A 243793-nucleotide genomic window follows, 5' to 3' on the forward strand; every position below is an offset into this window, starting at 1 on the left:
CTGCATCAGGGCCTCAAAGCATTCTCATTTGGCTCCTGTGTTCAGATTAACCTCTGTGGTTGAGAGAGGACAGGCCTAAGAATGATTAAATGCAACTATATCCGTTTTGGCCAAACAAAATGCAACTGCAGTGTGGTGCCTGCTGCTGGTTTGTGATGTCTAATTATGGTGGATAGTTTTGTTTTTAACTTCTGTGCAACTGTATTGTTATGGAAGGGGAGCGAATGAAAGCAATGTTGAGCCACATTGCACGCAGACATCATTGCAAGCAGCTGCCCACAGCTCTGCCAAAGGACCTCAGTCCAGACCTGCAACTACACTGCTGTTTCAGAGCCTGGCTTCTCTTGAGCAGAAGCTGACAAGAATGTGCACAGTCTTGCCAAACTGTAGCATGCTCCTGAAATGTGCACAAAATGAGGTTTCCCAAAGTGAAAGGTTCATGTTCTAACCCACTGCACCACCTAGTGTCTGGACACTTTAAAACATCCACACTTTTCCCCCCAGAGTGTACCTTCTACCCGCAAAATGTACACCCTGAATTCATACTCCTTCCATGTGCTGTATATGTGTAAGCTGGCGAGTCGGGGCTCAACCCTCCTGCAGACCCGGAGGGGAGCCACACCGACTCGCTCCTTGTCCCCTCTAAATGGTGGGTGACAAGGATCAGGGGTTAGCTCAACCCTACGCCTCGGGCCCTCTGGATCCAGGGGCCGGGTGGCAATCAGTCTCCCGAAGGTTTCAGGGGTTCAGACCCTCAGGCAGGGGCTGACCTCAAGGCACACAGTCAATAAGTATACGCCCCGGCCCTCAGTCAGGGCGGGCAGCAGGACAGCAGTCCTTGGGCCCAGACCCTTCTAGCAGGAGCTGGGCACCAGCAAAGTCAATTCGGCCCAGGCCCTCCGGAGCAGGGGCTGGGCAACAACAAAGTCAATATAAGCCCAGGCCTCTGGAGCAGGGGCTGGGCAACCGCAAAGGCAATATAAGCCCAGGCCTCTGGAGTAGGGGCTGGGCAACCGCAAAGGCAATATACGCCCAGGCCTTCTGGAGCAGGGGCTGGGCAACAGCAAAGGCAATATAAGCCCAGGCCTCTGAAGCAGGGGCTGGGCAACAGCAAAGGCAATATAAGCCCAGGCCCTCTGGAGCAGGGGCTGGGCAACAGCAAAGGCAATTGCAGGCTTCTGTGCCTGAGCGCTGATGTGAGAGGGAAACTGCCACCCGCGAGTGGGGTGGCAGGGGGAACACAGGCCCGCCCACTCCACTGTGTTCCAGCCCGGGGCCCTATTAGCGGCTCTCACGGCCGCTGGTCAGTGGGGTCCTGACCGCAACACACTGACATGGGCACCTCAGTGTCCGTAGCCTGACAGGGGTCGGCTATCCCCGGGCTACACTCCATATCCCCCTCGGGGCCTACCTGCACACTTGTACCAGGTTCGGGCCAGTCAAAGGGCCTCGGCTCCTCCGGGTCCAGGCTTGGTGGGAGGTCTGGTAGCACCTCCGGGAAGTCCGGCCAGGTCTGCTCCGGCGGCTCCTCCGGGTAGCAGGGCCGGGGAAGCCCCAGCGGCTCCTCTTCGGGGGGGGCGCAGGGGCGGTCCGGCGGCTCGTCCCAGTACCGGTCACGGGGCAGCTCTGGCGGCTCCTCCTCGTAGTGGGCGCGGGGAAGCGGAGGCCAGTCTGGGCAGCTTCCTTGGTTCCTAGAGGGCTCCCAGTCAGGAGCTCCCGCCGGCACGTCTGCTCCCGGCGGCTGCTGGCTCCTGACTGAGCTCTGGCATCTTCCTTTTATACTTCCTGTCCCGCCCCTTGACTTCCGGGGGGCGGGAACAGGAAGGGTGTCTCAGCCCACTTGGGCGTCTGGCAGGGAGCTCCCTCTGCTGGACCGGAGGGGAGCCACACCGACTCGCTACAATATGCCTGAGTGGTTTTAAAATATGCTTTATAACAGTTATCTGTCTGGGGGATGGACTTATGGATTTATCAAAGTCAACAAACCTCTGACCTCTAGAAGGGCTGTAGAAGTGATTCTGATGCAATGAATGATTATCCCTAGAACAGGGCAGACCTCTCCTTCAAGTCTGCACCACTGTCATCAATATCTTCTTCTTTGTAGTGATCATTTCCCGTGCCATCATTATGCATGACAAATTTATAGACATATGAGAAGACCTGTTCCCTGCCTTGAGGAACTTAAAGTCTGTAACAGCTTTGCTGAACATAATACAAAAATTAACAAGGCTCTCTGCCTTATTAAAAAAACATGAGCATTTTAGTAATAGGGCAAAATGTATCTTGCATCTCAGAATCAAAGTAACATAGTGCTCAGGTGTCGTAATGTCAGTTGAGTAGTGCTAGTGCATGACATCTTTAAGTCTATACTCTTAAAATTATGCATCTATGACTGGAAATCCATATTACTGCTGATGCTGTATTCACGTATTTAAGGACCCCTCATACTCCGGGTTTGATAATAGTTCACAGACCATTTTTCACATTTGTCTCTCTAATAACATGCAACTATTTTAGTGACAATTCTTAGTCATCTTGAGAGATGAGTCTTTTGGCGTGTTTCTGAGTGCTAGTGTGCCGATCACATGTACATTATTACTCCTGGGGGCATTCTGTGCCAAAAATTTAAAAATTCTCCACACAATATTTTAAAATTCTGCATATTTTATTTGTCAAAATAACACAATATAATCACACCAGTTTCAATTATTTTGGTAATTTATTTCAAAATATCTGTCAGCAAGTATGTTAGGAAATATTTCTTCAGACAACACACAGTCAACCTGTGGAACTCTTTGCCAGAGGTTGTTGTGAAGGCCAAGACTATAACAGGGTTCAAAAAAGAACCAGATAAATTCATGGAGGATATTTCCATCAATGGTTATTAGCCAGGGTGAGCAGGGATGGTGTCCCTACTCTCTGTTTGCCAGAAGCTGGGCAATGAGTGACAGGGAATGGATCACCTGATGATTACCTGTTCATTCCATCTGGAGCACCTGGCATGGGCCACTGTCGGACAACAGGATACTGGGCTAGATGGACCTTTGGTCTGACCCAGTATGGCCATTATTATGTTCTTATGTCTGTAACAAACAAAAAGATTCAGGAAATGTTTTTTGACAAATAGAGTCCATACTACGCATATTAATACAGAACTCTGAGTAATAATTCATTGAAATACAATACAGAAATGTATTTCCCGCACCCCTCAGAAGCAGTGCAAACACTTGGGGGAGCCAGGGGTAACAGAGGAGCTGAGGGAGAGGGAAGTAATTGCTGGGAAGGAGCCTGGGTATGAACGTGAAGAGTTGTTGGGTATGGGTGTGTAGCAGGGTGGACCCTGCTCCTGCCCGGAGGCGCTTGAAATGCTGCCTGCCAGGGCTTGAGAGCGGTGGCTCTGGAAGCTGGGCTGATTAAGGAAGTGGCTGCAGCTGCGGCCACACCCCAAACTGAAGCCCTGGGGCTTATAAGAAGGCAGGGAAGCCAGAGCACAGACAGTCTCTCTCTGCTTCCAGAGGGAGATGGGCCTGGCTGCTTAGAAGCTGAGAAGGCACCTAGGGTGAAGCAGGGCTGGGGGACAGGCTGAGGAGCTAGGGAAGCTCCAGCCTGGAAAGCCCCAGGCTGCGGCCTAGTAAAGGGCAAGAGGTACTGGGGGTTGCAAGGGACAACCCAGGAGTAGGTAAAGCAGCAGGTCCAAACCCCTATTGCCTGTGATGAGTGGGCCGATGCTGCAGTCTGCCCCAGGGTGTGGGGCTAGACCATGACTGTCAGTGGCCACTACTGAGGCAAAGTGGGGATAGCAGGGTGGGGGTTCCCCTGGGAGGGGGAGACCCAATTACAGTTAAAGGGGCACCGGGTCCTGGGAGGGACACGGGGCCGATAGGAAAAAGGGGGATCACCGGCCTGCAGAGGGCGCTCCGGGCTGAAAAAGAGCTAATTCCCCGGAAAAACCAGCAGGAGGCGCCACGGCGGTGAGTAGCCCGTTTACATATGGTGGAGAATGCGGGCATAGCGGTCCGCCCCTGATACAAGAGGCCTGGTCAAGGACTGTGGGACAGTTGCCCAGAAGAGGACGGCCCTAGATAGAGATGGAGGTAGAGGCCCTTATTAAGCTCCTGGCCGAGAGCCAGCGGCAGCAGCAACAGCAGCTCGTGCAGCAGTTGGGGGCCCACCAGCAGCAGCTACTTCAGACCCTGGGGGTCCAGCATCGGGAGCAACAGACCCAATGTCTCCAGCAGCTCGCCACCCTGTGGTCGAGCCCCGGTGGCAGCGCACCAGGGGAGGCCGCTTCACCTGCACCCCCTGCGCCACCGGTACGCCTGGCCAAGATGGGGCCCGAGGATGACCCTGAGGCGTATCTCGTCACCTTTGAGCGGGTGGCGGCAGTGGCCGGGTGGGCACCGGACCAGTGGGCGACTCTCCTCGCCCCCTATTTGACGGGGCCTGCGCAGACGGCTTACCGGGGGCTCCCCGACGATGAGGCTCGAGTTTATGTGCGAGTGAAAGCCGCCATCTTGGACGCTTTCGACATTACCCCCGAGACCTTTCGACGGCGGTTTCGGGGAAAGCCTTATCCTCCAGGCGCCCGGCCCTGGGCCATCGCCCAGGAACTAAAGGACGCAGCTAGCAGGTGGCTACAGCCTGAGCGGGGAACCACCGCGGAACTGACAGAACAGATCGTCTTTGAGCAGTTCACTCACATTCTCCCGACACCCGGACGGGCGTGGGTGCTCCGGCACCGACCGCAAACACTGCGCGCAGCAATCACCCTCATGGAAGACTTTCTGGAAGCCGAGGCCCCTCTAGGGCCGGCCGCCCAGGCCCCGAGTCCGAGACCGGCCACGCAGAGACGAGCTGAGCCCAAAATGGTGGAGAAACGATACGGAGACTCCTGTTGGAGAGCCTGTGGGACTCGGCTCGCCGAACAGCAAGCGGGGCTGCTTCAGCTGCGGCAGGGGAGGGCACACGGACCTCATTGGAGCCCAGGCACCTGGGGCAGGAGGTCGGTGCCAAGGCCAAGGAACTGTTGGGCCTGTGGGAAACCAGGACACTTGAAGAGGGAGTGCCCCCACGGAGCTCGCAGGGCCCAGCCAAGCCCAGAAAGAAGGGCTAAGGCCCACAAAACTGGGGCCGAGGCAGGGGGGAGGCTCGAGGGTGCTTCCACTGCCACACTAAGGACCAGATCAAGAGGCAATGCCCCCTGGGGCAGAAAGGGGACAGGCCGGTAACTGAGGCTCGGTCTAGGACCCCCCGCCAGGAAGGGGTAGTCCAGACCGAGGCCCCTAAGCAGAAAGGGGCTGGGGCAAAGCGGCCTCACCTTAATCAGGGAACCCACACAAGGGCCAGGAGGGCCGAAGTGGGAACCCAAACTGGAGGGGGAACCCACAGAGGACCAGGGAGGTCTATGGTGGGGACCCAAAACCAGGGGGAAGTCAGCAGGCTGCTCCAAGCAATGGAGGGCCTGCGGCAAGAAAGAGATTTCCTGCGGGCCCAGCTGAGAAGAAAGCTGGGCCGGTAGAACACCCCGCCTGCCCCACCCCGCTGGAGGGGTTCTTGAGGGGGAGGGTGTGTAGCAGGGTGGACCCTGCTCCTGCCCGGAGGCGCTTGAAATGCTGCCTGCCAGGGCTTGAGAGCGGTGGCTCTGGAAGCTGGGCTGATTAAGGAAGTGGCTGCAGCTGCGGCCACACCCCAAACTGAAGCCCTGGGGCTTATAAGAAGGCAGGGAAGCCAGAGCACAGACAGTCTCTCGCTGCTTCCAGAGGGAGATGGGCCTGGCTGCTTAGAAGCTGAGAAGGCACCTAGGGTGAAGCAGGGCTGGGGACAGGCTGAGGAGCTAGGGAAGCTCCAGCCTGGAAAGCCCCAGGCTGCAGCCTAGTAAAGGGCAAGAGGTACTGGGGGTTGCAAGGGACAACCCAGGAGTAGGTAAAGCAGCAGGTCCAAACCCCTATTGCCTGTGATGAGTGGGCCGATGCTGCAGTCTGCCCCAGGGTGTGGGGCTAGACCATGACTGTCAGTGGCCACTACTGAGGCAAAGTGGGGATAGCAGGGTGGGGGTTCCCCTGGGAGGGGGAGACCCAATTACAGTTAAAGGGGCACCGGGTCCTGGGAGGGACACGGGGCCGATAGGAAAAAGGGGGATCACCGGCCTGCAGAGGGCGCTCCGGGCTGAAAAAGAGCTAATTCCCCGGAAAAACCAGCAGGAGACGCCGCGGCGGTGAGTAGCCCGTTTACAGGTGAGAAAAGTATGGAGCAGGGGGAGGAGTTTAGAGGGGGGAGGCGGGGAGGGATTGTTAGGGAGCTTTCCCTGTGCAGAACCTGGCTGACCCCCCTAGCCTCTCTCATTCAGTCAGATACATCTGCCCCTGTACCCATGTGTCTCTGTGCCCACATTCAGCCATCTCCCTTCCACCCTGTAGCTCTGCACTCCTCCCCCTTTGCCCCTGTGGCCCTACACCTCCCTCCCCGCTGTGGCCCTGCGCCTCCACTCCCATTCAGCCACTGGCCCAGTCTGTCCTCCCCCACTAGCACTTATGAGCCCTTGTCTGACCCCTCAGCAGCCCCATGCTGTCTGTCTCCACAAGTCTCCTGACCTGACCCAACAGGCGCTATGAAGAAAGCAGACTCTTTCCCTTCCCTATCTAGTTGGGGCTGGCCAGGAGTGGCTGCTCTATTCTAGCACCAAAGCACCCTCTGGTGAGCGGAACTGCAGCAACTTTTCAGCAGATGCTATTTTCTGAAAAAAACAATTAAAAGTATGTGCAGCACATGAAATATGCACATGCAGTGGTGCAGAATTCCCCCAGGAGTAACATTATCCTCTCCTTTTGAACATGTGAGTGGGATCACTACCTTCCAGAAGATACCGGCCCACATTTGCAAAGTACAAGAGGACTCATCCTGCAACGAGTGTCTATAGCTTGAGGTTCCTAATTAATAGTTGCCAAAGCAAACAATAGTATATGAGTAGCTAGGACTTGGACCACCGAAAGACCTAGTGTTTCTGTATCTATGGTTGTTGAGCATAACTCTAAGGTGGAGCTTTTCTACAAGGTATGACCTCAATTTTTAAAAATATTGTGACAATAGAATTGGTGGTACAGTGTATTAATTGCATCTTTTTTTCAGCACAACAAGGAGTCTGGCTAAACTTTTTCTCATTGCCAGAGTTATGTTCTTGTCCACTTATCTTTTGAATATTCCAAAATCTTTCTAATTACTGTGGTGAGGGGTATTGTAGTTGGATGGGTAGAATCCATTTTCTTGGAAGTTGGCATTTGTTCTGTTCTTACAGGTAAAAACTACTGATTTACGAAACTGATAAACTGCTTATTTTATACTTTACAAAAACTGCAGGAGCATGCAAGTCCCCAAATATATTTTATTATTTTATAGATACTATTATGTAAAATAATTTGCTTTTACAGAATCTTAAATCTTGGGCCTAAATTACCAGACAGACCCTGTCACTTAAACTACAGGTTTATGAACAGTGATGCTATAATAAAACTACTCAGTACAAAACCTCATAGCATTAGTATTTTGTAGCAGATAATAGCAGATCTCAGTAGCCTAATTCTAACCTTGCAATATAATATATTTCTAAATTTCACATTTTTTTCACATTTTTTCTGCCTTATAAACAAAGTTCAGATATTGTCAAAAACAATCAGTTCTTCTCATATCATAGAAGAGATCCTTCCTTTGTGTATTCCTCTGTCTTACGTTCCTCAGCATGTGTAAATCTTGCCCTGTCTTACTCTGTCCTTATTAGACATAACTAAGGGCCCTTTAGCTAGCGGTGATTCTATTTCTTGCAGGAGATGTTTAGCTATCTGTTTTATTGGAGGTAGAATTGTGGAGAGGAAAGTCTGAGGGCTCCAATGGAATTTTTGCACAGACATAAAATCTTCAGACAGGAGATTCACTCTTTCCAGTGAATCCTAGTGCCATCTCTTGGGGGAAAGTTGTATATGCCGTGACAGATGAAGAGAACACAAGTAGCAGAGTTATCCCAGTTATTTTATCTCCCAGTCTATTTCACATGGGACCAGGTTGTCCCTGGCCCTTGAGCTGGTGCCCACTGAGGAAAGGGTGCAAGGAACCTCACCGCTTACATGCCCAGTGCAAGGGTGCAGAACAATTGCAATCGCTTCACTAAGGGAGTCCATGGACTACTTCCTCCATGCAAACTCATGGGCACAAATCACACCAAAGGTGGTGATGGTTGGGGGCAGGGAGTCGGGCTATTTAATTTGTCTCTCCATCCTAAGAATGGTGCAGGTTGAGCACTCTCTTTGTGCCACTGAGGCATTGTGAATCAGCACTCCCGCCTACTCTGGGCTGGGCCAATAGGCACAATCTAGATTTCAGGCCAGGCATTTCAGGATTATTAGCACAGGTGACATCTTAAAACAAACAATGTGACCTCCTTTTCCCACTCTCCAAGCTTTGCTCAGCCCAAGGAGGTGAGGAGACAGGGGTGGGGAGGAAGGTACCAGAGAAATGGTTATGCCTCCTTTACAAAACCCCATCCTCTTAAAATCTATACTCCTTTAGCATATTAAATAATAGATACAACACCAGTAAAGTGCTATCAGGGAAAACACAAACCAGGTGGAGTCTCTCAAGCGACTTGATTAGCAGGTGTATTAGAGGAATGTAAACAGAGTAACTTCTAATTTGCTGTTCAGAACACCACACTCCTAGGTCTAGGGAGTGTAGTGATTGTGATATTACTGCAACAAGAGCTACAGGAGTTCCGGCAGGCTTTGCATGTGGAGAAGCTACATCAAGGGACTACAGAGGGAGCATGTGGGAGTGCAGCTCACCCCCTTTTGCTAAAAGCAGAAGTAAAGTTTCCCCTCCTTTCCCTCGCCTGCACTTGGGGGAGCCTAGCTCCCTCAGATTTCCTCCTCCTCCTAGCCTTTTGCTGGCTGATGAAATGAGACTACATCTGGCAGAAATATTGGCAGAGGGAGCAGCAGGAGGAGCTGTACCTGGCTGGTCACAGACTCTGAGTAGCCTTTGTGCACTTGCACAGAGCCCCATCTCAGGGAGGCCCCCTGCCCCCAGGATTTAGGTGGGTGGTGTTATGACCTGATGTGTGGGATCACAGCGCCATTCACGTTTGGCCTGGGCACCTCTCCATCATGACGGGGGGGGGGGGCAAATTAGAGTGAAGGTGGGAGCCCCCTAATTTCCACAGCAAACAAGGCCCAAAAATTCTTTAATCCAACACTGGAGGGAGTTTATGGGTTTCCAGGCCACCACTAGGTGGAACAGCACCAGCAGCTGATGGGAGAAGACTTGTACAAGCCTGGGGGCCCCCATCTACTCCCACCTCCTTTTTTCTTCTGGAACACCTGGCCCCCTACTGGTTCCTGCTTCCCCTCTAGAGGAGAAAGAACGCGGGAGGCAGAATCTGCCCCCTCCAACAGTCTGTTCCCCCCAGGAGAAGAAGGTAATCCTGCCATTGCTTTCCCTCCCCTAGACTGAATGCAAGGGGAGGAGAATGGGCCTGTCAGTTCCCTCAGCCCTCTTCACTCTCTATTAAGGTGGTGGTTTTTTTGAGGGGGGGGGGTTAGGGAGTAGATGTCCCCCTACAGAGTTCCAAACTGTGTTTGCTTGTGCATATACCCTGTTCTCCCTTTGCTACACAGACACACACACACACATGCACATGTTGGCTGGCTGGCTGGCTGGACCTGCTTGAAGACAAAGACTTCTTTCATAAACATGTATGGCCTTGTCCCCATATCTTCCACTTGCCATGTCCCTTTGCACACGACACTATAGAGCATTTCACTACATCATGCCCTATGATGGCAGAATTGGTAAGCACCTCCTTCCTATTCTGATTAACTATATCCACTGCTACGGACCCTGGCACCACACAAAGTTTTCAGCCTTGGTATCATTCCAGCCAGCTAGAAGTGCTGAGCTGGAGACCTACAACGAGTCTGGCTCTTCACATAAATTTAGCAGCTAAAGGTGCTAATACAGTGACATCCCAATGGCCTGTGCCTTGACAGCGGCCCAACGAGCTTCAGGTGCTGAGCCAATGAACTGACAGAGGCCTGTACTTTGCCATCAGCCTAACAAGCTTGAGGTGCGCCCCTCAGAAACCAGTGCCTTGAAATTAGACCAGCATGACAGAGAGGCTGAGCTCACAAGTTTGTTTCATCACATTGGCCCAGCATGTGAAAGAAGCTGAGCCAGATACCTCACCAAAACATGTGAAATTAAAATCAGTCCAGCAAAGCAGAGGTGATCCAATGAGCTCATAAAGTCTTGGGCCTTACCAACAGCCAATGAAGATACTGTTAGTGTCTCCCAAAGCCCTGTGACTTGTCACTAGCCCAGCCAACTAGAGATGCTAAGCAGGGGCTAAGTAAGGGGAAGTGCAGCTCCTCTTCCTCTGCTCAAAGAGGGAGTGGAAGGTGTGATGGGTTGGATCACAGAAACCCCCTTGGGAACGGCCAACTGATGTGCCAAGACCATTTCTGCCCCTGCTTTCCCTGCCAGCCTGGGACTCCAGCATCCTGTCTTGTTGAGCCAGACACGCCAATCTGCTCCAACACAGACCCAGGGTCTGAACCACGTGCCCCAAAGCTGCAGACTTAAACTGAAAGCAGCTAACGGAAATGTTCCTGTCTTTAACACTCTGATGCCCAACTTCCAATGGGGTCTAAACCTCAAATAAATCTGTTTTACCCTGTATAAAGCTTATACAGGGTAAACTCATAAATTGTTCGCTCTCTGTAACACTGATATAGAGAGATGCACAGCTATTTGCCCACCCAGGTATTAACGCATACTCTGGGTTAATTAATAAGTAAAAAGTGATTTTATTAAATACAGAAAGTAGGATCTAAGTGGTTCCAAGTAGTAACAGACAGAACAAAGTGAATTACCAAGTGAAATAAAACAAAACACACAAATCTAAGCCTAATACAGTAAGAAACTGAATACAGATAAAATCTCACTTTCAGAGATGTTTCAATAAGTTTCTTTCACAGACTGGACACTTTCCTAGTCTGAGCACAAACCTTTCCCCTGGTACAGCCCTTGTTCCAGCTCAGGTGGCAGCTAGGGGATTCCTCATGATGGCCCCACTTTTCTCTGTTCCACCCACTTATATATCTTTTGCATAAGGCGGGAATCCTTTGTCCCTCTCTGGATTCCCACCTCTCCTTGTAAATGGAAAAGCCCCAGGTTAAAGATGGATTCCATTCAGGTGACATGATCACATATCACTGTAAGACTTCATTACCCACTTGCCAGCACACGCGTATACAGGAAGTTTTACAAGTAAAACAGAGCCATCTACAGTCAATTGTCCTGGTTAATGGGAACCATCAAGGGCTGGAGAGGCAGAGAGCTGAGCGCTCAGTCTCCCCCCCTCTCAGGTTGGAGGGTCCAAGCACCCCGGGCTTGCTCCATTTCCAGCAGCCAGGCTGGAAATTGACAAGAGCCTTCCAGGAGAGCAAGTGGGAAGCCAAAAAATTCAATTCCAGGTCTCCCATAGTGGAATTTTTCTTAAAATCCCTTCCTGAAAAAAAAGCCACGGTTTTCTTTTTTTCACCCCAAACCGACACAAAATGTTTTTCAAATATGTAACATTTTTCACAGAAAGGAATTGCCATTTTCCAGGCAGCTCTAGAAGCCAGTGCAGCTTATGGAGCCAAGGTATCCTATGTTCTGCCCATGAAATATTGAAGAATAAACTACAAAGAAGGGAATTTGGGAGTCACTACAAGGGAAGAGTTATGACTGTTTAGGTGACCTCTACTGTGACTTGCCTTGGTCTCATGAATATAGGTTTCAAATTTTAACCTTAACTTATAATTTCCTATATTTTTAATTTAAAAAAGCAAAGTTTCTTGTAACATTGACACTGAATGTCCTGTTTTTCTAGGTTTTTTTTCTTTTAAATAACTCCAATACTCTTGCAATACTCAGTTTTACCTGGGGAGTTTCCCTTTTCACAAAGGTACTGCAGTATAAGCTGGAATCTGCTCTAGAGCAAGGCTCCCCTAATAGTGATAAAAAAGATTGTGCAGTGGGAGATCTGAGGCCCAGTGTCCTTTGTTCCATGTAAATACTATTAGCTCAGAGGCAGTGATTATTTTACATTCTGACATCTGTCTCTCCAAGAGAATGTCTAGAGACTAACTTTTTAAATGAAAACTTAGGACTCAAGTACTCAAGATATTCTGATATCCACTCGGAACCATCATTCCATTTTGACATTACTATTTAAAAATCAGAGCTTAGGGTAGATTTTTCAGTAGTGCTTGAGTGACAGGTTCACAAGTCTCATGGAAGGTCAGTGGGACTTGCACACCTAAGATACTTTGGTGCTTTTGAAAATCTCACCCTCAATCAACTAACCTTTGGTTCTGGGCACCAGCCTTGGCTAGCTGAATTTAAAACTGCTTTAATTTGCTTCCCTTCCTTTCCATTTTTGTGTTACACATTGGCAAAATGAAAGCTAAAAGACATTTTGTACTCTGATGACTATATTTTTAGCATCTTAGAATTAATGAAATCATTGCCTGATTTGTTTCAGACGTGGCAGAAAAATTCTACAATAGCCACAGACAAAATGTGCCAATTCTGCGGCCAATATTCAATTTGTTGTACATTTTAGGGAATTTAGTTTGTAATGGAAACTAAAATGCCACATTAACTATAAAAAGTTTGCAGTGGCTCCATAATGAATTCCAGCTCTACTAAGCAGCACAAGAAGAATCCATGATATTTAGTGTGCATTCTCCACAAACTACACAAAAAACAAAAGCAGTGTATAGTTTTCCTCTTGTCTATTGCAATGTTAAAATTCTTCATCATGATTGTGAACAAGGAGACCATGTTCCTTTGAGGAGAACACATAGGGTCTGGCAGACAATGAGAGACATGATATTGTATACAGTAAACTCCACAGTTGTTTGATATACAATTACAATCACAAGATCGACCCAAGCAATTTACGTAGGGCTGAGTCAGCATTTTATACAGTTTATGACAGAACAACAAAGAGGTATCAGCTGATGCTTTTTACAAAGTCAGGAGTGATTTATTATATACTCTAAATGTAGCATTGCAATACAATGTCTAATTGTTATGATAAGTTGTTAGAAAAATGAAAATAAAGTTGTTAAACTTCTTTTGCATAGAACTCTTCAGTGGTTGGTAACTGGTTAGTAAATTAGCAGTGGAAATTATCCTTCACTGGGAAGGCTATTTTACAGCGGTTCTGCTTGCAATCTGCATTGTAATGAAATTGCGACATGAAATGTTTGTGGAAATTATAATGAACTGTTAGATGAAAATATAATAAAGTGGTAAGTGAAGAAAGAGAAATCATGTATCACTTTTATAGAATCTTCAATCTCATCAGCTCACACAGGTTCAGATATCATTTCCATGCTGAGGACTTGCAGATATCCACCACTAACTTTTCTCCTTCTATCCAATCTTGTATCCCAACTTGTCTCTCCTTTTGGATGTCTTGTCATCATCTTAAGCTGATCTTGGCCAAAATGGAATTCCTTATCTTCCCAACAACCCTTTTCTACTCTTTCCGCACCCCCATCACTTTCAAAAGCGCCAGCATCCTTCTCATCATTGACTTTCACTGCTGCAGGGAAAGGCTCTAGCAGTGGGAAGACAGTCTTGGGATTATTTTTGACGTCTCCCTCTCTCTTAGTCTATACATCCCGCTGCACCTTCCTCCTCCTCAACATCTCCAAGATCCATCCTAGACTTTCCATTCCTACAGCCTCTGTCTCAAAGTTCCCAGCCTTTTCCATCCATTTATTAGTTTCTTGCACAATCATCTCTGTAACTTCTTCCATCCAGCCCCCTATGGTATGGTAAAGCAAGGCCCCTACTCCATCCAAATTTGAGTCCCTCTTAAATATTTGCTGCTGTGCTGCTACAGTGAATTGAGTTGCTTTCTGTATAAATTGCTATTGTTGTTTCTCTTCGTGTAACCTCTGTCTGTCTTTCCTCAGATTGTGAGCTCCTTGAAGCAGCGACTGCCCCCATCATAGATCATCACATGGTGTGCTATGCCTTGTATCCCTCTGCAGCCTTTCATGAGTGCACATTTCCTGGTGTTAGGCCCTGGGCCTCCACTTCATTCAAGGGGGAGTCCTGTGACTCTGCCACTCTTATACTGCCCGTAGGTTTCCACACACCTATTTCTCACTGTGGCTCCTTTACCAGAGCCAGTCTGGCTTGAGTCCCTTCAGGAATCTTCTCTCTTGGGAGCTTTGCCACCAGACAATGTATCATCTGCAGTGAGACAGTTCAAACTTTTCAGAACAAGGTACTATTTATTAGTCAGCAGGAACACAGTAGTCAGTGAAATGGGTTAAGATAACAAAGAAGGCTTATGCATATGCATCTTACCTAAACTTCATTCTTTCCTTGCCAGTTTTGGGTACATTCCCCTCAGTCTAGCCACCCCTAGGGGATGGGAGGGACAAACAGCCCCTGCAGTATTATCTCAGTGGCGCTCTGGCAGAGACCCCATTTTAGCCACTGCTACTCCAACACTTTCTTGGCAGTGCTGATTAATGGTTTAGTGTCCCTTTGATCCCAGGCTTAAGTCTGGGGAAAATAACTCTGCTGGCCTAGTTAGAACCAGCCAGGTGGGTATTTCCAAAGTAATAGCCTCCCATTTGTTTGGTTGATGACCCTTGGTATTCACTCTGGATCTTCTCTCTTTGGTTTGTCCTTCCCCCCTCGCCACCTTTTGATTTAATTCCATGCAGGCCTGCAGGGTAATATCAGTCAGGTAACCTGAGACACATATAATATTCGTAAAACTAATAAAGAACTCTCCCACTTTCTCCCCCACATTCTCCCCACCGTCCTTCTTGAGTTTTTGGAGAGTGCCTAACATATAGTGGGTGCTGCTGTAAACAGATATTAATGAGGGTAGTATTGTCTCACGTTACATGACGCTTTCCCTCATCTTTAAAGCACTCCATAATGCTGCTTCTCCCAGCATCTCAGCTCCTCCTACACATCTCCCCGTTCCCTATGCTCCACCCAAGCGGCTACCCTGACAGCTCCATTTGGCTATGGCTACACTGCACACCACTGGCAGCAGCGCATAAGGTACGTGTAGCTACATGTGACAGTAAAAGGCTCTGACCGGGGAGAGGGGCAGAAAGGAAAGGCTCCAGCAACAAGGAGGTGCTGGAGCCTTTCCTTGCTACTGGCCCGCTGCCAGAGCCTTTCCCTGCATTAGGGAAAGGCTCTGGCAGCACCCTATGGCAGGGAAACACTCTGGCAGTAGGAAAGCAGGGGAACACTACACAGTTAAAATAGCAGTGTAGATGGAGGCGGCATGGCTTGGGTGTGTAGAGAGCTGTCTATGGTATATAACTAAGCTTCTGGCATGTCTTTATTCACCTAAGCAGAGCCTCACTATCTACGCTGCTCTTTATACCTGTGCTAAGGCAGCCTGCAGTGTAAATGCTCCACACACCACTATAAGGAGTGTGCAGTGTAGACATACCCTTTTTCTCCTCCTCTTGTTCTTGATGTTATCCTGACATCCCTTACATGTTGAATAGGTTCTCAGTTATTATGGCTGTGCCTGGTGTGGATCACAGCTGAACGCCAAATTTAGGACAGACTGATAAAAATAGGGCAGACACCCCAAAACTGGTTGCTTATTCTATAATTAGATTTCACCAAGCCAGTAAGTAACAAAAGAGGGCTCCTGTGTCACCACTCTGGTTTAACAAGAAGCTAAAAACACAGTCCTCTAGGCCTTCCAGCTCCTATCACCACCCAGACATCTGGTCTTTATGCTGAGAGGTTACTGAAAACCAGATTCATCATCCATAAGGTTCTTCTAATCCCAAAGGATCAGCCACTCTCCAGGTCAATATATATACACACCTTAGATCTTACCAAATACCACGGTTGTAGCCAATTCTTTAGTAACTAAAAACTAAAGGTTTATTAACATAAAAAGAAAAGAAGAGAGTTATTGATCAGTTAAAGGAATCATATACATTACAATTGATTTCAGAGTTTTCAGGTCAGGATAAGAGCAGTTATGTTAAATCAGCTAGTTTGTAATAAGTCTCTCTGGTTCACCCATCAGATTGGGGGTCATTATTCCATTGGTCAATGTTCTCCTTTGTTAGAAATTATGTCTAGAGATGTGGAGCAGCAATGAAGACAAAGAAGTGATTTCACAGCCCCCACGTCTATATCCTCAGCCCATGTGCATGGAAAGTTACTGAAAAAAGATGGGTTTCAGAGTAGCAGCCATGTTAGTCTGTATCTGCAAAAAGAACAGGAGTCCTTGTGGCACCTTAGAGACTAACACATTTATTTGAGCATAAGCTTTTGTGGGCTAAAACCCACTTCATCAGATGAAGCTTATGCTCAAATAAATGTGTTAGTCTCTAAGGTGCCACAAATACTCCTGTTCTTTTTGAAAAAAGATGGAGGCTTAGATCACATGTCCTTACATGCCTTGCCGAATCATGGAACAGCCATTGCCTTAGTGCCCCCTGTAACATCTCCAGTAAGGGCTCTCTGGGCAAGCTTATTGTCTTTAATGGGCCAGCAAGCAGGTGGGCAACCCTTGATACAAATCTGTCTTGGGGCGTCACCCAAGAAAACAACGTGTTTGAGATAAACACATAGCCAATATTCATAACTATAGATACAAAGAGGATACATGGATTTAAACAGGATAATCATACTTAACAGATTATAATTTTTCCATTGATACCTTACTTGACATGTTTTGTGCAAGATTTATTGCAACTGTGGTGACTGAACTAGTGATCTTTCATTTTATACAGCATCACAGTTACTGTCTGAGGAGCCATCTCTCTCACCATCATAACAGTTCTGAGGATCAATCTTTTCCATGGAACATTGCATCTTGGAACATTATGGTAGGTCACTGATTTGTTCTGAATCTCCTGCCTTTTGACTGTAAATTCTGTTTGGCAGGGACTCTGATTTGCTTGGCACAGATCAGCTGTTGCAGAGAGCCACTTACAACCATGCCACTATGGAAGGCATGAAAAATAATAAATTATAGAAAACTGAAATTTCAGTCCAAGGAAGGGCTGTGAACTATCTAGCTAGGTACTTGTATGGTTTCAGGACCACAATATCTGAGTACCTCCCAAATATTTTCTGGATTTATCCTCACTACCCCCCTGTGAGATAGAGAAGTACTATTATCCCCATTATATAGAAAGGAAAAATGAAGGCAGAGGGCATTTAATGCTCAGGATTCTACAGGAAATCTGTGGTAGAGCCAGGAATGAAATCAAGATCTCCCGCATCCCAGTCCAATGCCTTAACCACAAGACCATCCTTCCTAACTTGTGCAGCCAGTCAACATCAGAAGGGACCCAAGAAACCTCCCTCACCCTGCACAAGGGCCACTCACAGTAAGTCCCTTTGCGCTTCAGAGGCCTGGTTGCTATATTGAAAAGGGGGTGGAAAAAGGACAGGGTGTAACAGAGGGAATGGACTCACACTACACCCTCCACAGCAGCCCATTCAGTGGAACCAGTGCCCCAGGGAGCGCAATCTGTTCCAACCTGGAGATGCTAAAGAGCAGAAAATAGCCGCTGAGCAAAACATATCTGCCAGACTGCCACTGACTTTGGAGGTTTTTAAGGTCAGGCTTGACAAAGCCCTGGTTGGGATTATTTAGTTTGGGATTGGTCCTGCTTTGAGCAGGGGGTTGGACTAGATGACCTCCTGAGGTCCCTTCCAACCCTGAGATTCTATGTTTCTATGATCAGGCCCAGTATGTTTGCCATAGGTACAATTTTTTCAGGTGCTCCTCCTGGAACATGCACCTTCTCCCTACCCCTTACCTAGAGCAGTGTCATGAATGTCAAAGTTTTACTCCAATAATAGTGATCTAAAAATCAGTACCAATGGAATAAATTGGCTAGTGTAAGTGAATGCACAGGCACTCACAGTGAAGGGTGTCAGTTCCAAAGGTTCTACAGTGAATAAATAGGTAAGAGGCAAACTACTAACGTGTAACAACAAAAACCACAAACAGGTGTGAAACTTTTCAGAAATCAACAAGGGCCTGTGTTTAATTATCTTTATTATCGCCAGCACCATGCAGCTTCCCTGAAGATGACGTGATGCAGGGTTAAATGATGTGGGTTAGCATCTGTGTGTAGGATTTAACATGATTATGGGACAGACAGCAGTCTCCCTTTCAAATATGTGGCTTTCCTGTGCCAAATAGTGTAAATTTCCAATTCAGCATATGTCTGGTGAATGGGAAGTGACATCTACCCTGAAAAAGGGTCACGATTTATGTAAAAATATTTGGGAATTTTAGATTAAATGTAGGATATCTACAATTGCAATCTATAAATACTTTCACAAATGGAAGCTATCGTTGACAATGGGAGGCAAAGTTTAGACTGCATTATATCTTGTGATATGGAGCCGATAAATATCTGGTTAGATACACCAAGGGAGTGTGAATAGCAGTGCACATCAAAAGGCTGTGCTGTATCTCCCTCATGTGGATGCCGCAGGCGCAAACTTAAAGATCCCACATTTGCACTAAGACTCATACTCACTAATTAAGTCCCACAAAGACTTTTCAAATAGGACTATACTAGTGTGAACTACATTTGTGTGAACCTTTAAGTTCATGGCTATATGGGGAGTTAGAGTGCAGCACTTTGGTGTCCGATATTATTCACACTCCCTTTGTCTGAACCAGGGGTCGGCAACCTTTCAGAAGTGCTGTGCTGAGTCTTCATTTATTCACTTTAATTTAAGGTTTCGCGTGCCGGTAATACATTTCAATGTTTTTTTAGACAGTCTCTCTCTATAAGTCTATATATAATATAACTAAACTACTGTTGTATGTAAAGTAAACAAAGTTTTCAAAATGTTTAAGAAGCTTCATTTAAAATTAAATTAAAATGCAGATCTTACGCCGCTCAGCCCGCTGCCGGCCCAGGGTTCCGTTCACTTAGGCTGGCAGCGGGCTGAGCGGGGCCGGCGGCCGGGATCCCAGCTGGCAAGGGCCCAGCAGCCAGAACCCCAGACCCCAGGCAGTGGGCTGAGTGGGGCCGGTGGCCGGGACCCCAGACCAGCAGCAGGCTGAGTGGCTCAGCCCACCGCCAGTCTGGGGTTCCATCCACTGGCTCCTGCCAGCCAGGGTACCAGCTGCCAGCCCTGCTCAGCCTGCTGTTGGTCTAGGGTCCCAGCCCTGCCCACATACAGTGGGTACCTACCTTCTCCCTGGTTCTGGCCCATTCTCTTCCTCTCTCTGCACTGAGCTGAGGGTGGGGGTGCACTGAGCACAGGGCTGGGGGTTGGGGTGCAGGGTCTGGCCAGGAGCTAGAATGAGGGAGGGGGCTCAGGGTTGGGGCAGGAGGTTTGGATGTGGAGCGCTTACCTGGGCAGCTCCCATTTGGTGCAAGCGGTGCAGGTGGGAATGTGGGGGGGAAGTGCAGTAGCTCCCGTTTGGTGCTCAGGGTGGGCCTTGCTCCTGCCTCTTCTTTGCCTCCTTTACGGTCTGAGCAGCGAGGGCCATCGGCAGCAGGGAGGGAGAGGGGCGGGGTACGACGCAGCACGCTGGGGGAAGAGGCAGGAGAGGGGGAAGCTTGGCTGCTGGCGGAGCCTGCCCTACAGCAGCAGCTGGCAGGACCAAGCTTCTGCGGCCGGGACCCCAGACCGGCAGTGGGCTGAGCGGCTCAGCCCACTGCCGCTCAGGGGTTCCATCTGCTGGGTCTTGCCAGGAGCTAGAATGAGGGAGGGGGCTCAGGGTTGGGGTAGGAGGTTTGGGTGTGGAGCGCTTACCTGGGTAGCTCCCATTTGGTGCAAGGGGTGCAGGTGGGAATGTGTGTGTGTGGGGGGGGGGGGGTGTGCAGGAGCTCCCGGTTGGTGCTCAGGGTGGAGGTGGGGATGTAGAGGGTGCAAGAGTCAAGATGTGGGGGGTGAATGGGGTGTGGAGAGCTGGGTATGTGGGGGGTGCAAGAGTCAGGGCAGAGGGCTGGGGGCATGTGAGGGAGGTGCAGGTGTCATGGCACAGGCTGTGAGGGGCCTGGGTATGTGTGGGGGTGCCAGAGACAGGGCTGGGGTCGTGGGGGGGGGTGAAGGAGTCAAGCAGAGGGCTGGGTGTGTGTGAGGGGGGCACAGGGCTCAGGGCACAGGCCTGGGGTGTGTGTGGGGCTGCAGGGCTCAGGGCAGAGGGCTGGGTGTATGTGAGGGGGGGTCAGGGCAGAGGGCTGGGTGTATGTGAGGGGGGGTCAGGGCAGAGGGCTGGGTGTGTGTGAGTGTGTCAGGGCTCAGGGCAGGGGCCTGGGGGTGTGCGGGGCGCAGGGCTCAGGACAGAGGGATGGGGGTGTGGGCTGGGGTCAGGGCAGGGGGCTGGAGGGGATATGCCCCTATTCCACCACCCCTCTTCCCCAAGGCCCTGCCCCTGCTTCTTCTCTGCCTCCGCACACTGACTCCACTCCTCTCCCACCCCCTCCCTCGCAAGGGCCATCAGCTGATCGGCTGGCAGGGAGGGAGGGATGGAGAGGAGGAGGAGGGGCAGGAATCCACCACACTGCGGGAAAAGGCAGGGGAGCCGGCAGGACCAAGCTTCTTCCCCCTGCCCTCGCGGGAGGAGGCGGGGGGGGCGGAGTAGAGCGGGCCGGGCCGGGCCAGGCCGGATTTTTAATGGCATGCTGTTGCCTGCCGGGACTCCAGCAGGCAGTAACGTGCCATTAAAAATCGGCTCGTGTGCCGTCTTTGGCACGCATGCCATAGGTTGCCGACCCCTGATCTAGTCTCACCTTCTGCTGGTTAAAGGTAAACTGTGCCCTTTTCCTCAGAGCAGCACTGAAATTTCCAAATAAAGGAACAATTCATCATGAGTAACCTCATATATATATAGAGAGATATGAAAATGTATTTGAAATCATTATTTTATCAATTTGTGCTTTAGAACAAAATAAGAATACACAGTCTCTGCCCCAAGGAGCCTTCAATCTGGTTGGGATGCAGACAAAATAGGTCAGAAATGAACAATAGATGACATACTAACATGAGCTGGAGGGAGCTTAAGGATCTTGCAGTAATCACTTGGAAAAGCTTAACAGAGATTATGCTGTGAGGAGGGATTTGAAGAAGGAGAAAAAGGTTGTTTGGTGTACAAAAGAGTCTGTTCCAGATGAAAGGGGTGGCATGGAAGAAAGCACAGATATGATGGGGCTGAATCCTCTAGCTACTCAGAATGGAACATTCATAGAGGTCAAGGGGAGTTCTATATGGTGCAGCCGCAGGATCACGATCAGCAGCATAAGCATGAAAGCCACAAAGGAAGAGGCTGCAGTGAAAGATGAGCAGATGGCCAAGTCTTGTACAAGAGACATCAAGATTGATCAAGTGCAAAGCCAGCAAAAATCATAATTAACAATTATCAGGGACATAAATGGGTTGCTTTGCAAAGCTAAGTATGTCTAGTTTGCCTAAGTGCCAGTCAAGGGGGACATGCTAACATAAGAATGTCCATACTGGATCAGACCAATGGTCTATCGAGCCCTTCTGACAGTGGCCAGTGCCAGATGCTTCAGAGCAAATGAACAGAACAGGGCAATTATCAACTACCGTCAGTCCAAGTTTCTGGCTGTTGGAGGTTTAGGGACACCCAGAGCATGGAGTGAAACAAGATACAAATATTTGAAAAATGTAAACATTAAGGAGGGATAAAAAATTATTTAGTGTGATGTATGGAGGAATGACTGGGTAATAGTACTGCTGAAAAGGATATGGAGGTTATGTTGCTCGGGGTTATCTGAACCTAAAGCTATGGTAATTAATCTCTATTTTCCAGTTGGTGTCAAGACATAAATCAATGAGGATGCAGCACCACCATCAGATAAATGATTGGTACACACAATGATTGCTTTCACTCAAAAATCATTTTTAATGAGTCTAAAGCACACATAAAAACCTAGCAGTAGTCTTAGAGCGCCCCAAAATATAGTTACCCAAACTCTGAGGTGGTATGAGTGACAACAGCAGCTCTCAGGTGGCCAGCCTTCTGCCATGCTGGGGAGAAGGGTGTCAGTGTATCCTGACTTGCAGAAATCCAAAACTTCTTGAAAGTACACTGACTAAACTCTTTTACAGATAACTTAAAACAAAACTACGGCTCATAATTACCCCTAATGGGCTGACTATTTCCCTAGCAACAGCAAAGAATTCATAATCTTTATTTATCAGCAAAAGCAACTTCTCAGCAAGAAACTTACAATCAGAGGCACAAAGACTTAAAGTTAGCTATCTTTGCTAGTAATACTGCCGCTACAGTGGTATTTGTCTGCCTAAGCAAGGCCAAATTCTTTCTTGCTACGTGGTATCCTCACTTCCAGCCAGTGGTGGCTAGCTGAGTACACAAGATGGCTGCAAGTTATGTCAAGTCCAGGCCACGTGAAATCCAGGTTCTCTTGTGACAGTTATAGTGAATCACAAATTGAATATGAGCCAATGTGACAGAGTTGCAAAAAAAGCTAATATCTTTCTGGGGAGTATTAACAAGAGTGTCATAGGTAAGACACAGGAGGTAATTGTCCCGCTGTATTCGACACTGGTGAAGCTTCAGCTGGAGTACTCTGCCCAATTCTGGGTGCCATGCTTTAGGAAAGATGCAGCCAAATTGGAGAAAGTCCAGAGGAGAGCAATAAAAACTATAAAATGTTTAGAAAACCTGGCCTATGAGGAAAGGTAAAATCATTGGATATGGTTAGTCCTGAGAAAAGAAGACTGAGAGGGGACCTGATAGTCTTCAGATATGTTACGAGCTGTTATAAAGAGGAGAGTGTTCAATTATTCTTCATATTTACTGAAGGTAGGACAAGAAGCAATGGGCTTAATCTGCAACAAGGGAGATTTAGGTTAGATATTAGTAAAATATTCTCACCATAAGGGCAGTTAACAGGAATAGGCTTCAAGGAGAAGTTATGGAATCCCTATCATTGGATGTTTTTAAGAACAGATTGGACAAACATCTGTCAGGGATGGTGTATGTTTATTTGGTCCTGCCTCAGCACAGGGGCCTGGACATGATGATTTCTCTAGGTCCCTCCAGCCCTACATTTCTATGATTCTATAATTAGGAGTAAAGTATTTAAATTACAGAAGGGAAAATTTAGGGTAAATAGCAGGAAAACCTCACTGACAGTAAGATGTATTAGCCTGTGGGATAGTCTCCCAAGAGAATGGATGGAAGCCCCAGAGCTGAGGACTTTTGAAATGAGATGGGAGTAAATACCAGTGAATACGCAATAGACAATAATTCTTCAGTGGCAGAGGGATGGACTGGATGATCTAGCCGGTCTTTTCCGTTATTTCTTCTATGACATGGGATTAGGACACTAACACATCCCTTTACTCTTGTATATAATGCATAATGCAAAATCTAAGACCTTTGTATATAATACAGAGGGACTATGATTGGGAAGCATTAACTACACTAAAAATCTTATCTCAGCGTAATTAAAAAATCAAGCTGGTCGGGTTGTTTTAATTATTTGGATTTTTAAAATGCACCTTTCCAATGATGGGGGGAAATGTACAAGTCATTTTAAAAGAGGCAATTTTCCAGTTGGCCTACTGGCCTCATTAACAAACCTTCCCCAACCTTTGCCTCAACGCCTTCTCTTCAAAAATCCTCACTCAATGCACCCCTCACAGAAAGCATGGATAAGTAGGCAATCTTTGCAACATTTCCTGATAGTCAACACACCAACTCTATAGGTCTGAGCCTGGGTCAGCTGACGTGGGCTCTAAGGCTCAGTGCCGAGGGCTTTTTATCGCAGTGGAGACATACCCTGTGAGAATAGGAGGGGTGAATTCCAGAGCCCAAGGTCCTATGCTGCGACTACCTTGCGTAAGTGAGAGTAACTCCTCTTCTGTTTAACTCTGGCGGTTGTAAGTTCCAGCACCTCAGATGCTCTCAGCCACCTTGCGTATACTTAAGGCAGTGCCAGTTCCCAAGACATGCAAGAGACTAACTACTGAGTACTTTACATACATGAAAACGTGCACTTAAAAATGAAATGGAGGCCAGTGTAGTCTTCAGCAAAGTGTAATGTGCTTCCTGTGAGAAGCCCTGCAGAGCGTGTAGGCAGTTGTGTTCTGCTGTAGCTGAAGTTTTGGAGTGGCCTTCTTCTATAGCTCAAAGAGAAAGCAATGCAGTAATCCAATCTGTAGGTTGCAAATGCACGGAGAACTGTGGTGAAATCCTCCTCCTGAAAGAAAGGATGCAAGCTCTTAGCTAAGCAGAGATTACCAAGTGCTCTTGGCCACTTCTGAATTTGAGCAACTAGGAGCAGCCAAGAATTCAACTAGCCCCTGAAATTGCAAACCTAAGTGACAAAAGGCAGACAAAACTCCCTTTATCAGGATCACGTATTTCCTGCACCATTTCCACCAAGTGCTTCTGCCAGCCTAACTGCATTATTTATCTTTCCCTGACGGTAACTCATTCTGTCAGCTCTCATTAAAATTCCCATTTTGGCTAAACTCTGAGAGCCTCTGAACTGCATAATTCCAGTTTGATGACATGGGGACATCACACGTGGAGATAAGAGCATCATCTGCTTACTGAAAACACTAAAAATTATATCACCTCTGTGTCCTCAAGCAGCTTCTCATACAGGTGAGCAAGATGAGCAGTAGATAACAATAGTATTGAGAGGTATGAACCGTCCTATTACTCAGAAAGACTGGTTAACGCAGAGGACCAGTGATGATAAATGTCAACATTTTAAATTATTTCATTCCTCATGAAAGCAGGTAAAAAAAAACAGATCTCCACAATCTACTGTGAGTGACGGATCAGTTTGGTGCCACAAGTAGTTGGCATTTGGGAGAATGCCATTACTTTTCCCCTCCTCCTGATCAAGGAGCCCAGGTCAAGGAATCTGGCAGAATGGAGCCCAGAGAGCATACATGATCATATTTTGAATATCTACCCAATCTGCTATGAGGAGCACCTCATTTGGCAACTAATGTGACCTGAGTTTATTTTGTAAGAGGCGCTTGGAAGATTCTTGTTTCAAATTCTGTGTTAGAATGAAAAGAAAGGTGTAAAAATATACAAAGTCTCATTTAAAGTTTAGGTTTTGTTTCTCTGTTTAGAAGTTTGCACAATTTAAGCCTTATTGTAAGAGTTTTAGCACAATATGAACTGAGCAAGGAATGTTCAGCACTCACTCAAAATCACTGAGTCCTTTTGTCTCCATGCAGAATATACAAAGAATCTAGGGCTTGAGGCTAAGAAGATCTGCAGGATCCAAATGGTGGAATATGCTAGACACAGAAAAGGAATGTAAAGGTTGCTGAGGACGCTCTTAGAAGTTGGTAATTGGAACCATCTGTGCCGTGGGCTGAAATGGCATTTAGGAATCATCCACTGAATGTCCTGGCCACACTCCTTACCCTCTGGCCACGTCACTTACACCAGTAGCAGAGACAGAGGGTGGCATCGCTCCTACACTGAAGCAATCTTCCTATGGCCAGTTCAACTGGCTTTACAAGCAGAATCCCCAGGGAAGGCACACCCAAGGATCTTGCTCTTAATTGTTAAGAGGCGCGGCCTACACTGGCCACAGGTTCCAACATGTGACTTGATACTTCATCTTGATCCAAGCAATCTCTGCAAGGGTCAAAACGGAGGCATTAGACCTGTCGTTCCTGTTGCAGATAAGAGCAGCGGGGAGACATATTCTAAAACTCTATGGGCACTATTGTGAATACTCCTATGCCCCTTCCAGATGATTTCTTTAAATACTGCTGCTGTTTTATTTGGATTTTAAAAATGTTTAATTAAAAGGTGGTTCAATAATAAACATATATTTTTTACTGTAGAGTGCACAATGTAATATCAGACATTTGTAGAAATGAGTTTCCACAGAAAAGAAAACTATTATTCTTATATTCAGAAGGTAGGTGTGCCTGGCTTGACTTTCTAAAACAGCAAGTGACTAACCTTTTCCAGTAGCATAGTTCTTGTAACCTTTCAGTTAGTTTTTCTTTTTTTAAGAGCTGCATGCTCTGAATGGATCTTTTCCAGGCTACTACTTTATGACTGATTGTGCTGTTGCTTTCAATCTGAGTAATGCTCAAATTCTTAAATGTAATCTGACATTTACAGACTATTGCCAAGATATCCAGAACATGGAGGTCTGGCAACTAAGTTCTTGTTGCACTGCAAGGATGATCAAAATGAAAAATAGCTATACAAAATATTCACAATAAAATATGAAACCATACCCATTTAACTAAACGGTGCAGAAGAAAAGCAAAGAAGGGAACATCATTTGAAGTCTTAATTGTATGTATTCTTCACAATAAACACTGCCTGCTGTGGAGAGCCATTCCTAAATGACAAGGCCAGCTCCTCAGTTGGTGTAAAAAATGGAGTTATGCAATTATATACTAAATGTGGATCTGGGCCCCATGTACAGTGTGGAAATACTCTGAATCTAGAATACAAAGAAAATATTCTACCCAGTGTAAACACTAAAGATGGATTGTAACGACAAACTGAGAAGCTATCATTCGCTCAGTTTTAAAGTGAGGAATAATGGAAGTTATTCATTCTTCATTTTATTTACAATATCAACATAAGAACAGCCATACTGGGCCAGACCAAAGGCTCATCTAGCCCAGTATCCTGTCTGCTGACAGGGGCCAATTCCAGGTGCCCCAGAGGGAATGAACAGAACAGGCAATCATCAAGTGATCCATCCACTGTCGCCCATTCCGAGCTTCTGGCAAACAGAGGCTAGGGACACCATCCCTGCCTAACCTGGCTAATAGCCATTGATGGACCTATCCTTCATGAATTTATCTAGATTTTTTTTAACCCTGTTATAGTCTTGGACTTCACAACATCCTCTGGCAAAGAGTTCCACCGGTTGACTGTGAGTTGTGTGAAGAAATACTTCCTTTTGTTTGTTTTAAAGCTGCTTCCTATTAATTTCATTTGGTGACCCCTAGTTCCTGTGTTATGAGGAGTAAATAACACTTCCTTATTTACTTTCTCTACACCAGTCATGATTTTATAGACCTCTATCATATCCCCCCTTAGTCATCTCTTTTCCAAGTTGAAAAGTCCCAGTCTTATTAATCCTCTCCTCATATGGAAGCCGTTCCATAACCCTAATCATTTTTGTTGCCCTTTTCTGAACCTTTTCCAATTCCAATATATCTTTTTTGAGATGGGGTGACCACATCTGCACACAGTATTCAAGGTGTGGGCAATACATGGATTTACATACAGGCAATATGATATTTTCTGGCTTTATTATCTATCCCTTTCTTAATGATTCCCAACATTCTGTTCGCTTTTTTGACTGTCGCTGCACATTGAGTGGATGTTTTCAAAGAACTATCCACAATGACTCCAAGATCTTTCTTGAGTGGTACAGCTAATTTAGCCCCCATCATTTTATATGTATAATTTGGATTATGTTTTCGAGTGTGCATTACTTTGCATTTATTAACAATGAATTTAATCTGTCATTTTTTTGCCCAGTCACATAGTTTTGAGAGATCCTTTTGTAGCTCTTTGCAGTCTGCTGGGTCTTAACTATCTTGAGTAGTTTTGTATCATCTACAAATGTTGACACCTCACTATTTACCCTTTTTTCCAGATCATCTATGAATATGTTGAATAGGACTGATCCCAGTACAGACCCCTGGGGGACACCGCTATTTACCTCTTTCCATTCTGAAAACTGACCATCAAATATATAACTGACATATATTTTAACCAGTTACCAACCCACGAGAGGACCTTCCCTCTTATCCCATGACAGCTTACTTTGCTTAAGAACTTTTGGTGAGGGACCTTGTCAAAGGCTTTCTGAAAATCTAAGTACACTATATTCACTGGATTCCCCTTGTTGACATGCTTGTTAGCCCCCTCAAAGAATTCTGGTAGATTGGTGAGGCATGATTTCCCTTCACAAAAAACATATTGACTCTTCCCCAACATATTACGTTCATCTATATGTCTGACAATATTGTTCCTTACTATAGTTTCAACCAGTTTACTCAGTACTGACGTCAGGCTTACCGGCCTGTAATTGCCGGGATCACCTCTGGAGTGGTTATATGTTAATAGCAAGATTGTATGATAGTTAAACAAACTCTAATATCGTAGTAAGATGTAGGCTGGGATTTCTCATATGATATTGAAAAAGAATTTCTGGATCACAATCTTCCCCCAGTTCTAGACTTAATTTTCATGTTTGGCCACAAAGCCATCAAAAAAATTGGCACAGTTGACAATCTCCACTCAAGAGGATCTCAGGACAGAAACAACAGAGGTGCTGTAGGGCAGAATTCAGGTGTATTAACAGAACTGTGTGGATTTGTCCCTCATTTTCATGATTGCTAAAATTCATAAATAATTTTTTAAAAAAAACAGAATATTTTAAAATATTTAAAGCATTTAGGAAGAGGATCTAATAGGCATCTTGGTTACTATAAATGCAAATACAGACTACAGTGTAAATCTGAATTGCCATGCTAGGCCAAGCTTATTTTATTACATACATTCTGCATTCTAAGTACTAATAAGTTCATAATGTAAACATTAAGCATACAGAGTTAAAATTCAAGGCCACAATATTTTTGATTGTCCCTTTTTTGTGTCTTTGGTTGGCCGAGATCAACTCGTAGTGTATAAATGCATAAGTTATATAATTATTATATAAAAAGGAAAAAAAATAACATTGACTTGTATACTTCATTCTGACAAACGCACAGCGTTCGCGACTCGAAAAAGAAAAACTGGCGCCCGCCTCACAAAAATACTTACATGATATCTGATTTTGGCAGTCGGGGGTTGTCTCTTACCTTAAACCAGTAGAAAACAAACTCCCTTAATAATGATGAGGTCCTAAATGTTACTTTTAAATATCAGACAATTCCAGTTTTACATTTTTTAAAGAGATGCATATTCTGATTTCTGAATTCTACTGCTTTTCCCTTTCTCCACTTAAAAAAAAATCAAGTCTCTTCCTTCTATAATACTGGAAATGGTATAATACTGATCAAAATATTTCTGAAATCCAAACAAGTAATTCTTTATAGTCCCAACACTACCAAGTTTTCAGTCTCTTCAGTATCTACTGGTAAGAAGTTTCTTTTCTCCCATTCTCATCTTCGTCCTCCTCTTCCTCCTTTCTACTTCCTGTATCAGATGCAGGCCCTTGATCTACAATCATACTCTTGCCTTCCAGCACATTCTCAATTCCAATGTTTGGCTCAGGGTTCCTGTAGTATTGTCAAGGAATCTTAAAGCTTGGGTTGTCTTCACAGTTTGAAATAGCTGATACCTTTACAATGAATGGAATGCCTTTTGAGTTTAACCAAAAACAATGGTGTTGTATTCCAAATCAGCTTCCACACTCAACCAGTCTTTTTGATATGTTTCCATTTTTTTAAATACAGGTGGTTTTTTTTGGTTTTGAGGGTTTTTTTTGTTGTTGTTTTTTTGTTTTTAATAAATTCATATACTGTATGTTAGGTCACTATAGAATGATCCTTATATTGCTGTAGTATAGTCCCAGTTTGCATTAGCAAGATATCAAACTTTACACAGAAGCTTATCAACTTTTTAAGACCACTTTCTTTTGTAGGTTGTCCTTATCATTTCATGCTTTTACCTACAACAGTCTTTTGTTGTTTGGTCCACAGATTTGATGCCCATATACATTACATTTTAGCATCTTTATACGTCTTGAATACTTTCCCTACTACAAAGAGTCTTTTTGACATTTTCCCACAAGTCAAACTTTTTCATGTCTCTTTAGGCATTTTTAATTCATGTTCTCCAATATAGTTCATCATAATTAATTGGGTACTATATTCCATGGAGAAGTGTCTCTTATTTTTTTCCTACTTAGTAGTAGGTGCCAAGGTGAGAAGGCATATGGGTGGCTGGAAGTCTAGTATTAGGGTAGATACTTCCAGTTGGTGAATTCCAGTATGTAGTAGGGGCAGCAAAAAAGCTGGAGGAAGTTACAGGTAGAGCAGGAGGATGGGGAGCTACAAAGTTCATCTTCTGAGGGTGTGCATGGTAGGGGCTCATGTAGGGTAGGTCTGTTGGATACTTATACATGGATGACTCTGGAGGATGAGGCTGGAGGGCCTGAGCTATTCCATGGAAGTCAAACTTGTAGGCATAACGCTTACCATGGACTTTAGTCATAATATTTTTGTCATAGTAGTAACGGAGTGCACGACTGAGTTTGTCATAGTTCATGTTGGGTTTGCTTTTCCTTTCTCCCCAGCGCCGGGCTACTTCATCAGGGTCAGTCATCTTGAACTCTCCATTGGTGCCCTCCCAGGTAATGCAGTTGGAATTGGAGCTATCAGACAGGAGTTCCAGCAGAAACTGCCACAGTTGTATCTGTCCACTCCCTATGGTTGCGGGGGGAAAAAGTGAAGAACCAATGACTAATAACATTAGAACATCAACACTTCCCGACTTTCACATATGAAATGCAAGTGCATTTTCACCACAGATCCCTAATTAAGAAATGTTGCAACTTCTGCTCCTGTCTCCCAGTCTAACTAGTGTCTCTCTCTCTCTCTTAAAAAAAAAATCTGCACAGCAGGGGCCATAATTTAAAGTATTGTTTTCCCTATTTTGACAGGCAAAATGCCATTATGTGCATATTTAATAATTATCTCTTGTCATTTGCTTTGGAAAATTGATGGTGAAATAATACAACACAGATATAAGAAACTAATCTCTAAAGTTCAGAGAAACAGCTTTCACTTGCATAATAATTTTCTTGTTCCCACAATATCATTTTGCAACTAAATTTTCTCCATTATGGAATAAACCTACACAAAATGGAGAAGTTTAGAGAAAGCTGGATCTTTTCCAAACCATATCACCCATTTCCAATAGTTACGGAAACGTAGAATGGAAACTCATTAGATTGCTGTTGCATTGCATCTGACTGCATTGCACAGCATTTGAGAAAACAATTAAAAGGTCTATAAAGTTCTTGTAATTGTTCTCTGTCAAACAGGAGTGAAAACGAGTGCTGAAGTTACGATTCCAAACACTGGTATTTCTCCTTTCTTTGGAAATTAAATCTTAAAGAGAAAGAATTTGTGTTGTTTTTGACAACTTTGCAGTAGGTCTCTACACAACATTATAAAAATAAAATACGAACCTTTTAAACAGTTGGCAGTAGTATTAGATAGGTCCTGCCACCAATATTCATGTAAAAAAGTTGTATTTTATGACAAAGCAGCGCTGATACTCTGTAACAGATTTCAATGCTCTGTATATTGCAGTCGCAATGTCAGCAGAATTTGCCAAGCAGATTTTCGGTGCTAACTTCTAAGTACTCTATATCTCTGTCCAAAAATTAGATTTTTTTAAAAAGCAGATATGTGGGGCTAATAAATGAGCATTTTTTAAGAAAGTTTATGAGGGTGGACTATCATATCAATCTAAAGTCACATCTGAAATATATTAGCAGTTTATACTTCAGTGCAACTGAAACTTTTATTCTTTTAAATGATATTTATGCAAACTGTACTTAATGATTTTTTTCTGTTCCATTAACATGATTAAACAAACAAACAAACAAAAGAATCCATGGTATGAGCAAAGCACACACTTTTAATACATGAAATATAACTAGAGGATTAGAGTTTGAAAATCAATAAACAGTCCAGCACTGGACAAAACACAAATTTCTGAATAAACAATCCAACATATGTTTTAATATAAACACTTGCCTTCCAAATGTAATATATAGTCATATGAAAATAAATGGTTTCTGTCAATTTCCTTTTAATGAGAAGGTAATTTCACCATTTTATAAATACACAAAGCTTGTTAAAGTGCAGGAATAATAGTTTATAGAAATTCCATACCCGTGGCTCTCCCCAAATGTTAACATGTATCTCTATCCAGGGCATTTCACACTAGCTCTTTTCACAATGCCATAGGCACAAGGCTAGCAAAAAGACAGTTGATGCTATATGTGCTATGCTGGGATTTGCAAAGGAGTTTAAGGGAGTTAGATGCCAAACTTCCAATTAATTGTAATGGGATTTAGACATCTAACTCCTTTAGCCCTCTTGAAAACAGCAGTAATTCTCATTTGTATTTTTATGGAATATAAAAATCTTTATCTTAAAATGCAAACTAAACTATAACCTTGTTTGATGTAACTATACCATACAGCTAAATGAAAGGGAAAAAGAACGTTTAGTGTTGAAATACTCCTACCTAAACAGGTCACAACAATATCATCAAAAGAATCGTCACGATGATTCAATCATTCTTACAGAAAGAAATCTTACTAACAATAGGAAAAGGGAGTAGAGAGAAAGGAGCATTCTACCCTTTGGCTGCTAAAGAAGGGGTAACAGTATTTGGCATATGCATTGCTAGTCTATCTCAGTTATATGGTTGTAAAACCAGACTGACCTCAGTGGAGTCAGATTAACAATTACATCAGCCTGGTCCATAGTATATCAATAACAGTTAACAAGGAAGCTCCCTCACCTTCTTCCCCTCTCCTCCCCCCGCCCTCGCCTTTTAACATTATAGGCCATAGTTTGGATTGTGTTCAATAAGATATTCCTGGATGGAATGCCATATTTAAACAAAATCTTCTGATTTTTCTTGGAACGATACTGGGAGAATGTCTTTGAGACTTCTAACCCAGTTGTTTCTTTGCAGAGGGGATTCTGCTTTCTCATTTGCTCCCATTTACTGCTTGTCAGTTCATAAAGTTATTTATTTAAAAGTCTCTTTTATTTGCCTAGTTTAGTATGTGGCATAATTTCTGCAAATAATAAAATCAATGTCAAAAAGAAATGCTCACTTAGTGGTTTTACTTGTGATATGAACCACTCAAAACCCATATTTTCATCCTGGGCCAGATCCTCAGTGAGGGTAAACTGGCTGTTAAGCTTCACCAGCTGCGGCTCTGGCCCCATGTATAGAACATATGAATGAAATGAACTGCCATTATTTAATATTTTGGATAGCGTTTTTTAATGGATTAAATATATTTCTAATAATAAAAAACACAGTTTGACTATGTGGACAGGGTCTAAGTTACTGGAGAAATCTGCCATGTTAGACACTGGCCAAATATTCACTGCTCTCTCCCTTCCTTTCTAATCGAATAATGGGACTAATTTTACTTGCCTTGTTCTCTTTGGATGAAATCCAGCCCTGTGCAATGGGCCACTGCAAGTCCAATGCACTATTTAAATCCCACTTAAGCCCTCAAAATAAGGCTTAAGTACTGCATATGCCTTGCACTGACCCTCTCTGAATCAGTAAGACTATTCATATGATTACCAATCTTGCAATCCACTAGCTGCTATCAGCATCCAGATTAATTTTTATTGACTTCAATGGGAGCTGAGAATGCTCACTGCATTGCTGAACCCTGCCTTCAAACTGTAACAAGTGATAGAGATAAAATGTAAAATTTGAAGAAAAGTCATCCCTCAGGCAGCAAAACGCCTTCTCACCTGGATTTGCAAGACGGCTGCTGGTTGGTCCAAGAATCTGATATGGATCTACAAAAATATGGACAAAAGAAACAAATTAAAAGGTTGTAATTACATAAAATCATTTTTGAAATTCCAGTGTTATTACAAAAGAGGCAAAAAACCCTACTTCAGAGTCTTGTTAACAAGTTGCAATATTCTGCATTTGTTTGCCAACAAAAGGGTTATTAAAAACAAAGTGAAATGATCACCCAGTGGTTTTAAAATAATTGATTTACTTAAGAACATTATTTTCTTGTGTTCTGAGTTCATTTAAGTGTTTTTAGAATAAGTTCTAAATGGCAAAACAAAGGACCAGATTTTCAAAACATGGCCGGAATTGAGTGCACGCAAATATGCATACACACCTCTTTGCGCATGTAACTGTCACGGATACATACACAAATGCTCAGTCCACCTTAAGGACCTGCAAACTGTGTGGTATCACATGAGATCTCCTGCCCAAGTCCAGTGGTTAAAGGACATTGAAATAGGAAGGCACTAGCCAAGGAGAAAGAAGAGCTGTTGAGGGAGTGCAGCTTATCCAAAGCAAGCAGAAAAGGAGGAGTTGCCCCGTTCCCATCCTTCCTTACTTTAAATCAGTGATACTCAGGCTGAGGTTTGCGAGCCACAAGTGACTCTTTAACATGTCTCCTGCATAGGGTGACCAGATAGCAACTGTGAAAAAACGGGACAGGGGGTGGCGGGTAATAGGCGCCTATATAAGAAAAAGTCCCAAAAAACAGGACTGTCCCTTTAAAAACAGGACATCTGGTCACCCTACTCCTGCATCTCTTTGCAGCACATGATATTAAAACACTGTGTGGTTTAATCGTTAACCAATCTAAATTATTAACCAACCAGGATGTTTTTACTATGTTATTAGCCATTTGTAGTTCATAAGATAATAATACTTGGTCAGTCATTTTGCTGTGAGAATAATATATGTGATGCTGTCTAGCAGTTGCCAGCTCAAATCAGAGCCATAGGCCAATTCACTTTTGTGTGAATCTCAATGAAACGTTATATGGGCTAGTAAGCATAGGCCAATTCACTTGTTAGACCAGAACAAAGGGAGTTGTCATCACTTATATTTACATAGCATATGCCCCAGTAATTACATTTGCTCTAAATTAATGAAAACTGGTGAAATGCTAATGTGGCCTCTATTTCTGTGTGACCTAGTTTGTTTCACTTCATTCATTTTTGTGCACTATTTTTGCATAAACAAATACCAGAATTTATGAATGCAAAGCAAAACCTTTAATGTACAAAAATAGCATCCATTAAGTGCTTTGCAAGTGCATAGCTGAATGCATACAATGGAGGTTGGGTTGAACCGCCTATGAAAATTTGATCCATCAAGGAATATGCTATATAAAGACCCACACTTGGGATTTTCAAAGAAGCCAAAAGGAGTTAGGCACCCAGCTCCCATAGCATTTCAATGGTTCTTGCATGGAATTCCTTTAGGCTCCTTTGAAAATCCCAGTTCAAATCAAGAAACAAACGGAAAAGGGATTCTGTTCCACAAATACCAAAGCCAAAACTAGAGGGCAGTAGAAGACCTTCAAGTCCTTCTCAAGGCCCTGAGTTCTCTGGCCACTTGACAGCTGCTCTCAGTTGGCTGCCAGTTTTACAGCCAAGAGGATACTCAGGTTGCGTTCTTTATAAATGTAAAATACTAATCATAGCACGCACACAGCAACTAAATGTTCTCAAAAAGTTTACATAAATTACCAATACAGTAACTCCTCACTTAACGTCTGCCTGCTTAACGTTGTTTCAAAGTTACATTGCTGCTCAGTTAGGGAACATGCTCGTTTAAAGTTATGCAATGCTCCCTTATAACATCGTTTGGCTGCCTGATCTATCCACTGCTTGTAAGATTCTGTGGAAGAGCAGCAACTTTACAAGGGAGCATTGCACATGTTCCTCTTTTCCGCCTCCTCCCCCTCCCTCCCAGTGCTTCCCAGGTGCTTAGTACTTTCTTGAAGGGAAGGGGAGGAACGGGGAAACACTGCATCTGCACGCCCCCCCCAAATTCCTAAGCGCCACCAAACAGCTGTTTGGCAGCAGAGAAGCGCTGGGAGGGAGGGGGTAGAGTGGAGAAGCGCCGCGTCTTCACTCCTCCCCCTCCCTCCCAGAAAGTCCTAAGTGCAAAGTGCTGGGAGGGAGGGAGAGGAGCGGGGAAACGCCATGTCTCCACTCCTCCCCCTCCCTCCCAGAAAGTCCTAAGCGCCGCCAAACAGCTGTTTGGCGGCGCTTAGGACTTTCTGGTGGGAGGAAGGGGAAGGAGCGGGGATGCAGCGTGCTCCGGAGAGGAGGTGGAGTGGGGGTGGGAAGAGGTGGGCCTGGAGCATCCCTCGGCAAAGTCGGCGCCTGTTCTTCTCCAGGGAAACTGCCACTCCTGCTGTGAAGGTGCTTCCTAGAGTCCTTGCCTGCAGCAGGCTGTATCTGTGTGGAGTAAGCCAGGGGCACTTCCTAACCACAGTACAGTACAGTATATAATGCCTTTTGTCTCCCCCAAAAAATTTCCTTGGAACCTAACCCCCCTGCATTTACATTAAATCTTATGGGAAAATTTGATTTGTTTAACATCGTTTCACTTAATGTTGCATTTTTCAGGAACATAACAACAACATTAAGTGAGGAGTTACTGTATATTTCTTGAAAGCCTTTGGAGGCCTGATTATATTAAACTAAGAAATGTTATTTTGACAAACAGCAATAATAATACTTCTCAAACCACATACATATAAACAATTCAAGCTAATGAAATGCGGTCATGCACTTATTCTTATTTAGCTATAACAAAATCCAGAATAATGAAAAGTCCATTTAAAAAACATGGAATCGGTGTCCATCTGAGTCCAGATGGTGTACTTCATCTCCCATTTCTATCATTTTGCCATAAGTAAAAGCCATTACTGACTCAGAATTTTTGATGTACTTTCTCATTCAAGGGACAATCTAACTTAATACTCTGGGTTTCTGTCCCATACAATAATTGCTCTGCAGCCACAAAACTCTTTCGCCTTTCAAGATTACTTGAACATAATCTGATAACACTGATACTTTCTCCTGATAGTTACCCAACAAAGTGAAAATCCTTCCAGCTTTCAGCCCTGTATTTCAGGAGTCCAGGATTTCAAACTCTAGTAGGATTGTGTGAAGAATTCCAGTTTTATCTATATTTCTCCTAAATACTGAAATCTTCACTTCTGTACATTTTTCTGATGCTAATACTCCAGCCAATCATTATGAACAGAATCCTTTGAAATCCTTAGATTCCACATTTTTGTACTTGAACTGAATATGCGTGCTTTGCTTAATCGCTCATTGATCCCCTTGAAGGCAACAAGACCCTTGTAAGAATTACTAAAAGAAAGTCACAGTGAGCTGTGACAGCATGTTGGCAACTTGGAGGTCCAACACATCCAACTTTCCAGCAAATTGTTAATTTGTATTCTTGAATCTTTGATTTGTAGATCATGGGGGTCTCAGTTTGAGTCACCAGTACACGCAAGTCATGAATACACAATTCAGCCACCACGCAGGATGCTACAATGAGCTCAGCCACTATGAGGGGGTCTCTGCTAATTGCTTGCGTCTGCTCTCACAGTTGGCTATTTGTTGGCAGACTACAGTGCACTTCAGATCACTTTAATATACTCCATTTAACCCAGATCCAATTTAAATAAAGTTACACACACCTAACTGAGGTCGCTGGTCTTCTGTTTTGGGCACTGTTGATGATGATGGTTGGGTAGCTGAAAATAGAAAAATTCATACATTTATCTATTTTTTTCTAGTTTCAAAATCGGTCACCAAAACTGTCTTACATTGGGTGGACCAAAGTCATCACTGGCACAAGAAGAGTCCACTCACTGGACTTCAACAGCTCAGCACTTGGTGATGTCAACTATGAGATTTGCCCTGATATGTTAAACTGATCTGACCTGATCATGCTCCCATTAAAATAAATGCAAACATGCCTGTGACATCAATAAGAGCAGGTTTTGGCCTTCCTGGAAGGACATAGTTGTTACTGATCATTACATCTGGCATAATAGTCACATGTTTATTGGACTTGTCTGCTAAGACAGTATCAAATATGAGAAATTCTAAAGCAGAAAGTCTTCAGCTTAAGGCAAGTTCTGTCACTATTTGACCTTTTCCAACACAACAGATATCTGTTGTTTCCTGTCAAAGATACCGATGTAGGGTGGATAAGAAACAATGAATTTCTCCTAAATAACGTACATGTAAAGTTACTTTTTGGAGGGAGCATATACTGTATAAATCGCAAGGAAGTGCCTCTGTTCTTCCTTATACGTGACTAACCCATGCAGGGGAGAGGAAAATCTATGCGTTCTAATGATTTACAGACAGTGTTTCCTCTGAATTCTTCCATTGTGGTAGAGGAGGGGTGTCTGTGTGGTTTCCTTCTCCCCCAGTAGAAGCAGCTAGTGTTTTAACCCCTTTTCCCTTGTGGATCTTATGGCATCCACTGTTGATAAGGGGCTTGCCCTGAGTTCTCCTGCAGGTTGTGGTGGGGAGAATCCAGAGGAGTCCAGCTATGGCCTGCTCCCTCCAACTTTGTGGAGCTAGAATCCCAGACAGTCCCCATCAAGGAGTTTTCCTGGAGTGGGAAGGGAAGGGGACCATACCACAGAGGCAGAGCTCCCCCTTAGACTCCTCTCTGCTTGCAGTCATAGAAGAGAAAATGGGACCCAAAACCTTAAAGAACAAACTTTAGAAGGAATACTCAAATCACTTTTAAAACATTTCAACTACTCACTAAGTATTAACCTATTTTTTCTGCAGAGTCTGCAGTGCTTACACTCTATATCTCTGTTTGATTTATTGGTAGAGCTGAGGATTTTACATTGATCCAAACTCTTACTACTTTTCTTTTCCTGAGTAAGCAATATCAAAAATAGGCCTACTGGAGGTGGATTTTCAAATTTGGGTGCCTAAGTTTAAAACACCCAAATTCTTATTTAAATTCTCAGACCAGCCCTTTGATACCCAAGTACCAGTTTCAGACACCCAAATAATAATTTGAATACCCAAATGTAGAATTCTGCGGCATAATATAGGTGCTCAAGTTTGAATTCTATTTCCAGAGGAGATACTCCTGACATGAATTGGGCCCCTATGCTAGAAAGTAAGCAGATGCTTAACCTTTTGATTGAGGAGCAGGGTGACTATGACTTGTCCATGCTGACCTTCTGGCTTGTTCATATGATAAATCTGTAGAGAAAAATAAATTGTCTTAAGTATATATGGCATGAAGTGTGACACATTCTTAATGGCTAAATCACTGGACATGGGAAGGTTACTGAAATGAGAAGGATCCCCACTGCGACGAGAGTCATCTCTCACCCTGACAGCTGCACCCTGGCTTCCCTAACTACCTGCCTCTTTCCTTTCTCCCCTGCAGTCTACTCACCACGCCACTGCAAAAATATCTTCGCTCTCCCCCACTGCTGTGACCATGCCTCTTTTCTGGCTTCTTGTCTCCTTCCACCTCACATTCAAATGTATCGTCCTCACCTTCAAGGGTCTCCACAACTCTTCTCTTGCCTTTAACCTCCACCCCACCCACCCACACTTCCACTGGGATGTAGGGGAAGTGACTGAGCAGGCACTTTGACAGCTCATGCTAGAGCCTGGCTGACTGGAGTGGGTTCAAGGATCCATGGAGGTTGGAGACAGGAGTAAGTGTTAGTCACTCGAGTGAGATTTCCCATCACTGTGCATCAGATGAAAGTCTCTTGTACCATTCATTGTTTTAAGAAAATGGACTTTGGTCTTTTTACTGCCTTGTTAGTCTGCTGCTGTCACTCCTCGAGATGAGGCTCTGTAGCTGCTGTTTGCAATGTGGAAGGCTTGAGAGCTACATATGGTCACATCCAGTGAGGATATTAGTGGGGACAGTACAGTACTGGTCTTGTTATTATGATGTTCCACTAAGTAACTACTAAGACTTTTGATAAATTTAATTTTTTTATTTAATGTTATGTAACTTTTTAATAAAGAAATTATTTATTCTTATTCATCACAGAGCATTTGGAAGGATTTGCTCTGTAACTGAGGCAATGGCTAGTCCTGATATCCTTTGGACCCAGTGGGGCTGTGTTAAATATCCTGTACCTCTGCTATACCTACATCTCTGCCCTTGTCTCCTACTTTTCCCTGTGCATATGCCCTTTACTCTGTTAACTCTGCTGCCTTCATTTGTCTATTGTTCTCCCACCTATGGCTCCTTCTTTTATTCTTACACTGGATACAGCATTTCTCCTCTTGTGCACCAAGCAATTTCACTCTCCTTTTTCAGAATCATTCACAAAACCCACCTCTTTTTGGCTAACAGTTAGCTGATGGCTTACACTTGAGCATTCCCCACTGTCATTCCCATAAAACCAATTTCAAATAGTTGCTAAACGAAACTGAAACACTCTACAAGTTAACATGACAGTGACAGCTCACGTCTGTAACCCTCACAGCGCAATGCCACCCAACCACTTCAGTAGGTGGGAAACGATGGGCCAGCAGTGATTGGGACAGCCCCAGTTGAACGGGGGATGGAGAACACACAGTGAGGGGACACAGGAGTGTTCAGCCACTCATTGGCTAGCTTGGGGGTGAAGGGAGCTGTGTGGTTCCATGTCCTCCCCTTTCATTAATTTCAACCTTAGTCTGGGCCATATGGAGCCTCTTTTTGCTCTGCTCCAGTAGCTATAATATATACAATATACTAACTTTGGGCCTGGTTTGAGAGCTCAAGAAAGGAAATAAAATACGCCTATTGCCAAATCAGTGCTGTATTAAGATAGGAACATAGACTCCTTTGGATGGATGGCAGATTCTTAATAGTGTCTTAGATTTCTTTTAGAAAGATTATTTGACAACCTTTAAAAATGAAATCAGGTAGGAAGTAGTGAACCAGCTGAGAAGGCAGTTTAACTCTGAGTGTGGCTTTTGTATATCTGCCCATTCTCAGACACTACTAGAGAGAGAATTGAATGGAAACAAAGTGTAATGTGTAATTCACAACCAAATTGCCTTTAATTTATTTAGTCTGTTTGGCCTGAGTGTATAACTGGCACTGCCATCACTGTGGTCTGATGGAATCTTACACTCTCAAAATTTCGGTTTTGCTGAGATACACACTTTTTGTTCTGTATTATATTTTAAGTAACTGTGCCTTTTTATCCCTGATTTTTCTACTTTTATACCACATTCTTCTCTTGTGGAAACATGGAGAATTGGAGAAAATAGTGCTAACTGTTTAGGTATTTATCCCTGATCTGAGTAACTGTACACAGTACTATTATAATTATTTATTATAGTACAGTATAGTCGCACCCAGAAGCCCCAATCAAATGGGGATCCAATTGTGCTCAGTACCATTAAAGCTTATAGTTAGAGACAGTCTTCTCCCTGGAGAACTTACCATCCAAAAGGAAAACCAAGACAGACAAAGTTTCAAATTGTGTGCTGTGTCCAGCTTCTACTGCACACAGTGGAAATGGAGGGAGTGCTGTCAGGGAGCTGATCCTGATCCGCTGCCCAGCTCTGGATGAAGATTAGAGCAGCCTGGGGGCTACTCTAAACAAGCACTAGGTGGCTATGATCCACAATGGATCAAAAGCCAGATGAGGACTGTCAGAGTGCCACCCACTTCATCCACTCCCCTTTGCTTGCTGCTGCCAGCCTTGTCAGACCTATATCCTCCACCTACAAGCCCTGTGCACCAGGAAGCATCGTGGGAGGTGCACAAGCTGGCTATGCTGCACCTGCTGAGAACCCTTCCATGCTGGTGGTATTCGCAGCCGGGGTATGTGACCAGTGTGTGCAACATCTTGAGCTGGGCCAAGAATCTAGCCCAAAGGGAGGGGGGAGTAGGACACAATATACAAGCAAAGTGGGGAAAGGGTGATGTCAGGTACGCATGTTGGTAGTTCCAATTTTTCCTAACCCTTCACTCTCCCACAAAGAAGGTAGGAAAGGGGAAAAACATGAAACTAATGAGATATGTGCCTGTCACCAGCCAGTCTGCACTCCTTCCCGTTCTTTGTTTGCTTTCTTGAGGGGGATGGGGAGGAGGGAACCTCAGATTGTAAACTCTTGTGTAACTGTATATAAAGGGAAGTTGCATGGCACTTGTGCATCTGCATAGAAGTGCTAGTTGTTAGGATTTTATTTTTAAAATACCACATACCTGAAATTCATTAAATAGTATAAATTTAGTACTGTAAGAAAACTCTTGAGTCAAGAGGAAAACACATCCTCGTACGGTTGTGTGACTGCGCCTTCTTTTAAAGGAAAGATCCAGCTCACAGCCCTACTTGAAACAGCATCAAAATTAAGACTTCATTCTTAGTTCAGGATCTGGGAGATTATTTGAACAATGATTTGTATTTTGTTAAACATATTGCTATCATAGATAAGCAGGTCTGTTTTTACTCATGAGAAATGGGAACATTATGTCCTTATCTAGAACAGATCTTGTAATTCCCTCTCGTTTGATGAGACATTTAGGTAATCCCATATTAGTCCTTCCTGAGCTACTACAGTGTATCACTTTTAACTTGCAAAAAATTCCTGGTATTCTATTGCCAGGACAGCTGAAGAAATATGACTTTGTCATTCTAATTCTTCAGGAACCTCACTCACTTCCTATTCTCCATTATATTCATTTAACAATGGTAATTGTTTAATTTTGATTCACTCTCTGGAATTGCTTCCCAATGTTTGGCTGATGCATTTTTACTTTAGCATCCTCTATGCCTCTTTTTCCTTTTACTTGTAATCAATGACTGCCTCAAGGACAATCACATCTACTCCTGTTATTAGCAAAAGGGCATTTAGTTATGGAATAGTTTCTCTGTAAAAGTTAGGCTGTCCCCATTCCATTTAAGATTTGGACTTTGTCTGAAAACTAGAGTTATCAGGAATTTTCTGCTGAAGTGATTTTTCAACAGAAAATACTATTTCTGAAACATAAAAGTTTCTGTTGGAAATTTCTATTTTACTCAATTGTTTTGATTTTCTATTGGGAAAAATCAAATGAAATCTTACATTTTAGGTCAGCTGGACCCAAACTGAAATATTTTGGTTGACTGAACTGACCCAAAACGTTTCATTTTGAATCAGTTCAACATTATACTGCATTTGGTGTTGCATAGCCTCCTGGGAGCTGCAGTTCTCTCCTCTGGGCTGGGCTCCCTGGCTAGACTACATCTCCCATGAAGCAATGTGGTTTCTCTTCTGACCAAGCCCTGTGGTGTACCATGGGGGAGCATAATGAGAGTGGGCATGATAAGATTTTATTGTATAACTCTTGTATGTGTTATTTATGGGATCATATTAATGTATTTGATCATATTTTAAATATACCTTTATCAAAATTCTTGATTCACAGAATAAACAACAAATAATTAATAAAAATACAGACAGAAAGGAAATACATATATGAGAAATTACTTTCATTTTATGTAAGGAAATCATATTTGATTCTCCTGTATTTAAAAAAAAATAAATGAATGAACCATCCAGAGGAGTATGCACTAAGGATAGATATATAGGAATTGCCATACTGGCAAAGTCCTGTGTTCCATCTAGTCTGCTATCCTGTCAGGGCCAGTGCAACCATGTAGGCGACCTAGGCAATTGCCTAGGGCGCTAGGATTTGGGGGGCGGCATTTTCTTCGGCAGCCACTGTGGCGGCCGGATCTTCGGCCGCCCCGGTTGCGGCCGGCATTTAGGTGGAGGGAGCTGGGGCAGGGGAGCACGGGGAGGGCTGCCTTCAGCAAGTAAGAGGGGGTGGCATGCAGGGGAACTCCCCGCTCCAGCTCACCCCTGCCCCGCCTCCTCCCTGAGCACGCCGTCGCCGCTTCACTTCTCCCGCCTCCCAGGCTTGTGGCGCCTAAGTTGATTGGCGCCGCAAGCCTGGGAGGCGGGAGAAATGAAGCAGCGACGGCGTGCTCGGGGAGGAGGCGGAGCAGGGGTGAGCTGCTTCACTTCTCCTGCCTCCCAGGCTTGCAGTGCCAATCAGCTTAGGCGCCGCAAGCCTGGGAGGCGGGAGAAGTGAAGCAGCAACGGCGTGCTTGGGGTGCTCGTGCGTGGAGCAGGGGTGAGCTGGGGTGGGGGGGGTGCCTCAGGGCGGAGGGTGGGGGATGGGGAGCTGCCACGGGGGGGGCGCCTCAGGGCGCAAAACATCCTTGCACCGGCCCTGTATCCTGTTTCCAGCTATTCAGAGGAAGACTGAAGACTCCACACAGTAGACAGATGTGGGCTAATCTTCCACCCAATGTAGTCATCTCCTACCCCTAATAGTTAGAGATTAGTGAGAGCTCTCAAGCATCAGGTTTCATATCTGATATAGATTTGTTTATAATTACTACTCTAATTCAATATTCTTGTTATCCATATACATGTCCAATCTCTCTTTGAATCTTGCTAAGCTCTGTGCTTCAACAACATCCCATGACAACGAGGTCCAAAGTCTACTCATGTGTTGTATGACAAAGTATTTCCTTTTATCAGTTTTGAATTTGCTTCCTCTCAATTTCATTGAATGTCCTCTCATTCTTGTATTGAGACACACGGAAAATAGAAGTTCCCAATCCACCTTTTCTAAATGTCTCATTATTTTGTAATAATTTTATCATGTACCTCTCATTGGTCATCTCCTATCTAAGGTAAAAAATCCGTGACTTACCAACTGCTCACCATAGGAGAGCTTTTCCAGGGTTTTAACCATTCTTATCACTTCTCTCTGAACGCCCTCTAATTCTGCAAATATAATTCTGGAGATGGGGTGACCAGTACTGAACAAAATATTCCAAATGAAGCTGAACTCTTGATTTATATAATGGCACAATAATCTTTTCCATATCATTTTCCACCCTGTTCTTTATGCAGCTTAACATTTTGTTAGGTTTTTTTTGACAGCAGTTGTACACTGAGCAGAGGTCTCCATTGAGCAGCCCATAGTGATGCCCAGGTCCTTTTCCCTGAATTAATGAGGTTAATTTAAAACTCAGTATAGGAATAGTTCAAATTTTTCCCTGCAATGTGCATTATACACCTCTACCCCGATATAACACGGTTGTGGGGAGCCAAAAATCCGTACTGCGTTATAAGTGAAACACCGTTATATTGGAGTAGCGGTGGCAGGGCTGCAGCGGTGATTTAAAGAGCCTAGGGCTCCAGCCACAGGGGTAGCGGCGGCAGGGCTCCAGCCATGATTTAAAGGGCTCCCCGCAGCAGCCCTGGGCCCTTTAAATTGCTGGCGAGCCCTCGGGTAGCAGCGGCAGGGCTCCGGCGGTGATTTAAAGAGCTCTGGGCTCCAGCCACTGCGGGGAGTCCTGGCCTTTTAAAGCGCTGCCTGAGCCCCACTGCCACAGCCCCAGGGTAGCAGCGGCAGGGCTCCAGCGGTGACTTAAAGGGCTCGGGGCTCCCTGCAGCAGCCGGAGCCCCAGACCCTTTTAAGCACTGCCAGAGCCCCACTGTATGAAAACCCGTGTTATATTGGGCCGCGTTATAACAGGGTAGAGGTGTATTGCATTTATCAACATTCACTTTCATCAGCCATTGTATTGCCCATTCACTTAGCTTGGTTAATTCCCACTGAAGTTCCTCACAGTTCTCTCTGGATTTAACTAATCTAAATAATTTTGTGCCATTTGCAAATTTTGCTTCCTCACTTTTGTCACAGATTTTGTCACCATCCTTTTCCAGATCATTAAACATCAGTCATCCTAATTGAACTGTGAGGCACCTACTGTTAACCTCTTGTCACAATGAGAGTTGATCATTTGTTCCTATTTTTAGCATTCTGTCTTAGCCAGTTTTTGATCCATGACAATATTTTGCCACTCATCCCATTACTACTCAATTTCTTTAGTAACCTCTAGTGAGGGGCTTTGTTTAAGGTCTTTTGAAAGTCTAAATGAATTACGTCAACTGGTTCTTCTATATCTAATACTTTATTGATATCAATAAAGCGAAGCATGATTTCCTTGCAGAAATTGTGCCAGTTAGACCCTATTATATTATGAACTTCTAAGGTTTTTTTTGTTATTTAATTTTTAACTATCATTTCAACCAGTGCAAGATTTAGTGGTGATTAATTTCCTGGATTATTATCTAGAGCATTTTTTAAATATACATACACCATTTGCTATCCTACAATCGTCTGGTGTACTAGCTGTTTTAGTTAGAGGTTTCATATCTTTACTAGCAGCTCAGTCACTTCAATTTTAAGTCCCTTCAGTATTCCTGGATATATACCACCTGGATCTGGTGACTTATTGCTTTTTAATCACTTTCTTCTGTTGCCTCAATCGCTGCTAGTACCTGCTCTTTATTATTGGAAAAGCAAAGGTCCAGGCTAGGTATCTTCCCAATATCCTCAGTAGTGAAGAAATCCTGTAGCTTCTCAGTATTGTTCTTTTCTTCCTTCATTGTTCCCTTTACCCCTGGTGATCTGGCAGACCCACATATTCTGTCATTGGCTTCCCACTTCTGATATACTTAAAAAATCTCTTGTTGTTTGTTTTTATGCTTTTATACCCTTGTATCTAGTTGTTTTGTCTCAAAAATAAACAGTAAACAGAGAGAGAACAAATAATAATATTTATACCACACTCTTACATAGCACTTACTCCAGGAGATCTCAAAGCCCTTCACAAAGGAGGTCAGTATCATTATCCTCATTTTACAGATGGGAAAACTGAGGCACAGACAGATGAAGTGATTTGCCCAAGATTACTCAGCAGGCCAATGGAAAGTGCTGGGGACAGAACCTAGGTCTCCTGAGTTCACTAGGCCACACTGCCTCAAAAACAGATGACTATAGAAAAAACAGACTAATTAAGCTGCTCTTCCCTCCCACTTCATCCCACACAGGGGACCATATACACCTATAGATATACATTACTCAACATTTATATACTGTGCTATTTTATAGGAGACATCTGAAGGAGAAAGAAAGAGGGGTAGTGAGAGTGAGCAAGATCACATCACATAAAAAGATCATCATTCATACCTGGCCTGGTTGTAATTCTTTGTGTCGCTTCTGGATAAACTGAAGTATTTGGGAAAATAAAAGCTGCACCCCCTGCAGGAAAAAGTGGAGACAAAACACATAAGGACTGTTTTTTCCACAGTCAGTGCTGTCAGTGGTAACTGTATTTCAGCCGGTCAATGTATCTGAATGAAGCATATGAATAAATGTTTTGTCACCCAGCAGTGAGGTTTATAGGGCCTGATTCTAGTCTCATTTACATCAGTGTAAATCCATTCAAATTAGTGGAGATACCTCAGTGTAAACCAAGGTAAGTAAGAAGAGAATTAAGTTCATATTTTTTAAATTTAGAAAAACTGGCCTCAGATTTCAGCAGGTTTCATAGCTGTTGTGAAGTGCAATTTATGTTGCCTTATCTTTATTTAGTGTGTACATCTCCCTAACCTGTGGATATTTTCAGCAGATAACCTAGGGCCTGATCCAAAGCCCATGGAAGTCAGTAGGAGTCTTTTCATTTACTTCCATGGGCTTTGGATCAGTCTCCCAGAGAATTAATTCTTGGCGTATAGTGAAACATTGTAAAAATAACCAGTTTGATGCAGAAAATGATGTCTGACTATTTCAGGAATTTAAATAGCTCTAACCATGTTAACAGATTTATAGTTATCATGGTTGGAAATCTGAAAGAAATCTAAGGGGATTATGTGACTTTTAAAAGTTGGACACTAATTCCCTCAGGCTCCTTTGAAGTTCCCACCCCAGATTTTTATACAAACAAAACCAAACAGAACAAATATTATTATTATTTCTTTTTCTTACATACTGTATGATATTGCTGACATAAATGTCATCTATGTAGTTGTAGTGTATCAATAATCCCAGTGAAGTAAATGCAGATTATTTTGTTTTGGGCAGAGAAACTAATAAATCTCAACATCATTGCAATTACACAGAAAAAGGTAACAGGGACTCACTGAGAAACTACTGGATAACCGTGCAGGGAAGTTCATTGCTAAATTAGGATTGTGACTGACAGAGATGGAAAAGACCCTCAAGTCCATCTACTTTTAAAATGAAATTTAAGGGCTGTTCCAAAGTCCATTAAAGTGAATGTAGAGGTTCCGTCTGACTTGAATGGACTTTGGATCAATCCTCTATCTATCCTAGACAGAGGAGATATAGGATATGAAACATTTGATTTTAGCAAAGAGCATTTAATGTTTGAGTAACTGTGCTGTAATTTTGCAAGGAAACAGTGCTAATTATTACAGTGAAGGAGAAAAATTGCAGAATATTTCACATTCTTTTTTATATTAGCTTTTCCATTTCTTAAATAGTTGTTATTTCTGGTCACTGTAGGTAACTAATACCCTCAGGCATGATAACGTGATATTCAAAACTTGTATTTAATCAAATTATAATACATAGCATTCCATGTCACCCTCTATTACGCAACTGCTAGAACAAAACAAAACTTCCACTGATTTCTTTTTATAAATATTTTGAGTGAAATCTTGTAACATCATATCATTTTGTGGAAGAAATATACTTTTAAGGAGTGTTTCATATTCATTTCCTACTTGTCCAGGGTGGTTCATAGAAGGGTGAATAGTAACTTTTAAAAAAATTTTTAAATAAGATCAAACTTTGCTGAGACTTAGTGAGAAGCCGCATATTATAGACAATGCATGTGATGGAGGGTTATGTGCGTATTTATAAAGCATTGTACAGAGAGAAGAATCAGCACTTAGTAGGACGTCAGCACAGAACAAGACTCAGAGAGACAGTATGAAAACCTGGGGACAGGAAGCAGTCCATAAAATACATTCTCTCCCCACCCCCTGACTTTAAAAAGGCCCAAGCATAGTAGTAGTAGGGGATAATGGCCTAGCATGATAAAAAGGGATTTGGGGTTTTAAAAAATTCCACACATCTTTTACATTTTGTGAGGTTATAAAAACCTTTTTAAATTAGCAGGTTTCACTTGATTGTTGGTACAGTCTAAATTTAAAAAATTAAAACTGGAAATACTCCATCAGCAAAATAGTCTGTATTGTCTTCTAAAATGGGGAAAAGTAAAATCCTTGCTTATCCAGTTCTTTTTGTGATAAAATAGTATTTAAATAGGTGATCCAGTATACTGCATGGGTCCAGAATGTAGTGGGAGAAATAAACCAGACTTAGGCACCAATACTGCAAGCTGATCTGTGCAGGTCGACTCCTGGTCTGTGCAGTGCTCCACTGACTTTAGTGGGGCTCCATGCAGGCAAAAGGATCCACCTGTGTGGATCTGATAGGATAGGATCAGAGCCTTAGACACTAAGTGCAATTTGTTGCATGTGGGTGGACCCTTGCAGCGGCATGGGTACAAGAGTTTGCACACAGGGATCCAATTGCAGAATCTGGCCCTAAATGATCTTGCCTCTGTTCAGTGTGTGTGTGTGTGTGTGTGTGTGTAAAACTCCCATAACTGCTAATATGAATCTTACACAAATATCAAGGGAGAATACACTGTCTCCCTGGTGATTTACCATTTCCATTTTTTAGCATGCAACTCAAACAGGAATCCTGTGCTTTTAGAAGATGACCTATAGGAATGGGAGCGGTGCCAGCATTACCTGTGTTTCTAGCATGCATTAACCGTGGAGAGTTTTGTAAGGCCTTATCAACATCATCTGAAGTCAAATGTGGAAGAGGAGCTACAAAACAAAACAAAAAGCAACACCAAAATGAAAAAAATTGAGAATTATCTTCTAAAAACATTTTCCCCCTGATTGTTTTAAAGCAAGTCTAGTAACAATCAGTTTAGTTCTGCTGTTTGTGGGGGAGGTGTGTGTGTTAAAGCTTAAACTAGGGTATTCATTTAAATAATATTATTAATACATAATATTTCGGTCTGATTGTCGATATTTGTATGTGTGTGTGTAAAAGACTGCACCACATTGGTGTTGCAACGTTTGTTTGTTTTTAAAACCATATTCACTAATTTTAATGTTTTAAATTATGCAAATTATGCAAAGACTACAGCCTTCAAATCATTAATTCACTGTTCCCTTCTTCCCCCTTAGAGTGTTAGCCATCAGCTACAAATCCTTTGGTTTCAGATTTAGGAGCTTCTGTTCTCTTCTCCATGAATGTACATAACTCCTATTAATTTCAATGAGAGTTACATGCACCTATGCAGAGTAGAACAGACCATATATGTTCATAGAATCATGCCTGGAATTTTTTTTTATAAATCAATGTTTTTACTCTCATTTAGGGTTCTCATACCTAAAATGGAAAGATGAGTACGTGACCAGAAAAAACATAACCAGAAGTCCCTTTGATTTTCTTCCTACAGTATTGTGGATGAATAGGCTGGGTTTCAAATTAATTTTTGCCTAATATGGACATTTGGAGATATTCTGAAGATAATTTCTGAAAGTAGTCACAATGAGCCTGATCTAAGGCCCACACCAGTCAATAGCAGTCTTTCCATCAACTTGAATAAGCTTTGGATCAGGCCCTACATCATATTCTCGGCAGCAGTAACATTTGAGGTCGGGAGATTTGAAATCCCAAATTGAAAAAGGCACTACAACTGGAAATGCTGTTGATAGATTTATTCTACCCATCAGAAAGAAGGGAAATTGTCTTACTCTCTCTGAGGTAGTGTAGGTGTGAGAGGAGGATATCTGCATTATAGCTTGGGGTGAGTCTCTGGAAGTCATCTTTGGTCATTTTACACAGTTCCTTCCCATCAATGTTCTGGAACAACAAGATGTCAACGTCTGGAAGTCCATATTCCTTCACGGCCCATTCCAACCACTGACGTACATGGTCGGTACTCCATAATGTAGGATCTGAATGGTTTCACAAAGCATAAAATTAGAATCATAGAAGATTAGGGTTGGAAGAGACCTCAGGCGGTCATCTAGTTCAACGCTCTGCTCAAAGCAGCACTAACTCCAACTAAATCATCCCAGCCAGGGCTTTGTCAAGCCGGGCCTTAAAAACCTCTAAGGATGGAGATTCCGCCACCTCCCTAGGTATCCCAGTCCAGTGCTTCACCACCCTCCTAGTGAAATACTGTTTCCTAATATCCAACCTAGACCTCCCCCACTGCAACTTGAGACCATTGCTCCTTGTTCTGTCATCTGCCACCACTGAGAACAGCCAGGCTCCATCCTCTTTGGAACCCCCCTTCAGGTAGTTGAAGGCTGCTATCAAATCCCCCCTCATTCTTCTCTTCTGCAGACTAAATAAGCCTAGTTCCCTCAGCTTCTCCTCGTAAATCATGTGCCCCAGTCTCCTAATCATTTTCCTTGCCCTCTGCTGGACTCTCTCCAATTTGTCCACATCCTTTCTGTAGTGGGGGCCCCAAAACTGGACGAAATACTCCAGATATGGCTTCACCAGTGCCAAATAGAGGGGAATAATCACTTCCCTCAATCTGCTGGCAATGCTCCTACTAACGCAACCCAATATGCCATTAGCCTTCTTGGCAACAAGTGCACACTGTTGACTCATATCCAGTTTCTCGTCCACTGTAATCCCCAGGTCCTTTTCTGCAGAACTGATGCTAAGACAGTTGGTCCCTAGCCTGTAGCAGTGCATGGGATTCTTCCATTCTAAGTGCAGGACTCTGCACTTTTCCTTGTTGAACCTCATCAGATTTCTTTTTGCCCAATCCTCCAATTTGTCTAGGTCACTGTGGACCTTATCCCTACCCTCCAGCATATCTACCTCTCCCCCCAGTTTAGTGTCACCCATGAACTTGCTGAGGATGCAATCCATCCCATCATCCAGATAATTAATGAAGATGTTGAAAAAAACCAGCCCCAGGATGGACCCCTGGGGCACGCTGCCATTTTTTATACTGGGACCAATACTAAATTAACAAAGTACATTATTGTCATACTGGACGATGATAATCCATGATGCACTAACTCCAGTGTAGTTATACAAAAAATGAATGTGGCCTATTAGGGGGAAAGAAGACCTGAGAAATGGCTGTCCAAAGTACAGCGGTGAGCTGGGACTGCTGTTTATTATTTATTACATATTCATTTTACTGTTAACATGTCCTCCCACATCTCTGACCTCCACCCATTATGTCTCATCATTATCCTACACTATTGTTCACATACTAATGTCAATCCCTGTCCATATGAAGAGTACCACTGGGTACAGGTGTTTGCATTCACAGCACCTGTTGCAGGACAGAAGCCAGTAACTATCATATTCAAAGGTTTCTGGTGAAGTTCATGTTCTTTACTCAAGCAAAACGCTCAGTGAATTCAAGACCAGTTTTTTCTAAGTGAAGACTAAGTAAGGACTTCAGGGTTTTGCCTGTTATTTAATAAGTTAGCATATATTCAGGTAGATAGAGCATTCTTCATTTCCTAACCTTAAAAATACAAAGTGAAGAGGAGAAAACATGCACTCACTGGTTGCTCAACCTTTACTTTAATGATCTAGAGCCTGAACTTTTTGGCAAAATGTATCAGTTTTCAGCATTTATAATATATTGTGACATGCAGGATAAGAGTGCTCCTGAAATCATCAAATTTTTTCATGACAAAGATCTGAGTAATGTCTTCCCGAATATTTTAATTGCATTGAGACTGTATTTGAATGTACCCATTGCCAACTGTGAAGCAGAGTAATTGTTTTCTAAGCTTTGTCTGAATAAAAAGTTGTCTTTGATTAGCTGTGGTAGAAACAAAGCTTAATGCTCTTGCAATCATGTCAGCTGAATGGGATTTACTACATTTACTGTCAACTGAGGATTCAAAACTGAATTTGAATCACATAAAGATTCCAGTTTAAACCTACAACATTTCATTTGACTCTTAAAGTTTTATATTTTTATGTTTATCCAGGCAGTATGTAACCTGTTCGTTGTCTTCAATTTTCTTTTCAAGTTTATTCAGTAATATACATGACTTGTTGATTGCCATAAGCTGGGTATGCTTTTGTTTTCATTAATACAAGGTTCAGGAAAAGGGGGCTTCTGAAAAACATTACCCCTGTGCCTGCAATCTCTTTAATCTGGCCCTGTCCCACAATGTTGTAATGTACTCCTGTATGCTAATAACCAGATCCTGCCTTGCACTAGTTTTTGTTAATTATATCAGATCCTGACAAAACTGGCTGTGGGGGAAAAATGAACTGGTCCAAATCTTTGCCCATTCCTCTCCTGCCCTCCCCCCACCCGCGCACACACACACTTTTTTTTTTTTTTTTAAGAACTGAGCAAAATTTGTGGACTAAAGTTTTTTCACTAAAAACTGCAAATTCATGTTTACTGAAACATTTTGCAAATTTGTGTTGAATTCACCAAATTGTTTCAGTTGAAAAAAACTCTCAAAAAATAAAATTCCCAAAAAAGTCAAAATGTTGAAACACTTTGACTTTTTGATTTGAGAAACTTTTCATTTTGAATGTTACTTCAATTAGAGCTACATAATTTAAAAAAAAATTAAAAAATCAATATAAAGAAAAAAAATGTTGCTTTGGGGTGAACAAAATATTTAGTATGAACCAGAATTAAATTCTTTTGACTTTTTTCATTCCCCCAAAATTTTCTAAAACTTTTGGTTTGGGTTGACATGAAAGGATTTTTTCCTCCAATTTTTCAGTTCATCCACTGAAGAAAAAATCAGTTATTCACACAGTTCTAATCCCTAACTCCAACTCTACCATCACTTTTCCCTCTGAATTCCCTTTTTCCACTACCATCCCACACAGTCCTATGAATTTAGCCCTTGACCTCTCTCCCCTTTATTTCTTTGTATAATAATAGTGTCTAGAGGCCTCCAATATCTGGCTCCATCAAACCATGCATTCTATGTACAAATAGTAAGAGACCACTCTTGCATCTGAAGAAGTGGGTATTCACCCACGAAAGCTCATGCTGCAAAACGTCTGTTAGTCTATAAGGTGCCACAGGATTCTTTGCTGTTCACTCTTGCCTTGAAAATCTTATATTTTTTAAACAGACAAAAGATCATATAAGATACATCATTCCCAAAGATCGGGAACTGAGAAGAAAGAGATTATGTGACTTGCCCAAGGTCACACAGGAATCCCATGGCAGAGCTGGGAATTGCACTTTGACCTTCTGCATGGTTGTGCAGTGAGTGTCTTAACCTCAAAACCTCCCTTCCTATCCTAATCAGTTTTAACCCATTCTGCTCCCCAAAGCCATTCTTAAAGCTCTACAGTGCTCATCAAAGTCTTTCAGACTATATGCAGCTGCTCACTTCAACTTCCATGGATCCTGGGCTTCCCGTTTAGTTATGCTACATCCATTTTAAGCCTTTGAAGGTCTGAGTCCTTAGCTCTCAGGAACTTTAGAGATCCCTCCTATATTTTGAAGCACACCAGAGAGAGAATGATCAGATTACTGGGAAGTGTGTGGCAGCTCACAGCCTAGTGGGCATGATGCTAGTCTGAGGGACCTTGGTGATCTTCATGGATAGGGGGTCTGGTTCCTGAGGGAGGAAAGGATGCCTGGGTGATGGGGGGAGCTAGAACTAGTGTTCATTATGAGAGCATCAGTGGTTGCCCAGTCCTGACTGGGATAACACAAGAAGTCCATCAGCTAAATTCAGTTTAAATTGAAGTGAACATCCAAACCTTCAGAGGTTCGCCAACCATTTTATTATATGTACAGATTTTTGAAATGCTTCTTATTTTTGGTGATGAATCTGAATAGGAGTTCTGAACTCTGTCATTAGCTTAACTGCAAGTTATAAATCCTGTGTTCTGATTTTCCTAAGCTTTGCCACATCATCGTGTACATTGCACTTGTGGGAGAGAAATGAAAACACCTAGATGTCTGACAGACGAGCTTCACCCAGGTTTTTTTTTTGTATAATTTACAAAATAACTGGTTGTAACTATGATCATCTTGCTCCCTAGCTCACAGTTAGATTCATCTCAAAATATATCTCAAGGGAGATGCTAAAAGGAAAGACATCTGTATCACCTTTACAAGCCTATGGTAATTAAAAGATCGGAACAGTCAAGAGCTAACATTGAGAGAAGTGTTAATTTTGCAAAGTTACATATGAATGCTATCATATTCAGTGCTGCTTGTTTCCAATTTTGCAGAAGACTTTATCACTGAAAGAATCTCTTTGCTACAGTTCAGAAAAAGCCTTGTCTAAATACATGTGAGGATTGTGCAATGTGTGTGTGTGTGTGTGTGTGTATATGTATGTGTATGTTGCTTGACAAATAACCGATGTAATTACAGCTTGCAAAATTAGCCACAGCTAGTACTCTTGCAGAGCCTAGCAACTGAATAACTGTAAAAACATTATGCAATGTGGCAGCAGCAGGAATGTTTCATACAAAGTCATTTCTGCAGATCAATAACTAATAGCAAATTATACTCTTCTGTCTACATGATTTAGATATCCTGTGTATATATTTATATTGTAACATGATTGTCTTGTTGTTTTGAGTTTGGGCGTGTGCATGCTGATCATTCTACAATATGAAGCATATTCCCAGCACCTGAGGTACCCAAAGACGACAGGGCACAAAGTAGTGAATGCCCCCTTGTCCAACTACCTTCTGAATTCCATAATAAAGGTTGCTACCAGCTACTGAATGTATCAGCCGCAGCATAGTCTTACAGGGAGTTGTCAGTTTGCTTATTAAAATTTATTACACTGTTCAAACACAGAGAATAATCTAGACAAATGGATTATTATACATTGCTTAATTTCACAAACTGAGCCTCTTCTTATTATGCTTAGGAGCAGACTGCGTCTGTCACTTGCAGGGGGGTGAAATTGTGCAAGGAACATTTCTTCCTCTTGTGTACTCTGCACAAGAGTCAGTGACAGTTGTAGCTTCTATGGTTGGGGGAGAGCATGGGGCTGCTAGGGAAAACACCCCGGGCAGGAGGCATCTGAAACCTCCAAAATGTGGGCAGCATTGGCTGATGAGGTGGCTTTATTTTTATATTTCTCAACTCATTCTTCGTAACAATTCTGGGAGTTTAGTAGTCTTTCTTTCTAATCTCTCTTATCAGACTGTCTTTGTCTTTTACATGTTGCATATCTAGTTTAATAAAAAAATGGGTAATCTTTCAATCTTATCAGGTGAACAGATTTCCTAGTAATACCAGTAACAGATTTTGCTACTTAAAAAGGGGAGGGGGGGGTATTTTGAAGCTTCTAACCTGCTGGAACAATCACTCTTCGTTCATTAGTTGTCATGTTTGGTGGTGGAACATGTTTCTCTTCCATATAGCTTCCATAGTTCATCCCGACATTGTCTGAGCCACTGACCATCTTCCCTCCTTTTGCGACGCTGCAGTCATCAGGGGAATTCCTAGAAAAACAATCAGAATTTGCCTACATTATTATATCACCGCCACTAATATTTTTGTTAGCATTCAAATTGTATATGAGAGAGAGAGAGAGAGAGACTTTATTGTAAGGGCTGAGCAGTCATCTGGGAAGCTTGGCAGCTAGTACCAAAAGACCCTGCTTCTGGTTCCTTAATTGATTTATCTCTGAAAATATGATTGACTTAAATGGAACTACACCAGTTGACACCAGCTGAGAATCTGGCCCTATATTTGCAAACATACTATAGCCAGTAATTAATTTATTTTAAGAGGTGGGGCCTGAGGATATAGACTTGACTGTCACAGGCAGCGAACCTGCTTCTCTCTCTAAATATGAGATATAGAGAACATGGCAAAATACACAGATATACTTAAAGCCAGAGTTATTACTTAGCTTTGGAGAACTTTCTACATCCATTGTTGCCATTGTTTCACTAGGTATTGTGCTCAGTTCCATTAGATGCATATCATGTAGTGCAGTGCAGACACTTCCATGTATGCCCGTATAAAAGGGGCTTTTGCCAAAGCCATGATTCAAAATACCACATGCATGACTAGGAAAGACTTTCAGCTCCTGCCTAACAGTCTCCATGGTACTAGTCAAGCAGTGGACGTCTGCAGAGGATCTGCAACCAGACACCTTTTTACTTTTGGCTTTGCTTTCTGAATAGAGCCTTTAGAGTTTAACATTCCATAGGGGGTTCCTTAATGGCCTTTTAATGGCATCACAATTTTCTTCCTGCCAGACACAGGCATATTTGACCCTTAATTTAATGTCTTCAATGTGTTTCATCATATAGACAAATATTGCTTCAAAAAATCAAAAGAAAGAACATAACCACAGGGGAATATCTTTAAATGTAAAGAGGGTGGGGTTTTTTAAAGTTATACAGCACTAATATCTTACGCATTCATTTAATTCTGTTATTGCAATAATGCATCTGTATTGTGTATGTGTGTAATAGGCAGCAGGTCATGTTGATTAGAGAGACATTCTGTCTACAAGAAAATTACTCTCTTAAAAGATTTTCTTTTCCTGGACATTTTAACCCCATAAATATAGTTGCACCTCAGTCCTGGCTCCTCTCAAACCCGATCAGTTTACACTCCACAGAACCTGCAGTGTCTTCCATGTATTAAATCATGGAGGTCCATTTCAGGGTACGGAAAAATGGTCCTGCAATATGGTACATGTGTTTTGGCATGGTCACTTCAATCTGCCCAATTCAGATTATTTATGCTCCTGGTACAAGCAACGTGCGTGGGTGTTATTGCAGAAGACCACACATGACCAGATTCTGCACATTTTTTTTTCACACTTGTACTTTGCACTTGTTTGAGGACAAAAGTGGGAAGAGGACCCACAATTTGGCCCAGAGTCTATACACCATATGTAGAAGGATGAGTTAAATGGGATAGTTCCTAAAGATTACCTTAACGTGTATAGCTATATGAAAGTATTCTTTTCAACTAAGGAATCATTTTAAAAATGCTAATATTTTTACTGTTCAAATATCAAATAATATCTAAATAAAAGCCCAACGATGAGGTCCCAGTTCAGCAAGTTAGTTAAGCACATGCTTAACTTTTAGCTCAGGGGTTCTCGAACTGGGGGTCATGACCTCTCAGGGGGTTGCAAGGTGGTTACATGGGGATCGCGAGCTATCAGTTCTGTGGTGTTGACAGCCCAGAGCCCTCATTAAATTAAATTAAATTACCCTTCCTCATGTTTAATGTAGAAGGAGGGGTGTCATACTGAGAGGTTTGCTATGTGAAAGTGTCACCAATACAAAAGTTTTGAAAACCACTGGGCTCATAAATAGTCCCATTGAAGGCAATGTTAAGCATGTGCTTACATTCCTTGCTGAACTGGGGCCAATAACGCCAAATTGTTTCAGTGGGTATGAAAAAATGTTTTGTGCTGAACTCATTTAATGCTTGGTGGACTTCTTGTTTTGCCATTACTGTGCTGTGGCTATGACGTTACAATATACAGTCTAGAGCATACACTTCAGCAAGAGAGAAACTTCTTGAAATAAGGCTTTTGCTTTTGCCACTTCTGTTCCATTCAGTTTGGAGTTCTTCTAGGCTGATCCTGGACAGGAAATTAGGCCATAAAAACACAGATTAGGCATTCAACACACTTCTTAAAGGGACAGATCTGTGGCAGATATTTTACCCTAAGTCTACATTTCACAACCAAACTACCAATATAGGTTATCTATATGCACTTTATAATAATCTCATAAGTGCATTTGAATAATACTTAGCAATTATATAGCATTTTTCACCATAAATTAGACAGCATTTAACAAAGAATGATTTACACATGAGGAGAGGAGGTGGAAAGAAGTTATGGCCCAAATTTTCAAAGTGTCCACAAGTTATTGGTGTCTCCATTTTTATTTTATATTAAATTGCATTTGTGCAGTACTTGAATATAGCACTTAATTTTCCAAGGTGCTGAGTACCCACATATCCAGTTGAGATCAACTGCTATTGTGGGTTCTTGCATCTCTGAAAATCAGGCCCCCACATACATGTCTCAGATTGCGGCTTCCCATAACGAGGTACACTTCGGAAAAGTTTGGCTAAAGTGACTTGCCCAAGGTTACATACTACCAGGAAAACCCCTGCAGTCCTCCTGACTTCCAGTCTCATTTTGTATCCATTGGAACATATTGTCTTCCAGATCCCAGAATGTGATTTCAGTAGATCTTGGGTGAATTCTGTAGCTGTTTCTTATTTAATAGATACTCCTTCAGTAACAGTGCAATAATCTGAGCCTTAGATAGAGGACTTTGTTTTAGTTGAACTTCCTATTTTTTGATAGATGCACATGCCATGCAGTAGAGTGCTAGATTCCCTCAGTACCAAGAATTAACCCAGCAATACCAATCTAATTTAACCAATGTCATGCAGACGAATTAAATAGGACAAAGGACCAATCTTGAGACAACTCTCCTCTGTTTTTGGATTCCATGACCCCCAACCACCAGGAGCGAGAACTGACTGACCATATGAATTTCCCCAAATCAGGGGAAAGAATCAAATTTATATTTACCACATATTGTGTGTCTATGGCACACACAAAACATAAGCCAGCAGCATTCTGGGTACCAGAGTAGGAGATCAGAGACCTCAGCTCTAGTCCCACCACTGCTCTGATGGCATTAGGAGGTGCATTTGCTCCACATTCTAGACAAAAAAAGTCAAGTAACATTCAGGTGTCTAATTATGCTTTAAACAGCTCCCACTGCCCCCTCTCCCTCTCCCCGGGGCTTTAACATCATGGGCAAGATGCATAATATGTGATAAATATAACTTTGATTCTTTCCCCTGATTTGGGGAAATTCAAATATATATTTTACATTTCCCTCTTGATTTCCTTATTACAGGTATGTAGGTATCCCCCTTGATTTCTAAAACCATCTTGTTTTGATATACGTATTAGGTAGAGAGGCTCAAAACAAGATGGTTTTAGAAATCAAGAGGGATACCTACATACCTGTAATAAGGAAATCAAGAGGGAAATGTAAAACATCCTGCACAACATATTCTGTGTGCAAACTGCCTGGTGTGAGGCTGCTGCAACCATTATGCCAGACCACGGGCCTGAATAAACAGCCATGTGAGTGGATGTAGGAGTTTCACAGCAGCTCCTCACCCTGGCCTCAGGTTGGGTGCTGGTAGATTTTACCACCGCCCATACATAGAATACTTGGGCATTTTTTAAGAGAGTAAATTTCTCCCCCATGCACACCTCAAAATATAAATTGAATTAACTACTTCAGCCTGTTGTACCTTATTTCTACTACACAGAGGCAGACAGACAAAAAAAAAATTATCCCAGACATAGTTACATGTTGTGAGGAAGTTTCTTAGAAAATCTTTTTGTGGCTGAAATGTTGGCTTTTTCTGTTTACCTTTAACAAATAGAAATGGCACTATGTATAAATGAGATTGCACACTTAACTCCATTTATAGTTAGAGACACAGGCCAAATTCTGCCCTTAGTCATCGGTGCAACCCTATGGAAGTCAATGGCATTACATGGATGTCAGTGAGGGCAGTTTGGCCTGTTCATTGATTTCTTTTGTATGATGAGATTATTTTCAATGGTTTTGTGAAACAGACTACTAGCCACATCCTCTGGTCTAATTTGCAAAATTACTTAATTTTCTTTTTCTATAAAAAGAATGTAAGGGATTTAAAAGGATTGTTGTATCTGTAAAATACACCAGTTTTAGCCTGCACCATTTCCACAGGCAATCATGCATTAAAAAACTACTGTAAACACTAAACAATAAATGATGTGAAAGATCCAGTAGTAGCAAAAGGCTTTTGGCAGATTGACAGGACTGCTAGGGTGGTTCTCTGATCTGACTATAAACAGAGCAGATGGGGAAAAAAGATCACAACTTAAGTTAGCATATTTCATTAAAATCCAGAAGCAGACGGTCAAGAGTTTGGTCCCTTACTCTATTGGATTAATGACCGAAGCCCCCATTCAGAAAAGCATTTAAACCCAGGCTTAACTTCCAGCAAGTACCAACAAAGCTAAAGGGACTACCCAAGTCCTTAAAGTTAAGCATATGCTTTATTGCTTTACTGAACCGGACCTAATTCAGCAAATGAAACTGACTTTCACAATATGAAGAGTAGAACTGAAAACATAAGCAGGGCAGCCACCAGAAAAAAAATATTTTTACTAAACAGAACAACAAGAGAGGGATTGTCTTTAAAAGGTTTTTTTAGGACATTTCGTGAGTCTGCTTTATTTCTGAATCATCAGGGGACTGAGGGCAGTGGAAAAGTTGCCTTCGGAAAGTGTGCCCAAGTACAAAGGGTGCAGCTTTGCAGTGATTCATTCTGAACTGCAGGCTTGAACTGAAACCTGAGATGTTTTTCTTCACAGCTGCATGTTATTTTTACCCTTTTGTAAATATACTTTGTTACACCTGGAATTTACAAAAGCCCCAAAAAGGCTACAACAGTTACTAACCGAGAACAGTTTAGCAGAACTCTTAGTGTTTTGTCAGGTACTGAGCTAATTCGATTCTAAGAGCTGCTAAATGTTTGTTGAGCAAAATATTTCTCCATCGGCTTTTGGAACTGAGAATGTTCCCTTTATTTAGGAACATTTAAAATCAAGATGATTTTAAAGGGGAGATTTAGAGCTGATTCCTGCTCTCATTGAAGCCAGTGGGAGTTTTGCCATTCATAGATTCTGATGGAAGCAGGATTGAGTTCATAAATAAATATATGAAATACAATTTTTTTTCTTCATTATTCAAGGAAATATTTATTTGTGACGTAAAATACCTACGGTATATTGTGTGTAAATGCAAGAGATGACAAATGAAATATAATGTAGTAATTTTGATTATAAACCCATCTCTTTGTAGCATTCGGATGATTTGAAAAAAAAACCCTCTCTTTCATTTACCAGAGGGGAAAAAATAAAAGCAGCTGGGTTATGGAAATATCTGTACAGTGCTTGGTTTGGTTAATTTAATAACAGCCTGGATTATTCCCTCCCATGGCTATTTGCATGGGAGGGGGTCTCATGAGAGGAGAATTCTGAGAATCTCCTTGTAGAGCTTCTCTTCAGAACATCCCACCATGGTGCTGGGAAGCAGGATGGGTTTCTCTCCCCTACATTCTATGGCATGAACCATGGTTCCATCCCAATGTTTACAGATCTCCAGGCTGCATTACTCGCTCTGCTCCGAGCTCACCCTTCCCCCTCCAAAACCAGGCCCACCCAATTCCTGCTGCAGGCTCACATAGTCCACACTCCTTCTTTATGCTGTCCCATCACCTCAGAGAGCCTTCCATGTGCCTCCTTTCCCACAGAAGGCAGAGGCCTGCCATGCAAAGAACTATCCTTCAGAAAGGCAGGGCCAATAAATGTCAATTATATTTGACCAAAATTACACCATTTGAAGATCAAACTATATTTAGTTTGTTCCAAGCTATACTCAGTTTATTCCCCTCTCTCTGCACAAACGTAAATTCTACTGAGTAGAGGTGCTCAACATTTTTTCAGACAAAAGCATTTTCTTTGAAAATGGCCTTTTTACAAAACAGTTTTTCCCTACCATCATTGACTTTTTTGACACTTTCCAAAATTTTCCACTACATTTTTAATCAATATTTTTCATTGCAACAGTTACGTAAACTACATGGCCAGTTATGTGCCTAAATCACACACATGTGCATTACTGTGGAAACGTCCACAGCAGCTGCAAATTGCCTTAGCAGATGAATATGAAAAAGACTGCTGGGTACCAACACTGCCTGGGACACCAGGAGCATTCAGGGAACCAAAGCCATCCCCAAACTGCCAAAATCGTGCAGAAAGAGTGGAGAAACAGCTAGAAACTTTGCAGACCCCAGAGGCTGGCTTCACTGGCATGAACTGCAATTCCTTTGCATGTGAACTGAGACTATGAAACCAGATTTCAGTAATGATATCGGAAGATCAAACTAGTTGACAGAGTTCAATTAATGCTATCTATGTTCTTCTCCATGTAAAGCATCACTGAAGTTATGGCTAAATGTGTGTGTTATATGTGCATAGGTAGGAAAATACTGTGGTTCTTATTCAATTCTTACTCGAGCAAATTCCCACTGATGTTTGCTGGGTATGTAGCTGCATTTGGCCCATTGAGAGAACACACTCCTATTTTTGCATAGCCTCTTTCTTATGAAAGCTTCACGATATTCTTTACACATGATTACAATATAACGCAGACATGAAAATACCAAAAAATGCATATAGGTTATAATATGTCATACCAAGCACTCTGTTCTCACTGAAGTTGATGGGGTTTATGCCACTGAATTTAATGAGAACAGGTTTGCGCCTTGTATAAAAATGTCTTAAAATATTTTCCCTCCTCCATAGCTTACTAAACTATTTCCCAGGACACATCCTTCATGGTAGTTCCACTGCTGGCACTTTTCAGTGCCCATGGAAAAGAACACCATTAGTGGACTCATTCACTATTTACCATTAGCTTAGTATTATTCCTCTAAGAAGACAACTCCTGGCTCTGCACACTCTCTGGCCAATTCCCTTTGCAGGTGAGCATTTCATACAACTATGCTTGTACACTTTGACTCACTGTGTATTTGTTTTTTTCTAACCAGGATAAGTCTACCCATTTTTGGAGCGTATCTCAAATAAGAACATGGAAGCAGGGTGTTGTTATAACTGGGTCAAATCAAAACCTTCTGTTATTTCACATAGCAAAAGAATAAAGCAAACTCCATGTACCAACACATACAACCTCATTGAAATTCTGCAGGCAAAACGAAAGATGCTAATTTACCAAGATGTATATGCAGCAGCCATACATTTTCAATCAAACAATAACTTTTTGCTAATTAAAACAATCTCCCCTCCCCCACCCCTGCCTTTTTCTGGCTATCTCACAATCCACAGCTGCTTCGAGCCTTAAGGCCATCACAGCAAATTAAGGCAGTCAGCATCTAGCTCACTAGAGGCCAGGCAAGCTATAAATATTACCAGCCCTGCTCTTTGTGTTCACAGTGCAGGGAAACAGCTGGTTTAAGTTTGACTGCACGTTGTCATTTCTCCATTAGTGCAAACACTTCAATATTTCTTATGTGTGAGGTTGGAGTGAAGAAAGGGAAAGGAGAGGGGGGCACTAACAGCCAAAGCTAAGAAATGATGTTCTGTATGTACATAATTTACAATTAGATTACTGCCAGGGAGAATTCTGAAGTCTGATACAGTGGTAGTCAAGCCAAAGCCACAATAACTTCCCAGTTGGCCTATACCTTTCAGAACCCATTTTCTCTTGTTTTTCTTTTATTATTTTTATAGAAACTCTATTATAATGGTAATGGATTACATTTCTCAAATTGTATTTCATTTCAAGAGCTTATAAGCCTGTTGTGTTTGCGGTTTCATAAAATACTAGTGTGTTGGAAGTCGGGGCCCTTCCCAAACCACATATTCCTTCTTTTGTGGGCAGAGATCATATAGAAAGCTAGCAAAGTACAGAATGCCATGCATACATAGAAATGACATCTTGTATGGAAACCACAATCCCCAGTGTCTGTGGAATGTCTGCTGATTTTAGTGATTAGCATATATGTGCTGTGAAATTGATGTGCACAAACATATTAAGTTAAAAAAGATTAACCCATTTTCTTTATCTTAGTAAACTTAAATTCATAACTGAGTTAGACACCAAAAGCCATGGACTTAACACAGACACTGGTTTTATGGCTCAATACAACAACTTGTAATACACCACGCTGTCTCCTACTCTTAACTGACCACTTCAAATCCTTTATACATAACAGTCTAACCCCAAATTGCCCACCTCATTTCAAGTGATTGCTTCCAGCATGTGTTGCCCCTTCTGCTTAACAATCTCTCTCAATTTGTATTTACCTCAGACACTCTGCTTCCTTCCCCTCACCTGAAGACGAGGCCTGTGTAGCTTGAAAGCTTGTAACGTCCACCAGAAGTTGGTACAATAAAAGTTATCACCTCAGCTGGGGGAGGGATAGTTCAGTGGTTTGAGCATTGGCCTGCTAAACCCAGAGCTGTGAATCCAATCCTTGAGGGGGCCATTTAGGGATCTGGGGCAAAAATCTGTCTGGAGATTGGTCCTGCTTTGAGCAGGGGGTTGGACTAGATGACCTCCAGAGGTTCCTTCCAACCCTGATATTCTACCCTGTCTGTCTCATATCCTTTGACCAACACTGCACACATAAAATTCTTTCTTTTGTCTTTAAAAGTACTATTATCTATTTCTCATTAAACATAGCAGGTACAACTTATATTTTCAGCAAAGAGTCCTGTGGCACCTTATAGACTAACCCAACGAAGTGGGTATTCACCCACAAAAGCTCATGCTCCAATACGTCTGTTAGTCTATAAGGTGCCACAGGACTCTTCGCTGCTTTTACAGATCCAGACTAACATGTCTACCCCTCCAATACTTATATTTTATAGATTAAACTGTAAATGTTCAACACCACACTGTATTGGTATGAGCCAGCAGAGTTTTACACACTTTAATATCCTACAGTTCTCTATTGGCAAAACTGACCCCTGTGCTGAGGGCTACCACAAGGCCTACACATCACTTAAGATTTCAAAATAGGGCATAAGTGGGATTTAAATGCTGGATAGGCCTTGTGCTGCACCTCTGCCCATGGGTGCATATGACCTTATAGGAATGATTATGAAGGGGTTTACAGAGTTTTAGTTCAACATTTTCAGGAGACTGAGGTTAAGGTCATAAATCTAAATGTAGGCCCCCATTTTTGAAAATCTTGGTCTAAATTTTCAAAAGTGAAAAATGCAGTCATATTTAGCTATTCTTCTAAATTTTTATGATTTCAGTGACAATTGTCAATCTGAGATGCATCTGTTTCAATTTAAAGTAAACCAGTCCTATTGGATTGGAGAGTCAAGTGATTTCTTCACAGTTCGCACCTGCCAGACCAGAACCACATCAACCCTGCTAAGAAGACAGTGTGGTAACATAATTAGCTTCTGAGCTACATCAACCAGCCAAAACCACACCAAAAACCCTACTCTAAAGTTGAGCTGGATAGACCATTTTTTCCCCTCCTTGGTGGTATGTTTGTGCCAAAACCACAGCCAAATCAGAAACAATGATAAACTGGTGCTTTTCAGGGCAATGAACTGCTTCACAAAGCAGACAAACACAAAGCTCAGTGTGAAGAAGATACTGAAGTTTCAGTTGTCTCCGTCTGGCCCACAGCCACCAACACCAACCACCCAGTCAGTGGGAATAAAGGTATCTGAGTAGGGATATTCAAGACCAAATTCCTTTCCCAGGATTGCAGCTCCCTTATGGAGCCTGCTCAAATAAAGACTATTAGATAAGTCATCCCATTAGATAATTCTCTCTGTTTTGTTGTGAAGTGAAATAGGACCTGATCAGCCTGTTGAAGTCAGTGGAAAGACTCCCATTGACTTCAGTTGGCTTTGGATTAGGTTCATAGTTTAGTCTGTGCCAAGGTTTTAACCAGAATACTAGTACTGAGTGCCAGCAATAAACTACCAATGATGGAAAGGACGGCGTCAAACACCAGCTGAATGGCTGCACTTCAGTTATGGAAAAAACATGCCCCTGAAAAATGAATGGTATTAAAATGATTTCTGCCAGGTGGACTTTTTGTTGTTAATATTTAAGATGGATAAAAAGTACCTACATAATAAAATTAGATCTACCTCCCAGTCAACGTAATCCCAGTTATTCTCTTTCTATCCTTTTTGTATGTAAAGTATCAAACAGACAGCTGTTATTTAGAAGATCTTAAAACAAGGTTCTACGGATGATAAGAATGTGAGGCAAAATTGGGGACTCAGATTAGAACTAGTCTTCCATTGTACAGTATGTGTTCAGACTTGCCAGGATGTTTGAGGCAAATATATATATGTGTAAGGATTCCCAAAAGAGACAACCAAAAGGATGTATAAAAATGATATTTTCAGTTTCAAGTGTTTTTCAAGCAACACTAGAGCACAATTGGTGACATCAGAAAAATAATACTTTGCAAATGATCTAGACCTTAATGCCAAATAATTATTTCTGGCATTTGTTTAAAGCAACTAAATCAGCAAAGCTAACTCTGGAAAACTTCTGCTGTGATTTCACTACAGCTAATTTTCATAATGCTTTTTAGGAAATTGTTACATTTCATAATAGGTGGAATTCATCCCAGCCCTAAGGGTCACAGAAACCCCTATACACCACCTAGGCCCCATTTTAAAAAGACAGGCTATTTATCAGGTACTTTAAATCCCTTAAGTAAGAATATAAAGAGGCCACTGAAGAATCAGAGGATTTAAGTGGTATACAGGGCCTTGTACACAGAGCCATCAACCTGTGCAGGCATTTGAACCACAGTAAATTTCATCCTCTATATAGTTTTGTGGCCTGTATACATTAATTTTAATGGAAATCTGCAAACATAATTTTATTATTTATAATTATAATAGATAATTTATAATAAACATAAAAATAATTAGCACTATAACAAATGCAATCTCCTGATTTATACAGTAGTACTCCATTAACATACTGAATCATTTGCAACTGATGATGGAAATAGAATGCCAATGCACAGTATTGTTACTCTGGAAAATTCGGGCAAAAGGTTGACTGTATAATGGCATCAAAGGTACTCTTTTATTGGTGTCACTGGCAGAAATCTAATGGCTTGATTGATAATGGACTTAAAGGAAGTGTGAATTTGATACAGTGTATTATGATATAAATTGTATGTGCAACAGTATCAAGCTAAATTACAGCTTTAATTCCAAATTTCCTTGCTTTACTTGGTTTAAGGTAAGCCCTTAGGGCTACATTTTCTAGTGTTGTGCACTGGGATTTAGTCTTACAAATACTGTTATTGTTAAAGGAAACTGCATATCTAATTCCCTGTGGAACGCACTGCAAATAACTCCTTAATGTTACTTTAATGTAGTTTCTTTGGTTTTAACAGTAATAGTTTTGGAAGCCAAATTTTTCCAATATAATCCACAAGTGTCCTTATAACAGGGACTATTTTGTATTGAGGTTGAATGCAGTATAAGTACAGCAAAGTTGCTGAAGCATTATCAGGGAAAGAAGAGTTAAAGTGGAGTATATTTCTTTTTAGAAAGCGTACTTTGTTCATGTGTTGTTAGAGTGTCTGTACACTTTTACCATTTTATATCCTCATCCAAACTATAGATTATATGGTCAGGACGCAGTATAATGCCATGACAAGGAACTTTTCAATTATTGTCCTGCTACATACAGAACAATATGCAACTAACCACATTGTCTGTGCTCCTTTGTAGCATCTTGCACTCTTTTTTCTCACGCTATACAGATCCAGAGATATAATTATTAGAGGATATTCTGAAGATCCCAGATGACCCACTTAAGAAACATAATTCATAAATAAATGAGCACATTATATACATATACAATCTTATTCTCACATACACTACAGCCCCTTTACACTGATCTGTTAAAGAGGCCTTAAAGTGGGTGTAACTGTAACTAGAGCAGTGTAAAGGGCTTCCATGTAAATGAGAAACAGGACCATACACTCCATCTACTATGTGCATTTATTTTTTGTGTTTATTTGGATTACTTTTAAGAACTGGATTATTAAAATAAGGAAACAAACCTCTGGGTTGCAAATCAATGTGGAGAGAAAAGACATCCGCAAAAGAGTAAGCCCTGGTCTACACTACAGACTTATGTCGATATAACTACATTGCTCAGTGGTGTGGAAAATCCACACCTCTGAGGGACATATTTATACCGACCTACCCAATGGTCTAGACAGCACTATATTGACAACAAGGCTTCTCCCGCTGACACAGCTACCGCCTCGCGGGTAGGTAGTGTCTTTGCTAGGCACAGCTGCTCTGCTCCAGTGTTGTAAATGTAGATAAGCGCTAAGGCATGAAGAGCTATACTAGACTGCAAAGCAGATGTCCAGACAGTATCATGCAGCTCAGTATCAGACAGCTCAGACACTGTGATCAGTACTACCACTGAACTAAACACGAGGCAAACTGCGTACAGGCTGTCAGGAAAGCTGTGGAACGTTGTGCCCTAACACATGGATCAGCAGCAAGTGTCAGGGGCCCAGGTACATGTAAGTATGTAGCACATCATTTCCAGATTTGTAATAGACCACACACATATACTCACTGCATATGGCCACTATATTCCTTTCAAGCTGCTGTAACCTACTTGTCTCTCTAGGGCGCGGGCCGAGGGATGTGCTGGCCGCTGCTTCCAGCAGCTCCTATTGGCCTGGAGCAGCGAATCACGGCCACTGGGAGCCGCGATTGGCCGGACCTGCGACGCGGCAGGTAAACAAACTGGCCTGGCCCGCCAGGGGCTTTCCCTGCACAAGCAGCGTCCCAAGTTTGGGAAACACTGCTCTAGGGACATAGTCTGCATTCATGAGCATGATATCTGAACACCTTGCTAGTCTGCACAGGTGAGGTGGGTATTCGTCTGTACAGGATTCTCCTGTGATGTAATGCCTGTTGGCTGTTACACTACTTTGCCAGGGGCACATTTCACTGTTTATCACAGTAGTGCTAGGGGGCCTCAATCAGGGATCAAGCTCCCATTGTGCTAGGTGCTGTACAAATGCATAACAAAAACATGCAACCACTCTTACAATCTAAGGAAAGGGGTCATGATTTTGAGAGGTGCTGCTTTGTACTATCTGTTAGAGAATCCCTTTTGCAGTTATGCAGTGATGTGACAAACCAACATGAAGCTAGTTTTCTCTTGCACTAGACCTTGTTGGGTTCTAGGTGTAGTAACTTTTGGGGCCATTTACTGCATTGCATGGAACCAAAAGAAGCACGTGTCCCTTTATCCTTTTGAAAATTCTTATCTGTGCTATAAGAAGAAATTCAAGTACAGTAGTGCCTTATATTACAACTTAGATTGAGCTGCATTTTCCACTCATTTTAAAGAATATTTGGTACTGCTTCAAATTCAAGTTTTAAAAAAAACCTATAGTATATTCACTGCTGTAGAAGAGTTAAGTACAGATCTGTTTTTGCATGTACATGTTAGGCTCAATAAAATAATAGCTTTCCCTAGAAAAAGTTTGTATTATTTTAATTACTTTAGTAAAGTTATAAAAATTGTGTTAAATACGCAGTCGCATATGCATGAAAAATGTTGTGCTTGTGTTAAGCTATTTTTCAATATACCCTCTTGTCTCAGAAACTGTAGAGCACAGGTAGTTAATAGCTGGACCGTGGGTCAAATCTGAAGGGCCAGATGCTTTTGAATGGACCCCAAAATCTTTTTATTTACTTAATATTATCATTAATGTTGCTATTTTTTTATTATTTTCTCTGGAGTCTGGACGTTGACTATACCATGACCAAGAAATTTTGACCTTGACAAAAAATAATTGGCAACCCCTGTTGTAGGGGTTTATAAATTCTCCTGGCTGTCTATAGTAAGTGCAGTATCATTTGTCAGTTTTGTTTTGCTCTGTCAATGTGGCACATTGATGAGTACAAAATTAATAAGTTGAACCTTACTTCAAACATAGTGTCTTCACTTATTTTAAAATCAGCATATTAAGAATTATGTTCCTTCCATTTAGATATAGAATCAGAATTCGCTATGGTAACTACTTTAGAAGATCATTGTTCTCGTCACACGTTTTTTAAAACTGTAACAGTGACTTGCATTATCTTCTAAGGCAGCATGACCTGGAATACAATTTTATGTGTGAGATCACACTGGTTCATAACTGGAGAAGAATGGTAACCATTTGGTATCTTCAATTACTTTATTAGGTGATACTGTCAAGATAAAAAATCATGGGCTCAAACCTTGCCAGCTCTGCAGTTAGTTTGTACCACACTGTCAGGACAAACCAGCCCTGTGGGCATTTCCCTAGCGTAGGGTGGTCCTCCAGTGGTGCAGAGCTCATATAATGGCTCCTATGTCACTTCCACGGCCTCTGGCCAGCGAAGTGGGTGGGGATAGGGAAAAGGTGTGCGGCTAGGTGCTTTGGTGACTCCCGGCTTGCATAATACCCCCTCTTGTGGCAAATGACAACTGATGTGATTTCAAGCAGCCTGAAGGTCAGCCTAAATTATACCATGGGACCAGCCCAGTTCACATCTGGCTCAGTATCACAGCGTGGAAAGAAGGCTTTAAGCCACATTTGGCACCCCTTCCTGAACAATGCTGTGCATTTTTTGGTTGCAGCCAGGGATTTGCCCTCATATATTTAAACAAAATTTGTACCTGTGTTACTAACAGAGATGGCTGCAAGCTATATTATTCAGACTGCTGTGGATCTCAAACATCCCAAAATCTGGGGGAATTCTAATGTAGAATTTTGGTTCGGCCCATCATAGAAATGGGACTAACTGCAAAATTCAGATGGACTCACATTATCCAGATTCTTTATAAATGTGGGGGCATTTGAAGCTAAGATTTTGCACCTCTAGTTATTAATAATACCACAGACAATTACAACAAATCTAAATAATGCTATTTATTTACCTATCTCATAGAACTAGAAGGGACCCTGAAAGGTCATTGAGTCCAGCCCCCTGCCTTCAGTAGCAGGACCAAGTACTGATTTTGCCCCAGATTCCTTAAGTGGCCCCCTCAAGGGCTGAACTCACAACCCTGAGTTTAGGAGACCAATGCTCAAACCACTGAGCTATCCCCCCTCCCATTTCACTAAGCTTGGCCAGAGAAACTATAACCACCAATTTTCATATAGAATCTACGAAACAAAAGGGGAATATTTAAATGTAATATTTGGGATGAGGAAAAATTGCTTTTTTTTAATTGATGAAAACATTTACATTCTTATGTATGAATAAACCTTTTTAATATACAAAACTAGAAATTTGACTCTAAATGATTGGACTTACAAGAAGACTACATAGAGTTACCACAGTTAATTGTTAATTTCTGTTACACAATTTTTTGACAATTTGGTGGAAATTCATAGAATGTTATCTCCAGTTTTGAAAATGTATTTTATTACATTAATGATACACAATTTACTGTACAGAATTCCTCTCTGAGTATCCATGGCTGCTGGACTGCTTTATCATACCTATGGCACTGATATTTGGCAGTGCAGCAAATATGACCAGAACCACAGTACATGTGACCTTTTTTTTGGGGGGGGGGTGTTTTTTATTTTAGATTTTGTTTTTTGTTTTTGAATAATTTGAGTGTAGCAGATCAGATTAATGTGTGAATAAATGCAGGTAGTTTTTTACAAGGTGATGGGAATTTGTACCTTCTATTTATACACAGCTAGCAATTTTGCATGAAAACGTGAACTGTTTCTAGAGTGAGGCACTTTAAACATGAGGCCTCAGGTCACTCCGTGCAGTCTCATGGGAGTAAAGTTCAACAGCTCACTCTGCTTGTCGTTATAAGGACTTGCTTTTTGCATTGTCCTGTTACATTTCTGGCAGAGACAGCAGCTCAGACACCTAGCTATTTGTTACCACCATTTTCTCATAACAAGAGCAGGTCCAGATCACAAACCCAAGAAAACTCTTCCAGGGCCCCTTTTGGCCCAATGTAACCTTTTAAAAATAACACAAAGGCATGTTTAGCTAACACGATTAAAATAAGATACTCCTGTAATAATTTTACCACAAAAATATACTGGATGAGTCATTTATCAATACAGAAGGATAAAACTATTCACTGGAAATAATTAGCCTGTTTTCAAATGTGGCTGCCAAAATAGTCTTTCAAAGTCCAATCAGCCAATCATAATTTTTAATTTAACTACAGTAACTTTAATTGGATGAAGATAACAACAGGTGGATTTTGGGTGGGACACTTACTCCTTTTTTTAAGTTCACAAACTTTTTGCACAGAAGTGGCTTTGTGAACAATATCCATTTTCCCAAAATCTCATGATGAAACATTATGTGAAACACATGGGCAAAGCACTCTCCAATTTAGTACAGCTCTATTTATCAGACAATTACAGTTCTTAAAGTTATATTCTCCCACTAAATCCCCTTTAGCTTCTGAAAAAACACTTAGTAAATATATTGTATCAGATAAGTTTGCTACATCTGCCGTCACAATACTATGAATTAAACTCAAGTCAGAGTAAAACAGCAAAAACTACACAAGCCTCAAATTGTTGTGATGTCTTTCCCCCTAAATCCTATTTTGACATGGACAGATATTTCCACATTGTGTTGGTAAGCAGAGGAGCTCGGATACTACAGTGGTAAGGACCATATTAGTACCTTGATAGGTAAGATACAGATAGTAGTAAGCATCATTGCTAGTAATTTTAAACTCTAGCCTCATTACCTTGACCCATTAATCTGATTTGGGTTACATTCCATCTTGATGGTGACTCTAGCTGGTGGTTGTGATAACCAGTCTTGCTGGGGGACACGCGGACTCATCTTTGATGTCTGCCCATATTCGCTGGAAGAGGAGGCAGTCATCTCTGTCTTAGTAAGGTGTGGCGTTCCGTAGGCACACTCAAACAAGGACTGGTCTTCGCTTACTACTGATAAAGCTTCCTGAAAACCAAAGCAGAGAAATCAACATGACACTGTGTCAGAGAAGTCATACAGATACTACAAAATCCCTTAAGACAATGAGATAGGTCTCAAAAGTCTTGTGGGGTATATACATTAATTGTTTGCATGCTTATTATTATTTATTTGTATTACGGTAGCAGCTATAGGCTAGGGCCCTATTGTGCTAAGCACTGTACAAACCTATAACCAAAAGATAGTACCTGCCCAGAGAACTTACCTGTTGGATGTTTCCAATCAGGAAATAAAATGCACCATGTTCAAGCTTTATTAACAGTTCAGAAAAAATAACAGAAATCTAATGACTAAATAGAACACTGCAGGAGTAGCAGTGAACTTAAATCTTTCACTTTCAAGGCTTGAACTTAGAGGCCAGATTCTCAGCTGGTGTAAACTGACATACCCTGCACTGACTTCAACAACTTTACTCCAAATTATGATCTGGTCCTTGAAACTTCTACTCTTGGAATCCTGGTGTCTTCGTATCCTGGAGTTCTCATATACCATGAATGGACTGGATGGCTTAGGGTATGTGTAATGGAATACTGAGCCTTTATCTGTCCAATAGGTCATTAGATCACCTCTGCCCCAGATTAAAGGACCAAAAGTCATTATTGTCTGCTCTGTTTGGAGGTCTTTCTGAAATGAGTACATGGTCTCTATTCAGTTGCTATCATGAATTTTTTACATCAGAAAAGCTATCATCACAATTGACAATTTTTTTGGTCTCAGTAGAGTGGCCAAGGATTGGAGACGCCTGGAGAATATACTACATTTTTGCCCTCAAGGTGCTTTCTAGGTCATGATTCAGGCAGTGTGATGGGATGAGTAGGGTGGTGAAGCATGCTCTGCCACTGTGCTTTTCAGTAGACAAAAAGAGAAGTTCAGTCTCCTGAGCTGTTTAACTAGCATCTTTAAGCAACACTGAATTAACTAAACCTTTAACACATTTAAAATAAAGAAATTAAAAAGCCATATTTGGAGAAAGGAACAATGAGTACCATGCATTAATTCCCCTGTAAGATGAATAAGGTTTGGTTTTTCTGACTCCTTGGGAGTTTCTCTTCCTTCTTGCCTATAGAATTAGGACCAATTTCTTTCCAAGATAATACAGTGACGGGGAGAAGATATATAGCTGGTTCCAACCTCTGTTTCAGGGATCCTGCTCTTCCTATGAGCAGAAACAAAATGCAAGCCAGCCTAGCACTTGTTGCTGGCTGCAGAATAGGTGCTAACCAGCTGGTGGGCTGGACACCACCCCTAAACCACAAACCACACCCGTTTGAGGATGTGGCATGTTGACCACCCCATTAGCCATCTCTCTCTCTCAGAATGCTTCCTCAAGCAGTGTGTATAGATCCTACTTTGCTGCATGTGTGGGAAGAGGTTCTCTACAGTCTCTTCCCCACTGCGGTGACAGCATGGTTACTGCACCTTTATGGACTGCAACATTCTGGGTGGCAGAGTTCAAAAGATTTGTCATTTTGAAGGCAGCTGCAGCTCTAGTTAGTTGGAGACTGAACCCGGCAATGAAGCAGTGCTGTATGTAGCTTATAAGCTTATCTCTTACTATGCCATTGCAACTAATGCTGTTACTTCATTTCTTCTTGTTGTTATTATGAACTAATTTAAAGTCACTGTAGCTTGGTTAGAGGGCATAATTGGCTGACAAAATTTTGGGAGACATAATACCAACTTTGTGCACCCGTGCAGCCCAGGGCAGGTTTGAACCCTTTAGTGCCAAATTCTGCTCTGGCTGATACAGAACTGAAGAGCGCAGATACTGCCCAGTGGGTCCTTTGCCCCAGGGATCAATGGTAGGCTAGCCCAGGATTCCAGGGAGAGATCCAAGGTACCAAATGGAGGTGATTGCTTGGCTGATCCTTTGGACATTGAGCAACACACAACCCCAGCTGACAGCAGCATATGAGCTACCCAGCTAGCGGTTCCCGGCCAATGGGAGTGCGGAGCCGGTGTTCAGGGTGGAAGCAGCGTGCAGAACCCCATGCCTCCCCCAACTAGGAGCTGGATCTGCTGGCCACTTCCGGGGCACAGTGCAGAGCCTGGACATGTAGGGACTAGCCTGCCTTAGGTCTGCAGCACCGCTAACTGGACCGGAGCCTCCAGGGTCACTTTTCGAATACGTGCTTCCAGTCCAAAACCAGACTCCTGGTCACCTTAATTTCTGCTGGGAAAGTCTGTGGAGGGCTCCAGACTACATACTGTTCCTGGAGTGTGTGTTATCTGCTGGGGCCTTCTGCCCTCCAAGCCTGGCTCCACAGGGGTTGGGCCTGAGGGAGGGCTGAGGGAAAAGGGTTGTGATGTCCCCCTAATGCTGATGCTGAGTCAGTTACTAAATTAGCTAGGGATCCTTACATCCAAGGTTTTTTATTTTCATATAACAAGATTTAACGTAATAAAGTTACTTGGGGGGAAAATATTTTGTTTTACAAAGTTCTGAGTAATTTTCCATGAAAATATACACACCCCTGACCACGTACCCGCAGCACTGAACGGACTGACATCCAGTGTCTGAGACTGTTTTCTACCCGCTTCTTTCGCCTCTGCTCCACTGAGGAGTCAGTACAGGGACTAAATAAGAATAACACATTATGTAATGTTAACTTTGGCAATACTGATTACCATAAATATGTATAAGAAAGTGTGAATTATACAAGAGAAAGCAGAAGCAAAATTGCAAATATGGCAAGCCAGGATGTTGTTATATATTGCTTACAGATTAAGCTGTCTTCAGAAGTGGCATCAAAATGCCACTCATTGATTTTATTTACTTAATCTCCCACCCACAATTGAATAAAAACATGATTTATTCAGCATTAAAACAAAACCTGGCTCTAAATAACATAAATGAAGACAATTTTGGACTAACTATAGAAAACAAATGGAGACTGTAAGAGATGAGATTTACTAAATTTGCATATATTGGGATAAATAAGTGCAAAACAATAGTATCTGCCTCACATCTTAATTACTTTTCAATATGCTATCAATGCACAACTAACACATTATATCATACAAAGGGGAAAAAGAGTACATATATTTCAACTTTGTGTGCAGGTTATACTGACCACCAGAAAGACTATGCCAATTAGTTAGGATTATAGTGGATAATTGAGAGACTGTGACAGAAAAACCAAACCCAAAACCAAACCCAGGAGACTGAGTCTAGCTTCATATGTCAAGAAAATATTCAATTATAGATGATTTCCAAGGAAAACATGCACAACTCACTATAGGAATTCCTCATCTAATTTAGTAGTCTATACCCTATCTTGTGATTTAGCAGCCATTACGTTTGTATAGGGCTATGGAGGCAATGTCGGAATATCTGTGCTTCTGTCATCTTCTGAGACTGGCTGCTCGGTTACCTGATGTGGAGGGCTTAGAGGCAGAGTGAACTCTCCGTTACAACTATTCAACCTTTACTGGCTCCCTTGATGTTTTCCTATTGAGACCTGGGTGACACCGCATGCCTCCTCTCTCCATTGGGAAGGATGTAGGGACACAGGGTGGACAACAGAGTCAGTCTTATTTCATCTCTGAGCCAGAATAAGTTGCAGTGGTTGACAAAGCATTTCCATGAGTCTGTGGAGTCAACATATGTAAAAGCATGACCTAAAACAGACTGTCCTTACTTCCTCCATGACTCATCATCCTTCTCCAGCTGGGGCCAGGATTTCACCCCAGAGGTCGATGGGAATTTTGCCATTGACTTCAGTGGGGCTTGGATTTCATCTCTGGAAATATGCAATATGCTTAACTGCCATTCCACAACTCCTCCCGTCATGCAATCATACTTTCTGCCATCTGCTTCTTTTCAAAGTACAGTGGCTGCAATTGAAATTTCATGATGTGTCAACAGCTACCACACAATTATATCTGAGACTACCACAGCTTTTCCCTGTACTTTAAGTAGAAGATACCTGTGGTACATGTGTGGGCACTGTGTGCTGAGAATTGGCAAATACTGACTTTTTAATGGCTTTTGTTGTAAGCTTAAAGCCTATGGTGGTTTGAGCAATTAATGGCCAAAGGCACTTCAGCATTTAGGCCAATCCTAGACACTGCAAAGAAGAAGCAATATCTAACAATTTAAGGATGGATCACAGTAATAAGAGAGACAGTCTCATATTAAAGACAAATATTTGTACTGTAGGAAAATACAAAAATTATATTAAGGAATATGGAAATTGTCTCTTGATTACATAAAAACTTCTGATTCAATAAGCAATATGGTATATAAAAACAGACAGTAAATAGCCTTCAACTCTTCCTCCTACACTTCTGCCCATACTATCTAGCCTTGATTTCTCTCTATTAACTAAGACTGTGATCCTGAATTTTTATGTTTTCTCCATTTGTAACAAGTTCTATATAAATGACCAAATAATAGTCATTAAAACATTATTCACTAATTCCTTCATCAATTGTCAAAGAAGTTATTTGGAAACAGACTTTTTATTACTTAATCAGGTCTAAACTGCAATGAGTAAAAACGACTTTCATATGCCATTCACCTCAATCATGAAGGCTAGGAAAGGAATAGTCTAACTGCAATTTCTCATATTTAACATATTTGATATAACACACTTTGTCATTATTTTGCAAATACAAATGTAAAGTAAAAAACTTTAATAATTTTTGACATTTAAAATTTTAAAGAGTAATGTAAATAATTCACTGCAGACTAGACTGTGCAACCTTGCTTATATTGGTAAGCACTTACTCACACAAGTAGCCCTATTGTAGTTAGCTGTATGTGCTCATCAGTGTGAATAATAGTTGCATGATCTAGTCTTACATGTATTAATACTGTAACTGATCAACAAAATGCAATTTTGCATATGAGTGTCAGTTATATTTCTATTAAATATTTGCATTGCCCATTTTCATGCAAATTTTTTTCATACCCATATGTTGTTACCCAACCAGTTTAGTAGCTTCAAGTAGGTCAGTGGGATAAAGCAAAGTAAATATTAATATATTAGTAAACAGACCCATTAATAGACTTCCTTTAAACTTGCCAAGTTTTGTACCCTTATGGGAACAGCTACAGTAATGGATGGATCATCTTCCTGGATTTCATGACACCTCAGAAGTTAAAGCTTTCAATTCCAGTAACTAGTGGTTGACATGACACGGCATGAAGAGACACATGCTACCATGGCAGACAGGAAAGATTATTCAGATATGTGCATGAAATATAATGCTTTGATAAATTATGAAAAATAAAATTCATATTAGACAAATATTTTCAATTTTTTGTGCATAAATTTCTATGAGAGTATCACCAGCACAAAAGAAAATACATTTTTCACAGAGAGTTTTTTTTCCCTCCTACTCCACAATACTTGGCTTCTCCCTTGGACTTTTTGTTCTAGTGATAAAAGCACTAAATGTTTTTTCATATTTGTATTTGGGTTTGGTTTATACTTTGCTGATAAGTGAAAAAGAAAGAATAACAGACTGACAAATAACTATAACAATAGATACAGTAATGGCTTTAAAATAGGATAAAATAATTAGGACGAAGATGTTTATTTAATCAAATGCATGATTACTTGGCCTGGAAAATAGAATATTCAGGACACATGACTGAGATACTCTACATTATGACGGGTATATACAACCTGATCAATTCCTTCTTTTACTCCAATCTCAAAAATTGAGGACACAATGAAAGATTTTTTTTTAATCCAGTGAAATTTAAAACCAATAGAAGAATATACTTCTTAATGTAGCATACCATTAACCAGTGTAATCTACTAATGCAGGAGATTACTGAAAAATATACTGTAGCAGGATGTTAAATGAATTTGGATAATGTTATGAAATAATGGTATTATCTTTATACCAGGTACAGAACATACCCCTCTTTGTCTGAGACTCATTTATGCAGTCTGCTCCCATATCATCATATGGTAGACTGTTCAACATTCCAATAACATACTAAAGGCCCAGTCCAACTCCTATTGAAGTCAGCTGTAGACTTTCCATTCACTTTGATAGGAGTTGGATCAGACATAAGAAAAGGAATTCTTAATATTTAGTTTCACTCTTTCCTCCCATTTTTTCCAAATATGGCCATGATTTGGACCCTCTTTATTACAGGTAGAATAGATATCCTAGATCTTTTTTGGCCCCTTTAGCTACCTGAAATCTGTAACAAGATGATTTCCCAGTCTCCTTATGTCCCAGAAGAAATGTATTAAATTGTTTGAGCCTTTTCTTGCAACACAGACCTCCAGTACCACAAATGAATTTGTTGCCCTCCACTGTACTTTCTCTATAACCTGGTTATTATTTCTTAAAGTATATCTGCAAAATGTAAATAATATTCCAAGTGCAGCCTTTTTTAGCCCCTTAAATAAAGGAACTTAGTTCTTTTGTATTTAAATGTATTAACTTAAATACATAAACTTTTTATGGCCCTATTTTCATTATATTCCTCACCATCGCTATCAGTTCCTTTTCCCCTCATCTAACTTGAATCTATATTATAATGCTTATTTATCTGGATATTCCTAGATGCATAAGCTTATATTTCCCAATGTTGGAAATAATTTCCCTTGCTTATCTAAACACTACAGTTGGAAAATGGACTCCGTTTTGCAGGAAATTCTGAGATTTAAAAAAAATTTGTTCTGAATCGGAACAAACATAGTTGAAATATTAATTTTTTTCACAAAATGGAAATTCTGAAAAAGTGACAGAGATCTAAATTTTTCATTCCAATAATGTCAAAATGTTTTATTTTGACAATGTCAAAGTATTGTAAGACAATAGAAAATATTATATATACAGAATATCAAACAGAATATATGAATATAGTATAGTATTAAAATTATTATTTTAATATAATGTAGAATTCTAAACTAAATGAATCAAAATAATAAAATCAATATGAAACATTTCATCTATCAAAACCAAATATTTTGTCACTATTAACATGAAAAAGTTGAAATTATTTGATTTGACATTATCCCAATAAAAATGTCACCATTGACATGATCTGGAGAAATGTTTCAATTTTGACAAAACTGCATTTTTTGATGAAAACTGGTCTGTCAAAAATTTCTTGACCAGCTCTGCTAAATACTTCCTGTTGTACCACTCTTCACTGTACTAATCTTCTTGCTTATATTTTACAACATCTGAAGATTTGGACAAATGTTTCCATAGCTCCATTTTTCATGTACCCATGAACACGTTAAGTAGGCTTTGTCCCTGCACTTCACCTTATGAAACCTCATGTTTGCATCTTCTCTCCATTCCCCCATCCATCTGTTTATCTGGTAGAATTTATAGCTGGTTTAGGTACAATGGTGATAAATGATGTATATGAATTCAAAAACATACAGATGTATGTGAAGAGTCATGGGATGTACGTGAAGAGTCAGTTCTCCTTCTTGCTTGAATGTTTAGAAGGATCTAAAAAGGAACCTTCCAAACCTTTTCAAAAGAATCTTCATGTTCAAGAGCAGGGCTGCCCGGGTGGGGGGGGGTGTAAGTGGGGCAATTTGCCCCAGGTCCCGCAGGGGCCCCCACGAGAGTTTTTCAGGGCCCCTGGAACAGGGTCCTTCACTCATACTGGGGGCCCCGGAAAACTCACGGGGCCCCGGAGCTTCTTCTGCTCCAGGTCTTCGGCGGCAATTCGGTGGTGAGGGGGTCCTTCCACTCCGGGACCCGCTGCCAAAGTGCCCCAAAGACCTGCGGCAGGGGGTCCTTCCACCCCGGGACCCACCGCCGAAGTGCCGGGTCTTCAGTGGCAATTCGGCGGCGGGGGCCCCTCGCCGCCAAAGAGCCCAGGCACCCTGAATCCTCTGGGCGGCCCTGTTCAAGAGCCAGACAGCAAGAAGAGATTTCCAGCCAGTCAATCTCTATCTTCCCCATGTTTAGTGAAAACATTTTTTAATGTTGGGGCAGACACTCAGCTACTGTAAATTGGTATTACTCCACTGATTTCAATGGAGTTACATCCATTTAACCTGAGTGTCTGGCCCACAATCAGTAAAACATCAGTTTTCTGAATCAAGAGTCATTGCATGAAACTGTGGTCATAAAAATGAGTCAAATAAAGATCAGACCATGCTAAGATAAGAGCACACAGTACAGACTAATGTAACCATTTCAGGTGATTTTTAGCAAAGCTTTCAGAAATTCATCACTCCATCTTGCTACTTTTATTGTGTTCTTTTACATACATTCTTTTTTAAAAAGTTTATTCCACAGCTTTAGGAAGTAGCTCTCTGGGTAGTAAAGCTTCATCTCAAACAGGCTAAAGAATGTCATTTCTACATTGCAACAGATTCCATAGGAGGGGCCAGTGGCCAGACAGTCAATGATAGCTCACAGAACACTGGGCAATCTTTCAGGCTGACAACTCCACACTATTCAGGTCTGAAACATGCAACACAGGGTGCTGGAGTAGGGCCCTGTGCGGGACTATATTTTTAATCCCACTTCTGTCCCGCCCTGCAATACCCACTCCCACTCACTACCGCATTGTTTCTTGCATTTTTATCCCACTCCCACCCGCAAAAATCTTAGATCCTGCAAGATTCCCCCATGCTGCTTTAAAACAAAACAAAAGAGGTTGGTTAATATATATATAAATTTTACCACTGAAAAAATAAAACAAATCTTGCTTAAACCACGTAAAAATACGTTAACTCCTGTTATAATAGACATCAAATCTCTTTCTAGCCGTCATTTAAATTTAAGCATTAAAACCTTTATTTAAAAAAAAAAAGAAAAATTGCTTTACATTGCTGAAATTATATTTATGACAAACTGATGAGAGATTTAATGTTTTCCTGCAATTTCCCACAGTCTGTTTTTTTACCCACCCAATCCTGCCCACAACAGAATACATTTTACCTGATCCCTCTATTATGGCAGCGGGGCCTGTGGGACCTGCAGGATCCCAGTCCCACTGCAGGGCTCTACACATGCTGAGGTTAAACTGTTGAAGGAGTTTCAGCCCAAACTTGCAGCCTATTTTATAGCCAAATCTTTGAGCCTTGAATTCATTGTATCAGGCAATACTAAGTGAAACAAAAGTGTAATGATTAATACTGAAACCTTGCTACAGCTTATTAGACCATGCCATTCTTACAACTCTATTCTGACCATCCTCAAAAGAAGCATCATCAACAGATACACAATAGGCTGTAAAGAATATGTTGGAAAAAGTTACAACCTAAAATGCAGCCACCTGCTTCAGGAGTTGCAGCACACATCTGGAATGTGTTTTACCCATACATCTCTGAGACTTGGATTCATTAGATCAGACTGAAATCCACAGATTATATTCATGAGAGAGTTAAGGAACAACAAAAAGTCTTGGCTAGTACAAGATAGGAAAGACAAATTCATCCTCACCTCCACCCATGAGAATCTTATTACCAGTTCAGTTAACATCCTCTATCTATCTGAAAAGGGCAATTGGGAAGTCAATGGTAATCCAAGTAAAGACCTGGTGCTGCCACTTATCTAATATCTTGACCTCTTGCTGGGAAAAATACAAAGGATTTTTTGAAAGCAAGGGAGAGACACTGCTACAGTCCCACTTGTAAATGATAATAATAAAATCCAATCCTAAATCAAAACAAGTTTATAAAATTTAAGGCCAGATTTATCGAAGAGAAAAAGCCCTGGGCAGGTGAAGTCTGATCCTGCAGCCCTAATTATGTGAGTCATTCTCTTGACGTTACTGGAACTAAGATTGTGGATAAGGGCTGAAAGACTAAACCAAGAGGTTTTATATTTTGTATTGTAATGGAAATATTTTGTTTCTAATTACTAGAAATGCACAAAGCTTCAGTATAAATTATCAGAGAATTTTACTGTATAGCATATCATTTCCAGAACATCAGCAAGCCCCAATTTTGCCAAAGACACTGCTACACATGCTTTTCTCTTAACATTTTCTCCATGAGATACTATATATAGCATCAGGCATTCATCTACAGATCTCAAAGTTCTTTACAAAGGAAGACAAATATCATTTATACCCATTTCAGAGGTGGGGAAACTGAGGTATAGTGACCAAGAATCTGGGACTAGTTGCTAGGTCTTTCTGATTCCTAGCCTAGTACCCTCTATTGGGCCATTCTGTCTCCAGTGCATAGAGACAACAATATAACATCCAGAAGATTTGTGGACAAATCATCTCCATAGATCAGAAAGTCTAAATGATTGCCTGACTTAAAGACCTTCCATTTCATAGTGCAGTGTTCCACAAACCACCTAAGAATAATTTTAAGTAACATTTAAATTTTTAAAAACTAAGGTCCCAGACAAGAATTAAATGATGGAAACAGAAGAACCATTTCACTCATGCCATGCTCATCATACAACATAAACACTGTCTCGTAAAAACAGTGTACAGCGTTGTTATGTTTTCTTATAAGGTTATACAGCAGTTTTGTTCAGCTACAAAGATTAAAGCCCCAGTCCTGCAACTGGCTTGGGATGGGGAAACACTTGTAGAGCACAATTGATCTCTTAGCGTGATTTCAATAGGGTACCCAAGGGAACAGGGCTCTGCTTAGTGGAAGGATCATAGCACAAGGCATTTCATTAGGTCTCTGATAGGGAGCTGACCTCAGAATTCACAAGACCGGGGAATAGGCATCCCATGATAAAACAAGACATTCTTCCAGCTATGCACAGGTGGATCTAGCACCTTTACTTCTTCCACACAAACAGCAAGATCTATTGGTCAATCCTTAATGGCTCAGATAGCTCTAACCTTCATGTATTAGTTGCCCACTTGGCTATTCAAACAAGTGGCACACTGCGGCTTGTGACTGGCTCAAGCTTGCAGTAGTTTCATCATTATCTTAGCTACATAAAATCTCTAAAGTGGGCAAAGGTTTATGGCCTTGTGCACTGATGTCTCTGAGCACAAACATATTTCCTATACAAAAAAATATTGATGATTATTGAGCTATTCTGGCCAAATATCAATGACATGACAATGGCTGAGTATTCAGATGTCGCCTGCTCATCTAATTACATGATATTTCAAGAATAAGAACTAAAAAGTATAGAATACAGCAGAGAAATAAGAGGCAGGTCTTATCTTATGACCATGGATTATAATAGTTATAAAGACACTAAACAGAAAAATTAAAGATAAACACCTCAGATACTGAACAGAAAAATTAGAGTGAGATTTTAAAGGCAAAATGAGAATTAGATGTGCAACTTCTATGACTTCCAATGCGGGTTAGGCACCTAACAAGTTTTTGTGCCTTTTAAAATCTCTCCTTATGGAACAGAAAGCCTAAAATCAATGTAGTTACACTGGTTTAAATCTGGAATAACACAATGATCAATCAGGCCCAGGATATTTATCACTAAACAACCAGGTCCAGACAAACTCAAGTGCCAAAAAATACAATTGTATTCTTCAGTAGTCCCATTGTATATTGTATATGTAACATTAAAGAATATCACGCTTTGAATGTTTATTTTTGTACTTCCATACTGTAAAACACTGTAACACTGAGGCATGTAGGGCTATTTCTTTAAGTGATTTAAACGGATTCCTATATTCCTTTTCATTCTGATATTATTCTCAGCTATGCACTTTGAAAGCCATCAAACTATTTTACTCTTCAGTTTTGTTGATAACTTTAGGGACTCAAAAAAAGCTAAAGAACTGAGAGTACTTGGATCAAAAACTCCTTTTAATCTGTCGGAGCAGTGCCAGCACGCTGCTTGTCCCGCACTACTCCAGCATTGGACCTTATCAATCTGAAAGAGCAGCCAGCCTTCTACTTTGTTAAAAAGTGCAAACATCTGTTTTTGTCTCAGTCTTCTTTCAAGCAAAGATTTGTTTGGCAAAATGGGTGGCAGGTTTGTAAAGTGGGCCACAGCCCAAAAGGAAATGAGCTGAGGCTGCATGCCACACTTGCTAAGAACTTTCCTTGCTATTAGATCAAAATGACATTGTGAAATTTAGTTTCGCAGCCAAAATAGCTGCACCACCCTATACACAGACATCATTCTAGTCTTACAATCCTATTCTTTCTGTGTGTCTATACTGCATCGTTGGAATAACAGGTAGCCTCAACAACCTAAATACCATGTCTTAAAGAATTGTGTTTTATCAAAGCTACACATCTCAATATGGAATTACAGTTTGTATGTGAATGCAGTTTGAGTCCTTGTGGTTTTGGATTTGCAATTTATTTACCCCGGAAATCTCAAAACAAAGACATCATGTGATTTCTTTTATCTTATTTAAGATTCCAATGAAGCTGATTAAGTGAGGAGAGGTTCCAGAGACATGCTCAAAGTTACATAACATTGCAAACATTAACAACTCTTCTTCCCACTACTTAACCATAACCTACGACCACTTATTATATCCACAATGGGTGGGATCCACAAAGGGACTTAGGGGCTGCAATGCTGAGCATCATGGTGCCTACTTGTAGGTGACTAGAAAATCACAGGAACAACACTGTGATCCACAAAGCCTGAGTTAGGTGCGTATAGGGTCCCTGTACACTGAATGGGGAGAGGTAGGCACTTTAGAACGTGATCTGCAAAAGCCAGTATGCTAGGTGGGGGCTGCCTAAGGTAGCCAATGGTAGATGTTGATGAGAGGGGTGTGAGCTAAGCCCTGCCCCTCTCTCAGAGATAGGCTTCTAAGTGTGGGCTGCAGGGAGGCGCCTAGCTCTGCTTAGTGATCCACAAATGGAAACCAGCTTGGAGTCAGACAGATTAGGTGCCTCAGCAATTTCTTGTAGGAATGGGTTAGATGCCTGCCTCCTCTGCACAAAATGGCCAGAGGAGGAGTAGGTGGTGGTGCCTACCTTATAACTTTTAGCCCAATGACTATTTAGGTATTTATCCAAAATGAAACAGTCATTAGGCAAGAGAGAGAGAGAGAGAGAGAGACTGACTCTGTCGTCCAGTAGATAGGCGAGAGATGGGAGACCTGGGGGGGCAATCCTTGCTGCACTCTTTCATTATTTATGGAACAGCTTCAACAGGAGAGATGGAGAAAGCCCTAGAACAGATCATCTCATAGCTTAATGGTTAAAGCACCTGCCTGAGAGAAGGAAGACCCAGGTTCAAATCATTTATCTGTTTCTGGCAGAGAGGGGAGAAATTGAACCTGGGTCTCTCCCATCCCTAGGGAGAGAGGTGAGCACCTCCCTCTGTAGTCAAATTTTGAATTGGACTGGATCTGGTAGGGGGCCTCTGAGCATGAGTACTGGATTGGGGATCCTTAGGCAGCTGTCTATTTTCCCCAGTTCATGACCATTCTGGGGATTAGGTAGGAGATATGTGTCCAGATACCTAGAAGGAGAGAGCAGTGCACTTGCCCGGGGCAGAAACACAGATGCCAAGGAAAATTTTACCCTGAAAAATTAGGCGCCGAGTGAATTTATGTACCTACAAGTTTTGGTGGGAGTTTTGTGGATTGCAGTGGAGCTACCACTGGGATACACAATCCTAGACCAGCAATGGGGGAATCCCACACAACACCTGCAAAGCGAGGTATAGAAACGGCCCTGAAGTATTCTCTAAAACCAGGGGCGGCTCCAGGCCCCAGCACGCCAAGCGCGTGCTTGGGGCAGCAAGCCATGGGGGGCGCTTTGCCGGTCGCCACAAGGGCAGCAGGCAGGCTGCCTTCGGCGGCTTGCCTGCAGAGGGTCTGCTGGTCCCACAGCTTCGGCGGACCCTCCGCAGGCAAGCCACCGAAGGCGGCCTGCCTGCCGTGCTTGGGGCGGCAAAATGCCTAGAGCCGCCCCTGTCTAAAACCAGAATGAACTTTTTAAGTGGGCCCACCGTATATGTGCACTATGACTTCCTGTCATGATAGCTTTTACGGTGTATAGCCTAACATACCTTTCTACAATCGTTTGTAATCAATATCTTAATTTGTACTTAAGTACATTTTATTTTTTGCTCTGATCAAATGAATATTAAGTTCAATGCTATAACAGTAAGGCCCTGATTCAGCCACAAACACAATTAAGTCCCAATAGGACTTCAGCACATGCATCAAGTTAAGCAAATGCTTATTAATTTTGTTGAATAGGTATAGATTTATGCATGTGTTTAACTTTAAGCAGTGCTTTGTTGAATCAGGGCTTTGGTTCAGTACAAACAATTTTTTTTAAATGTAATTAAAAATTACAGAGTTATCTAAAGGATACAACTGGGTCAGATCAAGTATTACATACACCTCTACCCCGATATAACGCTGTCCTCGGGAGCCAAAAAATCTTACCGTCTATGATTCTATGATAGGTGAAACCACATTATATCAAACTTGCTTTGATCCGCCGGAGCGCGCAGCCCCATCCTCCCGGAGCGCTGTTTTACCATGTTATATCCGAATTTGTGTTATATCGGGTCCCGTTATATCGGGGTAGAGGTGTATATGACTAATAAAAGAGATCTGACTTATAATATATTGTAGCATACATGTAAAAGAAAGAAAACGTATGTGTAGATGATCACTGCACCAAAAATGGATATGAATAAACCTAAGCAATCTGTGCAGATTTGTATCCATAGCAGATTTAGACAAGCATAGATTAGCTGAGCTTCTGATGCTTGATATAGTCAGTTCAATTAGAAGAATTGTCTGCAATTCTGCTTCAGGACGTCTTACCATTGCAATATCACTAACCTCTATAGTCAACAGAAAGGACTATGTACTGCTTTAGACTGACATCAGCGATTTAGTTGTGGAATGAGGGCAATACATAGCCCAGAGCATTTAGATATTTATATTAGAGTAGGAAACAGTAAAGGTGCCCCCTCCCACCCCAACTCAGGGCACAATGGAGACATTAGGAATGTAGTAAAACTAGATGACTAATAGTCATTTGTATGTGAAATGAAGCAGTATTCATACAAAGCTTAAGATCCTTCAAAAGAAAATACTCTGATTTGTTTATCTTCCACTTGTTTTTATAAATGCCATAGAAAATATTGTATGTTATACATTAAAACATACATCTGGGAGGAATGCAATCAGTTGCTCTTTTATTGTTTCCCCAAACAAACCCATTTCCTACAAGCTGTTCCCATATCTTTTGTGCCATATCCAACTTCCCAGAAAAACAGCAGGAAAACAAAGTGTGAACTCAAAACAACCCATTTCCACAGAACAATGCATTACACCAAGACGAGAGGGGGAAAATAAAACAAAAACAAAGCAAAACAAAAACCCCGCTGTTTTGGTACCACCAAGGGACTTAAAGAAAAAAGGAAGGAGGAACTTTAAAAGTCACAAAGAGGAAGAGTTGTGCAACTGCAAATATGCAGTAAGCATATTGCCAACTATTTCAAAGGATTTGAGGTTTCAAAATCATCCAGAAGCTTAACTGATTTTCACCTTGAGTTTTAAGGTTCCAGGAACACCTTTATATGTTCAAGAGCCAGAAACGGTTGTATCATTTTATACAATGTACAAGTCATGATTTCAATTGCTTCAGTAATGAATGTAAACAAATGCAGTTTATGCTTCCAGCAAAAATAAAAGTTCATAACACAAAGTACGGCAAACAACACACTTCATTCTATAAGAAGAAGAATACAGAAAAAAATAATTAATTTAATTTATTTCCTGGATGAACTGTGCAATCTTTGAAGTTAATGAGACTCGTTTAAACCAGGAAAACCCAAGCACTGAGCTCCTGCAGGTATTGTGCACACAGTTCATGGAGACATGTCTGGTAAAAGCCAGTGACAAATATCAGTGTTGTTTCTAACTCCTGTTTCCATATCTGGGTTGTCTAGGACATAAAAACAGAAAATAAGGAACAGAACTAAGTGACAAAGTATTTTAGGTGCCCTACCCAAAACAGTGTTGCAAGTCAGAAAACACCATTTTTAGAATAAACTTGGCAACCAATGCCAGCACTAGGCATAAGCAGACTAAGCAATTGCTTAGGGCCCCGAGCAGCTCAAGGGGGGCCCCCGATTCACTTTTTAGTATGTGTTGTGGCGGGGAGGCCACAAAAATATTCCTGCTTAGGGACCCCAATGAGCTAATACTGCCTCTGTTGGCAACTATAATACATTTTCCCCATTAATGAATCGGTACAATCTTAGAAATGACTTGAAGTTGAGCCCATTCCGTTCTTCCGGTTCAGAAATGTGGTTGATAATTGTCTTCTATAGATAAAAGGTGAAACACAGATTTTTTAATCATTTTCAATGAAAACCTACTGTCTAAAATAATACCATGAATTAATGCTAGCTTGATATGAACGTGAAATATGTACTCTATTGGGAAGGTGATACAGGCATATAGGGCCACATTCACCCAGGGTATATGTTGACTTCCCACTGTGGACTTTCCAACAGCATGGGTGTTGTATCAAGAAAGAGGCTTTCTCCTTCTCTTATTATTAATCATGATTATTACAATAGTGTCTAGGGACCAACCAACAATGTGGACACGTTGTGGTAGGCACTGTACAAACACAGTAGCAAACAGTCCCTGCCCCCAAAAGCTTACAATTGAAATAGACAAGGCAGGCACAGGGTAGGGGAAGGAGTCTAACAACAAGCAGAGAGAACAATGTGATGGCAACAAATGGCACATCGGTTTTAATTTTTGTCTTTTTAAGTGGATTTAGTTTGAAGGGGATCAGTTAACTGGAAAGAAAAAGGAAGGAAAAGGGGACATTGAGGGGAAAGGGGTGAGGGAGACAAGGCATAGGAGAAGAGGGTAAGATGGGCAGGCATGGAGAGAAGCTGAGGTAAAGAGACGTGGGTACATCTACACTGGAATAAAAGACCTGCTGCATGGCCATGGCTGGCCAGGGTCAGTTGACTCAGGCTTGCAGGGCTCAGGCTGTGGGACTAAAAATTGCTGTGTAGATGTTTGGGCTCAGGCTGGAGCCTGAGCTCTGAGACCCTCCCCCATTCCAGGATCCCAGAGTCCAGGTTCCAGCCTCAGCCCAAATTTCTACCCCACAATTAAACAACCCTGTAGCCTGAGCACCACGAGCCCGAGTCAGCTGACACAGGCCAGCCTTGAGTGTTTAATTGGGAAAGAATTGGAGCAAACAGTCAATCAGCACAGGGCAGAAAAGGTCATCTCGAAACTGCAGAAAGTTCTCTGAATCTGAATACCTGGAGCTCCCTGCTTTGGCTGCTTCTGCAGCTGCTCCTATTGGCTGGAGCCACTGGCTTGTTCTTCTCTGCATTTGCCCCCCAAGGTCACATGGCAGAGCAAAGGGGAGGTACCTCTTCCTTTCTGGGCAGCCTGCAGCTGGCCAACACCACCTTAAAAATGGCTGATGCTATTTGGCAGGAAGGTGTCTGGTTAAAGCCAGGGCCGGTGCAAGGATGTTTCGCGCCCTAGGCGAAACTTCCACCTTGCGCCATCCCCCGTCCCCGAGCCCCCGCCCTGAGCCACCCCCATGGCAGCTCCCCCCTCCACCCTGAGGCACCCCCCCTGCGGCAGCTCCCCCCCCCGCCCTGATGCATCCCCCCGCCCCAGCTCACCCCTGCTCCGCCTCCACCCCGAGCACACCGTCGCTGCTTCACTTCTCCTGCCTCCTCCCTGAGCACCCCGTCGCTGCTTCACTTCTCCCGCCTCCTCCCTGAGTACCCCGTCGCTGCTTCACTTCTCCCGCCTCCCAGGCTTGCGGCGCCAATCAGCTTAGGCGCCACAAGCCTGGGAGGTGGGAGAAGTGAAGCAGCCACGGTGTGCTCGGGGAGGAGGTGGGGCAGGGGTGAGTTGGGGCGGGGAGTTCCCCTGCGTACTGCCCCCCCCTTACTTGCTGCAGGCGGCTCTCCCCGCACTCTCCTGCCCCAGCTCCCTCTGCCTAAATGCCGGCAGTGACTGGGGCAGCCGAAGATCCAGCTGCTGTGATCGCTGCCGAAGAAAATGCCGCTCCCCAAATCCTAGCGCCCTAGGCAGCCGCCTAGGTCGCCTAAATGGTTGCACCGGCCCTTGTTAGAGCAGCTGGGGGATGCATTAATTCAATATATGCCATTGGCAGTCACTCCTTATAGCACTCTTCCTATGGAATCTCCCCACTGAGATTAAAGCTCCCCTCCCCTAGCAGAAATTGCAAAGAAGTGCAGGTGGCAATATCCTGGCCTGCACATCCTGGAGTGAATTTCCCATGCAGCACATCTATAAAGGTTAAGATGTTTCTACAGTTCACCTGAAAGAATCCCCATCTTTTAGTGTAACTGCTGACATGACTTCTTAGAAGTAATGAACCAACCAACACTGAAAGCAAACCAAAGGCTAGTTATTAGTCAGTGGAAGCTAGAGTGTTTTTGTTTGTTTGAACCACATTTCTTTCCCGTGAAAGCCTGAAGGTTGAAATTTGACAGTGTGAAGTTTTAACAGGCGTTTTCACCATATAGTAAACACTTCATTTAGAACAGGTCAGGGGTATCTGTGGGTGCTTAACAAGTTTGCAATCAAGCCACCACTTATATATGCCTAAATATGAATTTAGGTGCCTAGTATTAGGTACCCAAGTTTGAACTAAGTATCAGGCATAGGCCTCAATTCATTAGGGCCATATACTATAGCACATTTGGTGATAAGTAACTACTGGTGATTTCAATCAATATTTATAACCAAGGCAAAAGGGCTTCAGATATACATGTTTAAATATAAAGGATTACAGGCCAATCCCGCTCCTATTAAAGTCAATGGCAAAACTCACACTGACATTGGACCATCTGGGTGTCTTTTAAACATCTGAAGCCTTTGACCCAAACACATCACCTGTGGGATTGTAAAAAAGAGTACTGCCTTCAAAACAAGCTATTTTGTAAGACAGAGGCAATCAGATCTGATCCTTCAATGAGACAACTGATCACTCTGGGGTCACAAGGATCATTTTGCTTCCTCACATAGAAAACTGCACCACTGCCCATGTACATTATAGACCTGTCACATTCCTCTGAAAAAAAGGTCACTATTAAAGGCAAGACACTGAACTTGGAGTGCAACTTTTGTTGTTGGTTAGTTGTCACTGGAATAAAGAATTTGCCTTAGCTACATGATGCTGTAGCTCCCTCTAATTACGTTAAACATTTTGGTGTTCAAGGATGTCTTCGTATGCCACTTACTTAATTTCTGCCATGCCTTGCTGTGTTTGTGCTTTCTTTTACAAACCATTTCATGTACTACATGCTAGCATAAAACTTACATTCACAAATACATACACTATAAAATTAATAATTTGAAAATCAAGTCCTGGGTTCTGCGTTTCGCCAGCTACAATTCAAAGCATCACTAACACCAAATGCTCTGATTAGGTGTTAGCACTGAAATCAACTCTTGCAAAAAAAAACCATATTGCTGATCTCGAAACTTGGCAGTTAAAACATCTTCCATTTTGCCTTTAACACTTACTCTTGTGAGTATTTGTACTGACATTAATGGGACTATTCTCATAAATAATGATTAATAATCTTCTGTATTTGTGTGCTTCTCAAAACACTTAAACAATAAATTAAACTAAATTAGAGAAGTTAATGCTTATATTGACTTCAGTGGAAGCTGTGTATGTTCAGCACCGCTGAAAATCAGGCAGTAGATGTCTCAGGTTGAGCACTGAAAATTAGCGAACACTTGAAAATTCAAACCTTGGTGACTTGCCCATGGTCAAACAGTGAAACTGTGGTAAATCTTTGAATATATTCTAGGAATCCTGACATCTAGTCCTCTGCTCTAACTACTAAACCTGTATTTAGAGAACTTATTTTGACTCATGAATTTAAAAAAAAAATCTATCTGCCTCTATTGTATTACTCAACCTATTAATTAAAATACAAAATGTTCCATGTTCCTGCCCAAATTAATTACCAACAGTTATAAGAGTTAATCTCTAAACAAAAATATACAAAGGCTAATAGACAACTAATAAGTAGCAGGTTACTGAGTTAAAATATTGAAAGATGTTTGATCTACTTTTCTTTTGGCATTACCATTGCTCGGGTGGGTGGGGGGAGGGGACAGAGGGAAGGGAAAGAGACTTAGCTTAGTAAGCAAACTCCTCTAAAAAAATATGTCATCTAGATCCTAATCCGAGATGTAGGGTAAAGCTAGGTAAACTGTGTTATTGTGTGTGTTTCTGGGGCAGTGGGGGGTGATTAGAGGGATTGATTGTATAAATAAGACCAGTATAGTCCTCCAGAGGCACGTATTAAGAAGCCCAGAGAAGCGAAAGGGAGATGGAGATTGCAGAGCCAGAGAGCAGTTAAGGAAAGAGGTGAATTGAGAGAGAATTTGAGTAATTTGGGTGAGACGGGAGGCAGAGATGGCAAAATCAAGTCCTAGAGGAGATCAGAGTGATCTGGAGAAGCCGCAGAAGGTGATTAGAATGCAGGCTGAAATCCGTGAGACTGGGAAGTCCCTGCAGGAAACAGGATATTAGAAAGACCTTGAGAGTGAAGAAAGGAGATCAGAGGGGACTATAGAAATCAGAGAGAGTTAAGGTAACATATAAGTGGATTTTGGTGCACTGGAGATATTCAGAGCAAGCCAGGGAGAGGAAAAAGAAGTTATATGAGAGTCTATTTGTTAGTATTGCAAAAACTCACCATGCAAACAGAAACCTTGCAAACCATAACCACCTTCCTCTGCTACTCCCTAAAGTTTCTTGGTGAGGTATATAAGTTCACAGGCTTCTACATTAAAGTTCCCTTGGGCTCCAAAACAAATGATGGAATTGGCATTTGGTATTTTTAGAGTAGTGTTGAATAACAGACTAGAATAGACTTGATATGGTTTTAATCTCCATACTGCACCACTAGAGTAGATAAAGCATGAGAAAAATACAAGTAATTTGTGAAATAATTTTTTCAGCTCAGATTTCTTCTGCTCTTCAGACAGACCAGGAAATCATAGTACCATCTCTACTAAACCAGTACTATTGAGAAATGTCCGTGTTTGATATGTGAATCTCTGTTCTACTGGCACTTTTATTAAATGATCAATCTAGTACAAAAATTGGAACTGAAATGGTGTGTGCAGAGAACAGAGCATGCATTAAAATCCATGAAATCAGGACTCATTCTGTGTATTTTGCTGAAGTTTAAAAAATCTGTCAGAAACCACATCCAGAGAATAACAATATGTAACTGATCCTCATACAGATACGTTCAGCATACACCAGGTTTAAGTACTATATTGTTAAGACGACTCTGAAAATGTGAATTGTACAGATTGTACATGGCTGTTCCACAGCTGGGTAAGGGTGGGTGCAAAAAATCCTCATTGCCCTCCTGGGCAGCATCTGGGCACAACTGCAGGCCCCATACTCCCAGGGATACAAACACTACTCCCTCTGTTCATCTGCTGGGGCTCAAGACACCCCAAAAGGGCAGGGTGGCACTGGAAGGCAGCAGGGCCATAGCTCTAACCCTCATATACAGGCCAGTGGATCAAGGGGGAGTGGCAGCATACATACTCCTGCATGCTAGTGAGCTCCCCTAGGGCTATGGTGGCTCTATCCCATCCTCAGTGCAGCACTATGATTAAGCAAATAAGACTCACTTTGTGAGCCAAATCTTTTTAAAATGGAAACTCAAGGTTTACCCAGCTGCACACACAAATACAATCACAAGTTGCTAGTTAGTGCCTGACCATTGGTTTGTTAATGGATTTGCCTGATTTACACCGATAATCATGAATCACAGGCATAAGTTTGTGTGGCTCTTATTTGCTTTGTATGTGTATATATATCTCCTCAATATATGTTCCATTCTATGCATCCAAAGAAGTGGGCTGTAGCCCACGAAAGCTTATGCTCAAATAAATTTGTTAGTCTCTAAGGTGCCACAAGTACTCCTGTTCTTTCTGCGGATACAGACTAACACGGCTGCTACTCTGAAAACTCTTACTTGCTTGTGGATATACACCTTTTGAAAAATTGGCCCTCTATTTTCTCTGTGTCTGTTAATATATAGGGCTAGATTCTCATACACACTATGGCCCCATTACACCAGTCTGGCAGCATAAACACGCCTTAGAGTGGGTGAGACTGTAATTTACTATCACTTTAGTGTAAACGAGAATTCAGGCTTCAGGCTCTAGTGTCTTCTTTGCCTTTTTAGATGTCTGTTCTGTGCTAGGGTGATAATTTCAGGTAATTTTTCTGCAAAAACTTCTAAATCCTTTCCCCCTTCAACATGGGGATGATTCATTCCTTCTTCCAAAAATTCCCTTGCTAGGTTCTTTGCTCCCTGAATAACTGCTCTGTATTTAACACCACTGTATTGCATTTATCAGTAATCACTCCAGTCACCTGAGCAATCTTTTGCAAATCTTTTTTAAACAACTTATGTTGTTCCTCTTTCTGCTCAGTTCTAGTGTCATCTGCAAACTTGGACATTTCATTTGCAATATGATCCAAAACCCATTTTCTATACCCAACTCTATTCTATAATATACGTCTTAAGAGGCTAATTCCTAGGATCCCTGACGTCCAACTTGGTACGTTTCTACATATGGCTATTTTTGGACTCCTGCTATAGACACTGCAGTGTTGCCAACTCTCATGATTTTATGTCTCACAATATTTGGTGTTTTTCTTAAAGCCTAAGTTTCTAGAGTCAGCTGAATATACAAGAATCACAGCTTTGACTTCAAAACAGCCCCAGAAAGCAAAGGTACTTTGAATGGAACTGAGTATGGTATATACTCCAAAAAGTTTCCTCATAGTACGTGATGAGTGCTCTCAAAAAAGTAAAGTGAATCTGGAGATTACCACGATGTATAATTCAGATAGCTTGGAAAGGATCTAGGCACCATTATGAAGCCTGGGGACTGAACAATTAAATGTCTGTGACTTGAATATAATTTTATAGGTGGTACTATATTTAAAAAGGTATTTAACATCTAGAAGCACATATTCAGAAGGGAAGGGTCTATACCTGCCCAATCTCCAGCATACTTGCCAGTTCCGTAGGTTCAGAATTTATAGCCTACTGCTTATCCCTGCTTCAATCCTGATCAAAATCATGCCACTTATAAAGGTGCTTAAGTATGGCCTTAAGAAACTAACTTCAGGCTCCTATTTTTGAAAATATTGGCCACTGTTTTTAAATATATCCTAGTAACCTTGAATTCTCAGGCAAACAACTCTTACAATACAGTTAGAGATGGAGAGATTTACCAGCCACTTTTCTTACCTTAATAGAACCAGAGATGGCCCCAACCTGTAAAATTTGGACTTGGATCTAAGCTTCTGCAGAGTTAAACTCAGGCCCATATTTAATTTCAGCCTTGTAGTTATAAAAAGTAAATGCTTGAAAGCCTAGAGATTCTAAATTAAGATTAAATTTGTGAAAAAAATCCCAAATGTTTGAAACTCTGGAAATACAGGGTTAAGACTCCACAAATAAACTTAAATCCATATCAATACCACAGAAACCTATACAACCACACTTTGTACCCTTTTATCAATTTCTGTATGAGCCACATGCTCCCACTTTAATAGCCCATGCTTTGCCTAATCATTGCAGCTGGTTAAAACCAATAATCAAACCTTCTTTGGATGAAAAATGGCTTTTCAACAAAATGGAAATTTTTGTGGAGAAAATTCTGATTTTGTTTAACTTTTTTAAGAGAAAAGAACATTTCTGACAAGCTCTAATAATACTGTGTGAACTACAACCTCACTGCACAGAGGCCCTACCTTCTAGGAATGAGCCATTTAGAGTACATCATCTTGCTTCTTACCTACCAGACACAGGGCAGGTCTACACTCGGAGTGCTACATCGGCACAGCTGCGCTGCTGTAGAGTATCTGGTGAAGACGCTCTATTCTGACAGAAGAGTACTCTCCCATTGGCATAGTTACTCCACCTCTGCAAGCGGCGGAAGCTATGTTGGCAAGAGAGCGTGTCCCACTGACATAGCGTGGATGTGGACAGCGCTTAGGTCGCTGTAACTTGTGTCGCTTAGGGGGGTGTCTTTTTTACCACCCTGAGTGACATAAATTAGATTGATTTAAGTGATAGTGTAGACCTGCTCACAGATCAATGACCAAACCCTCCCACTCCCATATTCCCACTCCAGATTGGAGACAATACTATTTTCATATCTCACCACGTACATATGATCTGCAACCACCTGTACTAGCTAACATTCCACTACCTTTTTCATACACATTACAGATACCACTGTACTTAAAAGTGTACAAGTAGTGTTTTGTCTTGTTAGTTCAATATAAATATTTAGGGATCAAAACATCTTGTTTAAATTCCATAGGCTTTAATACAGCAAATCATGGAAGCATGTGGTTAACTTTAGGCATCAAGAGGACCACTAACATGCTTTAAATTAAGCATATGCTTAAGTGTTTTGCTGGATCAGAACTATAATGCCCACGCACTCGCAAGTTTTCTTGCTTAGACCCTCCTCAGAGCTCTCTTTTTAGCTGTATCTACAGCCTTGAATGACACAGAGCACTATGAGCCTGATTCAAAGCCCATTGTAGTCAATGGAAAGACTCAGCACCTTAAATGGACAGGGATTTTGCTGATCAGAAGCCAGGACAGGAAGCTCTGAGGAAACATAAGACCTACCCTGTTTGTTGGTTTGAATATTTGTTTTTTGTTTTGGAATTTACTGATTGTAAATCTGCAAGGAAGAAACTCGGTAACCAGAGACTTTGCCAAGTTGTGTTATTTTGGTTATATCAGAACTCCTGAAATAAACCCAAACTCCAGAGAGAGTTCTGTGTTTAGACCTGTGCCTCCTGTGAACTCACTCAGTCTGTCTAGCTGCTCAGAACCTCGCTGAATTTCCCACACCATTACAATGCTGGGTAAAATGGAGATTTGGTTACGTGCCCAAAGCCACATTATGAGCCTGATTCTCCTCGCACATCCATTTTATACCACTGTAGCCCCTTTCACTTCAATGGATTTAATTCTAATTTACCTCTGCATAAGGGAGTGGAAAATCTGATTCAATGATTTCAGTTGGCAGAGTCAGAAATAGATTCCCAAAATTTCTGATTTTGAGTTCCGTACTCTCACCACCGCGCCACACTGCCTCTTGCTTAAACAAATATTGATTGAACCACTCAAGCTTCTCATTTCTTTTCTTAAAGAAAAGGGTCTGATTAAGCTTATTTTGAAGTAATCTTCATAGAGTACAGTAGCACACCACGAACAGTACACATCTCAGAAATATCAAATTGTTCATTTGAAATGTCAACAAAGAGATACAGTTTGGGAACTTAAAAATATCATACATTTAGAAAAGGCCTGACATTCAAAAAGGGGCCTCTGGATGAATCTGCTTGCATTTATGTTCATTAAGAGCATCAATTCAAATATTCCTGATTGTTTCAGTTGTTTATGAATCTCGACCTTTGTAAGGAACTAAAATGTGCTGTCTCCTAAAGATGTTCCCTGCCGATATGACACACATTTTGTATTGTTTTGCTGCACACAAGCATTAATATCCCAGAGGTAATCCACCCTTCTTTTAACGGCTGATGACAGGTCCAATGGCTGAGCAAAAATCAGTTGAAGGAAAAGGAAGTCTTGTCGGAAATGAGATTAATCTTGTAACGAGTGTTCAGCCCTGATAACCCATCTGTGCAGAGAACTGCTTTAACTGGAGAGCAATTAACCTTCACCTGACAAGCTCTGTCCAACCGTTATAAACAGCATTAAAGGCACAGGATCCCCTTTTCTTCCTTTCTTTTTTTTCTGTGTAGACTAAATAATCAGATTTTTCATTCCATGAAAACTATATGTGCAACAGTGCACTGATGCTAAATCTCAAGAAAAATTATGAAATGGCAGTGGGCTTTTGCATATGCTGTGAACTGTATCTTTGGCCTTTGCCTTAGGTGGCTGATCTGGTTAGCAAAAAGAAATCATTCTGACCACTTCCAGCAGCTATTGTACCAAGGGAATATCCTACATATAAGTTATCAGCGAAGTTGGTGTGAGCACGTCAAAGATTAATAACAACAACAAAAATCTTTGCAAGTTGACAAGAATTAGCTCAGTCTGCTTATGTTAAATCCCTTTTAGTTTAACAATCTTGGCAGGACAGATTGGGTCATTATACCACCGTTGTGCTCCTCAAGGCCCACGTTTAGGAACAACCTAGTTTTTTGCCCTGCGGACGGGTGGAGTTTAGGTATGCTCCAGAAGTTAGCAGGTTTGAGGTTAATGTAACTGTGAAGACTGCTCAGTACACAACTGCCTTCTTCTGCCAGATAATACCAACAGATTGATTGGAGCACAAGTTATGTTTGAAAATGTCTATAAGTCTAACTCTAAGAGCTGCAGTTAAAATGCCACGGTCTTTTAACTAGTAATATCAGTTTAAATAACTGTCCTTCTGAAAATGATATCCATCATTGTGGTAGCAGTTTAGGGGTAACATAACTTGGGTCTATTTTTCAAAGGCAAGGCCACAATGTGTATGATATAGAACAAGCTCAGTGGCATAGCAGTGCTCAACCCTGTTGGCAAAGGCTAAAATACTGATCTCAGTTATACTGGCAGTAAACTGGAGTGATTCCTTGGAAGTCAAGGAGTTACTGGCTGAACAATTACCAGAATCTGGTCCAAAGACAGGAAGCAGGTTCTAAATCCCAAGGCCCTGAACAACTGGCGTGAAATCCTTGGCCTGTTGAAATCCATGGCCAAATTCCCATTGACTTCAATATGGCTTGGATAGCATTCCAGGTTTCTAAAAGATTTGTCCTTTCTATTCATGTATCTCAAACTACTTACCTAAATATTACTATTGCCATTTGAGTTTTTATGCCTTTGTTTCGCTTTCCCTTGATCCATATTTCTCTTTTCCAAACCTAAAGTCCAGACTTGCACATCAGTCATTGCCTAATTTGTCTGCCCAATAAGGCAAAATTTCCATTTCAGTTAGTTCAAATGAATGTACCTTGCATAGTAGACTACAAGCGCCACCTATGACTCAGTAATCTATCTGGACCATGCCCTAAACTACATATTGGACACGCCTGTGTTAGTTCTGGTGAGAAGTGTTAACTGGGTGGCAGAAGCACATAAATAGGGAAGGTAGAGAGTATCCCTGCCGAGTCTCCTCAGTTCCTCATTCACTCTACCTGGCCTGCCACCAAACCACCCGGCCCAATACAGGGAAGAGCCTTTGGTTAATACAGACCCCATGAGAAAAGATATTCATGTAAGAAATGAGTACATAGAATCGTAGACATCAAGGAAGGAAAAGACTCTTCTAGTTCATCTTGCCACCAATGAAAGATTGTTCCCTACAGTATACTTTCATAACTTTGTCCACATGTTTTTAAAGATTCAAGATCTCTAACCCATGAGGTTATGAAACAGAATAAAACCCAGTCTTCGTGTTACTACTACTACAGCACATGGGGTACGGGGAAGGGTGGTGGGTCTCAAAGAATCCCAAAGTACTTTACAAACATAGTGTAATATACGGGGCCACCAATGTGATAAGACAGAATTTGTAGCTGAATGCAGTAACGGCCGATCCCTGGTCTTTATGTAAACAAATCTGGTGCACTGTGGTTTAAACTGAAACAGTGATAGCTAGAGAATTCCCATTATATTGAACACTTAGTGGTTAGTTCCTTTTAATGAATTAGATATTAGCAGATAGGAAGTTCCTATTGAAAGCATTTCCTGTATTGGTACTCCCTGATTTGGCAAGTTATCAGGGTAGGAAATGAACACAGGAAGTATCTGTCTACAGACCTTTTATCATCAAGGTAATTGCTGTGGCAGCATTTTAATGTTTATCAAGGTAATAAACATATAGTCTAAAAAAAGATGTTTTCAGCTCTAAAGAACAAGGCTTTAAAAAAATCTTGTGTGATATCACTGTATTTAATCATAAACTTCAAAATAGCGCTCAAATGCCATCATCTGTTCCCTCTCAACAAAATTGCAAATGGTGATCAAAGTGAGAAATTTCCTTTTTCTAGTGGGAGTGCACTAATGATTAGGGAAGAGGACTGGAATCAGAGGACTCTTGGGTTCTCTTCACAGCTCTGGAGCTGACTCTCTCATTCTCTCTCTGACGGTTGTAAAGTCCTTTATGGCCACATTTTTAGGTGATACCATCTTAAATAATGATTCTCCTTCCTTGGAATTTACTCACTCCAAATACTTATAATTTATCTCCTCTCTCTTCTTAATCAAGCTATGTACATTCTTCTCTTAATAAACCATTTTTTTAGCTGGTGTAAATTGGCATAGTTCCATCAAAACCAATGGAGCTACACCAATTTACATCAGTCAAAGGTCGCTGTTCCCATCAACTTGACCCATTATATCTACTGCATTCTCCCAGCCACTGATTTTCAAACTCTGTTTAGAAAACAATTTAACTGTCTGGCACAATGCATTCTTTACACCACTGGTTCTCAAACTTTTGTACTGGTGTCCCCTTTCGCATACCAAGCCTCTGAGTGCGACCCGCCTTATAAATGAAAAACACTTTAAAATATATTTAACACCATTATAAATGCTGGAGGCAAAGCGGGGTTTGGGGTGTTGGCTGACAGCTCGTGACCCCCCATGTAATAACCTCATGACCCCCTCAGGGGTGCTGTCCCCCAGTTTGAGAACCCCGGCTTTACACACTGCTTAGTGCCCAGGGTTCTTGTAATCTTTAGATGTTTAATGATGTTGTTCTTATGTTAATATTTGTTCCATTATTTTACTAGTGTAAAATAGGATGATCATTTCCACAGTGTCTTTCACCTCTAGGTCACTAGTTCAAACTAAGCACAGGCGAGCAGATTGAAAATCATTACCAATATCTATATCATGATCTAAGTGAAATAAGTTATTGTTCTCATTTCTGTTCCTAATGGGATTGGTATCCACAGAACAAAAACTGTCAGCACTGTTCTCAAGGGAGCCATGCATGCTCGGGGAGAGAGAAAACATGGAAAGCAGCATGAAGAGTCTGCCCCTTGTGTGATGGGAACTTCCTCTTACTATTGATTTCCAAGATAAATCTCACCAAATATCCTGCAACCTCTATTTCCCTAAACACCCTGATGGGTATTACTATGGGACTGTACAACTCCCTTAATTGCTAAAAAATAAAGTGGGGGTGAGACATTTATCCAGTCTGAAAACAGCTTATTCACAATGCTGCCGACTAGGTCCTGGCCCCATACACACATATCCCACACTTGGGTATAAGATTCAGCAACTGCACATGTAAACTCCTTGGGGCAAGTCTCATGGCCACTTCTCTGTTCTGTACAGTGATGAGCACATGCAGAGATCAACAAATAATTTAGATTTAAATAACAGTAAAATAAGCAGAGTATATGACAATTTGCTCAGTCCATTAGCATGCACCTTTTCAATGCTGACAGTAGAAATAACTGCAGGTATCACTCACCCTATTCTATCACCATCCAGCAAAGGAAGCTACCTTTTAATTAGCTGATTATGGGGCTGATCCAAAGGCTATTAGAAAAACTCCCACCGACTTCAATAGGCTTTGGATGAGACCCAATGTGCCCCACTATTTAATTTTATCTTGCGAAAAATGATAATAAGTGACATAAGCCAATTTTTCCCATTTAACTGATTTTCTACAGAAACCTGCTATGCTGCTTTAGAAAGCTAAGTGATACGGAGTAATCATTTTTAAATGAATGGTATGATATATTCTTATTGGATTATGAATTGCCACTTCAAAAATAAACATTTTTGTTTTGCCTTAACATTTCTTTAAAATGCCTCTGCATTTCTCACCAGGAGATCTCCAGTGTGTTCAGAATGTTTAATTCTACCAACATTACCGCTTCAAAGGCCTGTTGAAGTCTCATGGAACTTTTTCAGAAACATGCTGTTTAGAGATAGCTTAGCTTCTGTTAAAAGCAAACCAAACAAAAAATCCATTAGGTATTTTTCATCTCTTTTTCTTTACTTAAAGAGTCATTTATATGGAAACTGTATCTTTGGATCAAAGTCAGGCTTGATGCAGGCAGGCATAAATCAAGTGGAGTTACAACAGGGCTGAATTTGGTCCCTTTTTTTTTGTTTGTTTATTTTACAAGATTTAATCTACTTCTACTTGATGTCATAACTTTATGTTTGTGGCACTGTAATTGTTTGTTCTGGAAATAATTGTGGGCCTGATCCTGCAGTCCTCATTTGAACGAAACTCCAATTTAAATCAATGACAGTTTTGTCTGAATTAAGGAGTACAGTATCAGGCCAAAAAGCTTTAAGGCCCTGATTCAGCAAAGCATTTAGCTGTGTGCTTAACTTTATGCAGATGAGTTGTCCCATGGAAGTCAATGGGACTATTACTTGCTTATAGTCAAGCACATGCTTGAGTGCTTTGTTGGACTGAGGAGGAACAAGTAACAAGGACCAATGAACTTTTAATATTTTGTTTTCATGCAACTAACAGAAATACATAATACTGCACAAATGATGCTTGCGGTAAAGTAATCACACCCATCTCTAAGAAGAATATTTCTCAAAGCTTTCCATAAGACGTCAGCAGAGTTTGAAACTGCCTTCAGTTTTGCTTGGTTTAAAAAATATTTGAAATAAGTATTTTGCCTTTCAAAGGAGGGGAGGGGGACAACAGTGCTATATAGAGTAGCTTAGAGTGGAAGACTAAGATTTCTGATGAAAGGTTCTTGTACAGTATATATTGATTTAATCAGTACACCAGTGGTCCATGGAGACCTACAGAATTTGTAACACCAGCCCTGGCAACCTAAAGTATTCCAAATTCCTGTATCAAACATGTAGACACTTTATCTCATAAACAATGGCTTCCAAGTCAACCACAGAAAGGAAACAAGTCATAAAAAGGAGAGTGCATATATATTTAGAGGTAGATTAGGTTAAGAGAACTGTCCACATGTGTAATTGATAAGCCATTATAAAATGTTGATTATTAATTACTCAGTAGCTTTTTCTTATTAAAAATAACTGTAATTGCACTGGCAGGCAAGGCGAACAAAATAAGTGGGGGCTGCTGAAGGATGTGGAATTCAAATTCCAGTTGAAAATAGACATTTTTCATTTGACATTCCTTCCATCACCGAAAGGTGATAGGAAAAAAAAAGAAATTCAAGATAAGTATGTTAATATCAACCACAAGGGAAGATTGGATTATTTTTTCATGTCATTCTGAGAAAGAAAAATAGAAGCCTACAATCAATGGTACTGTATTTATTTTCTAGCCCTCATTTTCTGTACCTAGTGTTCTGCATACACTGTACGCGTCTTCAGGTTACAATCTGCACTGGAAAAAAACATTGCTTCTTAGTATTTGATATCAGATGCCAAAAAAAATTTAGTCATTTATATGAATAATGAGTTAGATGGGTAACATAAACAAACAAATTAGATATATAACCCCTCATACTTCGGGTTTAAACCAACTACTAAATTATGGGGGTTAGGAAGAAACTTTCTCTGAAGGCAGATTATTCTACATTTTTCCATCATAGGGTTTCTTGCACTTTCCTCTAAAGCAGCTGATGTTGACCACTGGTGGAGACAACATACTGAACTCTATGGACAACTGGTTTGATTCTGTATGGTTATTCCTAAAGTATATGTGGAATAATTTATTCAAAAGTCCAGGATTGCTAGCAAAAAAGCTTATGAATCTATTGAGTTTTGCCAATTAGTTTGACAGCTCATCTCAGGACATTCCGCTTTCCATATAATTGGGGGACAGTTATTATGAGATAGTAGAGAGTTAGAATTCATGACCGCATCCGCTTATTAGCTTATTTACAAGATCACAGAGATATCACATTTGGGACATAGACCCCTGATCCTGGAAACACTCACATACATAGTTAACTTTAAATATTCCAACTAGTCCCAATAAAGTTGATTGGACTAGTCCTGTGCTTAAAGTTAAGTGTGTTAAGTGTTTGCAGGATTGGGCCCTTAGGCATTTTAAAGAACAGTGAATCAATGAATTATACTGACAGTCCATCTCTCTGTGTATAAATCAATAAAAAAAAATTCTACTCAGTTATAAATAAAAACAAATATTCTGAGCCAAACTCTCACCTTTGATGAATGTGTAAGGCTCCCATAGAAGTTACTAAAAGCCACATGCATAGATCCAATTTGGACTATTTAGAAGGCTTTCAATCTTTGGCCCAGATCCTCCACTGGTGTAAATTAATGTAGTCCATCAACGGAGGTACACTGATTTACACAAGCTGAGGAGCTGTTTTGCTATTCTGAAATGGCAAAACAGTGAGAAATTACATAGTTGCTTTTTACATTTTAAGCCTATAGACAGAAATGTTTATTTCTGATCACTCTCTCAGTCAAATACTTGCTTCATTTACTCTATCTAGAACAGGAATTGAACATCTTGGGACTGGAAATGATCTTCATGTTAAATATACTTCCTTAGTTTAGAGTGTAAAACTTTTATAATGTCGCCCCAGTTAATTTACATTGTGGATGGACATAAATGAAATCCTGGCGTCAAAACTAAGGACTTTCCAGCAAAGTAGGGCCACAATCTTTCAGGCCTTAATCAGGCAAAACTCCACTGTAGGATTTGGCCCAAAATGAGGTGGCAAAATCTAATTATTATTTCACTTAGGAGAACGTTGCTATCTCTACTGATGCTTCAATTTAAGGAACTGCCGTGTAAAATGCAGCTAGTTGTTCTCATTACTGTGCTGGGAGGCAGTAATATAACAACAACATAATGGTGTTATAATAGTTGTTAACATTGACCTGACTATAAATATACTAAAGAAAAATGTAGAAATATAAAAAACCAAAAAACTTTATACTTCATCTAGGCATATTGTGCCTTCAGTTTTTAAGCAAAATTTCCCACTCACATCAGGAGGACCGTCCTGCTCAAAAGAAATGTCAGCTCACCATTACTAAATTAATACACAGCACTTTCTCTTAGCAGCAAACATGCTGACTCTAGGAACCTCAAAATTTCCATAAAGAGCCTGATCCTGTAAAGTGCTGAATGTCTCCTGCCAGGTGCTGAGTGCCCGTAAATTGCCACTGAAATCAATAGGAGCCCAGCTGTTGCAGGGTGTACTCAGCATATGACATGTATTGGCCCACAATGCAAAGTAGATTCATATTTTGATCTCTGTAGGTAGACTCTTGAAAGCATCCCTCATTACAAAAGGATAAGAACAGACTGCTTTATAAATATATACAAACATACACACACATGCACACAATTCAAATAATCCTCAGGCAAGATTTTCATATTACAAAATTTTTAACAAAAAGAGCATCAAACACCTGACAAATTCAAACAACAACACAGAAGTTATTCAGGAATCAAACATCAGCGTCAATTATTTAGTGGCCTACCATTGCTGCTGTCCTATATCATTTACTATATCTCCATCATAATTGGAAAAGTATAAAAATACGTAATACCTCAAAGTGATTAAATATCTCGGTCCTGTATCTGAAAAAAAAAACCCACTGATGCAGAGTCCTTATTGTACGTGTAGTTTTGTACTTCACATAAAATTGGTTTCATTATCACCAGGCATTCAGTTACAGTTAGCTTTCTTCTGCAATTAATCATAGCTATTGCTATATCTGTAACTGCTATCTGTTGCAACATAATACAGCAAAAATTAGATAGATTTATTCAGCTATCTGAGCAAAGAAACCTGCAAAACTCAACAAAGCAGACTTTTAAACAGCTGTTAAAATAATGCTTACTCATAAAAGTTAGTTATGAATCAATGACAGATTTTTATTATCCAAAAAATAAAGACAAAAAGCACACACCAAGCAGAATGCCACCACCATTAAAACAACATTTAAGAAAAATCCTGAATATCAGTATAGAGTTTCCACAAAAATAAATCTGTAACATCTGCATTACTCAAAACAAAAGCTGATGTCTCTTCATTTCCATTTGCAAATGTTTGTGTCCCTGTAATAGGGGAAGCATTTAAAAGTATCCAAAGGTTCAGCATTCTGAGGAACCCTTTTTCTTTTCTTTCAGTGAACAACCTATCACCTTACGGCAATCCAGATACACATCCAAGTTGTCAGAAATGATACCTACAAGAAAATTCGAAGCTCTCATAAAAGGGCTTTGCATATGCAATCCACAGCACTGAACAGTGAATTTAAAAAACCCAATTTTTTTTCCGAGTTAGAAGTTTTTAAGCCTTGCGGATGGTTGGAGTAGGAAAAAGGAAATTTACTAGGCAGTACAAAGGAAATCTTGTTGTCCTCTATTGTGGCAGTGGGGGTGTTGCCCAGTTGTAACTTATCTGTGTTGATAAAGGAAACCAAAGAACATATTATTGAAAAAACATCCAATAAAAATGTACCCCTTTCTTACCTTAATAGTGCTTGCCATAATGTGATTAAGATTATTGATCGCTAATAATTGTTAATAATAATTATTGCTTCGCTCTGACCAGAAAGAAGTTTTGATGAGGTTGTTTAGAGCGGATGAGATTGTGCTAACTCTGGGAAATGAAGTCAGCCAATGGCAGGAAGAGGTTTCTATTGGTCCTGGCTACTGCAGCTCGAAGAAACAGGATATTTGGGAGCGAAGAGATAAGAGGTCCTAAAAACAATGTTGTTTTTCTTGATGATATGCGGCTACCAGATTTTTTTTTTAAACAAAAAAAAAAGTCAATTGCCTATGACAGCTTAGGCAGGTGTGATCTGATGTGCAGTAAGTGTGACATGCCACTCTGAAGCAGGATGCAGATGTCAGATGAAATGGGCCAAATTCGACAGGGTTTCATATAGGCTATCCCCTGGGGATTTACTGATTCAGGGCCAAAGTCAGACTTGGTGTACAACTCCATTGACATCAGAGAAGTCTAATCTATTTACACCATGTCTGAATATGTGCATTAATCTCAGGCCTAGTTACCTGAGGTATTGACAGTTTATAGCTTGTCTGATCTATTATACTGTTATTTTTAGCTATAAAGCAAATGAACTGGAGCCCGTAATTTATTCCCCCTCTCAACTGAGTGTGTACATGATGCTGCTTTGTTATTAATTATTATTCTTTATATTATCATAATGCATAGGAGCCCCACGCATGGCCCAGAACCCCTTTGTGCTAGGTGCTGTACAAACATGGGAAAAAAGACAATCCCTGCCCCCAAAGGGTTTAGAGCTGAACTGCTGGCAATTTTATTTTATTTTTTTAATGGTCTTGGGGAGAATGAAAAGGTTATACAGTATGGACAAAGTTAAAAAGCATGCACGCAAACACTCAAATTCAGTGTTCCCAGCTCTTGTGTTTTTATTCTACGTCTCAAAACATTTGATGTTTTTGTTAAAGCCCCAGCTCCTGGAGGCAAGAGATGATGTGAAAATCTCAGCTTTCATAAAATAAAAATGGAACAACAACAACAACAACAAAACCAACAAAAATAAGCTTCTAGCCTCCATGGTTTAGGAGACAAGCTATAAGCATGACTCATAAAGGCTCAAAACCCAGAAAGAAAAACAATAAGCACCCAACACAGATTCCTTTTAAAACTCGTGATTTTTTTAAGACAATCTCATGGTGTTTTGGAGTCCTGACTCACGCTTTCTGAATGCTTGGGATGACAATATTGAAGTATGGAAATGTGGTGGGTTTTTTTAAGTAAAAGCTGAAATTGTTTTGGGGACTATCGTTTTGCTAGTTTCCCCTTTGTTCATAGAATCATAGAATCATAGAATTCAAGATCAGAAGGGACCAATATGATCATCTAGTCTGACCTCCTGCAAGATGCAGCCCACATAAGCCGATCCCCCCACTCCTTTAGCAAGCGACCCCTGCCCCATGCTTCGGAGGAAGGCGAAAAACCTCCAGGGTCACAGCCAATCTACCCTGGAGGAAAATTCCTTCCCGACCCCAAATATGGCGGTGAGCTGAACCCCGAACATGCGGGCAAGACTCTCCAGCCATACCCTCTGGAAAAAGGTTAAGAATATCATATCATTGCCCCCTGTACTATTTACCAGTGCGGCACTTAATTAACCTATTGACTAAGCCCGGTATCCTATCATACCATCTCCTCCCATAAACTTATCTAGCTTAATCTTAAAGTCATGGAGGTCCTTCGCCTGCACTGTTTCCCTCGGTAGGCTGTTCCAGAATTGCACTCAATGACATTGTTAATGACATTGGGGGCTGTAGTGTAACTAGGAAACAGATTTCATCTTTCACACAAGGGAAAATATGCTCTGCCCCAATGTTGCAGGCATTGTAGAAGATGCAAGGCAAGCAGCAGAACCGGTGTGCAAGGAGGAACAGGATTCCCAAAGATATGGCAGGGAGTCTCTACCAACTATGCGCTATGGAACACAGCTCTGTATGGTTGTCTGCGTGTGTTACAGGGGCAGGCTGGTAGCTCTGCGACCACACTACTCCACAGTCACTACCCTTGTGGAAGGTGAGCTACTGCAGACTCACAGCCACTCACAGCCACTCCATGGGCTGGGGACAGGATTGATCCTCCCTTGGACATCTCAGACCTCTCCAGTGCAGAGCCTGGATACCCAGGCTGAGTGGTGGGAGCAGAATTTACCCCATAAGGCATACTTTAAAGGATGAATAGATTTCCCAAACAGCTATTTTAAGTCTGTACCAAAAATGTGATGAAACAAGAAACATTCCCACTGTTAGGATGTTAGCTAAGAGTGGCGTGAATCTTGCAATGGGCAATCGGCATTGCAGGATCAGGGCCCCACAAGATCACAATAACTGTACACAGTCTTTTTGCCATCTGAGCATATAGTGCCTCACATAACGGGGCACAGAGCTCTGCTTGGGGCCTCTAGGTGCTAGCCCAACTAACAAATAAATAATAATAATAATAAAGTGGTAGCAGGAAAGTAGATTGGAAGCTTCTTGGTGAGTGCACACAAATATCAGACAGTAGAAAACCAAATAGCCAGTGCCTACGAGCCCACCCTCTCACACTGCCCCACTACCCTCCCATTTATGAAACAAAGGGAAAATAAAGCTTCACTGTGTAACTCAGAGGTCGGCACTTTTCAGAAGTGCTGTGCCGAGTCTTCATTTATTCACTCTAATGTAAGGTTTCACGTGCCAGTAACACGTTTTAACGTTTTTAAAAGGTCTCTTTCTATAAGTCTATAATATATAACTAAACTATTGTTGTATGTAAAGTAAATAAGGTTTTTAAAATGTTTAAGATGCTTTATTTAAAATGCAGAGGCCCTCGGACCAGTGGCCAGTACCCGGGCAGTGTGAGTGCCACTGAAAATCAGCTTGCATGCTGCCTTCAGCACGCATGCCATAGGTTGCCTACCCCTGGTGTAACTGATGACCATTTGCTTAGTACTGCCCCCTTTGGCATTTAGTCGACATTTTTCACAACACAATGCCCCACTAGAGAAGCAAAAAAAATAGGGGCCAATTCATGGTGCAGGATTTATTCGAGGCCACTCTGTGGGAAGATGGCATGTGTTCAGGGGAGTAGGAGGGAGTGTTGTCAGGGTGGCCCTGTACCCCCAAATAATGCCTGAAGAGCCTCCGGGCTGCCCTAACAAGAGTTCGAGGTTGAACAAGCCTTCATTACCCTCCCTCCCTGATTTGGGCTCCGCACCAGCACAGGGATAAGTTCTGCCCATAGCTTTAGTTATGATTCCATCTTTCACTCTAAAGGATTCATACAGGGCCCCATATTCCTTCCAGCATTCCCTACCTGGCTTTGATCACTCATTCATAGACTTCTCCTCTGCTAGACATTACATTTTGCTTCAAAGCGACCTGCAAGAAAGCTGCAGCTGTAGACAGGTGACGCCAACAGGCTGGTAGAGGTGACAAAAAGAATGAGGGGATGATTTAATGTTAGTGCAGTATGTCTACTTGTAACATCAGAATAGTTCAGAGTTAGTATTGCAATAAGATAATTTACTGTCTGCCTATGGTAATTTATATATACTCCAATTGTACTGCACGGTATCTTTTCACAGTCTATTTCAATTTAATTTAATTATTGCGCCTATGCAGAGTAGGTAAATTGTGGTTACTTTCCCATTTTCATTATGAACAGTAAGAAAAGAAAGCAATTTACAGTAATTGTACTTCAGGGGGATGTTGATTTCCTCCCTTTTCATCTCCAAACAATGAGCAAGACATCCAAAAGATTAGAACCTTTTTGTCAAAATTTTCAAAGCATTGTACAATGCTTGCGCTGGGTGACTTCCACTCTAATTAACTTCATAACTTAGTTTATGTTTGTGCTCAAAAATATTATGTAGCTTGAAATATCAGTTCCAGCTCTCCAACATGCATAGAGTCTGAAGAAGTTCCCATACAACCATTCAAAAGCATGCGTCAGTAATAATCCCTCTCCAGCCTACACTCTTCATTCACTCAAACCTCCTGTTGACTTCAGTTGATTTCAGTGCACAATAGACAAGAGATTAGATCTTACCAAGTTCTATTATTATGTAACATTTGTTACAGAATTCATAGAAACCTTCACAAGAGAATTTACTATCTACCTTACAAGCTAATAAGGACAGGTAGAGTCCTGAGCCTATGCAGAGCCTTTGACTTCATTAGGGCTCCACACTAGCACAGGGATCTGCCTGCGTGGATTTGGTTGCAGGGCTGGGCATTGGTATTGAACAGGCAGGAAAATATTGGCCTATCAAATCACAGCCCATATAAAACAAAAACAATATAAACATTTTTATTAATTTATATCTTTTCTTAAATTGTTACGATTAAATAGAAAGAAAGTAAGTTATGTTACATTATATATTATGTATCATTTTCAATAACGGTTCAAAGATTTTAAAAATGGCAGCTTTTGTCAATGAATAAAATAAAGACAAAAAAAGTGCTAGATGGGGAAAGACTGCTAGGATCAGCAAACATTCCCACTTCAGATTTCTCTCTTAACCCTGTCTCTCTGGCTTGTCTCGGTGTTTTTCTTTTGAAATTTTCATTCACATTGAAACCTGCAGCTATAAACCCCAGCGCAGCAAAGCACTTAAGCATGTGCTTAACTTTAAGTACATGCCTAAGACCCTTGAACTCAATGGAATACGTAAGTGCTTTCCTGAATAGGGATAGACATAAGCATTTGCTTAAATGCTTAGCTGAGTCAGGATCACAGGGAGTGAGCAGTGCTGTGGTCTTTTCTAAACTTAAACTTCTTGTTTATTAGAGGGGACTCAGAGACTTGACTTGACAAAGGCTTTGACCTTGCAAGTTACTCCAGCCACTGGCACAGCTAGTGGAGCTTTACACAGACCCACGGATCTAACCATGCAAAGTTATGTGCAAGACTGAGACCAAAATGGGGAAAGAAACTTCCAAAAGAGAAAAATGTTTCTTATCCTCCATGCCTCATAACATTGACTGCACATATTTTTAAAACACATCCAACCAGCTGAATAAAGTGTACAGTTAAAACATTCCTAAACTAGGGTTGCCAACCCTCCAGGATTGTCCTGGAGTCTCCAGGAATTAAAGATTAATCTTTAATTAAAGAGTATGTGGTGTGATGAAAACTCCAGGGATACGTGCAACCATAATTGGCAACCCTATCCTAAGCTGACTGGTTTTCATGCTATAGGTAGGATTGTTTCAGATCCTGGATTCTATAAGTCATGAATATGAGAGCGTTACAATGTGGGAAATATATATTTTAGCATGAGATGACACATATGTTTTAAATAGATCTGCAATTTGTCTTGTTAAGGCTGCTGTCAGGGAGTTTAACCAGGAATGTTGTCCTGGGCCCAGCCTGACTAGGAGGCCTGATATGAGCTCTTTTTGCCCTCTTCAGGGAGGCAGTAATACCACAGCACACTTTCCCCACACACTCACTGTTCAGCTGTTTAGCAGGGAGTGGGAGTGATGCCCCCATAGATAGCACCGTTTTTATGGTGCCGTTAATTACTGGATACACCTTTATGTGTCAGTTTTGTATTTCCACTTTTAGGTGTCTCCAAACTCCACTGTCAACCTAACCTCTGCCCCCTAGCTTATTAGATCCCACACTTACAAAACATCTTGTCCCAGGCCCTGTAAGTCCTGACTGTGGCCCTGTGTTTTATGAAATGTATTAGACCAGTAGTTCTCAAACTTTTGTACTGGTGAGCCTTTTTACATAGCAAGCCTCTGAGTGTGACCCTCTGCCCCTTATAAACTAAAAACACTTTTTTATGTATTTAACACCATTATGAATGCTGGATGCAAAGCAGGGTTTCAGGTGGAGGCTGACAGCTCATGACCCCCCATGTAATAACCTTGTGACTCCAAGTAATAACCTCATGAACCCCTGAGGTTGTCCCGACCCCCAGTTTGAGAAGCCCTGTATTAGACTATAAATTCAGGTGATTCCCTATTTCATAACAATATTCATTAAGATAGAAGATATTCCTTAATGTACATCCTTTGGGTGCAATATGAAATGCTACATAAAATTTTTAAGCTGAATGATACTACTTATGTCCTGATATCATGCTTTTTACACAGGCAAAATTTCCATTGACTTCCTGGGGCGCCTTGCCTATGTAAATAATACAGCATCAGCTTCTTGAACATTAATACCAGATCTAGTTGGAAAAACTTCTGTGCAATAGTTTTCCATCACAAAATGCAATTATGTTGAAATAGAAATGCTTTGTGAAATCATGTCAATACCATCAAAGTTTTGTTACAGAGAAAAAAGGGAGGGGAGGAAGGTCTGTCAATGTCAAAACTTCCTGTTTTGTCATTTTCAGAATGCATTTTTTCAAAAACAAACAAACAAAAACTTTTTGTGTCGGAAGTTTTGGAAATTTGTGTTATATATAAAAAAGTCAAACTGGAGATGAAACATTTTTAGATTGTCAATACAAAATATTTTAATTGATCCAAAATCAATTGTTTTCAGAAATTTCTTTCATGGAGAACTTTGAAATGTTGGGTTTCATTCCAAATCAAAACTAAAACAAAATTTTGAAATCTCAAAATCCTCCACAAAATGGAATTCCCAGTCTTGACTCAGCTCTAATTAATATCTTTTGAGAATGATAGGCATCTACTCTGGGAATGATGCTTATCTAAGAATTCAGTCAGACAGCTGAGATATATTTCATCATGAAAAATATAGATAGAATCTACGTAATGATTCTGTAGTTTGGTATGTCAAAGGACCAAAGTTTACACAAGGTGATACATGATTTGCATGAATGCTGATTGATGTAAGGTGGGGTTTTAAGTGCTCACAAATCTCCATACTGGAGTCAAATATCAGCACTGACTAAAGAATCCCCTATCAGCTAATTTAAGGATTTATTTATATATAATTAATCGTGGGTTAAAAAGTTAATAGTGATTAATTGCACTGTTAAACAATAGAATACCAATTGAAATTTATTAAAAATGTTGGATGTTTGTCTACATTTTCAAATGTAGTGATTTCTATTACAACACAGAATACAAAATGTACAGTATTCACTTTATATTATTTTTATTACAAATATTTGAACTGTAAAAATGATAAACAAAAGAAACAATATTTTTCAACTCACCTCATAAAAGTACTGTAGTGCAATCTTTTTATTGTGAAAGTGTAACTTACAAATGTAGATTTTATTTTTTTTTACATAACTGCACTCAAAAACAAAACAATGTAAAACTTTGAGTGGACTTGTAGGCTCTAAAGTTTTACATTGTTTTATTTTTGAATGCAGTTTTTTTATATATAATTCTACATTTGTAAGTTCAACTTTCATGATAAAGTGACTGCACTACAGCAGTGCTTCTCAAAGCCGGTCTGCCGCTTGTGCAGGGAAAGCCCCTGGCGGTCCAGGCCAGTTTGTTTACCTGCCGGGTCGGCAGATTCATCCGATTGTGGCTCCCACTGGCCGTGGCACATCCCTCGGCCAGCACCGCTTCCCGCAGCCCCCATTGACCTGGAGCGGCAAATCGCGGCCAGTGGGAACAGCGATCAGCCGAACCTGCCAACGCGGCAGGTAAACAAACCAGCCCAGCCCGTCAGGGGCTCTTCCTGCACAAACGGTGGCCCGACTTTGAAAAGCACTGCACTACAGTACTTGTATTAGGTGAACTAAAAAATACTATTTATTTTGTTTTGTACAGTGCAAATATTTGTAATAAAAAATAAATATAAAGTGAGCACTGTACACTTTGTATTCTGTGTTGCAATTGAAATCAATATATTTGAAAATGTAGAAAATATCCAAAAATATTTAAATAAATGCTATTCTATTATTAACAGTGCAATTAATCACATGATTTTTTTTAACTGCATGATTAATCACGATTAATTTTTTTAATCGCTTCACAGCCCTAATATAAATAAAAAGTCAGTCTTGATATGGGTAGTTTCAAAGCATCAACAGTAGCAAAGTCTTTTCTACCAGTCAATCTATTACACCTGGGCATGATGCTAAGTAACTTATGGTTACTTCAAATTTTGGTTTGAATTCCTAGTTAAATGAAAGTACATTCTGAAGTTCAATTTCATCCAAAATTTAAATTTTGTAAAAACAAAATTTTATAAAACCTGACTAGCAGAAATAATTTCACAATTTTTTTTAAGAAGTAATTTAAACAGTTGTTTTAAAACATATAATTATTCCTATGCAGTGTTTCAAATCAAGTCTATCACAAAGGTCCTGAAATGACACCACTGAAGTTAACAGGAACTTTGTCATTGACTTCAGTTGGCAATGGATAAGGATCCAAGAAATTAAGGCCCCAATCATGCAATTTACTGAATGTTGATTAATGATATGCCTGGGCAGAGCCTCAGTGACTTCACTGAAGCTCTGTAAGGACAAAGCAGTCCCCCCCACATGTTGTCAATCATCTTAAAGTTAAACTCTATTAACAAAAGTGACCGACCTCATCGATTTTCATTGTCCAAACTGTCAGAAATAGAAAAAGTAAACAAAGTATATAAATAGTGGTAGGCAAATTGCATTCTTAAAATTCTTTCCTTTTCAATATTTTAAGGTGTTGTTAGTATCATAAGTAAATTCATTTATTTGCTTACAGCATATGTTTTTTAAAGTTGGCGGTATGCCTTTAAATATAAATATTTACAAGTAATGTTCTCTCAAAACACTTATGGATGACTTGGCTCAATCCAAAAAGGGGGATAACTCAGCTGGTGAAGACTGCAACTTATTGGAATATATCAAGCAAAATTATCTGGATGCAAAAAGCAAAGCATTTTTCCCACCAAAAGTAACGGGTATTACATGTAAGAAATATATTTGAAGTAGCACCAAACTGCTACAAAATAAGTAGAAAGGAATAAAAACAGTTTTCATGGCATTATTTTTTAGATGAAGATTTTCATAAACAGCATGATTTTTTTGATCCAATGCATGACACATCTGGTCATTCGATCACAGCAACATGCGGTAGTGCCGCTTACTCAAATAATATTTTGTAGAGTTTTTGTTATTTAAAAAAGCAAAGTATTCTGATTAAACGTAGCTCTGAGCTTTTCATACAGTTTGGCCAAGCTAAATCTACAGTGTGTTAGGGAAAAATGTATTCTTATCAAGTTTTCACCAAACTCTCCATCAGGACTTCCTCTCTCTAATTCACTGTTTTCCACTGACTCAAAAAAAAATTCCAGTAAATCTGTTCGCAGGAGATTAAATTCACCCCCTCACACAAATAAAGCTCACATAAATGGGCTTTAAGCAGGGAATTAAGTGGGGGTGCATCAGAAAATAATCCACCTTCACAAACCAGGGCCAAACTGCAGGGCAAGCCTTCCATGCCTGCTACTTCAATCTATAGTCTAAAATGGTAGTTGCTGCCCCTCCATACCCCCACGCAGGTGTTTCCTGCCACTGGATCCGTGCAACTTCAGATCCAATGTAGCTCTATGCCTATGTTTTCCATAAAAAGCTTCACATTTCTAATTTACTGCATTATCAGATTTTGAATAGCAGAGAGAAAGAACTCATCAATCTCCTTTTGACATCTTCTCCCCAAACACAGAGATTCTGTTTTTAATACCAAATGATATATCCTTATAAAAAGGAACATGCAGTGTGGAACTGGGATGGCATGCAATGCATGCCTTAAGTAGTGTGCACTACTTGTTTGTTTCGATTAGATTACTCTGAACTGAATGTGAGCTAGATACGAGTTCTGGCTAGTGGTTTTCTTTGTTACAGTAATTGTCACTAGATGGTGCTCAGTGCCCCTCTAAAAGAAATGCTTTGGTTTGTCTCATCAGGCTACTTGCATTGTTTGCTACACAATTATAGGAAGTCTCTCTACCTAACATCAAGGATTACACAAAAGAGACTGTTCTACCAGAAGCAGATTTCTTCCCATCAATGAATCATATTCAAGCTCCTTGTTTTTGCCTTCAATGGTAGTCACAAATTTGCTCCTTTCTACCTTTCTGTCCTTGCCTCCTCTCTTGCCCCCTCTAAACCATCTTCACTCATCCCAGCTTGCTTAGCTGACTGCTCCCTTCACATCCTTCTCCTATGCCCATATACCAGTGGTCCCCAACCTTTTTGTGGCCAGTTTTTCAGAAGAGTGTGGCGGGCGCCAACAATTTTACAAGGCTTATTTTGTATTTGTACATTAAATAATACAAAAAAACATATTTAATATTACATAATATATGAATCCCGAGAGAAGAGAGAAGCCGGAGAAACGCCATGAGGACAGAGAACACTGGTGCCCGCAGCCCTGGAGTTCTCTGTCCCCAGCAGGCGCGGGGCCCCAGATTCTCTTCTCTGCTGGGCACTAGGTGGGCCCCACACCTGCCGGGGACCGAGAACACCAGTGCCTGCAGCCCCAGAGTTCTCTGTCCCCGGCAGGCGCGGGGCCGCGTCTTCTCTCCGGCTTAAGCCGCGGCCCCGCTCCTGCCAGGGACCGAGAACACCGGTGCCCGCAGCCTGCAGCCCCAGAGTTCTCTGTCCCCGGCAGGCGCGGGGATGTGGCTTCTCTCCGGCTTAAGCCGCGGCCCCGCTCCTGCCAGGGACCGAGAACACCGGTGCCCGCAGCCTGCAGCCCCAGAGTTCTCTGTCCCTGGCAGGCGCGGGGCCGCGGCTTCTCTCCGGCTTAAGCCGCGGCCCTGCTCCTGCCAGGGACCGAGAACACCGGTGCCCGCAGCCTGCAGCCCCAGAGTTCTCTGTCCCTGGCAGGCGTGGGGCAGCGGCTTCTCTCCCCTGCTGGGAACTAGGCAGGCCCCGCACCTGCCGGGAACAGAGAACACTGCGCCCGCAGCCTGAGTTCTCTGTCCCCGGCAGGTCCCCTGCTGGGCACTAGGCGGGCACACATAAATGCCCCGGTGGGCGCCATGGCGCCCGCGGGCACCACATTGGGGACCACTGCCATACACCTTCATTCATGCTAACCACATACAAGGAACTGCCATCCTCACCTTATCTGCCATACCTCTGCCCTCTCCTCCTTTGAATCCTTTCTTAAAATCCACTCTTTCAAGGAGGCTTCTCAGTTATAGTTTCATATCAATATATATAAAAATGTTAATATGAGAACCGCATCCTGTCTTACTGTCTTCATCTTTACACTCACCCACTCTCAACCTGCTTACAGGCCAGCTCTCTCTCTCTCATGAAAAATAACACAGGCGTGAGAGTCCTGAGTATATCCCCAGCTCTGAGTACCTTAGCTACTTGTACAGCACCCATTATTGTTGTAGCTGAGCACCTCACAATATTTTAGGTATTTATCTCCACTGTGCTCCTGTGATATAGGGAGTTTCTATTATCTCAGTTTTACAGATGAAGAACTGAAGCACAGAGGGACTAAGCGACTTGCCCAAGGTCGAGGAGAGGAGAATTGAAGAGGGACTCCCAAGTCCCATGCTAGCAATGTAATAATTGGACCTTATTTCCCTCCCAGCTTTGCCATAGATGTCCTTTGTGATTCAGCATAAGTCATTAAGGGTATGTCTGCACTGCATTGTAAACACATGTCTCTGGGTCCTGGACTTGTGAACTCAGTGTTTCTAAACCTGCACTTGAGCATCCACACTGCATTGTAAACCTAGGTTTACAATTGCTGGACCTGGGGTCTCACAGCTGCGCTAATGCATCCATCCTGCACTATGCAGACTTCTGTCATGGGTCCGTGGCTTGACCTGCATCCACACTGCAAAGTGACGGGGCTTGGACTGAGTTACAGGGGGATTTGGGCTCCAAGGAGGGTCCTAGGACCCAGTTCCTGAGTGCTTGCTGACCTGAGTCAGACTGATTTAAATGTTGACAGAATGAGGGGCCTGGGCTCAAACCTGAGTCAGATCCCTGGCTTAGTGTGCAGTGTAGACATATCCTTCGCCTTCCTCTGATTCCTCTTCTGCCTCAATTTCCCCATCTGTAAAATGATGGCAATTATACCTCCCTGTTTCAAAGGAGTGCTGTGAGAATTAATATTTATTAAGTGCTTTTAGATACTTGGTTAAAAGACACTATAGAAGTGAAAGCTATTAGTATTATGTTAAATGTTAATTTAATGCTGTTATATGTGACAATCATACCACAAATCAAAAAAGCTAATTTTGTGCAGGAAGAAAAAATAATAGTGAGGTCAAAGGTAATGATTTTTGTCATTTTTTCACAAATATTTTTTAAAATAATTAAGTTGGATTTTTTAACTCAAATATATAACACAGTTTGAATATTTTAATATTGAGCACTGCCCTTCAGGTCTTTTCATCCCTAGATAATAAGCCATTTCACACAGATAATATGGCTGGCATATTGGATTTCGATACCATATTAGTGAAGCTGTTTCAAGATTTTCATCAAGAATAGAACCCATTAAACTGTCTCACATATTACTTTGGCTTTTATGGCACACTTCGTAGAACTGCAGGACTCTTTTTTTTCTCCCCAATAAGGAAATCCCTAGAAATGCTTTCAACTGCTTTAAATGACCTTTCACCTCTGGGCTTTTGCCTAATCTGTACATTTGAATACAAGGTACGGCTGTACTTTTTTAAAATAGCTAGCTCAGCTCCTTAAAGGATCAGACATACATCTAAAATTGTGAGTGTGTACATATTGTGCTTCTTTGTTAGTGACTGCGAACAAGAAACAGATGTGAAATATCTGTGTTTGGAACCTAGTCACCCACAGAGACTGGGGCTAATCCAAATCATTCTTAATAACTCAAAACTGCCACCCTTTGACCACCTAGATTTCTTTCTTTCTTTCTATTCAAATGCTAAGGGTCTTGCACAATGAGCATTTACATCCATTGCTATTAACTATGTACCCAGAGCTGGTCCAATTTAAACCAAAAGTAGGTGGAGTCTTCAGAGGCATGAAGAAAATATTCCAACCTCAGATGAGCCTGTTTCAACTCATACAACTATCTTCAAAGAGAGACAAACTTTTCAGAGGTGAGAAAGAGACACAGAAATAACAGACGCTATAGGTGCATATAGACAGTGTTGGCCTTCCATTTTATGTCATGCATGTGGCTATATTATATGCTTAGATAAAACCTGTACACTCTTTCCTGACTTAGAAAGCACATCTTTGGTGGCCTTCAGTGGTTGTGTGTGGGATTTGCAGCTAAAAAAAGGTGATGGGCTGATACATATACTATACTCCCTTAAAAGTGCACATTTTTCTGGTCAAAACCATAATGTACAAATTTTAGCTCCATGGGGAGCCATTCATGTCCCTGTATTTCCAAACACTAAACACATGTTGCATACGGTAAAAGTAGAACCTCTTCGCGTATCTCATAACCGCAAAATGAGTGCATTCCAATTAGGAACATATTTACTTACTGTCCAAACTACAGTGATACAATTAACTGGAGTTTTTTAAAGCATGGAAACAGGAAGAAAGGATAGCCACTGCACAATTCTGTTGTGGCAATGTGATGAACTGCACAATTCTGTTGTGGCAATGTGATGAACTGCACAATTCTGTTGTGGCAATGTGATGAACAAAATGTAAATTGAAAGTTTGCACCCAGCCAGTAAATGTGACAGTAGCTTATTTCTTCTAGGAAAGATGCCTCAGGCTAGACTTGTGTGGACCACAAAGAAAAACATTCAAGATTTTCTAAAATTCTCTAATCTGGTTTCTCTGCTACTGCTGCCTAGCGTGCTCTGCTATCCCTCCCGCTGCAAGAGATTAACACCTCCTGTGCCACCAGGTTACTTGTGACCAACCAATCAATACTAATGAACACAGCTCAAATTTTGAACATCATGTATTGAGCTAAACTATAACTATTCATGATCTATCCATAGAGCAAAGCAAAATAAATTGGTCCAGTCACAAACAAAAAGTTTGTGGAAATTGCAATTTGCTTATGGATACTTCAGGACCAGGAATAAGTTATGTGCTGCAAATTATTCACTAAACTCTTTGGCAATGAAAGCACTGACGCTACTCTAAGTAAAATCCCATGTGTTGGAGCTTTATAACATATGTATATGGATGCCCGTGTCTGTCTTGTTCACATAGCACAAGTGCTTTTGTTTGGTGATTGTGGTAGTTCACTGTACTTGGTATTGCCCAAACAGTTTACAAAAACACTTTATACTATCAAAATGGAACATCCCAGGGAATTTGTATAAGTTTGTAATAACATGACATCGTGGGTGTGTGAGACATAATGATAAATACTGAGTGTTTCCAGCATCCAAGAAATGTCACTTGAAAAAGTTGTTCCTGACCTGATACGTGTATGATCATTTTACTAAAACCTCAGTGTATTTGTAAATGCATTTTAAAAAATAGAAACAAGAACATGATGTGAATATTTTAAGAAAGTCATGGTGAAATGAAATGCTTTGGTTACCAAAAACAGAATATCTGATCATAATGACTACATGATTCTGCAATGAAATGAGTAAAAAGATGGATAGAATTCTTGATAACTTGAATGGAAACAGATGAAGAATATAGGAGGTTTAAAGAAACCAATGCACCCAGCTACCTGCCATGATAATTATAATACATGGATCTTAGAAAACAAAAAAGACAAGGTGACATCCTGGCCCTGTAGAAATCAATGGCAATACTCCTATTAACATCAATGAGCCCAAAATTTCACTCAGGGCATATCTACACTGCAATTAGACAGTCAGAGCTCATCTATGCCAGCTGACTTGAGCTTGCAGGGCTCAGGCTGTGAGGCTGTTTAATTGCAGTGTAGATGTCTGGGCTTGGGCTGGAGCCCGGGGTCTAGGACCATGTGAGGGTCCCAGAGCTCTGGCTGCAGCCCAACACCAGAAATCTATACTGCAATTAAACAGCCCCACAGCCTAAGCCCCATGAGCCCATGTCTGCTGGCACAGGCCAGCCGCAGGTTTTTAATTGCAGTGTAGACATAACCTCAGAGTCCTTGTCATGAAAATATTATTATCTAGGTTGGACAAGTATGTGCATTGTATGTGCATATATGCATATACACACACATGGTATGAATAAATATATATACTGCATATGTGTGCAAATATGTATGCATACTTTTAGCTGACATGTAAATAGCAATATAACAATATTGCAGCTTTTTAGGAAATAATCTCAATATACTGGAAGTTATGCCTCATAAAGACTATCAAATCAAGTGCAAAATTAAGTCTGAAGGGATCAAGACAAATGGGGTACAAAGATAAATATGTTTAGCAGAAACTAAAATGCAGACTTTGTGTAAAACATTACAACAGAAAACCACATAGGATACACACATTGCCAATTTTTCAGTCTATTCTTGTGAATTCCACCAGTCTCATTTCCAGGGTCAACCTGGAAACTAAAGTGCTGCCAGATACCTCCACTGTAATAAAATAACCTTACAAGTCACAAAACGTGTAATAACCTGGTAAAGATGAGCAGAAATGGATAAATCCAGGAGTCAGTAATCGATAGAGTTTAATGCATGATCTGAGGCCAAAGAATACATCCCTAAATCCTTCTTCCAATATGAATAGCTCATCAGACATGCTAAAACACGTCTGCCCAATTACCTCCTAGCCCAGAATTTTCCAACAATCAGAACTAAGAAAGAGATGCATCATATTTAGCTGAGATAAAATGGAGCTGAAGTTGAATTTTATATTCTATATCTATTATGCACTCAGAACGGCATATACACTAACAGGTTCAGTATTTTGGGTCTAATCCTGCAAAGTCTAATAACCCTCAACTAATGGCACTCAGCACCTTGCTGGTTCTAGTCCATAATTGCCAGGTTCTCACAAAACTCTACACACCAAAAGTTTCAAACACCATTTTTCTTCTTTGCTTGGGGCTTGCTTCTGCTTCCTCTGATGTCAATAGTAAGTCTTCCATTGACTTTAACAGGTGCAGAATTAGACCCCTTTCCACTAAAATGTTAGATTTTCATTACTCCATAAAAGAAAGAAATTGCATTTTTAATAATCTTTACATAAAGTATTACTTCACATCTCCAAAAACAACTGAAGGCACACCATGCCAGTAAATATTCACATAAAAAACATGCAGCATTCTGTTCTGTACAATATTGTATACCCATTCATGCCTTTACATTTTTAGGCAGGGGATCTGCTATTCATTTGGTATGTTTTTCCCCCTTATACAGCCCCATGTATACTTATTGCTTTCTGATGGAGAGGCAGTAGCTTCCATTTACACTTACTACCAGCTTCCATTATATAGTCCTATTTTAGTCTAGAAACTTACTCTTGAAAATTTTGTTTGGCTTGTGAACTTCAAAACTTGCTATGAGCAAGAAGGAGAGACACATTAGTCAAATCACTGTCAATTTTAATGACCTGACACCCAAAAAATGGTTTGGCCAGTGTTCTTCAATCTTAGTGGGAAAATGTTCCTTAGAGTTCAAAGTAACCAAGATTTATTGTTTCCTTAACTATTAATATTTCATTGCTTCTAAGTTCTTAAGTTTAGTAAATGATATGACAGGTAACTGCATTGTTGTCACTTAGAAACATTAACTGTATTTTTTTAAAACTTTATTTTGGGGGGTTTGGAAATACTACAGTTTTAGGCTTGAATCCAGCAGAGACTTACACATGTGCTTAATTGTATACAATGTATTTTTGACACTACAATTCCACTGATTCAATGGGACTGCTCACAGTGTACAAAGGTAAGCAAATGAATATGACTTTGCGTATTAATAAGTCCTTAGTTGTTTAAAACAAGTTAGTGCGAAATTTTCATCCAAACCACAACTGGGCTTCTATTCATGCAACCACAAATTGGAGGTGCAAATAATTGAAGACACTGTTTTGCACTCCCAATTTAGGTCATCTAAATACTTGATTTATAAGTGCCATCATGTACTTATATTTCCAGGTGATCAAAACTGCTGGTGCAAAACTGGCAGCAAACGTTTGAAAATCTGGACCTTCCCTGGCTGATTTGGAAAGCATGTATTGTTCCAAAGTTAGAAAGATAAAGACAACACACAGGAGAAACTTTAAAACAGTCTCCGTATTATCTTTTTTTAAATTGTAATCTGAGTAGAAAGAGTTAATTTTCCTAAATTTGCTATACATTTCTCCACAATTAAGGCATCATTTATTTGTATCTGACATTAGTGACTGGGTTTGTTGAAAAATACAAGAGCCCCTTTCAAATCCAGCCCTGTATAAATAGGGTAGTGCTGTCTTTCTAACCTGAGTTGAGCTACTAGTAATAGTCTCAGTATCTTACAAAATAATGGCACCGAATATTCATCATTTTCTTAGTAGTGACTGGAAATGTATTATGTATTTCGATTCGATTGCACCAATCTCAAATGTTTGCAAGTCAGACAATTTATAAACAAAAATACCCAACATGAAAACATCCAGATGTTAAAACAACTGAAGAAAAATCCCAGCTCAACCCCACACATCCAATTCAAACTCAGATATCAATGGTCTTTCACACATATTGAGCTGAAAGACCAACTATCTACATATTATCAGTATTCAAAGAACATACAGTAATGTAACAGCTGTAGGCAGCTAGGCAATTTTCTGTCTCTTAAAGATACTTAGTAATGCTATGTCAGGTTTATTCAGTCTCTCCTCTGGATCTTCAAAACCTAAGATCAAAATCAGTCATTGAGAAGATAGCCTTCTGATTCAATATGCTAATACTTGAGCCCAGTTATTTGTCCAAGGGCAAAGCTATGGGCACCATCTTGCAAACTCTTCCCACATGGATAGTGTTTATCAGACCTTAGTAGGGCTGCTTTAATGAGTAAAGGCTCTTTTGTGGGAAGAATTTGCAGGATCAAGCTGCATATTTGTACAGGTTTTAATTGTATGACACAGCTGAAGGCAGAACAATTTCAGTCAATCTAGTTCTCCGTCATTTATCTTATGGCAAAGTTGGGGGAGAGCTGATATTCTTCATTTTTTTTATAGGAAAAAAAGCTGTCAAGTGATTTGAAATTATTAAGTAGTGCACATAGCTAGCTCATGGAATACCATTATCCTCTGCCCCCATAGCTCTCACCCGGCCACAGCCGAAATGTGGGATGCAATGAGGTGCACAACAAAGTTATTCTGACAGGAAAGTTAAAATGATACAGTGGTCCTTCCTTGAATTTTTCTGTAACCTCAGCTTCATCATGATCCTTTGTTTCTCATATAAATGATTTTGAACACTAGAAGTGGAGCATAAGGAACTTTAGAACTGAAATGAGTGACATATCTTGGAATGAAAAATATTTGAGAGGTATGTGTACATCTTTCCCTGTGTCCTTCCTATTGGTTTTTTACACTCCATTGGAGACTTCTCCTTCTCCATAAAAGTCACTGGCAAAACTCTTATTGATGCCAATAGAGTTAGGAGAGGCCTTTCTTGTTCCTTGTTTCAAATTAGGCCCTGATTCAGGAAAATACCCCAGTTCTGGAAGGACACTTAGGCACATGCTTAAGTGTTTTCCTGGATCAAGGCCTTAGATTGTAAACTCTTCAGAGCGTAACCCTTCTGCCCATCTGAGTTGGCAGCAACAAGGGCCAGGTTCAGTATCTAGGGGTTCTGTTTCAATAACACAATGCAAAACCGGCTCGAGCTCCCACCCAGTGACCTGGGACAATTACATACCACCCCCCGCACGGGTGCCTCTAAGAGGCAATACTTCACCTCTCGCAAGTACAGAATCTGTAGCAAAATCCTTTTAATAAAGGAGGGAAACAATGCAGCATTATGTTGGGGAAACACCACAAACAGGATTCATAACACAAACCATGAGCAAAAGACCCTCCCCCCAAGTAAGTTTGGCAGTGTCCTTTTCTCCTCGGGGTCTTAAGTCCAGGAACCCAAAAAATCACCCAGAAGTCCAACACCCCAAAAGTCTCTGTCCCTGATCAGTGCAGCCCCAGAGTTTAAAAGTTTATCTGCAGAGTTTTACCTCCCAGCCGGGGGGGGGCACAGCGGTGTTAAGGGGCACCTTACATGGTCCGAGGCCGACTGCCCCACCTCTCCATGGGGTTCTGCTGCAGCCTTCACCGCGAGCCACTCCACCAGCTGCTCAACTCTACCAGGCATTCCGCAAACTGCTCCGCTTCACCAGCTGTCCCACGAGTCGCTCCAGTCATCCTGCAGACTGCTCTGCCAGCTACTCAGCAACAGAACTTCAGGCCCCTCCACAGCACTCAGTGATTTCAGCTTGTAGTAAGGGAGCCTCACTACTGGTGCACCAGTGACCCAAAGTGAATTCAGCTCAGCAGCCTGTAACTAGACTCCTAATGGAATTAAAATTAGCTCTGATATTCTACAGTAGAGAGAGGAAGCAGTGCAATTGGTATTTCAGGCTCTCAAAAGGGGCCCATACCATCAAGTACAAATACCTTCCCCCAACCTCTCTCAATACACTGGGTTTTGGAACCCATATCATTTGTCTAGCGAGTGCTACTTAGTTGATGGCGAGTCCCTCTGTCATAAAACAGTTTTATTGTCCTTGATTCACATCAGGATAACAACACTTTATTCTTCCTGCCCCAATAATAGAAAAACTGGGGATCCCACAGCAGGCAAAGTGACCATTTTGGGCTGCTGAGGGATCATGCTAGGCAGGGTGGGTGTGCCTATGCAAACAAGATCAGCCCCTGAAGTTCTTTTCCACAACGTGCCACAATTCACCACCAGATGTCAGGGTAGAGCTCATCCTGACTCTGCTTACAAGAGCAAGGACCACATTGTCTTATGTCTGTACAGTGCCTAGCACAATGGGGCCAAATTGTTTCTGGGGGCCTTTGGGTGCTATTGCAATACAACTAATAAATAACAGTAATAATACTAGGCAGAGTATTTCTCTAGAAAGCATATTTGAGCAGGCTTCATTCAAGTCAACCATTTGCAGATCACAGCTGTTTTTCTATCAATATCAAAAGCATAATCCATTCTAGGCAATGAAAAGTTTGCCAGTTCTCTCCATGACAAAAGAATTTGGAATGTAATATGTCACTTAGAACCACATAACAGCAGTGTCAAAAATCTTGCTAAATGGTTGTAATCAACTGCCAAGAAATGGGGCTTTCCAGCTTGAACTTCTATTAGAAAAATAAATTTAAAAATGCAAGAGTAAAGTATATATGCTGTAGTGAGGGGTGAAAGTGAGCCGGTACGGGCCGGTACTGCGTACCAGTAAGAACCCACACCGGCTCATACCCAGCCCACATTAAAGTGCTCCCTACCCCTTTTGCCTCCCCTGTTGGCAGCTCTGCTGGGAGGGTCCATACCAGCAGGGCCGCCGACGGGGGCAGGGGGGGTAAGGGGCATCAATGTTAAAGCACTTTAACGTTGCTGCCCCTTGCCCCCGTCGGCGGCCCTGCTGGTAGGGTCTGTACTGGCAGGGCCGCCAACAGGAGAGGCAAAAGGGGCAAAAGGGGCAGGGACATTAAAGCACTGCACTTTAAGAATGGTCCTTTGTTGCAGAAGCACTTTAACGGTTGCTACACACACACACACACACCCACCCCATTGGCGGACCTGCTGGTAGGGTCCGTACCGGCGGGGCCGCCGACGGGGGGGCGGGTTGCAGCAACCATTAAAAGCACTGCTGCAGCAAAGGACCCTGCAGCGCTTTAACGTTCCAAAGGGCCGGGGTGGAGGGGAAGGGAGCAGCTGCCCCGGAGAGGGAAGGGAAGGGAGCAGCGGCATCCGGAGTCCCAGGCCCTTTAAATCAACACAGGAGCCCCGGATGGCACAGGCCAGGTGGCCTGGAAGGGCTGGCTGGGAGATGCTGATCCTCCTAGCCCCACCCCTTCTGTCAGAGGTCTTGCCCCTTCTGGGGCCAGAGTCGCCCCTGCCCCGTACCGGTAAGTGTCCTCAGATACTTTCACCCCTGGCTGTAGTACCTTTTAATCTGAAAACAGCTGGCTACCTTAGAAATAATTAGCCTGCCTATGAAAAAAATCTAAAAGACAGCAAATAAAATTCCACTCCACTCTCATCAGTTAACTAGAGTCAAAACTGGTCAGTACATGGATAGAAAATCTCCAAAGAAAATCCAGAATGTAGCAGGAAAAATGTTAGTGATTCAGTAGATGGCACATATCCTTCTGAATTAGATATATAGTAGAACCACAGAGTTAGGAACACCAGAGTTATGAACTGACTGGTCAACCACACACCTCATTTGGAACCAGAAGTACACAATCAGGCAGCAGCAGAGACAAAAACAACAACAACAACAACAACTACAGTACAGTACTGTGTTAAACGAAAAAAATAAAGGGAAAGCCGCATTTTTCTTCTGCATTGTAAAGTTTCAAAGCTGTATTCAGTAAATGTGCACTTGTAAACTTTTGAAAGAACAACCATAATGTTTTGTTCAGAGTTACAAATAACCTCCATTCCCAATCTGTTTGTAACTCTGAGGTTATACTGTATTTGCTTGAGTTTACATAGTGTTAGCGAGCAGAGGTTTGCTGAAGTAGCTATCTTTCAAAAGAGATCAGTTTGAGTTATTCTTTGCTGCCTATGTTAATTTCCCTTTTGTTTTCAACAGGACAAGATATATTATTCATATCTTGCTCTAAACTGCAGTATAGTGTTGCTGTGCATGGCTGAACTGTTGCTACTTTTGACACCATATATTTCTGTATGTCAGTGGCAAGTCAAACCTACATTTGTATTTGATGCAGTGTGGGAAAGACTACATTAATGTGGTTGTGACGGGTTCCTCCTGGGGTGCCATCTGGAACTGAAATGCCACTGGCCCCCCCAGCAGTGCAAGCAGAAATCACGTTTTTGCCGGTATGCTGCACTCATGGGAGGGACACAAAGGAGAGGGGGCCCGTGACCTCCCCATGTGACTCCTCCCTGCCCTGCCCCCAGCCCGTGGCCCCCCAAACTCTCCCCGTCTCCTCCACATGATCTACACCCATCCCACGTTACCAGGGCCAGGGGAGGGCTCTGTCCTCCTCCCGCTGTGCCAGAGACTTCTGCTGTACAGACCCCAGGCAGGAGGACTCAAGAGATGCAGCTGCATGGAAGGGCTGGGGGCAATGCTGGAGGAGGTACAGCAGTCGTGCTGAAGGAGCTGCACGTTGTGCTCCTTTTGCCATTGTGGTTGCCGGGAGAGCCCTGAACCACCGGGCTATCCCAGGAACTGCAGCAGCAAAAGCAGAACGTGGGGCCGCTGGGCAGCCCCATGCCAGCAGCTCCTCTGGCATGGCTGCTGTACTACCCTCAGCCCTGTCCTCCGGTCGGGCTGCTATACAGATGCCAGGCAGGAGGACTCAGGGGACACAGCTGCGTGGAAGGGCTGGGGGTAGGCTCCTCCTGTGTCTTTCCGGTATGCTGTACCAGCTATAAATATCTTACTGGTACGACATACCGTACCATACCACCATACTTGCACCACTGGAGCCCCCTGACCACCAGCCTATGTTCCCTCTCACACTGTGCTGCTGTGACAATCTGCAAAGCCCTCCAGCCTGCACTTTCACCAGCATTCACACAGGTATGGGCACACCCAACTGCAGTTACACACAGGCTCTCTAACTACCAGCTTCCAAGTCTGGGACCCCAGAGCAGTACCATCCTGCCATGGTCAAATCTGGCCAGTATATGGGTTTAATATCCCGTTCGCCTCTCTCTCAATGAGAAGAGAAAAATGCACACTTGTGGTAACCAAGCAGACATTTTCCCCAAGCACTCCAGCCAAAGCTCACTGGTTTAGATTAACCAAAAACAAGTTTATTAACTACAAAAGATAGATTTTAAGTGATTATAAGTGATAGCGAACAGATCAAAGCAGATTACCTAGCAAATAAACAAAAATTTCAAACTAAGCTGAATATACTAAATAGACTGGATATGAATTAGCAGATTCTCACCCTAAGAGATGATACAAGCAGGCTGCAGATTCTTTAGGGGCAAGCTGCACTTGCTTTACAGCTTGGAATCCCCAGGTGTTTCATTCACAGGCTAGAAATCCCTTTAGCCTGGGTCCAGCACTTCCCCCAGTTCAGTCTTTGTTCCTCAAGTGTTTCCAGGAGTCTTCTCGTGTGGCGAGTGAAGAGCCACAGATGATGTCACTCCCTGCCTTATATAGCTTTTTCAAATGGCGGGACCCCTTTGTTCCAAAGCTTGGTTCTCAGACCGGTCTGTGGAAAAATACTGACATCCCAAGATGGAGTCCAGAATCATGTGGCCTGGTCACACATCCTTGTAGAGTCATAGCAGCCATTACGTACAGGTTGTTTGGAGTGTTCTCAGGAAGGCTCCCCAAGTGGGAGATAAGCTTCTCCTAAGGCCTATTGTTTTTCCTGATGGCTCATTGTCTTTTCCAACCAGTTATCTAGACTGAAAGCATCTTGTCTAGTGAGTGTTACCCAGGTGTAACTACATTTGAAATACAGATACATAGTCCATATTCATAACTTCAGATACAAAAATGATACATGCATACAAATAGGATAATCATATTCAGCAAATCATAACTTTTCCAATGACATCTCACATGACTTCTCCTGTACAAAATGCATCATAATTATGCCATAATCCTATCATCGTAATATCACTGTGAAGAATATGGGGTGCAGTGTCACAGCAGTATTTATGTGTTTTCAGAGGGTTACATGTTGTGTTCCCTGCCCTAAAGGGGACTGAGCGTAGGGCATGGAGGTGTCTGTGGCATTTCTTGGTTTTCTAATGTTTGTGTTTTGTTGTATACATTTCCTGCTTCTTAGAGATTTCAGTTTATCTGACAACTTTCATGTTTTGGAAAAGTAACATGGTGCTACTAAGCAACATAAAATCTGTGTTCATGATTTTTGGTAGAGCATTAGGAAATGAAAAATACCCATGTTTCTAAGTTGAAAACTGTTGGAATGATAAAACACTTGAGCATAGGCAGAGGCAAATCAAGTAGGCTGAAACTGAGGAAAAGTAGTGATTAGTTTAGAACCTTGAGTAGTGTTCTTTCAGCAGACTGAAGTGAACAATCTATAAGGACAAGACAATTTCCAACACAATGCACTCAGGCTCCGATTCAGGAAAGCATTGCTATTCAGGAAATATATGCTTACATTTAAGCACATGTTTAAGTCCCATTCAAATCAGTGAGAATTAAGCACAAGCTTAAAATTAAGCCTGTGCTTAAATGATTTTCTGAACCCAGGCTTCAGAGAGTACAAATGGAAGCTGGGAAGTAGGCTGATAATGATAAGCTTAGAAACAAGTAAAAAAAATTCAAACTAGGATTAATGGAGGATGATAAAAGACACTAGGAATGTTCCTAAAAAATCCATGAAAAACCCATGATTGCAGCTACAGGAAGTAGAAATGGAAGAAGCCCCTGAAGAAAACCATGGAGAATGAGATTAGAGAGAGAAGTGGTTGATTTGCTCTCCCAGAAAAGCACAAACTAATGAAAAGGAACAGAGAGCAACAAAACAGAACAGAAATAAATGGTGCTGCCCCAAGATGATTCACAGGAGAAATTAGTACAAACTCTATTAATCTACTTTTTTGATGTTGTAAAATGATCTGGCAGAAATCTTGGCAAGTCACTTAAGTTGGAGAAGAACCACTGAGCACAGAGAAAGGTGCATTGATGTTTGTGGGCCATATCCCAAGAGGTGCTGAGGATTTGCACTGTCCATCAATTCTACTGAAGTCAGTGGGCATTGCAAGTCTTCAGCATCTCTCAGGATCTGGCCCACTAAGAGTTACAGCTGGATGCCTCAATAAAGCAAACAAAGAAAGATGCAGCTTCATAAAAGCAAGGCAATCCTTATAAACAAGAACATTTTGTTGCAAAATACCCAGATCCGACACAAGTTTGGATATCCTCCAACACTGCTTAGAACCAATCATTTGAAGACATATAACTCTGAGGAAAACCAGCTTTGCCAAGTTGAAACCTTAACATAGCTGGTGACCAATGGTGCAAACTTAGCCCGCCAGGATGCCAAAGAATCGTTATATAAAGAAACCTAGAAAGCAGGTTCATTAGAAAATTGTGTGTGGATACAAATCAATCTTCTGATCTACAACAGACAACTTTTACATCTTGGATAAATACTCTTTCCATTAATAAAATGGTTCTTATAGTTGCTGGTGCTACTGGAAGGATGAATATCTAGTTAAAGAACAATACTTCCTGTTAAAATAACATTGACTATTGAAGGCATCAAAGGCAGTGTATCCAATCCAATAGCTCCCGGTTCATCTTGCTAGCCATGTGTATGTATTGATGATAGAAATGGGCCTGAGCAATACAATCCAACTCAGGATTCAGATTTTGAATTCCACAAAGTGTGGGATCTTTAGGTCTGGGAGGGGGTTGGTTTTGCCCATTGCCCAGATAAGGGCTGGCCATGATTCTGTACTCAACCCCACTCCCTACAAATTTCAATTGTGTCTGAAGGATCCAAGGTTTTAGTCTGTGTCCATCTCTCTCATAGAGTGAAAGGCAATGTATCACCAAACACAAATACAAGTCAAAGGAAGAAACATAAAGCAAAAATACTGCATAAAATTGTCTTAAATTTATTGACAATGGCCTTATCATGCCCTCTCACAGAAAACCCCATGGGCAAAGCTCCAGAGATAGCATGCTATCAGCTGGGGACAGGAATGTGTGTGTGCATGTGGGGTGCTGGGAGCGAGGGGTGGGGATTTGTTCCCATGAACAATGCAAGCAGAATGGTTCAGTTCTCCAACCCTGAAGAATACTGAGTTCCAAAATACTGTATGTCTGCAGAGGGCTGGAGCATTTGCATGATATTTTCACAGAAGCCCTTCCATGGGATCAGAGGGAGGGGAAATGATACAACATTCTGAACAGAGAACAGCTACTACTCTGTACAGTGCCTAGCACAATATATACCTATTCTTGGTAGGCCACTAGGCACCACTGAAATGAACATGATGATGATTATTAACAATACCACCATCCATGGTGGCAGGCTCCTTATTAGTGGGTTTCATCCTCTCTGTGTCTGAGAAAAGATGCTATGATATACCTCAAACTTCTGATATGGGTTAAACATCAAAAAATCATTATAGTGTTCCTGTGATTTGCTTGGGACTGAGAAAACTTTAATTCAGTTTCAGTACAACATAATGCAACATGTGATACAATAGAAGTGGATGAAATATTAATATTTTATTTCCTCAACTGATCTTATCGCAAATGTTTTAAACTGTTTTTGTGGCTCCAAAATCATTGAAAACATTCAGAGAAAAGTAAATGGTTATGTGGATATTTTAAACGGAGACTGAATTTTAAGAGGTATAAAACAAAATATCATTTTCCTTTCTAAAATGTTGCCTTGATAAGAACATAAAGTCAGATCATTGGCCCTGATCAGCTGTTTTATGCTCTAGCATTACCACAAAGCAGCTGTAAAGGGGTAACTGAGGATTCCCTTTGATGTAGAGGAAGCTTCAGCTAGCATAGAACCAGCATCTGTTGATCCACAGCCAGCCCAGTGGTTCTTATGGGATCACTGCAGCTGGTGCAAGTTAGAGTATCCTATAGGCTGTTCTAAGTTACTCCTGCCACCATCTGGGAACCAACCAGCCCAGGATCAGGTGAGCAGGATGGCAACTTATAGACACTTTCCCCCCTCCTTCAGCTATGCTGAGCAGTTAGTATTGAGCCAATAGGATTTAGTATAATTCCTCTGGCTCTGTACCAGCAGCAAACTAATACTTAACTCCTCACTTAACGTTGTAGTTATATTCCTGAAAAATGTGACTTCAAGCAAAACGATGTTAAGCAAATTCAATTTCCCCATAAGAATTAATGTAAATGAGGGGGTTAGGTTCCAGGGAAATTTTTTTCACCAGATAAAAGACTACACACACACACACACACACACTATAAGTTTTAAACAAACAATTTAACAATCACTGGTACACAGTGATTATGATTGTGAAGCTTGGTTGAGATGGAGGAGTCAGAGGGTGGGATATTTTCCAGGGAATGCCTTACTGCTAAATGATGAACTAGCAATTGGCTGAGCCCTTAAGGGCTAACTCTCACACTCTACAAGGCAACAGGAATGGAGGGAGGGGAGACAGCATGGCAGACAGAGACAGAAACACACAGGGTGTGTGAGAGAGAGATGCACATTTCCCCTTTAAGAACACTGCCTCGTTAATTAGATCAGCTTGCTGAGACCGCAGCTGCTGCCTGCAAGCTTCCTCTGTCCTGAGCCCTGTCATGTGTCCCCCCTGCTCTATGGAAGATGGGGTAAGCGGTGTGCAGGAGCAGGGGGAGGGGGACACCCTGACATTAGCCCCCTTCTTCCTTCCCTCCCCCCCGCACAGCAAGCAGGAGTCTCGGGGAGCAGCTCCAAGGCACAGGGCAGGAGCAGCACATGGCAGTGGAGGGAGGGACAGCTGCAATTGATAGCCTGCTGCACAGCTGCTGCACAGGGAACTTAGGGCAGCGGGGAGCTTATGGGGCGCTGCCGGTCCACCCTGGTTCCAAGCCCCCACCAGCTAGCTGCAACAGGCTGCTCTTCCTGCAAGCAGTGGACAAAGCAAGTGGCTGCCAAACGACATTAGAAGGGAGTATTTCACAACTTTAAATGAGCATGTTCTCTAATGGATCAGCAACGTAACAACGAAATGTTACACGGGACGACTTTAAGTGGGGAGTTACTGTAATGGGCTCTGTTGTGCAAGTTGCTGAAAGGAGCTGAGCACCTTGACTCTCACGGACATGGATGGGTGCTGAGGGTGCTCAGCATATTGAGAATTCTGGAGCTTGCCATGTCCCCAAGCTATGCTGCCATGGGATGATACTATTGTGCAAAGATGTTCAGATGAGACAAGGTGCTGTTGGTATGTAAACTGACATGGGTGTTAAGAAAAAACAGAAGAGATCATGTTCTCTCTACTTACACGTAAGGGAGAAAATGTCCCAGATTTGTCAACTAGAAAAGGACACAACTGGTTAAGGGGGAAAAAGCATTTTCCGGTTGATAAAAGTATGACAAAGAATTGACACAATAAAGGTCAGTTTATCAAAAGTGCTCAGCGTCCACCACAAGAACCAGATTTTAAATGAGCTCAGCCTGCATCTAGGCACCTAAATGAATTGTCCAGATGTTCACAAGCATTCAGTACCAAACAGGTGGGGTTTTTGTTTTTGTTTTTTTTGTGAGCAATGGGAGCTTCTGGATAGTGAGCTCTTTGGAAACCTAGGACCAAAAAACTATATAAGGTTCTGATCTGTGTGAAGGGGATTACATTAAATAAAAAGTGCATTCTTGTGCTGGCTCATGTCCGCATTTGTTTTATTTTAAAGAGCTGCTCTATAGATAGTTTACCTCAGGATGCTTCCTGCAGTGACCAAAGTGCTAGATTTTCAAAATTTTACAACGAGACACATTGTAATACAAAGGGGTACATTTTAGGTCAATCCACAAAAGAGGTCATCAAAATGATCAAAAGGTGCTTTTTCGTGGGACTTCCAAATGTACATACCATCAAAATCTGGTGCACAGAAATAATTTGAAATGAATCTTCTAAAAAAGGTTTTGAAGATGCTTGCCAGTAGAACATTGTGCCTCACAGCTATAATATCAGAAAAGGCCATTCGAGTTAAATTAATATATTTGGCCAGACAGCTATATTAAAATTCTTCTTGTTTTTTCTGTAATAATGGTAACCTGTGGTATGACTAGCCCTCTTCAAAAATCTGTATCATTTTTGCCTTTCTTTTGCCTAGGGTGCATCATATGGTTTTGATTTCAATGAGCTGCATTGGGCTACCTCATTAAAACAAATGCTTATGCAAAACAAAAGGCTGCGTATCATGACACAGTGTATGTAAGCCAGCTTTGAAGGCTGCAGCATTTCAAAATGTGTTTGAAAAGGAGAACGTCCATCTACCCAGCTCCACTTGTATTTAACATTTGTGGATAATGTCAGAAACATTCAGTGCTTCATTAGATCCTACAGCATGGGCGAGTGTTAAAAATAATACAGACTGCAAATGAGCAAGAATGCTAGTAGAAGGGGGCCAGGAAAGTGGTAGGAGAACATTTCTCTCTCTCTCTCTCACACACACACACACACACACACACACACGCACACACACTTGTGTAACAGGCGATTGGTTTCTATATCCCCAAGAAAATGTAGTATCTTTTGTCTGCACTGCTGGACAGCTCCGCTTTTTCTACAATTGAACATAACACAAGGAAAGCCCTTCCCACACACAAAATTTTAAGGAGTCACCATGCCCCCATATCCCTCAAAACAAAACATCTTTGGAATGGTCCCCTCTGCACTCTCATCCCAAACAGCATTGCCTTCTGCATCTTTGCCATGAAGGCCCTCTTTTTACAGTGAAACACTGCTTATAGAGCAGGGTTTTTTTTTCATGAAACTGAGGGTTCTGCTCCACATGAACTGTAGTCAGTGCAATGGTGAAGGGAAAGCAGCATATATTAAAAGCTGTAATTTTTTACTTAGAGAGAGCTGTTTTAGGATAGATCTCCGTATAGTGTCTGTGAGATGAGGTGGGTTTTTTTAAGGCTTTTTATAGTGCTTTGTCTACAGCCATGCCACCTCTGGCTCGAACCCTATCAGATCTCATAAGACAAGCATGGTGTGGTTTGGTAAATGCATCAATGGGAATTTTAAAAGGAATACACAGAATCTGTAAGAGGCGCACACTTCTTTTTCTAAGTCAATTTGAACCAATGTGCCACCAAGGTACTGTGGGAATGGTTGTGGTGGATGTTGGGACTCAGATTTTGAAAGATACCTCGAGGATTTAGATGCCCAGTCCCCATTAAATTTTAATGAGAACTAGGCATCCAAATCTCTTCGGGCCAGAGTGAAATGTCCTTATATTTATTATTATTTGTCTTGTGGTAGCACCAAGAAGCCCTAGTCAGGGACCAGGACCCCATTGTGCTAGATGCAGTACTAACACAGAACAAAAAAACGGCGCCCCTGACCTAAAGATCTCTGATTAATATCTTGTAGGCACAAATTGTTGAAATGTGTGACTTTTCTGTGTGTACATTTTTGGTGGCTTGTTTATAAACTGTAGTGCTAAGGTTGATATTTTTCATCCAAAGCCCTCAAACTGTTTACAAGGCAAATTACATCATTGCTACTAAAGGCTTAACAGTGTTTACATCAGCTGGATTTTGAAAGATCATCAAGATGTAATAGAATCTCAGTGGTTATCACAGTTGTTTAATGTGTTCCTGATGTTGATGCAATTTCATTATGTGTCAGAATACTTAGATTTACGCAGGCAATGATACAAATATTTGCATATTTTAAAGAATGTTAATTGTAGGGTATTTCTAACACACAGCCATTTTTGATCACTTTGAAATGAAGTTCATGACTCTGCAAGCAAATTAAGTAACTACTACTGGACAAAACTCAGTAGGACTTGTCAATTCCTTTAAAGCATGCTACTATTAGAGACACCAGTGGTAAATCAATAATAGTACAGAATTACCTAGGAAGCCTGTGTGTTAGGCCCTTCATTAGAAAGAACTATTGTTGAGCAACATGCCCCAGTAATTTTAAAATCAGATACATTTTTATTTTAAGTCATTGACATAAGAGTATAAATAGCTTAGTGCAGTGGTTCTCAGCCAGGGATACACGTGGTGGTATGCAGATGTCTTCCAGATTCCAGAATCATCTAGATTACTATTTCTCAACCTGGGCATCATGACCCCCAGGGGGTCGTGGAACAGGTTAGGAGGATCGCAAGTGCAGGGCTAGCATTAGGGGGTGGCAAGCACGGCAACTGCATGGGGCCTGTGCCACGAATCTAAGGTGCCCCACAAATCTAAGTTACATGCTTCAGCCCCAGAAGGCAGGGCTCAGGCTTCAAACTCCTGAAAGAGATACAGTAATCTGGAAAGGTTGAGAACCACTGGCTAAATGCATTTGGAATCTGGGGGTGCAAAGAAGGAGTGTTTCAAAGTCTAGCCCAGTGTATGTCCTCCTACCCTCACAGAAGCCCTCATTCTTGGAAGTTCTGTCCCAAAAGAGGATTAATTTTGAAAATGACAGGGAATTGAGCAATGCTACATTTGTTTCTGGATGAAGTGTTTATACAATTTCAGTTACCTATTCAAGAAACAACAATACCATGTGATTACAGGGACCAGTCATGTAGCTTGGTTATTGAGTTGCAATTATCATAATGAATAGTTTATAAGCAATCCATAGACAGAAATCTGCTCACACAAAAATTTGAACAATTTCAGAGAACAAATACATAGAAAATTGTTGTATGTTCGTGGACTATTCACAGACAAGGGGGGAAAATAAATTTACTGAATACATTGTTTGTCTCAAAGTGTTTGCCCAGAGCTAGCCTAAGCCCTCTCTCACCTGTTTCACATGTTATCATCCTCTGGTTTAGTCTCGCTATCTCTTAATTTTAATTTAACAGTCCTTATTAAGGTAGATTTTCAGTGTTCTTCTTACACTTAGAAGAGCATGCTTAGTCTCTCTATTCAAATTCAGCAATCTGAGCGCACAAAATACAAACTATATCTTTAAAAACAACTAAACATTTTTAATGATCGATCTTGTTAAAACACAATGAAAGCAATTTAAGTAATGCAATTCACCATCTGTAAAGAAATAGTCATTTAGGGTGAAATCCCAGCCCCACTGAAGTCAGTGGGCATTTGTATGAATAGCTAGGGTGAAATCCTGGCTCCAGTGAAGCCAATGGCAAAATTTCCACTGACTTCAGTGGACCCAGGATTTCATCCTAGCTATTCATGCAAATGCTATTCCTTAACCAGGGTGACCATATTTCCCAAAGAGAAAATGAGACATCCCCAGCCGCTCACCCAAGGCCTCTCCCCCATTCTGTTGCTGGCTGGAACCCCCCTCACAGCGAGGTTGTTGCCTGGTCGCTGGAACCCTGTGGGGGAGGGGGAGAAATGATGGAACCCTGCTCCCCCTCCAGCCCTGCCTCCCCCTGCCGGGGGCTGGCATCTCCACTTGCCCCCTCCATACTGCAACGCACTTTTTTGACCAAAGTGGGCATTTGTCCCATTTGCTCTTACCAACTGATCAAGTCAGCGAGAGCAAACGGGACAAATGCCTCCTTTTGGAAAAAAAGTCATCAGGGCTGGGACAGGACTTAAAAAAGGGACAGTACTGGCCAAAATGGGACGTATGGTCACCTTATCCTTAACTAATAAGGAAGGATTTCAAATTATAATATTGGGAGTAGGTATTCAAAAGTGCCTAAGAGAGTAAGGCAGTGATCGATCCATTGCATCTAAATTAACCACTGAGCACTCTCCCGTTGACTCCGGTACTCCACCAGAATGAGAAGCGCAAGCGGAGTCGACAGGACAGCGTCAACTGTTGACTTACCACAGTGACGACACTTAATCGCTTAGACCTTGATTCTGCAACATACTCCATGCTGCATTCATACCGATCGGCCTCTGTGTAGGCATAGAGCTCTGTTTGTGCTGAGTTCATTGCAGGTTCAGGGCCTTAGTCAATCAACTTGCTGGATTACTTCCAAAAAACATTGGCATACCCACCAACAATCAAAAAGCATAATTACGTAATCCAATTCACTTGTGAACAGCCAAGAGGAATTAAAGTAGGTCTCATGTGACTATCTTTTTACTGTGAGATGTTTATCAATTTTATTAATAATTTATTTTTTTAAAATCATAATTATTTCCTCCTCTGGGTTTCCTAGTGCATTCTGTCTATGTTGTGTCTATCCCGTCACAGGACAGAACTCTTTTTGCAGGGCAGGGAACTCTGTATTTCGTGCAGGTGTCACCCCTGCCACTCTGGGACACTACGGTCCTGGTGGAGCTTCCTCATCTCCCCACCATGTGGCTTGGAGGAAAATTGCAGACAGCTGCCAGCCAAAGACTGGTAGGACCAGAAGTAGCCTAAGTCGGGACCTCTGGATTGCTGGACATTCCAGTCAAATGGAAGAAGTTCCATTTGTAGAAAGTTCTTTGACTTTCTCTGGCCAGTGATGATTGGCTATTTGCACCAACCCTTCCTACCGCCTCACAGTGTACTCTTTCCAGTTAGCTGATCTCTTCTGAAGTCAACACACCAATAAATCAATCAATCATGCAATTAAATGTGATGCTTGCCATCATCACACTGCTTACTCTGCCTGTGTGTTCTATCCCTTCCCCCACCGTAACTGACTTGTCTATTTAGACAATACTTTCTCATTCCTTGTACTCCCCTATCCATCTGACCATACCCATCTGTTATCTCTTGTCTTAGACTTATACAGATGCCCCCCGGGTTACACAAACCCGATTTACGCGAATCCACACTTATGGAAAAAGTTCCATAAGCTAGAAATAGGAGGATGGTGGGGGTATTTTCTTGTGTGTGTAATTGTCGGGTATACATTTCCGACTTATGCAAAATTCGAGTTACGCAAGATGTTTCAGAACGGAACGCTTGCATATGTCGGGGAAAGTCTGTATTGTAAGCTCTTTGGGGCAGGGATTGTCTTTTTTTCTATGTTTGTATAGTGCCTAACACAATGGGGTCCTGGTCCATACCTGAGGCTACTAGCCACTACAATAGAAATAATAAATTATAAAAGTGTGTGTATTATGCAGCACTGAACACATTATCAGAACTTAATAATAAATAATAATAATAATAATCTTATGCTCAACATCTCCTAAAGAATTCATCATCTTTGATTAGCTTCATTAAACAATGAGCTAATCAGTTCCCACATTTCTAGAAATATTTCTTATAAAGTTTTATTTTGTTTATAAATGTAACTATATAGGAATATGAGGTCAACCTTTAAATACTTCCACATCGATACAACTTAAAACAATGAAACCCCCACAATACTTCAATGCCCAACCTTCAGTCACCATTTGAAGATCATTACTATTGGCCCCTAGAATGAAACTGACATGTAATTATTAGGGCTCAAAAAAATTAATTGCAATTAAAAAATTAATCGTGATTAATCACACTGTTGAACATTAGAATACCAACTGAAATTTATTAAATATTTTGTTTTTCTACTTTTTCAAATATATCTATTTCAATTGCAACATAGAATACAAAGCTTACAGTGCTCACTTTATATTATTTTTATTACAAATATTTGCGCTATAAAAATCATAACAGAAAAAGTATTTTTCTATTCACCTCATACAAGTACTGTAGTACAATCTTTTTATCATGAAAGTACAACTTACAAATGTAGGGTTTTTGTTACATAACTTCACTCAAAAACAAAAACAATGTAAAACTTTAGAGCCTACAAGTCCACTCAGTCCTACTCACTATGAGAAATACGTTTGTTTCCATTTACGAGAGATCATGCTGCCTACATCTTCATTACAATGTCACCTGAAAGTGAGAACAGGCATTTGCATGGCACTGTTGTAGCTGGTGTCACAAAATATTTACATGCCAGATGCGCTAAAGATTCATAGGCCTCTTCATGCTTTGGCCATTGTTCCAGAGGACATGCTTCCATGCTGATGATGCTTGCTAAAAAAATAATACGTTAATTAAATTTGTGACTGAACTCCTTAGGCGATAATTGTATGTCTATTGCTCTGTTTTACCTACATTCTGCCATACATTTCATGTTATAGCAGTCTTGGATGATGACCCAGCACATGTTGTTTGTTTTAAGAACACTTTCACTGCAAATTTGACAAAATGTAAAGAAGATACCAATGTAAAATTTCTAAAGATAGCTACAGTACTCAACCCAAGATTTAAGAATCTGAAGTGCCTTCCAAAATCTGAGAGGAACGAGGTGTGGAGCATGCTTTCAGAAGTCTTAAAATAGCATCACTGATGCAGAAACTACAGAACCCGAGCCACCAAAAAAGAAAATCAACCTTCTGCTGGTGGCATCTGACTCATGATGATGAAAATGAACATGCGTCAGTCTACACTCCTTTGGATGATTATCAGCATGGACGCATGTCCCCTAGAATGGTGGTTGAAGCATGAAGGGACATATGAATCTTTAGTGCACCTGGCATGTAAATATCTTGTGACACTAGCTATAACAGTGCCATGCACATGCCTGTTCTCACTTTCAGGTGACATTGTAAACAAAAAGAAGGCAGCATTATCTTCTGCAAATGTAAATAAACTTGTCTGTCTGAGCAAATGGCTGAACAAGAAGTAGGACTGATTGGACTTGTAGGCGCTAAAGTTTTACATTGTTTTTTTTTTTAATGCAGGGGTTTTTGTACATAATTCTACATTTGTAAGTTTAATTTTCATGATAAAGAAATTGCACTACAGTACTTGTATTAGGTCAATTGAAAAATACTATTTATTTTGTTTTTTACAGTGCAAAAATTTGTAATAAAAAATAAAGTGAGCACTGTACACTTTGTATTCTGTGTTGTAATTTAAATCAATATATTTGAAAATGTAGAAAACATCCAAAATATTTAAATAAATGGTATTCTATTATTGTTTAACAGCATGATTAATCATGTGATTAATTGCAATTAATTCTTTTAACTGCACGATTAATCGTGATTAATTTTTTTAATCGCTTGACAGCCCTAGTAATTATTGATTCTATCATCACTTTGCAGTCCCTACACATACTAAACAGAGAGTTTCTTGTGTTCATTTCGGTGAGGTGTTTCAGAAAACAATCCTATGAGAACTTTGCCTGTGGACAGAGGTCTCTATATCAGCCTGGTGTGTAATGGGTTTACACCTACACATATGTGACACAGATCCTTAACATCAATGTTCAAGTAGATTTTTTTCTTTTTTGCAAACTATTTGCCTGTCATAAATGAAATAATGTCTTAAGTTCTACCACATGCAGAGTGAGATAGATAGAGGAAATTCTACCGCCAGCCAAGTAAGTCACACTTTTGGCTCTAGAACAATTTTCCTGGGTCTATAAAGCCAAAAACTCAAATACTAGCAGTCCTACTGCTATAGGCAGGAATTCCAAGATTGAACTGTTATTAAAATAAAGTCATTTTAGCTCACTCAAAACACACACACACACACACACAAACTAGATTGTAACGCTTACACTAACTGTAAAGCATACAATAGTGAGAATACATACTATATGAACATAAGTCAAGAGAGGAACAGAGTGACACATTCATCAAGATCACTAGCAATATACAATAAAGCATCTGAAAGCATGAACTTACTCTCCAGTTTCTCGCGTGGGGGAGGCAGTGCTTATATATACCTATCCTATTCAACACAACTCCCCTCACTGTGTGATGGTCCTCATTCTTGAAGTCTCTCACAATAAAAGCCTTCAGAAGAGGACAACTAGATCCAGCGGAAAGTTCCTGGATTATAGGAACCCAGAGACTACAAATATGTATTGGAGAGCTTTCTGTCATGTCATATATTTTACTAGATCATAAGACTTCGCATACTTTTTAGAATAAAAACATCATTGCTGAAAGGGAACTGTTGATTCATTTCCTCAGAATACAATTTTCCTTAGCATAGAGCACAAAGTTTGTAGCATCTATGCAGACCAGATCAAATTGTTCAGTCCTTAACTCAGGCAAATATCCCATTTATTTTAATGGGAGTTTTGATGAAGTGAGAAGTGAGTTAGAACTGCAGAACTGACCCAGTATTTGCAGATATTTGAATGGATCACAAACAAAAACAAAATAGCCCTCTGGCAAACCAACAATCCAACACTATCTTGGATGCCTAAAATATGAAATCACAAATTTCTTTCATATCTTAAAACAGAGACATAGCCAAAAACTATCAAAGTGACTATCATGGCAGTTTTTGAAATCTATTCATAGAATGTATACAATCTTTAGTGCATTTATCCTCACAACACCCAGGCAAGTTGGGGAGCATTGATATCCACATTTTACAGACGGGACTGAGGCACAGAGAGACTACGGGCTGTCTACGTTACCCGCAGGATTGATGGACAGCAATTGATCCAATGGGGGTCAATGCGATAAATTGACCGCCGAGCACTCTCCTGTCGACTCCGGTACTCCACTGGAGCAAGAGGCGCAGGTGGAGTCGATGGGGGAGCGTCAGCTGTCGACTCATCGCAGTGAAGACACCGCGGTGACTACATTGACTTCAGCTATGTTATTTACATAGCTGAACTTGCATAACTTAGATCAATCCCCCCCAGTGGAGACCAGGCCTAAGTGACTTGCCCAAGGACACACAGGAAGCCAATGACAGAGCAACAAACTGAATCCATGTCTCCCAACTCCCACGCTAGTGCCCTAGCCACTGGACCATCCATCCAGTCTTCTCATTATCAAACATCTTTTACTTAAAATCAACATAAAGAGGTCACCCTGGTTATGCCCCCTTCCTAGCCTCTGCAGTCTACTTTCTGGGCTGGGGTGCCCTTCCATGTGTCCACTTGGTGAAAGCAAGAATATGTCTGTTTTGTTTTCTGTCATCCTAAAACGAACCAATGTGGACTCTGAATGTGGCCTTTTTTTTTTTTTTGCAACGTGCTATAAAAGTGGAAAGCATTATTAAGGACAGACAGTGGCAGAGGTGAGAATAGGAGTCAGGACGTTCTGAGCTGTGTGCTCATTCCTAGATGTTGGAGCCCTTTTCTTCTGGCAGCTGCTGCATAATTCATAAGTGTGAATTTGAATGGAAGTGGCTTTTGAAGTTCTTGAAAACCTTTATAGAGTGAAAAAAATACTTAGGGACAGCTCATCAGCTGGTGTACATCAGTGTAACACCACAGAAGTCAATGATGCTAAATGCCAGTTTACACCAGTTGAGAATCTGGCCCTTAATGGGAAACGTCATCAAAAATGTTGAAATCTGTGTAATTGTTCCAATTTAGCAGAAGTTTTGCAGTTTAAATTATTGTTGAACACTTGCCATGTTAGACCCCAGAACTGGCTCCATTTCAGTGATGAGTGAAGTGATTCCTATAAAAATAGTTTGTAAAGCAATCTGGGATTCCTTCAGGATAAAAACTACACTATAAATGTAAGTTATTCACCATATATTGCAAATAGCGAAGAATGCCTCCTTGTCCGCAAAAATTTCACATCTGTAGGAGGCATATGAATACTAGTTAGCAATGATACCATCAATGTAAATAATGAAGTTGTGAATTTGAATCCCTTTAAGAGAAACTTGGTTCTTTCTTTTTTTCAAAGAACTGATTCACATGTATTTACTTAACAGGCTCAGCCAAGCACTGACAGAGCACTAAAGCAGAATATTCCATGCTCTTAAAAATACAGGATGGTTATATATGCTTTCTAAAATTGCTTGTAAACCTATAAGTACTAGTGAAATGAAAATTACTATACAAAATAGAGTTCTGTATCTTTTTAAAGTATCATGTCCCATGAGACCAAAAGCTACATTTTTCACATTCCCCAGGAATCATGAAAACACAGCTGCCATCTTGAATTTTGTAAACCTAAAGAGCTAATTCCTGTGGCTTGGAAAGCATCACTGTGTATTAGAACCACAGATTTTATTGTTCAAAACACATTTTAAAGCTGTAAAACTTGCCATTGTGATTACTCAGATGGACCTAATCCAAGATAGTAGCTGTAAATATATTTGGTGGGATTTTTCACCATCTATTTTATTGTTATGGCTGAGGGTAGCAAGTGTCTATTCCTTTTCAATATAGAAGCCCCTTAAAGAGTGAATATCTCTCTCCACTAGAGAAGCAGTCAGCCTATATGTATACAAGTCATTTAGTGTCAAGTTCAGGAAAGAAGTATTTGCAAAGAACAAAGAGAGACTGAGCTAGAGAGGGCTTCATAACTAAAGACCTTACCTAAGGGACATCATGAACAGATAGAACTAATCAGAGATAAGGTTTCTCACTGTAGAAAGTGAAAATCTTTACTCTAAATCAAGAAACAGGTGCATCTTAGAAGAATGGTGACACTGAGTGGGCAGTTATAGCAGGGCCGCCCAGAGGATTCCGGGGGCCCGGGGTCTTCGGCGGCGGGGGGCCCTTCCGTTCCGGGACCCGCCGCCGAAGTGCCCCGAAGACCCGCGGTGGGAGCCCCCGCCGCCGAATTACCGCCGAAGCGGGACCCGCCGCTGAAGTGCAGCCTGGTCTTCGGCGGTAATTCGGCGGAGGGGGGGCCCCGCCGCGGGTCTTCGGGGCACTTCGGCGGCGGGTCCCGGAACGGAAGGGGCCCCCCGGCGCCGAAGACCGGGCTGCGCTTCGGCGGCGGGTCCCGCTTCCCCCCGGCCCCAGCCTCTTACTCCCGGCTCCCTCCTCACCCGGAGTCTCAGCGCCTCGCCGGAACAGCCGCAGCGTGTGGCCGGCGGGTCCTGAGCTCCGTCCCGCTCAGAGCCGCGTGGTGAGGGGGCGGGGCTGGGAGCTCCACGCCGAGCGGAGGCAGCTGAGCTCAGCCCGGAGCTCCCAGCCCCGCCCCCTCACCACGCGGTTCTGAGCGGGGCGGGGCTCAGGGGCCCCGGCGGAGACTCGGCGCTTGATGCGCTGAGGCTCCAGGAGAGGGGCGGAGGCGGGAGCCTCCGCTGTTCTCTTGGGGGCCCCTGCGGAGCCCGGGGCCCGGGGCAAATTGCCCCCTTTGCCCCCCCCTCTGGGCGGCCCTGAGTTATAGCCATATTCAAACCAAATTGAATAACATGGATGATCTGATTCAAATCACTTAGGTTGAACAGAGGTAATTGAAAGCAGAATTTGGGATGGTCTGCATAAACTAATAGTAATGGAGACTGAAAGAAAAGTGTGGTATCGGTATTATGTAGGTTTCTTAAGAAAAGATATGATATTGGAGCACAGGTTAGCTTGGGAGACTAGAAATGGGACACATAGCCTTCCACAAAGTTATTTTAAATCCAGCTCAGTTCAGTATTGATCAAAAGTTGTTACCAGCAGATGGCTGGCTATTCAGTGGTTTATACAACATGTAGGTGACAGTCTTGGATCAGTTCCCAATGAACAAGTATCTACATCTCAGAAACCGCCACTGTAATTATGCCCACTTTTGGCAAACATAGTATAGATAAAGAGACAGAATTACCCTTTCACCCCTGCCAATGTTTGTTTCAGGTCAGGAGTGAAGCATACTGGCAGAGCAAGTAGAGTTGGCCTGAAAAATGGAAATCCCTTTCTGTAAAACAATTTCACATTGGGGGGAGGGGGAGAGAGAGAATTGTCCCAACCCAGGACAAAATGTCAAAATGCAATTTTTTAAATTTTTTATTTTCTTTTTAATTTTTTTTTGTAGGGAGAGTTTTGAAGAAAAAAATCTATTTGGGAGAACAGAAGCAGAATTTTTCAGTTTCCCCACTGCCCACTAGAAATTGACAAGAGCCTTCCAGCTTAGATGCCAGGGAGGCGGAGAACTGGCATGTTCAGCCTTCTCACCTCCCCCCAGCTCTGCAGCAGGAGATGCTGAGTGCCCAGGCTCTCCGCCTCTCTGGACCCAGGGCTAGGTAGAAGGCTGAGAGTCAGAGAGTTAAGGAGTCAAAGCACTCAGCCTTGGCAGCCCTCAGGGAAAGCTTGCCAGTTTCGCCAGGCAGAAGATGAAATTGACAAGAACCTTCCAGGCAGGCAGCTGGGGAGCCATGATTTCAATGCTCCCAAAGGAAAATCAAAATTTTTCTGAAAAACTGAAATTTTAAAAATTTTAAGTTTCAGTTTTACAAAAAGGGCATATTTATTAGGAAATCATTCAGATGAACAAATTTTGACCTGTGCCAACAGCAATTTCAGGAAGCTTGCACTGCCACGGACTGCTCTGTATTTGTTCTGTGGATAAATAGAGAACTTTAGTCTCCAGTATTGTCAGTCTAGTGTCTTTCCTGAGCACTGAATTCAGACACAAATAAAGACATGCTATCCAAGTGGAAACTTCATACTGAAGAAAAAAAAATCCTGTGGGAGCCACAAGTAAACCTCAAAGCTCATTTTAAAAGACGTTCTATAAGATCACATAAGAACCTGGCCAAACAGGTTACAATAATAATAATAATAATAATAAAAACTAAAAGAAAAATTGAGGTTATAAGTTAAGTTGATTATGGATGCAATTTAGACTTGGGTTACTAATATGTCACTGAACAGCAACTATTCAGTGCTTTTGTTTTATATCCCACTTCTCTATTCCTGAACCCATAGAAGTAAAATAGGTCATTTTTACAGGGCTAGGAGACAGCAAATGCAATCAGCTGGGAACATACTGTAAAAATACCTCAAATGATTCACTGATAATCAGAATTCTCCTCTGCATCAAATTGAGTCCAACATATCTTCATATTTAAAAAACAACACTATACAAGTATGATTCTCTGTATCAGTAGCTGGTTCCATACCCATCCCACTCAACAAACCCATTAACAACCAGATAAACACAACAGGCAATGATAGTGGCATCAACAGCAAGTATGGCATTATTATTATGATTATTTATAAGGTGCAACTGCAGTGTGTGGGTGAGTGACTGAGTGCACTGGTCCAGGTAGATCCACAGGCACCCCTCTATTTTGCTTCCCTGGAGCTCCGGTCAGAAATGTAACATTGCATATAGCTGCATTACATTTTGAAGCTTCCCTTTTCTGCACCCTACACACACTACAGCTGGACTCTCCATTTAAGTGGCAGCATGGTTCCACAGGAGCCCTTAAGAATGTCTCCTATTGAGAAGAATATGCACTCATGGGGGGAGGTTAAAGTTCTGTCATGAATTAAAAGCTGGTTTAACAAAGAGTAGGAGGCCAACTTTAAATATGGAAGGAGGTGGTGTGCCCAAAGATCTGTATCGGAATCCATGTTTAATATATTTCTTGAAATCCCAATAACGTGTATGCATGGCTCAAATTGTTTTATGCAATGTGGGTTACTTTGCATTTAACTACCTTCAATTTCATCTGTCCCCATGCTGCCCTATCACCTGACTTTGTGAAGATTTGGCCTTTGGAATTTCTTCACAGTTCATTTAATTTTGACTAACCTGAATAACTTTGCGTCATCTGCACATTTTTGCTACCTCACTGCTCACTTACTTTTCCAGATAATTAGTAAATATATTCAACAATACCAGTCTTAGGGCTGGTCTACACTGGCAATGCTAAAGCACTGCCCACCTTCACAAGAGGCGCGGCTCCCAGCACTGGTGCACTGTTTACACTGGCACTTTACAGTGCTGAAACTTGCTGCGCTTGGGCGGGGGGGGGAAGGTGGGGGCGGTTCCCACCCCTGGATGAGAAAGTTACAGCACTCTGTTGCTGCTCTCTAGTCCTCTGGATCAGTGGTTCTCAAACTATTGTACTGGTGACCCCTTTCACACAGCAAGCCTCTGAGTGCGCCCCCCCACTTCTAAATTAAAAACACTTGTTTATATATTTAACACCATTATAAATGCTGGTGGCAAAACAGGGTTTGGAGTGGAGGCTGACTGCTTGCAACCCCCCATGTAATAACCTCACAACCCCCTGAGGGGTCCTGACTCCCAGTTTGAGAACCCCTGCTCTGGATGAGTAACTGAGTCTACTGAGTGATTGACATGTGTGTGTATATACCAGGTCTTGGTGACTTATTGCTATTTAATTTATCAATTTGTTCCAAAGCTCCTCTGTTGATAGTAGCAGCTCAAGCAAAACAATATAAAGGGAGCCTCTAGAATATGTACCTAAACCCATCTACATGAATTCATTTTACCTTTAAAACACACACAGAGAGAGCGAGCGCCATTCCAACAGCCCAAACTGCAAACTGTATGATTTATGGATATCTGCCACATGAAACCAAAAGGGAATTCAAATGACTCAAAGCCATTTCATTTCCCTGGTTCAACATATGATACCACGTCAAACCTCTTTGGTAATTATCACAATTTATACAAGATTTTTTTTTCAGACTGTGAAGTATCAGAGGGGTAGCCGTGTTTGCTGCTTTTACAGATCCAGACTAAGAATCCTGTGGCACCTTATAGACTAACAGACGTTTTAGAGCATGAGCTTTCGTGGGTGACGAAGTGGGTATTCACCCACAAAAGCTCATGCTCTAAAACGTCTGTTAGTCTATAAGGTGCCACAGGACTCTTTGCTGTTTTTTCGGACTGTAAGCGTAGGTGTACTTTGTTCAATTATAGTGGCTCGGATTCTGCTGTCACCTGTTTGTGTGTGTAATCCCAGTTGTCTGCAGTGGGAGGGCAGGGATAAAGTGGATCAAATTCTACGGCCTGTGTTATACAGAAGAGCAGGACTAGACGATCACCAGGACTGCGGATTTGTCACGGCATTTTTTAATCAAAAACCACAGAGCAGTCATGGTAAGTTTAGTAAAGTCAAGGGTTTTGTGATTTTTTATTTAAAAATGCTGAGACAAATAAAAGTCAACTATACATTGTTAAGTATCAGAGGGGTAGCCGTGTTGGTCTTGATCTGTAAAAAGCGACTATGAGTTCTGTGGCTAACAGAAGTATTGGAGCATAAGTTTTCGTGGGTGAATACCCACTTCGTCAGACACATGCGTCTGACCAAGTGGGTATTCACCCATGAAAGTTTATGGACACAAAGACAAGTCACAGACAAAGAGAAAAATCACAGTATCCGTATCATTTTTCCCACTGTGACAAACCTGCAGACCTAATGATCACAAATGGTTTTCTTTAGCCTTAAAATCTATGAAATAACTGTGATGATTTTCAGAATTAACCTTTATTTTGTATCTCCTGGTTTAAATAAAGATAACAGCAGCCAGCATGCAACCAAAGTTTCAAGTCCAAATACATGTGTGGCTAGCCTCCTTAAAGCACTTCTTGCCTTCCCACCCCCCACTCCATTTTATTAGCACTTGCAATGGAATCAATGTGGAAAAAGCAGTGCAGGATGGACAATTCATATGTGTGCCATGCTTTGCACACAATAAACCTGCTGCTGTGCTGCTGCTCCTGGAATTTTTAAAGGAATGACAGTATTGAAGTTATATATCTTCCGCCAGAAGCAGGCAAAATCTTCACTAATTCTAGACACCTGCAAAATTTGTAAAACGGAGGGGTCGGGGTAGCGGTGAATGTATGTGATGGAAGCTACTATTCATATACAAACAGGAAGAGCCAGTTCGACATAACTCAAACTAGAAAAAGGCATTCAAAAAAGGCATTGGAATAACAAAAGGGCATCAATGGACAGATGGGGGCACAAGCAATAGGCACAGGAGACTACATTGCTGGGAATAAACAATGTGAAATTTTCAACAAGACTCCAAAGCCACAAGAAACTTGGGCTTAATTGCAAATATGTTCTCCTTATCAATGAAGAGGGGTCAAGTTTTAGGTACTAGGAAGGGGAATTATGGTTTGATACTAAATCTAAGCAAAATTCAGTGACTTAACCACTGAACCAGGCAAAACTGTGGTTTTGGCTGAGTACCCTTTTGGATGGTTTTGATAAGCACTAGAGTGGTACAAATGTAAAATTAGATAATTCTTGAGAATCCCTCCTGAGAATGCAACAGCCTCAGACAGATGATTGGAGTTTGTTAGCAAGCTTGACAGCGTCATAGTAATTTTCCAAAATTAAAGAGACCTTTCAGATACTTCTCAACCCAGTTTTCCCAGTGATGGAATAGGATTAGCACCTGGATGAAGAGCAGCTGGTGAAACCAAATCCAGGTCTGAGAGATATGATGGGCAGAGGAAAATATCTAAACATAAGAACGGCCATACTAGGTCAAACCAATGGTCCATCTAGCCTAGTATCCTTTCCTCTGACAATGGCCAGTGCCAGTTGCTTTAGAGGGAATGAACAGAGCAGAGAGATTTTGAGTGATCCCATGTCATCCAGTCCCAGCTTGTGGCAGTCTGAAGTTTAGGGACACCCCAAAGCATGGAGTTGAATCCCTGCCCATCTTGGCTAATAGCCACTGACAAACCTGATTTCCGTGAACTTATCTAGTTCTGTTTTGAACCCAGTTATACTTTTGGCCTTCACAACATCCCCTGGCAATGAGTTCCACAGGTTGGCTGTGCATTGTGAAGAAGTACCTCTTTTTGTTTGCTTTAAACCTGTTGCCTATTGATTTCATTGGGCAATTCTAGGTTCATGTGTTATGTAAAATGGTAAATAACACTTTCCTATTCACTTTCTCCACACCACTCATGATTTTATGTAGACCTCTATCATATCCCCCCTTAGCGGTCTCTTTTCTAAGCTGAACAGTCCATCTTTTTAATGTCTCCTCATACAGAAGCTGTTCCATACCCCTAATAATTTTTGTTGCCCTCTTCTGTATCTTTTCCAATTCCAATATATCTTTTTTGAGATGGGGAGACCGGATGGCCCCAAGTACTTGTGGTCCAGCTTCATGGATGTACAGGTGGACCACAGGTTTTGGGTGGACAGCCAAACCTTATCCCCTACCTTGAGGTTGGGGATTGGCTGACAGTATCGGTTGGCATGGCACTTCTATGCTGTCTTCACCTCTTCAACAAGGGCTGGAAAAAAGCAGGAGCAGGAAATGCAAGCAGGCTGAAGTAGAGACTGGAACAAGGGCAAGCACAGCTGAGCTGTGGGCATGCAATACATTGATCAGCCACTGATCGTGGCCACTCTGTCAGTTCCAAGGCAGTGTAGCTGGACTAATTGATTGCCTAGTAGTGAAGCCAGTCAGGGAGCAGGCCTGCAGCTGGCCCTAACTGGTCTGGTCCCCGACAGCATCCTACTTACTTTTACAGGTCATATGTTTCTATGACAACTCTCAGAATGCTCAGCAAAATATCTACATCTGGAATTTTGGTTCTCATTGAAATCACAAGACTTCTCATAACTCCTGTTAAACCGACAACCTAACTGAAAAAATGATACATGGACAATCTATGTCATTTTTCTTTGCTTATTGCAGCCATAGTTCTTTCTGTGTATTTTCTGATTGCCTTTCCACAGTAAATTGTAACCAACATTGATATAAAGTAGCTCTGGTTCCCACTGTCTGAAATTTTACCAAAATATGCTCTATGCAAGTTTTCCTGTACCTGGGGGGTCTCACTTTCTCTAATAACAGGAAGTACAGCAGCCTCTGCTTATCAAGGACTGGTGAATGTGAGGATAGTAACATTTGAGTGTCAGAATCAATTTATGTAAATATTGCATTCCTGGGGCCTCATAGAAGATTTACAGTCAAGATGAGCAACCACACAATTTATCTCATTAAAGTAATGTTGATTCACAGATGCTCTCCCTTTCTTTTGTGATTATCATTTCAAGCCAATAGTGCATGATTTTTGCTATTACTGAACCTTCTGAAGTCAGGATCCTACAAAAGGATCTGTCCCTCACCCCATGAGTCCCACTGAAATCAATGAGGCTTTGCATCCCAGTGCCCATGTGGAGCTCACTGTGGAAGCAGGGCCACAGAGACCAAGCATAACAGAGAGAAAGCCAAGACTTGTCTTCTTGTAGCGAGGGGGCATGGTCTCCCCCTCTCCCACGATTGATGGGGAGAGAACCATGACCACCCCCTGATGGGCAGAACTGGGACACTCGTGGCTGCTGGAAGCAGAGGGACAGGACAGGAACTGGAACTATAAAAGGCAGGCCCTCCAGCTCAGTTGGGGCAAGGAGCAGGACCCCCCATTCCACCCCCCCCCCATCCCTGCTGCTGGAGCCCAGACCTGACAGAGGCTGCTATATTGCCAGAGACCTGGAGGAGCTTCTGGAGCTGCCAGACACTAGGGACACTGAGGAGCTGTTGGGGCTGCCACTAGCCGTATACCCCAGCAAGCGAACGACAATCCTGGAATCCAGGTACCCCCAGACTGGGGAGCATAGGAAGGAGCCCAGGGAAGCCAAACAGGGTTTGCTTGTGTTACTGACTGTAAGCCAGCCAGTGCATTGTGGCCGGATTTCCCCGCTGACCCAGTGGTGGACCACTCCGCCACTATTAGGGCCCTGGGCTGGGACGCAGTGGAGTGGGCAGGCCTATGTCCTCCTACCACCCCACTATCAGGGGTGGTAGCCTCCCCACCTTTAGGCCAGGAGGACTGCATTGGTCTGACACCCGCCTAAGCTAGGATGCCAGATCGTTTCGCTGACTCTCCCATCAGAGAGCTAATCTCCCCTAGACTGCTGGGTTGTTTGGCCTACCCGTAGGCCAGAACCATTACCTGACTGCTGTCCTCCCCAACTGAGGGCCTTGGACAGATAGACTCACTACTGCTCTGCCTGACAGCAGGCCAGATCCCTTTAGCTGATTACGGCCCCATCATGATTGAAGATGCTGGGCCTAGAGATGTGCCACAACCCTCCCTGACTGCAGGCCAGACCCATTAACTGTGTGCTGCCCTGCTCTGGCAGAGTGTCGGGGCTACCAGACCCAATTGCTGCCTGGCCTGGACTGAAGGCCAGCACCAATTAAGTGTTGGCTAATTTCCCCCCTGAACAGAGTGGCTCTTGGAGCATTACAGTGAGGGGGCGTGGTCTCCCCCCTTGATTGATGGGGAAAGAATCACGACCGCTCTACACTTCTATAATAATTATTTGTGTGTATGCAACACATATTATACTTAGTAACTCAAAGCTCTTGCTTTCAAATTACAAATGCCATCAGTAATTTAGTTTTCAATCTAATGGGGGGAAGGGAAGTAAAATGTATTTATTTATTTATGTAAGCTTAAATTATGTTGATTTATTTTGATTGTCACTTCAAATATATTTCTGGATTAATAACTGACATATCTGAATGAAAACAGAGGTCATGTTGGGTTAGGAATTGGTGGAGGGAGACCGGAAGAGATCCCAATCAGTTTTGAACATGTACTTTGTCAACTCTGGACCCAATTGGCAAAATAACACAAGTTATTCTTCAGTTTATTAGAGCTGATCTGAAACATTTTAATAAAAGTGTATGTCATTGTTTATCCTGAGGCATGCCAGTGTTAAAGCTGATAGGTAAGTTTAAGCTAAAGCTTAAGGAAAATGAATTTGTACTTGGAAGATGCACAGAAAGATACACAAATAATAACAACAATAAGCACTATGTCTAGAATTAGTAATAAAATTAAAAACCCCAGAGCATTCTTCAAAATTACACTATTGTATTGTTAAAAGTCTGGTAACCTTAATTTCATCACTGAAATTTGATTTCTTTTTAAGGATTTTTCCTGCACAGTCATTGCCATAGGATCCATCCCAACATCTGGATAACAGAATCCATGCTGACAGACTAATGCACATGTGGAAGAGTGTGCCTGCTACTTTGCTCCTCAGAACAGACATACTGTCTCTGTCTCCGTCTCTGACTGTCTGTGTCCCCTCTTTATTAAAAAAAAATAAGACTGCACATGTCTCTGGTGTGAATGTGACCAGCCTGCAATATTGCATTCTCTCTACACAGAATGTCTGGTTTAGGTGATACCAAGTGATCCCTACCCTAGATTTGGACGTTTGCTGGATTATTAGCTGGCACATCTGGCTCTCTCCCTAGGAGGGTGAGTTCTGCACAGCCGCAGGAATTTCTTTCATACACCATTTTTATTAGCTTTTCAAAAGAATAGGGATTACCACTGGAAAGGAAGACATCAAGGGCATTTGCTGGGATATAGGTCCCCTACCTGTTTACCTCATAAAAAGAAATCTGTCTTTCTTTCTTAAGAATTAATATTTTTCACTTTTTATACCAGCCCTTATTGTTTCCTCATATTTGACAGGTCCATTTAATTGAGAAATGGCTCATGATCTGTGATCTTATGACAGCTGTAAGTAAAATGTGTTTTCAGAAAACCCTGAAGACAAATGAATCTAGAGATTGGGGCAATCTTAAAGTACTCATCTCAGATACTGTTCTTCCCATGTAAAACAGGCGTTCACAGACTTCAAATTCACAGACTTCACAAGACAAAAAATGGGGCAGATTCAGTGGAAAGAGAGGAATGAAATAGTAGCTCAAGAAAGCACATTTGTTTACTCAGAATTAGTCTACACAGGATAGTTACACTGGTATAAGATAAAATGTTAAAGCGCTTTAGTTATATTGGTGTAACTCCCCGTATGGATGCTCTTATGCAGGTACAAGATGACTTTTTTCAATGATCTTAGTTTATGTCATTTTGGAAGTGGCTTAAAATAAGCTGAAAATAGCCACTTATATACCGGAATAAGAGTATTCACATGGGGGACTTATACCAATGTAACTATAGCACTTTAACTATACCTGTATAATTATACTAGAATAACTGGAAACATCTCCTGTGTAGCCTGAAGGAACCTTGAACTCTGTGTTCCTAAATGAAATTTTCCTCTGATCAAGTGGTTTTCAACCTATGGTCCGTACCACCTTAGGGGTCTGCAGAATATGATTTCCAACGGGATCCGCAGCTCTATTTGAAAATTTGTAGGGGTACACAAATGAAAAAAGGTTAAAAAATTGTGCCCTGATCTAACAGCTATCTTGTTCCATTGTTTCCTTGTATTCACTCCCCAGTAGTCTGTTGTCTCTTGTCTCAAACTTAGATTCAGGGCCGGCTCCAGCTTTTTTGCCGCCCCAAGAGGCGAAGGGGGGGAAAAAAAAAAGATAAAGCCACGATCGGCGGCACTTCAGCGGCAGCTCTACCGCGCCGCTTCATTCTTCGGCAGCAATTCAGCGGCTGGTCCTTCCCTCCGAGAGGGACTGAAGGACCCGCCGCCAAATTGCCGCCGAAGATCCGGATGTGCCGGCCTTTCCATTGGCCGCCCCAAGCACCTGCTTCCTGCGCTGGTGCCTGGAGCCGGCCCTGCTTAGATTGTAAACTCCTTGGGGCATGGAGTGTCTTTTTTCATTCCGTCTTTGTAAAGCACCTAACACAGTTGGGTCCTGGTCCATGCCTGGTGTCCCTACAAGCTTCAGTTATACAAATAAATAATGAATAATAATAATATAGCAAATCACTCTTCATTATTTACCATTTCCCAATTTTAGTGTCATCTGAAAACTTTATCAGTGATGACTAAGTTTTCTTCCATAAAATCATGGAATAACAAAATAATATAAATCATGTGTGTCTCTAAGATGCATGTGGAAAATGCAAAGACCGTTAACAGAAAACAGTTTTGAAATCTGCACACACAAAGATTGCACGCTTATCCAGCCAGGGGAAAGAAACAGACCATGTGATTTATCTGACCAGTGACAATCAAACAACACAACTAGAGCTGAGCGAATACTTTGTTTTGAACCAAAACTAAATGTTTTGATTTTTTTTCTCAATGAAACAAAAACAACAACAACAAATAATTCTGGTTTAAAAAAACATTTCCAATCATTTCATTTCCACATTTCTGAAATTTTTATTTTCGGTTTGTTTGGGTGATTTTTGATTGGCACTATTAGCTAAATATAACCTAAATCTATGAAAGTTTCTGTGCCCCGAGATAATGCATTTTTCAGATGCTTGCAATGAACTGTTCAAAATTAATCCAGAGTAAAAACCAAAATAAAAAAAAATCACTAAATAAATCTGAATGAACAAATTCAAGAATGCTACACTCAGCTCATAGATGTTCTGGGAACAGAAAAAGCAGCTAAATTCACCAGCTATTATGAGCTCTTTAGATTTATACAAAAGAAAACAGGGGCACCTTTGTAAAGCTCTAGGTGCCCAGTCATAAGTTGTAAAAACAAATAAAATTAAACAGCTAGCAGCAATCCACTCTGCATTATTCTGTCAGCTCTAGTCTTGATGAAAACATGCTTCATGTATTCTATGCATGTTAATGGAAATCCATATAGTTTTGTGTTGCTTGACTATAGACTTGCATTATTACCTACTCAATGCCATCCACTAGTTCTGCAAACAGATGCACCAGCACTGAGACCCATTGAGGTGGATATTTTTCCCCTTCTTCTGCTTTTATTTAAAAAGAAGACATGGTGGAAGGTTCTTTAAAATGTTTTTAGGGGATACCTGCAGGCAACTTAGTAGGAGGGCTTGCTTCTGTATCAACTGGCAACCTTTGTATAACTCCATCATATAATTAATGTTAAAACATGAGGCAGGACAACCAGTCAAATGGATAAATATGACCGTATATCAATTTTAGTTCATTACAATTTTTATGCAAAGTAAAATGGGACACCCTTGCCATAAGCTACAAAAACAAATACAATCATACAGCCAACAGAACACAAAACTCCTCTCCCTATCCGCTGCAGATCTAACCCTCATCAAAGCCCAATCTCCACAACAGCCCATGCAGTAGACTAGAGGTTCCTTGCAGTGTGCCTTGAAGACCAGCAGACAAGGGCTATTTCAGATCAGAAGGAAGATTATAGCAGAGCTGAAGGCCCTTCACAGGGAATGCTCCACCACTGGACCCCCCCCCACACACACACACCTTCTGAATTAAGGAGAACTCCCCTCTCCTGATTGTAACTGGGCAATTGGCATATTGAGACAGGTGGTCTCTCAAAAAGAAAGGTCTCAGGCCATCAGGAGACACAGCATCAGATTTCCGTCTCAGTTCAGGGCTTGCACTTATTTTGAAAGACTGTTTATAAATGCATCCTTCTTAGAGAGAAATCTAGTGAGAACTATGTACAGCCAAGCTCTCCTACTCCATGTGTTTAAGCTTTTCCCAATTAGAGGACTCTGGTCAAGTGACGAATTCTTATTCATTCTGGTTCCACTTCTGTACTTGCATGAGATCTTAAGCATTTTGACCTATACGGCTATATATTTAAAATTAAGGCACTGATTAAATGCCATTGGTAAAATTATCCCTATTTTCTCTTTGATTTAAGTTATTAGCAATTTAAAAATCAATCAATCTTGGAGTTAAATGTTTAATTATATAATTGCTTTTGTTGTGTGCATTTGTTACTTTGTATCTTATTATCATGTAATAAGTTAAAGTATATTTTCTTCTGTCTGAGTTAATGATGTCTGTTGAGAAGTATCATGTTCTGCTAGTGGATTGGCTAGAATGCTGCGAGAATACAGTTAAGGGAGAGAATTTTAAAAGTGTAACTGGTTTTCTGATGCTGTAAATGCAAATCAGGCTGTTTCCTGCCAAAAGTTCACTTCTCTGTTTAGTTTTTCTAATGAAATGAATTTAATTGCTCTGTACTTGAAGCCTGATATAATCTTTCCCTTGACTTTGACTGATTTTGGATCAGTCCCTTAAAGTATGTCTGCACAGAAGCCGGGAGGCGCACACACACACATAGCTGGGGCTAAAGAGAGCAATGTGGCTGCATTTCATTGTATGCCAGCTGCCCGAGTACATACCCAGAGAGTTGGGTGGGATTGCGCTGGGGAGGCTAGTCCAAGCTGCTGCATGAGCTGCTGCAGCCACATTGCTATTTTCAGTGCAGTAGTCTGAGCAAAGCTAGCGTATTTATCTACCCATGCTGGAAATTACACCTCTCAGCTGCTGTGTAGACATAAGCAGTCTTATTGACTTCAGTGTGCAGCCATGTGCCTGAGCAAAGAGTATTTGTGTGAGCAAGGGTTTAGAGGATCAAGCCCCATGGTAAAAGAGTTATGTGAGATATGGGAATGGTCACCTTCAGGGACCAAATAGTCTTTCCTATCCCTAAATCTTCCCTGTTGATGAGGAGCAGTAAGACATGTATGCATGCAGATGTAGTATATTTGTTTTAATCAGGAGTCAATAAACACAACTCACAACATATTCTTTATAAACAGGATCCCTAGTATTAAAAGTTTTATACTGTTAAAACACAGCGATAGCTCTGCTGGATATAGGAATTCTGAAGTTATGTAGAATTCTTAGAGGGTATTATTCGCATCTGTTACATTTACCAGATTTTTGGTTCCTGGAAAACTTACACTCAGGATAAGGGTATGGTGAAACAAAAACTGTGATGGTTCATCATGGAATAACCTTAATGAACCATATTTTTTTCATTTAGTAATAGCATTTCACTTAAAATAATATTTTACTGAATTTGAAATAGCAGATTTCAATGTCTCGCGAAACCTTACTGTTATGAGAGCAAGTGCTAATGACTGCCATTAAATCGGTCTTTAATCCAAAGACAATCACACACCTTGTTAAAGTTAAAGCATGTGCCAAGCACTCTTTCAGACTCAATGAGAAAAAGAATTGAGCCTCTTTTATGTAGTAAAGACAGCTGGAAACAATGGAGGGACTGCCCAAGGCACATGGAAGGTCAGAGCTAAACTGGATGGGCTGAGGGGGTTGCTAGGTTGCAGATACAGGGACTAAGGTTTAGATTCACTGTAGACACCTATGTCCAACTTTTAGATGCCACAGATATTCTCAAAAACACCGCTGAGCTTCTGCTAACCCTGTAGATGCCTAAATTTCTGCCAGTAGCCATGTGCAAACCTGAATAAGTCCTGAAGCCAGCCCACAGCTATTAAGCTGCTTGGAACCGTAATGCAGTGGCATTTCAGCCTAGACATTCCTCTGCCTATGTTGCCCACAAATCCTGATCCAGCCTTAATTGTTTGATTTGCTAACTTTTGATTGCTTGACTTTGTGACCTTAATTTTTTTTAATCATTTTTTGTGTGTGTAATTTCTTACATTTTTAGAAAAGCAAATTTAAAAAAAACAACAGAATTTCTATCATGTGGAACCATACTGACATCCACATGGGTCATCAGCAGGGCTGGAACCTTTAGATTCACAGCAAAACCCCTGCCATGTGAGCTAACACTGTAACTGAAAACAGTAGCAGGTTGTCATCCTCTGTGTGGCCGCGCATTAGAAGAGGATGAGACACATAGTTTGTCAGGAATGATGAGACTCAGGAATCTGAGGTTGCATTCCAGGTTCTGGAAGGAAGTGTTCTCTAGTGGACGCAGTCCCCTCTGCCTCTGTTCACCTCACTCCTGACCCCTTCTGCTTCCAGGGAGCAGGGCCGCCCAGAAGATTCCGGGGGCCCGGGGTCTTCGGCGGCGGGGGGGCCGCCGCTTCGGCGGTAAGTTGGTGGCGGGGGGTCCTTCCGTTCCGGGACCCGCCACCAAAGTGCCCCAAAGACCCACGGCGGGAACCCCCCGCCGCCGAATTACCGCCGAAGCGGGACCCGCCGCCGAAGTACAGCCCCCGCCGCGGGTCTTCGGGGCACCTCGGCGGCGGGTCCCGGAACGGAAGGACCCCCTCCCCCGCCGCCGAATTACCGCCGAAGACCCGGCTGCACTCCACCGGCGGGTCCCGCTTCGGCGGTAATTTGGCGGCGGGGGGGTCCTTCTATCCCGGAGAGGAAGGACCCCCTGCCAGCGAAGACCGGGAGCGAAGAAGCTCTGGGGGCCCGGGCCCCGCGAGAGTTTTCCGGGGCCCCCGGAGCGAGTGAAGGACCCTGCTCCATGGGCCCCAAAAAACTCTCGTGGGGGCCCCTGCTGGGCCCGGGGCCAAATTGCCCCTCTTGCCCCCCCCTCTGGGCGGCCCTGCCAGGAATCCTACATCATTAACGCAGCAGCTTTCCTCCCACTCCCCTGCAGCCTCTCTCTGTCCCAGTCTTCTCTCTTCTTCCCCCACCATGGTTCATTCTCTCCACAGCTTAGCCATCCCAGTCAGACTCCATCCTCTTTGGTTTCAAAACCATAGTCTTCTACAATATGAGCTGAAGGAGAACCTCCATCAGTTGTAATAACATTTGAAAGTATCTGATTCCATCCAACACAGGACAGTGGAAAACATACATGCTAGCCAGTGCATTAAAAATGCATTAAGTACTTTGCAGTATGCTCCTTCCTGCTTATGAAAGAGATAATTGTTGTTTAAAAGTGGCTGTATTTAAGGAAGTAGCCATGCTATTTGTCCCCAGAACAATAGAGATTAAAGTCTCTAGACCATCTCCTATCAAAATAACATGCTTCCCTTTGAACATGTCATTAGCACTCTTTTCCATCTGGCTGTTGGCAAAGATCTTGAATTTGCTCAGAAATGCTGAAAGTTCATCAATTACAGCACACAGAAGCCATTATCTCTCTTTTCTTTTACTAATATGATGTTTTCTTGGGGATGGGAGGGGGTGGCTGGTGAGAAAGAAAGAAAGAAAGAAAGAAAGAAAGAAAGAAAGAAAGAAAGAAAGAAAGAAAGAAAGAAAGAAAGAAAGAAAGAAAGAAAGAAAGAAAGAAAAAGAGTTTGACTGCTGTAATCTCTATGGCAATAATTATGTCTCAGTCCTGAATGCAAAATGATGTAAAGCGTAACCGCATCTTTGAGAGTAAGGAGGAACCAGTATCCAGATACATGTAAGAATGCCAAAATAACCATTGTAACTCACCTTTGTTGACAGGTGAGTTACATGTAAGTAACTAACATGTAAGATACCTCCATCAGAGGCATTAGGAGGTACAGTGGAGGGATAACGTACCAGACTTTACCACCAGCAGATTGGGGAGTCACATGAATGAACCAAATTATGGAGCTCTGTCCACCCACATTCACTGCTAAACCTAGTCCTCGCCAATATCTCTTCCTTTCATGAGCACTCAAAATAAACCATCAATATCATTCAGAACATTCAAAGAAAAAATTCAGTTTAGGAAAAATAAAGGCACAACAACTGTGATCTGGCTAGCAGCATTGGGAAGAGGGTTAGGAGATTTGAAACAGGATCATTACACCACTAGTAAAAGTAGCACTAGAAAAGTAGAAAAAGTGTTGCCAGGATAAACATTAATGTTTGCATATAAGGCAGAGTGTAAACTCTCACACAGAAGACCTTTCCAGATGCGATGCCCATTAACTTATCAATAATCCTTACATTCGGGATTAATGTATTAACAATTGGCAGGAGCAATTATTTCATATTATTTTGAGGTGAAGGGAGTAAAATACTGCCTCTGATAACTGTACACTGCAACTCACTAATACCCTTCATGGATCTCCTATTCAACATAGCTTAAGTCCTCCCACCAGGTTTCAAAGTCTGGAGTTATTTTCCAAAAGTTCCAATTTCCTCTGAAAAGCTCTCTTTGCTTTGATTATAATACTAGATACAGCTTTCAAATGTATATCTCCAATGCCACAGATTCAGTGTGCCAGTCTCTTCTTGGTTATACCTACAAAACCAACGAGGTTGCACAGGTGTATGCCTGCAGAATGTGGCCCATGGTTTAAAATGTTTCTTGACAAGTCTCCCAAAAAAGTGCCACCACTGACCTAAGAGATAAAGCATCCCTTTGTCTTCAGCTTCTCAAATGTTCTCTCAAAACTTCTCACACAGTACAATCAACAAATGTCTCTACTACTCTGTAACTTTTCAGATGTCAGTGAATCCTGCATCTGATAATGACCACTCTGAAGATCACAGCTCAAAAGTACCCAGAGCAAAACATCAAAAATAAACATTCCCTCCCCCCCAGAGATTTATCCCTCTCTTCTTGTTTTGTCATCCACCAAAAAGAAAATTTTGAACCACGTAGACATACGTGGGCCAGATCCTCAGCTGATGTAAATCAACCTTGCTCTGACTTCAGTGGATCTTCACCCATTTACACCAGCTGGGGATCTAGCTCAATAAATGGTGTAATCCCATTATTACATATCCATAACTTCTGTCCTCAGAAAACCAAGTGACTGATCCAAATTAGAGGATACTGCAGGATAGAGAGAAAGGACTTAAATATCTTTCTTGAAATATGACTCCAGAAATTCCCCCACAGCCATAAAACATGTTGAATGGATCATATCCAAGCTGCCAGAAAAATACCAGACATTTGAAGGCCAGGTTGCTGAAAACAGAATTTGGCTCTTAAAAAAATACAGCTTTTATTTTAACTATTGGTGTTTTATAAGTATGTTCCTTTAAAAACAAGCCCTGCTCATCTGAGGTAGCATTTGCACAATGTGTTGCTATAACTACTGTTACAAGTACTTGTTTTTAATGAATAGTAGAGCAAAAAAGTCAAGTAAAAACCTATGTAAATGGCAATTAGTCTTGCCCTTGCAAAGAGAAGTTAAGCTCTGACCTTTCTGAAAACATCCATAACCTCTCTTTTGGATATGAATAGATATACTGTTAAGTTAAAAATCTTTTTTTAAAAAAAACCTTACTTGGCTCCTTGTTTAGCTTCTCCACCCTTAAATGCTAAACAGTGAGATATCTACTTATCACGAAGGAAAACAAGAACACCAGAAGCCTTTGCTCTGCTTCTCTGAGAAAAAGAGCATTCCATGTTTTCCATATTCCATGTTTTCACTGCGTACCCTCCATAAAAAGCTACCGTAATACTAATGCTGTCTTTTCTGGATTTGACCCTTAATACATATGGCACAAAGGAACTTTTGGTTAAGTTTGAACCCTTCTGTGTCAGGCCTGGGCACTGGCAGTCCAGCTCAATAGTTAGAACCAGGCCAAGGAGCTGGAAACCAGAGCTGGAAACCAGAGCCAAGAGTCAGAACCCCAGTCAGGAACCAGAGGCAAGGGTCAGAGCTAGACTCGGGATCAGCGTAGGAGCAAAGGCTAGAGTAGGACCAGAGCAAGGCAGAAGCTAATGCAGGACAGGAGTAACCACAATCACAGCTGTAGGCCAAAGCATTAAGCAGCCAGCAACTGCTGAGCTTAAAAGCAGGCCTGCTGGTTCCCTTTGGCAAATGTGGGTGGTCTGGCCAATCAGGCTGTCCTACTACAACTCAACTGAGATCATTAGTCTGCCTGGAGGCTGTGCTGGCTAGTCCTCAGACTCAGCTGAAGGTGCCCAAACCTGATATTCTGTTAATACCAAAACACATCTTGATTATGTGGTACCATGGATAAAATAATCTTTTATATCATGTTTTGCATCTAATTCCTTACAGCTCCAACTTAAAACAATACCCCCTCTTCCAGGAATAAAGGAAACCTGTGCTATTTCAAACAGTACTGGATGTCATCATCTTTTCAGCACAAAATCCTCCTACAGCAAAACTATTTTGGAAAAGTCAGGGCACTCAAGCTTTGTCATAAACACTTGGACCTAGTACCACAAGACTTTCAACAAATCAAAAACTCTACAAATGACTGTCCAACATGAATTCTTTTGTATTAATTGAAGCTTTTTGAATCAACAGAATTTCTTGATCTTATTTTAAATCAAATAAACATTTTTATTGTTTATAGTTACCTAGTACACCAATCTCATGTGACTAAGCACTACTTATTTGCCAGTAATAACTCTGTCTAAATGACAAACGAAGGTCCCAATCCTGCAAACAGTTATGTACATGATTAACTTTACCCATATGAGTAGGGCCCTACCAAATTCATGTCCATTTTGGTCAATTTCACCATCACAGGGCTTTAAAAATCGTAAATTTCATTATTTCAGCTATTTAAATCTGAAATTTCACCATGTTGTAATTGTAGGGGTCCTGACCCAAAAGGAGTTGGGGGGGGGGGTTGCAAGGTTATTGGGGGGGGGGGTTGCGATACTGCTACCTTTATTTCTGTGCTGCTGCTGGCGGTGGCACTGCTTCAGAGATGGGCAGCTGGAGAGCGGCGGCTGCTGGCGGGGAGCCCAGCTCTGAAGGCAGAGCCACCGCCAGCACCAGCACAGAAGTAAGGATGGCATGGTATGGTATTGACACCCTTACTTTTGCACTACTTCTGGCAGTACGCTGCCTTCAGAGCTGGGTGCCCGGCAAACAGCTGCCTCTCTTCGGCCACCCAACTCTGAAGGCAGCGCAGAAGTGAGGGTGGCAATACCACGACCCCCTCTAAAATAACCTTGCAACCCCCCTGTAGCAACCTTTTGGGTCAGGACCCCCAATTTGAGAAACGCTGGTCTCCCCTGTGAAATCTGTATAGTATAAGGTAAAGCCACACAAAAGACCAGATTTCATGGTCCATGACATGTTTTTCATGGCCATGAATTTTGTAGGGCCCTACATATGACTTTTCCCATTGATTGTAATGGGACCACTCAGATGCACAGAGCTTAAGCACATCTGTAAGTGTTTGCAGGATCAGGACCAAAATTTCCAAGCCATTCATCCTCTTTGTATACTCCAGGCTAGAACTGAATAATTTCATGGTACATTGTCCACATAAATTATCCTTCTCTTTTCATTCCTGCCAAACAATTTTGAATGAAAACACAAAATTGTGGTTTGGGGCAACTACATTTTGAGAACGAAGAGGAAAATAATGAACAATGAAAATTATAAATGCTTCAATCAGGCTGCATAATTTTAAATCTTAATATTCATCAGAGATGTGCTTAAACTGCACATTCAGATTTAAAACACTCCAAAAGTTTGATGGTATATGGGTTTTGGGATCAGGCACTCCTCAGTTCTCATTGTAAAGAGCAGTAATCACAGAATTATAGAATTGTAGCACTGGAAGGGACCTCAAGAGGTCATCTAGTCTAGTCCCCTGCACTCACGGCAGGACTAAGTATTACCTAGACCATCCCTGACAGGTGTTTTTCTAACCTGCTCTTAAAAATCTCCAATGGAGATTCCACAACCTCCCTAGGCAATTTATTCCAGTGCTTAACTACCCTGACAGTTAGGAAATTTTTCCTAATGTCCAACCTAAACCTCCCTTGCTGCAATTTAAATCCATTGCTTCTTGTCCTATCCTCAGAGGTTTAGGAGAACAATTTTTATCCCTCCTCCTTGTAACAACCTTTTATGTACTTGAAAACTGTTATCATGTCCCCTCTCAGGCTTCTCTTTTCCAGACTAAATAAACAAAAAAATTTTAATCTTCCCTCATAGGTCATGTTTTCTAGAGCTTCAATCATCTTTGTTGTCCTCCTCTGTACTTTTTCCAATTTGTCCATGTCTTTCCTAAAATGTGTCGCCCAGAACTGGACACAATACTCCAGCTGGGATTGTATCAGTGCGGAGCAGAGTGGAAGAATTACCTCTAATGTCTTGTTTACAATACTCCTGCTAATATATCCCAGAATGATGTTTGCTTTTTTTGGAACAGCGCTACACTGTTGACTCATATTTACCCATAATCCGCTATGACCCCCAGATCCCTTTTCCACAGTATTTCTTCCTAGGCATTCATTTCCCATTTTGTAGGTGTGCAACTAATTGTTCCTTTCTAAGTAGAGTACTTTGCATTTGTCCTTACTGAATTTCATCCTATTTACTTCAGACTATTTCTCCAGTTTTTCCAGAGCATTTTGAATTTTAATCCTATCCTCCAAAGCACTAGCAACCCCTCCCAGCTTGATATCATCTGCAAACTTTATAAGTGTACTCTCTATGCCATTATCTAAATCAGTGGTTTTTAAACTGCGGGTCGCGACTCAGTATAGGTCACAGAATATAATGTACTGGATCGCAGCGGCTCTCGTCAGCACCACTGACTGGGCCATCAAAAGTCCCATCAGCAGTGCTGCCCGGCTAAGGCAGGCTAGTCCCTACCAGTTCTGACACCGCGCTGCTCCCCAGAAGTGGCCAGCAGCAGGTCCAGCTCCTAGGCTGGGGGGGAGGGAGGGCATGGAGCTCCATGCACTACCCCACCCCAAGCACCAGCTCCATCAATTGGTTCCCAGCCAACGGGAGCTGGGGGGTGGTGCCTACAGGCGAGAGCCATGCGGAACCACTTGTGTGCCTCCGCTTCGGAGCCGGACCTGCTGCTGGCCGCTTCCAGGATGCGGCGTGGTCTGCAGTGCCAGGACAGGCAGGAAGCCTGCCTTAGCAGCCCCCCCTGCTGCGCTGCTGATCAGGAGCACCCCGAGGTAAGCCAGTGCCCCAATCCTCTTGCCCCAATCCCCTGCCCCAGCCCCAGCCCTGAGCTCCCCCCCAAACCTAGAGCCCCCTCCTTCACCCCAAAACCCCTCATCCCCACCCCAGAGACTGCACCCAGAGCCCTGATCCCCTTCAGCACCCCAACCCTCTTCCCCAGCCCTGAGCCCCTCCCACAACCCAAACCCCTCATCCCCAGCTCCGTTGGGTGGTGGGCATCAAAATTTCCTTCAACTGGGTCGCCAGAAAAAAAGTTTGAAAACCACTGATCTAAATCATTGATAAAGATATTGAACAGAATCAGACCCAGGACCGATGCCTGAGGGATCTCACTCATTATGCCCTTCCAGCTTAATTGTGAACCATTGATAATTACTCTCTGGGAACGGTTTTCCAACCAGTTATGCACCTACCTTATAGTAGCTCCATCTAAGTTGTTTATGAGAAGATCATGCGAGACAGTATCAAAAGCCTTACTAAAGTCAAAATATACCACATCTACTGCTTTCCCCCATCCACAAGACTTGTTACCCCATCAAAGAAAGCTATTAGGTGGTCTGACATGATTTGTTCTTGATAAATCCATGATGACTGTTACTTATCACCTTATCTTCTTCTAGGTAATACAACAGTGAAAATGGTTAATTTTTTCTTTTGGCAACTGGGGCTTTTTTCTGTATATCTAATGTAAAAGATCACATAATGAAAAACTAGTCACTCTCATTGCAAAGAAATGTCTACAAATATTCACACTGGCCATACGTGCTCTCCTTTTGTGTTCACTATCAACAAATGTACAAGTTGTCAAATTGTAGTCACATAGATGTTCCTAGAAAGTGAACTTCAAAGTTGCAATTTTAAATGTGCATGAATGAGTATTTTCTCCAGAAGTATATGAACACACATTCAGTGAGATAAAGTAATAGTTACAACTGAACAAGATTATAGCAATGACTAAAATGAAGCCAAATTACTCTAGCCCTCTGAAAGAATAGAAATTAGAGATAAAAAAGACATATTAGGCCTGTTAGTTTATTCCACTGTCAATACATGATTGTTCCCTGTGATATACTTTGGAATTCATCTAGTCCACTTTTAAAGTCTTGACCAATGGATCATTCCCTAGTTCTTTTTGAAGAATATGTTTATACAAAAGTAAATTCTATCATTAATGTGGAGGATCTGAAGTTTTTTCGACTAGTACTGATTTCGTTCTCTCCCCTCCACTTCAACAAACATGATAAGCATATGGATTGGCTAAAATACTTTCCCAAATGTTAATATATAACCAAATCTGCATGTTTTGCTGTGGCAAACAGACTCCATTCCTTACTCCTATAACTATACAGTTTGCTTGCTCAGCAGTGCTAGGTTGATAGAATAATATAAGCCTTCTGTGTCTATAGTAAGTGTTTTTCGAGCACAGTTGGATATAGACATGTCTCAGGCCTGGTTCAGATTTAGTTTATAAAAAGCCTAGTAACTGTTGCTGGAAGATGTAGGACCTATGCTTGTGTGTTTTCTATACATGTAGGAAAAAATGGTTGATTGCAATTGCCAGTCTGTCAGAAGCATTCATTATTAGACTTCCCACAAAAGTCACACACAAACACACACACACACACACATGCACGCACCTCCCATCCCTTTGAAATTCAAATCCCAGTGTGAAAAAAAACTGCTTCTGATGCCATTTTTGGCAAAATATGTGAAATTCAGTTCTTTTTGGTGTTATCTTTGGCTCTGAAAATACCAACACTCTGCAAAAATATATTTGATGCTTTAAAAACATTTGAATTGTTACCATTTTCATATCAGATTATTATTCACATCAATATTTTACTGCTCATATTCCTTAAAAACATCTGAATACAAGAAGACTGTGAAAAGTGTTTTTTCCCACAGCCATGTACTTTTGTTCTAACTTACAACTCAATAAAAATAAATTTCAGAAATGTGGTTATTCTATATTGTGCCTGCTGACTGGTATTTTTCAGTTGACTGAGTAGGAACTCCACAGAAGGTAAAAAAGCGAACAGAACTATAAGACTACTACAACCAAGCAAACAGAAGAAATTGAATCAAATACTGTAAAACCCAATGTTAAGATACAAATAAAACCCAGAAGATTTTAATACTCAGAACTGGATGTCAAAAGAAACATTACATGTCATTTAAAATCTGCTCAGCACCAAACTGCACAGTCAATCTATTTCTCTTACTGGTGCAATTTTATTTATCAAGTGATATCTTTAGGTGGCTGGAGCAATGATAACCTAAACAACAGAGTCTTGAAGTACTGGATGTAAATAAATATCGGTAGGCTTTTGACACTGGTGTGGATGCATTTCTTTACTGGACAATGACAGTTCCAGCTGTGTTCTTTAGGAGGTAAATCTGTCATTTCCGAAGCAGTTATGAAACTCTTCCCAAATAAGGCCTTTAAAATGATATAATAGGCAGAAATACAGTATTCATCATTAGCTTATTGGGCTCAAGTGGTACAGTACTGCATATGTTCTATTTCCAGAACTGTAGTGTTCTTAATAATATAGCAGTTGGCTACATTTGTAAGTCTACTTAGATAAATATTATCTGTTCCATGATAGAAGGGTAAGAAAATGCTTTGGGCTCTAATATGATGTACACAGTGGAGCTCAAAAAATATTACCATTTTCAAGATGTAGAAAAGCAGTGTTGCATTTTGGACTACATCCCAGTCCCACTGAAGTTAGTGGCCAAACTCCCACTGATTTATATACAACTAAGAATCTACTCTTTTTTATGGGTTTTTGGTTTGCTTTGTTTTCTATGTTATGTACAGTTTCCTGCTGCTATAAAGTCAGTGGAAGTGTTGCCATTTACTTCAATGAAACAGGATCTGTGCTGTGTGAGCTTTGTATTTTCCAGGTGGATTCACTTATTGAGCATCATGAATTTTAAGCAATAAAAGCATAGCTCTATGATCCACAGAGACTTATCCTCAAAATTCGATGTGATAGGACCAACTGAAGTCTATTTCAGTCTTTGGAACAAGTACCAAAAAAAAAGTTAATACTGTGAAATATTTGACGACATACAACTATAAGAGAATGCAAAAGCCAATATGGTAAATTAATATAATTTAGAGCCATACAGAAGGCATGTAATATGAATATACAATCCTTAACATTATTATTTTCTGAACATTTAAAGACTTACAGTCAACAGAAAACTTACCTTGATATGAGCTGCTGGATCTGGGACAGTCTGAATCATGTCCTTTAAGAGGCCAGTGTGTTTACCAGTTCAAACCCCAAGGCAGCTGCACAGACAAGAAAACAAAATCACGTAAGAGTCTATATGCTTATACTTATTTTCAAGAAGACTATTTTCTTTTCTGGATAAGTAAGTTTTTTCCCCTATAGCAAATACAACTGATGCTGTAAGTAAGATATTATTGGTTCTATAGCCTCCATTAAGGTTTATTTCTTAAAGGAGACACCAATGTTAGGGGTTGAACCTGTGTTCCTTATTCAGGAAAATTCTCCTTTAAACTTAATAGGCAATTCTCCCTGAATAAGAACTGAATACCAGTGCTCTAATTGTATAGCACTGGTATTCTTAATATAGGGCAGAGTTGCTCTAGAATTTCTTCTTCCCCTGTTAGATGCAATATAATTGGGGCAGATCCTCAGCTGATGTAAATAAGCATCGCTTCAGTGGAGCTGTGCCCATCTACAAGAGCTGGGGCTCTGCCCCATCATCTCGTTCAATAGCATTTTAAAACACAGAACTTTTGAAATTCCCAATATATGATTGATAGTACAGTATTATTTAGATAATATTTTTATTTTTTAAGTAATGTCTCATCTAAAATAACATATTGCTCAATAACAGGAACATTAGCTATGTGCTAAAGAATCATGGTTTGTAGTAAGAACACAAAATGCAAAAACATAACAATTTTAGTTTCATTTAAAGCAAAAGATACCTCATTTTTCTTTGTTTTCCCTTAAAGGCCTAGAAACTCCCCATTTTCCATGCAGAGTGATTCCTTTAGATTCTTGAACTCCTTTTTGTCTTTTAAAGTGACAAGATGATATTATTAATAATACTGTTCTTACAGCTAAGATCATTTGAGGCTCAAGCTTCTATTTACCTGTCACAGCCAAAGGCTGATACCTAAACTCATTGTGTTGCACCTTAATGGGACCACTTGTGGAATAAAGTATTACACAGTGTGATTAAAGGTATCAGAATTTGGCCATTAGTGAATTTTCCCTTTACTACTCAAAGGGCCCAACCTTACTCCCATTGAAGTCAATTGGAATTGGGCTAGTAAACTTTAAGACCCAATTTGGAAAGCCCAATGCAAGCAAAATTCACAGTTAGTTGCACCATTGGTGCAGTTTCCCCAGCTAGCCATGAAAGATCATACGGGTTGTTGGAGTGATTACGTTCTTTGGAGATTTCTCTCCCACATGATTTGAAGTGTTGGTACATTTCATGCAAAACAGATGTGCAATTTTTAATTTTTTTTAAAAAGTTAACTATTGAACAAATGAACCTAACTCCTTTTTCAACTGCAAACCCCTTCTCAAACATCAGCAGCATTATCCAATGTGTTTTATGGGATAAAAATTTAAGATCTCAAAATGTCATATATTAAAATATTAGAGTTGTATAAATTGTGAGATTTTATTTCACTCCCTCTGTCATCATGGTCATCATTTTTACAGCCACTGGAAAAATGTAAAAAATTATCAAAGAAAATTTAGAGTTTTGCTGCATCAGTGATTATTTTTCTCAGCCCAAAGCAATGCAGGTTTGCCTGACATGCAAGTACAAATTATTACCCTAATCTATTTTGAAATGTTTCATTCAGGTTTTAAGAAGATAGCTAGACTCAGTCAGGTATTGTGAGTGAATTGCTAACCAAGATAAGACCTGAATACATTTGTGACCCTCTCCCTGCCAGGTGCTTATTTGCTCTTGGGAAGAGCAACTCCCACATAAGTCAATGGGATGTTTAGGAGTTCTGCACCTTGCAGGACTAAAATCATAGTGAGGCAGGCTAATGGGAGATAAAGAGAAACATGGACAGGGAGTATCCGTGATAAACAGCTGAACATGCCAATTCAGGAACCAAACAAGAATGCCACTTCATGGGTCTGATCAGGGAGGATCTGCAGTGTGTGAATTTTGCAGGTTTGGGTGCAGAAAGTGTGGTTAAGGGTTTTGCCGAGCTTGCCCATCTCCTTTAACATATATGCAGAAAAAGCTGCCACAATTTAGCCCATAAAATAAGATTTGGAGGCAATTTTTCAGAAGTATTTAGATACTTAAATATGCAGATAGGTGCTTCATGGGACTTTCAAAAGTACCTAGGTATCTAACTCCAATTGAATTAAATAGGAATTAATCACTTAGGCCCTTTGTAAATCCCACTAGACTCCTATCTGCATCTTTGACACCTAAATATCTTGAAAAATCTGGCCCCTGATGAAGAATTTAAATACATCCGTTCACTAATCACCTGTTATTAACATATGTGGGCTTCACTCTGCATGGGAAAACTATGACAGGCCTCAGTTTAGTACTTTTGGAACAGGATCACCAGACATCTTAAGGTATATCTACACTGCAATTAAAAACCCGCAGCCAGCCTGTGCCAGCCGACTCAGCCTCATGGGGCTCAGAGCAACAGGCTGTTCAATTGCGGTGTAGATGTTGGGGTCAGGCTAGAGACCAGGCTCGAGGAACCTGAGAGATGGGAGGGTGCCAGAGCTCGGGCTGCGGCCTGAGCTGGAACATCTATATTGCAACTAAATAGCCTCTTTGCCTGAGCCCTGCGAGCCCGAGACAGGTAGCACCAGGGCCGGCTCTGGCTTTTTTGCCACCTCAAGCAAAAAAAAACAACAAAAAAAACCTGCGGGCGGCTGGAGCAGCGAAGCAAAATAAAACCTGCAGGGCAGCCGGAGCCAGGGTGCAAACTTTTGGCTAGCAGGACTCCCTGCGCTGCAGACGTGCCCCGAGCAGTGGAGTGCGCACTCCGGCTAGCAGGGGTGAGGGGGAGGGAGCGGGGGGGAGAGAGAGAAGGGAGTTGGCGGGGAGGGAAGGACGCGGGCTGCCAGGCTTGCTGCAGACCTGGCACCGGCTGGAGCAGACGGAGCATGTGGCCGGCTCCCAGCAGGGTGCTCCCCTCCTCCGCGCCGCCGCCCCCTACAGGGTGGCCAGAGCGGCGAACAAAAAAAAAAAGGGCGTCCATGCTGCCCCTTAGAATCTGCCGCCACAAGCACAAGGTTGCTTGGCTGGTGCGTGGTGCTGGCCCTGGCTAACACAGGCCAGTTGTGGGTGTCTAACTGCAGTGTATGTAGACATAGCATCAGATCTTAAATTTGCCTGGCGCGAACAGCCAGGAGCAGTAGTTTAGGCAAAACTGACTGGATTATGTTGGTACTCTTTCAGTCTACATCTAGACACCAGAACAGAGAATTCTTTACAAAAGAGAGGGTGGGAGAAATTTATAAATCCAACTGGAAATCAAAGAAAATGTTTGTTCAGTCTGAGTTTGAAACATGGATAGGTTATGGCAATTTTATATATTTCCTATTTAAGGCACTCATCTGTAGCAGTGCTCCCACATGGAGGTTGCTGTTTCAATAGCATATGTCACAGTTCAGGGCCACTGCACCTGAATTCCCCACTTGTGGTCCACCAAAGGCACCCACTCTAGGGCTATGTCTATACTATGGACCTTACAGCGGCACAGCTGTACCAATGCAGCTATGCCGCTGTAAGGTCTCCTGGGTAGCTGCTCTGTGCCTGCAGGAGAGAGCTCTCCCACCAGCATAATTAAACCATCTCCCAATGAGTGGCTGTAACTATGTCGGGGGGAGACAGTCTCCTGCCGACTTAGCACTGTTCACACTGGCACTTTTGTCAGTGAAACATTTGTCAGTCGCGGATGTGTGTGTGTTTTTTTCACACATCTGATGGACAAAAGTTTCACTGACAAAAGTGCTAGTTTAGACATAGCCTAGGTTCCTGGTTCTTCAACCATGACCTCTGTTGGGCAGAGAGACCCATGCCTCTCTCCCTCCTAACCAGGGGGTTTCCAGGCTGCACACTTGCCAGCTTACACTGTAATATTCCCAGCAAGACTGATTGCCTAAAAGACCACCGACTTCACTTTGCTTTCTCTCCAGACCCTACGCTCAGCGTATTGCCTGCTGTGATAGGGCGTGTCCCTCACACTCACATTAACCCTAAAGGTTAACCTAAAGTGGTTTATGTAGAACAGATGGGCCAATGGACTTCTTAGGCTGCAAACTGGGGAATATTTATGATAAGAGATAGGAGAGCTCTAAGTAAGAGAAAGTCACCTGTGTAGGAACAGGTGGGGCTTCTATAAAAACAGGAAGCTGGTAGGAGAAAAGAGACTGCAGTCACTCTCCCTGGGACAAAGGAGAGAAAGGGATTTGGAGTCAAGAGGAAGGGTTTGTCTATCAAATCCAGGAGATAGGGGGTTGGCTAAAAGGGTGGAGAATAAGAGCCTGGGATAGGCACGATAGGAAGGAGAGCAGAGGAGTGGCAGGAAGGTTTGTGCTCGTACAGACCTTGGGTACTGGAGGCAGGATTTCTGGTCTGGAACCCAGAGTAGAGGGAAAGTCTAGGTTCCCCTAACAGCCACTGAATGAGAGGTACAACCTGGACAGTGAACTTGAAGACTGTATGGGTCCACTTTTTCTGGCTACTAATGGAGTGGCTCAGCCAGGGCAGTTAAGGACCATCTGGGATGGTGTGGAAGACCTTGATAGTACCCTGGAAGGGGAGGACTATTTGTGACTTGGCTGGAGGGCTAAGTCATGAAGATGAGGTGTGGCAGCTCCTGAGGAGCAAGAGAGGGGCCACAAAGTGAGACAGCAGGCTGAGGAACTGCAAGAAGAGGGTGTTGGGCTGGCCGAGCTAACCCCCAGACACGGCCAGCAGGAAGTGCTCCGATAGTAAGTAGAGACTCCCATGACACCCTCAGTTATGTTACCATGCAGCACTAAGCAGAAGAAGAAATGTATTACTGAGAAAACATATTAAAAACAAGAAAAAACACATGCTAAAAAGCTTGCCAGAGGTCACCTCAACTCCACCTTGGGCTCTGGTAGGTGTCTGTCCTTCAAAACTCTCCAGTGGATTGCAAAGATATTTAAACTTAATTCAATAAGTTCTCACAAGGGCATGGCAGGAAATAGCCATATCTGTCACAACACAGTCTTAATTCTGACCTGGATAACCATTTACAGCTTCATCAGGCCAGAAACAGTGCCCTTCTAGATCCCAGACTACAGAAAGCACAACTTTGTATTACTTCCTTAGCAAATCATTGCCTAAAAAACCTTCATTATATTTCTTGGGTTTTTCCCCCCAAAAAATAAAACCATTATTTAAATCATTTCACTTCCACCTTTCCTGGTTGGATATAGAAGTTTCAGACATCTGGTACTAACTTTCTGAACCAGATAGTATTTTTGTCAGAATTCCCCCAGCCCCCCGAACTTCATGCATGTCATGTTTGTGCGTCACAATCTGTCAAAGGGTCTGCCCTTAGCTGTATATTTTGAACTGTAATATTTGCTAAGCATGCCTCTAGTTTAAAGGCCTGATCCCGAATGGCGCTGAGCACCCCCAGAGGTTGCTCAGCACCTTGCAGTAACAAGCTATAAAGGCTGGATTCAGGAAAGCATCTCTATCCAGGAAAGCACATAAACATGTGCCTAACTTTAAGCATGTATTTAAGTCCCAAGTTAATGGGACTTAAGGACATACTTGAAGTTAAATATGTGCTTAAGTGTTTTCCTGAATCAGGGCCTAAATGGTGAGCCAGAGCATATTTTAGTGTTTACAGAGCAGTTCTTTACATTAACTGTACTTCAGCAAAATTGTTATAGTTCCAGGTGTCCCTAGTTTACACAAAGTTTCACTCACTTTGTTTTACAAGCACATATACAGAACATAGCAAAGTAGCATTTGTTCATTAGATACTAAATTAAGGGGGACAAATTCCATAGTTGTGTTCAGGTCCATTTAAACACCAATAAGAAAATAAAAATAAAATGATGGCACAGGATGCAATCAACCAAACCTGGATATGCATTTTTACTGTCATACTCTCTACCAATAATATGTAAATTCCGTATTTGAAGACCGATATAAACTAGAGAGTCTACTACCCTTTCCATTTATACTTGCAACTCCAACTGGAATATCTTGAAGCTGTAGGCATACATCAAAGAGCCTTGGAAATATGAACGGATGTGATTAAATTGTTTTTCTCTTTTAGAGTCATATCAAAAGGATCAGACTAATGTACACAATGATAAACTCTTAGGCCTGGTCTACACTAGGACTTTAATTCGAATTTAGCAGCGTTAATTCGAATTAACCGCGCACCCGTCCACACCAGGAAGCCATTTAATTCGACCTAGAGGGCTCTTTAGTTCGAATTCGGTACTCCACCCCGACGAGGGGAGTAGCGCTAAATTCGACATGGCTATGTCGAATTAGGCTAGGTGTGGATGCAAATCGAACTTACTAGCTCCGGGAGTATCCCACACTGCACCACTCTGTTGACGCTCTGGACAGCAGTCCGAGCTTGGATGCTCTGACCAGCCACACAGGAAAAGTCCCGGGAAAATTTGAATTCCTTTTCCTGTCTGGACAGTTAGAATCTCATTTCGTGGTTGGACATCGGGGCGAGCTCAGCAGCACCGGCAGCGATGCAGAGCTCTCCAGCAGAGGAGTTCATGTAATCTCTGAATAGAAAGAGGGACCCAGCATAGACTGACCGGGAAATCTTGGATCTGATCGCTGTGTGGGGCGAGGAGTCTGTGCTTTCGGAGCTGCGCTCGAAGAAACGGAATGCAAAGACCTACGAGAAGGTCTCCAAAGCCATGAGAGACAGAGGATACAGCCGGGATGCAACGCAGTGCCGCGTGAAAATCAAGGACCCCAGACAAGGCTACCAAAAAATCAAAGTGGCAAACGGACGCTACGGAGCCTGCCACCACTGCCCCACCAGTGACCATGGACTCTGACGATGGGACAGTGTCGACGGCCAGTTCCTCGGCGATGTTCGCGGACGGGGAAGATGAGGAAGGGTTTGTGGAGGACGAAGCAGGCGACAGCGCTTACAACGCTGGTTTCCCCGACAGCCAGGATCTCTTCATCACCGTCACGGAGATCCCCTACCAACCATCCCCGGCCATTAACCCGGATCCTGAATCAGGGGAAGGAGCAGTCGGTAAGTGCTTTAACCATGTAAACTTTTATTCTTAATATAACAGGAATCTGAAGTATGTGAAAAGGAGGTCTCTCTATATATGGGGATAGAACAGAAATCCTCCTGGGAGATCTCCACGAAGCTCTCCTGGAGGTAATCGAAAAGCCTCCGCAGGAGGTTCCTGGGGAGAGCTGCCTTATTGGGTGCTCCGTGGTAGCACACTTTTCCGCGCGAGGCTTTCATGAGGTACTCAGGAAGCATTGCCTCCCCGAGCACGGCTGCATAGGGCCCTGGTTTGTGCTGGCTTTCACGCAGCATGCGCTCTCTATCTCCTTCAGTGACCGTCCTCAGGGTGATCTCGCTCGGAGACTCCTGCATCTAATTAGGGGAATTACTGTAATGTTACACCTGGTCCAAAGTATTTTTAAAAAAATCTCCGGACAGACGGCATAGCAGAGACTCAGCACGCTGCTGCGTGACGAGCGTAACGGAAACCCAAAGAATCAAATGGACGCTCATGGAGGGAGAGGGGACTGAGGACGCAAGGTATCCCACAGTTCCTGCTGTCTCCGAAAAGGATTTGCATTCTTGGCTGAGCTCCAAATGCTTCTAGGGTCAAAAACAGTGTCCGCGGTGGGTCAGGGCATAGCTCGGCAATTTACGCAGCCCCCCACCCACCCCCAGAAGTGAAAGGGAAAACAATCCTCTCTTGACTCTTTTACATGTCACCCTATCTTTACTGAATGCTGCAGATAGACGCGATGGTGCAGCACTCAACACCAACATCCTTGCTCCCCCCACGCTATGGATGGCTGATGGTACAATAAGACTGATATCCATCGTCATCATCAGCCTATTGGCACATGGGGCAGTGCAAAAGGACTGGTAACCATGCTGACTAGCATCGGTAAGGTCAATCAAGGGCGCCTGGCCCTAATTTTTCCTGGTAGATGGTACAGTATGGCTGATAACCATCGTCATCATAGCAACAGGGGGCTGAGCTTCATCAGCCCCCACCCTTCATGTGTAAAGAAAAGATTCAATTGCCCCTGGACTAGCAGCAGGATGCTGGGCTCCTCTCCTCCACACTCCTTAATGTCCTATCTGGACTATCATAGCAACTGGAGGCTGCCTTCCACTCATTTCTCACTAACAAGTCACTGTGTCTTATTCCTGCATTCTTTATTACTTCATCACACAAGTGGGGGGACAATGCTATGGTAGCCCAGGAAGGCTGGGGAAGAATGGAATGAACAGGTGGGGTTGTTGCAGGAGCACCCCCTGTGAATAGCATACAGCTCATAATCTATGCAGGATCTGACACAGAGCAGCTGTGCTCTCTGGTTCTCTGATACAGTGGTTCTCTAGTACACTTGCCCATATTCTAGGCAGGACTGATTCTATTTTTAGATACCAAAAAGGAGGGATTGACTCAGGGAGTCATTCCCAATTTTGGCTTTTGCGCCCCTGGCTAAGAGCAGCCAGGGGCACTTATGACAGCAGCAAATGGTGCAGTGCAAAAGGACTGGTAACCATGCCCATCTTATTACCAATTTATGGTATGGTAGATGGTACAGTATGGCTGGTAACCATCTCTGCTGTCATGCAAAAGCAAAAGCATGCTGCTGTGTAGCGCTGCTGGACCGCCTCTGTCAGCGGCATCTAGTACACATACGGTGACAGGCACAAAAGGCAAAACAGGCTCCATGGTTTCCACGCTGTGGCGTCTGCCAGGGCAATCCAGGAAAAACGGGCTTGAAATGATTGTCTGCTGTAGCTTTCCAGGAGGAAGGGATGACTGACGACATTTACCCAGAACCACCCGCGAAAATGGTTTTTGCCCCATCAGGCACTGGGATCTCAACCCAGAATTCACAGAGACAGACTAGACTGTGTTCATTGTTCGCCAAAATTTATCTTTGCAAGGAATTCACTCCCTTTTTCCCATCACACAGCTTCGACTGTCTCCAGACCTGCCACAGCATCCCCCTCACAGAGGCTGGCAAAGATTAGGCGGCGAAAGAAAAAGACACGGGACGAGATGTTCGCTGAACTTATGGGGTGCTCCCGAGACGAGGCGGACCAGCAGAGCCAGTGGAGGGAGACCCTCTCTCTGTACCAGCGCTCACACAGCGAACGGGAGGAGAGGTGGCGTGAGGAAGACAAGCAGGTGACTCAAACGCTGCTTGGACTAATGAGGGAGCAAACGGACATGCTCCTGCGCCTTGTGCATGTTCTGCAGGACCTCAGGCAGGAGGACAGAGCCCCCCTGCAGTGTATCTGCAACCGCCCTCCCCCGCCACAAAGTCCCATACCCCCCTCACCCAAAATAACCAGAAGGAGGGGCGCCAGAGGCCGTGTAAACTGTCACTGCACCCCAGCAGAGTGCTCAAGTACCCAAAAGCTCTCATACCCTAAATTTTGAGAAGTCCTTTCCTTCCCGCCTCACCCAAGCCCCCATCCCAGTTTCATCCCCTAACTGTCTAGTTGATAATAAAAAATACTTTTCTGTTAATTACTGTTTCCGTCATGTTCTTTTAGAGGAGACTGTGTTTGAAGGGGGGGACAAGGGGTTGGTAATTTGACAGGACAATCGCCTTTACCAGGGTACAGACATGGGGGCAGGATCAGCAGCAGGTCACACACACACTGCAGTCAGTACGCACCCTGGTCGGTATGGGAGGTGGTTTGCAGGTTCTGTGTGGGTGGGGGGGTACGTGACTTTGTAGCGGGGGAGGGGGGTTACAGATCTCATGCAACGGTCCCTGTCCTGGACCACAGAGCCACGCAGCAGAGGAATCTGTATCCGTCCTCCCCCGCCAAAAGGCCACATAGCCCCCGCACACAGAGTCCCAAAAAGGAGGGATGGCAGGCTCCGTTGAAACATCCAGTCCGGCACTGCAGACCGCTCTAGGAGCAGGAGCCTGTCATTCCTCGAGTTTACAGGCGGTCTTTACATCACTGCACACCCTACCCAGCACAGTCCATGTCCCAGTTTCAACCCTGTAACGCAAAGTCATCAATAAAGAAACCTTTGTAAAGTTACAGTGGAACATGTATTTTATTTTTAAACGTGTGTTGGAAGTTGGGGAAGCGGGGTGGGTGGGGTATGTAACTGCAGATGCTAGTCAACAGTCACTTGGTACAGAAACAGGGGCAGGTTCAGCTTCTCTGTAAAGAAACTGAACAGTCACAGGTCACGCTGCTCACTGCTCACTGGTACTTGAAGAGTTCCTTGTCGCTGTGCAAGGCGCCTGCACAGAGCTTCACGAGCCAGGGCATTAGCGGGTAGGCTGGGTCCCCGACGATCACTATAGGCATCTGCACATCCCCAAGACTTATTTTGTGGTCCGGGAAGAAACTACCTTCCTGCAGGCATCTAAACAGACCAGAGTTCCTGAAAACATGCACGTCATGAACTTTGCCTGGCCACCCGACGTTGATGTTGGTAAAACGTCCCCCATGGTCCACCAGTGCTTGCAGCACCATTGAAAAGTAGCCCTATTTCTCAGCAGCTGACTGTGGAAGAGGTGGACGATAAGGTGCGAGGAGTTGACAACGGCCATAACTGCAGCGGGATCCGTGCTCAAAGTGCTGTGGCGCCCGCGCTGTCACTGAGCAGAAAAGTGCACGAACAGATTGCCCGCAGGCGCTTTCAGGGAGGGAGGGAGGGAGGGTGTGATTGACGGTTCAATGATGACAGTTACCCAAAACCACCCTCGACACATTTTTCCCCCCAGCAGGCATTGGGGGGAAATCCCAGGATTCCAATGGGCAGCGGGGAGTGCGGGAACTGTGGGATAGCTTCCCACAGTGCACCGCTTCCAAAGTCGACACTGGCCCCGTTACTGTGGACTCACACAGTCGAACTAGTGTATTTAGTGTGGATACACAACTTCGACTTCATAAGGTCGATTCCACAAATTCGAATTAAGTTGATTCGAAATAGTCTTGTAGTGTAGACATACCCTTAGTTATTTGGTAAAGTCTTCCAGACTCTAGAGGGTCTACTCACCTGTTGTTACATTAGTAGTGTTTCCCCTGTGCAATCTTTCCCTTCATAATGAGAGCATAAATTATTTTTTCACAAATTGGCACATTATGCTTATCTAGATGCAGGTTCTACACATTCCACTAAAACACAGTAAGACAGTATGTCCTGCCATACAGTTTAACAAATGAACTCAGATTTAGGTCCAAATTCCACTCTGAGCTACATGTACTGAAACTCAGAGCTGAATTTGTCCGTTAATATAATTTAGAGTTATATTCTGTCAGTGCTTATTTTTGTCAACTCAAAGCATGTAGTTATACCGGGGTGAATTTGGCCCAAAATATCAATCTGAGAAATATATAATACTCAAACTCCAGCTTGTTGCATCTATATTCATCATTAACCATAACGGAATCCTCTGTGTATGAAAACTGACCTCCTAAATTTCATGGGCCAGATTCTCAGCTGGTGTAAATTGGTACAGCTCCACCGAAGGCAATGATCATATTAAAGGAACATCCCAAAGCAGCCAGTTATAGAGAGAGGGATGGTGGAATTTTATTCAACAGCCCCCTTCGAGCTGATAATTACACTTTGGGAACAGCCTCTTATCTCCCCTTCAAAAGGGCATAGCCTAACAGCAGTACAAACGTACAGTTCATAAATATGTGAGTATGAGATTATATGAAAAGCTATGAATGGTAGACAGCAGTGGAAATTTTACTTAAGCACACACGTGTGTAATGTAGCGAATAATATGATGTGGTATTGTACAGAGGTTTTATTAGCATGAGGGCTTTGGGATCATTACTATTATTCACAGGGTGAATCCAGGAGTGAGTTATACAAATCATCCAAAATGAGTGCCAGTAAAGCCTTTAAACCCTACCACACCATTATGTAGCCTGCATATGCCATATATTTTACAGGAATCTATTTTAAGATGTTTGAGCATTTTTAAAAGGTGGCGCTGTATTCACTCCGTAGGTTCTATCAGCCCCTGCCAATGGAACCCAGGCTAATCTCACTCTATCTGGGCACCTAGAGCTAGCTGGCGCTGGTAAGGCAGGGTGTATGGCAGGGGTCCCTAACGCGGTGCCTGCGGGGGCATCTAAATGCGCCTACATCCTGGCCGGCAGTTGAGCATCCGCCGAAATGCCGCCAAAATTCGGCGGCGACGCCTCTGGATGACGCCGCTTGCTGCCAACAAGTGGCATCATCCAGAGGCGTTGCCGCCGAAATGCCGCCGAATTTCGGCGGCATTTTGGCCGATGCTCAACCGCCGCCATGGTCTTTCATCTGGCGGGCACCAGACGAAAAGGTTGGGGACCACTGGTGTACGGCAAGACCAGGTTAGAGTACTTAGGACAGGTGATGATTCAGCACATCCTCTGGACAGCCTGTATCAGACCAGTGGCTGTGCAATTGGAGCATACGGCTACTGCCAGAAATTAAAGCTGCTCTCCCCTGGTAAGTGAATGCCCTAGGTGACACAGTTGTTCTGCTGGTGCAGGGGGTGCAATTTTCATTTCACTACTGCACTCAGAGGTGAATTAAGTCCTTTATTGGTACTCTTACAGTTCAGGGGTGAAGTCAATGAGATTTTTGCCATTCTCTTCATTGGGGCCAGGATTTCACCCAGCCTTAGTTACCATGTGAGAGGCTCTGAAGGAGAAGAAAATGATATAATACATTTTGGAATCCATGAAAGAAAGAAAAATAGTTGTTCTGTACAGAAAAATGTTCCAGAGCCAGAAGCAATTGTTATGGATTCCAGTGAGCAAATGAGAATCTTCTCTTTCCACATAGGCTTGTGAGAAACTGCTCCAGAGCTGAAAAGTGACTATTGTGCACCTCGAAGGAATATTTTGCAAGAGGTAAATTCCTCACATGACACAATTCATGACAATTAATAGTATCTGCAGTGGCGGATTTAGAGTTAGTGGGGCCCTGTGCTCAGCTTCATTTTTGGGGCCCCTCCTTGGGACCCAGCCAAGAAAAAAGAACATCCTCTCCCTGCCCCCATTTTTCATTCTTTTTTTCTTCATCCTCCTCCTATAAGTAATAGGAAGTAAATGAAAATAAAGTGAGGTACCTTGATTGTTTTTGTAGTCTAACTTATTTTTCCACAGACCACTTGAAAATTGCTGAAGGTCTCGGTGGACCACTTAATGATCTTTCCAAACATTTTCGTACTGTTAGCTAACTATTGTAAAGCGCTTTGGATAAGAGCGCTTTATAAAAAAAATGTAAACAGTTGTTGGGGTGCGGGGTCTGGCCAGGACTTGGGGTGCAGGAGGGGGCTCAGGGCTGGAGGTGCAGGGTCTGGGAGGAAGTTAGGGTGCAGGAACAGGCTGGGATGCAGGGTCTGGCCAGGAGTTACAATGCAGGAGGGGGCTCAGGGCTGGGCCAGGGGGTCAGGGTGTGGAGCGCTTACCTGGGGCAGCTCCCATTTGGTGCGAGGGCTGCAGGTCGGGATGTGTGTGTGTGTGTGTGTGCGTGCAGGAGTCAGGGTGGGCAGGGGGTGTGGTGGGGTGCAGGAGCCAGGGAGGGCAGGGGTTGTGGTGGGGTGCAGGAGCCAGGGAAGGCAGGGGCTGGGATTGTGGGGGGGAAGAGGGTATGAGGGGTTGCAGGAGTCAGGGAGGGCAGGTGGCTGGGGGTGAGAGGATGCAGGAGTCATGGCTGGGGGTGTATGAGAGGGTGCAGTAGTCAGGGAGGGCAGGGGGCTGTGGGGGCGTGTGCAGGAGCAGACTGCGGGTTGGGGTGCAGGGTCTGGCCAGAAGTTAGGATGCAGGAGGGGGCTCAGGGTTGGGGCAGGAGGTTGGGGTGTGGAGCGCTTACTTGGGGCAGCTCCCATTTGGTGCGAGGGGTGCTGGTGGGAAAGGGGGAGTGCAGGAACTCCCATTTGGTGCTCAGGGTGGGGTAGGAATGTGGGGGGGGTGCAGAAGTCAGGGCAGAGGGCTGGGGGTGTGGGCTGGGGTCGTGGAGGTGCTCCCAGCCCCACCTCAGCCCTCTGCTCAGCAGCTCATGGCGGGGGGGGGGTGTAGGGAGAGTGCGGGGGGCCTGCCTTTGCTCCACCCTGCCCTGATTCCACCCCCTTCCCCAAGGCCCTGCCCTCACCTCCTCCCCCGAGTGTGCTGCAGCCCTGCTCTTCCCCCTCCCTCCCGGAGCGACCTGAGCACCGGCAAACTGCTGTTTGGTGGCAGGGGCAGTGTGGGGAGGAGCGTGAATGCTGCATGCTCAGGGAGGAGGCAGAGAAGAGGTGGGGGAGGAGGAGCTTGGCTGCCAGTGGGGGCGGAGCCTGCAGCAGGAGCCCCAGGAGCCAGCAGGACCAAGCTTCTGGCCCCACAGCTGCCTGGCCCTGGGTTCCCCTGTTGTTGGGGGGCCCCATGCCAGGGCACCCTGTGTTTTATGGTAAAGCTGCCTCTGAGTATCTGCTTGAGAAAATCCCAGAACTGGAATCGTAGTACTGTTTATGAATCAGAATTTATAAATCAGGGATAGTTTGGGCAGACTCAGCCAATGTGCCGCCTACAAACATCCCTGCTCTTCTAGGCCAGTGGGCTTTCTTGAACAGAAGAGCAGATTTCCACACTGAGTTGTATAACACTGGCTGAGGATTTTCTGTTTATTTTGTGGTTGAGTAAAACCATTTTAATTGTTGTTTCTTTTGTCATAATCCATGCACTCTAGAAACCTCAAGAATAAAACCTTGCAGAGGGAATATGTTGGATGAAATACTTTCATTGCAGAGGCAGCTGCTTCATCCATACCAGTGGTTTTCAACCTGTGGTCCATGGATCCCTGGGGTTCCGCAGACTATGTCTAAGATTTCCAAAGAGATCCATACCTCCATTTGAAATTTTTTAGGAGTCCGAAAATGAAAAAAAGGTTGAAACCGCTGATTGACACTATCAATGTACACTATTTGAGCGGGATTTCATCACTCTAAATGAAGGCAGTAAAACAACAATATAGAACCAGAGGACCAAATTCAGAAGTGATACATAAATCAGAACACCTTACAATCCCCCAGAGTCAGTTAGATCTCCTTACACCCACTGAACCACCCTATGAGGGAATACAATTGATACAATATACACCTTCCTCCAGCTCCTCAGAATGTAAGTTACACCAATATATACTGATTTTCACAGCAGTAGTGGTGGAAGTCAGACAGGGATGGGAAGGGGTGTCTAATACCACCTAACAAAACACCTGTGAATTTTGTCCAGAAATGTTAGTAAATTCCATTTTTGAAAATATATTAAATAAATAGTAAATTCTTTGGCAGCTGAATTTAAATAAAGTGTTTTTCTTTTTTTAAATTAAATTTGTGCTTCTAGTAGAACTGGTTGACAATTTTCCCTTAATGTTTTTTTTAATGGAAAATGGCTTTTTGACAAAATGGAAATTTTCACATACACACAAAAATTCATTTTCAACAGAAAACAAAAAAACAATGTTTTGACAAAATGAAGCTTCAAAAAGAGCATTTTAGCAAAAACTACTTTAAATTTTTTTTAATTCTTTTCTTTTTGGGCTGTAACATGTCAGAGTGTTGGCATGAGGAAGGTGGTAACTGAGAATCGAGACATATGTGATCATTCTTCTGACATCTTTCACAAGCTAATGGCCTGATTTTGTAGGCTCTTGGATGACCCTATCCATGGTGAACTCAATACTATCAATGAATGCTTTATGCCCTTAACATCCGTATGTGCGAACAGATGCTATCACCCTTGTGTCTCTACCCCTGCAGCAGCCATTAAGCAGTAGTTAATCCATCTAGGAGATGGTGCATCCTTTTTATATGATATAAAGCTAAGCTGCATGCATTTTGAAGAAAAAAACCCAATATTGTTGGTAGGTAATAAACCTCCCCTTTTTACCAGTGTCCCTTGCTTGGAGATCCACAGGGACCAATGGAGCAGTATGACAGAAGCTGTGGAAAACCCTCTTTAGAACATGGAATTGTGTTGAGAAGTCACATTTCCACAATGTAACACAGATAAATCATTTTTGCTGCTGCTTATTTTAAGTTCTAACCCTTAGATCTCATGACAGGATACAGCCCTAAATTAGCTATTCCACAGTAGGACCAGCCAAAAATGTTTTCATTATTATTAGCTCCCAATATAATACGCTTTTGACCAATAATTTTTTTTTGGAAAAATACCATGTCTTTATTCAAACCTATAACTTGGATTATGTATCAATGTGGAATGCAGTGCAGCTATTCCTGAACATTCCAACTATGTATAAAAGAGTTTGGAATTCCCCAAACAGTATCTCTTCACTCCAGGCCATTTACAAATGTGGTTAAAATGAATGAAGTAATATCTTCAGAAAGGAAGGAGACTTTTGAGTCACGTCTGACACATTTAACTACGATGACTGCTTTCCATAGTTCAAGGTTTTGACTGTCTATTTCAATACAGTGTAGAAGTGTTTGATAATGATTAGTCCCTGATGCTTATCCTGTTACAGGATACTTATACACATGCATGAAATACCTTGGGGAGAGTAAAGAATGTATCCACAACCTTGTGGATTCCAAGTGGAAAACCACAGAGTTCACCAAAAAAAGTTGCTGGATCGAATCAAACTATTGCTTGGTCTGTTTTATTGTCATTCTGTTTCACTCCAGATCAGTTGTCATATTTCTATATTTACATTTTCAGGCCATCTCCTAACCTGAAGGTGCAGAGCCATAAACTCCACAAAAACAAAACATACCACACTGGAATGACCACCATGTAATTTCTGCCTGAAGGTTACAATTATGCACACAAGCACTCTACAGAAATACAACTTTCCAAAGAAAAATAGGGACTCGCCTGAAAGTAAGGTGACGTCAGGACAGGAATATATCTCCAAATGGTGGTTCTCTCCAATTTACGCTTAACTCACTGTTAAAGACAAAGCCCTTTTCAAAAGCTTTAACCCATGCAATACTTAATCTCAGCTGATACAATGTTCATACATGCAATAAAAGGGAGAAATACTGAGAGATTATTCCAAGACTGAAATCACAAACTAGGGAAATGGAATATCTTTTGTTGAAAGGTAAAGTCAAATAAGAGTATTTTTGAAAGCATAATTATGAAATCCTTCTCAATAACAATGGGTAACCAAATAGATATTCTCTAGATGCATACCATGTATCTGTTTCCTGCAAGCCTTCTATGGGCTGAACTCCATTTGAGTTTAAAATAGTTCTACACATAGAGGTCTTGCCTAATCAGTCCCCAACTTGGCGTTTGAAACCAAAAAGTCTATGACTTCAGGCGGCTCTCCCCCATTAATCAGGGCTACCTAGGATTGTAAAGGAGAATTTTTATTATTTCTCAGCTTCCTATATTTTTAAGCAAGTCTCTATTACTTTTCATTGCAAAAACAACTTTGAAAACTGTAATCAGATCGCTGGTTGGAAGTTTATTATGGATTTTTTCTGAAGATCACATGTTTTAATCGAGCTAAAATAGGATCCTCAAACACCAGGGTGAGAGCTCCTTTTGTGAGGACCCTGGATCGGTTTCTATCAGATATCTATAACACTGTTTTATATATACTCACTGAAAGTGCTGGATAAAAATTGAATTGGCTTTGCTTTACACAACATTGTGATCCAAATATTAACATTTTCAGTCGTATGTAAGCACTTGCCATAAGGCTGATGCTATCTAAATAAGAAACAAGAAACAATAACATTTTAAAATATCTAAATGAAACTGGATGAATACCTCAAATTTTCTGTTAATATTTACTTGATTAAATAATTGAATTTGCATCATCAGGAATGGTAGAAACCACATATTTTAAACTAATATTAGAAAAATAAATTAGATAAATATAGATTAGATTTTAACCTCAAACTTAAGTAATTACATAAGAAAACTAATTCCTTCATCGTACCGGCATACCGGACGAAGGGCATACCTGTCTCCTCCTAGAGGATTTCATCTTCAATGACGTTGTGCATCTGCACCTCTTCTGTTTTGGCCCATGTTCCATAGAGCCACATTGCTGCACATTCCGCCAGGGCTCACGCTTCTCAGCTGCCTTCCTGGCTCGCATACCCTTTCGGAGGGATGTGTTGTACACCTATCTGGTCCTCGGTCCACACCTTTGCCTCATTGGTCCCGGAGTCCAGAGCTGTTGCAGCCTCTGGCTTAGCGGTTGCGTTCTGCAACATCTAACTCCGACCCCACCGCCTATGTAAGGCTTGGGAATCACCTAACTGGAATGCATAGGAGCAATCACTCGAAGAAGAAAAGACGGTTACTCACCGTAGTAACTGTTGTTCTTCGAGATGTGTTGCTCCTATCCATTCCAGACCCGCCCTCCTTCCCCACTGTCGGAGTAGCCGGCAAGAAGGAACTAATTTTAAGAATTAGTCACCCAATTCTGCAACATGCAACACCATGTGACCTATGTATCCAATCAAAATTACACAGCACCACTTATATTTTGAGTACTTGTAATGAATGATTCCACAAACTATGAACAGAACAAACATTACTCACAGAAATTTAGTGAATAGCAAATTCAAAGTCATTGTAAGCTGTCTGCAGACAATTCATGGACCAAAGCAGAGGCTAGATTTATTGAGTAAATTATCTCCTGCAAATTATTCACCCATCTCTGCCAAACATGGCGAAGTTCTGTCATTTCATAGGTTAGCATGAGAATATAATGACTAAAATTAGTTTTATGTGAGAAATAGGAGTACAAGCTCTAAGCACCTTAGCTTAGATATATATGAGCAAGAAATAAAACATAGTTAACATTTGCTCTATTTCTCTTATATTTCTCTTCACTGTCATATTCAAGAAATACCTATTGTTCAGCAATAGAATTTACCAGAGGAAAATCTGTTGCATTATGGAAATGAAGGGTTTTGTGACAGGAGGTATGTCTCTGTGAAGTGAAAAGCCAACCCCCTACGCACAAAATTTTCTATGAGCACTGTTGTTTTGTAGTTTTCTCTTACACTTGTGGCCATATTCACTCTTGCTGGTTTAGGGTGGTGCAAACTGCACCTGTCTGCCACAGCCTTGGCCACTAACCCCAGAGGATTCACCCAAAGGAACACTGTCAATTAAATCATACCTTGTCCTCCTCGGGGGAGTCTGAACAAGGAAAAAGCTTAAAGTTCCTTCAGGACCTTCACAGGGGGAGAGTGCTGTGGAGATATGCTCAAGTGGCACATCCCCTGACTGTTCAAGCCAGATCACCTCTCCCACTACCATTGCCAGTTTTAGTGCTGGGGTAGCCCAATGGACCTTTTGGTGGCAAAGAGGAAGTTTTAACTACTTTGTACCACTCTACCCTTCCCCCGGCAGGTTTTCTACCAATGGAGTCTGTGACAGGTTCGGTCATAGAGACCCCCTTGGGACTGTCACCTGATGTGCTGAAACTACCTATGACCCTATTTTCCACTGCCAGCTTGGACTCCAGAACCCTGTCTTGTTGTGCCAGATACACTAGTCTGCTGCAACACAGACCCAGGTCTGGTCCACGTCCCCAAAGCTGCAGACTTTAACCAAAAACTGCTTAGCAAGTTACCTATCTCCAGAACCCAGACACCCAGATCCCAATGGGATCCAAATCCCAGTTAAATCCGTTTTACTCTGTATAAAGCTTATACATGGTAAACTCATAAATTGTCCGCCTCTATAATACTGATAGAGAGATATGCACAGCTGTTTGCTCCCCCAGGTATTAATCACTTACTCTGGGTTTACTAATAAACAAAAGTGAGTTTATTAAATATAAAAAGTAGGATTTAAGTGGTTTCAAGTAATAATAGGCAGAACAAAGTAAGTTAACAAGCAAAATAATACAAAACACGCACGTCTAAGCCTAATACATTTAAGAAACTGAATACAGGTAAATCTCACCCTCAGAGATGTTCCAATAAGTTTCTTTCACAGACTAGATTCCTTCTTAGTCTGGGCCCAATCCTTTCCCCTGGTACAGTTCTTGTTAGTTCCAGCTCAGGTGGTAACTAAGAGATTTCTCATGACTGGCAGCCCCCTTTGTTCTGTTCCACACCCTTTTATATCTTTGGCACAAGGCGGGAATCCTTTGTCTCTCTCTGGGTTCCCACCCCTCCTTCTAAATGGAAACGCACCAGGTTTAAGATGGATTCCAGTATCATGTGACATGTTCACATGTCCTGTGAGACTTCATTACCCACTGCCTGGAACACACACCTATACAGGAAGGCTTACAAGTAAACAGAGCCATTCACAACCAATTGTCCTAGATAATGGGAACCATCAAGATTCCAAGCCACCATTAATGGCCCACATTTTGCATAGTTACAATAGGGCTTCAAAGTAATACTTCATATTTCTAGCTTCAGATACAAGAATGATACATTTATACAAATAGGATGAACACACTCAGTAGATTATAAGCCTTGTAACGATACCTTATAAGAGACCTTTTGCATAAAGCATATTCCAGTTACATTATATTCACACTCTTTAGCATATTTCCATAAAACATATGGAGTGCAATGTCAGACGGTCCTCCTGGGCCTGAAGTTACAGCAGCTGAAATACTAGGCTTGCTATAACACATGTTTTTCTGAAACAGTTAACTCAAAAGCAGAATATTTCAGTGTAAATTTTATTGCATGGCCTGATTGAAGCATATTCTCCATATCATACAGAATCTGTTGCAGATTCTCCATATGGACACAAACACTCTTTTCTTTTATTTATGGACTCAAAATCCTCCAGGGAGTGTGTGACAAATCCAAATGATGGCACTGCATGCTGAATTTTTGCATCTTGAGTACTGACATATATAAGTACTGAAGATATATAAACTCATATGTAATCAAAACACTCCCTACTGAAAATGCATCTAAGAAGGCACATGTATGTTTTTCCAACATGGGTTTGGATTAAGTGACACTCATCGGGCCTGATCATTCCCATCCTAGAGCCCTGTATGGAGGGTCTCCTCCACATACAAAATGCTACTGAGTTGAGCTGATTCTGCATCACTATCCCCTACTGGGCATACAACACAGGACTGGGGTGCACAACAAGGGAGTGAATAACAAATAGGTAGGCTGAAGAGGGATGCAAATTATCCCATCTGGCAATGTGGAGATTCCCTGGAAGATATAATACAGCCTGATGCTGTATTATTTTATGTTTGTAGCCCCATTGTGAAGGAGTGGAGAGACTGCTCCCAGGCCCAGCAGGGGTTAAAGAAAACCTCTGGGCTCAGTTAACCCCGCTCCATTATACCTGCAGCCAATGCCAGGCCTGGAGGAGGGAAAAAGAAGGGAACCTGGCTGAGTCAAGGGCTGACTGGCGAAGCGGCAGGAGCTCTCTGTATGCCTGCCTGAAGGCACAGACCAGTAAGCTGCCTGCTAATGCAGCCACTGGAGGCAAGTAAATCTTCCCCTGCCAAGGAGAACCTACAGATAAGTCCCAACTGTGGGGCAACTGGACTAGTGGGGCCATGCCCCAAACTAAAAGGACTCACATAGGGAGCAGGCCAGGAAAACAGGCCCTGAACCCCGCCTCCCTCCTCACAGCTGGGAGAAAAGTCCAGCTCCCATGTTTAGGGGTTTGAATGATACAGGACCCTGGGCCAGAACCTGAGGGAGAAGAAGGGGTCAGGTCCCCATACAGCTTCCCTAACCAACGATCTAGCCATTAAGCTGCCTGGCCACTGAGGACCCTATCGCACCCATCTTGGGGATTCTGGGGCATCTGAGACCAGGAGTTTGCTAGGAGGCCAGAGGCAACACAGTGGCCTCCATGCAGATGTCTCTGGTCTCCTACAGATCACTGGTGGTCATCCCGGGGGACCTAATCAATGAGGGAGCAAATCCCTCCTAAACCCCAATAGAATGAGATTTTTCCTCCATACTCCCTTCCCACAATGGAGTGGATGATCCAACCTCCTGAAAAATGTTCATAATACATCTGTTCCAGAAGTTAGTAAATTAGAGAACTGATGGAATATGGGACTAGCACTTCCTAATTTTGGTGAAATCACATCCCACTTTGTTGTTTTTCAGACATTGATATGCATCCTTAAATGTTTGGGGTTACACTGTCACCAGTATCAGCCTGTCTGCTTTGACTGGCAATGTTTATTTTTTTATTTCAAATTTATTAATATAAAACAATTAAATACATAGGGTGATGCCTCTCTAAAACATTTATCAAATAAAAATGATATTTTTGATTGCTGTTTTTATGCAGAACAAATATATGACAGAAAACACAGTCCATCGGTAGGTTTGAAATTCTTCTGGTCCATTTTCCCTTATATTCCTTTATGCTTTTCATCCTTGTTATTTGTCTTTGGCATAAACCCCTTATTTCTATTGGTTTAATTTCTGTTTTTAACTTTTGGCACCTCCATTTCAAATGTATGAATTTTTTTTAAAAAACCACAGCTGTATAAACATCAGACATTTAGAGAGGAAAGTGATTTTCAATAAATGTTGACTTTTATTGCAAAAAGCTCTGGAAAAGTATGTATCAGAAAGACTGGCATTTGCATTGCAATTTAAATCCAGCCTTATTAATAAAAATCTGAATACATTATAAAAATAGAAATATGGTATACCTTTAGCTAAACCAAGTATGTTGGAAGGATATAAGTCATCTTTAATAATACTTTGATTTGTGGCCTTCAAAGCTTTGTTTTCATTTTATTTCAAATGCATTTTAAGAATGTCTATAAATAGCTAACTCTGACTGAATATATAATTTTAGACTTATTTTTTTCAGCATCTGGATTCTGCAGCAGTTAGTGGATGGACACATGGACCCTTCATTTGTGAAGCTGTAAATTCTAAATAAAGCCTTAGAATAATTATTTGTGTGTGTATAAATGTACTTCCTAGCAGTGAATGGAAAACCATGTCATAAAATTTATAACACATTATTTCACTTCTATCCAGAAAAGGTGCAAGGTTGGGTTAGAAATGTACAGGAATTCTTTTCAAGTTAGTATGAAACTCATTAGGCCTAATACTAAATAGTTTACTTCTTTATTCCTCAAAGGTAATGTCAATGATTTCTCTAATATTCTATTTAGAAACAAGATACAAGAATAATGTACTCAGAGTACTGAGTCTGCTCACCCGGTAGGAGAAAAGTAAAGAAAAAACAAGTGGAATTTCTGTAGGTTTGGCATTTAGATTACATAGAATTGTTAAAAAGAAGCACTAAAACAAAAATTCTAAGGATTATTGTTTAAACTAAGATAATAAAGGAATTCAGAGGTAAGGCATTTTCAACTCACTCTGGTATGCATAGGTGAGAAAACTTACATATGCCCCAACCCTGCGAAGACTTACACACATGCTTAAATTTGCCCACTGAGTGAAGTTTTATAGAAGTGAATGGGTCTACCTACAGTGTGTAAAGCATGTGCATAAGCTTTTGCAAAACCAGGGTTATAGTTGTCCCTCTGGGACTCAGAGGTTGGGTGGTTTTCATTCACGGGCAGGACTCAATGGGATAAATTAAGTCTATCTGTCCAGGATTTCAGCTTACCTTTCTAATAGTAAGAAGTTTGTAGAACTGGTCAGGGATTTTCCAACCAAAGCTTTTTTCATAAGAAAATACCAATTCACTGCAGCCTAAACTGTTCACAGGAAGGGATCCATTTCAACAAGTTTCCCAATAATTTTTTTTAAAGTTTCACAATTATCCAAACACCCCATTTCAACATTTTTGAAATGCTAAGTTTTGTTTTCCAGTTCAAAATAATTTTATTTAAAAAAAATGAGTTAATGTATACATGAACCAGTTAAAAAAATAAAAAGGTCAAAATTGAAATGAACATTTCAAAATTATTGAACAAAACATTTCAATTGACCGAACATGAAAATGTTTCTGATTATCAGTTTGTGAAAAATTCCAATATTTTGACTTTTCAAATTATATTTGATTTGGGAAACAAATTTGAACTATCCAAAACTTTTACAAGATGGGAAAACTGTTTTCCACACAGCTCTGGAAGTTTGGAGGAGGAGGATGGATGACAGAAAGGTTTGTTAACAAGCAGAGTGTCCTTTTATATTGATTGCTAATTGGCTGTTTTTATTGACCTAAGACACGCAGATGGGCATCAACATACATTTCTAAAATAAATAAGACAAATTTCATCGTCTTATTACACTATTGCAGTGCCTTTTATCCTGCTAGATTTCCAAAAACACTTGATCAACAGAGGGCTCAAGCCTGTTCACATTAAAGTGCATGGCAAAACTACCATTGACTTCAATAGTGCAGTATAGGGACCTAACTTCCTATACAGGAATCACTTCACCCACTTCTGAATACAATCATCTCTGGAAAGAAACAACAGCTGTTTTAACCGGCCATACTAACCTTAGAAAACAATTTAGGCTAGGAAGTGAAGGAAGATCGCTAACTGAAACTACACTGGAAATTTTAGATAGAGTAATTATCCAAAATGTAATTTTAGCTAGGACATCAAGATTAAAGCCCTTATCACTTGTGAAAATTGCATGCAATCTTTAATAACCACAAGAGGGCAAGACCAGTTTTATATCTTATCTGAAATTTGGCCCTTCCACAAGCACTGGACATTATACCCATACAAACACCAAGGAAAGAGCAACAACTCCTATTTTAGGCACTTATATGACTAAGTGTTTGAGGTACATAAATACATTGAGGATTATGAGATACTCAAATATCATGATATTTAAGTACCTCATAAGCCTTAATGTACTTGTTTTGCAAATAGCCCTGGGAAGTAGGGAGCAGAAGTGGGGAACAGAGACACAGAGAGACTAAGGGTATGCCTACATTACCCTCCAGATCGGCGGGTAGTGATCGATCTATTGGGGATAGATGTATCACGTCTCAACTAGATGCGATACATCAATCTCCACACACACTCCCCATTGACTCCGGAACTCCACCAGGGCGAGAGGTGAAAGCGGAGTCAACAGGGGAGTGGTGGCCGTCGTTCCCGCGCTGCAAGGACGCGAAGTAAGTCAATCTAAGTCGATCTAAGATACGTCAACTTCAGCTATGCTATTCTCGTAGCTGAAGTTGCGTATCTTAGATCGATCCCCCCCACCCCACCCCCAGTGTAGATCAGGCCAAAGTGACTTGACGAAGATCACATAGGAAGTCTAGCCTGACCTGACTTTCTTTAGCTTGTAAGATCTAGTGAGATGACAGTTTCAGGTGATATATCTAATATTGCTCCATATTCCCACTCCATCCTCTGCCCTCATCACATGCCCTACAAACACTCTTCCCCAAACTGCAGAATCACATCTTTGATCTTCAACCCTGACAAACACATGTCCAATAAATAAACCTCTCTCTCGGGAGTCCTTTTCAGATGTACTTGCCTTTCCATTCTCTTGATTTGAGCAATGACTATTTAAATGCTTACATAATAAATATTTCCCTTTGTTTTGTTCCTTCAGGATACAAAGCCCACATTTATTCCCCTGCTAAATTATGATTAATTCTTATTTAATGTATAGATGGCCCTGAAACAAAACCCCTAAAATTAAGGATGTTCAAAATCTGGATGTAGACCCGTGTCCAAAATTGTGTAGCTTTAGCCTATCTCCAAATGAAAAAACAAAATGGTCTTATGGCCCCTCTCCCACATAGCTGCAGTCTTACCCCCAAACCAAGCCATATTTTGCAGAATGAAATGAATACTTTCCTTATTTTCTTCCTATACTTTCCCCATTCTGCTGCAGATTCCCCCAACTCCTCCTCCCCACGCACACACTTTGCCCACATTTTGTTTGCAATGATGATATCTAAAATTTTCTCTATCACTCCAGGGTCTCACTCCCATCCCAGTGGTCAGCCAAAACTGAGAACATTTTGTCCAAAAATTATGCAGTCTCTCCCAGAGCTTTTTCCAAAATCCAGCTGCACAAATCCTTTGTGCTGATTCTAACCAGCTTCTACAACACTCAGTAGTAATGAGGTAAATTGAGCATACAACATGTATGTCAGCTACAGAGACTGTCAACAGAGTTGGAATGTCTAGGGAGACTATTCACAATCACTACAGCTTTGCTTCTGGTGTCTCAAGCATAATGAACTCCAGGCTCAATGGGGAAACAGAGCAAGCAAGAAAGGATTAGGGTCATTCAGCTTAGAAAAGAGGTGACTGAGGAGGGATATGATAGAGGTCTATAAACTCATGAACGGTGTGGAAAAGGTGAATAAGGAAGTGTTATTTACCCTTTCTCACAATACAAAAACTAAGGATCACCCAATTAAATTAATAGGCAGCAGGTTCAATACAAACAAGAGCAAGTACTTTTTCACACAATGCACGATTAACCTGTGGAACTCATTGCCAGGGGATGTTGTGAAACCAAAAGGACATTACACTCATTACATTCATGGAGGATAGGTCCTTCAACGGCTATTAGCCGAGATGGTCAGAGATGCAGCCCCGTGCTCAGGACAACCCATAACCTCTGACTGCCAGAACCTGGGAGGGGAAGACAGGGGTGGAACTCTCCAGAATTGACGTGTTCTGTACACCCCCCCTGAAGCTCTGGTATTGGCTACTGTCAGAAGACAGGAAACTGGACTAGATCACCATTGATCTGACTCAGTATGGCTCTTCTTATGTACTTATGTTCTTTATCCAATCCAGATGAGACTGCTCTAAGTGACCACTGTTTGCTGAACTGACAACTTCTAAAAAAACAGGTTGACATTGGTTCGCCTATGGTCCCACCCAGCTCTCATCAAAGTCCATATAAATCTTTCCACTAACTTTCATGGGGGTTGGATCAGGCCCCAATCCCTCCGGTGAGGGCATTGGGTTCACTAGCATGAAATGATGGAGTGATTTTAAGAAATGAATGCCAGCCAGGGGGGCTGAGTAAAATTTCAAGACTCTGTTACACAGAGATTAGCACTATACTCAGACTGCCTCTTGTGGAGAAGAGAGCCTGCTTGGCATATATCTTGGGCACAAAGTAGCTGATGGCAAAGACAGGATCTGATAAAGCCCTAGAAATAAAGACTAAAAATAACATTTTCAAAAATGCCTTGACTTTCAAGAGACTTAGGCTCCTAAGTTATTTAGGCACTTTTGTAAATTTTACCCCAGATACATTTTAGTCATACTGAAACAGACCCAGCTATGGTATATGCCAAGAAGGAATTTGACCCCACCTTTCTGACTTATTAAAATAATTCATCAGATTTATAACATCCATTTTATTAATACAATCACAACAAAAAGCCAAGGAGTCACACTCCTTTATCTTCCATCTACAAAGGAGTTTTGGACAATGCTATCAGTCAAGATTTAAATACCACATTTCAAGTAAGATTTTAGAAAACAGGTGCTTAAGGTTAGGCTCATAAATCCTTAGGCACTAAATAAACTGCCTTATTTTCAAACATATTGACCAGTCATCAGTTTTCATTAAAGTTAAAAGGAGCTGCTGAATTTTCAGCACTCATGAAAATCAGGCCACTTATTTAATTTAAGTGCTTAAATCTTCATACAGAAGCCTAATTTAAAGCTCCCATTTTTTTAAACCTTGGCCTCCTTCTTTAAACATATCAGTATGTTGTAAAATTGGTAATCAAACAGCAAATGGAGACACCTACTGTAATACCTATGATTTAGCTGTCCAGATAAAAGATATGGGCTGTCAAAGCTGCTGATCAATCAACTTCACTTTCAACATTACAATGACTCATACTGAACCATCCACCAGTATTTACTTTAAAATATTTCCAGAACTTCTGAACAGGAACTCATGGAGTTGCCACCACTTGGTCTTTTGGAGTGTGGGTAGCTATTAGTGGCTGTACAAGAGAAGAAGGAGGCCTTAAAACTATGCAGCACCCAAGGATTCACACACAAACTTTTTCCGTCCTCACCAATGGGATGTCTGTGCAAACAGATAGCACCCACTCCCTCTTCAATCCACATTGCATGAAACTGCAACAACTTCCATGCACATTTTTGCTAGGAAATCTACCAGTTTGCTAGGAGGACATACTGCATGGGGTGACTGCTCCCAACTCTATCCTCCACTACTCTCATCCCTGCCTTACCTCAGTGATAGTCTTCACATGGAGGAGCATCCATTTGTTCAGGAAAAGAGGAATCATAGGAATGTAGAACTGAAAGGGAGGATCTTCTAGTCCAACCTCTCATGCTGTGGCAGCACCAAATACACCTAGACCATCTTTGACAGGTATTCGTCTAACCTTTCCTTAAAAACTTTTAAGGATGGGGATTCCACAGCCTCCCTTGGTAACCTATTCCAGGCTTAACTACCTTACAGTTAGACAGTTTTTGCAGAAGATTAAGTTAATTACCATATATACTCATTCATAAGCCAAATATTTTTGGTAAAAAGGTGACACATCAAAGAGCGGGGGTCGGCTTATAAATGGGTCTACACCAAAATGTGATGATTTTAAACTCTATGGAATCATTGAATTGAATATCTAATACATTGTCGTTTTGTTTACCTAGAGCGTCTGCAGTCATGGAGCCCCTCAGCTCTCTGTGGCTGCGGCTGGCCATTCCCACGCCACTTCCTGCAGCTCCCATTGGCTGGGAACGGCAAACCGCGGCCACAGGGAGCTGAGGGGCTCCGTGTCTGTGAACGCTCCAAGTAAACAAAACGTCCAGGCCCGCTAGAGGTTTACCCTAACGGGCCGGGAGCCAAAGTTTGCCAATCCCTGAAATATAGGATTGGCTTATGAACGGGTCATACAGTTTTTGCTATTTTTACCTAACCATTTTGGGGGGTCGGCTTATAAATGAATAGGCTAATGAATGAGTTTATACAAACTTCTTGTCCTACCCTTCAGTGAACATGGAGAACAATTGATCACCATCCTTTTTATGACATATTTGAAGACTTATCAGGTCGCCCCTCAGTCTGCTTTTCTCAGGACTAAACATACTTAGTTTTTTAAACTTTTCCTCATAGGTAAGGTTTTCTAAACCTTTTATCACTTCTGTTGCTTTCCTTTAGACTCAGAGATAAATAGATTTTAAGGCCAGAAGGGACAATTATGATCATCTAGTCCAGTGGTGGGCAACCTACGGCCCATAGGCCGCATGTGGCCCGGCAGAGTAATCCTCTGGTTGGCCGTGAGACAGTTTGTTTACATTGACCGTCCACAGGCACAGCCACCCACAGCTCCCTGTGGCCCACGCCGCTTCCCACACCTCCCATTGGGCAGGAAGGGCAAACTGCAGCCATCATGAGCTGCGAGTGGCCGTGCCTGCAGATGGTCAATGTAAACAAACTGTCTCATGGTCCGCCAGTGGATTACCCTGACGGGCTGCATGCGGCCCATCGGCCACAGGTTGCCCACCACTGATCTAGTCTGACCTCCTGTATAACACAGGCTACAGACTTTTCCCAAAATAATTCGTAGAGCATAGCTTTTTTGAAAAACATCTAATCGTGACTGAAAAATTGTCAGTGATAGAGAATCCATCACTAATGGTTAATTACTCTCACTGTTAAACATGTACACCCTTGTTTACAATCTCAATTTGTCTAGCTTCAACATCCAGCTCTTAGATTGTGTTATATCTTTCTCGCCTAGTTTGAAGAGCCCATTATTAAATATTTGTTCCCCATGTAGGTTCTAATAGACTGTAATCAAGTCAACCCTTAATCTTCTCTTTGTTAAAATAAACAGAGTGAGCTCCTTCAGTCCATCATTATAAGGCATGTTTTCTCATCCTTTAATCATTCTCATGGCTCTTCTCTGAACCCTTTCCAATTTTCCAACATCCTTCTTGAATGGTGGGCACCAGATCTGGGCGCAGTATTCAGCAGCAGCTGCATCAGTGCCAAATACAGAGGCAAAATAACCCCTCCTCTCCTACTCAAGATTCCTCTCTTTATGCATCCCAGAATCACTTTAGCTCTTTTAGCCATAGTGTCACACTGAAAGCTCATGTTCAGCTGATTACTCACCACGAACTCCAAATCTTTTTCAGAGTCACTACTTCCCAGAACAGAACCACATTCTACATATATGGACTACATTCTTTGTTCCTAGATATATATTCATGCATTTAGCTGTATCAAAACGCATATTGGTTGCTTTCACCCAGCTTACAAAGTTTTCCAGATGGCTCTGAATCAGGGACCTGTTCTCTTAATTATTTACTATTCCCCCAATTTTGGTGTCATTTGCAAAATGTATTAGTGATGATTTTATATTTTCTTCTTGGTCATTGATAAAAATGTTAAATAGCATAGGGCCAAAAAACAATCCCTGTGGGACTCCACTGGATACAGACCCACTCAGTGATGATTCCCCATTTTGAGACCTATCAGTTAGCCAATTTTTAATCCATTTAATGTGTGCCATGTTAACTTTATATTGGTCTATTTTTTTCATCAGAGTGTTGTGAGATACCAGATCAAATGCCTTACAGAAGTCTAAGTATATTACATCATCCCTATTATCTTTATCAACCACATTTGTAATCTCATCACAAAAATATCTAGTTAGTTTGACATTATCTATTTTCTATAAACCCATGTTGATTTGCATTAGTTATATTACCCTCCTTTAGTTCTTTATTAATTGATTCCCATATCAGCCACTCCATTATCTTGCCCAGGATCATTGTCAGGCTGACAGGCCTATAATTACCTGGCTCGTTCCATTTACCTTTTTTTAAAAAATGGTACAACATTAGCTTTCTTCCAGTCCAGTAGGTCCTCAGGCAGCTCTTTTTGGACTGTCTCCAATTTGTCCACTTCTTTCTGAACTGGACACAGTACTCCAGCTGAGGCCTTATCAGTGCTGAGTAGAGCAGAACAACACTCTTGTTAATACACTCCAGAAAGATATTACCCATTTTCATAACTCCATCACGTTGCTGGCTTATATTCATTTTATGAGCCATTATAAGCCCCACGTCCTTTCCATCAGTACTACTGCCTAGCCAGTTAAATAAATTAAAAAAAAATTAAATAATTGGAGATATATCTATCTACTAGAACTGGAAGGGACCTTGAAAGGTCATTGAGTCTAGCCCCCTGCCTTCACCAGCAGGACCAAGTACTGATTTTTGCCCCAGATCCCTAAGTGGCCCCCTCAAGGATTGAACTCACAACCCTGGGTTTAGCAGGCCAATGCTCAAACCACTGAGCTAGCCTGCCCCCTGTTATTCCCCAATTTGTATTTCTGAATTCGATTTTTCCTTCATAAGTGTAATACTTTGCACTTTTCTTTACTGAGTTTAATCTTGTTGATTTCAGACCAATTCTCCAATTTATTAAAATGTATCATTTTGAATTCTAATCCTGTCCTCCAAAGTGCTTGCAACTCCTATCACTTTGGTGTCATCTACAAATTTTATAAGCATATTCCTGTGGCAAATGGCCAGCGGTATTATTGTGGGTCCTGTACTTTCTCTTCATGTGATGGGTCAGGGCGCAACCTCTTGCCCCTATTCTTGGGCATCAAGGGCTCTGATAGTGCCCTGGTGGGAGAGAGAAGGGGAAGGAACCCGGGCCCATCCTCTACTCTGGGTCCCAGCTCCTTCATCTTCACAGGCTTTCTGCCCTCTACCCTCTTGGGCAGGGTTTCTCTCGGTCCTCTGTATCTGGGGAGTCCCTCTGCTCTGCTTGAGCAGAGTTTCCCTTCCCCTGGTACTTGGATCTTCTGGTTAACAACAGTGCTCCTCCAAACTACAGTCAGCTCTCCTTCCCTCTCTGACGGAAACAGGGGTTTTTATTAGGTCTTTGGCAGGGCCTTAATTGGCTCCAGGTGCTCTAATTAACCTGTAGTAACCTCTCCTCAGTCCCCAGGGAATAAGTCTCTGATCATCCTGGGGCTTATGTATCTCCCATCTATCAGTCTCCTGCTGCCCTCTGGCTCTGCTGTATCACACTCACCACTCCATTATCCAAGTCATTAATGAATATATTGAATAGTACGGGACCTGGAACAGACCCCTGTGGGTCCCCACTAGATATGTCCACCCAGATTGACAGTAAATCATGGATAACTATCTTTCAGTGCAGTTTTTCAACTAGTTGTGCACCCACTTTATAGTAATTTCATCTAGACCACATTTTCCTAGTTTTTGTATCAGAATGTGATGTGGGACTGTGTCAAAAGCCTTACTAAAATCAAGATATACAACATCTACTGCTTCCCCTGAACCCACTAGGCCAATAACGCTGTCAAAGAAGGAAATTAGGTTGGTTTGGCATGACTTGTTCGTGACAAATCCATGCTGGCTATTTCTTATAATCCTTTTATCCTCTATGTTCTTACAAATTGATTGTTTAATCATTTCCTCCAGTATCTTTCCAGGTATCAAAGTTAGGCTCACTGGTCTATAATTCCCTGGCTCCTCTTTGTTCTCCTTCTTAAAGATAGGTACTACGTTTGTCCTCCAGTCCTCTGGGATGTCGCCCATCTTCCATGAGTTCTCAAAGATTATCACTAATTGTTCCAACATTACATCAGCCAGTTCCTTAAGTATCCTAGGGTGAATTTCATCAGGCCCTGCTGACTTAAATACATCTAACTTATCAAAATATTCTTTAAACTGTTTTTTCCCTGTTTCGGCTTGTGTTTCTTCCCCTTGCTAATATGAATTGTGTTAATCATCTGGTCACAACTAAGTCACAACGTCCCCTCTAGTCGTGGACCTATACTTTCTTTCATCTCTTTCTTGCTCCTAATGTATTTATAGAACCTCTTCTTCTTGCTTTTTATATCCCTTGCTATGTGTAATTCATGTCATGCCTTAGCCTTTCCAATTTTGTCCCTACGTGCTTTTTCAGTTCTTTTGTACTCATCCTTAGAAATCTGTCCATATCTCTACTTTTTGTAAGATTTCTTTTTGATTTTCAGGCCATTAATCATGACACAAAGTTTCCTCTTCTTCCATTTCTGCAAGTTTTGGCCCCTTTTCATTTTCCTGCACCTTTGCTCATCCTTGCATTGTACAAAGGGGTCTGGCTGTTAGTTCTCATTGCACTGACCTGACATCAACATTATTCAGTACAGCTAAAAGTATACATTTTAAGTACTCCAGTATGTGTGTCTTGAGAGAGAGAGACAGAGAGAGAGAGAATATTAATCTTTTACAGAAACAGTATTGATTTAAAAGATAGTCAAGTTCAAAACTGAATTAAAGGTAGTTTCAGGTATAGCACTTGCTGCTGTGAACCCCTGACAATTTTTGTGGTTTTAGAATCACATTTTTCCATATTTAAAATGTTTATGTTTGTTGTTGTGTGAAATACCCACAAAAACAACAGGATAAACTGACTGCTTATATGGGGTAACAGTGAAAGGGACTGCACAGAAAGTGGTGTCAAATGCACAAAGTAAACAAACTAGAAACATATGTTTCCTCTAATCTCTGTCATTTATAATCATATATGTTACTTGTAATGATAATAAGTGGTTTTAAAAAATCATACAGAAGTGAAATTTTAAGTTGATATATCCTGTTAGAGAAGATACTTCAGGCTTCAAAATGTAAGTTGACAGTACTCCTGTAGTTAATTCTAAGTTACAATCCAGTACCAAAGAAAAATTGACTTTTTTCCATTCAATATACTGTTACAGCAAGACTCTGCTCTCAGTTACACTAGAAAAAAATCTGGAATAACGCCACTGAAGTCAATCCATCTTTGAATGAACCCTTTGAGATTCCTTGAAAGAAAGAAAGAAAGAAAGAAAGAAAGAAAGAAAGAAAGAAAGAAAGAAAGAAAGAAAGAAAGAAAGAAAGAAAGAAAATGTCCTGAGCTTAGAAGAACCAAAGAGTAAAGACTGCTATGAACGACTATGTGAATATTTCTTAATGTCATTAACACCAAGGCACTGCAGGGATGACCATTTAAGGAATAATTAAAATGGATAATTAAATAAATTAGCCTCACCAAACTAGATTCCCAGTTTAAACTCAGAGAAGAGGCAAGACTGGAGAACTGCCGAAATAGGGTAATGTGTATGTCTACTCTGCAATAAAACATGTGTGGCTGGCCCGTATCTACTGATTTAGGCTGGTAGGGCTCAGGCTGCTGGGCTATAAAATTGTGGTGTAGACATTTGGGCTTTGGCTGGAGCCTGAGCTCTTGGACCCTCTCCCTGCCACAGAGGGCCAGTGGGGCCAAACTTGAATGGTTAGGGGGGCAGCCAGTACTGCTCCTTCGCACTACTGCCAATGGTATGCACCAAGTGTAACATGTATACCTCTACGGGCACCACTGGACAGTACGTAAGGACAAAGATAATTCAGATGCTTCTTTTTGACCAATTCAGACATTGCAAGGAAATCTCTTGAGCAGCTAAGTGGCTCAACCACATATGTAGACTGTAAGGAGCTAAGGGCTTATGGTCAATGGGAAGACTCCCACTGCCTTCAGTGGGCTTTGGGCAGGCTCTTAACTAACAAGAAAAGAAGTATTTGCACTGAAGGGCACTTGAGAAAGGGACTGATCATTCAACCAAATGCCAAAAACGAAACAGAAGAAATCAAAATGCAATAGGTTTACAAAAGTGTGTATTTGTTGGCATATTTAACAAGGACTCAATTAAATCAGTAGGATGTATTTACTTTGCAGTATGCAGAAGTCATATGTGTTTCCTAAGGATCAATTGTGCATAAGATCTAATGAAATCACTGTGATTAGAATATGTCCTGAGAATGCCAAGTAATTTCATAATGATTTGGGGTTTCCACTAGACTGTGCCACAAGGCCACAGTCCCTATAAAATTAAAATCTGTCCATATTAGAATCATCAATCACTGCATCTTCTCTTCTCCTTGCTGTACAAGGGCCAGGGTAGGAGAGTGCTCACAGTTTTCAGAAGAGTTCAGTGTGCTGTTTTAAAAACTTCATCCCACAAATGCACATATAAAAAAGCAGATGCTGATGACTTCATGAAAAGGAGAGAGTTTTCATCATCATCCTTTATGGTGAAAATGAACCATTTTGTCAGAATACTCTCCCCCTCCCATCAAGTACATTCTGTAAAACTGGTAAAATTTGAGAGGGAGAAAGAACCCCTAAATGCTGCTCTGAGAGTAAACAGGGCAAAGGAGTTGTCAATGATTAAGGGACAATTAGTCCCAATTAGGTCTATTTCACAGAGGTAAAAAAGGAACATTTTAATCTGAATGGGATTATGTCCCCAAAACTTTAGTGGGAACCCCAATGACAGGATACAAACAACAAAGTGTAGCAGGATTTTAGAGTATTTAATAGCTTAGAGGGCATACTGTGAGTGCACAATTGTTACAGTATGTATTGCATCCATCTACAGAAAATCCCTAATGGCTTCATTAGGATCAGTGCAGTTAAATGGGGGAAAAAACTTGGAATTTAAAACCACAATGGTTAGATCTCCAGTTAGTGTAAATCAGCATAGCTCTAGCATCTGGCCCAATAAATTCAAGGATTTTCCCTCTCTGTTCTAATATCTTCTTTATTGAGAATTTTGTCACACAATATTAAATGAAATGCCATTTAAGGAAATATTAAATGTCTAACCACAAACTTTGCTGTTCTCCCACTGATGCCAGTTCAGCCAGTAACTTGAGGACTGGTCTATACACAAACTTGTACCAAAATAATTAAATCCATTTTAATTCACACCTTTTGTTACTTCAGTGCAAGTGTGTATGAGGACATTCTCATTTCACAATAAAGGTGTCCAATGTCAATGTAACTTCCATTTGGTTTACATGGGGGTAAACATCAAAGCTAGGACTGGAGGACAGGGGATGAATCACTCAATAATTGTCCTGTTCTGTTCACTCCCTCTGAAGCATCTCTCACTGGCTTCTGTGGGAGGACAGGACACTGGGCTAGATGGACCATTGGTCTGACCCAGTATGGCTGTTCTTATGTTCTTAGAACAAAAAGATAATATCTACCCCAAAAAGCTTGCAATCAGTGTGAGTCTTTCTATTGAGTTCAATGAGGGTTGGCATAGGGCCAGAGTAACCCACTTAAGGAAACTCACCAAAGTACAAACATAGTCCCAACATCTGGAATCAAAACCAAACAGAAGTTGAATCATAAATATAGCATTTTACATCTTGAGCAAGTCACATGGACAATTGAAGAAAGTTGCTTAAGAAAAGAAAAAAAAACAACATTCATGGTGCTGAAGAAAGCACTCAGCTCTAGAAAAGAGTTTGCAATATAAGACTTTCCTGCATTTAAGGATGAAAACATATGCATTCTGATAAAAGAGGAAATGACCAAAATTGTCTCTCTCTCTCAAAAAAAAAATCAGCTTCACTCAAATCTTTAGTGAGGTTAGGAAAAGTTCAGTACTGTTTATTTAAATATATGTGCTTCTCTGCATTTCCTGATTTTGAAACCAGACTTGTTGAAAACTTCATGGGAAAAATTCATCTTAGGGCATTTCTGGCCTTCATTTTCTCAATTGAAAAATGTTCAGACATGTGCTGGATGAACATGCTTATCTAAATAACCTCTGAATATTTTGAGGTTTGAGCATTATCACTAACAGACCACCCATATGTATCACATTTCCTCAGAGAAGTGGAGATGCTCAGACCTATTGGACCTGATTCTCCATTGCCCTTCACTTCATATAGTCGTGTTACTGTGCAGTTGGTGTAAAATCCTACCATTCTCATCAAGTAGTGTCTGGTAGTGTCTTGAACTGGGTGACTACATGAGATGAAGGGAAACAGAGAATCAGGCCAAAGGTTTTCAAGTGCCCAACATGAAGTCTCATTTTCGATTTTAGAATCTCTCACTTCACAACCATGTGGACCACTCTGATCAGTTATTTCCCTATATTTAACAACTCTTAATATATCTTGCCTGGTAGCAATCACTCCTGTATTCAGAATATCAGACCTCAGAACTCTTTCCATGTAACTGCTATACACAAAGACAAGGTGGCACTAGGAACCCTGGAGGAATTAATCCTCAAGAGGAGTCCAATCTCCTACCTTCTTTCTATGCTATTCAACAACAAAGGTAAGGAAAGATTTTGCAAGATCTGGGTGTTTGAAGGGCCCTGAAAAAATATATCTCTACAGAACACAGCAGTTAAGGAAATCTAATTCCCAGTTTGTTACCTTCTGAGTATGAAACAGAGAGAAGATAGAACGCACGGGCGACATTTCTATTTGGATTCACAACTGCATTAGAGAAGCATACAAAGCAGAGAATATTCTTATTTATTTATTCAAATATTTTAAAATACACCACATAGGCACCCATAGGCTCTGGATGTCTATCGCATAAATTAAAAGTTCACAACATAAACTAAAGGACTGTCCATAAGTATATCCATCTCATCCCACACCCTCTTCACCAACCTTAACATATAGGGGGGAAAAGATGATTTTTGCAACATGCCCAAGGGATTAACAAATCTGGGCTCTGACAGCCAGGGATGGGAACAAAGACCCCTCCCAGAGAACACCCTGGCATCAGCTCCTTCTCATTTCTATTGAGGCAGCCCCAGCACCTTTGCTGATCTCAAGTGCGGCTGTACATCACAAGGAGAGAGATGAGATCCTTTCCGTAACTGCCTCAAATTATCTAGGGCTTTATAGGTTAAAATCAACACCTTAAATCCACCCCGAAGCTTTTATTAGAAACCAACACAGGTCAGAGCACTGGTCTAATGTGGTCCAAGTGTGTTCACAGGTACAAATAAAAAAGTTAGCTGATGACAAGGTTAACCATTTTGTTATTGTTAGTTTTGGTAATCTTTGGAAGAACTCTTTGTGGCAGGAGTTTAGTGGGCAGGTCTCCTTCTCCACTAACCTACCGGAGTTCAATCAGCAGATGGAAAGTGACCACAAGTAGAGAATATGATGAGAAGAGAAATTGCTAGGAAAGGAACAAACTTTTTCTTTGGAGAAAATATTGGTTTTCTTAGGAACACAGGAAATGACAAGGATAAAAGAGGAGCAGGTGACACATTCATATCTGTACCTATTACCAGTACCACTCAGTCGCATTGTGAAACAATTTGCAGCATACAAAGTGTTCTAGTTTCAACCTCTCCAGCATTACATGGTGCATGAAGTTTCAGTACAGGGTAACAACAGTACAATGTGCTCTTCACTACCAATGTATTGTACGGTTATAGACAATGTGGGTCACCCATTTAAACCCTCTCTTCTCTTGGAAAACAGCTTTTACACTGTGAGAGGCACTTATAGAGTGTCAAGTATCAGAGAGGTAGCCGTGTTAGTCTGGTTCTGTAAAAGCAGCAAAGAATCTTGTGGCACCTTATAGACTAACAGACGTTTTGCAGCATGAGCTTTTGTGGGTGAATGCCCACTTCGTCGGTTGCATCCGACGAAGTGGGCATTCACCCACGAAAGCTCATGCTGCAAAACGTCTGTTAGTCTATAAGGTGCCACAGGATTCTTTGCTACTTATAGAGTGATCATTGTAGAGAGTTCTAAGAACAGCTTTGTACATCCTTCACAAGACCCCACGTTTGTTCTGCCTAAAGGGATGCAAACTCTTGTTTTAGATTGAAAATGGGGTGCGTCTCCAACCACATCCACAGACTACTGCAAGAGAAAATATATACACACAAAGTTGCCTTAAATTTGCCCAACATCTGAATAGTTAACTTTATTAATTCAATGCACCAGTCCCTACATTTTCTACACAGACCTTTGCATTGTTTCAATCTATTCAGATGCAATATTATTTTTCATCATCCTTGTGTAACCTCTCATAGAGAACAAATAAGTCAAACCATGTTGTTTCATTTTAATGAAAACACTCCCTTTTACTCTCATTTACCATTTAACCAATATATCCCAAGTAGGGCTGTCGATTAATCACAGTTAACTCACACGATCAACTCAAAAAAATTAATCGCGATAAAAAAAATGAATTGTGATTAATCGCCCTGATACTATAGAATACTAATTGAAATTGAAATTTATTACATATTTTTGATGTTTTCTACATTTTCAAATATATCGATTTCAATTACAACATAGAATACAAAATGTACAATGCTCACTTTATATTATTTTTTATTACAAATATTTGCACTGTAAAAGTGATAAACAAAAGAAATTGTATTTTTCAATTCACCTCATACAAGTACTGTAGTGCAATCTCTTTGTCATGAAAGTGCACTCAAAAACAAAACAATGTAAAACTTTAGAGCCTATAAGTCCACTCAGTCCTACTTCTTGTGCAGCCAATCGCTAAGAGAAACAAGTCTGTTTACATTTATGGGAGATAATGTGGTCCACTTCTTAGTTACAATGTCACCCGAAAGTGAGAACAGGCATTCACGTGGCACTGTTGTACCTGGCATTGCAAAATATTTACACGCCAGATGTGCTAAAGATTCATATGCCTCTTCATGCTTTGGCCATCATTCCAGAGGACATGCTTCCATGCTGATGACGTTCGTTAAAAAAATAATGCATTAATTAAATTTGTGACTGAACTCTTTGGGGGGAGAATTGTATGTCTCCTGCCCTGTTTTACCCGCATTCTGCCATACATTTCATGTTATAGCAGTCTTGGATGATGACCCAGCACATTTTGTTCATTTTAAGAACACTTTTCACTGCAAATTTGACAAAATGTAAAGAAGATACCAATGTGAAATTTCTAAAGATAGCTACAGCACTCGACCCAAGATTTAAGAATCTGAAGTGCCTTCCAAAATGTGAGAGGGATGAGGTGTGGACCATGCTTTTAGAAGTCTTAAAAGAGCAACACTCCGATGTGGAAACTACAGAATCAAAACCACCAAAAAAGAAAATCAACCTTCTGCTGGTGGCATCTGACTCAGATGATGAAAATGAACATGCATCGGTCATGAATCATTATCGAGCAGAACCCATCATCAGCATGGACACATGTCCTCTGGAATGGTGGTTGAAGCATGAAGGGACATATGAATCCTTAGCACATCTGGCATGTAAATATCTTGCAACGCCAGCTACAACAGTGCCAGGCAAACACCTGTTCTCATGTTTAGGTGACATTGTAAACAAGAAGCATGAACATTATTTTCTGCAAATGTAAACAAACTTGTTTGTCTGAGTGATTGGCTGAACAAGAAGTAGGACTGATTGGACTTGTAGACTCTTAAAGATTTACATTGTTTTATTTTTGAATGCAGGGATTTTTTTGTACATAAGTCTACATTTTTAAGTTGAACTTTCATGATAAAGAGATTGCACTACAATACTTGTATTAGGTGAATTGAAAAATAATATTTATTTTGTTTTTACAGTGCAAATATTTGTAATCAAATATAAATACAAAGTGAGCACTGTACACTTTGTATTCTGTGTTGTAATTTAAATCAATATATTTGAAAATGTAGAAAACATCCCAAAATATTTAAATAAATAGTATTCTATTATTGTTTAACAGCGTGATTAATCACACGATTAATCACAATTAATGTTTAATAGTTAATCACAATTATTTTTTTAATCGCACAATTAATCACAATTAATTTTTTTAATCAGTTGACATACCTAATCCCAAAACAATGTCTCTGGGGGGATAATGATAGTTTGCAATCCTTTTCTTTTTTTTAAAAGAACACACAGAAACATTTATTGTGATACAATGAAGAGCAATGAGTAGGAGATTCCCCCAAATCAACTTCCTTAATCAAGAAGACAAGTGAAATCTGTACACAATTCCATTATAATAATGGAATTATTATAATGTGCCAAAAGTGCCGTCCCACAGCTCCTGCCCCCCAGACCCTGGGGGGTGGGGAGCCCCTGACCACCCCCAGGACAAAACAGTCAAAGGCAAAAAATTAAAACAATTGTCTTCCTGCTGAGAAAGTTTAGTCCAAGCAAGCAACTATCTGTATCTTCCTAATTTTTCCCCTAATATATACACCTCTACCCAGATATAACGCAGTCCTTGGGACACAAAAAATCTCACCGCATTATAAGTGAGACTATGTTATATCAAACTTGCTTTGCTCCCCACCCCGTTCCTTGTTCCCTGACCGCCCCCTCCAGAGACCTCTGTTCCTAATCACCCCCAGGACCCAACCCAACCCCCCTGCTCCCTGTCCCCTGACTGCTCCGACCCCTATCCACCCCGCACCCCCCCCCAACAGGCACTCACCGGCAGCGGTGGGAAGCGGAGCAGCCCGGCCCCAGCCTGCTCCACTCCGCCACCTCCCAGCCACGGCGCTCTGCTTCCTGCCCCCGTGAGTGCGGGGAGGTTGGGGAAAGGATGCCCGCCCCCCGCATTCACCTGTGTCAGGAAGCGGAGCGACGCAGCCCCAGCCCGCTCCGCTTTCCTTGTCCCGGCCCCAGCCGTGTCGCTGGGGAGCAGCTGGGGAAAGGTCCTGCACTCACCTGTGGTGGGAAGCGGAGCGCCATGGCTGGGAGCTGTCTGAGTGGAGCGGGCTGGGGCTGGGCTGCTTCGCTTCCCGCCGCCGGTGAGTGCAGGGAGGTTGGGGAAAGGCCGCCCCCATACTCACCTGTGGCAGGAAGCGGAGCACTGCAGCTGGGAGCTCGTGGAGTGGAGCGGGCTGGGGCCAGGCTGCTCCGCTTCTGCTGCTGCTGGTGAGTGCGGGGGGGGATCCCTTCCCCCAAACCCCCTCCCCCGAGCGACACGGCTGGGGACGGGGCAAGGGAAGGAGAGAGGGCTGCTCCCAGCCCCCCACTAATCCCCCGGGCCACTCTGGGACTGCGGGGCCCCCAAAAGTGCCGTCCCACAGCTCCTGCCCCCCAGACCCTGGGGGGTGGGGAGCCCCTGACCACCCCCAAGACCCTCTGCCCCTTAATGAACCCCTCGGCCCCGGCCTGGGCTGGCACCCTTAGCACGCTGCTTAGAGCAGCGTGTCAGAGCTTTAACGCCTTGTATGCGATCCCGGGTTATATCAGGTCGTGTTATATTGGGGTAGCAGTGTAAATGTTCTAAAAACTGACCTAGCTAAGATTTTCAAAAGTGACTTGTGATTTTGGGGGCCCCATCTGGAGTCATATTAAAGGGGCATGATTATCAGAAGGCTCTGGGGACCCACCTTCCCAAAACTAGGTCTCAAGTTGAACACCCAAAAATTGAAGCACCCAAAGTCGTTAGTCACTTTTGAAAATCTTGGTTTGGATGCATTAATTGGAGGTAATTTTCCCTTAAGTATCATAAACTAACATCCGCACACTAGTTCATACGAGTCTCTATCTATATTTGTATGCAGATAAAAATATTTTTCTTGCACTTTATATAATACAAAATCTGAAACAAAATTATTTAGCAGCAAAGTCTGAGGGCTGACACTGCTGGCTGCCAAACTGGTGGATAAAATATCTTGAGGAACCTGAAGAATTGACAGAATATGGGTCACCAGGTGGTCCAAATTTCTTTTTCCATACCATGCTATACATTTGTCCCAAGTGGTTGTGTAGATCCATGATACAGAACATTTTCTGGAGACCAATAAGATGTCAATGACCTAAATGGATTAACCATTTATTTTTATTCTGCTCCTTTCAGCAGCCATGCTGCTATGTACAGGCTTCCTGGATCTTTGTGGCTGTTTGGAACCTGAGAGAGAAGGTCAGTTGTGATGGCAATGGAGGAAGAGGGTGAGTTGGTGGATGTGTGATCTCCTGAAGTGAAGATTGGCAATGACAGTTTCTAAATCTTGAAAAGTACCCATGCAGTTGAGAGGTCAAATGGAAGCACCTTGAGCTGATAATGTGAGTGACCATGGGCAGCCCTTAGGAATCTATGTCTCACTGACTGGAAAGGATAGCTCTACCTCTGAGATCCATTAAGGTGAGTAAATCCCCTTGGTAATTACTCACCAGCATGGTGCCGTTGTGGAAGGCACTGGGGTCCAGCACAGCTCTGATTTCTCTACATCTCTTCTGTATGATTAAAAAAAATGATGAAATAAACTCCAAGCAGCTTCCCCTGTGGGGGAAACCTGTATATCATTTCTAAGGAAAGTAGGTGCTAGAGGATGTTTTTACACCCTCGCCATTTTCTGCAGGTCCTTTGTAGTCCTTGATTGAACGAACTTTTCCTGCGTAATCAAATTCCTGCTCTTTTTTAATCTAAATATCTATTTGTTTTTGGTGAAGTTCTTCTGATTTGTAAGGAAATTAAATAGATGCCCTACAGTCACACAGAGGTCCTCAGCCTCTCCAAGATTGTCAGGCTGAGGGTTTGTTGTTAACAGGAGAAAGATTGTCCAGGGTTCTGGTGGAATTTTCCTCCCCTGAACTCTTGTTCCCACAACTCCCTCTGTTTTGGAGCTTGAGCTCTTCCATTGGCCCTGGTGTCGCCACATGAGAGAAAAGAAATGTGACTTCCACTGAACTATTTGAATCCCCTTTGTCATCCCTTAAAGAGGAGGACAGAAATTTCTTCTTTTTTCAAAGGGCTCTAACAACAGCTTGTCTAAAGATTCTGCCACACAGATGGCTCATGCCAACCCAAGCCTTAGAATTAGTGGGCCAGTAGGGAGCATGGCTGGAGAATCTCTGGTGATCCTCAGCCTAGGTCATTGCCCAATTGGGATCATTGCCAGCTACTGTTTTTTTACAGCAGAACTGAGGCTGTTTTAAACTATGTTAGAGATTGATTAATGAAGGATTGGCTCCAAGTTCAGAGAGCTACAAATAGCTCTTTATTTACAGCTCCCCCACCCCTCAACTGCTCCCAGTACTTATTGGGCACAGCTGAGGATGGAACTAATTTTTTTTGTCCATGATGGAGCTGATCCTGCAGGGAATACACACTCCTAACAAGCTGCTAGTGCCTTGCACTCCGATTGACGTCAGTGAGAGACCACAGTGCTCAGCATTTAATTGTACTGGAGGCACACAGCTTCATCCCCCCACACCCCAGAATCAGGCTCTTATAGTATCTGCACCAATTAAATCAATAGGAGTTTTGTCAGTGACTTTGCTGGGAGTAGGATTGGGCCCTGAATCAACAAAATTAATGAATGTATACAACTCATACAACCTTGTAGTTCATGAAGTAAAGCAGCCTTGATGGTGCCAGCTAATTCTAACTGCTCTCTGCCAAGGTTTCACTCTGGTTATGAATACACAGTTTATCTTAGGGCAGGTCTACACTGGGGGGGGGATCGATCTAAGATACGCAACTTCAGCTACGTGAATAGCGTAGCTGAAGTCGAAGTACCTTAGATCGAATTACTTACCGTCCTCACGGCGCGGGATCCACGTCCGCGGCTCCCCATGTCGACTCCGCTACCGCCGTTTGCGTTGGTGGAGTTCCGGAGTCAACAGGAGCGCGTTCGGGGATAGATATATCGATCCCCGAGAAATCGATTGCTACTCGCCGATCCGGCCGGTAGTGAAGAGGTACCCCTAGGGAGCAGTATACATCATCTTTGGTAATTTTGTTACTCCTCTTTAGATTCACACGGCTCAGAATGAATCAGACCCTAAAGGAGATATCTGTGACCTCTAAAAATCAATCAATATATTTACACTTCCAGTATCTTGGCTCCTTCTGGGCTGAAAAGACTACAAGACCCAACATATAATTGTATAAATAAATGAATACGTAAGATTTACTAATGTGAGCTCTTCTGACTCATGGAAGTCTGGAAAAATCCCCGCTGGTCTATTAATAATAAAGCATCAGTAATACTCAAAATTATAAACTCCTGCACTTGCTATCTTTTTAAGGTACCAGAGAGACATTTTTGCTTGTAACAATAGCATAACCAAGACCCTATACGCTCTGCAGCAAGCTTAACTTGAATTCTGCAGCAAGGCAGCTCGATTCTCTCACATTCCAATGCAGGAAACTGGACATTCTGCAAAAGCTTTAATTTAAATTTAAAAAGTGAGATATTTATTGAGGTAAATATGAAAGTGCCCAACATAGTAATGATCAGCTGATAAATAGTTAATAATGTTGACATTCACATTGACAGCATTAGATTTCAGAATTAACTCCCCCAGATGGATGGGGCACACCATGCTTCTCAGAACTCATGTTTTATGTTATCTGCAGACTTGAGCAGACATAACTGCATTGGTGTGTACACAGTTCACATTTTTAAGGTTATCTTTGCAACCATAATGTTTAGAGACTTTGGGCTAGATCAGTGGTTCTCAAACTTTTATACTGGTGACCCCTTTCACATAGCAAGCCTCTGAGTGCGACCCACCCTCATAAATGAAAAACACTTTTTAATATATTTAACACCATTATAAATACCGGATGCAAAGTGGGGTTTGGGGTGCAAGCTGACATTTCATGCCCCCCCATATAATAACCTCATGACCCCCTGAGGGGTTCTGACTCCCAGTTTGAGAACCCCTGGGCTAGATTCACAAAGGGACTTAGGCACCTAGAAAATCACTGGCATTCACAAAGCCTGAGTTAAGCGCTCAGGCTTCCAATACAATGAATGGAAGGAGATAGGCACCTAAGAATGGAATTCACAAAAGCCTAACACATTAGGCAGCTCCCCACCTAAGGTTCTCATTGTGAGAAGCCAAGAAGAGAGGTGTGTCCTAAACCCCTCTCATCTCAGCCCTTATGTCTGCTTTGGATTCTTAGCTGCGCACCCTCTCTTAGAGTTTGGTGCCTAAGGTGGTTCCTGCAAGAAGCAAAGGAGGAGGACCATCTTCATCATAACTTTTAGCTCAGATGTTAGAGAACTTATCCAGGATGCGGGAGATCCTCCCCCTGCCCCAGTTCAAGTCCCCCCTCCACCTGATGAGGAAAAGGGATCTGAACAGGGATCTATTATGTCTCAGGTGACTGCCTTAACCACTGGTCTATGGCATGTTCTGATGTAGGTCTCCCTCAACCTCTCCTGTTGAAGCTGTTCCATTGTGGATAAATAGTTAAAGCCTCACTGGAGGTAGCGGAGTGGAACCTCAGTTACACATATGCTGGGTGAGTGTTTTAACCACCAGGCTATAGAATCAGTCTCGTGTGCGTATTTGCTCTTCCCTTCTCCTCATGAGGCAGAGGGGTGACTTGAAGTTGGTATCTCCCACACCCTGGGTTAGTACCCTACCTACTGGGCTAAAAGTTGTGAGGGAGGTTGTTCTCCCCACTCCCATTTCACATGGAGGTAGGTATGCTCAGAGCATGCCTACTGGATCAGGGCCACAAAGATGAAGAGCACCTACCTTACCCCAGTTTGTGAATTGCCCTGGGGTCTAGGCATCCTGATGTCTAAAGTGAGGCAGCAATGCGCATGTCAGAGACAGAAGCATAGGTGCCTAGGGAACTTGTACTGCAAAAACTTAAGTGCTGAGGCACTTTAGGTGCTCTACAGGGTTCAACAGCAGCTGAGCAGGGGTTCTATGAATACCAGTGGCACCTAAATCTGGGTATTTAGATGCCTGAAGTGGCAGTTATGTGCATAGGTCCCTTTGTGAACATAACTCTTTAAGCCTAACGTTTTGATCATGTAGTGCAATTTTATGACAAGGACTGGATTCTGGTGCAATTTAGATGGCCAAGAAACTGCAGAGTACACAGGGCTCTGAACATACACAAGTGTTATTAGTTACTCCCACATATTGTGCACGGTTTTAGGTAAAGAGATAACTTCATTATAGAAAAAGCATCTGTTTTTCCCCGTTTCCCCTATTCTCTGTCTACAAGTCTGTCTGTCTTCATTTATGAGCTCTTGGGGAAGGGACCATTCCTTTCTGTCTGGCTAGAAAACATCTATTACATTGTGAATCTTACAATAAGCACCTAAATAATACTACATGGAAATTTCAGGTATCATTTCCTTAATTGACAAAGAGACACTATCATGGCTGGTAGGCCCTAATTTTGACCATCCTTTCTTTTTTTGCTTTGTTAGCACAGCCTATTTTATTCTTTATATGTGTTTTACTTTTTTAAAAAATGCTTCAGTGATCATTCGGTAAGTGAAAAACTCCCCACTCATGAACAGCTCTATAATAATAAACAAAATGTGTGCATGCATGAAGATAATTTTAGTAATGAAACACACTTCAATTTATATATATATTGCTCTTTATACAATTCAATAAAACAACTTTGCACTTATGGAGATTGCACTTACTGCATCCACAGTCCATCACAGCAACCCTTTCGTGTAATCGTGCAATAGCGGCAAACGAGTAGCTGTCACAAGCAGTTCTACATAAAGTGCATTAAAGTAATCCAGCCTAGAGGTCAAAAAGGCAGTGATCATGACGGTTAGGTCTGTGAGTCTGATCCTGTATGTGAGTAAATTGCCTCACAAAAGTAGTCCTTTTGCTTTCAATGTGACTATTTACATAAGCAAAGATACACAAATGTACAAGTGTTAAGACTTGGCCCTATGTCGTGAATCAAACATTACAACTTCCTGTTACTCTATTCTGGAGATGAAAAAAAGTCATTCCTGACTCATCACTAAAACTTGGATTTCCATGTTCAGCTCATGGCTCAGCACTGCAATAAACCCTGTCAACCTGGTTGGGGCAGTAGATAGAACCACATTCGAATAGGTAAGATCCTGCAAGGATGCGAGATGCAATGAGGTGTCCTTAAGTTTTCCCAAACACTTTAGAACTTGGAGGAACTAGTTCTAGCCAAAATACCACAGAAATATTTAAATCTATTAGGAAAAAAAGAAGTTAATTTTCTTAGTATTTGGACCCCAATCTTTTCCTGAACTCGACACAGAGAGAACCTTGCATTCACATGGAGTCCCAGTGAAGGAAGTGCTCCATGAAAATGCAGAGGTCCACTTGCCCAGAATTCACTACAGGCTCAAAACCTGAAACCAAAAGGCCAGATTCTGACCCCCTTACTCACATTGCATAGCACTTTACTTTACAAATGGGCCTATGTCAGTGGTCCCCAACCTCTCCCGGGGGGCGAGCGCTGGACAACTAGCTGCCGAGGACTGTGGCTGCCAGATAAGCGGTCGCTGTGAAGCAGCAACGTCAAGAGGTTGCCACCGAAATGCTGCCATGAAGGAGCGTCATCACGAGGTGCTGCCGTCGAAATTCGGTGGGATTTAGACGGTAGCACTTCTTGACGTTGCCACTTCTCGGCAGGATTTCGGTGGCTGCTTGTCTGGCGGCCAGTAGGTGGGCGCACACAGATGCCCCGGCGGGCACCATGGCGCCCGCAGGCACTGCGTTGGGGACCCCTGGCCTATGTTATATTATTTATTATTTGTATTACTATACCACCTAGTCGCGGACCAGGACCCCAATGTGCTAGGTGCTATAGAGAACACAGAACAAAAAGACAGTCTCTTCCCTAAAGAAATCAATGAGACCATTTGTGGAGTAAAGTGCTGTTCAGCATGAGAAAGATTAGCAGAATGTGTCACTAAGAAAATAAACACGGTGGGGGGTGAGGAGAGATATATTTGGATTTGGGCAAACAGAAAAAGAACTACCATAGTTAATTTTCAGATGGTTTTCATCTTACATTTTAGGAATGGTGAAAATGTGTTTGCCTTATCAGTACAGTCTTTTACAAGAGCTATCTAAGAACTAATTATGAAATATTATTTTAGCTGTGCCTGTCAGGTTACCATTTCTCTCAGTCCACATTTTAATAACTTTTTCTTCCACAAACAATTTCTACAGAAGAATAAATTACAGATGTCTAAGTTGCAGCCTTACAAAAAGTTTTAGCAACTAAAAGGTAAAAGAAAGCCAAAGAGAATTATAATCAAATTCCACATATTAAAAAAAGGTCTCCACATGTGGCCTAGAAAGAAACAGCCAATTCACTACAATTGTCTGCTTAACAGGTTGAGCCTCTATCCAACTGGTAGCAATCAGGCAAGACACTGGAGAGGGCAGGAAATCTAAAATTAGGTTTTACTACCTATAATGGAGGATTTATGGGATAATTTAATTGGCAGTCTTGGGACTGAAACCCAAGGTGGGGGAACAAAAACATCTTTCTAGACACACTCTATGAACTTTCCTGTGGTGGGTTGAAAAATGTAGGCACAGGGGACTTAGTTTAAAGATGCAATATCCCTTTTCTAATGCTTAGTATGAAGGGAGGTAGGGAAGGAAAGCATTGATACACACTGATTTTTCTTCTTTTTTAGGAAAAACATTCTATTAATTGTTTCTTGTAGTGAAACAGATCTTCAGCTACGCACAGGATAATAAATGGCCCCAGAGTTAACAGAAGGCTGTAATTCACTCCAATGCACTTCTGACATCATAAACCACAAGAGCACTGCACTAACAGTTTACGGACTGAAGCAGATTGAACTCAGCCTTGTATTCATTCACTCGGAGACAGCTATTGTTATTTATAACATCTGCCAGGCCATTTTTTTTTCCAGTGACATTTACATATCTTTTAAAGCTAACTCATAATGCAACAGTAAAAAACTGGTGGTATTTTTTTCCTGTGACATCACTGAAAGGGTTAATATTTTGTTCTGTGTGGAATGAAAGGGTGTTATGAACCTCTGGTAATAGAACCCCTTTTCTCAGTCACCACAAGTGTTCCATTGATGTCCATGCACGTTACTGATTTATTGTCCATGGCATTTTTCATTTAATATATGGACTAAATTCTGACTTGGATGGTTCAGTGACTGGGAGTATGGGCACTGATCAGTGCATCTATTGCAGAAAGACTCCTGGAGGACAGGGATTTGCTTGTAGCAGGACATGGATATATTCTTTTGAGTGTCCCTACATGATGCCAGTTATTGCTTTCTGTTTACATCATCATGGCTCAATCCTACCAGGTGAAGAGCAATCCTGTTAGATGCTGAGCACCTGCAAGTCCCACTGACTTCATGGAGAGTATGCTAAGATCCTCAGAGGATTGACCCCTAAATATATTAACTGTCTGGGGTGGTGTGTGAGAGACCGAGTAACATGTGTCAGATGCTAGTCACATTAAAAAATGCAATACAGGAAGGCCCTCAGATATTACGGTGATGACACGGCATAAGAACCTATACAGAATATAACAGAAGGGAGAGTAAACAAATCAACATGGGGAAGCCGTGCAGGGACTAGTTCATTATCTGGGCATGACTTCTAGTTCCTTTGAATGCCATGGAGGGAGGAAAAGCTTCTTACCTCCAATTTCCTTTTTTCCTCTGTGTACCAACTCAACAGAAGTCAGGATTTAATTCTTAGTACTGAAACTCAGACTCGGAGGCAGATTCTCAGCTGGTATAAATTGTCAGCTCCTCAATGCATGTGAGTCAAATACCTGACTATGATTTTGCTGAAGTTACTTTCATAGAAGTGTTAATATATACACATCTACATTTTTACCTATCCTTAACTAACTTTTTTTTTAAAAGAATACTCTATATTTGCATATATTTGCATAAATTCAGTCCCAAACCATTAGTAGCATATAACTACCAATTTTAAAGTTATGCTATAACAAAACCTCAATGTGGTGAGAGAATTGTATGCCTTTAGGAAGAGGCTAGAGTACTTGGTAAGTGCCATAGTACAAAGAAACTAAATCATACATTTCTATACCATACTCAAATGTTGTTCCTATTCTGTTTTCTGGTGATGAATTCTAAGATGATAGAGCAATGTGATTAGCATTTTTACCTCTAACTTACTACTTGAAGTGTCAAAAGCAAATGCAGAAAGTCAAGTCAATTTCAACAACTCTGTACTGATGTTCTTAGAAGAACACATAATCACATTTTAAGATCTGTACACTGGAGAGTCGTGGATACAAAAATGCATTCCCATTTCTTCTGCAAAAAGATTTGCTCTGACTTACTGGAATAACCTGGTAAATTCAGAACGATCTCCATGGGTAGTTGTAGGCAATTGCTCCTCTTTCAAAAATTTTCTTAAACGTGGGGTGTCACAGAGTACCAGTCTGTCGCCTCCACTTGACTATGGGTCCATTAAGAGGGTTACTAAGGAAGCATAAAGTGCAGTATTTTCAGTATGCTGATGGCACCCAACTGTATGGCCGTACCAATTCGAATGATACAGTTCAGCACCTCAACCAGGGCCTCGCTGAAATTGGAGCATGGGTGAGAGTGAACCATCTGAAGCACAATCTAGACAAGACTGAAGTGATGACGGTGGGTTAGAGGAAAGAGCCTGAGGAGATACTGGAGGTAATATCAGTCCCTTTGATTGATGGAGTATGTCTGATGTTCATTACCAGTGTGGTAACCAACTTTAGGATGATTTTTAGCCCCCTTCCCCCCCCAGCTGCTGCTTGATGGTCATGTAACAGCAGTAACCCCCTCAGCTTTCTATCATCTGCCTCTGGCTAGGAGGTTACAGCTTTTCCTTTCGGCTACAGACCTAACCACTGGTATTGATGGCTGTGTCACTTCACAATTAAACTACTGTATTGCACATTATATGGGCTACGCCATAAAACCATTCAGAGACTGAAGCCAGTACAGCAACAGCTCACTTACAGAGTGGGGCATCTTGCTGAGATCATATGATGCCAGTTCTCCAGCTACACTCACCACTAACTGATCTCCAGAAGTGAAATCCTGGTTCCATTAAAGTCAGTGGCAAAACTCCCATTGATTTCAGTGGGCCAGCATTTCATCCCAGGGGGAGTTCAAGGTGTTGGTTATGTCCTATACAACCCTAAAGGACCTGGGGACTGGATTACTTGAGAGGTCATGTCTCACAATGTCATTATGCCACAGTTGTGGTCAGCAGAACCACCCAAGCTGGACCCCCTTCATTAAACAAGAGGTGGCAAGGCATTTGCAGAGTGGCCCCCAGGACTCTAGAATTTGTCCCCACACCCTTGATCCAGAATAGCCCAAATGTGGTGACCCTCCATGCATGGTGCAAAGAACATCTATTTGATAGAGTTTTTGAAGAGCAATGAAGGGGTAGAAAGAAGCTTCTTCTTTTCTTTTTTTTCTTTTCTTTTTTTTGGGGGAGGGGGAAAGGGTTCCTGCCTGAATGATTTTTCTATTAGAGCTGGTTGGAAACTGCAACAAAACTGTTTTTTTTTTCCTGTCAGAATTTACCAATTTGTTGAAATCCAAGTGTTCCATGGAGAGTCCTGATTCTGATAAAGTTTCTCCTAATCAGAATGAATCCAAATAGCAAAATATCAAAATCCTCTATGAAACAGAATTACCTTTCTTTGCACAACTCTAGTTTTAACACTACTGGGGTTACGTTATAATTGTCATTAAGAGACAGAGTGCCGAGAGCCTTTGTATAGGCATCTTTAACAATTATTTAAATCAAAATAAATTATATACATTTAATATAAATCTAGGAAATTACTAGCTAATATTAGCATCCATACAACTCCCACATGATTTACCATCGCACCCACACATAATACGCACCCACAGTGACATCCTACACACCACCTCAACTTATTCCCTTCCCATACAAACTGACACCCACCCTTAGTCACACAAAGTCAAATGCATATAAGTAGCTTATGTTGGAGATTTAATCTAGAGCTGCATGAATCTAAACTTTGAACTGTCATAATAACCCAGCTACTTGTTAGCTAGAGAGAGCCAAATAAATGTCAGACTCAAATTATAAGTTTTGAAAAGGAGTTATTTTCAATTGCTAACTCCTAAACTACAGAACAGATTTAGGCCCAAATCCTGCAAACACTTACATACACATGTCTAAGCGTTTGCAGGAACAGAGTTTCACTTATGACTTTCCTGAAAATTCAGTCTTTACGCAAAAAGTAAATGTTATAAAGTTGGTGTTGATACAGATTTGTTATATATTAAACTAGGATTTAATCCCCAATCCTGCAATGAGCTCCACACAGGCAGGCTTCTGTGCTTATGCAAAACTTATTGTAGGATCCAGGCATAAAACTGCAAACCTCAAGACAACCTCAGTTGTGGAGCTACCACTGATGCCTTCATCATTTTATATGCAGATAGAGTGAAGGTCCATAGAAGATTTTTCCTTTTCACAAAACACCCCAAAATGTACTTTCCCCCACTCTGCCCCTTCCTCTGAGGCCCTGCCCCCACTCCGCCCCCTCTCCCGAGGCTCCCACTCATCCACCAGTTGCTGCTCTTCGCCCTCCCCCAAGCGCCTCCCACCAGCCAGCAAATAGCTGATCAGCAGCACTGCCAAATAGCTGTGGCTGGTGGGTGCTGAGCACCCACTATTGTTTTTCCTGTAGGTGCTAGAGCCCCGGGGCATCCACGGAGTCAGCACCCATGGTTTTAGCAGTTTTACATTTTCTTATTTTTTAGGCCCAATCCTACTCCTATTGAAGTGAATGACAAAAGGTCCCTTGACTTCAATGAAACATAATTAGGCTTTTTTAGGCCACTCCTGAAATCCTTCACTGTATGAAACTCCCACTGAATTAAACAGGAACTCAATGCATGGAGAGCTTATGAGACTTAAGTATTATATAATTGTAACATTATTTAAAGGTAATGTTGGACTTTTTATAATATTTCAATTTTCCATTTCAATAGCTCATTCATTGGTGCAATTTTATATTTTAATTTTTCTTCCATAAAATCAATTTTTCCTGGTTTACTTTTTCCCTCTTTGGGGATAACTTGATTATATCACAGTAAAGAAGAAAAGCTTTGTGCCTTAAACATGGACTCCTTATTGCCTAATTTTAAAATATGTGAAAAGTTATACACGTCAGCGTCAGGGTGTGGTACATTATTCTCTGTCTCATGAAAAAGCAGCCTCCATCTGTGAGTGAATAAGTTGCCTTTTCATGGAAATACTTCAGAGAGCATTTCCATAAAAATCTGCCCTGGCACAGTTCTGTTTCTTTTGCCTTTTACCCAAAAGTGTTTCTTCTTTGATTTTTGTTTTGAATAAGGCACAATGGTCATTTTAAGGGGAAAAAAACCCCAAACTTTCCATTTTTGCATTAGAGAAAACACTATAGTCAATGTAATGCAGCTGCAAGAAACCATCAATAATAGCTACTGTATGTGTATTTAGAATCAAGGCTAGTCTGAAGAAACATTACTACTAACATCTGCCTTTATTAAAAACAATCATCGCCCCAAATACTGCAGTAGCGCACTGATGTATGCTGAAGTGTTATGGACCAGTCCTGCAGAATCCTGCTTTTTTTTTTATTATATGGGTATAGCCCCCCAAAACCCTCTCTTTTTCCCTCCAAAGCACATGGGCCCTAAAGCCACTGCTAAAATAGACTTCAGAGTAATAAATGGAAGCACTTTCTGTGGGTCTGATCCAACTCCCATTGAAATCAATTTAATCCAACTCGCACTGAAGTAAATGAGAGTCTTTCCATTAACTTTGGTGAGAGTTAGATCAGGCCCCAGTTTGACTAGCACATTTGGGGGCGGGGGGTGGCAGGGAGCAAGGGTTGTTCCTCCAGGCACACACTCAGGATCTGATCCTACATAATTGTCATTGATATCATTGGAAGCAAGACTAAGCTCCTCATTACTGGAATTCTGATATATTCTGTCTGTATTTTGATGAATTTACTCAAACGTGAATACTAAATTATTACCTAAATTCATGAGTTTCAGACTTTCAGGAGTGTTTGCCCTTCACAGAGGCCGAAAAAGGACAGTATGGGGTCAGTTTAATGAAGTTGGTTTTATTCTTTGGGAACCAAAATGGCAAACCACTAATCACTATTTTTTCTCATTATCAGTTATGAGTTTAATGATTTTTATTTGAGTAATAATTCAAAACCATGTATGCTTTAATGTTCAATTATTACACTGTCTGGTTGTAGTGTCTTTTCTTAGGAATGCCATTGTGTAATGTCACATGGAAGAAGCATTTCTGAGACCTTGCAATAATTTACATCCCAATGAAAAACGTTAGGGGCTCTTTATTACAATGCCTTGAAAAAGGCCAAAATTTTAATAACTTGCATAAAAATTAGTGCACTCCAACTCTCCAGTCTAACCTAAAATAACTGATCAATGAAAGATGTGGTTTAGTAGCCTAAGCTCAGGACTGGCAGCCATGAACTCCTGAATTCTAATTCCGCCTCTAGTACTGAGCTCTCCTCTGTGGTCTTATGCAAGTTACTTAACTAGTTCTTTGTCTCAGTTAATGTTTATAACATACCTTGGAGATATTTGCCCTGATCCTCAGTTTTGGCCTAGGAGTTCATTGCATTGCATCGCTGAGGAGGATTTGGCACAGAAAGGTAGTTTTAAGCCATGTTTGCACCTCCATGATCCTAGAGCCAGCTAAGAATCCTCAAGATGCTGGCTAAGCTGACTTTAGAGCAGCTTTGCAGCAGCAGCAGAGCAGCACAAATTTGTCATAGTCTAAGAGTGGAACTGGCTTGTTAAGGGCTATTATTACTGCTACTCATAAATAGGGCTACTCACTGCATTAAAGGACACACACAGCGTATGTGCTGAATGGGAGTGAGCAAGTCCAAAAGAGGATGGAGAAAAATCATTAAAGATCTGTCATGAAAGAGCAAGTTACATTCATGCAAGGACAGCTGACATTTTGAAAAATATCAAGTGCACATGTGGAAGCTACAGAAGGGTTGCTGCCATCTCTGTGACTTACAACGATGCAACAGATACTTCCTATGGAAACTGATCCTGGCAGGACAACGATGGTCATATATTTTAAGGGGTAGGATGGAGAGTTATTCTTGACCTCTCACTCCAGATGTTTTCCCCTTCATAACAGGCACGAATGTTTTCTTGTTGCATCCATTTTTTGAACAATCTAACATGTGGCCTGCATAACTAACTTTATTTTTATTTGAGATTTTCTTTCAAGATATTCTTTCAAGATAATGGGCTTATAACTGCATCTTAATTTAAACAGAGGACATTTTTGTAGGGACTTGGTAGATCGATGTCTAATGTTTAATGATTTTCTGCACCACTGGTTTCCCCCTAATTGTGAAGGAAATGGGTTTGCCTTAGTCCATGTCCCCAAAGCATTCATTATTGCCAACAGCACAGGATGTAGGAACAGCATCCTTTAGACTATCACATGCCTCAGAAGCATCAACATGAACAAACTGTGTTGAGATAATGCCTGAGCCACCTCTGTGAGCCTAAGTGGGTTTATATGAGCACTGCACACTAATACAGGCTAACTTTTGCTTCCTGAATAATATAGAGTAGGGAGGGACACTTTAATTAAACAGCAAGGACAGGTGACATTTTAAAGCAACAAAATGTTTAGCAACTATGTGAGCCTCATTCCAGGCTTTGCGAGGAACTCAGCAATTGGTTGGTCTTGGGCAACTGAAAGCCTAGAGTTAACCCTGCTGCAGAATGCCTTGTGTTGAGTCACTCAGTTCCTCTATGTGCTCAAAAGGAGGAGATCATTCCTGCTTGCATTCGAAATCTGTAGTCAATAATGCAGTCTATATTATAAAGCAGATTCAGATATAGGATCTTATCCTGTATTCTATTGTGCTTTTTATTTGTATGTCATACATTTGTTTAAGTGAATTTAGAGCTCATGAAAGAAATGTATTGACGGCACTGGACACTGAAATCCTTGATCCAAAGAACAGCAGCTGCAGTCTAACTTTCCCTACATTATGCTCCTCAACTCTATTCTGAAGGGGACCCATCTGAGAGAAGAATTCTACCTTCATGTCCATTCATTCTTTAGACTCTCTGCTAAGATTGCCAACACAGGTGTCAATTAACAAGAACTGTGGTGGGAATTTTTGTCCCAAGTACATAATTTTTATCCCTTTTCTTCTTCACCATGAAAATCACTCATCCCACTTAAAGGGAAGGAGAAATGCAGCTGATGTGCTAAGAACAATGCAAACCTGTGTGCTTTCTAACTGTTAATTTTGTCATATCTTAAATGCCTTTCACATTTTAAAGGGACAAAACAAGCAGTATTACGCAGTGGAAGTGCTACTGGGCCTCATGGCAGAAGACTAGGGGAGGGGATGTTAGAAGTCCGTGACAGCACAGCTCTACTGAATCTTTGTGGAAAGGAGCTGGAAAGCGACAGGGACAGTAGGAGGCACAGAGCCTGTATGCATATAGTCCTGTACCTCTAGGAAAAGAACCCATACAGAGGCTGGAAACGCTGCTCATCTGTACTGGGGAAATTCCTTCTAATTCTTCTGTACAAAAGGCAGGATTTGCTTCCTGTGTGAAGATAAGTGTGGAGGTTCACCACCCCACCCCCACAAAATTCTGCAGATCTTGGAGGATCTGCAAGATTTCATGGCTGAAGACTCTGCCACTTCCAATGGAAGAATCAGGGTGAAATCCTGGCCCCTTCAGGTCAGTGGAGAAATACCCATCACTTCCATGGGATCAGGTTTTCATCCACAGAGAACATATGCAAAGTTTCCAAACCCCTTCATCCTGGGTTATTTTGAACTAGGGAAGCATAGGGACCCTTTGGTATATTTTTTATTTAAAACCAACTGAAAATGTTGAATATGGACAGAACCTGTAACAGAGTGGCTTACCTCTGGGCTGGAGAGCCTAGAGCAAAGCCAGCCCTGATTACAGGATGAGCCAAACCTGGGTTGGTCAGGTGATTCCCTATAAATAAAAAGCGGGACGTTACAGTAAAATGGGGGGGGGCAGAGTTTAGAAAATTTCAGGGAGCAAGAAGGCCCCCTGAGTGACAAGGAAAAGGTTGGAGTGAGTGGGAGAAAGCTCTCCAGGCAGAGAGGCTTGGGAGAGACTGCAAAGGCCAGCTGAGCTGAAAACTAAGAATTTCTGCTTTATTATTTTGGGTTAATCAGAAAAGAGGCACCGAACTGGGCTTAAGACCTAGAGGACCGGAGCGTACCAAAGATCTTAACAAAGTGGGCCAAGAGGGGATTTGTTTGAATGATGTGTGGACAGTGAGTTCTTAAAGGGCCCTGAGGAGGGAGGAAAACAGAGGGAGGGTGCTGTAGAATGACCTCTAGCTCTGAGAGGGTGTGGATGGTGGCCAACTTTGTTACAGAACATTTAAACACTTCTTCTGTCTTTTGATAGGACTACTGCTCTGAGAGTGGATAACGTGACTGACAAGTCCACATTTGAGGTTGAAGTGAAATATATGAATGGGTTTGAATTGTCACAGGTCAGTCAGGATTCTTAGGCTCCCAACTTGCTTCTTTTAAAACAGACTATTGCTCAGAAATTTACTACCGTGTATTTAGGAGTAAGTGGCCTTTTGTGAATCCATTGCTCTCTTTAACCAGGTTGCTGATTACACGGCAAAATGTGAAATAGGGGCCAGATCCAACTTCCACTGAAATCAATGGAAAGTCTCATTTGGGGAAGATCCTCAGTTGGTGTTAATCAGCATAGCTCCATTGTCTTCAATGGGTGCTGGCTTAGACCTTAAATGCACAGAAGCAGTGAACGTTTTATTCTCACTTGAATATCAGCTTTACCACTTTAGGGTTTTGATTGCCAGTGATTACATCATTTTCTCAAAGACCATAAACACTGGTGGCTTACATCACTGTGGTTCCAGACTCATTTTTAGCTTAGACCACTCACTTTGCACATTCTAAGTGTAACCTGCAGTGAATGATTACAAGAGTCTTAATACATGTCTCACAAATTTAATTGCAAAGCCTATATTAGAACTTTTATTGGGAATCCAGGATGTTTGAGAATTATGATTCATTTTACCATTAACATACAGACTTAAGGGAAAGGGGAATCACACTTTCCCCCCTCCAAATGTTGAAATGATCCAAACAGGAATCCCCTTCCCAGTGAGTTCAAATAGCTTCTTTCAATATTTTTCTTAAGTGCAATATGGTCTGATGCCATATATTCATTACAAATATCACACACAATTTGTCCAGTTTTGAAGTGGATGTTGAAATACAGCAAAGCAACCTTCTCTCACTCACATTTCAGCTTTCCACGAGAAGTGCCAGAGCAAGTATGTTATTTTAGTAAGAGTTTAAAGGGCACTTATGGGCAGAAAACTGACTGTGTAAAAATGGCACCTTTTTACTCAACAGATCTGTTCCCTGTGAGTATTCTGAGTCATGTCTGCTTACTTCAGTGACTGAAATAGATTTTTCACTACTTTTCAGTCCTCTTTAGTCCTGCAGAACAACCACAGCAATGAGAGACTTAGAGGGATTCTAATCTGGCTAACACCTCATCAAGAAATTTGTTCACTAAATTCTAGTTGCAGAATCTTTACCACTGGCATTGTTGCAAAAGCCAGAAAGAATAGTGCTCAGCATATAGATTAAGTTTGCAAGGCTGGCAGTTAAACCCTTTCCCCCAGTAAACTGCCATGGAACGCACTGAAAGCCAACAAACCATGGAACATCCCTACCCCCCGCTATGCTAGCTCTTACAGAGTTACTTTTCAAAATATGACCGCAACTTCAGAGGTAAGCTGCACCTAGTTGCTCAGCCAACACTTTGAGGAGTCACATGATAAGATACCACTCACTGAGTAAAAACAACTCTATGCAGAGGGCCAGCACAAAGCTTATGTGCTGCTTTAGCCCTGCTTTGAGAGTGCAAGTGGGGCTCGAGAGATTTAAGTGGCACAGAGGCCTTCTGCTGGATAAAATTCACTCAATGTTTAAAATGTCAAACACACTTGAACACTTCTTTTAAAAAAAAACACAAATTGACATTTCTAAGCTATCTTGGTTCTGTCATCAGCAGAATGGAATCTCAGTAACAGTACAGTATATGTCTGTCTTGTTTCAGAACTAACTTAACACTGAAACATTTTATGGATAAAACATTTACATTTCACATTTTTGACTGAATTTAACATACATATCACACCAGAAAGCATAAAATAGCTTTTCCTTTTCTTGGTGAAAGTACTATAGAGTAAGAGTGGATTTAGCATCTGTTTGACTGGCAAACTTTATTGCTGTTTTGGTAATATATACGTATTTTTAAGCAATGATCAGCTCCCAAGATATTGCGTTTGTGTATCTGTAGAAACAAGACTATTACATGCTATTAAAAACATAATGTGCTAACTTTAAAGCAGTTTTATTATTCATTTTAAAATACGAATTTAGCATTCTATTCAGTTGATCTCTTTACAGTCCGATGATTTTTGTTCAATCTCTCTGAAATCAGCTGCTAGTATTCTAAGGCCTGATCCAAAACCTATTTAAGTCAATTGGAGTCTTTCCATTGACTTCACTGGCCTTTGGATCAGACCCTAAGGGTGCAATTCTCATTTCAATAAAACTCCTATTGAGTCAGTGAGGGATTTACCTGAATAAGGACAACAGGATCAAAATCTTAAATTCTGATTTAGCAAATCACTTCAGCATATGCTTAAATTCAAGCACATGCCCAAGTGCTGTGCTGAATTGGGGCCTTAGTGATATTTACTTAGATGCATCCGACGAAATGGGTATTCACCCACGAAATCTCATGCTCCAATACGTCTGTTAGTCTATAAGGTGGCACAGGACTCTTTGCTGCTTTTACTTAGATCTGTTCCTTATAGTTTCAGAATGTTGACGTACATATTGGTGGCAGATGATTTAGCTTGTGTTGTTTGCAAGAGATGCCGAGTATAGTGTGGATTGTTGGCTGTAAAAATGCTAGATAACTCGTAAATGGAAAGAAAGTTATTGAACCATATTCTCTGAATTTCACCCTAGGCAAACCTAATGAAATCAGTATGTGCATTGGGTGTAAATCAGGGCAGAATTGGGCCCTTGATTTTTTACATCAACTGTTTCTGTTAAAATCTACTTTTGATGCCACTGGAACAAATGTATTCTAAGAAAACCTATAAACTTTTGAACAGTCAACTACATTCAGTGCAGCAATTGTGACAGTAAAAGTTTCTTTTGAAAACTTATGGCTTAATTTTATCATACCTATTTTACATGAGGTTCTGCAAAAAAAAAATCGGATTCTTTCTAAAGCAGACTTTGAAGTCCAGTCCCACTATACGTTGTAAAGAAATATATCACGTTACTTTTGAAGTAACGCCATAAATCCTCAGTAGCTAATTTCTGTATTCTATAGAGAATAGTCCATTTCATAAACTGAATTTTAAATCAAAATTTAAATCTATTAGAGAGTTTATCCAGAACTGACAACACTTCCTTAGAAAACTGAAATTAGCTTAGAAGCCTTTGCTTCTGAATATCGTAATTTCTTTCCTTACACAGACCATTTAAATTTTCTAAATAATACTGGAAAGTATAAAACTGTGTTGTATTGTGCTAAGCTTTTAAATAGAGCTTAACTTTTCTAAGTGATTCACTGTACAGTTCAAGAAACTTATGTAACTTTCATGAATAAATTTAATTGTGTTAAGATAATCATTAATTGACTGAATACACTGAAACTGCTGAATGAAAGAAAATAGTTTAAAAAAAATAGTTTGATCAAAACATGTCCCGCATACTAAACATATCGACTTTTAATCAGCAAAAACAAATTAGCTAACACACAGCACTACAGCTAATCACAACACTTTCCTAACTAAATTTTGTAATCTGCATGATTCATAATTTAGAAGATACGAATATGTATAGTATGTAGCCCAACAGGGCCCTGATCCGCACACAGGACTCTCAGCACTACCACATAATATAAACATGAAATAAATATTCAATCTGGCAATTGTCACAGACTTAATAGTGCTGGCAAACAGGCTGGACATAGCTGTTATAGAAAAGAAGACAGGCAAGACTATATTAATTGACATTGCCATGCCAGCAGACAGAAACAGGAAGAGAAGATAGCGAAGTATGGAGAACTCTGCCACGAAGGGGAATGTTTATGGAAAACTAGAACAAAGACGACCCCAGCGATTACTGGAGCACTTGGAGCGATCCCTAAGGGGCAGCTCAAGAACATGTTAGGCGTGCAAGACATCATGATCCGTGACTTCCAGAAAACAGCAGTGCTCTTGGGCACTATGAGAATTTTAAGGGAACTCAAAGGAGACTGAATGTATTTGAGCGCCTAAAATGCTGGATTTCTGTAGAGTTTAACAAAACTCCAGACTGCCCAAACCTACAGAATCAGTTTTTGGCAGGGTTGATTGGTGACTCATGGTGGTAGCTTTCCCCCTTTTATGCTTAAAGATCTTGTACGTTCTGAAGACTGTTTGTTGTTTGTTTGTTTTTTAAATCCCCATGATATAATACTGAGGGATAACAACAACAACGTTTTGCTAATTACACAAAGCTTTAGAACAAATGGGAGTTATGGCCAATTCATGGTGTTTAGCGCATAGCTTGAAGTAAAAGACATTTGTGCAAGGGATCTATGCTGGGGCATGACAGGGAATGGAATCTTACTCCTCGCCAGTCTGGTCGGGACTGTTATTACCTGCGGGGTGGGAGGGTACCAGAGCCTGAGTTTGGAAGTCTGCGCAGCAAATGAAACAGCTCCACAGCCTGAGCCCAAGTCAGCTGGCATGGGCCACATGCAGATTTTTCTTTGCTGGGTAGACATGCCAAGATGCTGCTGCTCTTACAGCCCAGCCCATTTGCTATAATAGTGGCCGTAACCTGCTATGTCTCCTTGATGTAAATGAGGTTGTGATATTATTCTCTTACCCACTGGCCATGCTCTGCTTCCACATTGCTGTCCCACCCACAAACTCTTGTGCCCTGTTCTCAAGTAGAGGTTACCTATTAAGCCATCGCAAAGCCATTGCAAAGCCCTTTGAACAGCCTCTCCAGTTCCTGGCTCCTTGTGAAGTGATAATACATCTGCACTCCATTTTGAACCTTCTGAAGAATCTGCTTTTTACTCCAAAATTTTCAGAATTGGGTTCCTAAAATCAGTTTTAATCCATATTTAGCATCTCTGGAAGCCAAGCCCCTTATCTGAGAGCCTAAACATGAATTTAGCTGCCTAACTTTAGGCACCTATGGTTGAAAATTCTGGGTTAAATGCCAGATCCTGAAAAAGGCCCCAAAATGCAGTGGAAAGCAGTGAAAGGAAATCATGCTTATCTTTAGGCCTAGCCCCTTTTTAAAAAGGTAACCATTTTAATTATTTTAACAATACTATACAACGTCAGAACATATGAGTAATATACTGGTTGCTATATTAATGGCACAAATACAAGCACATCACCAGTTGATGGACAGTTAAGAAATTGGAAGTCATGACACTGAAAGAATACTTTAAGAGCCACCCAAACGCCATGATGATGGGCTCCTGATGGATTAGATCATCTGTTTTAAAACATCCTTAACTCAAAAATAAAGTCCCAGTCCTGCAACCACATACACACACAAGTAACCTCACACATGACTAGTCACCTGGAGTTCACTGGGGCTACTCCTGCATGTAGTAAGTAGTTGCAAGCTTGTGGCCTTAGTTTAAAACTACTCTCCATCAAGGCATACTTATGACTCTGTGTACTGAACCTCAAGATAAAATGAAAACATATGGTTATTGTCTTCTGTTTGATAATGCAGCATATAAATATTAATTTTCTTATATAACAAAAATAACTAGTGATTTTGTTCTTTTTGTCTTGGAGAAAGTTTTTCTTATTGGAATGAAGTTGTGCCAAGAAGGGATTACATCTGATGCAAGCAGCATGCAAGAACAATCTATTTCTCCTAACAAATTTCTAAATTAAAAAGCACTAACAGAGTGTGGCTGCAATGCAACTTTGAGAAAAAAATCTTTAGGACACAATCTCCTACTCTATGCAGGCAAAACAGTTGTTGAAGTTAGTGGGAGTTTTGCCTGCATTAGATGTATGGGAATCAGACCTTTAGTGAATCCATTCATGTTTATACTACATCAAATATTACTTTAGTTCTCCAGTCAACATAAAAAATGTCTAACTCAGATATTTTATTTTTCATACACACATCCATGTTAATCAGTAGTATGCATGCATGTTCTCTATCTAAAAAAGTGTATACTCTTTAGTTTTCATTGTTCAATTACTGTTTCCTATATTCAATCAAGTCCAACAGATTATACACACACCACTATCTATAAAAAGAAGAGGTTAAAATGCAGGTTAAATATAACAGATATGTCCATAGCTCCATATTTAGACATACCCTTTAATTTTTTTTCTATTGCCTATTTTTTACTTACATTTAAATTTAGCAAAGTAATTTTAGACTGCCAGCTTTCTACCTACACTAGTCTTACTATGCTACCAAGTGAGCATATTAAATTTTGCCCTCCTACTTCATCATCTTGCAGAATGCCAAATTAAATGTGAACCCGTAGAGCTCAAACCTGAATTCTATATTCAGACAAAATTCTGAGATGTTTGACGTCAGTGGGAGCTTTGCCTGAGTAAGAAGTGCAGGATCAAGACCATAAGAGGGGAAAAAAATACTCTGTTGGTTGTGAAAGTGAATAGTTGCAGGCTCTAATGAAAACCAGAGTAAGGCATTACCGCATGAAAGGTAATTTTTTTCAACTCATGGGTGAACATTATACTGAAAGCGTCTTGCTAAAATGTATTTTATGAACAAAATCTCTTTAAATTAACAGATGGGAAAGTTGCAAATATAAAATATAGACTAAAAGAGCAACTGCATGTTAGAAAAATGCACTGTGCAGCATTAGATATGCAGGGCTTGATCTTGCACCAGTGACTACAATGGAAGCTGTATCAGGCTCGCAGGACCCTTTCTTGCAAACACTCCCTGTAAGCAACTTCTATCTGGAGTAGGTCCCATTGACTTTCACATAACTATTTGCATGATTAAAGGAAGTAAGGCATAACCTTACATTTGTCCATTTGCCTTTTCCAGAAAAATGTATTTACCGTGAAAATAACCAGTTCCACAGTAATTAAAACATTTCTAAAAGATGTTTTCAATTAAAAGGTCCTTTTCAGTCTTCCTACATTAAAAGGCTCTGCTAACCCATTCTGTTAAGTTCTCCAGTATTTAAGAATTGCGCACACACACATAAAAGGAGGGGAAAGAAATGTAACATTTTGGTATGCCCAGATACCATCATGACTGCAAAAGATTTTGGAGTTCTTTAGCCCTAACTGAGTGCATATAACTAGGAACGGGATGAAACAGTGCTTTGCTGATTACCTGGATACTACTGACAGTGCATCATTAATGAACTACTTTGGTGAAAGAGAACCAATCAAATTAGCCTTACATGTAGGTAGAGGAGAGTTGGCATTTTGCGTGGAGTGGAATAGAAAGGGATTTGCCTCATCAGTGGTTAGTTATTTTTCTCATGCAATGTTGTTGGATCACAGGTTGTTATCCAAGGATTTTATATTTGTTTACACATGTGCACAGTGCATGCACAAAATAAGTTTTCCATATAACAGCAGATAGCAAAGTCACATCAGTGCTTCGTGTCCTAATACCAATATGACAAAGAATATTTTCAAAGCAACCATGATTTTAGCTATGGAAATTAAATGGTCATTTCAGATAGAAAAATTTTAACCTGATAATATACAAACAACAAATTTGCAACAACAAAGTCCATTTTGAAATTTGTGACAACCTGCATTTTGCTCTCGTGGCTTATTTCACTTAAATCCCTCTATGGAATTAAAGTCTTGTCTTGTTAGAGAGTATGACAAGAATTCAAAGCAAACTTCACTAAAAGTATTTCAAAGAAGAGAAATAAAAGGGATGAGAAGACACTACTACAAAAGTATAAGCAGAAAGATGTGTCTAATATATAAGACACATAGTTAAAGTATATATTTGGGGACTAAAGACTGCACATCATATAATCAAAACTGAGTAACATTTTAGCAGCACTAAACTCCTAAGGTAAAAACACACTAAACACATCTAGAACTTACACTGACAGATCATTTATAAAATTCTTGTAACATGTAACTCTATCCAGTACTATATGATTTGTTTAACCTTGGGGAATAAATTGGGAGAAGGTGGGGGTGGATGCTATTCAAAACTAAATCCTGAAATGCTTTTTGAGTTGAGGATTTTTTTCCTGCAAAGATTTGCACAAATTTGTAGCAAGTTAGCCAGTGTTTGCATGCGTGTGTGTATGAAACAGTAATATAAGGCCTGAATTATAACTTAATTTACAATATCCCTATATTTTTTAAAAAGTCCTCTTTTAAGAAATGGATAAGATATTCAACACCAAAATATCTTTGTATCACATTACTTTGATCGTGTATTGGTTAGATTTGCCTTTTCTTATTTATTTTAATTAAGAAGCTGTCAAACACTTAATTTAAAGTCCCCAGTTAATCAGAATGTATGTATCAGGTATGAGTTCAACAGTATCTAAGCTAACATCATTAAAGTTTTGATTTCTTGTTTTAGCCAGAAGCAGTCTGTTCAGTCTGCTCCATTTGCTTGAGTGAAACTATGCAAGTGGATAAAGGGTTAAAACTAAGGAATGTGACAGTTCTCCATGTGCAGTCCATAGACCTAAGTATCCCACTTTCCCTAGTGAACTCAAAATTACATGGACAGAATGTAAACTACAAACTATTACTCCAACACTAATATTTTGTTAATATAGAGTAGGATTAGAATTTTGACTAAAAAGTAAAAGTTTACTTGCTGTTCTGTAGATTCATAGCAAATACAGTCATGAACGGAAGTTTATGCTAATTTTAACTTGCAGTTTTAGTTTTGTAACTATGATTATTTACATTCAAAATACTGCTAGAAAGTCATCTGATCACTAAATATATTTATATCAGTGCACTTAATCTAAAATGTACCACAACCAATTCTGAATCTCACTAGATAATCTCAGTTTAATTTAAGGTTTAGGAAAATACATTTAAAACACCATTTAACTTTTCCAAGAGCTGTACAATTTAAAAGGTACCATTGATACCAGTTAATTGAATCATGGATTGTAGGACAGAAAAATATTGGGGCTGCTACTATGAAAAGGAACAAATATGGAGAAATCATAGGGAAATAGCCACAAAGCCAGCAGCCAGGCAGAAAATAAAGTGTATGAAGAAATTAAAACTGAAGAAAGTTTAAAAGGATAAGTGTGGGGACAGTGGACATAAAGACATACTTCTCCTGCCACCATTCAGTATATCTAATGATCAAACCAAAAATAATAAGTACTTATATTCAAAACATACAAGTGCTGTGGAAAGATGTGGGATTACTGAGAAATATCAGTAATAACAAGCAACTCTGAAGGCACAAAACTTCTCTTGCAACTATTCCACGTATAATCAATCCAAGGTGATGATGGCGCATATTTCACAGCTCTCTGCTGTGCGCTATACACACATGCATGGGCTGTAGAGAAAGAAGGATGTCTTTCAGCCATTCACCCAAAATCAAGGCAGCACCTTAATTCAACCCTTATTGCCGGGCAAACACCACCGAGCACACGTCCCATGTTCGGTTGCCCTACGGAAGGCTCCACATATTTTACCACTAAGCCGGGAATCTATCCCCATGACCTTACTGGTGGCAGCACGTTTGCAGAGGATCCTTCACCTCTTCTGGGCTCGCTCTCCCCACACACACACCTGGGGCAGTAACGTTACCCACATTACACACACCCAGCCCAGAGGCAGGAAACTTTCCCCGCGGAGCCTGACACCCTGCTCGCAACCAGCCCAGCCTCCTGGAGCAGCACCTGGCCCCGCGCGTTGCCGCCCGCCTGCGCCCACAGCCGCCCCCGCCGAACCCTGCGCGGGGCTGGGCTGACACAAGGCAGGCGGCGGCCAGGCTGAGCCGCCGCTCGTCCCAGCGGAAGTGCCACCAGGGAGTGCGCCTGGCTGCCAGCGCGCCCGGCCCTGCGCCGCCCCGGGGGGCACCTCCAGCCTGCCAGCGGGCTGCGCCAGCCCCTCCGGCGCCCGCCCGCCCGCGCGGCGCTCCCCGGGGGGCAGGGGAGCTGCGCCCTGCGCCCTGTCAAACTTTCCCTGCCTGCCTCCCTCCCTCCCCACCCCAGTCCCAGCTGCGGGGGGGGGGCAGCCGAGGCCGCGTCCCGTGTACACACCCCTCCCCGCTCCCCCGAAGCGGCCCGAGCGGGACGGAGAAGGGACTTACCGGGAGAGGCCGGGCACGGGGCGAGTCCGGGGCTGCGGGTGAAGCCAGTGGCCGCCGCCGCCGCCAGCGTGTGAGCGAGGGAGCGAGGAGCGCACGGGGGAGCCGCGGGCTGCACTGACTCACTTCACTCGGAATGGGCTCGGCCCAGAGCGCGGGCCCCGGGCTCAGCGAGCCTCCCTCCTGCTCCAATCATGGAGCAGGGCAACTGCCCAGGCTCTCTCTCCCCAGCTCCCTCCGTGCGGGGGGACCGGCCCCGCCGCGGCCAGCCCCGGGCGCTCCGAGCACGCGGCCCCGGCTGGGCACCGACCCAGCAGAGGGGCTGGCTCGGGGTGGGGGGGTGAGAGAGAGAGACCTGATGGGCTAGACGGAGCGGGCTCGGGGGGTCCCCTGCAGCCGGGGAGCCGGGTGCTCAGAAGGGGCGGGGGAGACATAAAACCTGAAAACTGTCCAGAGTGGGCTGGAGGAGAGAACCCAGGCGTCCGGGGTATTTCCCCCCGGAACACCGAACTTGACAAGGCATGGCTGGCTGCAAAGACTGCGCCCCGACCCGAGGGAAAGCCAACGTTAACGTGTAAAAACCAGCTACCTCGATGCAATGAAAGACAAGTGAGGGGTGGGATGCACGGCAACTGTTTAAGCCGGTCATAATATTGTTCCACTCCTGAGGAGACCGGAGGGACGCGTGAAGGCACTGGGGGGGGGAATGTTAAAGTTGAGGAAGTGAAGGGAACGCAGGCACAGCTATGGTAAGGACAGTTCATTAATTTTAAAACCCCGAGAAGAACACATCAGCAATGGAAAGGATGGGGAAAAAAACGGGCAAAAAGACAAGGGAGTGAAGTCAGATCCATCAAACCACGTGAGGGTCTCCTCGGTGTCATTTAGATTGTAAGCTGCCCTCCACCAACACCAGCACACACCTACCCCCACCCCCAACAAAACAAAAAAGAATTTTAAAATTAAAAAGGGTCCTTACCGAGGTGTCTTTTGTCCCTTGTCTCCGTGCTGAAACTGCATTTTCCCTACTTTATCTTGCGCAATGTTCCTTCTGTTCATGTCATGCTCACTCACTCATGTTCTGAAAGACACCTCTGCTGCACTTTCCCAGCTAGGAACCCCAGCTAACAGTCGGAATCGGAGAGCAAAGCATATAAAGAAGAAAATTGAGTACTCCTTTAATGATCATAACAATAATCATAATTAAAGGTGTCTCGGTTTTTAAAGCAGGGCTACATAATGTATTAATTGCTTACTATTAACGTGCAGTTTTATTGAGCATAGCACACAGAAGTCTGATTGTGAGTGAGGAGTGTTTTCAATGAAAGTGGAGTTATTTTAGCTGCAGACATGTTTACATTTCTGTGGTTTAGTCTATAACTTTCTCTTTTTCTTGCTTCAGAATTCTGCTCCATGAAGCAAAGCCCTTAGCTCCCAGACATTCCAAAAAGTCTGCCAAAGTAATGGGGGGGACCCACACAGAGAGACCCCCAAGTCTGGGTCAGGCTCAGGGCTGGATATGGGCAGAGCTAGTATACCCCCTCCCGACTCTCTCTCTCTCTCTCTCTCCAGTTAAAAAGCCTTCAGGGCTCCATTTCCTGTTTTTAAGGAAAAAATAAAGTGGGTCTAGTACTGATTTTAGATACTACCTAGACCAGATCTTATAGGTTCCGAGGACCTTTAACTCTGTAGGTGCCAAATGGTACTTGGCAATACATGAATCTAGATGTCTCACAAGTGTCCTTCCCACTAAGACTAGTCATGAGTGAGATCAGTTTTAGCACATCATAGATTTTTGACTTACTGACAAAACAGCAAGCACAGGATATTTAGGTCTCAAAGGATAGCTTTCAATGTGTCCACATCAGGTTAATAGTGAGTAAGGAAATACAGGCAAAAGTTAAACAAAAGGTGGGACAGGACAGGACACATCTATCCCAGACCTGAATCGCTTTAATCAATTTATGGAGATCAGATAATGCATCTTTGTGGGTAGCTTGAATGCAAAATAAAATGTTGGATTAGGCCTAGCTGTCAGTAAGAAGTGTTATTTAATTGGCCCTTCCTTTCTATTAAACACTATTAGTGCTACAGATAGTTAAATGTCGATTGTGTGGCTTTATTGAGTTATAACAAGAACATGGGGCTTTGGGGCATTACATTCACTGTTTTCAAGAAAAGCAAAAAATAGCAACTGGTTAAAATTTAGGACCACACACTGGTGAATAGAGGAGGGTACATCTCCCCACAAAACCACAGAGTCCAGTTTTCCACTTTAGATGATTGAGTATATTATCTAGATAGAGACAAACCAATCAGAATACACTAATTCTGTATTGAAAGGTTGCATCTCAAGAGATCCAGAAAACAGAAGAAAGAAAGATGATGCTTCCATCATGATCAAGGTGGAGTACGCAGACACAAACCTGGTTTGGCAGCTATCAATAATCTGGTTCTTTTAAGTCCCCCACTCTCACTTCCCTGGAACACCCAGCCCTGTACTAAGAATAATCTGACTCCATAGCTCCATTCAGAAGGCTATGCCACTGGCTGTGTTAGCTGCTTAGTCTGTGGTCCATTGTTTCTGGTTTGGTCCATTAGGCAGTGGTGCAGATCTATGAATGAGACAGAAAAAGAATATTCAGAGCTACTCTGCTCACTTTAAGGCAAATGGTCAGTTACCCCCCACTCTTTGTCTCCCAGGTCCTACCAAAGTATTTTTGTTTTAAACTCCCCCCCCCTTTTTTTTTCTTTTTTACATGACATTGACTCATGTATATTTGGACCTTTCAGGTTTGAAAGAGCCACAAAGTGTTATAATTTCCTAATACTTCAAAAAAGAAAAGAAAATCCACTTCCCCCCAAGATGTTTTATATTAATTTAAGTATTTGTTGCTGGATAATATCAGGCTCTTTCTCAATGAAATGTCCTGCGTGGGCTCTCACACCTGCTAAATATAATCCTCTCTTTCTTTTGATATTCTATAAAGGGCCTTTAGAGGATCACATCCTCCAATCTGGAGATTTAACTGCTTCATCTAGGTTTTTTAAAAGCCTTGTAAATTTCTGAATTTGGTCTATTTCAAAGCTGAAAGGGAGGCTGGATGAGGGTGCCAAGGCTGCAATTCAAAACAATAGTCAATGTTCAATGTTTAATATAACATCAATACTATTATGAGTAATAAAAGCTCCCTTTTATCATCTTGTATGTTCAGTTCTTTGGGCAGACACTCCTTAAGCTGATTTTATGACTTACCAGTGAGTTAAATATGAAAATAGTAGCCCATTTCGATATGGTAAATGCACACCAGGGAGGAAGTCACAGATCTTGTTTTATAGAAGGTAATGGAGTGAGATTACCCATACTAATATACTTAAATCTTCAGAGAACATAAATCTAGCATGAAGAGGGCCCAAAAGAATCTTTCTTCGACACAGAAAGTAGCACAATATATTAAGGTAGTTATAGATTTTATAGTTACTTTGTATGGGTGGCTACTGTATAATGAAAGAATACTAAGATTCAGGCATTAGATTGACAAAATAAATATGATTATTTGCCTTTATGATTGATAAATGGATTAAAATGTCCAATAGTCGATGCTCTTTATTCCCAAAGAATGATGGCTAGGCTGGGATACAGACAATTTCATGCAAACTGATAGTCTAGAACTTTTGCAGCATGTGTCAGATGCAGTTCTTCTATACACACAGCAGTTCTTAATAACACATGGTGACCACAAACTGCTTTATAAAATTGCATAATGCATAATTCCTATCAACTTGCATAACACACAGAATAAGATGATATTGAACATATTGTGCATCTGTCTCTGTGTTTTAGTGACAAAGTTTCTACAAAAATGGACCAGAGTATATGTGCGTGTCTACCAGGATCACTAACATTTTCAGTTTTAACTAGAATATTCATTAGTACAATTACATTTGGGTAATTTACTGCAATCTGCAAATATGTCTGAGTTTTTTCTGAATCATTTTTTAAATGGAAATATCCAATAGTAGTGTAATTCCATTCCATACTACTTTAATGTGAAGATTGATTGGTTTGTAAAAAGATTATGGAGATTTTTTTCTACATTTCAAACTGGTTTTCATTGTCATTCCATGGTGCAGGCAGACATATTAGCTGAGGTTTTAAAAAACAGACTACTGAAATATTTTGTTGGTCTTCACAAAATCTTATTTGCATAGCCTACAATCTTTAGCCATTGAAACTACTTCAAACTCATTAGAACAAGCTTCCATCCCTAGACTACTTTCACAGAATTAACCACACTTCCTTCTTCTATGGGAATTTAGGGTATAAAAGAAAATAGAAATGGGCCCTGCTAAGTTAAAGATTGCTGGGACCTCCATGATTGTTCCAATTTTTCTTTTCTCTAACCTGGTGGGAGATGGTCCTACTCTTAATTGGATCAGAGTTCACATGGCCAAACACTGGTTAATTTACTGCCATTTAGACTTTAAGGCCAGAAGGGACCATCATGATCATCTAGTCTGACCACCTG

General features: G+C 41.7%; 1 protein-coding gene and 1 long non-coding RNA gene across 8 annotated transcripts; one reads left to right on the top strand and one right to left on the bottom strand.

Moving 5' to 3' along the window:
• Positions 1 to 14791: 14791 nt before the first annotated feature.
• On the top strand, positions 14792 to 26388 carry LOC123353365. Its single transcript, XR_006574479.1, has 3 exons — positions 14792 to 15132; positions 16845 to 16940; positions 25288 to 26388. It is a non-coding gene; the product is annotated as an uncharacterized LOC123353365 (long non-coding RNA).
• A 2182-nt stretch (positions 26389 to 28570) lies between these two features.
• Positions 28571 to 239400, bottom strand: ERG (ETS transcription factor ERG). 7 transcript variants are annotated; one of them, XM_045002478.1, is made up of 11 exons: positions 239268 to 239400; positions 171360 to 171444; positions 72881 to 73098; positions 55824 to 55975; positions 50281 to 50484; positions 49258 to 49338; positions 46661 to 46732; positions 38785 to 38853; positions 37311 to 37367; positions 33577 to 33624; positions 28571 to 30477 (listed from the first exon to the last, which is right to left on the bottom strand). In XM_045002478.1, the coding sequence occupies exons 2-11, from the start codon at positions 171396 to 171398 to the stop codon at positions 29957 to 29959; spliced, it is 1461 nt and encodes a 486-aa protein (XP_044858413.1). In that variant the 5' UTR covers positions 171399 to 171444; positions 239268 to 239400; the 3' UTR covers positions 28571 to 29956. The 7 variants fall into 7 exon arrangements, with proteins under 7 accessions (XP_044858413.1, XP_044858418.1, XP_044858419.1 ...); XM_045002483.1 differs by lacking the exon at positions 49258 to 49338; XM_045002484.1 differs by lacking the exons at positions 171360 to 171444; positions 239268 to 239400 and adding an exon at positions 152899 to 153172.
• Positions 239401 to 243793: the final 4393 nt, after the last annotated feature.

This window comes from Mauremys mutica, chromosome 1 (assembly GCF_020497125.1).
Source record: "Mauremys mutica isolate MM-2020 ecotype Southern chromosome 1, ASM2049712v1, whole genome shotgun sequence".
In the NCBI taxonomy this organism is placed as follows: domain Eukaryota; kingdom Metazoa; phylum Chordata; order Testudines; family Geoemydidae; genus Mauremys; species Mauremys mutica.

Bases quoted from the DNA above. Each gene is read 5' to 3' on its own strand.
- ERG (XM_045002478.1), bottom strand. From the start codon at position 171,398: ATGATTCAGACTGTCCCAGATCCAGCAGCTCATATCAAG. The intron at 46,733-49,257 runs GTAATGCTGGCA...TTTTTCCTGCAG, and splicing joins AATGCATGCTAGAAACACAG to GGGGTGCAGCTTTTATTTTC. The intron at 38,854-46,660 runs GTATGAATGATG...TTTTCTCTACAG, and splicing joins AAGAATTACAACCAGGCCAG to ATTTATCATATGAACAAGCC.